At 38.7% G+C, this 282,554-nt stretch overlaps 3 protein-coding genes and 1 pseudogene across 9 annotated transcripts; 2 read left to right on the plus strand and 2 right to left on the minus strand.

Annotated features, from left to right (window-relative positions):
• Positions 1–389: 389 nt before the first annotated feature.
• HSDL2 (hydroxysteroid dehydrogenase like 2) lies at positions 390–69,586 on the plus strand. 2 transcript variants are annotated; one of them, XM_078436578.2, is made up of 11 exons: positions 390–647; positions 12,389–12,552; positions 13,703–13,801; positions 19,237–19,351; positions 25,294–25,397; positions 26,082–26,180; positions 37,830–38,024; positions 42,188–42,259; positions 49,920–50,069; positions 54,276–54,404; positions 69,410–69,586. In XM_078436578.2, exons 1-11 carry the CDS (start codon positions 631–633, stop codon positions 69,520–69,522), a joined length of 1,257 nt encoding a protein of 418 aa, XP_078292704.1. In that variant the 5' UTR covers positions 390–630; the 3' UTR covers positions 69,523–69,586. The 2 variants fall into 2 exon arrangements, with proteins under 2 accessions (XP_078292704.1, XP_078292703.1); XM_078436577.2 differs by having other exon boundaries at positions 445–681.
• A 14,528-nt stretch (positions 69,587–84,114) lies between these two features.
• On the plus strand, positions 84,115–242,874 carry KIAA1958 (KIAA1958 ortholog). 3 transcript variants are annotated; one of them, XM_078436576.2, is made up of 5 exons: positions 149,892–150,367; positions 153,233–154,427; positions 194,616–194,699; positions 221,185–221,357; positions 232,969–242,874. In XM_078436576.2, the coding sequence occupies exons 2-5, from the start codon at positions 153,257–153,259 to the stop codon at positions 233,773–233,775; spliced, it is 2,235 nt and encodes a 744-aa protein (XP_078292702.1). In that variant the 5' UTR covers positions 149,892–150,367; positions 153,233–153,256; the 3' UTR covers positions 233,776–242,874. The 3 variants fall into 3 exon arrangements, with proteins under 3 accessions (XP_060464976.1, XP_078292702.1, XP_060464978.1); XM_060608995.3 differs by lacking the exon at positions 194,616–194,699 and having other exon boundaries at positions 149,894–150,367; XM_060608993.3 differs by lacking the exons at positions 149,892–150,367; positions 221,185–221,357; positions 232,969–242,874 and adding an exon at positions 84,115–84,370 and having other exon boundaries at positions 194,616–204,071.
• Positions 172,361–173,156, minus strand: LOC132663070 (small ribosomal subunit protein eS6 pseudogene; annotated as a pseudogene).
• Positions 242,875–252,709: 9,835 nt separating the features above from the next.
• INIP (INTS3 and NABP interacting protein) lies at positions 252,710–275,897 on the minus strand. 4 transcript variants are annotated; one of them, XM_060608988.3, is made up of 5 exons: positions 275,737–275,897; positions 274,504–274,586; positions 261,162–261,264; positions 258,447–258,537; positions 252,710–257,325 (listed from the first exon to the last, which is right to left on the minus strand). In XM_060608988.3, the coding sequence occupies exons 2-5, from the start codon at positions 274,526–274,528 to the stop codon at positions 257,230–257,232; spliced, it is 315 nt and encodes a 104-aa protein (XP_060464971.2). In that variant the 5' UTR covers positions 274,529–274,586; positions 275,737–275,897; the 3' UTR covers positions 252,710–257,229. The 4 variants fall into 4 exon arrangements, with proteins under 4 accessions (XP_060464971.2, XP_060464970.2, XP_060464973.2 ...); XM_060608987.3 differs by lacking the exons at positions 274,504–274,586; positions 275,737–275,897 and adding an exon at positions 267,331–267,638; XM_060608990.3 differs by lacking the exons at positions 274,504–274,586; positions 275,737–275,897 and adding an exon at positions 267,270–267,356.
• Positions 275,898–282,554: the final 6,657 nt, after the last annotated feature.

A 282,554-nucleotide genomic window follows, 5' to 3' on the forward strand; every position in this document is an offset into this window, starting at 1 on the left:
ATTCCATGGGAGAGTCCAAATGCGACGCTGGCCGGCTTCTGGCAGAAAAGTACCTGCCGAGGAAAACTGGTTCCTACTAGGGGAAATTCGACGGAGCGCATGCAGCTGGACAGGCTCCCAGGTTCGGGTCATAGAGGGAGAGAAGAGGGAGAGCCAAGTACTCGCAGCTCAGTGTCTGCAGAGGAGAAGCCGCACCCTAGCCTTCAAGGTCCCTAGTGCACGACTCAAAACGGCCACCCCACCGGCGCAGGAACGAAGCGCTGCGCCTAGGAGGCCTTCACAGAGCCGGAAAAAGCGTGCGTAGCGGCTGACGCCGACGGGAGACCGATTGTCACCGCAGAGCCCCGCGAGTGAGGTGGGGTGGAGTTGCCTTTCCCGACGCTAGCGCAGAGAGCTAGTTTCCAGGGGCCAGGCCGGGGAAGGAGGAAACTAGCTCCAAGAGCCAGGAGGCCCACGGCGTGCGCAGGCGCACTCAGAGATCTGCGAGTACTTGAAGCGCCGGTTCCCCGCAGGCCTCGGGGTGGGGCCTCGGGGGATTGGCGTAAATGAGGAGGGAAAGCCCGCCCCTCGCACACCGCTCTCTGCCGCTGGTGCCATTGCTGTCGCCACCACTTTTGCCCTAGGAAAGTCATGTTACCCAACACCGGGTAAGGGGATGGGGGCGCCGCGGGAGGAGACCGGGTAAGGGGCGTGGTGCGCGGCTAGGCTGGAGTGGATGGCTTGGGTTCCGAGGGGTGGGAGGGCGCTCCTTGGAGTGCTGGTCTGCGCTGGACGCGGTGTTCATGGAATCTGCGGTGATGCGTGAGAGTAACCCGGAGTTATGTACTTCGGGGTGGCAGCCACGTGCAAATCTCTCTCACATGTAAAGGATCCAGAGTGGGTTACCCCGCCACTCGCGGGGCGGGCCCGACCGTGGGTTTCTCCGTGGCTTGTGAGGTCTTTCAAGTTCTAGGTGAAAGGTCACTAGAACGCTGCACCGCCAGTGAGTCTTCACTTTTCCTGAACGCTCAATTCTGGAATAATGAAATAATAATGGGGTGTTTAAAAAGTGATTTTCAAATGAGTAACAAACTAATCTTAAAGTATGGGTATCTTTTTGGGGGGGACGGTTCACTTAAGTTTTTTAAACATTGTGGTAAAATACACATAACAGTATCTACCATCTTAACGGTTTTTAAAAAATAGTTATTTTTCAGAGAGAGTGAGAGAGAAAACGCAAGTGGGGGAGGGGCAGAGAGAGAGGGAAGCACCGAACATGAAGCAGGCTCCAGGTTCTGAGCTGTTTGCACAAACCCCAAGGTGGGGCTTGGACTCACAAACTGTGAGATCAGGACCCGAGCTGAAGTCGGAGGCTTAATGGACTGAGCCACGCAGCCACAATTTTAAGTGTGCAGTAGTGTTAGGTAGATCCACATTATCTGCAGCCAATCTCCAGAACTTTTTCAACTTGCAACACAAACTCTATACCCATTAAACAACTCCTTCTTTCTCTCCAGACCCTGGCAACCACCATTCTGTTGTCTGTTTTTGTAAAGTGTAGGTGTCTTGAGCTGAGTGACATGTCTATTTTGTAATTTGCTTGAAAGATACAGGCGCATGGCAAAAAGACTTAAACAGCTCTAATGGTTAAGGTAAAAAGTGTGTTTTCTCATCTTTAACATTCAGTCCCCCAGTTACTCTGGTTTGTTTCCAGAGATAGTCTATGCATTTATAAACATTTGCACACCACCTTAAACACACACACACACACACACACACACACACACACACACACCACTTTTAAAAATAGTAGCAAACTCCCTTCTGGGCCTTGCCATTTTTACATAATATGTATTGGGACACACATTTTAGGTGTGTATATGTGGATTTTTTTCTTTTGGTAGTTACATGGTATCCTATTGATGTACCATAATTTATTTATTGATGTACCAGTCCCCTGTCATTGAATACCAGATCATTTCTAGGTTTTTGTTACTGCATATTTGCTGCAATGATTATCCTTGTATCCACTGTTTGCACATATTTGAGTGTGTCTATATATAAATTCCTGGAAGTGAAGTTCCTGAATGAAAAAGTATATGGCTGATATACTTTGATGGCTGATATCCTTAGCACTCCAAAGAGGTAAAAAGGATGAATGAGATTTTCTAATCCAACATGTTGGCAAACAACAAAATGTTTCATCATAAAAACCTAATTGAAAAAAAAAATGGCACTTCGTTACAGTTAAATTTTGCATCACGAGCGAGGATGAGGATCTTTTTACCAATTTGACCCTCATAGGACATTTGGCAATATCTGGGAACATTTTGGTTGTCCTAATTGTGTATGCGTGGGGGTGCACGCTGTTGGATCTTTAGAGTCCTGGAATGCTGGTAAATATCCTGCAATGCACAGGATGGATAGCCCTTTACAACAAAGACTTAACCTTGTCCAAAATGTTAGCAGTGCAGATGAGAAATTCTGATTTAAAGCCACCTGTGTGTCTTTTCTTTTTCTGGCTTCCACAGTTAGGTTTGTTTGTTTGTTTGTTTGTAGTTTTTATTATTTTTTTTAGTAATCTCTACACCCAACACGGGGCTCAAACTCACCACCATGAGATTGAGAATTGCAGGCTCTTCTGACTAAGCCAGCCAGGTGCCCCCACAATTAGGTTTTATTGATCTCTGAGAGTGCTATTTGAAAAGAATTTATCATATGTGGTACAAATATTTTTGGATTTTTTTTCCACTGTGTCTTGATTTTGATTATACTATTTGTTTATCATGAAAAAACATGTTTTTACTAAGTCAGAGTTAATCTTTTAAGGCTTTGTGGTTTTGTGACAACCTATAAGGCCATCTTAAACTAGGATTTTCTTTTGAATCGGTAAGTATTCTTCTAGTATTTTTATTTGTATTACTTTCGTTTTTACTCAGATTTTTCATCCACCTGAGGTGAAATACTATTTTGCTTACTATTTTGACATAGGAAGTGGGTTAGAAAGTCCACTTCATTTTGGTTCGGATGGCTGGCTGCACAGTTAGTACCATTGACTGACTAATCTTTTTTTCTGTTAGAAACTCCACATCTATCATATATTGAATTCTTGTATGTATAAGGATCTGTTTCTGGATTTTCTATTTTATTACATTAGTGTGTCTATTCATGCACTATTGCCAAACTATTTTAATTACTCTAGTTTTATAAAATGTTTAAATATTTGGGAAGGGTGGTTTCTGTCTCATTTGAATTTTTTTCTTTTTTCAGAATTTTCCTGGTTATTCTTGGATGTTTATTTTTCTAAATGAACTTTAGAGTAACTTGTATAGTTTTTTTTTAAGTTATTGTTTTTCTTTTTAAAAATTGTTAATAAAAATTTCATCACATTGACTCTGATCTTGAGATACCAGAGAAGTTTGGTAAACTGTGTTATAGATTAATTCTACATTAGCAAGTTTTAGCCATTCACAAGTTTAGATTCAGTGTGAGGAGAAAAATGTCCTTTATCCTACTGGGAATCAGTCCAGCTAGACCAAAGGCAAAGGGATGGAGCTTTTAAAGCAACAGTTAAGACATTTTCATGTTAATACTTAGACTAAAAAAAATCACTTTAATAGTCTGTGCCCCTGCACTTGGGTGGGTCAGTTGGTTAAGCATCTGATTCTTGATTTCGGGTCAGACCGTGATCTTAGGTTTGTGAGTTCCAGCCCTGAGCCCTGCTTTGGGCTCCCTGCTGAGAGTGCAGAGCCTGCTTAGTATTCTCTTCCTCTCCCTCCCTTTCTCTGCCCCTCCCCCACTAGCATGCACAAGCTCTCTCTCTCTCAAAAAAAAAAAAAAAAAAGTCTATGGTGGGAGCCTGGGTGGCTCAGTCGGTTAAGCATCTGACTTTAGCTCAGGTGGTGATCTCACGGTTTGTGAGTTCAAGCCCCACATTGTGCTCTGTGCTGACAGCTCAGAGCCTGGAGCCTGCTTCGGATTCTGTGTCTCCCTTTCTTTCTGCCCCTCCCCCAGCTCATGCTCTATCTCTCTCTCAAAAATAAACATTTAAAAAATTAAAAAAAAAAAGTCTGTATATACTACCTTTTGTATAAAAAAGGGAAAATTACACACACATACACACAGTGTGTTTTTATACATACATGTGTGTAGTTGCATATTTTGAAAAAAGAACTACAAGGATAAGAAGCCAGAAGTAATTGAAGCTGGTTACCTACAGGTAAGAGATTTGAGTGTACATATTTATAAGGTTGTAACTTTTAAACCATGTCTGTGTTTTACAACATCCTTCACTAAAGATGAGGGAAAATAAGCTAAAATGGAATGCAAACATTAACAAAGGAAGTTAACTATATATCAAATTTATCCCAAATATACAGAGAAAAAGAAATAATTTTTAACATAGTAATTTGTATACCTTGTGAGGGATTTGGTCTAACAAAAGAAAGAAATATAAAGAGAACTTGAACTTAGTAGATTTATTATTGGAGGAGAGAGATATTAGTACAATAATTCAAATACTGTTGTAACTTATAGTATATACCTTCCTCTAGTTGGTCTGCTTCCTTAAGAGAACAGATGAAGATCCTTACTCTCCCCCTTTGCCTCGGGCAAGAGTGTGTTACTGGGGGTTTTTTCATATCCGCTAAGCTGGCTCCTGGCGCTCTTGTCCTTTTTCTTGTAGAAAGCCATACCTGTGTCAGCATCCCATCCTTGTCTCCCAAAACTGTCAAGGTCTGGAATTTCTTTTTTCTTTTTTATAATTTTTTAAAGTTTATTTCTTTTGAGAGAGACAGAGTGTGAGCAGGGGAGGGGCAAAGAGAGAGAAAGAGAGAGAATCCCAAGCAAGCTCCACAGGATCAGTGCAGAGCCCGACGTGGGCCTACATCCCACGAAACTGTGAGATGATGACCTGAGCTAAAATCAAGAGTTGGATACTTAACTGACTGAGCCACCCAGGTGCCCCAAGGTCTGGGATTTCTATTTATCACATTTAATGTATAAATTTTTTAATGTTTTTTAAAAAAAATTTTAATGTTTATTTGTTTTTGAGAGAGAGAAAGAGAGCACGAGTAGGGGAGGGTCAGAGAGGGAGACACAGAATCTGAAGCAGGCTCCAGGCTCCGCACTGTCAGCACAGAACCCGACCCGGGGCTCGAACCCACAAACTGCGAGATTATGACCTGAGCCGAAGTTGGACACTTAACCGACTGAGCCACCCAGGCACCCCTAATGTTTTTTTAAATTTATTATTTTTGAGAAAGAGAGAGTGTGAGCAGGGGAGGAGCAGAGGAAGAAGGGGACAGAGGATCCAAAGCAGGCTCTGTGCTGACAGCAGAGAGCCAATGTGGGGGTTTGAATTCATGAATGGTGAGATGACCTGAGCCAAAGTCAGATGCTCAACTAGCTGAGCCACCCAGGTGCCACTTAATGTAGAAATTTTAACGTGTAAATAACTTAAAATCTCTAAAGTAAATAAAATTTTACCGCTCCCTCAAACTGTAAGGATCTACAAAACTTTAATCACTCTGTTTTAAACTTACATTATTGTAACAATACATTTTAATTCTTTAACCATACAAGTATTATTTATTATTTATGTTATTACTAATTATTATAAATACATTCATTGATTTCTGTTCTTAATTTACCAGTGTTTTTGTGGGGTTTTTTTTGTGTGTGTGTTTTGTTTGTTTTAATCTTTTTGGTTTTAATGTCTTCTTGCATTTCTGACCTTCCATCTGGGAACAGTTCTTCAAATAAATAAGGCATGAGGGGTGCCTGGATGGCTCAGTCAGTTAAGTGTCCCACTTTGGCTCAGGTTATGAACTCTCCTGAGTTTGAGCCCTGCATCGGGCTCTGGGCTGACAGTGCAGAGCCTGCTTGGATCCTCTGTCTCCCTTTATCTCTTCCCCCTTCCTCTGCTTGCGTGTGTGCTCTCCCTCTCCTCAAAAATGAGTAAGCATTTTTAAAAAATTTTTATTAGGGGCACCTGGGTGGCTCGGTCAGTTGGGTGTCCGACTTCGGCTCAGGTCATGATCTCTCGGTCTGTGAGTTCAAGCCCCGCATCGTGCTCTGTGCTGACAGCTCAGAGCCTGGAGCCTGTTTCGGATTCTGTGTCTCTCTCTGTCTCTGACCCTCCCCCGTTCATGCTCTGTCTCTCTCTGTCTCAAAAATAAATAAATATTGAAAAAAAAATTTTTATTAAAAAAAATTTTTTTTAACATTTATTATTGAGAGACAGAGAGACACAGAGCATGAGCAGGGGAGGGGTAGAGAGAGGGAGAGACACAGAATCTGAAGTAGGCTCCAGGCTCTGAGCTGTCAGCATAGAGCCCGACGCAGACCTTGAACTCACAAACTGCAAGATCATGACTTGAGCTGAAGTCGGTCACTTAACCAACTGAGCCACTCAGGCGCCCCCAAAATGAGTAAACATTAAAAAAAGTAATAATAAGGCATGAAAAAGAAATAAACGTCTCTGGATTGGAGAGAAAGAAACAATGCTGTCATTATTTGCAGTTCATATTATATAGAAAACCAAAATAATATATAACTAAGTTATTAGATTTAATAAGAGTTTAACAAATTTTCAGGATACAAGTCAGTGAAAAAAATCACATATTTACATAAAGCAAAAACTGCAAGTAATACAGTACATTAGCAGTAAAACTCAGAAGTCCCAAATCTAAGATATGGGCTGTATACCACAGGACAAATAATCTATATTCTTGAGCAAATAGATGTCATAAATAAAATGGAAGGAGAGCTGTTACAGACTAAAAGAAACTTATAGCAATTAAATGCAGTGTGAGGTCCTTAGAGGATCCTGATTTGATCAAACCAACTATAAAAAGACATTTTTGAGATAGTTACGACTTTGAAAATGGATAAGTAGTAGATGATGTTGAAGAATTACTGTTAATTTTCTTAGTCTTGATAATGGGGGCACCTGGGTGGCTCAGTTAAGTGTCTGACTCTTGATTTCAGCTCAGGTCATGATCTCACAGTCATGAGATCAAGCCCCGCATTGGGCTCCATGCTGGGCATAGAACCTGCTTAAGATTATCTTCCAAGGGGCGCCTGGATGGTTCAGTCAGTTAAACATCTGACTTCAGCTCAGGTCATGATCTCACGGTTTGTGGGTTCGAGCCCCACGTCTGGATCTGTGCTGACAGCTCAGAGCTTGGAGCCTGCTTCGGATTCTGTGTCTCCCTCTCTTTTTCTGCCCCTCCCCCACTCACACTCTGTCTCTCTCAAAAAAATAGAAATTAAAAAATTATTAAAAAAAAAAAGATTCTCTCTTCCTCTCCCCCTTTTTCTGGCATGTGAGTGTGTGCGCACTATCTCTATCTCTCAAAAAAATAAATATACAAATTTTCTTAGTCATAATGATATTACGTAAAAAGAGATACACTATAAAGCATTTATAGGTGAAATTATATGACCTCTGAGATTTGCTTCCTGATAATCACTTTCAAAATTTTGATAATTGATGCATTGTTAAACATGAGATCTTACAGTATTTAAGACTTGCTTGAAAATTTCATAATAAAAATTTTATAGTGGTCTTTAAGTGTTTTTGCCTGGATTGTTGATTAGTTGCAAGGGAAAGAATAGTAATTAATAATGGAGATATCTAGTAACACAATGATTGGATGATCAAAATTAATATTACCAGTAAGTATAGATAAGCATTGTGTGAAGTAGAGAACAATATCATGTTCATTGATTGGAGCACTCAGGGTCATATAGTTCTTTCCAATTGAATTATAGGTTCAATAAAATTTCTTATCAAAATCCCAACTGATTTGCTTACACAGTTAGATAAGCTGATTCTAAAACAATATGTAGGAAAGCAAAGATCCAAAGATAGCCAGGAAACTCTTGAGGAAGAACAAACTGAAAATATTTGCCTTATCAGTTATCAAGACTGATAAAGCTATTGCACTTAAGACAGTGCTGTCCGGGCACCTGGGTGGCTCAGTCCGTTAAGCATCTTACTCTTGGTTGCAGGTCAGCTCAGGTCATGATCTTACAGTTTGTGAGATTAAGCCCTTAGTCTGCCTCCATGCTATAGTGGGAAGCCTACCTGGGATTCTCTCTCTCTGCCCCTCCCCTGCTTATGCTGTCCCTCCCTGCCTCTGTTTTGCTCTCTCAAAATAAATAAACATTTAAAAACAAAACAAAACACTGAGAGGGGGTGCCTGGGTGGCTCAGTCAGTTGAATGTCTTGATTTCGGCTTGATCCATGATCTCACAGTCCTGAGAGCAAGCCCTGCATAGAGCTCTGCACTGGGCATGGAGCCTGCTTGGGATTCTCTCTCTCCCTCTCTCTGTGTGCCTCCCCTGCTTGTGTGCTCTCTCTCAAAAATAAATAAACATTTAAAAACAACAGCAACAACGAAAATAAAGAAAAAATAAAACAACAACACCACAGAGAGGGGTGCATGGATGGCTCAGTTGGTTGAGCATTTGACTCTTGATTTTGGCTCAGATCATGTTCCCAGTGTCCTGGAATCAAGCCCTGTGTCAGGCTCCATGCTTCAGTTAAGTGGAGCCCACTTCAGAGTCTCTCTCTCTCCCTCTGCCCTTCTTCCCCACTCACATGTTCTCTTTCTCTAAAAATAAATAAATAAATAAATAAATAAATAAATAAATAAATAAATAAATAAAATAAGTAAATAAATAAAAACACTGAGGTACCATTTCATGTCTACCAAATTGGCAGAAATTTTGAATGTCTGACATTAAGGCTTGGAAGATATGGGAACTTTTATGGGAACTTTCATACATTGCTGCATATATTGCTGCTAGTAGGAGTATTAACCTCTTTGGAAAGGTGTTTAGCATTATTTGGGAAAGCTGAACTTCAATGTGGATTTCAGTTACCCATTGCTATATAACCAGTGACTCTAAAACATAATGGTTTAAAACAACAGTGATTTTTTTTTTTTTTTAATCCACAGTGCTTGGGTTAACTGGGTTCTTCTGTTCTGCATAGTATAAGTTGAGGTCATTTATATGGTTGTATGTAGCTGAGTCCTTGGCTGGGCCTGAAACATCGTAGATGGCCTCTCACCCTCCAGGATTTGGCCTGTCATCGTTTGGTAATCTGTCCCTCTGCATCATGGCATCTGGCTACCAAGAGAGAGACAGTGAAAGCTGCCAGCTATCTTACAGTGTGGGGTTGGGAATCTCAGAATATCACCTCCGTCATATTCTGTTGCTCAGAAAAAGCCATAAAGCTAATCCAGACTCAAAGGGAGGGAAAAAATACATTCCTCTTCTTTTTTTTTTTTTAAAGTTTATTTATTTTCAGAGAAAGAGAGCACAAGCAAGGCAAGGGCTGAGAGAGAGAGAGAGAGAGAGAGAGAGAGAGAATATCCTAAGCAGGCTCTGCACTGTCCTTGTGGAGCCTGATTTGAGTCTGGAACCCACAAACAGCAAGATTGTGACCTGATTAAGGGCCCACCCTACTCCAATATGACCTCATCTTTTTTTTTTTTTTTTAAGTTTACTTATTTTGAGATAGAACCAGTGGGGAAAGGGCAGAGAGAGAGAGAGGGGGGGGGACAGAGGATCCAAAGTGGGCTCTACTGACAGCAGAGATCCTGATGCAGGGCTCAAACCCACGAACCATGAGATCATGACCTGAGCTGAGATGCTCAACCGACTGAGCCACCTAGATGCCCCCAATATGACCTCATCTTAACTAATTACATCTGCAACAATCCTGTTTCCAAATAAGTTCACATTCTGGGGTACTAGAGGTTAGGACTTTAGCATTCACTTAGGTAGATACAATTCAATCCACAGCAGGGAGGTAATGTTTGGCTTCATTGAGGTTTAAAGTTAGTGTTCGCTATCATCAAATTGATGGTAGAACGTTCGTCTGTAAAAACTTTACAGACGAGCCTTGGCCCTAAAGTTTTTAGCTTTAGGACTATGCACAAACAGGTGGAGGGTTGGATTTGGCTCATGGCTTAGACACATTTATGTTGGTATTAGAAATGATAAAAAACAGGAATAAGTAATCCTATGTAAAGTAGTTGTTACTTTGTGGGGTAGGAAAGAAAGGAGGAGGATAGAATTAGAGGAGTAGACCAGTGGCTTCTGGAGTATTGGTAATATTCTATTTCTCTTTCTTGCAATTCATATTATTTTGTTCTTTATATACATTAGTTTATGTGCTTTTTGTATGTTTGCTGTATTTCACTAAAAATAGTCACCACCTCTGTCTCTTCCCCTCTTCTCCACCCCGCTTCTTTCTTACCAAACTGGTTATTCATGATATTAAAACCCTTCCCATGTTCAAAACATGTTAACATTGTTAACAAACTTGCTAATCTTTGGGTACTGTCCCCTTTTCTCTTTGTCATTGTCACTTCCACTGTATTCTCTTCATCCTTCTCCTTAGGCAAGCTTTTTATATGCATTTAGAAAATAAACAGGGGAGTGGTTTTCCTCCCTATTCCCTGACTTTATTTCCTTTTATTTATTTTATTTTATTAAAATTTTTTTCAGAGAGAAAGAGAGAGAGCATGAGTGGGGGAGAGGGGCAGAGGGCAAGAGAGAGAATTTTAGGCAAGCTGCACGCTCAGCATGGAGCCGAATGTGGGGCTTGATCCCACGACCTGTGGATCATGACTTGAGCTGAAATCAAGAGTCAGACACTCGTGTTGCCTGGGTGGCTCAGTCGGTTAGGCGTCTGACTTCAGCTTGGGTCGCAATCTCACAGTTCATGAGTTGGAGGCCCGCGTTGGGCTCTGTGCTGACAGCTCAGAGCCTGGAGCCTGCTACAAATTCTGTGTCTCCCTCTCTCTCTGCCCCTCCCTCACTTGTTCTCTGTCTCTCAAAAATAATAAACATTAAAAGATTTAAAAAAAAAAGAGAGACACTCAACAGACTGAGCTACCTAGACACGCCCTACCTGATTTTATTTTAGATGTTTCCTTCCTGCCTAACACCTAAGTAAATAGAAAGTTTAAAGTTAAGACAGATGGGGGTGCCTGGGTGGCTCAATCAGTTAAGTGTCCGACTCTTGATTTCGGCTCAGATCATGATCTCACAGTTCATGAGATCGAGCTCTGCACTGACAGCACGGAACCTGCCTGGGATTCTCTCACTCCCTCTCTCTCTCTCTCTCTGCCCCTCCCCCACTCGTGTTCACATGCACCTGCGCTCTCTCTCAAAATAAATAAACTTAACAAAAAAAAGTTATGGTAGATGAATGGGCACAGAGAACTTTCCTCAGTACAGTTGGGTCAGAGAATTTCCATCAGTACTCTGAGCTCTTTGCCAGTCTTTTAGGTTTGTTTGTTTAACAACTTTATTGAGATGTGATTCACATACCACACAATTCATCCTTTTAAAGTATACTATTCAGTGTTTTTTAGTAAATTAACATACTTGTGCAACCAACACCACAATTTTTAAAACCTTTTTATCATCTTCAGAAGAGACCTCACACCCCTCAGCTCTCAACTCCCAACTACTCCTGCCCCCAGCCCTAGGCAACCACTGTCCTCATGTCTCAATAGATTTGCCTGTTCTGGACATTTCATATAAGTGGAATCATACAATGTGTGGTCCTTTGTGACTAGCTTCTTTCACTTGCATAATATTCTCAAGGTTCACCCATTTAGCACGGATCAGTACTTCCTTTTTACTGTTGAATTTATTCCACTGTATGGATATGCTGCAGTTTATCCATTCATCAGTTGGATATTTACATTGTTTCCACTCTGGCTATTAGGAGCAATGATGAGCATCCATTATACAATTATTTGCTTTCAGGTAATTTCTTTTTTTTTTTTTTTTAATGTTTATTTATTTATTTTGAGAGAGCATGAGTAGGAGAGGGGCAGAGAGAGAGAGAGAGAGAATGCTGTCAGTGCAGACCCTGATGCGGGACTTGAAGTCACAAACCCTGAGATCATGACCTGAGCCAAAATTAAGAGTTGGATGCTTAACCCAGACACCCCCAGATAATTTCTTTTAAGTGGGTTTGTATTCATTGTAGAAAATTTGAAAAATCCTGAAAAATATAAAAATATGATAAAATTTGTTCATAATACCACCACTCAAAAATAAGCTTTGTTAACACTTTTTCTGTGGGGAAAAAAATACATGTCTATATAGGTTAATAATTCCTTATTTCTTAAGATTTACTTGTATCTGAGCAGATTTTGATTGCCAAATCATATCAAGACTGGCCAACAGCCGTTATAATATTACAGCAGTGGCAATATCACAGAATTATTAGCTATCAGGGAGGGAAGGAGGAAGGTTCAGAGCAAGTTTCAGAAGGGGAAACATACGTATTGTGAAATATGCAGAAGTTCCTGTTACTAATAAATAATTAAAACATTGAGCTTCCTATAAGGTCATATTTGTTCTGTTGTAGGAAGCTAGCAGGATGTACAGTTTTTATCACAGGTGCCAGCCGTGGCATTGGCAAAGCTATTGCGTTGAAAGCAGCAAAGGATGGAGCAAACATTGTCATTGCTGCGAAGACCACCCAAGCACACCCCAAACTCCCAGGCACAATCTATACTGCTGCTGAAGAAAGTGAGTGAATGTGACAGTGCCATTTCATGAAATGTCCTAACCATGGTTTCAATACATAGAGAATTTACTGGAGAGTTTAATTGTAGCTATTGGAAAGGTACCCTAAAAATCATTTTATCTGGTTAAAGAAGTATCTTGTCAGCTGAGGGCAGTGATTCAGAAACTTTTTTTCCCATCACTTTTGAGCGATGTGAGAGACTCCCATTAAAAATCATGTCTCTTGAGGGCAGTTGTTCTTGGATCTACGCAGAAAATGGGGGAGTGGAAATGGAGAGGTGGATGATGTGAGCACTTCGAGAAAGCTCTCCATGTTATTTATTCTCTGTGCCATTTGAAAGTCATCTTAATACTTTCAGTTCACAGTTATCAAGTGCTTATATTCAAGGCATTGTGCTAGACACAGTACCGGGAGGGTGGGCTTAAAATTCAACTTTGGTTAATATTGCTAGTTTTGTTAGTCATGTTTATAGCATTGTGGTTATGTTAGGGGAACACATATGAGTGAAATGATGCCTGAGATTTGTTTTAAAATACATACCAGCCAAAAACAAAACAGGATCGGGGGTAGAAAAATTAAACAACTCAAACACCTGGCAAAGCATTAATAATCATTAATAAGTGATAGATTCATGGTAGTTTATTATACTATGTGTTGTATATTTTTTGTGAAATTTTTCATAATAAAGGTTTTTAAAATTACCTTCCCTTTTTTTCTTTTTAATAGGATATTTTTTACTTGCCCCCCCCTTTTTTTTTAAGAGAGAACGAGAGAGAGAGAGAGCAGGGGGAGGAGACAGAGAAGGAGAGAAACCCAAGCAGACTCCTCACTGTCAGTTCAGAGGAGCTCTAAATCAGGAACCGTGAGTTCATGACCTGAGCCGAAATCAAGGGGCAGATGTTTAACCGACTGAGCTATACAGGCGCCCCCTTTTTTTTGTTTTTTAATAGAGTTGGCTTTTCTAATCTGAGGCTGGATATGGGTTAGTCAGTCTGTCCGACTGTAGGGTAGAATCACTAGTAGTTCTAAGACATATTTATTTATATTGATTTTCTGAAAATAGGATACTTATTTCTTTTGATTCATATCAGAATGGAAAGTTTAGTATTTGAATGCCTCAATGCTTTGTTTTTGTTTGTTTATTCTTTGTAGTCGAAGCAGCTGGAGGAAAGGCCTTGCCATGTGCTGTTGATGTGAGAGATGAACAGCAAATCAATAATGCTGTGGAGAAAGCAGTGGAGCAATTTGGAGGTAGTGCCTTAATTCTGAAATAATTATTGAATACTGTAACTATAATTTAAATTAAAAAAATTTTTTTTTAATTTTCTAAGTCATTGAAGGATCACCAGGTAGGAGTATTTGGTTATGTAGAAATGCAGCTTAAAACCATCTGATGACTTTTTTTATTGCTAAAAATTATTTTGAATAATATAACAAATCTACCATTCAATATAAAGTTAGGCCCTTGACAATACATATGTCTAATCAATGAGCTTCCCAGATCCCATCTTCTTGCTTCTCCTCAATTAATGTAGCCCATCATTTGATGACTCTTTGGTATTTATTGGATAAAGTGTAGATAACTTACTGACATTCAAGGTATTTCGCATTCTGATCTCAACAGACTTTTTTTGGTTCCTTTTTTTTTTTTTTTTTTTTTTATACCCCTGTGTAAATGCTTTACTCCTGCCCAGATAGTTTACTTCCATATCCTTGCCTTAAGATGTTGTCTCTTTTTCTCTTTCTCTTCCTGAGGCTTCTCTAGTGCCCACCTCTCCATCTCCAATCCTGCCTGAAATGCTCCCTTCTCTATCTTTTGAAATCCCACCTTTCTGTGGTTAAATCTTACCTTCTTCCTGACCTTGCTGACTTATCACAAGTGTATTTTTCTTTCTCTGAATTCCTAAATCATTCCTTTGATCCTTCTCTTGTACTGCTTTAGATCTTAGTGGGTTTTTTCCTCCTCAGTTAGTTTACAAGCTCCTAGAAGGCAGGTGTTGGGGATTGAGCTAAGGCTTTGAAGGTATTATAGCAAGGCACCTGGCCATGTCCAAATTCTGCCCAAACCATTATCACTCTTCCCCATCCCCCATAGTATTCCAGAGACTGTATGTATACGTGAAAGATAATTGACAACAAGGTAATTGAAACAAGATAATATTTTATTGTTAGCATGGCTTGTGCTTATAACCTTCGGTGCAGAGCACTGTGTTATAAAGGATCGGAACACAGCTTTGGCTCAAGTGGGGCCTCTATCTTTAAATCCAAAGTCTTAACCCCTACCTGGCAAAGTAATGTCAATGCCTATGTGAGAAGAAGAAAGAGAATGCAAAATTATTGGTTTTATTTATTTATTTCTTACTGATAGGGACACATGTGGAAGAGAAAGGAGAGGAAGCCACGTTCATGTGCAGGACCTTTTATCTAAAATAACTTCACCTGGTAGTAAAAGTAGCCAATTAGTGCTAATTAAGATTTGGCCTGATTAGCTTAAACATTCCTTTTTAGGGAAGAATTAAGGGAGAAAGTAGATAGTAGAAAGAGAAAGGGGGTAGACAGGAGCTTTTCCTTTCCCTATGTTCTTTTTTTTTTTTTTTATGTATGTATGTATATAGAGTACACACGTGCTTGAGTGGAAGAGAAGCAAAGAGAGGGAGAGAGAATCCCAAGCAGGCTCCATGCTTGTTAGCACAAGGCCCAACATACGTAAGGCTGGATTTCACAAATCACGAGATCATGACCGGAGCTGAGATCAAGAGCCAGACGCTTAACTGGCCACCCAGGTGCCCCTCCTATATTTAGTTCAGTGTTAGTTTTTTCTGTTGTGTCTGTCAACTGAGGGTGACTTTATCCTTCCTGGAGAATGAGATCATCAGAATATCAGAGAGAGCCACCACCACCTTTGTCTAAGCCCTTCCTGTCTTTATTTCTGTCTTTCTCCTGGAAAATGTCAGCAATTCAGCTCTTGTCAGTATGGTCCCAAGAAATGTAGAGACATTAGGTCAAGATAGGACGTTAGTTAAAGGTACTTAAAAGCCATACTGTATAGGCCCAGAATTCACCCCCTGTTTGACTTCCATCTTGAATTCTAGCTGTGCGATCTATCCTGATTCACCAGAAAGACTTACACATTCTATAGTACATGACAGCATAGCACATTAATTTATGCCTGTCAAAAATGGGACGCACCTCCACTGGGCAGTATTGGGCTCCTACAGAGAAATTGAATTCTCACAAATTAATTTCTTCTTGCCACAGAGAATTTAAGGACCCACATTGAAATCTCTTCAATTTTCATACTCTGTTTTGTCCCAGCCAAAGAATTTTCACTCAGAAACATGGATGGTCTGGATTTCTTATTTAGCCATTATAGATTGTCTTCCATTGGTTATGGGATCGTTCCTTCAGCATCTTCAATGTTGGATTAATCCAGTTCTGCCAATCATATGATCTCCTTTTCCAGGACAGAGGAAATGAAAGGAGCAAAAGGAAATCTTGGCTTCTGTGTTTTCAGATGCCAGTTGATCCATACTATTGATCTGGCATTTGTGTCTCTGAACTTAAACTCTGTTGGTAGAAATTTTCACTTAAGCGGATGTGTTTTCCATACCTTTGAGGAAGAAAAAAATCTCTCAGTATATTTTGCTACTTTTTATTGAGAGAGGTGTCTGAAACACTTTTATCTTTTTGATAAATTTATAGATTGGCAGTGGAGTTATCTCTGTTTTGAAGTCTTAAGTTTTCCTTCCTTCCTCCTTAGTATCCACTTTGATGTATTTAAATTTTTTTGCTTTCCTTTTAACTATCAGCTTCTGCTTTCCTGCCATAACAATGCACAATTAAGAGGGAACCCGGTTGGGCCACCTGGTTGGCTCAGTTGGTTAAGCCAACCGATCTGACTTCGGCTCAGGTCATAATCTCGGGTGAGCTCCAGCCCCGTCTCAGGTGAACATGAGCCCCACTTCTCTCTTGCTCTCTACCCCTCATGGGATTCTCTCTCTCCTTCTCTCTCTCTTTCAAAAAAAAAAAAAAGAGGGAGCTCTGTTCAACCACTCAGCTGCTCTCTCATAATTATGGTGGATGCCACATTTATAAGAGATGACCTCTAAGATGCTCCTTTTCCCCCGCTCTGTGTTTTTTGTTTTTTTGTTTTTTTTTTTTTTTTTTTTTTCCACAAAGATCCCACACCTTTAGTTTTTATTTGTTTGGTTTTAGTTGCATACTGTGGTTGCTACTATTGTGGCCTTCTGTTTTGGAATTCTGTAGGCCTGTGAATTCTGCCTGTTGGGAAGACTTTACCTTTTCCTGATATTTCTCTGTGCTGCAGAGTTGTCTTTAACAAAGTTCTGAGCGGCTGATAATGCTTTCAAACCTGTGCCCTCAGGGTTCTCTACCACAGGGTGCTCCCTAACACCTTGCTTTCCCTCACCTTGAGTTGTCCAAGCCTTGAGTAAATTATGCTATTTCATAAACCACAGAAACATTCTTTCCTGCTACTTTTTTTCTTCTGTAGCTGGCGTATATATGCTGTTTGTGTATTATTTTTCACTGTTCCCTAATCCATTTTAATTTGGGCCTTTGGAATTTAGAAATTTTAACCTACATCTTGATTGGAGCCTTTTTTTTTTTTTCTTTAGCATTGGCAAGTCAAATACAGCTTACCACACCAGTATATTTTCGTTTCTCATTTCCTTTCTTTGCCTGTGGGCCCAGATGTTTGTTCTGCTAACATACTTGTCATTTGTTGTCACATAGTGGGAGAGATGAAGTCAATAAAGTCTGGATTTGCTTAAGGAATCTATTGACTGGTTAACCCCTGCTACCTTCATCTCTCTGAAGAGGGTAATTCTATGCAAGTGGTGTATATACTCCTCAGTCCAGTGTTTCACTCAGATGTACACTCATTTTGCTTTGCTCCCACCTGGCTGCTTCTTTAGTGAGTATCATCTTTCTTGCCTCTTAGGCCCTAGCCTTATATAGAATAGCCACTCCATGATTATCTTTGATGTGGTTGAGTAGCTCATAGCTTTGTGGAATGAGAAGCATGTCCTATATTTAAAAATTCTTTTCATAGGGGAATGCCTGGGTGGCTCAGTTGGGTAAGTTTCTGTTGGCTCGGGTCATGATCTCATGGTCCATGAGTTCGAGCCCCGTGTCAGGCTCTGCCCTGACAGCTCAGAGCCTGGAGCCTGCTTCGGATTCTGTGTCTCCCTTTCTCTCTGCCCCTTCCCTGTTCGTGCTCTGTCTCTCGCTCTCAAAAATAAACATTAAAAAAAAAATTAAGGGTGCCTGGGTGCCTCAGTTAAGCGTTCTATTTCAGTTCAGGTCATGATCTCCTGGTTCATGGGTTCGAGGCCCATTTGGACTCTGTGCTGACAGCTCAGAGCCTGGAGCCTACTTCAGATTCTGTGTCTCCCTCTCTCACTGCCCCTCACCTGCTGGTGCTGTCTCTCTCTCTCTTTCTCTCTCTCTCAAAAAAAAAAATAAATAAAACGTTAATAAAAAAAAAGAAAAACTTTTTTTCACAGGTCTTTACTCCTTGTGAAGGCAGCCATCATTATGTTCCTTCTAGAAAGTTGGTAGTCACAGGGCCTGGTACTTGTCTCAGATATCCAGGTGATTTACTTGAGTTTGAGTTTTGTTATAATGAAGGTATAAAATGTAATGTAGTTGAGTCTAAAGTTATTCTAAGGACACATTTTAAGAAAACATTAGCAACACAAACTGTATACAAAAAGATGTAGAAATTGGGGAATGAGGATGTGATCAAAATGTTATAGTGTTAGTATATATGAAGAAAGGGTGCTTATGACAAAAATGTTTTAGTGAGTATAATAGACTTATTTAAGCCATTATCCACATACTGTGAGAGAGGAGCATAGGAAAGTTAAGAGGATAACAAATAATGTTTATTGCAACAGTATAACCCCAGCAGTAGAAGTTATGATATTCTATTTGATGGAATATTAAGTGCCCTTTAAAAAGAACTATGAATCATGTAGAAACAGAGAAGTGTTTAAGATACTTCTGTATTTTACCATTTTCATTTAACATTATTTAACTAAAACTTGTAATTAAACCTGTAAACAAAATATGTTACATATAGAGGAACTGGACAGAATATACATAAATAATTGTTATTCTAAATTAATTTTATTTTGTGTATGAATTACTAAAACAAATTTGATATACTTTGATGATTTACCTAGAATTGAAAATTCACTCTAGGTCTTTTTTCTTTTCCCAGTTCTCAAGACCAGGAAGGACCTCTTTTATTTAAGTGAGGGTCTTAGGAGGGAGGTCAGTGAGCTTGGAAGGAGGACAGGCCTTGGAAAGATGCTAGAGAGAAGGGAGAACTTTAAGGAAGTTAACCTAAGGTTCTTGGAGACAAGGAGGGAAGACCAGGAGGTAAGAGAACAAATAAGAATGGAAGCTACAAATCACTGAGGACTAAGCCTTACAGTTTCACGCGAAGCTCTGGCGATTGGCTATCTCCATTGTGCCGGTGAAAATACTTAGGTGTTTTAACACAGCTATTGAGTCTTGCATTGGCATATTGGTCAGTCATATTATCTAAAAGAAGTATTTGTGAACCAACTTAGGGTTCAACTATACAGTGTAAATGTTATTTCTTTTTGTTACAAAGTTTAAATTGCATTAATAGGAAGCTGATTATTTGAAAACAGGAATTGATATTTTGGTGAATAATGCCAGTGCCATTAGCTTGACCAACACATTGGAAACGCCTATGAAGAGAGTGGATTTGATGATGAATGTCAACACCAGAGGCACCTATCTGACGTAAGTTAGAGTTGTTGGGGAGAACATTGCAATGTTTTCTTAGAGAACTAGTTATAAACAGATTTGAACCAGATCAGCAATACAATTTAAAACCTAGTCACTTGTTACAAAGGCCTAAAAGTGCTCCAAGCTGGTAGATGGTATTTTAAACAGTTTTATTCAGAGCTCCTTTTCTCTGTGAATCTAATAAAGTCTAAAGTATAGCCCAAGCATTTTCAAACATTTGCATGAATAAATATATACATGCATACCAAGTCTTCTGATTATTCAAGCTAGCAATCACCTTTCCTTCCTCTGAAAAACCCGAGGTTTTAGTTATATAAGTAAGAGGAAGCCTGTTAAGAATCACATTTTTTTTCATTTTTATTAAATTTTTAATTTTAATTCCAGTATAGTTAACATAGAGTGTTATATTTATTAGCTTCAGGTGTCTGTGAATCCCATTTTATGTAACAAAGGCTAATGCTATCTTGGGGATTATCAGGGGCAATACAAAATACGGAATGAAAGCAAATGTAGTCGTGATCTGTTCTGGATGGGTCAGACAGCCCACTCTTGTTTGTTCCTTTTTTTTCTGTTTATTTACCCTCAGGTTCTACCATTTTTTTTTTCATGCGGACACAAGGATAGATCAATATAGAACTTGTTGGTCTGCCTTCTAGGTGTCTCATATGTATCTGCCTTACATGTACACACAAAATAGTTTGTTAGGACCTTGGGCTTTGGCGTTAGACTCCTTTGAGTAGGATTCAAGTCCTACTTCCCACCCTTTCTGATGTGCTATCTCATAACTTTGTGCAAGCAACTTCTTGCAGATTCTGTTTCCTCGTTTGTAAGACGGGGATGATAAAATCACAGGATTCGTTGTGAGGGTTAAACGTAAAGTTTGTTAATAGTCTTGAACTTTTCTCTCAGATGTGTTTTGTTGGGTATGCAAAACTAGGCCTTGACCATTTTAAAAAGTTTGTTTTTACTAGCTACTTTTCTAGTTCAGAATTTTATTAGTTGCGTATATGAAAAAGATTAGATTTACACAAAGATCCAGATTTCTGGCTTTTTATTGAAACATTAGACAATGTGGCCACAGCATACTCATGTGGCAACCTTGAGCTGCTGTAGCTGAGTGAGAGTATTAGCTGCCTCAGTAGATGGCATGAGTCTGCTGTCTTTTGGATGCTGAGGACAGGCTTAAAGGTTGCCATTTTTATTGTTGTACTTGCCTTGCTGTTTTTCTTAAAGAGGGAAATAAAATATTTCTCATACCCATGTGTCTGTCTAAAGTGGGAAAATGAGACATATGCCAGGAGGACCATATGTTAAAAAAAATGCATTAGAGTTTACTACTTTGTGGATGTGGCGCATATTTCTGTAAATTCAATATGCAAGATATTATCTCTCTTGAATGGAAAGTGTAGTGAATCAAATCCTAGTAAGAACTATCGCAAAGATATAGAAGAGATTGTGGTGAAAAACTTAATGAACTAGAAAAGGACTAACATTTCAATAGGATTTGTGTTTATTTTCAGCTAAAATAAGCATTGCAGCTCTGTGATGTAGTCATATGTTACATGAAGAAATTATCTGGGCATCAAAATCTTTTACAGATGGTAACTTTGTGAAAGAATTTTGATTAAATATAAACATTCATTTAAAAAGCATTTAGAAAGTATAATCTAACCAGGAATACTGTTGCTCAGCATGTTGAATTAAGGCTTAGAAGGAAACGATTTGTGAAAAGTTAAACCATTTGTGGCAGTTTCAATTGTAGACGATGAAGCCACAGATATAAATACTCCACTCACCAAATTTTATTTATTTAAGGGATCAAGAGAATTTTGAGGTGATTAAGATTTTTTTAGACTAGTATCCATGACATGAGCATGGAAATGACTTGTTAAGTGTTGAGAAACGTCTAACTGAGAACAAACTGAGGGTTGATGGGGGGTGGGAGGGAGGGCAGGGTGGGTGATGGGTATTGAGGAGGGCACCTTTTGGGATGAGCACTGGGTGTTGTATGGAAACCAATTTGACAGTAAATTTCATATATTAAAAAATAAAAAAAAAAAAAAATTAAAAAAAAAAAAAAAAAAGAGAAACGTCTTAGGAAGTTTAATATAGATTTGTCAAAATTTTAGTAACCATAACTATAGATAATGCTATTGTGATGGTCATTGTTAACTTTAAGCCCAAATGGTCAGTGTTAATTTTAGACTTACTAAACTAATGTAGAAATGTTTCACAGAGATGCAGAAGATAATTTTGTTCATTGTGTTATTCATTAGGAATTGCTTTTGCTAAAAAGTTAACAATGGACTATGTTATGAGTTTTAAGAACCACATACACTTCCACGGTTTCAACCACACAGTTAGTTAGATGCTTTACTCATGTGAGCTACAAACATGATTGTCTGCTCTGTGATGAGATTATGTGGCAATGGTGTATTGTTGAAGACATTTTGGCTTTAATTTGAAAGAAATCAACTCTTTTTTTATTTAAACATTTTTTTAATGTTTATTTTTGAGAGAGACACACACACACAGAAAGAGAGAGACAGAGCATGAGTGGGGGAGGGGCAGAAAGCGAGGGAGACACAGAATCAGAAGCAGGCTCCAGGCTCCGAGCTGTCAGCACAGAGGCTGATGCAGGGCTTGAACTCACGAACTGCGAGATCATGTCCTGAGCCAAAGTTGGATGCTTAACCGACTGAGCCACCCAGGCATCCCAGAAATCAACTTTTTACCACCCATGATAAAATCCCAACTCAATTCCTATAGAAAGATTGGATCAAAGACAGTTTTTTCAGTTGATATTATGACTTATGTAAACACAAATGTTTGATTGTCATTGATCATTCCTTGTGAAATTACGTCTTTGGAAAACTCATTTGGCAAGAGCAATCTGGCCCCTTTCCTATACCATGGTCATTTTCTAAACATGAAAATGATGGCCTAAACTACATTCTTGCAATTATAGATTTGAAGGTTCAGTTCAAAAGAAAACAAAAAAACCACTGTTTTCAAACTATAAGATAGTGAACTAACCTTGTTCAGCTACCTTTTTCAATGAATACTACTTGTGTAGTTGAAGAACTACAAATGGAACGTGTAAGCCATATGGCACTAAGGTACTCAAAACTAAATATGAGTACATTGAAATAGCATATCTACATATATCTCAGGAATAGATACCCTAAAATATAAACCCTTTTTTAAAACAAAGATTCTATTCATTGTTGAAAGTTCCTCCATTTAGGAACAGCTGTTTTTTTATTTAATTTTTTAATTTTTATTTTTGTTTTAAGTAGGCTCCATGCCCAGCATGGGGCTTGAACTCACAACCCTGAGTTCAAGGGTCACATGCTCTACTGACTGAGCCAGACAGACGCCCCTGGAACAGCTATTTTTAAAATAAAACTAAATATTTTTCCAGTTAAAGGCATATTGCAATGCTGAATGAAAGACTTGACATTGGCCTTTGGACCAGAGAAGAGGTGTCAGGTTTTTGGCCCTCTGTGGAAGGTGAAAAAGAGAAATTTGATAATGAAATATTTCCATTTTATTTTTTATTTTGTGACACCCATTTATTCATGGAGGGAAGGTATAGATTGTTTTCTCAGGCAAGCCTGAGAATCATTGTGAGGGAGAGAGTGGGGGCAAGGCCCAAAGAACTCACCTGTTTGGAGGTTTCAGCAAGGATCTAAAAGTGTTTCCTGATCCCTGGCACGCAGGACTCTGTGGCCTGTGACTTGTGTTGTAAAGGTTTAGAGAAACAGGGTTGGAAGGCAGAGAGGGGATAGAAGGCAGACCCTTAATTTATATTTTCAATTTATAAGTTTCAATGAAATATTTAACCTCAGGTGTTATATGTGTTGGTATCATGTTAAATGCTTATAGAAATTCAGTAATAAAGTTTAATTGTAGTATTTCTGAACGGTTGATTTTTCCTGTACCCAGCTTACTTTATTCATTTACTCAAATACCCTATAGGCATTTGAGCTCATAACCCTAATTAGGTAAAATAATTCGTGTAAGAGTAGTAAGTGCAGTGCCTAGCACACAGTAAGTTTTCAGTAAGCTTAACTATTTTATTAAGCTGAAATATTAGTACCTAAGCATGGCACTAATAGTTTTTAATATGTAAGATAGGGCTTATTACTGTTAAAACTGCAGCTGATTTAGGGTCAGTAATGCTGAGGGCCGGGTAGGCAAAGTGCAGGTGGAAAGGTTTTGTCTAATAGATCAAAGGAGAAGCTCTTGTGTATAATGTAAATGAAATGAGTTCTTTACTTTTTGAGTGTACAATGTGGTCATGGTCTTATTGCCTAGAATAGATTGGAGTTTTTTTCCTCTTGAGATTTTTGAGGTGCATCTTCACTATTTTAATGAGTATTAGCTGTAATATTGTTTGCCCCTCCCCAGCTCACCCCCACAAAAGTAAAGCACCTTTGGAAAGGGAAAACAATGTGTATTAAAAAACCCTTTGGTGATATGGATTGTATTTGGTTTCTAGGCTTGAAAAGATGTAGGCTTGAAAACAGGTAATGAGAATGTTGTACATGTTCATAAAACTAACGAGAAGAATGAACTAATTCAAAATCCTAGAAATTATTGAATGTGATGCAAAACTAAAAGCTATACAACTATTAATCTACATATAGTATGTTATAGCTTAATAAATTTAAAATATTGGATCTTTTTGAACATTTTTTTAAAAATGTATAAAAACTAAATATTGCTCCCAGAAGTATATTGCATTGCATATTGGTGCAAATTAAATTTGGGAATGTATTGGGAGTTTTGTTATTAAACTACACCTCCAGGGTAGCAGGAATACCACACCTACTAGGATGAAATAAGTTAGCATATGTAATAGTAATAATAGTTGTTTATTTCATGGTTAGTTATGCACTGTTTTTTTTTAAGTTTTTTAATATTTATTTTTGAGAGAGAAAGCGTGAGTGGGGGAAGGGCAGAGAGAGAGGCAGACACAGAATCCGAAGCAACTCCAGGCTCTGAGCTGTCAGCACAGAGCCTGACAGGGGGGGCTCGAACTCACGAACTGTGAGATCATGACCTGAGCTGAAGTCGGATGCTCAACCGATTGAACCACCCACGCGCCCCTGTGTACTGTTTTAAGTACCTCATATTTATCATCTCATTTTAATCCTTTGGTCAGTCTTCGATGGTAGTAGGTGTTACCAGCATTTACAAATGAACTGAGAGTTAGAATATATTTTGCCTAAGATCACACAATGAAGAGGCAGAAAGAGGGTATGAACCCAGGTCTGTCTGACTTGCGTACCATGTTCTCTACTATAGTGCTGCCTTTGCTGGCCGGCAAATACATTAACTTAACGAAAAGTGTGTGTGTGTGTGTGTGTGTGTGTGTGTGTGTGTGTGTGTGTGTGTGTGTGTTGGGGAGGGAGAATTGGAAGGATGTAGTTGAGGGTAGCCTCAGTTGGATTTAAGGCTAATGTACCAAGGATTTGATTATTTTCATCAAGCAGATCATGTTAGGCTAGTAAGCAAAACTTCAAAGATTGAAAATTACTGCTTTTCCTGTCTTTGTTCTAGAAAAGTGAAAACAAACAAAAAGTACACTACATTACTGAGCAAGTTTAGTTGCTTTGTAGAAGTAGTTTAAAATATAATTTTAGGGGCACCTGGGTAGCTCAATTGGTTAAGCATCCAACTTCAGCACAGGTCATGATCTCGTGGTCCGTGGGTTCAAGCCCCACATTGGGCTCTGTGCTAACAGCTCAGAGCCTGGAGCCTGCTTCTGATTCTGTCTCCCTCTCTCTGTGTCCTTCCCCTGCTCATGTTCTTTTTCTCTCTCCCTTTCTGTCTTAAGAATAAATTAAAAAAAATTTTTTTAATATATAATTTTAAAAAGTGGGTAAGTTGTTAGAAAGCTGTTGACTTGTGTTTTCTTTTGCTTTCAGATCTAAAGCATGTATTCCTTATTTGAAAAAGAGTAAAATTGCCCATATCCTCAATCTCAGTCCACCACTGAACCTAAATCCATTGTGGTTCAAACAGCACTGTGGTAGGTGGTTGGTTGAGGGGATGGTTTGTTTGGTTAATTTGCTTTGTATTAAGTCAGTGTATCTATGATGTGATCAAAATTTGTACATAGTATTCAACATTAAAGTTTCTGTGCAATATTGGTAGCACTTTGGAAAGTAGATTCTTCATCTTTTATCTGTAATTTAAAACGTTGAGGTATAGTTTACATTCAATAAAATGCACAGATCTTAACGGCTCAGTTTGATGAGTTTTGACAAATGTGTATACACCTGCATAACCAATAGCCAAATCGGGATAAGGATTTCCATCATTCCAGAAAGCTCCCTCCAGTCTCAGTAGGTGTGTTTTTGTATATAACTTATTCTTCAATGAAGTTGGTTAAAAGCTATGAAGTACTTTCACTTTCACAGCAAATTAATGATTTGAGGTGTGTATGCTAACCTATAAGAATTATGTATAGGTGCTTCCTTTAATATAGTTGCATCAGATACTTAGTCCTTTTTTGTACATAATTTACTAAAATTTGGACAGGCAATTGGAATAGAAACTCCCAGTAAAACTGAAAGAAGTTCAGTTTTAATTGACTAGATTAAACAGATTTGCAACTTTTTGTTCTTGTTTCACTGGCAGTATAGCTGCAGAAATTGGTTATACTCACAAATTAGTCCATTAATTAAATCCTATTCTTTGTGGTTTCTTTCAGCTTACACCATTGCTAAGTATGGTATGTCTATGTGTGTGCTTGGAATGGCAGAAGAATTTAAGGGTGAAATTGCAGTCAATGCATTATGGCCTAAAACAGGTATGTACTTAAAAAAATATATCCATTTATTAGATTTTCATTTATTGTCCTTGACAGTTTTGAGATGCATCTTGGGTGGGTAGGTTGAGGTGGCAAACAAGTTAAACTTTTTATTATACATACAAGGCTCTTTTCAGTCACCTTCTACCTTTGACTTGGACTACATGACTGACTTTAAAGCCAGTTACTATGCTAGAGACATCGAACATTGGGACACTTGAAGAGTTTCATTAAAAAGAGGGGCACCCGGGTGGCTCAGTCAGTTCAGTGTCCCAACTCTTGATTTTGGCTCAGGTCATGATCCCAAGGTCATGGCTCAATCAGTAGAGCATGTGGCTCTTGATCTCAGGGTTCTTTTTTTTTTTTTTTTTTCAGGGTTCTAAGTTCAAGATCCACGTTAGTCATAGTTTACTTAAAAAAAAAAAAACAACTAAATGCAACAGCTACTTAGGAGATTGAATTATAGCATAAAAATGCTTTCTGGATCTACACAGAGATTGTGTTTTGAGTTAAAAAAAAAAACTGTAGTTGAAGGATTGAGTGGTCATTGTTAACACCTGAATAAGTAGCTTGGACGTTGAAGTGTAAGAGATATCTCAAAATGCAGAGCAAAAACACTCTGAAGAAAAAGAAAATAGACTCATGGGACTTCCCATGTAAATATCAGGAGCCCCAGAAGGAGAAAACAAATAGAGGAAAAACAATAATTTAACTAAAAATAGAAAATGGGTGTCTGGCTGGCTCAGTCAGAAGAGCATCTGACTCCTGATCTCAGGGTCATGAGTTCAAGCCCCATGTTGGGTATAGAGATTAAATAAATACATACATACATACATACATACATACATACATACATACAATTTAAAAAAAAAAGAAAAAGAAAACAATTCCCTTTAGCCAAAGACTTAAATGTGTCAGTTGAAAGGTTTACCAAGTGGGAGGCTGAATTTATGGGGGGGTGGGGGGGTGGTATAGACATCTGGGAGAATCTCTGAATTTCAAGGATAAAAAGAAAATCTTGCAAGCTTTCAGGCAAAATATGTTACTTACAAAGGAAAAAGATTGCATCAATACTAGAAGGCAGTGGAATAACATCGTGGATTACTGATAGGAAGGGACCCAGTCAAAATAACATTTATTGACAAGGGGAAGATATAGGAGCATGCAAGGATATCATATTTGAGAAAAATCTAGAAGTGCTGTTAACCAAACAGCAAATCGGTCATAGTCAAGACTTTTCAACATAGAGGGAAATGGAGTGGAGAGGAAATAATGGCAAGCAAAAAACCCTGTAATGCGTATGGTTAAATGTAAATGAGGTGTGGTAGAATGACCAAGAATATGAAATATAGGGTATCAAATAAGAACTCTTGGTATAGAAGACATGCATAAGAGAAAACTTTAAGATTAGTCTCTGGGCAAAAGCACTAAACTGTCTTTTTAAAGCTTAGAAGTCAGGAAAGGACGAAATATGAAAGTAATTGAATTCTGAAGGGCTATATAAGCATTGGAAGATTGGGGAGGGAAAAGTATTCCGACAGTCTCATCTTGTGGCAGCCACAATACTAGATGGTATGCTTTTTAAAAATTATATTTTCTTTTTGGGGCTAGGGTATGGAAATGCTTTAGGCTCTTAAAGTTACAGATAACTACCTACCTTCTCTTTTAATTAATTTTTAATTTTAATTCCAATACAGTTACATAGTTATATTAGTTTCAGGTGTACAATATAGTGATTCAGCAATTCCATACATTACTCAGTGTTCATTACCATAAGTGTACTCTTAATCCCCTTCCCCTGTTTCACCTGTCTCCCCACCTACCTCATTTCTGGTGACCATTAGTTCTCCATAGTTAAGAGTCTGTTTCTTGGTTTGTCTCTTCTCTTTTCTTTCTCCTTTGCTCATTTGTTTTGTTTCTTAAATTCCACATATGAGTGAGATCCTGTGGTATTTGTCTTTTCTCTGACTGACTTATATCACTTTAGTTTTATACTCTCTAGCTCTATCCAGGTGTCTCAGGTACTTTCTCTGCAGTTGGTTTATTCACATCAGGATATAAACAGGTTTCACATAGGGGCACCCAGGTGGCTCAGTCAGTTGAGTGTCCGACTCTTAATGTCAGCTCAGAACATGATCCCATGACTGTGGGACCAAGCCCTGCATCAGGCTCTGCACTGAGCGTGGAGCCTGTTTAAGATTCTTTTTCTCTCCCTCTCCCTCTCTTTCTCTCTCTCCCTTTCCCCTTTTGCCCCTCTCCCCCGCTTGCCCTTTCTCTCTAAAAAAAAAAAAAAAAAAAAGTTAACATATTACATTTGTGTGATATTTTTTCATTTAGAGTAGTTACACTTAATTTTTTTTCCTCATCACTGATTTCTTGAAAAACCAGGTCATTTATAGAATTTCCAAAATCCTGTATTTTCCTGATTCTTCCCACTGTGTCTTTTTTTTTTTTTTTTTTAATTTTTTAAATTTAATTTTGAGAGAGAGAGAGAGAGAGAGAGAATGCATGTGAGCACGTGAGCTGGGGAGGGGCAGAGAGGCGGGGGGGGGGGGGGCGGGGGGAGACAGAGGATCCCAAGCCAACTTTGCCCTGATAGCAGGAGTCCAACGCAGGGCCTGAACCCATGAACCGTGAGAGCATGACCTGAGCTGAAGTCAGACGTTCAACCGACTGAACCACCTAGGTACCCCTCCCATTGTGTCTTTTAACATGTTTCTTTATTCTCTAAGGACCTTTATATTGTTTATTCCTATTCTTCTTCCTTCTGAAATTATTTTGTATATTCATTTATTGCTCAACAAATATCTGTTGGACAGTTACCATGTGGCAGACCTTGTGCCAGGGTACTGTGCCTACTTCTTTGACCTTTCACCTAATAGATGACTAGTTCGGTAAGAGTTGACCATGAAAAGCACATTTAATCCAGCATTTTTGCAAAGTATTGCAGCCCTAGCGGTACTTTTGAACTGAATTGCCACATATAACATGTGAAACATACCCAGAGTTCTAGCTTAAGGACAATTGAGAGATTTCTTTTTATCTTTATTCCCATCTGCTGAGTGAAGGGATTTCCTCAGCCTCAAGAAGTAGTGGAAGGGCCAGTGGCCTGTGGTGTTGAAGCTTAGGAAATGGGGCTGTAGGTAAGAATGTATGGAGCCCGAGGGCGTGTTGCTGATACAATTTCTAGGAAAATTTAGCTGTTGCAAGCACCTCTATAGTTACCACCTTGCTTTTCTTCTGAGGGCTCCAAGAATCAATTTTTTAAAATTCCTTTCTTCTGTTTGACCGAGATTCCTTTCTTCCCTGGCCCACTGTGGGATCGGAACCGTGTTTCGTTGCTTCTTAATTTCCCTGATGTTTCTGAAGCAGATACAGTTCTTTTAAGATTTTTCTGGAGAGTGATATTCTTTGCAGTGAGGCAAAAGGTGAGAGTGAATGAGTGCTTCTATAGCATTTTTCAAACTGCATGTCAGGACTCATTGGTGAATCATGAAATCAATTTCGTGGCTTGTAAAATTGAGTTAGAAGGTAGCAGCCAGAATTTCATTGTTTTGTTTTACTTCTAATGGAATAAAAAAGAAAATATTGCAGGTAGTTAGTCGGTACTATTTCATATTTGAATGAATATGTGTGTGAGTGTGTGTGTATGTATGTATTATGTATTACTAGTCATGTAGGTAAAAAGTGTTACTTATTGTGGATCACACTGAAAAACTTTAAAAGCTCACACTTTGTGGTGCTTTTCTTTTTCACCTTCTTTTCCTTCTCTCATCCTTTCTCAGCCTCCCCCCACTTCAGTCGTTGCTGTTATTGGTAGATAGTGAGGGTCAGGCAGTTAATTAGAAAGGGCTCGCTATGATAACAAAGTCCTAATGTAGTATTTTCCCTTTTTTGTACCTCTATTATGTTACTTGTCATTTTCTATTCATTCATCTTCTGAACATTTATATATGCCAGGTACAATTCTCTGCACTCTTTATTCGTTACACATCTGAAGATGATTTATGAAGTGTCCACTTGTGTACGAGGCATTAAGGGGAATGAAGATGCCTGTGATAACAGGCCATACTCTTGGAGTTTACTGTTTAGGGTACCATTGTCTAAACTTTGTCCTTCCCTTCTCCCCTCCACTCTGCTCACCTTTAGGTCTTTGGAATCATGGGGTAACAAAGTTAGAAAAAGCCTAGTCTGACTCTAAGAATTTTAGATTTTATTTGTACAACAGATAATTTTTGGATACCCGTTATGTCCAAGCTCTGTTTGAGTTGTTTAAGACACATCAGAGAACAAAACAGACAAGAAGCTCTGTCCTTTTGGAGCTTGCAGTTTAATTGGGAGAGATACAATAGACAGTTAACATAAAGAAGAGTCAAGTATATAGCATGCTAGAAGGTGATAATGCTATGTAAAAAAATAGAACAAAGTAAGGGGGATTGGGAGTCTCAGATGTTGGGAGGGTAGATTGCAATTTTAAATAGAGTAGAAGGGTTTATATTTTTCGAGAAGGTGACGTTTGAGCATAGACTTGAAGAGGGTGCTGGAGTTAGCCTCAGGAATGTGTTAGCTACAGGGTACCTGAGAGAAGCATTGAAGGCAGAGGAAATAGCCAGGGGAAAGGTCCTAAGAGGTGAGCATGCCTGGCATGATGAAAGAGCAGAGAGAAGGCCAGTGTGGCCAGAGTGAGGGGAGAGCAGTCGAAAATGAGATCGTGTCCATAAGGAAATGGGGATCAGATGTTGTAGGTCCTTGCCAAGACTTGGGTTTTTACTCTGAGTGAAATGGGCAGCTTTTGCAGGGCTTTGAGTAGAGAGGGACCTGATCATACCTGAATTTTTTAAAGGATCTAAAGAATAGATTCTTGGGTAAAGGGAGAAACAGGGAGAGCAGTTCAGAGACTACTGCAGTATACATGTTGGTAGCTGTGACTGGGGTGATAGCAGTAAAGGTGATGGAGAGTGGTCACATCCTGCTGTATTTTTTAATTTTTATTTTTTAATGTTTATTTATTTTTGAGAGAGAAACAGAGCATGAGTGGGATATGGGCAGAGAGAGGGAGACACAGAATCTGAAGCAGGTTCCAGGCTCTGACGCAGGACTCAAATTCACAAACCGTGAGATCATGACCTGAGCCGAAGTCGGATGCTCAACCGACTGAGCCATCCAGGTGCCCCTATTTTGAAGGTGGAACCAACAGACAGGGAAAGCTGCAGATGGGGCAGGTTAGGGAGCAAGGTTAGGAATTCATCTGGGGGCATTGTGCTCATGCATCCGTATGGAGATGGTCAGTAGATGGTTGGATTTGTAAGTGTGGGTGTCAGGAGAGAGGTCCAGCAATTGGAGATAGCAATTTGTGGGCTATCAAATGTAAATGCTACATAAGAAGAGAAAGGACCATTAGCCATTGCAGCATTCAGAGATTAGGAAGGAGAAGAACCATATAGGAGAGAAAGGTAGGAAGAAAACGAAAGAGTGTGATATCCTGGAAGCCAATTGAAGAAAGTGTTTTAAGGGAAGAAGGGGAGAGATTCATTATGTTAAATGCTGCTAGCAGTTGTTATAAGATGGGGACCGACCACTGGATTTAGTAGTCTGTACATCTCCTTCACATCACTAACAACATTAGTAATTAAACTCTTGATGTTATTTAAAAAATTTTTTAAATATTTATTTATTTATTTTTGAGAGAGAGGGAGAGCACACGCAGCAGAGGTGCAGAGAGAGAGAGAGGGAGACACAGAATCTGAACAGGCTCCAAGCTCTGAGCTGTGAGCACAGAACCCGATGTGGGGTTCGAACTCACAAACTGCAAGATCATGACCTGAGCCAAAGTCAGACAGTTAATCAACTGAGCCATCCAGGCACCCCTGAACTCTTGATTTTATAACTTGGTTGTTTAATGTCTTTCTTGCTAGAATGAAAGTTTCTAAAAGGTAGAGACAGAATCTGCTTTGCTCATTTTACTGTAGTCATGGTAGACATTCAGTAAATATTTGATGAGTTAATGAATGTACAGTATGATTACCTTCTGCCTAGCTCCAAACAGAATACTGCATGACAGAGAATGTGGAGGTCGCCACCAGGATTGGCAAGAGAAATCAGCTCACTGCCAACATCTTTGTTTTAGGTCTGAGATGTTCATTTTAGAAGTTTTACCAGACAACTTAGAACCATTGGTATTATTTTTTTTAGCCTAGACTTGATGGCACAGTAAGTTGAATTTACAGTCATGTACCTTGTGATATGTGGCATGATGGGATTGTGTACAGGATACTTTTGAAAGAGAGCAGGAGGGCCACGTAGCTCACGTTTAAAGGTCAGGAAAAGAGGTGTTCTAATAGAAGTAATCGATCGAAATAGGACCTCAGGGGGATGTTGGAATTAGCAAGAAGGAACATTGGGCAAGGCATTCCTAGCAGAGGGAACAACCAAGGCCATGGTATGGGAAAATACCGTGTGTTTGGTGGAACTGTCAAGGAATTTGATAATGGTGTATATGTGATAGGCTCTGAGCTTTTTATTTCCCACTGGACTTGGGCAGTTGTCTTGATTGTTGGGTAGGTGTGAGGTGGTGGGGGGAGGAGCTTGAGCTAAGCCCCAGGTCTTGATTGCCAAATTTAGGGGCTTGAATTCTAACTTGTATTCAATAGAGAGCCACTTTAGAATTTGAGAAGCAGGAGAGCAGAGGGAAAATAGGAGCAGTAGAGTGATGTGATTGCTGATGAGGTTTAAGAAGTTTAATTTGGCATCTGAATGTAGGATGGCTTGTAAGATTATGGAGAGAGGAGGCTGGAAAGCTAGCTAGGATGTTGCATTATTCATAACTGAGGCAATAAAAATGGATTCGAGAGGGTGTCCAGGCTCCTGGCTGTTTGTGAGGCCTCTATTTCAAAAACATGGTTTCTCTTCCTAGACTGTGTAGAGCGGCTCTCTATGCTTGCTGGAACCAGAAGTAATCTCTCAGCATTATTCCCTTCAAGGAAAAGGAGATTTATGACACTTAATGGAAGAGATACAGTGTAACATACATTGTCTACAATGTATGTGTCCTGGTCCACTCTTTGTCCTCTCTGGCTCACTGTTTCTTCTCTGAACCGGCTACAATCCCCCTTCTGGGTTTAGAACTTTTCACCCCACTGAATTCAACACATCCAGAGAAGGGATCAGAGGATAGCCCTGAGTGGTTGAACAACATGAGGATCTCAAGCCCCAACTAGGTCACCTTCAGAAGTTTGTCTTTTTACAAGACTTAGTTCATAGTTTCTGTTGAAGTGGAGGGTTGGGAAGGCAGGAGGGAGAAGAGCTGCCATTCAAAATGCCTGCTGCCTCTGACCTCTTGGCTGGTCAGAACAAGTGTGGTGGAAGAGGGAGGTCCACTTCGGGAAGGATTGCATGTGGGCTGGGGTGAGGAGTCTGGGCATCCAGCCACCGATCTTGGTACTGGAAGCCGAGTGGAAGATAACAGATGTATCACAGAGCAGCTGCAGGCCTCTGCCACCTGGACCACCCTACATACAGGTGTGGTAACTCCGCTAACCACGGAGGTCAGGGTAATGAAGTGGCAGCTGGCCTCTCTGGTCCTAGAAACCGAAACTAGTTTCCTTGTTTTTTCAGGGGCTTGCTTACCAACTTGTTTAAATAGCAGTTTATATATATTTCATTGATTCTGAGATGCCCGTGTTTTCATATTTTTACATCTTTGATATCAGGCTGCTCTTACTATTAATGTTGTACAATAGGTTGTTGGCAGGTGGTTTGTTTCTTAGCGGAACACTTTATAATCAGTGGTATCTTTGGTTCAGTGAGTACCCAAAGAATATGTGTGTGTGTTTGGTGGCTAGCAGGTGTTTCAGAGGTGAGACAAACTTTCTTTCCAGAGAAGGAGTCAAAGGCAATGCTGATATTTTAAGTCTGATATGTACTCTATATGTTTATGTGAAAGGAAATCTTTGGTTGATACGAAGACTTGTTACTGTGTGTTTTAAATGGAGCATCAGTTGGAAGCTATTAGATTTTTTTAAAATTATTCCTTAATAATACTTAAGTTTTAGGCTCACCTTTAGGATTCTTGTAATCCAAGGCATATCAGCTTTCGTTAAAACTTTTGCTTTTTTTCTTTCCCAGGAATCATCAGTGAATTTCATTTGTTGTATCCTATTGTTAACCTGTTTCTATTGTTGTCAGTCTTATGACCTATTAGGTCAGCCTACGACATTGCAAAACCTTTGCTGAGAATAACTCTGGCTTATTTCCTGATTGTGAGTGTATGTGCCTTTGTATCTTCCTTAGAAAGATTACTGAAGTAAACATAGGTTGCTTGGAGAAATCATTCATTGTTCTTATGTGGTGTGCAGGTCTATACATATGAACACACACAACACATGTATACATCCATGACATACTCTTAATTAAAGCTTTTAAGAATTCTTATACCATTCGGGGCGCCTGGGTGACGCAGTCGGTTAAGCGTCCGACTTCAGCCAGGTCACGATCTCGCGGTCCGTGAGTTCGAGCCCCGCATCGGGCTCTGGGCTGATGGCTCGGAGCCTGGAGCCTGTTTCCGATTCTGTGTCTCCCTCTCTCTCTGACCCTTCCCCGTTCATGCTCTGTCTCTCTCTGTCCCAAAATAAATAAAAAACGTTGAAAAAAAAAATTTTTTTTTTAAAAAATAAAAAAAAAAGAATTCTTATACCATTCATATAGTCTACATTGAGACTAGAGTATATACATATGCATATAGACTTAAGGCGCACCGTATTGAAAAAATTTATTTATTTTTACATTATCTCTACACCCAACATGAGGCTTGAACTCATGACCTAAAGATCAAAAGTCATGTGGTTTCCAGATAGAGCCAGCCAGACACCCCTATATTGAAATATTTTTATTTTTATTTCTTTATTAAAAAAAATTTTTTTTTAATGTTTTTTATTTATTTTTGAGACCGAGAGAGACAGAGCATGAACAGGAGAGGGGCAGAGAGAGAGGGAGACACAGCATCCAAAGCAGGCTCCAGGCTCTGAGCTGTCAGCACAGAGCCCGACGCAGGGCTCGAACTCACGAACCATGAGATCATGACCTGAGCCGAAGTCGGACACTTAACCGACTGAGCCACCCAGGCGCCCTGAAATATTTTTAGAAAAATTGTACAGTTTGGGGCATATGGGTGGCTCAGTTGGTTGAGCATCTGACTCTTTTTTTTTTTTTTTTTAACGTTTATTTATTTTTGAGACAGAGAGAGACAGAGCATGAACGGGGGAGGGTCAGAGAGAGGGAGACACAGAATCGGAAGCAGGTTCCAGGCTCTGAGCTGTCAGCACAGAGCCCGACGCGGGGCTCGAACTCACGGACTGTGAGGTCATGACCTGAGCCGAAGTCGGACGCTCAACCGACTGAGCCACCCAGGCGCCCCTGAGCATCTGACTCTTGATTTTAGCTCAGGTCATGATCCCAGGGTCGTGGGATTGAGCCTCACATTGGGCTCTGCACTGAGCATAGAGCGTGCTTGGGATTCTTTCTCTCTCTCCCTCTCTCTCTCTCCCTCTGTCCCTCTACCCTGCTTGCACACACTCACTCTCTCTCTAAAAAAATAAAATTCTGTGGTTTATGGGAGTGAGAATAGTGTAAACCAAATCTAAGAATGTTGGTTTACAAAGTATGACCCTTTAGTCTCTTGATGGTTAAGATCCTGGCTCTGAAATCAAGCTGTCAGATGTTTGAACTCTAGCTCCTGTAATCTTTTAACTCCTCTGTGCATGAGTGCTCTCATCTGTAAAATGGGAATAACAGTACTGACCTCACAGAATTCATTCACATAATGTATGTAAAGTCTGTAGCAGCATGCCCAGCATAGGCCACATTTAATAAATATTAGCTGTTATATATTTTTTTAAACGTTTATTTATTTTTGAGACAGAGAGAGACAGAGCATGAACAGGGGAGGGACAGAGAGAGAGGGAGACACAGAATCTGAAACAGGCTCCAGGCTCTGAGCTGTCAGCACAGAGCCTGACGCGGGGCTCGAACTCACGGACCACGAGATCATGACCTGAGCTGAAGTCGGGCGCCTAACTGGCTGAGCCACCCAGGCGCCCCTAGCTGTTATTTTTTATTAATGAAGTGTCACACCAAGAGCAAGACCAGAGCTCTTGAGCTATTGGTTAAGTAAAAAATTCTTTCTAGTAAGAAACCATACTTACAAGATAGGAACAGGATGTATTTCCTAACTCTGTGCTTTTGGAGATTCCCCAAGTTGATTGTGTTGTCTTAGTAGTAGAGGTGTATGCTAAAAGGTAATCACCATGAAGGTAGGAACTTTTGTCTATTTTATCAACCCATTTGTCCCCAATCCCTACAATAATGCCTGACTTATTGCTCGATAACTATATGTTGAATGAATGTAAAGGGGTCAGTGGCTATTAAAAGCTCCAAAGTTTTTATCTTGTGGGCTGACTTATGTAAGTTCTTCCAATGTGTATTGATTTAAAATAATGGCTCGGCAATGGTATGGAGAGAACCTTATCTGAATTACTAGAAACCCTGAAACCTAAAGTACATTTAAACAAATTGACTTTCATTGCTTTAAATATAAGCTAAGATAATGTAAGTAAATTGAGATAAGTTACTGTTCACAATTTTGACAATGTATAATTAATAGTGTACTATTAATGGTAGAGTTTCAAGTTACTTCGTAAACACAGAATTTAAAAATTATACGCAGCTAAAATAGTAAAAATTGTATGCAAATTTTTAAAAATTTTTTAAATGTTTATTTATTTTTGAGAGAGAGTACACACGTGGGGGAGGTACAGAGAGAGAGAGGGAGACACAGAATCTGAAGGAGGCTTCAGGCTCTGAGCTGTCAGCCTGACAGCGGGGCTTGAACCCACGAACCATGAGATCATGACCTGAGCCAAAGTCTGACACTTAACCTGTTGAGCCACCCAGGTGCCTCTGTATGCAAATATTAATAGTAATTATTTCTGGCTAGGGGAATTATAGATAATTTTTAAATTCTTCCTTTTGCTTCTCTATTTTCTAGTATTTCCTGTATTAAAGGAAGTATCTGAACTTAAAAGGGACCACCAAAAATCCAACTAGTATTTATTGAGTGCTAATAATGCATTTGTCATTGTTTTAGCCACGAGGAATACCCTGATGAATGACAGAAACAAAATCTCTGTATTTTAATAGAGGGGTGAGATAATAAACTTAGGAAAGGAGCTTCTTATTGTAGAGTCCGGAAACAGGCCCAGAGATGTTAAAGTGACTTGCCAAAAATCCTGACATAGTTGGCCTAAAAATCCCACTCACCTGGCTTACTGCTCAGTGCTTTTTCTGTTATACCCTCCTGGCTTTCTCAACTTTCAGGAATCCTGTGCAAATTCTTGAGCATTCTAAATCAGAAGTCCAACTGAATTTTGCTGAGTCTCAGGAACCCATTCTATTGTATGAGGCAGCATTGTGAAGAGTAAGGAACATGTGTTTTCTACCCGGTTATGTCAGTAGAACATTCGGCAAATCCGTTAAGCTCTCCGGACCTTATTTTCATCATCTGAGAAGTAAAGAGATCAGCTGTCTGGTTTGTTACTTCCAGAGCCCCATTATTTGATCTGGAGTTCTCTGTATGTGTATTTGCTCTCTCCACAGCCATCCACACCGCTGCTATGGACATGCTGGGAGGATCCGGTATTGAAAGCCAGTGTAGAAAAGTTGATATTATTGCAGATGCTGCCTATTCCATTTTTAAAAAGCCAAAAAGTTTTACAGGAAACTTTATTATTGATGAAAACATCTTAAGAGAAGAAGGAGTAAAAAATTTTGATGTCTATGCAATTAAACCAGGTAATGCTTACAGTTTTTTGTTTTTTTTAAAAATTTTTTTTTTTTTTAACATTTATTTATTTTTGAGACAGAGAGAGACAGAGCATGAATGGGGGAGGGTCAGAGAGAGGGAGACACAGAATCCGAAACAGGCTCCAGGCTCCGAGCTGTCAGCACAGAGCCCGACGCGGGGCTCGAACCCACGGAGCGCGAGATCATGACCCGAGGTGAAGTCGGCCACCCAACCAACTGAGCCACCCAGGCGCCCCAGTGCTTACAGTTTTTAAAAGTAGTGATGTCTGTTTCTGCATTTCCTGCAAGGAACACACCTCTGTTTTGTGTGCACGTTTGAGTCATTATAAAATTAATATGTTCTTTTAAAAGCCGTCCTCCTGATAAAGGGTAGGACTTAAAAGAGAGAAAGGAAAAATAGAAGTGAGTTGAGGGCTTTTAAAATGATATGCAGATATGGAAGGCATATCAGCTATTAGCCATTTCCAAATCTTGAAAGAAACCAAAAATGAAAATTGGTTTTTAAAGTTGGCCTTAAGGGGCGCCTGGGTGGCGCAGTCGGTTAAGCGTCAGACTTCAGCCAGGTCACGATCTCGCGGTCCGTGAGTTCGAGCCCCGCGTCAGGCTCTGGGCTGATGGCTCGGAGCCTGGAGCCTGTTTCAGATTCTGTGTCTCCCTCTCTCTCTGCCCCTCCCCCATTCATGCTCTGTCTCTCTCTGTCCCAAAAATAAAATAAAAAACGTTGAAAAAAAAAATTTTTTAAAAATAAATAAATAAATAAATAAAGTTGGCCTTAAAATCAGAGGAAAGACTTTGTTCAAGGACGTGGAAACAGATGATACAGGAGTGAGTTTTTTACAAAACGCTGGGTGGCTCAGTCAGTTAAGTGTCGGACTTGATTTTGGCTCAGGTCATGGTCTCGCAGTTAGTGGGATTGAGCCCTGTGTCAGGCTCTGCGCTGACCATGTGGAGCCTGCTTGGGATTCTGTCTCTCCCTCTCTCTGCCCTTCCCCTGTTCTCTCTCTCAAATACTTAAAAAAAATATATAGACTCCTTCCAAATATTTGTGTCTCTCTCTCTCTCTCTCTCTCTCTCTCTCTCTCTCTCTCTAAATTAAAAAAGAGACAGAGGGAGAGAGAGGAAGACAGAATCCCAAGCAGGCTTTGCACTGCCAGCATGGACAAGGGCCTGAAACCCATAAACTGTAAGATCATGACTTGAGCTGAAGTCAGACACTTAATCATCTGAGCTCCCCAGACTCCCCCAAATGTTTGTCTCTTAAGTGCAGTCTCTTAGAGTAACTCACTGATAGATGGTGAAGATGAGTAAACACAATCTGTCCTTGGTACAAGGGTATGATTTGAGAAGTTCTCAAGGCCCCCTTGTTCAAAGATCATTCTTTCCAAAATTGTAGATGCTGGTGGTGAAAATGAATTCTGACTGTATGTATAAAATATTATATATATGTTTTGATGTTTTATTTACTTTTGAGAGTGACAGTACAAGTTGGGGAGGGACAGAGAGAGGGGAACAGAAGATCTGAAGCAGTCTATGCACTGAGAGCTGCAACCCCAGTGTGGGGCTCAAACTCACAATCTCTGAGATCATAACCTGAGCTGATATTGAATGTTCAACCAACTGAGCCACCCAGGTACCCCTAAAACATGGTATATGTTAAATAATAGACAATATAGGGGTGACTAGGTAGCTCAGTCAGTTAAGCAGCTGACTTCGGCTCAGGGCATGGTCTCATGGTTTGTGAGTTCAAGCCCCGTGTCGGGCTCTGTGCTGCCAGCTCGGAGCCTGGAGCCTGCTTCAGATTCTGTCTCCTCTCTCTGCCCCTCCCCTGCTTGTGCTCTGTCTCTCAAAACTGAATAAACATTAAAAAAATTGAAATAATAGACAACATAGCCATAAGCGAGGGGTCTATTTACTTGTGCTAAAGTGTATTTTAAATAGGGGCACCTGGGTGGCTCAGTCTGTTAAGTGTCTGACTTCGGCTCAGGTCACGATCTCACGACTCGTGAGTTCGAGCCCCACGTCGGGCTCTGTGCTGACAGCTCAGAGCCTGGAGTCTGCTTTGGATTCTGTGTCCCTCTCTTGCCATGCCTCTCCCTCGCTCATGCTCTGTCTCTCTCTCTCTCTCTCTCTCAAGAATAAATAAAACATTAAAAGATAAAAATAAAGTGTATTTTAAATATTATTCAGTAGGTTGAGCTTCCACGTCATCCCTGTCTCTTCGGTTTGAACTGAATTAAGTAACTCTTTACAGTTTAACAAAGCCATTTTTTAAAGTTTATTTATTTAGTTTTAATTTTTAAAAACAATTTTTTTAATGTTTATTTGTTTTAGAGAGAAACAGAGAACACAAGCGTGGGAGAGGTGGGGGTGGGGGGAGACAGAGAATCTGAGGCGGGCTCTGCACTGAAAGCAGAGAGCCCAACGTGGGGCTCAAACTCACAAACTGCAAGATCATGACCTGAGCCAAAGTCTGATGCTTAACCAACTGAGCCACCCAGGCACCCCTATTTATTTATTTTGAGAGAGAGAGTACCTGTGAGCAGCAGAGGGGCAGAGGGAGAGACTCCCCAGTGGGCTCCATGCTGTTAGCACAGAGCCCAATGTGGGGCTAAATCTCACAAGATCATGACCTGAACCAAAATCAAGACACTTAACTGACTGAGCCCCCCAAGTACCCTTACAAGGCAGTTTTATATACGTTATCTATTTAATCTTCACAGCAATCCTGTGAGAGAAGCAGTATTGTTTAGGGATTAAAAGCATGGAGTTTGAGAGAAGAAACCCAGGTTCAGATTCCAGTTCAGCTGCTCACTAGCTGTGTGACTTTAGGCATATCACCCACTTTCTCTGAGCTTCACTTATTTTACCTTATTGGTAAAATTAGGGGAATAATAGCTTCCATGCAGGATTTTTGTAAGAACTAAGTGCAATAATGTGTGTAATGTGTGTGTCACAGTGCCTGACATATGATACAATTGTAGTATTCAGTAGTTAATATTTACAGTAGGAAAACAGGCTTAAAGAGCTTAGTCTTTGCCTAGGAGCAGTCAGCTAATAAGTGGCAGAACCTGAACCAGATTGAGGTGTCCTGGGTCCTGGTACAATTATCACTTTAGGTTTGAAAGGCACAGGGTCATTGTGCACACAAAAAATTTTTTTAATGTTCTCTTTTTTTTAATGTTTATTTAGTTTTGAGAGAGAGAGAGAGAGAGAGAGAGCAGGGGAAGGGGCAGAGAGAGAGAAAGACACAGAATCTAAAGCAGGCTCCAGGCTCTGAGCTGTCAGCACAGAGCCTGACATTGGGCTCAAACTCATGAACTGTGAGATCATGACCTGAGCTGAAATCGGATGCTTAACCGACTGAGCCGCCCAGGCACCCCACTTGATACGATTTTTAATCTTAAATTTAAAATTCTGTGCACAATCGGGGCACCTGGGTGGCTCAGTCAATTAAGCTTCTGACTTCAGCTCAGGTCATGATCTCATGGTTTGTGATTTCAAGCCCCACATCGGGCTGTCTGCTGTCAGCACAGAGCCTGCTTCAGGTCCTCTGTCCTCCTCTCTCTCTGTCCCTACCCAACTCACGCTCCCTCTCTCAAAAATAAATAAACATTAAAAAAAATCCTATCAAGCGTTGAGAGCTTAAGATGAATACGTACTATGATAAGTATTAGGATATAATAAAGACCAATGCCTTCCTGACCTCCAGTTTTCTTAATCTTCTGAGAGGGAGAGACAGAGACAGAGATGGGAAACAAGTTTCTTAATAAGGAACCCCCTTTTCTCAGGGGGCTAGGTAAGAAACGAGTCCTGAGTACTTCGGAGGGATGTAGGACAGAAGGGTTGCATGGATAGATGAGAAGGGGGCAGAGCCTCCTGGGAGGGCAGCTAGGAGCTTAATGTAACAGGTGACTCTGTTTGGATCTTAGTGATGAAATTTGCCATTGGAGAGGAGGATAACTGGGTTATGGGAAAAGTATTTTAGCTTTGTGAAAGTCAAGTAGTTTAACAGTTCTCATGGGAGTCTTTTCCATTGCACAAGAATGATTATTACAATAAAAACAGATATAATGTTCATTAAACAGGTGTTAGGAGTCTTAATATATTTAAGTTGTCTTAGTAACCTGATTATTTTTGGGGTCATTTTTCAGGCCATCCTTTGTTACCAGATTTCTTCTTAGATGAACACCCAGATACAATTATCAAGAAAGTGGAATCACGTGGTAAGATGTAGACCATACTTTATGTAGGAAAATAAAGATACTAACTTACATATTTCTTTCAGAATATAAAATTGGACATTGCTGCCTTCTGGTTTTGATCCATTGTAATTTAAACTAGAGAGTAATATGTGGTCTTGTTAATTCAAGAAGGTTGTCTTTTCCTTCCACCAGTAAGAAGTTCTTAATATATGCTTTTCATTTGACTCAAAAAAAAAATCTTAAAAAGAAAACAGACCCTTTTTTAAGATTTTTATTTCTTTTCCTTCGCACTGTGTTTAGGTATTTCATGTTGATGTGTTATTTTATTTTGAGGAAAAATGTGTCACATCAAAGTATACCTAACAGCATTCTCAGAGTTTGTGCTGTGTGACTGCTTTATTGGAGAAATTCACTTCAAAGGAGATTTTGGTTTTACTTTATTTTGCTTTTATAATTCAGAAACAATAGCCTCCCTTAATTGGTCCAGAGTTTACGTTTTAGTTTTTGTGTTCTGGCATTGTGTCACTAGCTTACTGAAAGATTTCAGAAGAAACACTGTTTAACAAATACCCATGAAAAGAATTTCTCTCATGGTTTATTAACAAGAATGGCTGTGCTTCTCCTGGGCCCTTACTTTATTTTATCTCACAGGCAGTGTGAATCTCCTAAGTGATCACAGATTCTTTAGATGGCTGCTAGAAAATTTAAGAACAAATTTCCTCTATACCTTTATAGCAAATTTATAGAATCTTATACCACAGTGCATTTTAGTGCCACCTTTTTTCTGGCTTAATCTTTTCTACCTTTACCTTATCTTTGTCTAAATTTTTGGAGATAGTCTTAAAAATTACTTAATAAAAATGGCAACTTTTCATTTGTAGCATGGAAAACTTGAAAACACATCTTATCAAAGTCTAAAAAGAGTCTAGGCTTAAGGCCAGGCAAGAGCAAAATCCTGATTTTTGTGCAGCACCCTAACCTTTGATCTGAGCTTCTCTAAATTCCAAGTTTAAATAATAAGAACCACTTATCGATCATGTATATTCATTTTGTTTTTCACCACATATTTATTGGGCACTACTGTGCATCAGACACTAAGCCAGGTGCTTTGTATGCATTGTCACAGTTAACACGAGCCTGCAAGACAAGTATTATTATCTTCATTTTACATCTGAGATCATGGCAGGTGGCGGAGCCAGGATTTAAATTTGTATTTCTCTGATTGCTAAGCCCGTAACTTTAACCAGTAAATTTAAATTGCTTTTCTAACTCCTGAATACTTAAAGTCCTTTAAATTAGCATATTTTCCCCCCAGTAATCCAACTTATTAATTTATAATGAGTTGCCATCTCATGGACTAGGCATACAGTTGCTATGATCAGCCCATTCTCTCCCTTGGGTCCTAATTACATAGGGAACAGAATCACGATCAGAAGGTTGTTTCATGACCATGGAATCAGAACAAGGGAGGTTAGATGAGTAAAATGTAAGATAAATGTTTACTGGCATCAAATTTTGATAGGAATGATTTTGCCTATGGGATCAGAATGTGTCACGTGCATTGACTACAATCCATATATCATCTCCACATGAGGGATGCCCTCAGCCTTGAGGTCACAATACTCAAATTCCTTTGGCTGAAGCTTTTCTTCCCCATATGCTGCTGGAGAGAGCGTTTGCTACTGTAGCTCTCTTTTTTTATTCCCTCTTCTTCCTTGTTCAGTCTACTGCAATTGTACTTAACATTTTCTGTACATACCTTAATATATTCATATAGTCCAGTATATCTGGCTTAGAATCTAACATCTTTCAGGTGATTGGTTAGTCCCTATCCACATCCTCTCTCTCAGAGGTCAGTGTGTATCCCTTATTTCCCAAGGGGGAGCAGCTCACCTTTCTATTAACGTTTGATTGTACCTTTTCTGGTTATTTGTGCTATGTATATTTGTTTTATATAGTGTATTTGTAATTATGAAGTATATTGTAGATTATGTTCATAATTTTAAGTGTTTTTTCTCATATTAAAAGCACTACTGTCATTTCTTCATTGATCTCCCTCCTCCCATTACAACACAGGGAACCCATAGTCTTTTTTGTCTGTTCAGTTTATTTTTGTTTTTTTTTCCTTTAGTTACACTTTTTATTGCTTCTGTTCCAGTTGCTCTGGATTCTCCTCAGAAACACTTATTCTTAGCCTGTTGTCCTTTTCCTTTCCCCTGTAGTTGTCACCATCTTTTATTATTTCTATCTTACTGTTCTTTTCTTCTGCATTCTGGGATACCTGCTCAAGTTTGTACTGTAAATTACCGATAAGACTTTTGATGGGGCACCTGGCTGGCTTGGTTGGTAGAGCATGCGACTCTTCATCTTGGGGTTGGACTTCAAGCCCCACATTGGGCGTGGAGCCTACTTTAAAAAACAAAGACTTTTGGGGCACTTGAGTGGCTTAGTTCATTAAGCATCCAACTCAATATTGGCTCAGGTGATGATCTCACAGTTGTGAGATGGAGCCCCACATTGGGCTCTGTGCTGACAGTGCAAAGCCTGCTTGGGATTCTCGCTCTCGCTCTCTGCCCCTCCCCTGCTTGCACGCACACTTGCGCTCTCGCTTTCTCTCAAAATAAACAAACATTAAAAAAAAAAGACTTTTGACACTTTCATCTCTGTTCCCTTTGGCCTGTAATATTTATTTTAATTTTATTATATGTTTCATTTCTCATGTTCCCTCTTTCCTTGTCCATTTTATTCCATTGTCTTTTCATTCCAGCCAGTTATATATGACTTTGTGCCCTCGTTTCATATAGTTTTCATGTGGAGGAATTCTTGTGGGTTTCATAGTAAATTATTTTTAGAGGTAGATTTTTTTTCTCTTCAGAATAATTTTCCATTACTCTTGTGTTATGTTGTTTCTCATAGGCACCAGGTTATTTTTCCCCACTGCTAATTTATCTTCATATTAGGAAATATCTCTAGAGCTAGTAGAGTCAAATGACAGGGATGTATAGATTGCTTCTGGCTTCATTCCTTGTCCTTCTGGTAGAATTGCGTTCTCAGAGCTATAGTTTCTGAGTATAGTTGTGGTACCTGTTAGGCACATAGCTAGTGCCTGTGTGCAAGGCTGACATGGGAACTTCTTTTACCTCCTACTGTCCCCTTCATGCCCTGCTCCCAAGGTTCTTCCCTCCCCATTTTTATCAGTATTGCTTTGGGGTGTGTACTTCCCAGGGTGCCTCACTACAAGGGCTCCCCCTACTGTCTGCTCCTCTGATATTTGGGAGCTACAAGCTTTGAAATTGGATTTGAAAGATGGAGGCGTTCTTAAAAGGCAGCATTGTAGAACAGAGGTACAGATCCTAGTCTTCTAGTTGAAACAAGCCCAGAGTCTGGTCCAGTGGTTTAAAAATATGAAAACCTGTCTTCTTTGTTTAAGTTAGTAGAGCTATTCTTTCTCTGAGATCTTTCATGAGGCAAAGCACAGGCAGTTCCGTGTTTCTTAGGCTGACTCTGTCTACCTTAGAGTTATTGAACATTTGTTCCTAGATTCTGACAGTGATTGTTTGTGAGTCTAGGTGATGTTTAGTAATTTTTTTACATGTTTATGTAAGTATGGAGTTAGGGTGTGATGGGGGCTGCTAGTCATTATCTTTTTTTTTTTTTTTTTTTAAGGTTTTATTTTTAAAGTAATCTCCACACCCAGCATGGGACTTGAACTCACGACCTTGATATGAAGAGTCGCATGCTCCACCAACTGAGCCAGCTGGTCACCCCTCTTTTTTTTTTTTTATTTAATTTATCTTTTTAATTTACATCCAAATTAGTTAGCACATAGCACAACAATGATCAGGAGTAGATTCCTTAATGCCCCTTACCCATTTAGCCCATCCCCCCTCCCACAACCCCTCCAGTAACCCTCTGTTTGTTCTCCATATTTAAGAGTCTCTTATGTTTTTGTCCCCCTCCCTGTTTTTATATTATTTTTGTTTTGCTTCCCTTAGATTCATCTGTTTTGTATCTTAAAGTCCACATATGAGTGAAGTCATATGATTTTTATCTTTCTCTGGAAGTCATATGATTTTTATCTTTCTCTTTTATCTTTCTTTAGCATAATACCCTCCAGTTCCATACACGTAGTTGCAAATGGCAAGATTTCATTCTTTTTGATTGACGAGTAATACTCCATCGTATATGTATATACCACATCTTCTTTATCCATTCATCCATCGATGGGCATTTGGGCTCTTTCCATACTTTGGCTTTTGTTGATAGTGCCACTATAAACATGGGGGTGCATGTGTCCCTTCAAAACAGTATATCTGTATCCCTTGGATAAATACCTAATAGTACAATTGCTGGGTCATAAGGTAGTTCTATGTTTAATTTTTTGAGGAACCTCTATAGCGTTTTCTAGAGTGACTGCACCAGTTTGCATTCCTACCAGCAATGCAAAAGAGATCCTGTCTGCATCTTTGCCAACATCTATTGTTCCCTGAGTTGTTGATATTAACCATTCTTTTTTATTTTTTTTTAACGTTTATTTATTTTTGAGACAGAGAGAGACAGAGCATGAACGGGGGAGGGTCAGAGAGAGAGAGGGAGACACAGAATCCGAAACAGGCTCCAGGCTCTGAGCTGTCAGCCCAGAGCCCGATGCGGGCTGACACGAACCGTGAGATCATGACCTGAGCCGAAGTCGGACGCTTAACCAACTGAGCCACCCAGGCACCCCTATATTAGCCATTCTGACAGGGGTGAGGTGGTATCTCATTGTGGTTGTGATTTGTATTTCCCTTATGATGAGCAGTGTAGAGCATTTTTTTCATGTCTTGGTTGGCCATCTGGATATCTTCTTTGGAGAAGTGTCTATTCATGTCTTTCGCTCATGTCTTCACTAGATTATTTGTTTTTTGGGTGTTGAGTTTGAGAAGTTCTTTATAGATTTTGGATATTAACCCTTTATCTGATATGTCATTTGCAAATACCTTCTCCCATTCTATCGGTTGCCTTTTAGTTTTGCTGGTTGTTTCCTTTGCTGTGCAGAAGCTTTTTATTTTGATGAGGTCCCAGTAGTTTGCTTTTGTTTCCCTTGCCTCTGGAGACGTGTTGAGTAAGAAGTTGCCTTGGCCAAGGTCAAAGAGGTTTTTGCCTGCTTTCTACTCGAGGATTTTGATGGCTTCCTGTCTTACATTTATGTCTTTCATCCATTTTGAGTTTATTTTTGTGTATGGTGTAAGAAAGTGGCCCAGGTTCATGTCACTGTCCAGTTTTCCCAGCACCACTTGCTAAAGAGACTGTCTTTATTCCATTGGATATTCTTTCCTGCTTTGTCAAAGATTAGTTGGCCATACGTTTGTGGGACCATTTCTGGGTTCTCTATTCTGTACCATTGATCTGAGTATCTGTTTTTGCACCGCCCTCTTTTTTTTTAAGTAACCAAAATGTTCTTTCTCATTAAAGCTTACATATTTGTAGTCTACTGATTGTACCTTTCAAATATATTACTGATTTGTTTTTTGTCTCCTGAAGTTTTATTCTCTTGTGCAAAGTCATCATGCCATGTCTAAATAGTCCAGATGATCAAATTATGCAATTTATCACTTGGCAAATGTCTTTTGGGGCTACACTAAAGTTTTTGCTACAGTCTGCCACCACAGGCTTCTGGGGGACTTGTCATATCTTCTTTCTTTAAAATTTTTTTTTTTTACATTTATTTATTTTTGAGAAACAGTGAGACAAAACGTGAGCGGGGAGGGGCAGAGAGAGAGAAGGAGACACAGAATCTGAAGCAGGCTCCAGGCTCTGAGCTGTCAGCACAGAGCCCGACACGGGGCTCGAACCCATGAACTGTGAGATCATGACCTGAGCTGAAGTCGTATACTTAACCAACTGAGCCACCCAGGCACCCCTATCTTCTTTCTTGACCTAGGTGATGATGACACAGTATATCCACTTATTGATAAGTTTTAAAAAATTATTGAAGTATAGTTGACACAGAATATTACCTTTGTTTCATAGTGATTCCACAGGTCTATACCTTATGCTGTGCATATCACAAGTGTAGCTACCATCTGTCACCATACAACATTACTACAATACCACTGACTGTATTTCCTGTGCCATACCTTTTATCCCCATGACTTACTCATTCCATAACCGAAAGCCTATGCCTCTTACTCCCCTTCACCCCTTTTTACACATCCCCCAACCCCTTTGGTAACTTTTTGAGCTATATACTTACGATCATTATTCATGCATGTTATCCATGAATAAAAAGCAAGGGCAAGGCAGTCGGAGTTGTTTGCCATGGGTGTAGGCAATAAAGAGGTGCACTCTCTAATGAATTTAAAAATAGTAAGAAACTAAAAGTTTATTTAAAAGTGTGTATCTTTGCTCCATTGGATCTTGAGGATTTCATCTTTAATATCTGTTTGGATTTTAACTTGTAAGAAGAGAAGGATTTTCTTGTTTATTTGTTTGGGTGTTTTTGTCTCTGGAATCATTATAGTGGAGGGTAATCTATATCCAGCAAATTCGGGATACTTTTATATTGCTTCTGTTGTACTATGGAATATTTTTGTGCTGCCAATTATATTTCATTTAATAACCTTTGGTGAGTTATATGGCTGGGTGTAATTTGAGTCGGAAAGTAGATGGAGAGTTCATTTTTAGCCTAGAGCACAGATTGGCCTTGGAATTAATTTAATTAATGAATTGTTCTCACCTGTTTCTGGGGGCAACTGCTAAACTGCCCACAAGTGATTCCGGGAGGAAAAATAAAGGAATAGAGGTTGGCTTTGGAGGACAGCTTCAAGCTATGGCAATTGAACTGTCCTGTGCACTGCACATCTACTGGCTCGTTATACGCTGAATGGTTACGGCCAATGGGTTACATGGATACAAGTTTAAAAACACTATAACCTCCATTCCCCTGGCCTTATATTTCTAGGCAGGGGTGGGGGGGCTTTCATGAGGCTTGTAGTCTGATCTCCATCTTCATCCAATGGGGGGGACCAGTCTGATGAAACTGGAAGAGGAACTAATTTTGTGTGGTTTAGACTCTTGTGAAGGTTCTTTCTGTCTGAGCAGGTTGTCCCCAGTTTTCACATGACCTGTACTTTTAGAGGCATTTCTAAGCCCTGATGGGAGGAGGCAAATTCAATCCAGGGGTGAAGGAACTAAGTCAAATTTAGAAGCAAAGTTACTAGGAAGTTCACTTGGCTGTTAATTCAAGCTACAATCTCCAGTTCAGCTCTGCTGTTTACATGGTTGATGTTCTGATCTCCATGGTACTTACTCTAGTGTCTTTTCTCATTTGGTTTTAGAACTCGGAGCGGATGATAAAGGAGTGATTATTACTCCTAAAACTCCCAAAAGTTTGTTTAGGTCCCTTAAAAAAAACCAAAAAAAACAAAAAACACTATTGTTTAGTAATGGTTTGTTTTTTTTCAACGTAATCTGAGAGTCAGCCTTTTACCTGGAGAGTATAAACCAACTGATGTGTAACTGATGTATTTGGATATTATTTCATCAGGTTGACTTAACACTTTGTCACCAAATATATTTAAAGTCATTTTGGTCAAACAGGTCTAATTGGTGGCAAGTCTCTTTTGCTAATTAATTAATTCTGTGTGGGGCCTTACACTGCCTAGGCTTTAAAGACATTTATATCAATAATGTTTTATAGGTGCTGTTCCAGAACTCAAAGAAGAGAAGCCACAGCCACCACCAAAACCACGTTCTGGAGCTGTGGAAGAAACATTTAGAATTGTTAAGGACTCTCTCACTGATGATGTCGTTAAAGCCACTCAAGCAATCTATCAGTTTGAACTCTCAGGTAAAAATCATATCTAGTAATTTGGCACTTTTGTGAAACAAAGTAGGGTATGTCCTTTGGCAGAAAATCAGCCTCCAGTAGTAATCACCTTGATAGTTGGCTGTATCCAGAACCCTTAACCCTAGAATGTAGACATTCAAGAATAGCAGGGTGCCTGGGTGGCTCAGTTGGTTAAGCGTCTGACTTTGGCAAACCGTGAGTTCGAGCTCCACGTCAGTCTCTGTGCTGCCACCTCAGAGCCTGGAGCCTGCTTCAGATTCTGTGTCTCCCTCTCTCTCTGCCCCTCCCCGACTGTACTCTTTCTCTCTCTCTCTCTCAAAAATAAATAAACATAAAATTTCATTACCTATACTGTCAGTGTTAAATACATTTTTGGCATATGTAATTGAGAGAAAATCCTGTTTAGGAGGGCATGTGGATCATGACAGGCAGTATAATACAGTAATTTGTCATTAGCCGTAGCACCTTACCATTTTTATCTTTGGAATTGTTTAGGTCAGTCTACATGTAGTCAGTTTTTTCAAACTTCTCAGTAGTTTTCTTCTCAACATAGTATTAACACATATTAATGATAGTTTTGAGAACTAGCTACTTTAGTCCCATTGAATGCAAACTTTGACATTATCAGTTCTTTTATCCTTTGCCTCCCCTGTTTCATCTCTTCTTCCTTTTTACCCTTTAGAACCCATGGTCCATTGCTTTAATCACTCTCTTGCCTGTATCCTAAATTTCCTGAACTTTTTGTGCTTATGTCACCATCTGTCAAAAGCCTAATCCTGGATGAATCACGTTATGTGACTGCCCCACAGTTGCACCCAGGCTGCCAAGTCCTCCTGGAGAAATGGAAAAAACCCATCACACCACCCGGTGGATCTGTACCAGTAGAAATTCATCACTGGGGCACCTGGGTGGCTCAGTCAGTTAAGCATCTGACTCTTGATTTCAGCTCAGGTCATGATGTTACGGATCGTGAGATCAAGCCCCCCATCAGGCTCTGCACTGTCAGAGCTTGGATTCTCTCTTTCCCTGTCTCTGTGCCCCTCCCCTACACGTGTGGGCTCTCTGTCTCTCCCTCAAAATTAATAAACATATAAAAAAAAAGTTCTTTAAAAAAAAAGTAAAGAAATTCATCATTGCCCTTCTTCAACTGGGGTCTAAGCAGTGCCTGAGAATTCTCTATTTCTGTAGTCAAGCTTACTGCCTCATTTTTCGCAGTAATTATTTTATTTTATTTTATTTTATTATTTTCTAACTTTTTAAAATATAATTTATTGTCAAGTTGGCTAACATACAGCGTATACAGTGTGCTGTTGGTGTTGGGGGTAGATTCCCGTGATTCATCACTTACATACAACACCCAGTGCTCATCTCAACAAGTGCCCTCCTCGGTGCTCATCACCCATTTTCCTCTCTCCCCTGCTCTGCTGCCATCAACCCTCAGTTTGTTCTCTTTATTTAAGAGTTCCTTATGGTTTGCTTCTCTCCCTCTCTGTTTGTAACTTTTTTTCCCTTCCCTTCCCCCATGGTCTTCTCTTAAAGTTTCTCAAGTTCCACATAGGAGTGAAAACATGGTATCTGTCTTTCTTTGGCTGACTTACTTCATTTAGCATAATACTCTCCAGTTCCATCCACGTTGCTGCAAATGGCATCACTTCATTCTTTCTCATTGCCAAGTAATATTCCATTGTATATGTAAACCACATCTTCTTTATCCATTGATAGATCCATCCAGTTGATAGATATTTAGGCTCGTTCCATAATTTTGGCTATTGTTGAAAGCACTACGGTAATTATTTTTAACCTTCTCAGTGTTCCACAAATCTCCCAGCTCTCCCTTCACCACATCCCTGCCAGTGTCAGCAGATAATCCCACCTCCTCTTTCACAGAGATAATAGAAACTTGCAGACAAATTGCTTCAGCTTCCTGCCATCTGATATCAAATCAGCCATTATGAGCATCATTCTTTCTTCCTTCCCAGTAGAACAGAGTTCATCTCTAGATTCATGCATCTCAAGCTTTTATGTTCATATTGATCACCTGGGATCATGTTAACATGCAGAATCTGATTTAGCCTGTCTCCAGCAGAGTCTGAATTCTGCATTTCTTTTCTTCTTTTTTTAAATGTTTATTTATGAGAGAGAGAGAGTGTGCACAAGTGGGGGAAAGGGAGAGAGAGAGGGAGACACAGAATCTGAAGCAGGCTCTGAGCTGTCAGCACAGAGCCTGACACGGGGCTCGAACCCATGGACCGCGAGATCATGACCTGAGCTGAAGTCAGATGCTTAACCACTGAGCCACGTAGGCACCCCCACAGATCACACTTTGAGTAGCAAAGCTGTAGATCCCATGTCCTGTGGCCTCCTTAGGGACATTGTGCTGGTAATTATGCCCTCTCTCTGACCTGCTCATCCTACAGCCTACTCTCTGGTAGTATTTTAACATTCTCAAAGTCCATACCATCTTCAAATCAAAACACAACCCCCAGCCCCACTTCTGCCTCCACCATTCTTCTCCCTTTTAAGAGCCAAACATATTTCCATGTGCACTTCACTCTGCTCTGGTATATTTCTCCATTCCATTGAATTTGCTGTCACCAAAGTCCTCAGTGACTTCTATATCGTCAGTGGGCCTTTGTCATTCTTACCTTGTCACCACTTTACAGCATCTGAAACTGTTGACCACTCTTTCCTTCTGGAAATACTCTCTTCCTTGACTTCGCTGATAGCCCCTCTCCTCGCTTCCTTCCTCTGTCTGTAATCATCGTTGTCAGTTACAGACTTGCCCTAGAAAACCTCAGTCACTCAAATGGCTTCAATGACCATAGGAAATGATTACTCAGGGGAGCCTGGGTGGCTCAGTCGGTTGGGCGTCTGACTTCGGCTCAGGTCATGATCTCACAGCTTGTGAGTTCGAGCCCCACATCGGGCTCGGTGCTGGCAGCTTGGAGCTTGGAGCCTGCTTCAGATTCTGTGTCTCCCCCTCTCTCTCTGCCCCTCCCTCATACTCACTCTCTCTCTCTCTCTCTCAAAAAATAAACATTAAAAAAAAAGAGGAAATGATTATTTATGTATCTATATTTCTAGGCTAGTCAGACTTCATTTGACATTTTCCCTTGGCTGTCACAAAAATGCCTCAACAATCTGAAAATGCCTAAAACAGCACACCATTCCCAACACCTGCCTCAAACACTACCTATTCAATCTGTTTTTCTTCAGTAGTCGTCTCTCAGTAAAAAATACACCAGTTTTACCCAGTATCCTGAGCCAAAAATTAGCAAACCATTTTTATGCACTCTCCATACCTTTCCTCATCATATTCATTTACCCAATCTTGTGTTTCTTATTTGAAATTCTCAAATAAGCCTACTTTCCCATATTCCCTTTGTCACAGTTCTGGTCCAGGCATACATCCTCAAGTTCCCAAACTACCCCAACACCATCCTAACTTGCCTTTTGCATCCTCTTCATCCCTCTCCGGTATATTCTCTGCACTGCTTTTAGGGTGATTTATTGAAAATACCAGCCTTATGTCATTCTCCTTCCGTAGCCTATCCCTTTAGGATGAAGTCAGTGAATCTTTTACATGGCTCACTGCCCCCCTCCCCCCCCCCCCCCCCCGCCCTGCATCTGGACCACTTCATGAGCTCATCTGATGCCACTCTTCATTCTCTTTCTGCCTTCAGTCCCAGTATACGTTTTTCAGTTCCTCATCTAGCTAATTCTTACCTGACTCTTACTCATTTTAAAGTGTTTACTTATTTACTTTGAGAGAGAGAAAGCATAACCAGGTGGAGGGGTGGAGAGAGAGGGAGAGAGAGAATCCCAAGCAGGCTCCACACTCAGCATGGAGCCTGACACAGGGCTCGATCTCATGAACTGTGAGATCATGACCTGAGCTGGATACTTAACTGACTGAGCCACCTAGGCACCCGCTTACCTGACTTTTAAATCTCACCTTCCGCTGGTCTTGCCCGACTCCACATTAACCTTCCACTTCTTCTTGTGTAAGAACCATGTTACTGCGGAGTATTCAGAGCCTAGCCTAGTGCCTGGCATGTGACTACTTAATGGATATTTGCTGAATTTGATAGAGGCCTGAGGGTTTTAACCTGGAAAAGAGCGTTTATTTTAACTGTAGCAGTTATTAAGTTTAAGAAGAACAGGGCTACTTTGGCATTTATTTTTACATCTTTATATTTTGTGTAGGTGAAGATGGTGGAACGTGGTTTCTTGATCTTAAAAGCAAAGGTGGGAACGTTGGATATGGAGAGCCCTCTCATCAGGCAGATGTGGTGATGAGTATGTCTACTGATGATTTTATAAAAATGTTTTCAGGTGAGTTTTCAATTTTATGAATTTACTGAGTGTTTAAGGAGACTTTAGTTCCAACTTGATTCCTTTCCAAATAATCAAGACTTGTTTTTGTAGCTGCAGACCCTTAGCGACTATTGATGTTGAAGAGCACATAGTCTGCAGAAGGTGATTCTTACTGTTTGGTACCTACTCTTACGACTAACCTCTCCTGCCCCTTCTACTTCAGCCAACAAGTGGGAAGTAGAAGTCAGAATTTCCTTTTTTCATGGCTGAGAAGCCCAAAGATAATATTAGGAACAGAGACGTAATTCAAGAGGACTTGTAGATGGGCTTTATTTGTACTAGTTGAACTAAGAAACCCTTTCCGAGAACACCTGGGACACCAAAGGTGCTGCACTCAGCTGCAGCCCATTTGTTGAGAGTAAGGTCATATTTCAATCTTGCCGTGACTGTAATAGGAAACAGTGGCCCTCTCCCATGGCCCCATGAGCCTGCTTTCTGTGGCATCCCTAACCAGGAGAATCTTCTTCGTAGTTTTCCACTCTGCTCGTGTACCTCTTAACTGTGCCAGAAAACTTTAAGGGTATTTTTTCAATTTTCTACTCTTAGAACGCTACTCCAAACAGTAATTATCACATGTATTTTTTAGAAACAACACTTTAAACCGTTACAACATTCTAATCAAAAAGATTCACTTAATGATCTATAAGTGTTATTCATCCTTTGCTCTGTTTTAATCTTCAGAAATTGAAGATCACAGTGCATACTCCGTGCCTTCTAGGTCTTGCTTTCCATCTCCAATCCAGGGTGCTAGTGGCCTACATACTTTATGAGCCGATCTGTGTGTGTTACTAATGGTTGAGGTCCCTTCAACTTTTCCTTTTTTTTTTTTATTTTATTTTATTTTTTTATTTTTGGGACAGAGAGAGACAGAGCATGAACGGGGGAGGGGCAGAGAGAGAGGGAGACACAGAATCGGAAACAGGCTCCAGGCTCCGAGCCATCAGCCCAGAGCCCGAGGCGGGGCTCGAACTCACGGACCGCGAGATCGTGACCTGGCTGAAGTCGGACGCTTAACCGACTGCGCCACCCAGGCGCCCCTCCTTTTTTTTTTTTTTTTTTTTTTTTTTTTTTACAGTAGTAGTAAATATCCATGGTACAAAAATCAGAAAATACACTTAAGAAAAAGCAAAATAAAAATACTTCTTTATCACACTACTAAGAAATGACCATCAGTTGATTTTGATTTAGAGTCATATATATTTCTGTGAGTGAGTATATAAATACTCACACATGGGTCCCCTGGGTAGCTCAGTTCGTTAAGCATCCAACTTCAGCTCAGGTCATGATGTCTCGGTTCGTGGGTTCAAGCCCTGCATCTGGCTCTGTGCTGACAGGTCAGAGCCTGGAGCATGCGTCACATTCTGTGTCTCTCTCTGCCTTCCCCCCGCTTTGCACTTGCTGTCTCTCACTCTCTCAAAAATAAATAAATAAACATTTTTTAAAAATCGTGTTTTTCGGGGTGCCTGGGTGGCTCAGTCGGTTGAGCATCTGACTTTGGCTCAGGTCATGATCTCACAGCTCGTGAGTTAGAGCCCCGTGTTGGGTTCTGTTCTGACAGCTCGGAGCCTGGAGCTCGCTTCGGATTCTATGTCTCCCTCTCTCTCTGCCCCTAACCCACTTGCGTTCTGTCTCTGTCTCTCTCAAAAATAAATAAACATTTAAAGAAAAATTGTGTTTTTCAAAAATAAAAAATACACATATGTGCTTATAAAAACAGGATTATAGCATTACTACTGTTTGGTAATCTTTTTCACTAATATAACATCTTTCAGTGTTAATGAATAGTTATGTCTTTAGTCATTTTCTTTTATTTATTTTTATTTTTTTAAATATTTATTTTTGAGAGAGAGTACGAGTGGGGGAGGGGCAGAGAGAGAGGGAGATACAGAATCTGAATCAGACTCCAGGCTCTGAGATGTCAGCACAGAGCCTGCCATGGAGCTCGAACTGACAAACTGTGAGATCATGACCTGAGCCGAAGTCAGATGCTTAACCGACTGAGCCACCCAGGCACCCCTCTCTTTAGTCATTTTCAATAGTGTTTTTAGTGTTTTAGTATTCCAACAGCTATTTCCTTATAAAACTTAAAGTGCTTTGTACATACTAGATGATCAGTAAATGTTGGAAAATTTGCACCTTATAAATAAGTAATATTTTGAACTTAAAGATCATTTAAAAATTTACTGTCGGGGCCCCTGGGTGGCTCAGTCAGTTGGGCGTCCGACTTCGGCTCAGGTCATGATCTCGCAGTCCGTGAGTTCGAGCCCCACATCGGGCTCTGGGCTGACAGCTCAGAGCCTGGAGCCTGTTTCGGATTCTGTGTCTCCCTCTCTCTCTCTGACCCTCCCCCATTCATGCTCTTGTCTCTCTCTGTTTCAAAAATAAATAAATGTTAAAAAAATTTTTTTTTTAAATTTACTGTTTATTTCTAAATTTAAATAACAATAATTATATGCATTATATGCATTGTATGGTTACTATGAGATGAGCAATACTCTGAAAAATGCTTTGAGATAAAATATTTTCTCCATTTTATAAAAATGGAGACTGAGGCATTGATGAATTAAATAATAAACCCAAAGTCACAAAGTGAGGAAATGTTGAAGCCGAAATTTGAATCCAGGCTAACTCTTTACTCATGCTCTTTTAATCATCATGTTACTCTGCCTTCCAAAGGTGAAAGAGTCAGGCCGCGACTTTAATTTACATTTTATTTATGTATCATAAACCTGTAATAATGGGCTTTCTGTTTATCTTTCTGTGAATGTGTCTTTGGATTGACTAGGAAAGATCAGTCAGATAAATAAGTTAAAAAAAAAAAGTATTCTTACAAGGTTTCTTTTATAGCAACAGTGAGTTTGCTTCTGCTTCTTATGTCCTTTCATTCCTACTCTATCCCATCTGCTTTCCTTTGGGCATAATTTAGACCTTATATCTTTGGTTTTTTAAGTTTTATTTATTTATTTATTTATTTTGGGGCGGGGAACAACAGGGGAGGGGCAGAGAGAGACAGACAGAGGATCCGAAGTGGGCTCTGTGTTGACAGCAGAGAGCTGGAGGAGGGGCTTGAACTTGTGAACTGTGAGATCATGACCTGAGCTGAAGTTGGATGCTTAACCCACTGAGCCACCCAGGTGCCCCAGCCCTTATATCTTAATATGGTTTCTCTTTTAAGAAACCATAGCCATTCCTGACCTAATTTATATAGCAGATACATTATAAATATAAAAACTTTAAGCAACTAGTGATTTTTTTTTATTTTTTTAATATATGAAATTTATTGTCAAATTGGTTTCCATACAACACCCAGTGCTCATCCCAAAAGGTGCCCTCCTCGATACCCATCACCCACCCTCCCCTCCCTCCCACCCCCCATCAACCCTCAGTTTGTTCTCAGTTTTTAACAGTCTCTTATGCTTTGGCTCTCTCCCACTCTAACCTCTTTTTTTTTTTTTTTTTCTTCCCCTCCCCCATGGGTTTCTGTTAAGTTTCTCAGGATCCACGTAAGAGTGAAACCATATGGTATCTGTCTTTCTCTGTATGGCTTATTTCACTTAGCATCACACTCTCCAGTTCCATCCACGTTAAGCAACTAGTGATTTTTAAGCAACTAATCAAAATCTCTTCTTTTGGCCAGTAGAGGCCACTGTATGGTAAAACATTGTAATAGAAAGGAAATAAATTGTACAAGATTACCTGATTAATATATGGGAAGAGAGATTCTATATAGGATATTGTGCTTACTAGCAATTTTTTAAAAGTTATTTTTATAAACAGTATTATTGAAATATAATTTATATATCATTAAATCCACCCAGTATGAGTGTAGTACATAGTTTTTAGTAGATCCATAGAGCTGTACAACCATCACTAACAATCCAGTTTGAGAACATTTTCATCACCCCAGAAAATTCTCTCATGTCTCTTTGTAGTCAGTCCCCATTTTTACTCCCAGCTAGCCAACCACTGATTTGCTTTCTGTCTCTACAGATTTGCTGTTTCTAGATATTAAATGAAATCGAACAGTATATAGAGCCTTTTGTATCTGGCTTATTTCACTTACCATAAGGCTTTTGAGATTCATCCATTCATGTCATAGTATTTATCAATAGTTCAGTTCCTTTTTATTGCTGAATAACATTCTGCTGTATGGCTGTACTACATATTATTTGTCTGCTCACCAGCTGGTGGACATTTGGGTTACTTCAAGTTTTTGCCTTTTGTGAATAATGCTGCTCCAAATATTGTCATACATGTATTTGGGTGGATATCTATTTTCATTTCTCTTAGATAGATTCCTAAGAGTGGAACTGTTAAAGTTTCTGTATATAAAACTTTTTCAAAAACTACCAGACTGTTTGCTAAAGTAGCTGCACCAATTTTACATTCTCATTAGCAATGTGTGAAGGCTCCAGTTTCTCCAAATCCTCACCAATACTTATTAGTGGCTTTTTTTTCTTTTACAGCTTTATTGAGGTATACTTGACAAAGACTATTTAAGGTATAAAACAGGATGATTTTATACACACACACACACACACACAGTTAAGTTACTATAATCAAGCTAATTAAAACATTGATCATCTTACACGGTTAACTTCCTTGTGTGTGTAGTGAGAACACTTAAGATCTACCCTTAGTGGGGTGCCAGGGTGGCTTAGTTGGTTAAGCATCCAACTCTTTTTTTCTTTTTTATTTTAATACGAAATTTCTTGTCAGATTGGTTTCCATACAACACCCAGTGCTCATCCCAACAGGTAAGCATCCAACTCTTGATCTTAGCTCAGGTCTTGATCTCAGGGTCGTGAGTTCAAGCCCTGCATTGGGCTCACACTGGGTGTGAAGCCTACTTAAAAAAAAAAAAAAAAAAGATCTACTCTTAGATCTACTCTTAGCAAGTTTCACATATACAATGCAGTTTTATTAACTGTAGTCATCATGCTATACATTGGATCCCCAGGAATTATTCATCTTGTAACTGAAAGTTTGTACTCTTTGACCAACATCTCCCTATTTCTCTTACTCCCAACCCCTGCCAACCACCATTTTATTCTCTGCTTCTGGGTTCCACATATAAGTGAGATCCGTATTTGTCTTTCTATGTTTAGGTTTATCTGTGTTGTTACACATGGCCCTGTCTTTGATACTATAGCCATTCTAATAAGTGTGTGGTGATACATCTTTGTGACTTTAATTTGTATTTTCTTAATGTTGAGCATCTTTCCATCTGCTTAATGGATATATACATTTGATGAACTTTGCAGGGGCGCCTGGGTGGCTCAGTCGGTTAAGTGTCCGACTTCGGCTCAGGTCATGATCTCACGGTCCGTGAGTTTGAGCCCCACGTTGGGCTCTGTGCTAACAGCTCAGAGCCTGGAGCCTGCTTCAGATTCTGTGTCTCCCTCTCTCTGACCCTCCCCCATTGATGCTCTGTCTCTCTCTGTCTCAAAAATAAACAAACATTAAAAAAAAATTAAAAAAACAAAACTTTTGCTCGTCTTTGAATTGACTTATCATTTTATTGTTAGATTGTTAAAATTTTTTTATAAATCCTAGATGCATGTGATTTGCCAATATTTTCTCTCAGTCTGAGTTTTCTTTTCATTTTCTTAATGGTGTCTTTTGAATTACAAAAGTTTGTTAGTTTTGATAAAGTCTAATCCATCATTTCTATCTTTTACGGTTCATGCTTTTTTTTCAAAGTATTTCATTCTTCTTTATGCTGTTGTGAATGGAATTATTGTCTTTAATTTTATTTTTGAATGATCTGTTCCTACTGTACATAAATATAATTAATTTTGTGTATTAATTTTATATCTTGTGAAAAACCAGTGCAGCCATTTAGCCCTGGGATTTTTTGGGAAAATTTTAAATTATTAATTCAATTTATTGTTATATATAACAATAGCTTTTATTTTTTAATAGCTTTATTGAAGAATAATGCACATACTATACAATTCATCCATTTAAAGTGTACAGTTAAATAGTTTTTAGCATAGTCACAGATATTTGCAACCATCACCACAGTTACTTTCAGAACATTTTCATCACCTCAAAAAGAAACCCCATACCCATTAGCTGTTAACCCCATATCCCCATCTACCTACCTTCACTCCTAAACAACCACTAATCTACTTTTTGTCTCTATAGATTTCTAATCCGAACTTTCATATGAACAGAATAGTATAATGTTGATTTGCTTGTGACTGGCTTCTTTCAGCATGTTTTTCCTTTTAGCATGTGTTCGAGTTTAATTTAAAAACAATTTTTTTTAATGTTTATTTATTTTTGAGAGAGACAGAGTGCAAGTCAGGGAGGGGCAGAGAGAGAGGGAGACACAGAATCCGAAACAGACCCCAGGCTCCAAGCTGTCGGCACAGAGCCCGACGCAGGGCTCGAACTCACGAACCGTGAGATCATGACCTGAGCTGAAGTTGGATGCTTAACTGACTGAGCCACACAGGTGCCCCTCAAATTTCATTCTTGATGTAGCACGTATCAGTACTTTCTCTTTTCTTTAGTGGAGATGAAATTCATTTGACATACAGTTAACCATTTTAAAGTGTACAGTTCAGTGGCATTTAATTTAGTGAATACACAATGCTGTGCAACCAGCATTTCCCTTTAGTTTCTTTTTTTTTTTTTTTTTTTAATTTTTTTTTCATGTTTATTTATTTTTGAGACAGAGAGAGACAGAGCATGAACGGGGGAGGGTCAGAGAGAGAGGGAGACACAGAATCCGGAACAGGCTTCAGGCTCTGAGCAGTCAGTACAGAGCCCGACGCGGGGCTCGAACTCACGGACCGTGATACCATGACCTGAGCCGAAGTCGGACGCTTAACCGACTGAGCCACCCAGGCGCCCCCCCTTTAGTTTCAAAGCTTATTCATCACCCCAGAAGAACACTCCATACCATTTAAGTAACACTTTTCATTCCAGCCTTCTCCATCCCCTAGCAACCACTAATAATGCTTTCTCTCTTGCTCTCTATGGATTTGCCTATTCTGGATAGTTCACATAAATGGGATCATGCAACAGGTAACCTTTGTGTGTAGCTTCTTTCACTTAGCATAATGTTTTCAAGGTTCATCTAAGTTGTAGCTTATATCAATACTTCATTGCTTTTTATGACCAAATAGTATTCCATCATAGAGATATGCCATAATTAGTTTATCCTTTCACTGTTAACAGACGTTTGGGTTGTTTCTACTGTTTGGCTGTTATGAGTAATGCTGCTATAAACATATGCGGCCAAGTGTCTGAGTGGACTTACGTTTTCATTTCTCTTGTATTGCTGGGTCATGTGGTAATTCTATGTTTAACTCTCTGAAGAACTGCCAAACTGTTTTCCACAGCAGCTGTACCATTTACATTCCTACTAGCAGTGTTATGAAGGCTTCTGTTTCTTTGCATTCTTGCCCTTACCAGCACTTGTTGTTTTTGTTTTTGTTTTAATAGCCATCCTGGTGGGTGTGAAGTGATACCACGTTGTGGTTTTGATTTGCAGTTTCCTAATGACTAATGATGTTCAGCATTTTTTCATGTGCTTATTGGTTATATGTTCATCTTCCTTGAAGAAATGTCTCTTCAGGTCCTTTGCACATTTTAATTGGGTGTCTTTTTTTTTTTTTAGTTGGTTTTTATTATTATTTTTTTCCATCCTAGAGACAGAGAGAACACAAGTGGGGGAGAGGGGTAGGGGGAGAGAGAAAGAGAACCTTAAACAGACTCCATGCTCAGCACAGAGCCTGATGTGGGACTCGATCCCATGACCCGGGGATCATGACCTGGGCTGAAATCAAGAGTCAGACATTCAACCCACTGAGCCACCCAGGAACCCCCCCCTATTTTTTTTTTTTTACTGTGTTTTAAGGATTCTTTATATATTCCAGGGGTACCTGGGTGGCTCATTCGGTTTAGCATCTGACTCTTGATTTTGGCTCAGGTCATAATCTCGTGATTTGTGAGTTTGAGCCCGCATCAGGCTCTGCACTGACAGCATGGAGTCTGCTTGGGATTCTCTGTCTCTTTCTCTCTCTCTCTCTCTCTCCCCCCTGTTCAAGTGCTCTTTCTCTCTGTCTCTCTCTCTCTCTCTCTCTCTCTCAAAATAAATAAACATAAAAAAAAAAGCAACAACAAAAAAAGACCTTCTCTATTAAAAATAAGTATTCTCTATACATTCCAGGTATAAAGAAGATATTGTTTATGAAATACATTATTTGCAGATATGTTCTCCCAATTTTGAGGAGTTATCTTTTCACTTTTTTTTTTAATGTTTATTTATTTTTGAGAGAGACAGAGTATGAGCGGAGGATGGGCAGAGAGTGGGAGACAGAGAATTCCAAGCAGGCTCCATGCTGTCAGCACAGAGCCCAACACAGGGCCCAAACATAAAAACTGTGAGATCATGACTTGAGCTGAAACCATGCGTTAGTCACTTAAATGCCTGAGGCCTGAGCCACGCAAGCATCCCTGAGGGTTTTTAGATTTAGCTCTCATCTTTAGGCCTCCAATCCATTTTTTTAAATGTTTTATTCATTTGAGAGAGAGAGACAGAACGTGAGCGGGGTAAGGGCAGAGAAACAGGGAGACACAGAATCCGAAGCAGGCTCCAGTTGTCAGGACTGAGCCTGAGGTGGGGCTTGAACTCACAGACCACGATATTGTGACCTGAGCCAAAGTAGGACGCTTAACCGACTGAGCCACGTAGGCTCCCCAAGGCCTCCAATCCATTTTGAGTTAATATTTATGTATGGTGTGAAACAGGAGCCCAACTTCATTTGCTTACGTGTGGATATCCAGTTTTCCCAGTACCATTTGTTAAATGGACTATTCTTTTCCCATTGAATGGTCTTGGCAACCTTGTTAAAGATTAGTTGACCATAGATGTACTGGTAAAATTAATATAGAATTACCATATGGGGTGCCTGGGTGGCTCAGTTGGTAGAGCATCTGACTTCAGTTCAGGTCATGATCTCACGGTTTGTGGCTTCCAGCCCCACGTTGCACCCTGTGCTGACACCTCAGAACCTGGAGCCTGCTTCGGATTCTGTGTCTTCCTCTCTCTCTGTCCCTCCTCTGCTCACGCTCTCTCTCTCTCTCAAAAATAAATAAACATTAAAACAAAACTAAGAATTACCATATGACCCAGCATTTCCACGCCTATATTCAAAAGAAAATAGACTCTCAAATACGTGTATACTCATGTTCATATCAGCTCTATTCACAGTAGCCAAAAGTTGGAAACTACCCAGATGTCCATTAACAGATGAATGGATAAACAAATATTATTCAGCCATAAAAAGAGATGAAGTACTGATTCATTGTAGAATGTGGATGAACCTTGAAAACTTAAATAAGTGAAAGAAGCCAGACACAAAAGATCACATATTATATGAATCCTTTTATATAATACACTGGAATAGGTAAATCCATGGAGACAGAAAGCTGATTGGTGGTTGCCAGGGCCTAGAAGGAAGGGGAACTGTGAATGCATAATGGATGTAGGTTTCCTTTTGGGGTGATAGAAATGTTTTGGGACTAGATAGAGGTGGTGGTTGTACAACACTGTGACTGTACTTAAATGCTGAATTGTTCACTTTATTTTTTTCTTTTTTTAATTTAAATTTCTGTTAAACATACAGTGCAATATTGGTTTCAGGAATAGAATTCAGTGATTCATCACTTACATAAAACACCCAGTGTTTGTCACAAGTGCCCTGCTTAGTACCCATCACCCATCTAGCCCATCTCCCACCCACCTCCCTTGAATTGTTCACTTTAAAAGGATTAATTTTGGGGTGCATAGATGGCTCAGTTGGTTACGTGGCTGACTTCAGCTCAGATCATTATCTCGCTATCCAGGAGTTTGAGCCCCGCAATGGGCTCTGTGCTGACAGCTTGGAGCCTGGAGCCGGCTTCTGATTCTGTGTCCCTCTCTCTCTTTGCCTCTCCCCCACTCACACTCTGTGTCTCTCTCTCTCTCTCAAAAATAAATAAACATTAAAATTTGTTTAAAAATAATAAAAGGGTTAATTTTATATCCTCTGAATTTCACCTCAGTTTTTAAAAGTATATATTTTTATTTTTTTAATTAAAAAATGTTTAATTAAAAAAAAAATTAACATGGGGCTTGAACTCATGACCCCAAGATTGAAAAGTTGCATGCTCCACCAACTGAGACAGGTGCCCCAAAGTGTATGTGTATTTTTTTTTTTTTTGAGAGAGAGAGAGAGAGAGAGCATGTGAGAGTGGGGGAGAGGCAGAGAGAGAGGGAAAGAGAGGATCTGAAGCAGACTTTTTGCTGACAGCAGCAAGCCTGACATGGGGCTTGCCCAGGAACCTCGAGATCATGACCTGAGCCGAAGTTAGATGCTTAACCGACTAAGCCACCAGGCGCCTCCAAAGTATATATTTTCAAAAAGTTTTCTTTGGCCTTTCCCCCTTTTTCTCCACAGAGGTGATCTCCTTCAGGTATTTTTGGTATTTCTTTCATTATCTAACTCCACATTTTTCAATGCGATCACATTTCTCAATGTTAGATGTATACTTAATGCTGTTTTGTTTAGATTCAGTAAAGACTGGCAGGTGGGATTTAAGTTCTCTTTATAGCACCTTGATTTTGCTTTACCTCCCCCTCTCCCATCCTCCCAATTAATTATATCACCATTTTTGCTTAAGTCAATACTCTGTGTTTGTTGAAATAATTATGATTCTGATGTAGCTTCCTGCTGAGTCAAATAGTATACTATTATTATGTTTCCTCTCAGAACTTTTCTTTTTCCTGGACATAATAATTGCCCTATTTTTCCCCATTAGAATAGGTGTAAAGAAACTGAGCAAAATCTTCCTATGCTCTCTTCCCACAACCTTTTGATACACTTTTCCACTGTGCCAGTTGTGTCGGATTACCTGTCAGTCTACTTTTTTCCTGGAGCCCTTTGTCTTGTTATAATAGACAGATAGGCTCATTAAGCCTGCCACGCAGCTGTGATCCTAGAAATTTTTAACTCTCTCCAGCACTGAACCTCTTTTTTCCCGTGTCTCATGTTTTTTCTTGGCTTACATCCTCTTTTGGTGGCTGGCACACATTCTCCAGTAGCTTCACGAGAAAGGATACAGAAGAGGTAGTATTTTGTGAGTGTCTAAAACTACTTGTATCCCCCCAACACATTGTTTGGCTGGGTAGAGATTTCTGGGTTGAAATTCATTTTTCTTCAGAATTGTGAAGCCATTGCTCCATCTTCTAAGATTACCATTGAGAATTTGGTACTATTGTTGTTCTTAATCTTTTGCGTCTACCCCCTCTTCTTTCTAAAAGCTTTGGAATCAGAATGCTCTCTTTCTCTGTAGTGGTTTGAAATTTCACAATGATGCAGGGTCGTGTGGTCTTTTTTCTTTTTCTTTTTCTTTTTTTTTTTTTTTTTTTTTTCATTTTCCTGGGTATTTGGTGGGCCCCTGGGAATGTGTCTTATCTCTTTGATCTCTCAGTTCTCACTTTCTGGAGAAAACGTTTGATCTTTCATCATCTCTTTCTTCGGTTGCACATCTCTCTTTGTATAACCTTTTTATTTTTTGGGAAATTGATTCACCTTCCTATTTTGAACTATTTTCTTTTTTTATATAGTAAGGAGAAACTTAATTTGGAAAGACTGTTTTTGGGGGTGGTGCATGGAGAGAGACTTTTGCAGTGGGAGGGGGATGGTTGCAATAGAGAGTTGACTTCTGTGACCAGAGATCTGCAAGTGCCTCTTTCCTATTGTACTTTAGTATTATCTGTCAACTTTTTAATTTCCAGGCATTCACCTTTGTTGTCATTGGTTTTTTTTTTTTAATTTCATTAATTTTTTCTTTTCAAATTTTAATTTAAATTCTAGTTAGTTAACATACAGTGCAGTATTGGTTTCGGGAGTAGAATTCAGGAGTGATTCGTCACTCACAACACCCAGTGCTCATCCAACAAGTGCCCTTCTTAATGCCCATCACCAGTCTACCCCATCCTCTCCCCACCTCCCTCCATCAACGTCAGTTTGTTCTCTATCATTAAGAGTCTCTTATGGTTTGTTTCCCTCTCTTTTATTTTCCCCCCTTCTCATATGTTCACCTGTTTTGCTTCTTAAATTCCAGTCATTGTTTCTTCTCTTACCGTCCCCTTCCTACTCACTCAATCCCATTTTGTTCGCCTTCTGCTGCTGCTTCTCTCCCTTCCTTCTCATTTTCCTCCCCTACCCCTTTAAGTTGCTTCCTCTTTTTTTCCCTCTCTCCTGTGCTTTGTTCTTCCCCCTTTCTCTAGCATTCTGTTCTTAATACCTTGTTGTTATGTCTTCTCTTAACAATAAGGACATGAATTATGGAATTTTTTATTTTTCATTTACTTTGTTTGAGTTTTCTTCAGTGCCTCACTGTTTCCTCCAGATGGCTTTTACCTGTGTGTTTTGTTGTCTCCACTTGATGTCCATTCTTTTTTATTTGTTTTTAATGTTTATTTATTTTTGAGAGAGAGATTAGACAGTGTGAGCTGGGGAGGGTCGGAGAGAGGGAGACACAGAATCCAAAGCAGGCTCCAGGCTCTGAGCGTCAGCACAGACCGTGAGATCATGACCTGAGCCGAAGTTGGACACCCAACTGACTGAGCCACCCAGGCGCTCCTTTTTTTTTTTTTTAAATGTTTATTTATTTTTGAGAGAGAGAGACAGAGCATGAGTCGGGGAGGGGCAGAGAGAGAGGGAGACACAGAATCCAAAGCAGGCTCCAGGCTCTGAGCGGTCAGCACAGAGCCTGATGCGGGGCTTGAACTCACAAGCCATGAGATCATGACCTGAGTTGAAGTCGGATGCTCAACCAACTGAGCCACCCAGGCGCCCCTTTAATTTTTTTTTAATGATGTCTATTCATCTTTGTAGGCAAGTCTCCATAAAGCTGGTTGGAAGCTGCGTATGTGTGAGTAGGGCTTGAGGACTAGTAGGTTCCACTGGAGGGTGACAGAACAGGGAGCCAATTTTTTAGCTGAAGGGCACCTAGATGTCAGTGATTGTAGGTTTCCAGAGAGCTGTTCTGTTCATTTATTTATTTATTTTTTAACGTTTTTTGTTTGTTTGTTTGTTTTTGTTTTTGTTTTTGTTTTTGTTTTGAGACAGGGAGAGACAGAGCATGAACAGGGGAGGGTCAGAGAGAGGGAGACACAGAATCTGAAAGAGGCTCCAGGCACTGAGCTGTCAGCACAGAGCCCAACGCGGGGCTCGAACTCACGGACCGTGAGATCATAACCTGAGCAGAAGTTGGCCGCTTAACCGACTGAGCCACCCAGGCGCCCCTGTTCTGTTCTCTTAAAGAACAAAGATCGGGGTGCCTTGGTGGCTCAGTCGGTTAAGCGTCTGACTTCAGGCTCAAGTCATGATCTCACAGTCTGTGAGTTCGAGCCGCACATCGGGCTCTCTGCTGTCAGCACAGAGCCTGCTTCGGATCCTCTGTCCCCCTCCCTTTTCCCTTCCCCTGCTTGGGCTCTCTCTCTCAAAAATAAATAAACATTAAAAAAAAACCCCAGATTTTCCAGTATCCTAAATGTAAATAAAAATTACCCTTTATTTACTTATTTGTAAATGTTGGTATTTTAACATCACATTTCCGTAGAAGGTTGCACAGCTCAGTTTATTCATTAAAGTAAAAGAATTAGACTTGATTCTTTCTATCCCTAAGCAATCTATAATATTGTGTTACAACCCCTACATAGAATAATTTAAAGGTGTTTTGGTATGCTTGTGGCTCTGTCAGTCGAGCATCTGACTCTTGATTTTGGCCAAAATCATGAGTCCCAGGGTTGTGGGATCTAGTGCTACATCAGGCTCTGCCCTGAGCATGGAGCCTGCTTAAGATTCTCTCTCTACCTCTCTCCCCCTCTCCCCCCTCCCCCTCTCCCCCCCCTCTCCCCCTCTCTCCCCCTCTCCCCCTCTCCCTCTTCCCCTGCCCTCCCTTCCTCCCTCTGACCCTCTTCCCAGCTTGTGCGTCCATGCTCTCTCTAAAATAAACATATGTTTCCTAATTTTTAAAAAGAAGAATTTAAAGGTATTTAATATCTCAATATATATAAATACATTAACCCACACAAAGATCCTGTCTGTGTGTGGCCCAGTAGAAGTCTACTAATGTACCAGACATATATTGTGCCTGCTGGAGATGTGATCTATATATAAATTGGCATGCTATAGGTCAGAAAACTATAAATGAGAATCAGAAACACCTGGCTTTGAATTGCAATACCATTATATACACGCTATGTGACATTGGGGAAGTCAAAATCCTCTCAGAGCCTCAGTTTCCTCATTAACTCCACTATGTGCCAGACCCTACATGTACTAACACTGGAATAAGAGTAGCAAATAAAAATTTACTCCCTCTGTGGAGCTTCAGTTTATTTTATGTTGTTATTAACTACAATTCCATTTTAATACTCAGGTTTTACATCCTGGCATTTCTGTGGTTAAAATATTGCTAACACTTTTGTTGTCCCTACCCTATATTTTTAATGATAATTTCTTAAGAATATCATATGTATTTACAACATTTGATTTTTTTTAAATATAAACCTGAAATGCTAAAGTTTAACGAACTAGTAGATTGGAAAATCAACTAAAGTAGGTAGATTTGTTTACTATAATTCATCTGAGGGCGATGTACCTTTAATGTACTGTAACTTGTATATAAATATTGCATCTTCAGCTTTTTGATATAATCTTTTGCTGATTGTTGTTTTTACATTATCTCTCATACTATAATATATTTTTAACGTCTAAGCCTAGGAATCAGGATTCCCAAGGTACTGATAAAAAAAATCATGGAATAGAAATTTGTGTGCTTCCGAGATTTATAGAACTCAAGGAGATTCTTTTTATAATGTGTGTTCTTGAAGTGGTATATCCCTAAGGGCACTAATGGATGCTTTTCCTTCTCTCATTTTCTCATTTTAGGGAAACTAAAACCTACAATGGCATTCATGTCAGGGAAATTGAAGATTAAAGGAAACATGGCCCTAGCAATCAAATTGGAGAAGTTAATGAATCAGATGAATGCCAGGCTGTGAAGGAAAAGGGAAAAAAATTGTTGACTGCCAAGCTTAAAAAGTAAAAGGGCTCAACAGTTAAAAATCTGTCTGTTTTCTTCTCTGTCATGTTATAAGGATATGCATGTTTGTTCTGGAAAAAATAGAATTTCTGTATCTATAAGACTTGAAATTGTAATTAAAAGAGCTAGCTAACATAAGTTTCATTACATGGAATTCTAAGACAGTCTGCCTTTTGTATTTAGTGAGTTTTGCCCTCTGAGCTCTATATTTCATTCACTATTTTCTAGGAAAGTTATTATGAGCAACTAATCAGGTCCCAGCAGTAAAATTAGCTCTTTTCAACACTTTTTCCCTTATAAAAGGAGACTAATCTCTTTTAAACTTTTCAGTTTTGGATTGTATACTAATGGAATCTGAATGATATTTTAGATTTTTATATACTTTTTTGAAGAAGATCATCTACAGTGCATTTTCACAGAAATCACATAAACTACTTAATAATACTATTTGTGAAGACTAATGAAACAAAAAGTTTTTCATTTTAACTAGATTTCTAGGTATGTTACCTATAGTAAAATATTATTAATGTAATTCAAGTAATTATAGTATGTATTTTCTTTTTAAAGTAGGTAATAATGTCCTAAAATAAAATAATTTCTCCCCAGAAGTATGCGTTTGGTCACAGCATTTTACAGTGAACATTAGGGATGCCTTGCTGACTCAGTCTGAGGAGCACGTGACTCTTGATCTTGGGATCATGAGTTCGAACCCCACATTGGGTGTAGAAATTACTTAAAAGTAAATAAAAGCTTTTAAAATGAGAACATTAGAATAGTTGGTTGTTACCGGCTGAACTGCATGCTCCAAACTCATTTGTTGAATTCCTAACCCCAGTACCTCAGAATGTGACTGTACTTGGAGATAAGGCCTTTAAAGAAGTGATTAAGTTAGAATGAGACTTTTAGGGTGGGCTCTAATTCAGTCTGACTGGGTTCCTTATAAGAAGAGGAAATTTGGAGATAAAAGACCAGGGACATACACACAAAGTAATGACCATGTGAGGAACAGCAAAAAGGCAGTCATCTGTAAACCAAGGAGAGAAGCCTCAGAAGAAGCCATTCTACCAAGACTCCTGCTCTCCAGAACTGTAAGATTTCTGTTGGTTTAGCCACCCGGTCTGTGGTATTTTGTTATCGTAGCCCTAGCAAACATAATGATTTGTTTTTCTTTTTTTAAAAAGCTAAGGATAAAAAAAAAAAAAAAACAAACAAACAAACAAGAAACAACCCTTTCCTTTCATTTCATATGTTAAAAATTCTTGCTCAGAGATGCCTGGGTGGCTCAATTGATTAAGCGTCTGACTCTTGGTCTCAGCTCAGGTCATGATCTCATGGTTTGTGAGTTCAAGCCCCACATCTGGCTCTGTGCTGACAGCACAGAGCCTGCTTGGGATTCTCTCTCTCTCTCTCTCTCTCTCTCTCTCTCCCTTTCTTTCTCTCCTCCACTGGGGCCCTTTCTCTCTCTCTCAAAATAAGTAAACTTAAAAAAAAAAAAAAAAACTTGCTTGGTGTAATTCTTTTACTTCTCATTTTACATTCTCTAATATTACTGAGCTTAATTCTGGCATTCCATAGAATCATAATATTGAAAAGTATTTATCTGTATAGTACAAATGAGGAAACCTGATCAGAGATGGGAATAGACTAGCCCAAAGCCAAAATTAACAGTCCCTATCCAATGAAAACCTCCTAGGATATTATCGTTGAATAGAACCTGAAGACTGCCTCCTCATTCAGGAAGCCCAGATGGATTGCCTTTGGGGTGGCAGCCTCACAACTGCCTTTACATCTGCCAGTCATTTCTAGCTACATGAAGATCCCGGTCAGATGTTGCCAGCAGGCTCGTTTTCTGCTGAAGTTTACTAATTTTTTTTAATGTTCATTTTGAGGGAGAGAGAGAGACAATGTGAGTGGGGGAGGGGCAGAGAGCAAGAAGGAGACAGAGTCTGAAGCAGGGTCCAGGCTCTGAGCTGTCTGCACAGAGCCTGATGCAGGGCTGGAACTGAGAGATTATGACCTGAGCTGAAGTCAGAGGCTTAACTGATTGAGCCACTCGGGCGCCCCTTTACTGAAGCTTATTAAAGACTTCTCTTTTCTGTGCCTTCTCCTAAGTGTCTCAAAGCTTTGGGAAAATAAAAAGTAGAAAATCTAGTGAGACAAGAATTCTGGGTTCTGATCACTCAAACATGAACTTGCTTACTGAGGCTTTAGAACATTAGGAAAAAGTATTTTCACAAGGCCCTGGTATTCACATCTCTAATTGAGGAAGTTGGGTTAGGTCATCTGCAGCCCCTTTGTGCTCGTTATTACTAAGAAGTTCTGAGCCATCTGCAGTATTGTGTCAGAAATAAAGGTGGCCACACCTAGATTCCTGAAGCCTTCTTCTGCCACATCCGCCAGATGCCTTGATGAATTCACCTGTTACCTTTTTTTGGTTCTTACCCATCAGCTGCATTGAAGTTGTGGAACCTCCCATAAGTTTTGAATGGCCATATTGTGTGTTGTCCAGCAACCAGTTGAACCCTATTTCTGAAATTAAAAGGTTTGGAGGGAAATCAAGGTCACTGGGCTTGTGAGTGATTGAGTGAAGTTCCTTAGACATTTTGAAGATGGTTTGTTGCTAGTAATCCTATATTTCAACAAATCCTCTTATAAAGAACCTCTTAAGCAGAAGGAAAAATGTCTTTTTTTCCTCTGCCTATCAAGTTCTCAGTTGGAGGCTTATAAATTAGATTAACAAAAGATAGCTTAAGAGAAAAAGAAAGAGAAGTGTATTAACATGTACGTTACACAATTTGACAATAAATTATATTTTTAAAAAAGTGCATTACAAATACGTGTGGGAGTATTCAGACATGAGTAACTCAAAGGGGTGGTTAGAACTTGAGCTTATATAACATCTTAACAAAAGAAAATACATTTTTAGAGAAATAATACCAAAAAAAAAAATGAGTTTCTAGGGTGGCAAATTGTGCAAAAGAAAATACATGGTAGCAAGTTTAGTTTTATAAGAAACTGCCAAGGGGTGCATGGGTGGCATCCGACTTTTGATTTTGACCCAACTAATGATCTCACTGACAGTTGGTGAGTTTGAGCTCTGAGTTGGGTTCTGAGCTAACAGTGCAGAGCCTGCTTGGGATTCTCTGCCTCTCTCTCTCAAAAAAAATAAACAAACTTAAAAAAAAAAAAAAGAAACTGCCAAACTGTTTTCCAAAGTGGCTGTACCATTTTGCATTCCCACTGGCAATGAATTAGTGTTCCTGTTTTCTACATCCTCTTCAGTATTTGGTATGGTCAATGTTGTGGATTTTGGCCATTCTTTTTTTTTTTTTTTTTTTTTTTAACGTTTATTTATTTTTGAGACAGAGAGAGACAGAGCGTGAATAGTGGAGGGGCAGAGAGAGAGGGAGACACAGAATCTGAAACAGGCTCCAGGCTCTGAGCTGTCAGCACAGAGCCTGATGCGGAGCTCGAACTCACGGACCACAAGATCATGACCTGAGCCAAAGTCGGACCAGCCGCCCCGGATTTTGGCCATTCTAACAGGTGTGTAATGGTATCTCATTTTAGTTTGCAATGCTGAACATCTTTTCATATGCTTCCTTGCCTCTCTATCTTCTTTAATAAGGTGTCTATTAAGGTCTTTGGCCCATTTTTAAATTGAGTTGTTTTCTTATTGTTGCAATTTAAGAGTACTTTGTGTATTTTGGAAAACAGACCTTTATCAGCTGTCTTTTGCAAATATTTTCTCCCAGTCTGTAATTTGTTTTCTTATTCTTTGGACATTGCCTTTTGCAGAGCAGAAGTTTTTTATTTTAATGAAGTCCAGCTTAGCAATCATTTCTTTCATGGATTATGCCTTTGGTGCTGTACCTAAAAAGTCATTGCCATTCACAAGGCCATCTCAGTTTTCTCCTCTGTTATTTTGTAGGAGTTTTATAGTTTTGCATTTTACATTTAGATCTGTGATCCATTTTGAGTTAATTTTTGTGAAAGGTATAAAGTCTTTGTTTAGATTTGTTTTATTTTGCATATGGATATCCAGTTCCAGCACCACTTTTTGAAAAGATTGTCTTCTCCTTTGTCAAAGATTAGTGGACTGTATTTATGTGGGCCTATTTCTAGGTTCTCTATTCTTTTCCACTGATCTATTTGTTTATTCTTTCATCAATACCACACTGTTTGGTTACTGTAGCTTTATAGTAAGTCTTGGAGTCAGGTAGTGAGACTCCTCCAACTTTGTTCTCCTTCAATATTGAGTTGGCAATTCTGGGTCTTTTGCTTCTCCGTATAAACTTTGCAATCAGGATCACCTGTCTGGCTTAGTCGGTGGAACATGCCAGTCTTGATCTCGGGGTCATAAGTTCAAGCCCCATATTGGGTATAGAGCTTACTTAAAAGAAAAATTAGAAAAAAAACAAAACAAAAGTAAAAGTATTTCTCAATTAAAAAAAAACACAAAAAACAACACTTGAGAATCAATTTGTACAGATGCTGGGTGGCTCTGTCAGTTAAGCTTCCGGGTCATGATCTCGTGGTTTTTGCGTTCAAGCCCCATGTCAGGCTCTGTGCTGACAGCTCCGAGCCTGGAGCCTGCTTCAGATTCTGTCTCCCTCACTCTCTGCCTCTCCCTCACTCATGCTCTATCTCTTTCAAAAATAAACATTAAAAAAAAATTAAAAAAAAAAAGCAAAAGTATTTCTCAATTAAAAAAACACGTTAGAATCAATTTGTTGATAGCCACAGAATAATTTGCTGGGATTTTGATTGGAATTGCACTGAATCCATATATTAGTTTAGGGCAAACTAACATCTTGACAATCTTGAGTCTTCCTATCCATGAATATGAAACACCTCTTCATTTATTAAGTTGTTCTATGATATCTTTCATTAAAGTTTTATAGGTGTCCTCATATAGATCTTGTTAGATTTTGTTAGAGTTGTACCTAACTATTTTGCAGGATGCTAATATAAGTGGTAATGTGTTTTAAATTTTAAATTTCAGTACTTCCTTAGTGGTATATAGGAAAGTGATTGACTTTTGTATATTAACCTTGTATCCTACAACTTTACTATAATCATTATTATTTCCAGGAGGGATTTTTTAGCCAATTTTTTCAGATTTTCTATATAGACAATTATGTCATCTGTGAACATAGATAGTTTTTATTTCTTTCTTCTTAATCTCAATACCTTTTATTTCCTTTTTTGATGTTATTGCATTAGCTAGAACTTATGCTTATGCTTATTGCATAAGCTAGAACTTATGCTTATCATGTTGAAAAGCATTAATGAGAAGGGACATCCTTTTGCCTTATTCATGATCTTAGAAAGTTTCTAGTTTCTCACCATTTAAGTATGTTAGCTATAGGTTTTTTGTAGATATTCCTTATCAAGTTGAGCAAGTTCCCTCTGTTCCTAGTTTACTAAAAGATTTTATCATGAGTATGTGTTAGATTTTGTCAAATGGTGTTTCTCCATGTATTGATATGATCTTCTTTAGCCTGTTGATGTCGTAGCTTACATTAATTGATTTTCAAATATTGAACCAGCCTTGCATACCTGAGATAAATCCCAGATGGTTGTTTCCATATGAATGTTCATGTCTCCCCTCTTCCCCCGTTTCATGTGGTGAAACCCTAACCCACAAGATAATGGTATCAGGAAGTAGGGCCTTTGGGAGGTGATTAGGTCATGAGGGTAAGGCCCTCATGATTGATATTAGTGCCCTTATAAAATAGAACCAAGAGAGCTAGTTAATCCCTTCCACAATGTGAGGACATGGCAAGAAGTTCCCGTCTATGAACCAGAAATTGAACCCTTACCATATACCAAATCTGTGTGTGCCTAGCCTCCAGAACTATGAAAAATAAATTTTTAGTGTTTAAAAAACTACCCAGTCTCTGGCACAGAGGGTCCCTGACTTAATGATTGTTTAACTTACAGTTTTTCAACTTTATAATGGTGTGAAAGCGGTACACGTTCAGTAGAAACCACACTTCAAATTGGAATTTTATTCTTTTCCTGGGCTAATGATACCTGGCAAATACTCTCATGATGCTGGGCAGTGGCAGTTAGCTGCAGTTCCCAGTCAGCCACACGATCACAAGGGTGAACAACCTATACACTTACAAACCGTTCTGTACCATACAACCTTTCTATTTTTCATTTTCAGTATAGTATTCAATAAACTGCATGAGACATTCAACATATTATACAATGGGCTTTGTGCTAGATGGTTTTGCCCAACTGTAGGCTAATGTAAATGTTCTGAGCATGTTTAACGTAGGCTAGGTTAAGCTAGGATGTTTGGTCGATTATCTGTATTCAATGCATTTTTAACTTAACAATATTTTCAATTTACAGTGGGTTTATTGGTACAACCCCGTGGTAAGTTGAGGAAGATCTGTACTTTGTTATGGCAACCTGAGCAGGCTATGAGAGTCATGGAACATAGTTCATTTTATATATTGTTGGGTTCAATTTACTACTGTTTTGTTGAGGATTTTTGTTTCTATGTTCATGAGATAGTGGCCTTTAGTTTTCTTATAATGTCTTTGTCTGGTTTTGGTATTAGGGTAATGTTGGCTTCATGGAATGAATTAGGAATATTTTCTCTGTTTCTTTCTTCTGAAAGGGACTATAGATAATTGGTATAATGTCTTCATTAAATGTTTTTTAGAATTCACTAGTGAATACTTCTTGACCTGGTGCTTTATGTTTTGGAAGGTTATTAATTACTGTTTTGCTTTCTTTCCCATTCATTCTGTATATCTTTGTTCTTCTATTTTCTAGTTCTTCTTCTGTCTTCCATTTCATTCTGTCTTCCATGTAATGCAAGAATATCACAAGATATTTCCTTTACCCATTCCCATCCTTTGTGTTATTTTTGTTATACATTTTATTTCCTGTATGTTATAAGCTCCACAGTATATCGTTTAATAGTTCTGTTAAACAAGTAAATTATCTTTTTAAAAATTAAAAGATGAGAAATGTCGGGGCACCTGGGTGGTTCAGTCAGTTAGGCATCCGACTTCAACTCAGGTCATGATCTCATGGTTCGTGAGTCAAGCCCCATGTCGGGCTCTATGCTGACAGCTCGGAGCCTGAACCCTGCTTCGGATTCTGTGTCTCCTTCTCTCTCTGCCCCTTTCCCATTCACACTCTGTCTCTCTCTGTCTCAAAAATAAATAAAAATTTTTAAAAAATGAGAAATGCCTTTTAAATTTATCCATATGTTTACTATTTGCACTGTAAATATATATCCCTCACTAACTATCCAAAAATAAACATATCCAAAAGTTTCCTTCTGCCCCTTTGTAGTCATTTGTGCTCATCTTCCACACCATTCCTTGCCACTATTGACCTTCTTTCTATCACTAGATTCATTTGCATTTCCTTGGAATTTATATAAATGGAATTATACAATATATACTCTATCATTCTGGCTTTCAATCTGCATAATTATTTTGAGATGTATTCATGTTGCTCCATATATCAATAGTTCATTCCTTTTTTATTATTGCTGAGTAGTATTGCTGAGTATCCATTATATGGATATACCAAATTCGTTTATCCATTCACTTGTTGACAGACATTCAGGTTGTTTCTAGCTTTTGGCTATTACAAATAAAGCTGCTATGAACATTTATGTACAAGCCCTTGTTTTCTCTTGGGTATGGAATGGCTGGATCATATGGTAAGTGTATATTTAACTTAAGAAATTTCCAGGGCTCATTTGCAACTATGTGGATGGAACTAGAGGGTATTATGCTAAGTGAAATTAGAGAAAGACAAATATCATATGACTGGAATGAGGAATTTAAGATACAAAACAAATGAACATAAGGGAAGGGAAGCAAAATGATATAAAAGCAGGGAGGGGGACAAAATATAAGAGACTCTTAAATATGGAGAACAACAGAGGGTTACGGAGGGGTTGTGGGGGGGGGGGCGGTGGGCTAAATGGGGAAGGGGCATTAAGGAATCTACTCCTGAAATCATTGTTGCACTATATGCTAACTAACTTGGATGTAAATTAAAAATTAATTAATTAATTAATTTAAAAAAATTGCTGGGGCGCCTGGGGTAGCTCAGTAAATGTAAGCATTCTGGCTTAAGCTCAGGTCATGATCTCATGGTTTGTGGGTTCGAGCCCCCACATTGGGCTCTGTGCTGACAACTCAGAGCCTGGAGCCTGCTTCGATTCTATGTCTCCCTCTCTGCCTCTCTCTCTCTCTCTCAAAATTAAACATTAAAAAAATTAAAAAAAAAAAGAAATTGGTAAATTTGTTTCCAAAGTGGTTGTACCATTTTATATTCCATTAGCAATGTATAGAGTTTCACCTCTCCACATTCTAATCAACACTTGATATGTTCAGTCTTTTAAATTTTATCCATTCTAATATGTAGTGGTATCTCATTGTATTTTAATTTTCATATCCGTGATGATGTTAAGCATCTTTCCATGTGTTTATTTGATATTGTATACCTTCCTGGTGAAGTGTCTGCTCAGACCTTTCGTCCATATTTTATTACATTGTTTTCTTATTGAATTATGGTAGTTCTTTATATATTCAAGATACAAGTCATTTTCAGATATTTGCAAATATTTTCTCCCTTTCAACGGCTTATGTTTTTCATTTTCTTACCAGTTATATACATACATTTTTAATATTGATGGAGTTTTAATTTATCCAATTTTTTTAATGAATCATGATCATGCTTTTGGTGTCATAATTAAGTCTTGGCTCAACTGAAAACTCTGGAAGTTTTATAGTTTTAAGTATTGCATTTAAGTCTATGATACAAATCAAGTTAATTTTTGTACATGTTGAAAGGTGTAGACCATTTTTCTAACTAGGGCTATTCAATTATTCCAGCATCATTTATTGAAAAACAGCAGATTTTAAAAACAGCTTAAGAGGAACTTCTGGGTTGATGAACACGTGGAGAGTGACACATCTAGAGAAGGCAATGAAGCCTCACACCCTTTCCCCACACCTTCCATATCTTCCATCTGGCTGTTCCTGAGTTACTAGTAACTAGTAACTAAAACAGGTTAATTAAAAATAAAAAGAATCTAATAGAACTTTGAAATGTATAATATAACCTATTAAAACTTTGCAATAATATAACTTGAGGGTTTCATTATTGTAGGGTTAATGCAAAACATTGTTTAAACACACACAAAAAAGCATGACAGTAAAGTTAGTGAAACTTAAAAGTATACACAGTTGACCATATATTTATCCAAGAAAGGACCAAATCACTTCCCAGCTATTCCCTACCCCTCTAGGAGATAAGAACTTTAATTCTCCCCAGTTTGAGAATAGGAGCTGGGCAGAGGATGGGAGCCAGTATCAAGTGGCATTAGATCTAAATTTGAAATATGGTAGGGTGTTTTATGGCAGTTTACTAATTTTCATGTTTGCTGTGTCCAATCTGCTGTTAAACCTATCTATTGGATTTAGAATTTTAGTTAGTACAGTTTTTGGTTCTGGAAAAATTTTTTTGGTACTATCTTCTTTTTTTTTAATGTTTATTTATTTTTGAGAGACAGAGTGAGCAAGCAAGTGGGGGAGAGTCAAAGGGGGGACTGAGAATCCAAAGCAGGCTCTGTGCTGACAGGAGCAAGCCCGATGGTGGGGCTCAAACCCACGAGTTGTGAGATCATGACCTGAGCCAAAGCCAGATGCTCAACCAACTGAGCCACCCAGGCGCTCCACCTTTTTTTTTTTTTTTAATGTTTACTTATTTTAGAGAGCATGAGCAGGGAAAGGACAGAAAGAGAGGGAGACAGAGGATCCAAAGTGGGCTCTATGCTGACAGCAGCGAGCCTGATGCGGGGCTTGAATTCATGAACCATGAGAGATCATGACCTGAGCCGAAGTCGGACACTCAACCAACTGAGCCATCCAGGCACGCAGTACTTCTTGTAACAGCTTTATTGAGGTATAATTCACATACCATATAATTCACCCATATAAAGTGTATAATCTAGTGGTTTTCATATATTCAGAGTTGTGAAACCATCATCAGCATCAAGTTTAGAAAATTTTTCATCACCTCAGAAAGAAACCCTTTATTTTTTAGCAGTTACCCCATTTTCCCCCCAAAGCCTCTCAGGCCTAGACAAACACTAATCTACTTTTTGTCTCTAGACTTGCCTATCTGGACATTTCATATAAATAGAACCATAGAATATATGGTCTCTTGTGACTGGCTTTCTTCACACGGCATGTTTTCAAGGTTGATCCAAATTGTAGCATGTACAGTACTTCATTCCTTTTATTGGCTGAATAATACTCCGTTGTATGAACGCACCATTTTTTACTTATCCACTCAGCAGTTGATGAACATTTGGGTTGTTTCTGCTTTTTGGTCATTATGAATAATATTGCTATGAACATTCATGTACAAGTTTTGTGTGCATGTTTTCATTTCTCTGGGGTATATACCTAGGAGAAGAATTGCTGAGTCATACAGTAGCTTTGTTTTACCTTTTGAAGAAATGCCAGTCTGTTATCCAAAGCATCTGCACCATTTTAACAATATCACTAGCAGTGTATGAGGGTTTCAGTTTTCCACATCCTTACTGACACTTGTTATTGTCTTTTTCATTATAACCATCTTGGTGTGTAGTGATATCATTGTGGTTCTGATTTGTGTCTCCCTGATGGCTCTATTTCATTCTTTTTTAAAGGTTCTAGCTCTCTAGTGAAATTCTCCATTTTGTTATTGATGTTCTTGAACATATTAACCATAATTGTTCTAAAAGTTGCATATAAAACTACAGTATCTGGATCATGTGTACATCTAATTCTAAAGTCCTTTTTTTTTTTTTTTTAAGAGAGAGAGCACAAGTGGGGTAGAGGGGCAGAGGGAGAGAGAGAGAGAGAGAGAGAGAGAGAGAGAGAGAGAGAATATCCCATGCAGGCTCCATGCTCAGTGTGGAGCCTAATGTGGGGCTCGATCCCCCCATCCTAGGATCATGACCTGAGCTGAAATCAAGAGTTGGATGCTCAACTGATTGAGCCATGAAAGCACCCCTGTTTCTAAAGTCTTTTTTTCTTCTTGGCTTTTGTGCAGTTAGTTTTTTCTTGGTGTACTTGGTGATTGTTGATAGAATGTTAGATATTGTATATGAAATATTAAGATTCTTCCAAGAAGATTTTTTTCTTGCAGGCACATAGAACATGGAAAGATCATCTTGACCCACCTAGTCATTTAAATAGTTCAGGCTGGGGCACCTGGGTGGCTCAGTCGGTTGAGCGCCCGACTTTGGCTCAGGTCATGATCTCACCGTCTGTGAGTTCAAGCCCCGCGTCGGGCTCTGTGCTGACAGCTCAGAGCCTGGAGCCCGTTTCAGATTCTGTGTCTCCCTCTATCTGACCCTCCCCCGTTCATGCTCTGTCTCTCTCTGTCTCAAAAATAAATAAAACATTAAAAAAATTAAAAAAAATAAATAGTTCAGGCTGTTTCAGGCATTGTTAGTGCTATTTCTGATATGATTTTACTCTTAGGGTATAGTTCTTCAAGGGTCTCAACTGTAAGTTTGAGGTTTCACTGGGACCCTTCCTTCCTGTTTAATTCTCTCTAACACTATACGACAGTCAAGTGTTGTTGCCAAGATTTTTTTTTTGTGGGGGGGGGGGTACTCAGCAGTTTCATGGCTTCTTGCCTGTTGCGTGCACAAAGCAAATGTCTGTTGTGTGTACAAAGCAAATGACACATAGAGTGATTGACTCCTTTTGCCATGATTGCCTTTTCTCTGGGATGTTGGCCTCTTAAGTCCTAGCTGCCTTGATAGACTTGACCTCCAAATTTTGTATCCATAGCCCAATCAGACTGTTGAAAATTCTAGGATGCTCCTCACTGGTTTCTATACTCCTAGACACAAATCAACAATGCCCTAAGAAGGAAAAGTGATTGAGAATATAGGATTCACTTCAATGTGTTTCCCTTCTTGCTGAGCTCTGGGACTCTCAAGCCTTGGTTGCCTAGGTTGCTCTACAATAGCTTTAAACAGTTTTTGTTGTTGTTTTAATGTTTTAAATACAGATTTTATAGTCCTTAGTGGGAGAAGTAGTTTGTTCAACAAAGTATCCCACCATAGCTGAAAGCCTGCATCATTGAAGAAATTCATCATGATGGAAATATCCTTTAAATGGGACTGCATTCTTTTTGTTTATTTATTTATTTTGAGAGAGACAGAGCTCAAGTGGGGGAGAAGCAGAGAGAGCGAGGGAGAGAGAGAATCCCAAGCAGGCTCTGTGCTATCAGCACAAATGCGGGGCTTGAACTCACAAACCGTGAGATTATGACCTGAGCCAAAATCAAGAGTCAGATGCTTAACCAACCGAGCCACCCAGGCACCCCAGGGATTGCATTTTTTTTTTTTTAATTTTTTTTTTTCAACGTTTTTTATTTATTTTTGGGACAGAGAGAGACAGAGCATGAACGGGGGAGGGGCAGAGAGAGAGGGAGACACAGAATCGGAAACAGGCTCCAGGCTCCGAGCCATCAGCCCAGAGCCCGACGCGGGGCTCGAACTCACGGACCGCGAGATCGTGACCTGGCTGAAGTCGGACGCTTAACCGACTGCGCCACCCAGGCGCCCCCAGGGATTGCATTTTTAAAAAGTTATTTGTAATAAAACCAAAACAAAAACATGTAATATAAAATTTATCCTGTTAACCACCTTTAAGTTTGCAGTTCAGTAGTGTTAACTATATTCACATTGTTGTGTCACAGATCTCTAGAACTTTTTCATTCTGCTAAACTGGAACTCTATTCTCGTGGAACAACTCCCCATGTTCCTCTCTCCCCAGTGCCTGGCACCAGCCATAATACTGTACTTTGTTTCCATGATTTTGGCAACTCTAGGTATTTCACATAAGTGGAATCATGCCGTATTCCAATAGTCCTTTTGTGACTAGTTTACTTCACTCATCAGAATATTTTCAAGGTTCCTTCCTGTTGTAGCGTTTGACAGGATTTCTTTCTTAAAATTTAAGACTTAAGTCTGAATAAGATTCTATTGTATGTATATGCCACATTTTGTTTATTTATTCATCCAACTGTGGACATTTGGGCAACTTCCACCTCTTGGCCATTGTGAATATGCTGCAGTGACCACGGGTGTGCAAATAACTCTTCAAGTTTCTGCTTTAATTGCTAGACATATACCCAGAGGTGGGATTTCTGGCTCATAATTTTATTCTTTTTGCGGAGCCTCCATACTGTTTTCTATAGTGGTTACACCATTTACATTTCCATCAGTAGTGCACAGGGTTCCAATTTCTCCACAGGATAACATATTTGAAATATGTGGCAAGTAACTGTTGTTTGTTTTTTGGACAGACATTATTTTGTCAAAAATGTTCACATGGATTTTTTTTTTTTTTTTTAATTAGCCTATGCCGGGAGGAGTCCTGATGTTGACAGAGCAAGGTGTTAAGAATCCTTCTTTGTTTAGAAGTTAGTCTCTTACTCTGCCTCATATTCTTCTCTCCCCTCACATACCCCAAGCGTAAAAGGGACTAAGGTGTCCTTTGTCACAGTGGGGTGAGGCAAGGATGTGAGCACCCCATAGCTAATAAGATATGCTTTAAATGTTATTTATTACCACTATTACTTTTTGAGATACTTAATGCTATAAGTAGAAAGGGAGTTAAGAGCATGGTGCCAAACTATCTGGGATGAATCTGAGTTCCTCCAGCTACCATCTGATCCTGGGCAGATGTCTTAATTTCTCTGTGCCTCAGTTTCTTCATCCATAAACTGGTAATGCTAACAACACTCACTGCATAGAGTTCTTCGGATTAAACAAATTAATATTCTCTAAGCACTTAGTGTTAACCCCGGACACATATTAAGTGCTTTAAAAGTGTGTGCTAGATAAAATAAAGGTGGAAGGCGCCAACCCTACCTCTGTTGTACCAAGCTGTCTAGGTGATACTATTGTACGCCTCCCTGGTTCTAGTGTGTTTTAGGTGTTAAGTTGCCCCTCTCTCTCTATGGGATGCACGCGAGTGTGGTAGTTGGCTTGGTAACTTCTACTGGGCTGTGGTGACTGTGGGTTAGATGTGTCAGCAGGAGGTGTTCCTGGACGTGCCTGGCTGTGGAGGTGACTCTACTCGGTGCGTTAAAACAGGTGTTACACACCAGACGAACGGAGCAGGTTCTTGCAAGGTCTGCTCCTTGGGTTTAGGTGGAGCTGTATGGAGCTCCAAGGAGCAGTGGGGACCGCGGCAGGACGGAGAGCTGCCCACTTCAGAACGTAGCGGGGATAGGGAGTTTCACACCTGTCTGGGTGCAGAGACCCGAGCCCGTGCGCGCCGGTGTGTGGTAGGAGGGTCGGTCCACACCTCCTCCGGGCAGCGACGACCGCGAGCTCGGAGCGCCTCGTAGGAGGTGTCGTTACACACTTCCTGTAGGTCTCGCGGACCACGGCGCGTTTCCGGTGCCGGCTGGAGCCCGGGGTCCGAGCCCCCGCCCCGTTCGCCGGCCCCGCCCCGCCCGCGCCCCGCCCCCAGCCCGCCGCGCTCCGAGCCGGGCGCGCGGAGCCCGGGGCGCACGGAGCGGCGCGCGCCGGTCGGCAGAGCCAGGCTGGCGCCCCCGCCCCCCGCTCCGCGCCTCCGTCCGCCCGGCGCCTTCCCCGCTTTTCTTGCCGCCGCTCCCCGGCCCTCTGGCCGCTTTCCCTCCCTCCCCTCGGTCCCGCCCCGTCCAGCCCGGGCTGCCCGGCTCCCGCAGGCCCCCCCCGCCGCCCGCGTTCCTATGGACAGACGCACAGACACCTGCAGGTGGGTGAGAGCCCGCGCGCGGGGCGGGGACGAGCGCGCCGACGCTGCGACCTGGGCCGGGGAGCCCCTTTGTGTGGGGGGCGGCCGCGCTGGGGTCCGGGCTGTCTCCCCTTCGGCCGCCAAGCAGTGACCCGGCTGAACCCTCTTTTGTCTTCTCTGGGGGGGGGGGGGGGGCGGGGTGGGAAGGCCGAGAGTCAGGGCAGCGACCCGGGCGGCCAGCCGTCGCCGGGCTTGGGGGCGCGACGGGTGAGACCCCAGGCGGCCGAGCGGGCTCCGGGAGCGAGCTTCGGCGGCCGAGGCTCTGGTCAGCCTTCGCGGGGCCGGCGCGGCGCCCGGCATCTCCTGTCGCCGCCGCGGGCGCGCTGCGTGGGTCTGGCTCGCCTGCTCCTGCTCTTGGGTCTGTTTGGAGGTGGGAAGGAGGGCGGGAAGGAGAAAGAAAAGATCTGCCCTCTTAGTTTCCAAGTGTTGAGATGGTTGTGGAGAGAGGGAGAGAGGTGGTTCGGGTCTTTGCCCGACTTGTTTCCCTCGCGAGAGGCACGCTGAGGTGCGTGTGGGGCGTGTGTGGAGGAACGTGCATCGCTTCGGTCCCTTATTTATTGTTTCTAACGGAGGAGGGCTTTCTCCGAAGCGCTCTTCCGCCCCCTCCCCCATCCGAGGCTGCGCACAGTGATTTGTGTTTGTTATCAAATACATCGACAAATGTATTCCCTGGGTGCAAGGAGGCTGGGTTGACCAGAGTCAAACCCAGATCAGAGAAGGTTTCTGGTTTTCGGGTGGTTCCTCTTCTGTTTCTTAAGATTAGGTTGGGACTTTCAGGCAAATCAAAGATGAACATGGCTGTGATTTTTTAAGGAATTTTTGGATATCTATCCATATTTTAAAGTTTGATGGTAAAGTTTTGCTATTTCCCAGACTCCTTAGGATTAGCCTGACCGAATCTTCTACCTATTAAGTAAATAGTTAACAAGCGACTCAGATAGTGATAGCTTCCACAGTGGAGGTTAAGTTGGAGTGCAGTAAACATCTAGTTTTCCGTTCAGGCTAAAACCTTTATTTTTGCTGGTTTAAAATATGAGATCTTCCACAGCGTATGGGGAGATCGTGAATGTTAGAACTGATTTTTCTCCCTGTGATTGTTCTTTCCCTCTTTTATTCTATGTTTTTATGTATTCTCTCTTTACAAAACCTAACGATTGGGTTGCACTGGTGGATATAATTTTTTGAAAAGTACCGTGGGTGATATTTCCGGTTTATGTTACTTATCTGAGTTTCTTATGAAGAGTTGATACATATTTGTAGATATCCAAATTGTAAGTGAAGTTGAATAAGTACCCAGAAACTTAATATTGCACGTTCAGATTTTTAATGCAGGTACAGATTTATATCTTTATATTAATCTCAGTTTACTCACTTCTGGAGACTTTTTTTTTTTTGTCTATTGTTTGGAATCCATGTAGACAAATTTAAATCTGACTTATCAAGGAGATTAAAAAAATAGTTTTGGGTACACTCAGTTATATATACAGCTTTATGTAGAAAACAGAGGCTTTCCTTGAAAAACATAGTGGTGCAAAATATTTAAATTTTCATCAAATGAGATATAGAAAGCAATGTGCTTCTACAGACGCAATGTGCTTTCATCAGAAAGCAGAGCACACTTTAAAAAAAAAAGGTTTTCTTTTTACATTTATTTATTTTTGAGAGACAGAGTGAGACAAAGTGAGAGTGGGGGAGGGGCAGAGAGAGAGAGGGAGACACAGAATCCGAATCAGGCTCCAGGCTCTGAGCTGTCGGCACAGAGCCTGACACGGGGCTCGAACCCACAGACCGTGAGATCATGACCTGAGCCGAAGTCGGTCGCTCAACAGACTGAGCCACCCAGGTGCCCCAGCAGTGCACAGTTTTAATGCAGTTTTAATTAGGCAAACTGATTTTTGTCCTTATGAAGAGGAGACCATTTTAGTATGCCAAAAAGAGTGATCTTCTTCTAGGAGAAAAATTTATCCTAGATTCTTGCCCTAGTTACATTAACAGATTAATATTATTGCATGCCTAATTTTATGTATACCTGGAGTGTACATTTTTGTACACTTAAAACCTAGAAGAGGCTACTTCTAACATTTGTCTCATCAGCCCCTTTGAATTGATCAAATTATATTCCTGCTTTGACTTGCTGTCTAGATTAGCTAAACCAAATTAGGCTGCATAGAGCTCAGTTCAAAGCACTAGTAAGCTCTTGAGCAGGGTTCTTCTTTTTCAATAAGGATGGCCCAAAGAGCATGGGTATTGAAATTTGTTCGGGCTTATTGTCCTAATTTGGGTTTTTTTGTTTGTTTTTTTTTTGTTTTTTTTTTTATTATTGTCCTAATTTGTATTAGGAATGGGATGGAATTCGAAAACACTCCCAGAGTTTCAGCTATTAGATTACACACTCTTTATCAGTTCTTAGAAATTTCAAAAAAAGATAAGCTAACAACTTGAATTGCTTGTTTATGTATTTATTTATAGGACTGGCAATTGGAGGGATAAGGTTTAACAAAGAGTCAGTGTGTAAATTAAACATTAAGAGTGTGTGGCCTGTTTTGAGAATTGCTTGGCAACTTGTAGTTATGCCTAACAGTTTTCTGGGATTGGCAGTGTAGTGTCTTTACGTGGGCTGGCTAAAAGATAACACCTAGTTTTTTTTGCTTTGTTTTTATTTTTGGCTCTGATATGTGGATATTTTTTGGTTTTTGTATAATTAGCAGTAACATTTTAGTGTAATCAGAAGCAGTGCAGAGAACCTTACATATTTTCAATTGATTTCTCTTCTGTTATGTCGGTGTTTAGGAAGGCATATAAATTATTTTTCAGTCTTCATGGTTGAAATTTTTTTCAGCTACTAAATGTTACTTCCAGAAATTTTGAATTTTTATGTAAAGTTGGGTTTTAAATATACTTGAGCAATATAAACTGACATTTACCAGTTTCTTTTTTTTTTTTTTAAACAACACTAAGCTGTCCAGTTAAATTTGATAGGCTTGAAAATCTATAGACTTTTCCTGCTTGTTAGTTACCAGCGTGTTACCATTAAAGGAAACCCAAAATGGCCACTTGAGATTACTTGGAACCCTCAAAGGACTAGTATTATCATTAGTAATAACCAAATGGAAGCTGAAAAGTAGCAATTCTATTCTTTATAATAGATCTGTGACTTTCAGATCCTTCTTTTTCATGAAGTTTTTTGTAGCCTGGTATGGAAGCAGGTCTTGACTGTTAGAAGTGTGGACAGTGACCTCTCATTCCAGCCTTTATCGTCCTGCATTGTTTAAGAACGGCACAAACTCGTGCTGCTCTTGGAAAATGCAGAATTCATTCTTGGATTAATATTCTGCTACCAGATGTACGAGGCTGGCTCTGAAGAAGCTTTTTCTTTTAAATACTGTCAAAAATAGAGAAGCTGAAGATTGGAGAGAAGCCATTTATTTTGAACAGTTTATTTTTTGACAGTTTGTGTTTGTAAAGAAACCTGCTCATAATATTTACTTAAGAGAGCTACATAGTTGCCTGAGGAAGCCCCACAGGTTTCTTTTTTCCTTTAAAAAAGTTTCCATAGAGCTTAACTCTTATGTGATACTTCTTGACTTTGCTTTTGATTAGTTGATTTATGGACTTTATTTACCAGCATGATTGGAGAATTCTTTTGCTATACAGAAATTGCACTCTGCCTGTGCTCTGATCTGTTTCCTAGGTAACAAATGTACTGCATAGATTCCATAATGAGGACTGTGGTTGGCTAGTTACAGTGTAAATTCTGTTGTTTGGTAAAGCTTAGTCTCAAATTCAAATAAAGGTCAAGAAACCAAAAGTACTCAAGATGCAGATTTTTGAATTTTATTTTGTATTCAATGTCAACAAAGTTTAATATGCTTTTCTGGAGAAAGGCAAATTATGCAGCAGTATTCAAGTGTATTTTGTAAAGTCTTGAAACAGTTGGAGAGCCTTTTCACTATTCTATATTGGTAATACCAATGGCTTTAGTGACAAGATGTATTTCAAAACTTTGTCACACTTTAATATAGATAGTGAAGTGTTGCTGTCTAGGACATCTGTAATTGGTTCTTTTGTACTGAAAGAAAAGTAACATATATGTTGCTAACTTGTGCAATTTCATGTAAAATACAACTTTAAAAAACTTTAAGAAGGCATTAAAACATTTAAGAAACTTTTAAAAACATTAAAAGTCTTGTTGTAAAATGATGCATTTGACTCTAGCTATTTCCCCTCTGATCTGCCTGAACTTTGGCCCCCTCAGCACCTGGGAGCAAGTCTCTTTTAGGTAGCTACAAATTGGAAAATAGCTTTCCCCTTTACCTTACTGTCCTCTCAAAATCTATGGCCTGTATAGTTTTAGATACAGGGCAAGAAATAATATAGGTTCAATTATTAGTGATTATTACTTGTTTAAAAAAAACTTGCAATGAACCATAATTTCATTAATACTCACTGAAACTATCTTTTCATTTGATGCTTGCAACTGTTTTTGTTTGTTGATCGTCAGGGATTCTGTTAGCAAAAAAATTTTTTAAGTTATTTATTTATTACATTTATTTATTTTTGAGAGACAGAGAGAGTCAGAGTACAAGTGGGGGGGGGGCAGAGAGAGAAGGAGACACAGAATCTGAAGCAGGCTCCAGGCTCTGAGCTGTCTTACAGAGCCTGATGCGGGGTTTGAACCCACAAACCATGAGATCGTGATCTGAGCTGAAGTCGGATGCCCAACTGACTGAGCCACCCAGGCGCCCCAAGTTATTTATTTATTTTGAGAGAGAGTGGGAACGAGTGCAAGTGGGAGAGGGGAAGAGAGAGAGGGAGAGAGAATCCTAAGCAGGTTCTGTGCTGTCAGCATAGAGCCTGACATGGGGCTCCATCCCAAGAACTGTGAGATCATGACCTGAGCTGAAATCAAGAGTTGGTGCTTAACCGACTGAGCCACCCAGGTGCCCCTGAAATTTTTTTAAAGTTAATCTGAGGAGGACTTGGCTGGCTCAGTGGGTAGAAGATGCAGCTTGGGGTCGTGAGTTTGAGCCCCATGTTGGGTGTAGAGGTTACTTTAAAAAAGTTAATTTGAATTCTAAAGAATTATCCAAAGTTGCTGCCATTACTTTCTCTTGCTTGGCAGGATTGTTTATGTATTATTTACTTACTTTTTTAGTTGATTTCAGGAATAAGACGTATCTTATTTGGGTGTTCCTTCTTCTTGGTTTTCCTTAGAACTGACACTACTTGAAACGTTTCTGGGCTTTTCAAGTTGCAAATATTGTGTCCATTATGTTTTCTCTTGAATGTTCACTATTTAAAGGTTTTTTTTGGATTATTATTATTTTTCTTTTCTTTTCTTTTTTTTAACGTTTATTTATTTTTGAGACAGAGAGAGACAGAGCATGAACGGGGGAGGGGCAGAGAGAGAGAGAGAGGGACACAGAATGGGAAGCAGGCTCCAGGCTCTGAGCCATCAGCCCAGAGCCCGTCGCGGGGCTCGAACTCACGGACCGCGAGATCGTGACCTGAGCTGAAGTCGGACGCTTAACCGACTGAGCCACCCAGGCGCCCCTATTTTTCTTTACAATATTTTTAAGTAGGCTCCATGCCCAATGTGGGGCTCAAACTCACAACCCCGAGATCAAGAGTCTTGTGCTCCAGGGGTGCCTGGGTGGCTCAGTTGGTTAAGCATCTGACTTCGGCTGAGGTCATGATCTCAGGGTTCCTGAATTTGAGTCCCACATGGGGCTGTCCGCTGTCAACGCGGAGCTGGCTTTGGATCCTCTGTCCCCTTTTCTCTCTGCCCCTCCCTCTCTCTCCCTCCCTCCCTCTCTCTCTCCCTCTCTCTCTGTCTCTCTCTCTCTCAAAAATAAACAAACATTAAAAAAAACAAGAGCTGTGTGCCCCTATTTAAACATTTTTTAATTGGGGTGCCTGGATGACTCAGTTGATTGAGCATCTGAGTCTTGGTTTCCATTCAGATCATGATCTCACGGGTTTATGGGTTTGTGGGTTCGAGCCCCACATTGGGCTCTGTGCAGACTTTGTGGAGCCTACTTGGGATTCTCTCTCTGCCCTTCTCCCCTCATGCATTTTCTCTCTCTCTCTCTCTCTCTCTCTCAAAATAAATAAATAAACATTAAAAAAAATTTAGATGTTTGTTTATATTTGAGAGAAAGAGAGACAGAGCATGAGCAGGGGAGGGGCAGAGAGAGAGACACACACACACAGAATTCAAAGCAGGCTCCAGGCTCTGAGCTGTCAGCACAGAGCCTCACCTGGGGCTCAGACCCATGAACTGTGAGATCATGATCTGAGCTGAAGTGGGACACTTGACCAACTGGGCCACCCAGGTGCCCCCCCCCCCCCAAAAATAAAAAAAAATAATAATCATTGTGTTATTTAAGGCATAGTCACCACATATCAAAAGCTCTGCTGTTCTGAGACTTCATACTTCTGGGACAGAGTTAACAGTATTTGTGAACTCCTATCTAGCCAGAACTACTTCCTCTTCCTAGCCAGTATTAGTTAATAAGGGCTGCCATAACAAAGTATGACAAACTGGGTGGTTTAGACAACAAAATTTTCTTACGCTTCTGGAGGCTAGAAGTCCCAGATCAAGATGTTGGCAGAGTTGGGTTCTTGTAAGGATTCTCCTTGGCTTTCGATGGCAGTCTTCCTCAGATATTTTCACTATGTGCCTGTCTGTGTCCTATATTCCTCTTTTTATAGGACATCAAGTCATCACCTTAGAACTCACCCAAATGACCTTATTACCTCTTTAAAGGCCCTGTCTCCAAATATTGTCTCATTTTGAAGTCCTGGGTATTAGAACTTAAGTATATGAATTTGGCAGGGGCAGGGGGTGAACAATTCAGCTCATAATACAGCCCATTCCTCCACTCATTGCCTTTCATGCATACCTACTTCACTCCATATGTGTGATATAATCAAGTCCCTAGACTACTTGGTTCCTGCTTCCCAAGATTTCTCAGTTCTGTTTGCCCCATACAGATCACATAGTACTCTGTCACCTTTGCCTATCATTGGTCTTGGTTCTACAGTTAAATATATTCAATGCACAACACAAGTCCTTATGCTAAGGCTTCTGTAATCATCATTTGATAGTTTAAATCTCTTTGAACCCTCATAAATGCCTCATGTGAATAATGTGTCCTGTCTTTCATGTTTAAAACTGTTTGTGGCTTTTATAGTTGAAGGTCAGTTTTGCTGAATATAAGTACTTGGCTCACATTTTCTTTCCTCGGTTTTCTTAAATATGTTACTCTCTGGTAGGGTTTGGCAAACCTTTTCTGTAAAAGGCCAAATGGTAATTATTTTAGGCTTTGTGGAACATAAGTCACTGTCAAAATTACATAACTTTGCCACTGTAGTGCAGAAGCAGCCATATAGAGTATGTAAATGAGCAAGCATGACTGTGTTTAGAGAAACTTTATTTACAGAACCTGACAGTGGGCTGGATTTGGTACCCAAGCCCTAGTTTGCTGAGCCCTATTCTATTGTATTCTGGTAAAAAGTGTTGTTGTCAGAGTCTAATACCTGTGATTTTTTTTAAGTGACTTTATCTTTTTCTTAGATGCCCAAAGGACTTTTAATCTTTAAAAACCGATACTTTTACTAGAATATGTATTTTTAAAGGTTTATTTATTTATTTTGAGGGAGAGACAGAAAGAGCATGAGCAGGGGAGGGGTAGAAAGAGAGGGAGAGAGAGAATCCTAAGCAGGCTTTGTGCTGTGAGCGCAGATCTTCATGATCTGAGCCAAAATCAAGAGTTGAACGCTTAACCAATTGAGCCACCCAGATGCCCCTAGAATATGTATTAAGTGTTGGCTGTTCTCATAAATATTTTCATCAGTGATAGATTTTAGTATTTAACGTTTCATTGCTTTCATTTTCTTTTTGGGGTCTCCTGTTACATGTATGTTGGATCTTCATTGCTTGTCTTTTATATCTACATCTTTCCTCAAATTCTTTTTATCTTATTTTTAAAGTTTGCTTTATTTTTGTATTTTTCCTTTTTATCCTTTATTAAGCAGTATCCCTGGTATCTGTCCTTTAAGTCTAGTGTTCCTCCAGTTTTGTCATCCTTTCTGAATTTTTTTTCTTTCTTATTCTGTCCAGAATTTTGTCATTGCTTTCGTAAATGCTCTGGTTATGTCTACATTCTCTCTCTCTTTTCTTTTTTTTAGGTTTTCTATTTCTGATTTATTCTTTATAGCTCCTGTCAGTTTCTTAGTTTCTTTTAATTCATGTTAAGATATTATGTTACAGTTCTTATCTACTTTATGGCCATATTTTTCTGATGTGCCTTCATTGGTTAATGCATTATTTGGTTCTTTTTGTCTTTTTATCACAGTACTTCACATAGGATTAGATTGCATTCTTTTCTCTTGTTCATGTTTAATTTAGATGGATTCACCTGTACTTTAGAGAAGGTTTCTGTGATGGAGGTGGAAGTAGGCCAAGATAGTTGTTTATTACTATTATTATTATTATTATTATTATTATTAATTTCTAAATATTTTATTTATTTTAGAGAGAGAGTGTGTGTGTACACATGTGCACAAGTGGGACAGGGGCAGAGAGGGAGAAGGAGTCAGAGGATCCAAAGCAGGCTCCACACTGACAGCAGAGAACCTGATGTGGGTCATGAACTGTGAGCTCATGACCTGAGCTGAAATCAAGAGTCTGACATTTAACTGACTGAGCCACCCAGGTGCCCCTGAGTTTTACATTTTATAGTTAAGTCTGATCTGTTTTGTGTTAATTAAAAAATTTTTCTTAATGTTTATTATTTTTGAGAGAGAGACAGAGTGTGAGTGGAGGAGGAGTAGAGAGAGGAAGACACAGAATCCAATGCAGGCTCCAGGCTCTGAGCTGTCAGCACGGAGCCCGATGCAGGGCTCAAACCCCATGAATCATGAGATCATGACCTGAGCTGAAGTTGGACATTTAATCTACTGAGCCACTCAGGCACCCCAGTGTTAATTTTTATTTAAGGTGTGAAGTGGAGGTTGAAGTTCATTTTTTTGCCTGTGAATGTCCAGTTGCTCCTGCACCATTTGTTGAGAAAGCTGTTCTTCCTCCATTGAATTGCTTTTGCATCTTTGTAAAAAAGCAGTTGAGCATACGGATGGGTCTGTTTCTTGGTCTATTCCATCTGTTTTTGTGAATAGATTTGAGGAGAATCCAGAACTAAGCCTTTGCTACTGTTTAACTTGCTTAGAACTCCTTGTTCATTCTTTTTTCCCCCCTTGTTCATTCTTAAGTATGATTTTTTTTTTGTTATTATCGTGGAAAACTTTTTTTTCCTGTTGGTCAAAGGGGACAAATATTAGGTTAAAAAAGGTTAAGATATGCAGTAATTTGATTAATAGTTTTTTGAGTTTATTTGCTTTATAATATAGTGATAAGCTGACATAGATTTGTTTCAGAGAATTCAATTCTTTTGTAAATTACTTGGGTTGTTAACATTTTCCTGACAATTGTGGTTCAATAATAATAGGTATACTTTGGCATCTTGAGAAAACAGAGCTCCACATTAATGAATTTTTGTATAACTAAAGTTTATTTCTTGTACAAAACTTAAGATTTTAATTATTTTTAGGGAAAATGTTTCCCATCTGTGGTTAAATTTAAATAAAGGGTGGCAATTCAGTTACTTATGGAAATCTGCCAAGAATCCCCTTCTGGCATTTGGATGAACACAAGCAGATAAAGAAATTTGTTTCTGTCCCCAGAAAATTCTCTTCAGCTTTCTGGCTCTGAAGTTTTGCAACTTTAGACAGGTTTCTTACAACAAATGCAAGGAAGATTCCATCCACCTAACTGACAAATCGATCAAATTCATGGATTTACCAAAACCTTGTTTAAACGGTCTTTGAATATTTCTGTGAAATTTTAGCTGAAGGTATTCCCATTCTACCTTCAGAGCAGCATTTTAAGGAATGTTCTGGGGGTTTTTTGTTTGTTTTTAGGAATGTTCTGTTTTTGAAAGCAAAGATTATATGGTGGCGTAGTCTTTTTGTAAATATTTTCTTTCTAATGTATTTCATGCAAAAGTGTATATTCAATGAAAAGTATATATTTTTGTAAATAATATTCTACCAATGAATATGTTTTGTTAAATATATTTAGTATTTGTGAATATATTCTTAATATGCAGTACTCATAAATTGTTTTTTGGCCAACTGGCTGGTTTACTTCTGACAGACAAAAGTCTTACCGCAAATTATATTTCCTGTATATTTAGCATTTCTCTGATTATGTGTTTATACACTGATAAGGTATAAAACTCTGCACTTTTGGGGTACCTGGGTGGCTCAGTTGGTTAAGTGTCTGACTCTTGTTCTTGGCTCAGGTCATGATCTCACAGTTTGTGAGTTTGAGCCCTGCGCCAGACTCTGTGCTGACAGCATGGAGCCGGCTTGGGATTCTCTCTCTCCTTTCTCTCTCTGCCAGGTTCTCTCTCAAAGTAAATAAATAAACTTAAAAAATCTACACTTTCCATTAATAAAGTAATTGCCTCAAATCTTTGTTTTTTTTTTAATGTATATTTATTTTTTGAGAGAGAGAGAGAGAGAGTGAGCACACGTGTGAATGCAGGAGGGGCACAGAGAGAGAGAGATACAGAATCTGAAACAGGCTCCAGGCTCCTTGCTGTCAGCACAGAGCCCGATGTTGGATTCAAACCCATGAAGCGTGAGATCATGACCTGAGCCAAAGTCGGATGCTTGACCAACTGAGCCACCCAGGCATCCCTTTTTATTCTTTTTAAAGTAAACTCTACCCTCCCCCCCCCCCCAATATGGGGCTCAAATTCATGACCCTGAGATCAAGAGTTGTATGCTGTACCATCTGAGCCAGCCAGGCACCCATAGGGTTTTTCTTATTAAAACTTATTTTTAGAGTCAAAATTCATCCTGTAGATTTGCCTTAATACCTTTTTAGTTGATGCCTTCCTGTTAATCATCCAAATAGATATTTTATTTGTCTTTCTAAGAGCATACTATTAGTCTGAGAAGTAGGGATATCCTTATACATTATGTAGTAAGAAACAATATTTTTGTTTAAAATGAAAGAATGTAGTTCTATATAAAAATTTTTTTTTTTTTTTTTTTGAGAAAAGTTTACATAGGTGGAAAGGTCCGTCAGTTTGGCTATGTGAAAACTTAAACTTTTAAAAAGTTTGCGGGGCGCCTGGGTGGCTCAGTCGGTTAAGCGTCCGACTTCAGCTCAGGTCACGATCTCGCGGTCCGTGAGTTTGAGCCCTGTGTCGGGCTCTGGGCTGATGGCTCAGAGCCTGGAGCCTGCTTCTGATTCTGTGTCTCCCTCTCTTTCTGCCCCTCCCCCGTTCATGCTCTGTCCCTCTCTGTCTCAAAAATAAATAAACGTTAAAAAAAAATTTTTTTTAAAGTTTGCTTTTGGGGTGTCAGGGTGACTTGGTTGAAGTGTTGCACTCTTTTTTTTTTTTTTTTTTTTACAGCATGATAATGTTTATTTTTATTTTTTTTCAAGGAAGTAATCTCTTTAATTTTTTTTCAATATATGAAATTTATTGTCAAATTGGTTTCCATACGACACCCAGTGCTACTTTTTTTTTTTTTTTTTAATGTTTGTTTAATTTTGAGAGAGACAGAGTGCGAGTGGGGGGGAGGGGCAGGGAGAGAAGGGGAGACAGAATCCGAGCAGGCTCCAGGCTCTGAGCTGTTAGTGCAGAGCCCGATGCGGGGCTCAGACTCACAGACCGTGAGATCATGACCTAAGCCAAAGTCAAAAAGCGTCCCACTCTTGATTTCGGCTCAGGTCATGACCTCATGGTCACTTATGTAAGATTGAGCCTTGCGCAGGCTCAGTGTTGAGTGTGGAGACTGCTTGAGATTGTCTCCCTCTCCTCTCGTCCCTCCCCTGTGTGTGTGTGTGTGTGTGTGTGTGTGTGTGTGTGTGTGCGCGCGCGCGCGCCTGAACTCACTGTGCTCTCCCTCTCAAAACACACACACACATAAACACACAAATAAAAAGTTTGTTTTTAAAAAGATAATGCAATTAAAAAGAAAGGCAATAGTTTGTAGAAAATGTAGCAATATGATAGGGAGTTGAGGTCTTCATGGCACTGTATTATTTTTATGATTTACAAAGGAATTAATAAAACTTCAAGGACAATTAGGTTAAATGAAGAGCAAGAAAAATGTTCAGCCTCACTGATAATTAAGCAAAAATAATATAGCAATCCATTTACTTTTAATTTGCTTTCTTTTTTTTTTTTTATTTTAATTTTTTTTTTTTTCAACGTTTTTTATTTATTTTTGGGACAGAGAGAGACAGAGCATGAACGGGGGAGGGGCAGAGAGAGAGGGAGACACAGAATCGGAAACAGGCTCCAGGCTCCGAGCCATCAGCCCAGAGCCTGATGTGGGGCTCGAACTCACGGACCGCGAGATCGTGACCTGGCTGAAGTCGGACGCTTAACCGACTGCGCCACCCAGGCGCCCCTAATTTGCTTTCTTAATTCCAGTATAATTAACATACAGTTTCAGGTGTACACTAGTTCAGCAATTCTGTATGTTACTCAGTGCTCATCACCAAAAGTGTGCTCTTAATCCCCTTATCTATCTCACCCATCCCCCCACCTACCTCCCCTCTGGTAGCCACCAGTTCTCTATATATGAGAGTCTGCTTTTTTGTTTGTCTCTCTTTTTCTGTGTTCCTTTGTTTTGTTTCTTAATCATTTGCTTTTTAAAAAATCAGCACAAATATAAAATGAGATAATGCCCATTGCTGGTGGGGGGAAAAGAAGGGAGGAAGTTATTCTCATATCTTGCCGATGTGTATATAGAATTATTTATTTGTTCTTTTAAACTTTTTTTTAAAGGAAATTTCCCTTTTTTTAATTTTAATTTTTTTTAAAATTTATTTATCTAGAGAGAGAGCAAGAGAGAGAGAAAGCATGAGTTGGGGATGGAGGGAGGGAGGAAAGGGGAGAGAGAGAGAGAGAGAGAGAGAGAATCCAGAGCAGGTTCTGTACTTCCATTCCAGTACTTCCAGTGTGGAGCCAGATGCAGGACTCAAACCCATGACTAGTAGATCATGACCCAAGCCAAAATCAAGAGTTAGCTGCTTAACCGACTGAGCCACCCAGGTGCCCCTGTTCTTTTAAACTTTGAAGGTGTAGGGGAGGTAAAACTTGGTTCTACCCTGCTCAATTCTGTGGTAGGGCCTGAGTAATAAACATGGTAAGAGAAAAACATACAGATGTTACTTAATATTAAAAATTTTTCAGGGGCCGCCTGGGTGGCCCAGTCGATTAAGCATATGACCAGCTCAGGTCATGATCTCGCAGTTTCTGAGTTCGAGCCCTGCGTTGGGCTCTGTGCTGACACCTCAGAGCCTGGAGCTTGCTTCAAGTTTCGTTTCTCTCTCTCTCTGCCCTTCCCTTGCTCATGCTCTGTCTCTCTGTCTCTCAAAACTAAATAAACAGTAAAAAAAATTTTTTTTAAATGTTTATTTGTTTTTAGAGAAAGAGAGAGAGAGAACTTGGGAGCAGAGGAGGGACCAGAGAGAGAGGGAAAGAGAAAGAATCCCAAGCAGGCTCCACACTGCCAGCACAGAGCCCAACGCAGGGCTTGAACTCACAAACTATGAGATCATGACCTGCATGAAAATCAAGAGTCGGAAGCTCAACCTACTGAGCCACCCAGGGGCCCTGAGATGTTATTTAATATTTTTATGTGCACACAGGGTCTTCATAAGGGAAATTAAGACCTAAAGAAATGGGTTGAACTGAGAGTTTATATAGTTTGTTTGTTTTTTTAGTGTTTGTTTATTTTTGAGAGAGAGAATGTCAGCGCATGCAAGTGCAAGTGTGTGCACATGGGGGAGGGGCAGAGAGAGAGGGAGACAGAGAATCCGAAGCAGTCTTGACACTGTCAGCACAAAGTGGGGCTCGAACTCACAAACTATGAGTTTATGACCTGAGCTGAAGTTGGATGCTCACCTGACTGAGCCACCCAGGCACCTCAGAAAGTTTATATAAGTTTTAAACGAAGAATCAATAAATTTGATGGGAAGTGACTAGGCAAAGGAATTTCAGCTAGAGGCCATAAATTGTGAAACAGTGACTAGAAAATATATGGGAGAGACTAATGGAAGGTAAGGGTTATTTTAGTAGGTTTGGTTGTACAGATCCATTTTGGCATCATCTCCCAGTCTCTAGTGCTAAGAATGTTCTCTTCTGGTATAAAGAGGGCATCTTTCTCATGGGAAATTTTATGACCTGCTTTTGGGTAGAAAGAGGGAGGTCAGAGAGACTTTCCTGAATTTTCTATTTCTCAAGTGTTTTCAGCCCAAAATAATATGCCAAAGTGACATATTTTGGGGTGGCATGTTCTGAACCCCTTCAAAATATAATGTGTACCAATAATGAACATATTGAGTATACAGTTGAATTTTAACAAATTGTATAAATGTGACTAGCACTCATATCACTAAGCAGGATTTTATCAGCACCCTAGAGGAACCCCTTGTACTGCTTTCTGTATCTAACACAGTCTTTTTGAAGGAAAATAAGTATCCTGACTGATTGCTGAGCCAGGGTATATATGCTCAGCTTTAATAGATACTGCCAATTTCCCAAAGTAATTGTATCAATTTATACTGCCATCAGCAGTGTGTTAGTGTCCCAGTGGCTCCACTTCTTCATGATTATCCTTTTGAAAAGCATTTTGACAGAATGTATCAGGAGACATAAATATATCTATAGCCAATTATCTAGTAATTCTACTAATTGAAAAGATGGGAAAAGATACATGCACAAAAACATTCCGTGAAGCAGAGATCAAAGACTATAGGCTAAATCTGGCCAGCTATAGCCCACATCCAGTTTCAACCATTTGTTTTTTGTGGCTACTTTTGTGCTATAATGGAAGAGTTTAGTTGTAGAAACCTCGCAAAACAGAAAATATTTACTATCTGACCCTCTCCAGAAAAAGTTTGCTGACCCCTGCATCAGAGCATTATTTAGAGTAGTGAAAGATTAGCAATAACCAGTATATCCATCAGTTGGGGAATTACAAGATAAATCCTGGTGTAAGCACTTGATGGAGTAGGATATAGTCATTTAAAATGATGACAGAGGGGCACCTGAGTGGCTCAGTTGGTTAAGTGGCCAACTTCAGCTCAGGTCATGATCTCACAGTCTGTGGGTTCAAGCCCCACGCCAGGCTTCATGCTGACAGCACAGAGTCTGGAGCTGCTTCGGATTGTGTGTCTTTCTCTCTGCCCCTCCCCCACTCACATTCTGTGTCTTTCTCTCTCAAAAATGAATAAACGTTAAAAATTGTTTTAAATAGTAAAATGATGATAGAGATTATTAATCCAGCAAATATTTATTGGGCATTTGCTATGTGTTAGCTACTTTTCTAGGTGCTGGCAAATCAGTAAAGACAAAAATTCCTGCCCACATAAAACTTTAATTTTAGTGGAGGAGATAGAAAATAAATGAGATAAATATCTAAAATAATATGTATGACGTAAGTGTTAAGATGGAAAAAAAAGGGAAGGGAGATAAATATTTTAGGGTGAGGGCTTGATATTTTAGATTGCCTTCTTTCTCTGAGAAAATGACTTTTGAGTAAGGGCTTAAAATAAGTGAAAGGGCTTGATATACAGGGAGTTGGAGGAAGAGCATTTGAGGCAGAGGGAAAATCAAGCATAAAGGAGCAAAGTTGGAAATGTGCTTGATGTGTTCTGAGAACGACAGTAAGATGAAGGGCTGCAGTAGAGTGAAGGAAGGGGAGAAGAGTAGCAAGGGATGAGGTTGGACAGGTAATGGGGGTGGGGGTGGCTGTGATGATGCATCATGGTCAACCTCGTATAATTTAGCTATCTTTTATAATAAAATGCATATTTTGAAACTTGAAGGATTTTGCATACTTTAGTAGTCAATTACTTCTAGTTGATTGTAGCCTGCCAGTGGACAGCACTGTCTTAAATCATCTTAGGAATTGCTGGTTTTTTAATGATTAATTTTTCAGTGTTTGAACCGGAAGAAACTGTGGAGACCCCTTTATTTTTTGTTTTATGGGTAAAGGAAATGATCTGAAGAAGTGAAGGAACTCAGGCTTTCAGTTTTTTTCCATATGTCTTTGTATGTTCCATCACTGTTTAATCTGAGGTTATTCTGTATTTTAGTGATTTTTGTCATTAATAACTTATCTAATCTTTAACATAAAAAAATCCTTTTTAAAATAATGAAATTTAAATCTCTCGTCCAGATTTTCTCAGTGCCAAAACCCCTGTAGCCAATGTGGTGTTAATAATGAATTCTTTTGGCTAGCACCCTGGTTGAGACCATATATATAGAAGGACTCAGACTACCTGGGTTTGTTTCTGGCTCTTATTAGTACTTAACCTCCCATTTATAAAATGATTTGGTACTAACTATGTACCTCATAGGGTTGTTGTGAGGATTAAATGAATTCATGTGGGTAGAATGCCAGGCAACTAGGCCAAATTACTACGGAGGCTTAAATATCAGGAAGGGAAAGTATTTGAGCCTTAGATACCAGAGAAATTTGAGTTCGACAAGTACTTGGATTGTGTTATTGAAAGTTTGTATGTGTTCCTCTACTTTGACTTAGTAGGTAACAAATAGCAATTTATTAACATTTTAATTAACATCAGCTTAATTAGCATAGTGAGTTCAAATCATGTGCTGTTGTAGCACTTATATTATAAACCCTTCACAGCTATCAAATTCTGGGGGGAAGAATACTTATTTTAACTTCAGTAGGAGAAATACTGTGACTTAGGTGAGTGGCCTGAGTGAGTGGGTCACATGACTAAACACAGCACAGGATGAATGATAAAAGGCCACTGGCTGGCCTGAAAGCTATTGGCACAGTGTCCAGCCAGCTCTAGGAAAGATTGCTTGTTTACTGGAGCATGCAAGAGCTTTGCTTTGTGCGTATATAGGTCAGGGCAGTAAAGAACTCTGCATACACAGACACAAATTGGTGAAAGGGAATCAAGTAGAGAGTGATGAGGATGTAACCCTGTCCTTTGAAGCATGCCACCAAAATTCTAGTACTTGAGTGCCCCTAATCTCAGAGAGGCTGAGCACCAATGAACTCAAATAATGGATATAGTTAAGAATTAACACTTTTTTTTTTTAGTTTTTCTAGAAAATGACTTTCAAAATGTATTATAAAGCTTGCTAAAATTTGAAGTATGAAAAAAAAAAACCCAGAATTTAACTTACAGAGTACTTTGACAATTTATGGAAAAAAAAAAAGTTAGATATATTTTTCTTAGTGGTATTTAATTCAGTGAAGGATGATTTTATATACATACTGTGTCCATAATATATTTTGTGTTTGTGACTATTTGGGGGTTGCATAAAATTCTATTACTTTTTAGTGGGAAAAATCTGAAATCTTTTTGCACTGTTGATTTTGTTTTCTTCAGTGCTAAGTCTTCAGGAGTTTTACTTGCTCAAGCTGCTGCTTTTTTTCTTTTTAACATAGCTGGATAAATGCAGATATAGTCAGCAGTGTTTCTGCCTTCCTTGCAGAATCATAGGTTATAACTTAGGGTTTCTGTGGGCACATTAATTCTGAATAGAACCTAGGGATTGTGCTTAACTAGAAATGTGGTGGTTTTGGTAGTGAGTTCCTAACAGAACTCAGGTACTTATATGCTCAGTAGGACATGGCTGTTGTAGCTGTTGTGGTATTTAATTGAACCTGAAGGTCCCTTGGAGCTTTCCTAGTCCATTATATTAAACTGAGAAAGTTTTTAAAAATGCAATTCAGTATTTATGATTTAGTTAATAGTTAAGCTAAGGACTTTTAGAAGTATTTAGAGGTGGGAGGAAAGAAGCCATACATTTACAGAGACTTTCATGAAACATAAAATTGTGACACTGAATTAGCCTTTTTTTTCCCAGCCCTCTGCTGTTACCCTAGGCTCTGGTCCAAAGAGGTAGCATAGGACTCACACTCCCCCTAACACCTTTGTTGTTGGGTTCGTTATTCTTTTCAGGGTTGGGTTGGTGTATCGAATGCACAGAATTAATCTGAATACTCAGGAAGGATGTAGGGAATCTCTCTTTAGGTTGTAAGAAATGACTATGATTGAATATTTTAGTTTGAGTCTTTTGACTAGGACTTTCTGTTTTGTGTGATAAATATACTGCATTAGCAGCAGGGGAACTAAATTTCTATTGACTAGGATATCAGTCAAAGTTTATATTCCTGTAAGATCAAGTATGACTCTGAGATACTGTATGTTTTAGCTTGACTTGGTAATTCTTAATCTTTTTGTGGGTCTTTGACCCCTTTGAGAATTGGATAAAAAATTTGGATTCTCTTCTCAGAAAATGTACATCTGCATATATAGCATACAATTTTGTATACATTTTAGGAAAAATTTAGATCTTTCTGACACATTATGCTAACAACCTCTATTTTGTGTATTTATATTTTAGCATGTGACTTTCTTCTGTCTTCATAAGAATGGAAACCTTAAAGGTTTGAGATAAGAATTAGGAGAGTGAACTTATGGACTTCCAGGGAAAATTTACGTTTTTGAAGGAGGGGATACTATGGTATTTTTCCATCAGAAATCCATTTAGACTGTTGTTTCTGATAAATGTACGAGTAGTGCATCTGGTTAAATCATTCTTCTGCACTGTAGGTTATGAAAAAATAGTGTCTCACTACTGGTACATTCACAAAGGCAGTCTAGCAAGGAAAAATTTAAAAGCTTAAATTCTCATTCTCATTTCTGTGAGAATAAAGAGGGTGAATTCATTATGTCAAGCATTACAAATAAGCATGTATTAAAGCGGCTACATATGATGATGGCACATTGTTGGAACACCCCATGAAAGATAATTTGCATGGAAGATGATTATTCAATAGGGCTTTAATTTACAAGAAACATTCCACAATTTAATTGAGCCCTTTTTGCACACACTGCTTCGCTTCAATAGATTGCATTTGCTCCCTGCATATGTACAATGCCATGAGGGTGGTTAAAATCTGATTCAGTCTAGCTGGAAGGTGAAACAACAGCTGAAAGTCATGTCATAAAAATATACATTATTAAACATTTGAGAATTGTTTTTGAAATCAGTTTTCTGTTGGCTGATGTGTACCATAAAGCTGATTGTCTAATTTTCTTTTTTCTAATAAGATTTGTATAAGATTATTTGGCCCTGCTGGCCACTAGTTAAACTATATGGTTCAATTTAAAAATTATTCACTTTTATAGGCTAGTCACCTATATTGTACTTTTGCATACATATGAGCATACATAGCCTGCATTTATAGTTATTACAGAAAGAAAATTATTTTGTGTAAAAAAGACACTAAAATAAACATTTCAACAAATAGCTGACTTATAATTAAAATGCCTAGAAAGATAATACAGTAGTCCTCCCTTATCCCGTGGGGGGATATATTTCAAAACTGCCAGTGGATGCCTGAAATTGCAGATAGTATCAAACTCTGTGTGTGTGTGTGTGTGTGTGTGTATGTGTGTATGTGTATACCAATTATAAAGTTCAGTTTATGAATTAGACACAGTAAGAGATTGACAACAATAATAAAATAGAACAATTAGAACATTATACGTAATAAAAGTTATGTGAATGTGGTTTCTCTCAAAATATCTTACTGTGTTGCATTCACTGTTGTGATGATGTGAGATGATAAAATGTCTAACTGATGAGGTGAAGTGATGTGAATGACACAGTGTTAGGCTGCTGTTGACCTTCTGACACTATATCAGGAGGATCATCTGCTCAAGACCACAGTTGACAGTGGGTAACCGAAGGCAGAACCTCAGATAAGGGGGACTACTATACATGGTGTTAAAAAAAAAAAAAAAAAAAAGAAGTAATGTAGCTATGTCTAATGTCTTCTCTGTTAGCAGAATAGTATATGGATAACTTTATTATAGAGAAGAGGTTTTGTGTGGGCCTGAACTGACTGACTCCTTGTAGATGTTCCATTTTTGAGCATTTTTTTTTTAATTTTTTTTTTAAACGTTTATTTATTTTTGAGACAGAGAGAGACAGAGCATGAACAGGGGAGGGGCAGAGAGAGAGGGAGACACAGAATCGGAAGCAGGCTCCAGGCTCTGAGCCATCAACCCAGAGCCCAAACGCGGGGCTCGAACTCACAGACCGCGAGATCGTGACCTGAGCTGAAGTCGGACACTTAACCGATCGAGCCACCCAGGCGCCCCAATTTTTGAGCATTTAAAATAAGCATTGTTGTGAGAAGCCAGGCCCATTCTTAGTGGGGAAACACTAAAAACATATGGAGGTAGTAAAGGTATGTCCACATGAGGAAAACACTGAAGGCCTTCAGGTTAAGTCAGAATGTCTGTTAAGATAAGGATGTCTGTTATCACCATTGTTTTGCAAATCCTAAGATAGGCAAGAAAAATGGATATAGATATTGGAAAGGAAACCATATAATTATCACCATTTGTAGGAATAGTGATGGGATAGAGGAAAAGAATATTTAAAAAAAAAATTTTTTTAACCTTTATTCATTTTTGAGAGTGAGAGAGACAGAGCATGAGTGGGGGGAGGGGCAGAGAGAGAGGGAGACACAGAATCAGAAACAGGCTCCAGGCTCCGAGCTGTCAGCACAGGGCCTGACGCGGGGCTCAAACTCACGGACTGCGAGATCATGACCTGAGCTGAAGTTGGAGGCTCAACCGACTGAGCCACCCAGGCGCCCCAAGGAAAAGAATATTTTTGAGAATAAGATGAAAGTTTAAATTGGAGGGAAGGGAGATTGAAACATTTTCTGTTGGTCCTCCAAGTTTTTGGTGAATGAAGGCTTTCTGTAGAAAGTGGTGGGGGGTGGGTAGGGGGGCGCTGAGAGGGAAATTGAGCAACTAAGAAGAACGAGAAGAAAGAATTTAGAGTAGCTGTGATGAAAGAAAGAATTTAGAGTAGCTGTGATGAAAAAGTATGTGGTGTACCTCTAAGGGTTCAACTGAGGGTGAATCGTATGAAGACACTGTGGAGTCATTCAACAAAGGTTGGTGCCTGTGAGTCAGGGTGATTTCTGAATTCTCTGAGCATAAGCAGTTGATTACCTGTGTGGGCACCTTGATAACCACCTGAGGTGGTAAAGAAGTAGTTCATCTTCTTCCACACAATTTTGCTTCTGAGATCTGATGTTTGACTCCATGAGACCCTGAAGTTAGAGATCCTACAGGATCAATTATAAGTAAGGTAAGGGAAAAAGGAAGGAGGAAATTATTTGGAGAAGAAGCCTGTGTTATTTATTTATTTTTTAATAAAGCTGTTTTTATTATTTAGTTCTTTGATAGAGCATCCACTTGTGTGAGTGGGGGAGGGGCAGGAGGAGAGGGAAAGGGAGACTCTTAAGCTCCTACATGGAGCCCTACATGGGTCTTGATCTTAAAACTGTGAGATCATGACCTGAGCTGAAATCAAGAGTCGGACCCCTGACTGAACCACCCAGGAGCACCAGCCTATGTTATTTTTTTTTTTTTCTATGTTATTTTTGTAGTGGGAAAATCTGTTAGTAGAGGTCTCTGATTATGTTCAAAAAGGTCTAGATGAAGTTCCTACTTCCTAGGGTTATTGTGGAGATTAACTAAATTAGATGTGATGGTATAAACTGTTTCCTACAGTGCTCTGCATTATAGTAAGCTCTTAGTAGATACCTGGTTTAAAAACAAATGTAAAAATCCTGTGCCCCATGAGCCCATTCTTTCCAGATATTTAAGCAGTCTTGTCTCCCATGCATCCTTTCAATATTCACCATCCTTAAACTTTTTCTTTGCACTGGTCCTAGCCCCTGGTCCTTCATCCTTGTCTTTGCATACTGAGAAACCTGTGCTTGAGCCTGCCTGCTACTTCTTGTTCCTATTTCCTTTCTTTCATAGCCAGATTCTTAAATAAATGGATTATGGTGCTATCTTTTCTCTTATCACTAACTCTCTTTAATCTTAGGGAATTTGGCTGTCTCTGCCCCTTCTACTCAAAGTCTCCACAAAATTAGACCTACCTAATAGACAAACACCTAAGAAAATGATCAGGTGATAATAAGTGCTGTGAAGAAAAATAATTCAAGATAGGGGGGTTTGGGAGTGCCAGACACATATTGGGGTGGGGGTTTATAAGGTGGTCTGGGAAGGTATCTTTATTAAGAGGACACTAAAGCAGGTTTAAGGAAGTGAAGGAGCAAATCATAGAGATATCTGGGGAGAAAAACATTCTAAGCAGTCAATGCACAGTCCCTGTAGTGGGGGCAAGGTTGATGCATTTGAGGAAGAGCAAGGAGGGTTTTGCAGATGGAACAGAGTGACGGACAAGGGGATGATGTCAGAGAAGTAAGTAGATGCACATTGGGAGCATGTGAAAGTTATCTTCTGATTGCTTATGTTTCCTCAGTGAGAGTAAGGATGGAGCAGAAGGAAGTGGAGATTTGAAGAGCTGTTCAATTAGGACAATAGAGAGAGAATAGATTTGAGCAAAGTGTATCCCTGGGCCAGCAGCACCAATATCATCTGGGAATGTGTTAGAAATGCAAATTCTTGGGTCTCATCCCAGACCTACTGAATCAGAAACTCTGGAGGTGAGGACAGTCAATGTATGTTTTAACAAGCCTTCTGGGATATTATGCACAAAAAAGTTTGAGAGCCATCGGACTAAAGAGATAAGTACAAATTAGTACATAGCCATGAGGACCCACTTGAGTTTAGTGATCTTAAGTTTAATGTGAAAATAGTCATTAGGTTATGTTGAAGAAAGAAAGGGATGAGGGAATTGAGTGTGTACAAGGTATTGTTTTAAATGATATACCACAAAATCTAAGTTGCATAAAGAAATAAGGGAGGATGGATCATTGGGACAGCGAAAACATGGTAGGATTGACTTTGAGTCCCAATGAGTCAAAGAATTGGTCAGTGAAAGAAATTCTGATACAGATCTCTGATTAACTCTAAATTACAAGTATTTTCCCTTCAGTCAGGTGTCTCCAAAAACTAGTATTTCCTGACTTTAGAATTGTATGTCAGAGCAAGTGATTTTGAGTCAAAAGTTTTGAGTTCATGGGAATGCAAGCTGGTACAGCCACTCTGGAAAATAGTATGGAGGTTCCTCAAAAAACTAAAAATAGAACTACCCTACGACCCAGCAATTGCACTACTAGGCATTTATCCAAGGGTACAGGTGTGCTGTTTCGAAGGGACACATGCACCCCCATGTTTATAGCAACACTATCAACAATAGCCAAAGTATGGAAAGAGCCCAAATGTCCATTGATGGATGAATGGGTAAAGAAGACATGGTATATTTATACAATGGAGTATCACTTGGCAATCAAAAAGAATGAAATCTTGCCATTTGCAACTATGTGGATGGAACTGGAGGGTATTATGCTAAGTGAAATTAGAGAAAGACAAAAATCATATGACTTCACTCATGTGAGGACTTTAAGAGACAAAACAGATGAACATAAGGGAAGGGAAACAAAAACAATATAAAAACAGGGAGGGGGACAAAACAGAGGAGACTCATAAATATGGAGAACAAACGGGGTTACTGGAGGGGTTGTGGGAGGGGGGATGGGCTAAATGGGTAAGGGGCACTAAGGAATCTACTCCTGAAATCATTGTTTCACTATATGCTAACTAATTTGGATGTAAATTAAAAAAAATAAATAAATAAAACAAGTTTAAAAAAGTTTTGAGTTCAGGTCCTGCCTTTTTTCTTTTTTTAATATGAAATTTATTGTCAAATTGGTTTCCATACAACACCCAGTGCTCATCCCAACAGGTGCCCTCCTCAATGCCCATCACCCACTTTCCCCTCCCGCCCATCTGCCATCAACCCTCAGTTTATTCTCAATTTTAAGAGTCTCTTATGGTTTGGCTCCCTCCCTCTCTAACTTTTTTTTTTCCTTCCCCTCCCCCATGGTCTTCTGTTAAGTTTCTCAGGATCCACATAAGAGTGAAAACATAGTATCTGTCTTTCTCTGTGTGACTTATTTCACTTAGCATAACACTCTCCAGTTCCATCCACGTTGCTACAAAAGGCCCTATTTCATTCTTTCTCACTGCCAAGTATATAGGTCCTGCCTTTGTTAGTTGGCCTTGGGTAAGTTACTTAACTTTTCTAAATCAATTTCAGTATTTGTACAATAGAACTAAAAGTACCTAATAGCTTAGTCTCACAGTTGTTTACAGTATGAAATGAGAGACAAGCATATGAAAATATTTTATAAAATTACTCCTAATAATAAAGTCACATCTCCTAGTAATAAAGTCACATCTCCTAATCATTATCCTCCACTGTTTTCCACACTGCCCTCCTCCTCTTCTATATCCTGAGTTTTGTTTATGTAGTACAAATAATTTCACCTTATGTCTGTTAAAAAGATATGAATCTTGTAGAAAAGTAAGAAAAAGTATTGATGACTCTTATTGCTTGCCTTGTAATAAAATGTTGTCTTAAAAATACCAAGGGTACAGGTGTGCTGTTTCAAAGGGACACATGTACCCCCATGTTTACAGCAGCATTATCAACAATAGCCAAAGTATGGAAAGAGTTCTGCTTCTGGCCAAGGTAGAGTAACTGGGAGCAGATTTATCACCCCACCTGTATTATTAGTCAGAATTCTGCAGAGAAACAGAACCAATTGGATGTGTTTGTTTACATATTTTTTATAAGGAATTGGGTCGCTTAATTATGGAAGCTGAGAACTCCCAAATTCTGCAGTCTGCAAGTTAAAGACCCTATAGAGCCAATGATGTAGTTCCAGTCCAAGTCTGAAGGCCTGAGAACCAGGAAAGCTGATGGTATACTTTCCAGTCTGAAAGCCTGAATTCTCAAGACCCAAGAAGAGCTAGTGTTTTTTTTTTAGAGTCTGAATGCAGGAAAAGACTGATTATTCAGTTCATTTGTCAAGCAGGAAGAGTTTCTTCTTACTCAGCCTTTTTGTTTTATTAAGGTCTTCAGTTGGTTGGATAAGGTCACTCACATTAAGGGGTGCAATCTGCTTTATGTAGTCTACTGATTCAAATGTTAACGTCATCCAGAAATGCCCTCACAGACTCAACATACCAACATAATGTTAATCAAATGTCTGGGCACCCTGTGACTTGTCAAGTTGATACATAAAACTATCACTCCACCTGAAACAATTAAGAAACCAGACAAAATATATTAAACAGTGATTTTTAAAACATTGGATATCAGGCATTGACGAACAAGTGATTTCTGAGAGATGAGAAACAAGTAAGGTGAACCCCATGACTGCTTCAGCTTACTACCTGGAAAGGATTTCTAGGCTGTGGTGCAAGGAGGGGGAACTCAAGTGGAGACTGCCAGTTTCGCTGAGTTGAAAAGGTAGGGATAGAAGTCTGAGGAGGCCAAGGTGACTAGAGTTCACAGAATTCACAGGAAGAGGTAAAACTATCTCTATTCACGGATAACCTAATCATATATATAGAAAAACCCAAGGAATCCAGTAGAGATAATAAATGATTTCAGCAAAGTTGCAAGGTACAAAAATCAACACACACAAGTCACTTGTATTTCTGTACATATTCAGGAAACAATCCAAAAAGGAAATTAAGATGGCAATTCCATTTATAATAGCATCTAAGAGAATAAAATACCTAAGAATAAACTTAACCAAGGCAATGAAATACTTGTACACTGAAAATTTTAAAACAATGCTGAGGGGTGCCTAGGTGGCTCAGTCGGTTAAGCGTCTGACTTTGGCTCAGGGCATGATCTCACAGTTCGTGAGTTCGAGTTCCGCATCAGGCTCTTTGGTGACAGCTTAGAGCCTAGAGCCTGCTCCAGATTCTGTGTCTCCCTCTCTACCCCTTCCCCACTCACACTCTGTCTCTCTCTCTTTCCAAAATAAACAAACATAAAAAAAATTAAAAAACAACGGTGCTGAAAGAAATTAAAGAGGACCTAAGTAAATTGAAATATAGCTTGTGTTCATGGATAGGAAGACTTAATATTGTTAATATGTCAATATTCCCCTGAGCTATTCTTATCAAAATTCCAATAGCCTTTTTTTTACAGAAATTAAACAACTGATACCTAAATTCATTTGGAATTGTGAAAGATCTTGAACAGCTAAAACAATTTTGAAAAAGAACAATTGGTAGGTGCCTCCGTGGCTCAGTTGGTTAAGTGTCTGACTTCAGCTCAGGTCATGATCTCATGGTTTAGGAGTTAGAGCTCTGTGTCGAGCTCTGTGCTGACAGCTCGGAGCCTGGAACCTGATTTGGTTTCTGTGTCTCCCTCGCTCTCTGCCCCTCCCCCACTCACACTCTGCACCTCTCTTTCGAAAATAAATAAACATTAAAAAATTTTTAAATTGGAGGACTCATACTTCCTGATTTCAAAACTTACTACAAAGCTATTATAATCAAAACAGTGTGGTATTAGCATAAGGATGGAAGTATAGACCAGTGGAATACAATTAACAGTCTAGAAATATATCCTTATATATAGGGCTGATTGATTTTCTTTTTATTATTATTTTTTTAAATGTTTATTTTTGAGAGAGGGAGAGAGACAGAGTGTGAGTGGGGGAGGGGCAGAGAGAGCGAGGAAGCCACAGAATCCAAAGCAGGCTCCAGGCTCTGAGCTGTCAGTAGAGCCCGACATGGGGCTTGGGCCCACAAACTGTGAGATCATGACCTGAGCCAAAGTCAGATGCTTAACTGACTGAGCCATCCAGGAGCCCCAGGGCTGATTGATTTTCGACAAGGGTGCCAAGTCCATTCAATGGGAAAAGAAGTTTCTTCAGCAGGTGGTGCTGGGACAATTATATTTCCACACACAAAAGAGTGAAGTTGGATCCCTACTTCATACCATAAGGTAAGGTATGGTAGGAAATTTAACTTAAATAGGAAATAGGAAAATTAACTTAAAATGAATCAGTAACAACACCTTGTAAGACCTAAAATCATAAAAATCTTAGAGTAAAATAAATGACTGCTAACGAAAGCATATGAAATATTATTCTTTGCTGTTTTTAGTGTATGATTTCTCTGTTGATTGCTCTATGAAACATCATGCGGCTTTTACTAAGTATGCTATTATTATAGTAACGTGAGTTTTTTTTTAAGTTTGTTTATTCTGAAAGAGACTGCATGCATGTGAGTGCATGCAGAGAGAGGGAAAGAAGAAATCCCAAACACGTTCTGTGCTGAGCCAAAATTTTGAGCCAAAATTAACAGTCGGATGTCTAACCAACTGAGCCACTCAGGTGCCTCGCTAATGTGAGATTTAACACAAATGAGATACTCCTTTATGATGTCTAAACTTGGATGCATAGCATACTATATACTGTTCAGGATCCATTTGGAAATTTCATGATCTAGTTTTTGTGTGTTGATTACTACCAGGACATCACATGTTCTGGTGTTTAAATATAACTTCCCAGTAGCAAAATCTTTTTCAAACTCAAATACAGATGACTTTCAGGCTTTTAGGGATTGCTTGTTTTAAATTATTCTTATGACTCTGAACAAAAGTTTGCCTTCCTCAGTACCTGGTATATAGGTACTCAGTGATTATTTATTGAGTGAGCAAATATTATGTAAAGTGTGATTATCATGAAAATTAATTCCAAATCCTTCAGTTCTTTGAGGCCTTTCCAGCAGATACATACTATTTTTACAAGTCAATTATCGTAAGAAATGCTGGTGTACCTTTTGGAGTTCAAAGACATTTTCGTACCATCTTGTTTCTGATGAAACAATTGGATCCCATTGGATTATGTTCATGTAATTGTTGGATTATTAAAACATTTAATTTTTATTTTAGTAAGTGCTAATATAAATACATTACCTTGTGTCTTGTTCCTAATTATATTACATTGCAGGAAGTGGACAAGTATAATAGAAGAAAGGTGTTTCAGTTCCTTCAGTGATATGTCATCTTAATTAAGATCAAGGATTTCTTAAGTTGGTGTGTTTGGGAAAATGACAAAGTGAAAATAGTTTTTTTGCAATTTACGAAATCGCACCAATTTACAAAATTGGTTATGTAGAAAGCAGCAAATTAAATTGCTTTTATATTTTTAAAACATGGTAGGAAGTAGAAAAGACAGGTAGATAAAATACTATGTCTATATTACTTCCAAGGAAATTTAATTCAGCAATGGCTGAATTGTCTTCAGCAATGGCTTTGAGTAGAAGTACTATCTTCAGTTGTAGATAAAATAATGCATGCGGTATAGTCTCAGGTAACTAGAGACAGAATGAAATTGATATTTTGCATTAGTTGTGCATTATTTATCATGTCTGATAAAGCAACAGCATATGCCTGATGCTTTTACCACCATCTACATGATGATACTCTATGCTCCGAGTGAGTGGGTATATTAATCCTAGATTAACTTTTTTACAGTAAGTTGTGGACTTCCTTTGTAAATTAACATCCATAAACTTAAAACTACAGTTAGGAGAATGATAGAGGATGTAGAAACACAGATAAGAAAGAAAACTGAAGGAACAGAGAAATGAACAGGTTATTGAAACTGTGAGAAATATATCAATTCTCTTTTTTACTGTAACTGTTCATTATAAGTGATTCTAAGGGAAGAAATCCAGATCATCAAGAAAATACTGAATACAAGTAAATGTTAATGTTTTTTTTCCAATAAGTACAAAGTCAAACTATAAAGATTAAAAATGGACACTGGAAACACGAAGGTCCTGAGGTTTTCTTCTAGGAATCCTTTCTAGACCATCTATGGTTTGGATCAGACAAGCATATGTTGCTGTTTTTTGGGGTTTTTTTTCAACATTCTGCCCCTAGCACCTGTCGTACAGTAGTTGGAGTTGAGATGTGCCCAATAAATAATGTCTACATTTGATCTTTTTCTCCCCCTCATGTTTTGACTTGCTTCAGTTGCCATCTCCTCCTTCATCTTTTTTTTTTTTTTTTGGTTTTATTAATTTCTCCTTTACCTGTAAGCCCTTAATTCTAGTTTCTTTTATCATGTTTCAAGCTTGTTGAGTTTAATATTTAGTTAACTTATTTTTCAATTTTGAGTTTTTTTTCTAGTAAAAGCATATAAGGCAATTCATCTTCCTGGGTCCATTGCTTTGCCTGTTCTCCTTGGATTTTAATGTGTGTTATTCTCAGTGTTTTATATTTCTGAATAGTGTGTCTTATTTAAAATAGTATTTAAAATTTTTTTTTAATGTTTATTTTTGAGAGAGAGAGAGAAAGACTGAGTGCAAGTGGGTGAGGGGCAAAGAGAGAAGGAGACACAGAATCCAAAACAGGCTCCAGGCTCTGAGCTGTCAGCACCGAGCCCGATGCGGGGCTCGAACTCACAGACTGTGAGATCATGACCTGTGCCAAAGTTGGACACTTAACTGACTGAGCCACTCAGGTGCCCCTAAAATAGTATTTTAAAGATTTCTTCTTCTTTTGATTATTATGCTAATTTTCAATTTTATTGCATTTTGGTCATAAATAAGGCTTTTCGCACTTTAGGATTTTGAGATTTCTTTTGACATATTGCATGATAATTTTTGAGAAAGGTTTTATTGGCATTGGAAAAGAATGTATATTCTCTATTTGAAAAAAAATACATCTATTCAGGTCTAATTGTGTTTTTCTCATTTTTTTTATGTCTGCTTGAAATCTTTGTTCATATTTTTCATATCACTGGAATATGTTCTTTATTCTTTTTTTTCCTCCAGTAAAAGTGCATTGGGCTGATTATGGCCTTAACTTCCCTAAATGAATATGCCTTTATTTTTGTCCACCCACTTGAATGATCATTGCTGGGCATAGAATTCTGGTTTTATTTTATTTATTTTTTTAATGTTTATTATTTTTGAGAGAGTGTGTGTGTACGAGCAAGCAGGGGAGGGGCAGAGAGAGAGGGAGACAGAGGATTTGAAGTGGACTCTGTGCTGACAGCAGAGAGCCCAATGTGGGGCTCGAACTCACTCAGATCATGACCTGAGCTGAAGTCGGTGCTTAACTGACTAAGTCACCCAGGAGGCCCAGAATCCTCATTTTGAATAGTTTTTCCCCAAGAAACTATAGACCATCTTTATTGTTCTCTAGTATTTCATGTTGTAGATAAGGTATCTCATATTTTGATTTAGTACTTTATCCCCAGTACTACTTTCCAACCACAGCTACTCAAGTCTTAACCCTGTTCTGTTTAGTATTTCTACCATCTCTAAGTAGCTCTGGTCCTACTTTCATTTTATCTGAGTCACATTTGATATCTATCCAGTCTCTGTTTTCATACACCTATCTCAGCTCCTAAGACCTTTCAAAAGGCCGGGATTCCCTACTCTTTGGTTCCATACCACAGAAATGATAAGCTTGCCACGTGCAGGCCTTCTCATTGCGTACTTTGACCTAGAACCCTGGCCCTTGTTGATCCATTTGGGATCAGCTTCCTTATCTCCCCTTGGCATATCTACTTTTCTGTGGCTTTCTTCCTTGGGTATAGCCATAGAGCTTATCCCCCTTAGCCAGCCCCTAGTCTGAAGCTGGGCAAAATGAATGTACTGCTTCAGAAGGACTTGGCTCAGCCTCTGGTGGGTCCTTGGAATAGCTGCCCAAAGTACCAGTACAGGAACTTACTGTGTAGATCTAACATTAGTCATCTGTCTTTTGATCACATTAGATGGACTGGAAATTTGAATTCATGTGGCTCAGACTGCTTTTAGAGTTGAGTGGATGGTAGGGGTATCCACAAATTAACAGTTTTGGGTGGCCTGACTTAGCAAGATACAGGGCTGTGTGAGGACAGCTGGGTAATATGTTTTCTACCCATAGCATAGTCACCTACCATCAAAACCAGCTATCATCACAGCCATCCATCAGAAACGGATTTCTTTTTTGTACTTATGACTTCTGATTTGAGAAGTGACATAAGAATGAGACTCTAAGGGTGGAGGATAGTCCTGTAAGATGTTGAGACTTTTCCAATACATGCATAATTAGATGTGTTGATTTTAAAGAATCAACCAGTAGATGTGTCATTTTAGAAGCTTGTCTTGGATTACATGAAATTTAAGCCATTTATCAGATCTGGTCTCTGGCCTGGAATTTCCTCACCTTGTTTTGTGCTTTTGAAAGTCCTGGGGAAGATAGTTTGGAATTTCTTTGTGAAATATTTTTTCTAAAGGTAATTAAAAGTGAGCCCTTTCACAGATCTTTCTGGAAGGTGTATATATGAGCACATGCTCTAGTATCTTTTTAGTATAGGTTGTTCTATAACCTCTACACTTGTGTGGAACTGTCCCTAGTATTAACAGGCACTGATGCGGAGGGCTGGAGTGCCAATTGGAGAGGGGCAAGGGCACTGGTTGGCTGTAGAGTGTGCTCTGAGATGCCATAATTAATGAGTAGACGGGGTCAGTAAATCTGCAAATGAGCAGAGGTGAGGTGAGGGGATAGAGCTGAACTGATCTGGATGACGAGTGTAGTACTATAAAAAATAATAGCTACCGTTTATTAAGGACAGACTATGTGAGCTAGGGCGAGTGCTGAATGTACAGCAAAACCTGAGGGGCAGTTGGCTGGACCGGACAGTGGCAGTCATGCAGAGAGAAGTTTCTTAAATAACCCTTTTGCTGGATGTGATGTCAGTCTTTTACATACGCTATCTTGCTACAGCTATACAACTAAGGTATTGTGGCTGTTATTTCCATCTTATAAATGTGAAAATTGAGTCTCAGAGGTTACATAAATTGTTCAAAGTTATACAGCTAGTAATTGCTGGAGCCAAGATTTGAGTCATGTCTGTCTGGTGCCAGACCTTGTGCATAGTGTATCGAACCACTGTGTACAGCAGATAAGGCCCACGAGGTGATACTTATCTGTAAATCTTCTTGAATTCTATTAAAAAAAAAAAAAGCTTAGAAGTTTACTCAACTATGTCTTAACAGACAGATTTAACAGGAACTTTGACCTGACTGGAAATTTGCAAGTAGCTCTTTGGTTTAAGATTTGAGGATTGAATGAGAGGTAGTGTAGTAGGTTCATTCAGCATACATCCAACGGTAAATCTGTGTGTTGCCAGATGGTTGCACTGGAGCCCACGTCACACATATGATGCTGTTTCAAGAGAGTTGGCTTCTTTCAAAGGCCAGTTGTTCCATGTTTACAGACTGCTAACAAATGGGATTAGGAAAGTAGTGTGGGTGGTTTAGCAGAACCATAGAAAACTCAGTGTATATGACCTAAGCATGGTTAATGAAGTTGTTAATATTTCTCTCTATATTAAAAGAAATGCTAAAGCAAAACTCAAGATGGAGATACAGTGATAAAGTTGGCTCTGATTTATTTGTTTTTAAATTTTTTAACATTTATTCATTTTTGAGAGACAGAGACAGAGCGAGAGGGGGCGGGGCAGAGGGAGAGGGAGACACAGAATCCGAAGCAGGCTCCAGGCTTCGAGCTATCAGCATAGAGCCCAACTCGGGGCTTGAACCCATGAACCGTGAGATCATGACCTGAGCCGAAGTCAGACGCTCAACCGACTGAGCCACCCAGGTGCCCCTATTTGTTTTTTTAAATATAATTTATTGTCAAATTGGCTTACATACAACATCCAGTGCTCATCCCAACAAGTGCCCTCCTCAATGCCTATCACCCAGTTTCCCCTCTCCCCCACCCCCATCAACCCTCAGTTTGTCCTCTGTATTTAAGAGTCTCTTAAGGGTTTGCCTCCCTCCCTCTCTGTTTGTAACTATTTTTCCCCCCTCCCTTCCCCCATGGTCTTCTGTTAAGTTTCTCAAGATCCACATATGAGTGAAAACATATGATATCTGTCTTTCTCTAATTTATTTCACTTAGCATAATACCCTCTAGTTCCATCCAACTTGCTGCAAATGGCATGATTTTATTCTTTCTTATTGCCAAGTAGTATTCCATTGTGTATATAAACCACATCTTCTTGGGGCACCTGGGTGGCTCAGTCGGTTAAGCATCCGACTTTGGTTCAGGTCATGATCTCGCGGTTCGTGAGTTGGAGCCCCGCGTCGGGCTCTGTGCTTTTACCTCAGAGCCTGGAGCCTGCTTCGGATTCTGTGTCTCCCTCTCTCTCTGCCCCTCCCCTGCTTATGCTCTGTCTCTCTGTGTCTCTAAAAAATAAATAAATGTTAAAAAAAATTTAAACCACATCTTCTTTATCCATTCATCAGTTGATGGACATTTAGGCTCTTTCCACAATTTGGCTATTGTTGAAAGCACTGCTATAAACTTGGGGTACATATGCCCCTATGCATCAGCACTCCTGTATCCCTCGGGTAAATTCCTAGCAGTGCTATTGCTGGGTCATAGGGTAGCTCTATTTTTAATTTTTAGAGGAACCTCCAGACCGTTTTCCAGAGCGGCGGCACCAGTTTGCATTCCCACCAACAGTGCAAGAGGGTTGCCCTTTCTCCATATCCTCACCAGCATCTATAGTTTCCTGATTTGTTCATTTTAAGTTGGCTCTGATTTAGATGGCTTTGCTTTTATTCTGGGACCTCATGGGTGAATAGGCATTGTTTATGTAGGGAGTTGTGTTCCTAGAAGTCACTATATACATCAAATATGCCTCAAGTGGTGAGTGTGCATAAGATGCAAACCCCATATAGATTTAAGGCCGGAAACTTGAGTAAGATTTCATGATTGAGGAGCACCCCATCTTATTTCTCCTTTTGATTTCAGCTCTTTTTTTCAGTGTTAATCGATCATTTCCCAACCACATTACCACATACCCAAAGCCAACAAGATGCTACTGGTGGCACTGATGTTCATGCTGAGGGATTAACATGGTCTGAAGGACAGAATTGTTCATGGTGGAAATTTGAGGAGGGGTCTATAAAATGTGGATGGATCCAAGACACAACAAACGACATGTGTAAACTCAGAAAACCAAAGCATGGGCAGTAGAACTGGACTCCAGGAATTGCCCCTTTTTTGTATGCTCACAACCACTTACAAATTCTTGGCTTTTGTGTGTCTCATACTTGAAGGGGGTCCAGTTTAGTGACCAGTTGCAATTTGTGCCACACCTTGGAATATAAGGAAAGAATGTAACTGAGAGAATTTTTCCCCCCTTTGTTGTGGTAAAATACGTATAAAGCTTACCATCTTACCATTTTCAAATATACCGTCAGTGGTATTTAGTACATTCACGTTGTTGTGCTATCATCACCACTGTCCATTCCTCAGAGACCTATTTTATGATGTTGTTAGAAAAGTGAGAATCTTTAATTCGTAAAGATGTGAAGGTAGCGAGTGCTGTCCAAAAGAACTTTAGGCAATGATGGAAATGTTTTCTTTCCGCGCTTCCCACTGTGGTAGCATTAGCCACATGTGGCTGTTGAGCACTTGGAATGTGGCTAGTAAGGAACTGAAATTTTAATTATATTTAATTTTAATTATTTTAAGTTTAAATAGCCACTGTAGAATAGAATTAGTAAGTCTTTAATGACTCTCTGGTGCCCTGGCATCTTGGGGTTGTTGCTGGATAGGGTTTTGCTGCCTACAAAGGAGTCAGAGTTTGCTGTCTATGGTAAACTAGAATTGCATTTTCTCACAGGAATAATAATAAAAATTCTAGTTGGCTGTGGTATGCAACAATTAGTTCTGTTTCTGGTTAGCAGAGAGGGTTAAATGAGATTTTGGTGGGTGGCCTGAGAACTTAATTATAATTTGTATAGCACTGCTTTTGTGATAAAATCCTCATTTGTTTTCTAAACTAATTGATTTACCATTTTTGGTGTCCTTGTGGAGACTTGTCACGTGTTTATTTCCCAGAATCCCCTTCACAGCAGATTATAGCACATACTATGTAAGGCTCACTACATGTTGATTCTGTAACTGGTATGCGAGAGATCATTTCATCAATGAAGGTATTTGGGTGTGTGTTCTATATACTGAATAATCAGAGAACATTTTACGGGGCTGGCTATGAGTTGACATTGACATATTTCCTTTTCTACTTTGCTGTCTGATTTCCCATCAGTCATCCTTTGCCCATCCTCTCAGGTCCGTAAACACTAGAAATACATTCTTTCCTGAAATCCACAGCACTTGACCTCCCTATAAGCATACAAATCTTGAGAAAATTAGCATATCCTATGGTTTTCATTTATTCATAATAGCATGTTCCCAGTAATGGTGAAGTAGACTGATTCTGGGGACCACCAGTGAGTGGTCTGTTCATTGCCTGAATTATTTGGCTGTTCCTAATGATGCCATTACTCCTGCCTTATTGGTGTTTATTGTTGCAGTTATTCATATATAAAAGTAATTTTGCCTAGTACCTATTATATGAAGGAGAATTTATTACATATTTCTTTTTTATGTAATTTTCTAGTCCTCACAGAATTGCACAATTTTATTTCCTGTGAATGAGAGAAGCCACATTGTGTCCTTGATTATTGTTGCTGTTTTGTAAACTTACTACATTACATAACCAAAATAGGAACAAATAGACCCTAAACTTAGTGAGTCTAGATGAGCATAGAAGAGAAGGAATAGGACAAAGGGATTCAGGAGCTATCATTACGGACCTTGGGAGTGGGAGAAATTGGGAGGCTTCTTTTAAGTTTTTTATTTTGGTGTGTCCCCATCAGTGAATTCTCCCGGTGCTATCCTAATCATTGGCTGTCAGTGGTCTTGGTGTCCATATTTATCTGAATTGTTCTACAGGGTTTAAAGAAAGGAATCTTGTACATCTCTGAGAGGTGCTAAATAGATTGAAGTTACTGCTGCTTTACATAAGGAAGCCTATATAGTGTTTGTGATGAACTCATTCAGGCACTAATATGTTTATGTACTTGTTTTTTTCATCTCAGCTTTTAAATAGTATTGACTCGGCCTTAAGACACTTTTCTACTTCAGCATCTTTATACTTAGTGTTGTCTTTGCCTAACATTTTTTCCCCACGCCACTTTACATGACTTGCTCCTTCCTGTTTCTCCATCCTCAACTTAAAAATCACTTTTTCAGGGGTATCTACATGGCTCAGTCTGTTGAACATCTGACTTTGGTTCAGGTCATGATCTCGTGGTTCTCAAGTTCAACCCTGACATCAAGCTCTCTGCTCTCAGCACAGAGCCCACTTCAGATCCACTGTACCCCCCCTTCTCTGCCCCTCCCCGGCTTGTTCGTTTTCTCTCTCTCTCTCTCTCTCTCTCTCTCTCTCTCAAAAATAAACATTTAAAAAAATAACCTTTTCAGAAAGGCCTTCTCTGACCATTCTCATTAGATCTCCTATAATTGTCATAGCAGTTTGTTTAAATTCTTTCCAGCATTTATCACATCTGTGATTATTTAGCATGTCTTTTTTTATCTTAAGTTCTCCTCTGATTGACCTTCTGGTTTATATATTCACCTACCTATTGGGTGCTCATTTATTTATTTGCAATCATTTATTGAATGTCTATTGTGTGCTGGATGCTGAGAGGACAGACAGTCCTGGCCTCTGCCCTATCCTTGTGGTTTTACAGATTATAAAGCAAATAATGGTAATCAAATATAATTGATCTTCATTATTCGTGGATTCTCTATTTGTGAAACTACCTGTTCACTAAAATTAATTTGTAACTGCAAAATCAGTACTTGCAGTACTTTTGGAGTCATTCGCAGACATGTACAGAGCAGCAAAAAAATTGAATTGATGCACATGTTCCCAGCTGAGGTTGAACAAGGCAATGCTCTGCTTCTATTTTGGTTCTCATACTATTAACACGTGTCCTTTTCATGCTCAATGTGATGCCACACTTTTTGTATTTTTGTGCTTTTTGATGGTGATTTCAATGTTTAAAATGACCCTCTAGTGTAGTGTTAATGTGCTTTCTAATGTTCCTGAACACAAGAAGGCTGTAATTTGTCTTATGGAGAAAGTACTTATTACATAAGTTTTGTTCAGACATGAGTTATAGGGCTGTTGGCCATGAGCTCACTGTTAATGAATCAACATATACAGTAATGAATAATTACTTGAATAATTAATGAATAGGTATCTTTAAACAGAAACACAAATAAAACAGGATTATATGGTGACCAGTTGGCAAAAATTTTATGACCAATGGCTCAGAGGAACCCTATATTTCCTCTAGGAATTTCAGCATTTAGTATTTGCAGTGACTTTACAGAACGTAGTTACTACAGATAACAAGAATCAGCTGTACTTGCAAAGTATCTTAAATGCAAAGAAAGAACAAATAGGATGTTATGATGGAGAATAACTAGCAATGGTAAGACAGAGACTTCCCTTATTTGGAGCCTCTTGGGAAGTAACATTTAAGTTGACATCTATGGAACAAATAGGAAGAAGAATATTTGAGGCATAAATGGTGCTAGAACAGGAAGGAGCTTGATATTTTTAAGGAATTGAAAGAAAGGCATTGTAGCTGGAGGAAGGTAACGCAGAATGAAGTTGGAGAAGAAAGCAAGAATTTGATTATGATGCCCTTTGGAGAGCACACTAAGGACTTTAGTTTTAGAATATTCAGTGGGAAGACCTATGGAAGGTTTTAAGGGGTGTGTGTGTGAGATGACCTGCTTTATCTTTTACAAAGATAATTCTGCTTGTTGTGGGGGAATGGGTTGAACAGGGCAAAGGCTGAAGTAGAGAAATGAGTTAAGACTATGGTGATCCATATTTAATAATTGCCAAATCTGCCTATATTAGCTCCTAAATTGTTCTCAGTTCTGTTCTCTCACTGTCGCAGGCCACCATCCTTGCCTGTTGTACTCTCACAACTTCACAGCAATCACTCAGCCTACACCCTGCTCCACTGCCTCCAGAGAGATGCGATCTATTGAAGTCACCCCCTCACGCCATCAACTCCCTAGACCTCTAGATAGTTTGACACCTCCTTGCCTTTCAAGCACTGTCCATCACTGTGCTTTGCCTGGCATCCAGTGCCCCATAGAGAGAAATGTTCTCTATTTCTCCTTGTGTCAGTTGTTTTGGGCTGCTTGACTTTCTTTGCCTGGGAATCCTTCACCACTTACCATCTCATGCAAGATGAAGTGCTTCTGGTGTGTACTTTCATGATAATCCAAAGCAATTGTGAATTTCATGTTTTGTTTTTAAATCTCCAACATACTCTTTTGTGAATGGAATCATAGAAATAAAACTGGTGTCTTAAAACCAATATATCCATTTACTCATTTCAAAAACGTTTATTGATTACCTAAATGTGTTCTAATAGTGGAGTACAGAGTAGTGAACAAAACAAAGTCTCTGTCTGCTGCTGTCTTGGAACTTAGATGTGTGTATGATCTATCAGTACCTATATATCCATTTCAAACATTTTGTAGATACTTTTAATTCTAGAATAGTTTTAGATTTACGGAAATCCTGTATTACTAACAACATTAGTATGGTAAATGTGTTATAACTAATTAATCAATATTGATATATTACTATTAACTAAAGTCCATACTTTTTTTAGATTTCCTTTGTTTTTACCTAATGTCCTTTTTCTGTCCAGGATCTCATTCATGATACCACATAACATTTAATCATCATGCCCTCTTAGGCTCCTCTGAGCTGTGACAGTTTTCAGGGTTTACTTGTTTTGGTGACCATGACAGTTTTAAGGAGTATTGATATATTCTGTAGAATGGAAATGTCCCTCAATATGGGTTTGTCTGATATTTTTCTCATGATTAAGTGAGGATTATGGGTTCTTGCGAAGAAGATCACAGAGGTAAAGTGCCATTCTCATCATATCAATGGTACATGTTATCAACATGAATTATTGCTATTGATGCCTTGATCACTTGACTGAGGTAATGTTTGTCAGGTTCTTGCACTGTAAAGTCCTCCCCCTCACTGCCACATATGTTAGTTACTTTTTGGAAGGAAGTTAGTATGTGCAGCCCACTTAAGTGATGGGGAGTTATGCTCCATCTTCTTGGGAAGGAATTCTTCTGTACAATAGATTTGTCTCTTCTCTCCCAGTTATCTAGTCAATCATTTATTTATTTTATAGTTTGGCTTATAATCCAATACTACTTTATTGATTGCCCAAACTGTATTTGGGCATTGAGAACTCATTGAGTTGGCTCCTGTGTCCCTTCGGCATGCTCCCATTGGTTTGTGTTTTGAATGCTTCCTTATTTTCTAGTACTATAAGGATATTCAAATATATATTTTTGAAAATTTAAATAATTTCCCCTCAGCGATTTTCTATAGAATTTGAAAATAATTTTATGTACTTATATGAACTCAAGACTATTAAACAGATAAATCTTCAATCGTTATTGTTTTTGTTTTTTTGTGATGGTCTGTATAGTTACTTTTAATCGGTAAAATATGAGTATGAATTTTCTCAGAATGTATTGTATTTCTCAGAATAAATACTGTATAAATACTTCTTAGAATAATATTGTGACCAGTTTATACTTTTAAATTATCAGGTATAACTTCCATTTTGCTAATCATATTAGAAAAATTTTATATTTCTCTAGCTTTCAGGGATATTTACAGTTGCCAGTAGCTGAGCACATATTATGCAGGAAGTGTTTCAGTGATTATATATGCTGAGTGGTAAGATTGCTTAGTCTAAAAAAAGGACTTCATAATATTTGGCTTTTGGTTGTAATTACCAGTCATGCTCGCCAGAAATTAAGTTTAGCTCTCAGGAGCCCAAAATTCTTTGTATGTTTATCTGTAACTAAATATTTCAGAGACTGTTATGAAACTGTCAGTAATTCCATTATATATTGTATATTCAGCTTATTCTTGCGTTATAGCTGATGGAATAACATATAGCAAGTGATTGTATAGCAACATGGGAAATGCTTAATATAAATAGTAATAGTTTGATTATAACTTTGTTTTAAAGGAAACTAACTGACCATACATACAAACAACCATTTGGAAAATATCAAAATATTAATAGTGAATGTCTTACTAGGTGGTGTGACCCGGCTTTTCTATTATTTTTCAATTTTAGAAAATGGCATGTGTTACTTATTTAATGAGGCAATGAGGGCATTTTTTAAATTTAGGAAAAAGCGTATTTTGCAAGGATTTTTATCAGGTGCTAATTTGTTTGTTCCATTTTAGATACTGAAAGTTAAAAAGACTTTAAAAAAAATACTCTGTAACTCAGGGTGGTTTTCTCCACCGGTGAGCCAGTTCTTTTTTTATAATAACACTTTACAGTTTACAGGTTTTTAAGTACATCTTATTTCATTTAAAAAATCTATATCAGATGGATTTTACTTCAATTATACACAGAAATGGGCCACAGTATAAAGGTTAATGCTCAATGTTGATATATTGAAACCATGACTTGGTTAATGTCGCTCAACTGGACAGATTTGGGAGACCCAGGGCCCTAAATGCTGCCCATTAAGCCTCAGCTTTGCTGTTGCCGCTGCTGCTACTGCTGCCAGACAGACCACATTTTGAGGGACAGCCTCACATTCCTCTCATTGGAGACTAGTGGCCTCAATAGATACCTTGGGGAACCTCTTTGGATTAAAAATACCTAGCATTATTGAGCTGCTTTTAATTTTTTAAACTTCAGATGGTGAGGAGGAGGTGAATTGAGGCTTGGAAGTTGCAGTCTTTCGCAGGCTGCTATCTCTGGGTGGCCTCAGGATGGGTCATAGATAGAAGATTATAGTTTATAAAAGATACGTTCCAGTGTTAAAAATTATGCCAGATTTGCCACAATTAAAGGCAGATGCATTTTAAATCTTTTCTTTTCGTAAAGCCTTTTCTTTTTAGTATTTATAGATATATTCAAAGAGAATGTAATTTTTGTCCTTAAGCCAGAGGAAAATTCCTTTTCTTTTTTTTTCTCCTAATATGACCCTGGTCTCTAATAGCCAGTGCTCGATCTCTTGTTCTTTCTGTTGCTGGGAAATAACACAATATATAAGAGAGTGGGGACTGGAGTGGTCATTTCCTTGGTTGCCTCCTGGGGGTCGGGGGTGGTAGTCTGTTTTAAGTTTCTGATATAACAGTGGTGAGATTACCACAGCATTTGGTAGCTCAGCCCTGGAATTAGGACTGCAGCATCAAAAACTGGGCTTGTGTTCTAGTAGCCTGGTTTCATGATGTTAGTGGGATTAGTTATTCCAGTCTGTCCGTGTGCTACTGTGCATGGCATAAGGTTGCCCTGTGCTTTGATAAGCAAGTGTGCCTTTCACTAGAATGCCCATGAATTTTTCATAATGAGATTCATGTGTACACTAAAATGATAATCAAGAACTGTGCAGAATAATAGCACCTCTTTTCTTAATAATGGCCCTCAAAGTTGCCCTTTAGAAATCATTGCAACAAAATTTGGCTATTCACAAAACTGTTTCAATATTGAAAAATCACTGTCATAAAAAAAACCCTACTGTTAACATTTGGTCATATTTGCTTTACCCATTTTTAAAAATATTTTATTTATTTTTAAAATGTTTATTTATTTATTTTGAGAGAGAGAGAGAATATGAGCAGAGGAGGGGCAGAGAGAGAAGGAGAGAGAATCCCAAGCAGACTCCACACTCAGCCCAGAGCCAGACGCAGGGCTTGATCTCATGACTACAAGATCACAACCATGAGATCACAACCTGGGCTGATATCAAGAGTCAGTCGCTCAGCTGACTGAACCACCAATCTCTACACCCAATGTGGGGCTCGAATTTATGGCTCAGAGATCAAAACTCAGTCCTTACTGATTGAGCCAGCCAGGTGCCCCTGCTTTATGCGTATTTTTGTGTGTATATGTATGTTTATATGTGAAATCATGTATGTATACACATACACACTTTTTTACTGAATCATTTGAAAGTAAGTTGCAGATGTGATGCATCATGGATTTCTAAGTGCAATTTGTCTAAATAGAACCTGTATTGCATTGCTACTACTTCCTTCCATTCTAGTCACCCTTTCCCCACATTAGCATCCCCTATCTGGGTAACCCATATTGATACCATAGTATGTGTCCTTCCATATTTATTCCATGTTCCTATAATTACATACATGCATATATTCATATATACGGTTTTGTCACTGTCTTACAAAAATGAAATCATGTACACACTTTTCTGCATGTTTCTTTCCTTACTCAAATATGGCATAGGGAACTCTTAAAGTCAATTGATGTAGCTGTAATTAATTTCTTATTTTTAATAACAGTTTTAGGATGTATTTCACATACCTTAAATATACATGTTTAAACTGTACAATTCAATGGTTTTTAGTGTATTTACAGAATTGTGCAACCTGATCACCCACAGTCAGTTCAAGAAAATTTTCAAAATCCTAAAAAGAAACCTAGCATCTATTAGCATTTACTCCCAAATCCTCCCCCTCCACCGACCTTCTCCCAGTCCTAAGCAACCAATGATCTACCTTCTGTCTCTAGAGATTTGCCTGTTGTACCCATTTCATGTAAATGTAATGTGTGGGCCTTTATCACTTAACTATTTCAATTAGGATACTGGGGTGTTTTTTTTAATGTTTATTTATTTTTGAGAGAGAGCGAGAGACATAGCGTGAACAGGGGAAGGGGGCAGAGAGAGAGGGAGACAAAATCTGAAGCAGGCTCCAGGCTCTGAGCTGTTAGCACAGAGCCCGACATGGGGCTCAAACCCACGAAGTGTGAGATCATGACCTGACCCAAAGTTGGACTCTTTTTTTTTTTCATGTTTATTTATTTTTGAGAAAGAGAGAGAGACAGTGTGAGCGGGGGGAGGAGCAGAGAGAGAGGGAGACACAGAATTCAAAGCGGGCTCCGGGCTCCAAGCTGTCAGCACAGTCTGACATGGGGTTCAAACTCATGAACCTTGAGATCGTGACTGAGCCACCCAGATGCCTCAGGATACTGTTTTTAAGGCCCATTCGTGTTACAACTTTTGCTGTGTTACATGAATGTTTTACGATAACCAGGTATAAAGAAAAAACAATATTTAAAGGTTGTACTCTAATGTTTTATGATATTAATAATAATTGTGTGAGGATTTTTGGGTGATCACTTTATTAGTCTGTCAACTTTTATCTATGTTTGACAATAATAAGAAATTTAGAAAAAAAGCTCCACTAGAAAGTTTTCTTTCTATGATGACATTTTTGTAATATTTACATATTAATATGTTAAAATCATGCTTAAAGAGAAATTCCTTAAACATCCCAAAATTATGAAATTATTTTTCTAGTTCTTTTGTTTTTTGTTTAAATTTCTAAGCTAATTAGAATTTTGTATTCTCTGTTTATTAATTCCATTAAAAAATTTATTATTCTTGGGGTGGGTGGGTGGCTCAGTCAGCTAAGCGTCTGACTTTGGCTCGGGTCATGATCTCACAGCTTGCGAGTTCGAGCCCCATATCGGGCATTATGCTGACAACTCAGAGCCTGGAGCCTGCTTCGGATTCTGTGTCTCCCTCTCTCTCTCTGCCCCTTTCCCGCTCGCACTCTGTCTCTGTCTGCCTCTCAAAAACAAACATTAAAAAAAATATATGTTGAAAGATAATTCTAAAAGGTGGAATGGAAATTATACCTGAAGGTAGATTGTAATAATTGGCTGATAGGGCTGCCGGAAGTTTTAACATTGATTTAGTCTTGTGTATGTTCCAAATCAATGAGTTTGAGTAAAATAAGAAAAACATAGATGTTACAGAGCCTGTGAGAGCTGAGAAATACTGGGACACCACTGGCACATGTCCAAATGAGTTTCACAGGGTAAATCCTGGGGCCAGTATGTACTTGGTTGGAGATAAAAACCCTTCTAGAAGGCAGGATGCCAGTTCATCAATAAAAACAAATATATTCTTAGCACTGTTTTAAGGAACGTTCGTTTTGTCAAAGGTCAGAATTATCGGATGGGTTTGTTGTGTTGTGAATATACTCTTCTTGAATATATGCAATGAATATGATTGTAGTCTTATGAATATATTCTTAATGAATCTGTTGATATTCATTAAGTTTTAAACTGAACTCAAAATTTTCCAGTATAGGTTAAAAGTACAGGCCATGAATATGAATATATGCTGATGAAAATATGAATATAGTCTTAGTGAATATATTGATATTCATTAAATTTTAAACCATCTTCAAAAATACCCCAATATGGTCAAGAACATAGCTCATGAATGTGAATATAAACTTATGAAATGTTCATGAATATATTGATATTCATTAATTTTAAACTACATTAAAACGTTTTCCCAATAGGGCAAAGAAGAATATATTCATGAATATATTTATAAGGAGGATATATTCGTGAATATAATCATAAAGAATATATTCACATCTATTGAATATATTCATGAAGAATATGTTTATAAGAAAACTAAACCACTCTACAACTCTTTGCTTTTTGCAAATTAAATAGTTCTTAAAATGCTATGAAGCAAATTCTAAAATTTCACTGAAATATTGAAAAAGTGAGAGTATAAATTTGATATATTCAGTGAATTGATCTATTTATGAATTGACTGCTAGTGAATGGTTTTGGCAAATTAATTTAGAGCCCTCTGTCTCAACATGAGATGGACCATTATTTATTACAGCATCTATTCTGGGAAAACCAAGACAAGAAAGAGAGGGTATTGAAAACAGCTGGGCTATCTGTGTACTCAGAGATTGATTGATGACACTAAAGAAATGATGGTACCTCTTACAAGGGAGGCCTTCAAACCCTACATAACTTCTAAGGAGCAAAGTACTCAGGCAGATGAATTTAATGTGCCGGGCAGGGAGTGTAGCCAGACACTGTTATTTTAACTTTCTGTTTATTTCTCTTGGGTTCACATTCATGAAACTGTACAGTTTAGTAATAAAGAATAGGTTTCTAGGGTTGGACTACTTACAAGACTTTGAGTCTTTTTTTTTAATTGAAGTATAATTTACATACAGTAAAATGCACACATCTTAAGTGTATAGAGTGATAAATTCTTACATATGTATACAATTACTTAAATGCCATCAACATAAAATGTGGGACACTTCCCTCACCCTAGAAAGTTTCCTTGTGCCCCTTTCTAGTCGATTTTTACCGTGTACAGATAACCACTATGCTGGCTCTTGTCATTATAGATTGTTTTGCCTGTCCTTAAAATTCATATACATGGGGGAGAAAATTCATATACATGGAATATACAGTAAGTATTCTGATGTGCCTTGCTTCTTTCACTGAGCATATTTCTCAAGTTTATTAGTTATAGTGGTGTGTATCAGTATATATTTTTTATTGCTGTCCATTTTTATAAATATACAACAAATTTTCAACCCAATTTTTATTTGGGGCTGTTTCCAGTTTCGGACTATTAGGAATAAGACTACTAGTTGTATGCTTGTGCTTTTATACTCATTTCTCAACATTTTTTTAAATGAAAGGATTTTCAAATATAGTGTATTAAATACCTAGTATGTATTAAATAGCATATCTACTTTGCTTTGAGACAAATATACTGGTTAAAATGAAAGTTTCAGGGGTGCCTGGGTGGCTCAGTCGGTCTGACTCTTGATTTCAGTTCAGGTTTTGATCTCAGGGTTGAGAATTCAAGCCCCACATTGGGCTCCGTGCTAGCTGTGGAGCCTATTTAAAAAAAATAATAAAATGAAAGTTTTAGCAACAAAATACAAAATAATTATGAATATAACTGAAAGGACTATCATCCTAGTATTTATTAACAGATCTTAGTTTAGGTATGGACTGGAGAAGTTGGAATGGGTTGTTTCAGAATGGGCTTTACAGGCCACTTAGGGGTCAGGATCTTTTTTTCTTAGTGAAGTGTCATATACTTATGTTAGGTGCTTTACCATACCTTCTCATTTAACATTCACAGTAACATTAATAAGTGGGTGCCACTTACATTAGGTTGCAAACACATCTAGGTTGTACCTGTCAGGCACAACTCTTTCTTTTGCTATAGGATAATTTAATATGTTTTCAAACCTGGAGCTAATGATACTCTGCAGTTTACTATTTTCTTTTGTTGAATTGGTAGTATTTAGGGGCTGAGGAGTTTGGCCTCATTACCATCTGCAAATTGAGAGAGTTAAACTCAAAATGGAGGGACACTGGGAAACACATGGCTTGCATTTTGAGTTTCTTACTTCATTTTCATGATTTGGTAGTTCATAAAGGAATGCTGAGACTTCAGACAGTTTGCTACTCTGAGATCTCATAAATCAAGCATTCTTCATGGCCTGTATTCACTCTGAGTCGATTGAAGCTCTGGAAAGCTTGAATACTGTTCACCCAGAGGCTTCCTGCCAGCAACAACCCAAACTTCTCAACCCATTTAATTAAAACCCCCCCACATTATAGGTGCATCTTTTGGAAAAACAATATAATTAAAATTTCTTAACATTCCATGTATATTCAGAAATAACCATCTATTTCACATACATATTTGAGTAAACAGTCAACCATTAAATGTAAATAAATAGATGCTGAGTGGGCTAGATCTTGTGAATACGTTGGTTATATAATGTTTTGCATGTGATATTGTTTGATGTTTGTACAAAGAATTCTGTAAAATGTGTAACTCCTTTGGGGCACATGAGTGGCTCAGTTGGTTAAGTGTCTGATTCTTGGTTTCAGCTCAGGTCATGATGTTGCGGTTCATAGGTTCCAGCCCCACATTGGGCTCTGTGCTGATAGTGCAGAGCCTGCTTGGGTTTCTCTCTCTGGCTCTCCCCTCCCCCCCCCACCCCGCTCTCTCTGTCTCTCAAAATTAATAAGTAAACATTAAAAAAAAAAGAATCTTAAAATGCTTAACTCCTTTAGTAACCACTAAACTGTGAGCTTCTTAAGATTAGTACCCATGTCTGATGTAGATTGGCTAAGCTATGGCATTTAGTACAATTTATTGTATGTAGAAGATACTTAATCTTTATATTTAAAAATTTTTTTAACGTTTTTTGTTTTTGAGAGAGAGCATGAGCAGGGAGGGGCAGGGAGAGGGAGACACAGAATCTGAAGCAGGCTCCAGGCTCTGAGCTGTCAGCACAGAGCCCAATGTGGGCTCACACACCGTGAGATCATGACCTGAACCGAAGTTGGACGTTTAACTAACTGCTCCTGTATTTTAAATGAATAAATATATGAAACATCAATCATAGAAATACCTTCTTATGGATGATTATCATAATATATGTAAGAGATGTCCGCTGAAATGCCAAGTCATTGGAACATAGATTTTCCTACAATAGTTACATTTTCTCTGTGATATTTATGTTGCTGTTTTGTCCATTAACTAGTTCAAGGAGGTAGGTGTGAACCTTTGTCTGTGTCCCTGTTTTCCTAATACAGAGGTCCTCTGTTCATATATGTACCCAATCTTTTTGCACTAAGATCCTCCTTCCCTCAGTTCCATAGTATATTAGATTCATTTCTGAGCCCTTTTCATATCTGTGTCCTTGTTTTTTACTATAAAATGGAGGAAAGTATGTAGCAACTTGAAAAGTTTTTAAAATTTTATATACTGTTGGACTGGAAGTGAATGTCAGATCTGGGAGGGTCCTGAGAGATCACTATTCAACCCCTTTATTTTACTGATGAAAGAACCTTAAGTTCTAATTACTTCCTCACTATAACTCACCTTCCACTGTTTTATAATTGCCTAATTGTAAGCATTTCTAGCCAGACTTTAAACTCAGTGGGAATAGGGCTACATCTCTCTTATTTAATACTGCATCTCTGGCCTGGGCACAGTACTTGGAAGAGAATAGATGTTCAGTTACTGGTGTTGAATAAATAAATAAATGAACCAAGCTTGGTGAAGGGACTTGAAGCTCACAGCTGTTGAATCCTATTTCAGCACACTAAAAGTTGGACATTTGTAATCTACTCCACCATCCTAGAGAGTAAGGACCGGTGGAAATGATTAATTTCCTTAAGTGCATGCCATACTCTACAACTTACACATTTCCACACATTGGCTTTCAACATGCAGAGGACTTCTGTACAGAACAGCAGTTGACCGAAGAAACACCAGAGGATGTGCTGCCTCATTTTTGCCATAATATATAAGCTCATGCTTGATAACATAAACTCAGGAATGGCATTTGTAGAAGGGACTGTAACAAATACCATCTGTTTCAGTCCCCTGATTTCTCATTCCCAGTATAGTTCAGGCTCTCTAGCATGGCCTTTATAACTCTGTGCTATTCCACCCTATTTTTCTTAACTCATATCCTGTTACTTTCTTTAACCCGTTCTGTTCTCAAGCAAATGAAAATGTTTGCTATTTTCTGTACAACCTGAGCTTCCCAATTTCTTTCCTTACTTCAACATTGTTTTCTTCCTTTAATTCCCATATTACTCCATATATCCTGATCCTGTCCATTTGATCCACAAGTATTTATTGAGACCTCATTGTATGCCACACGCTGGGTTAGGAGTTGAGACTATAATGATTAGTAAAATTATAAGCCTTATGCTCAAGGAGTTAACACTGTAGTGGAGGTGGGCATTTACATAGGGTAACAGGATCCCAGGGGAGCAAATGGAGTGGCACCTAAAGCGACTTTTGGGGGAAGTGTTGAAGAAATGACTAAATCAGTGGTTCTCAAACAGAGGTGGGGTAGAGAGAGGGAAGCATTTGACAAGGTCTGGAGACAGTTTTGGTTGTCACAGCTTGAGGGAGAAGAGTGTGCTGCTGGCATCTGGTGAGTAGAGGCCAGGAATACTGCAAAATATTCTATGCACAGGACCATACCCCAAAGAAAGATTTACTCAGCCCCAAATGCTGATGGGTGAGAAACCCCTAAATTAAGTTGAAAAGATTGAATAGGAGGGATTTAGTCAAGCCAAAAAAAAAAAAAAAAGCAGTATTTGTAAAGATCTGGAGTTGAGATACCATAGTTTGGAAAACTAGAATAAGTTTATTAACATGGTTGGAGCTGAGATGTTGAGTGGGAAGAAACTAAGCTTGAGAAGTAAGCTTCACTGGCAAGGTCTAGATCAAGAGGCCTCAAAAGCCATGCTGAGAAGTTGGGACATCTTCTCTGGCTATTTGAAGACTTTGATGGAGAGTGATGTTACTGTAGGCAAAACCTTAAATCCACATTAATGTAAATGTAAAAGAGGTGAACAGTTTACATACTCTGGTGCTTTGTAACTAGTAACAAATCTGAGTTCATCAGTAGACACCCATGGTAGGACACTTGGGCTGAAAAAAACCATTCTAGCAAGTCTGAATTCTTGGTTACCTATCTACTAAGGATCACTAATGAAGCTATGTAAAGCAGTTCCTTGTTAGCTGAGTATAACTGGCCCTGAAAGCGTATGTATGCATGTGTATGTATGTATTTAAATTCAAATTAGTTAATATACAGTGTAGTATTAGTTTCAGGAGTAAAACCCAGTGATTCATCACTTCAATATGTCACCCAGTGCTCATCCCATCAAGTGCTCTCGTTAATGCCCATCACCCATTTAGCCCATTCCCACCCCCCCCACCTCCCGTCCAGCAACCCTCCGTTTGTTCTTTGTATTTAAGAGTTTCTCAAAGCTGATTTAAGCAATATAATGGAACAAGAATTTAGAATAATAGTCATAAAATTAATCGCTGGGCTTGAAAAAAGCATAGAGGACAGCAGAGAATCTATTGCTACAGAGATCAAGAGGCTAAGAAATAATTATGAGGAACTAAAAAGTGTTATAAATGAGGTGCAAAAAAAAATGGAGGTGGCCATAGCACAGATTGAAGAGGCAGAGGAGAGAATAGGTGAATTAGAAGATAAAATTATGGAAAAAGAGGAAGTTGAGAAAAAGAAGAAAAAAATCCAGGAGTAGGAGGGGAGAGTTAGAGAACTAAGTGATGCAATCAAACGGAACAATATCCATATCATAGGAATTCCAGAAGAAGAAGAGAGAAAGGGGCTGAAGGTGTACTTGAATAAATCATAGCTGAGAACTTACCTGATCTGGGGAAGAAAAAAGGCATTGAAATCCAAGAAGCACAGAGAACTCCTTTCAGACGTAACTTGAATCGATCTTCTACATATCATAGTGAAACTAGCAAAATACAAGGATAAAGAGAAAATATGAAAGCAGCTAGGGATAAACAGGCTCTAACTTACAAAGGTAGACACAGAAGAATAGTAGCAGACTTATCTACTGAAACTTGGCAGGCCAGAAAGGAATGGCAGGAAATCTTCAATGTGATGAACAGAAAAAAATATGCAGCCGAGAATCCTTTATCCAGCAAGTCTGTCATTCAGAATAGAAGGAAAGATAAAGGTCTTCCCAAACAAACAAAAACTGAAGGAATTCATCACCACTAAACCAGCCCTACAAGAGATCCTAAGGGGGATTCTGTGAGTGAAATGTTGCAAGGACCACAAAGTACCAGAGACATCACTACAAGCATGAAACCTACAGACATCACAATGACTCTAAACCCATATCTTTCAATAATAACGTTGAATGTAAATGGACTAAATGCTGCAACCAAAAGACATAGGGTATCAGAATGGATAAAAAAACAAGACCCACCTATTTGCTGTCTGCAAGAGACTCATTTTAGACCTGAGGACACCTTCAGAGTGAAAGTGAGGGGATGGAGAACTATCTATCATGCTACTGGAAGTCAAAAGAAAGCTGGAGTAGCCATACTTATATCAGACAAACTAGACTTTAAATTAAAGGCTGTAACAAGAGATGAAGAAGGGCATTATATAATAATTACAGGGTCTATCCATCAGGAAGAGCTAACAATTATAAATGTTTATGTGCCGAATACAGGAGCCCCCAAATATATAAAACAATCACAAACATAAGCAACCTTATTAATAAGAAGGTGGTAATTGCAGGGGACTTTAATACCCCACTTACAGCAATGGATAGATCATCTAGACACAGGATCAATAAAGAAACAAGGGCCCTGAATGATACATTGGATCAGATGGATTTGACAGATATATTTAGAACTCTGCATCCCAAAGCAACAGAATATACTTTCTTCTCGAGTGCACATGGAACATTCTCCAAGAGAGATCACATACTGTGTCACAGAACAGCCCTTAATAAGTATACAAGAATTGAGATCATACCATGCACACTTTCAGACCACAATGCTATGAAACTTGAAATCAACCACAGGAAAAAGTCTGGAAAACCTCCAAAAGCATAGAGGTTAAAGAACACCCTACTAAAGAATGAATGGGTCAGCCAGGCATAAATTAAAAATTAAAAGAATTAAATAATTAAAAAATTAAAATTAATTCCATAAATTAAAAAATATATGGAAACAAATGAAAATGAAAATACAACAATCCAAATGCTTTGGGATGCAGGGAAGGCATCCTGAGAGGAAAATACATTGCCATCCAGGCCTATCTGAAGAAACAAGAAAAATCTCAAATACAAAATCTAACAGCACACCTAAAGGAAATAGAAGCAGAACAGCAAAGACACCCAAACCCAGCGGAAGAAGAGAAATAATAAAGATCAGAGCAGAAATAAACAATATAGAAATCTAAAAAAAACTGTAGAGCAGATCAGTGAAACCAAGAGTTGTTTTTTTGAAAAAATAAACAAAATTGACAAACCTCTAGCCAGGCTTCTCAAAAACAAAAAGCGGGGGGGGGGGGGGGGGGAGATGACCCAAATAGATAAAATCATGAATGAAAATGGAATTATTACAATCAATCCCTCAGAAATACGAGCAATTATCAGGGAATACTATGAAAAACTATATGCCAACAAACTGGACAACCTGGAAGAAATGGACAAATTCCTTAGCACCCACACGCTCCCAAAACTCAAACAGGAAGAAATAGAAAACTTGAACAGACCCATAACCAGTGAAGAAATTGAATCAGTTATCAAAAATCTCCCAACAAATAAGAGTCCAGGACCAGATGGTTTCCCTGGGGAATACTACCAGACATTTAAGGCAGAGATAATCCTTCTCAAGCTATTCCAAAAAATAGAAAGGGAAGGAAAACTTCCAGACTCATTCTATGAAGCCAGCGTTACTTTGATTCCCAAAACAGAGACCCAGCAAAAAAAGAGAACTACAGGCCAATATCCCTGATGAATATGGTTGCAGAAATTCTCAACAAGATACTAGCAAATCGAATTCAACAGCATATAAAAAGAATTATTCACCATGATCAAGTGGGATTCATTCCTGGGCTGCAGGGCAGGTTCAGCATTTGCAGATCAATCAATGTGATACATCACATTAATAAAAGAAAAGATAAGAACCATATGATCCTGTCAATCGATGCAGAAAAGGCATTTGACAAAATACAGCATTCTTTCTTAATAAAAACCTTCGGGAAAGTCGGGATAGAAGGAACATACTTAAACATCATAAAAGCCATTTATGAAAAGCCCATTTATGAAAAGCCCTCAATGGGGAAAAACTGAGAGCTTTCCTCCTGAGATCAGGAACAACAGGGATGTCCACTCTCACTGCTGTTGTTTAACATAGTGTTGGAAGTTCTAGGATCAGCAGTCAGACAACAAAAGGCAATCAAAGGCATCAAAATTGGCAAAGATGAAGTCAAGCTTTCACTTTTTGCAGATGACATGATCTTATACATGGAAAACCTGATAGACTCCACCAAAAGTCTGCTAGAACTGATACATGAATTCAGCAAAGTCGCAGGATACAAAATTAATGTACAGAAATCAGTTGCATTCTTATACACTAATGAAGCAGCAGAAAGACAAATAAAGAAACTGATCCCTTTCACAATTGCACCAAGAATCATAAAATACCTAGGAATAAACCTAACCAAAGATGTAAAAGATCTGTATGCTGAAAACTATAGAAAGCTTATGAAGGAAATTGAAGACACAAAGAAATGGAAAAACATTCCATGCTCTTGGATTGGAAGAATAAATATTGTTAAAATGTCAATACTACCCAAAGCAATCTACAAACACATTCTATGCAATCCCAATAAAAATTGCACCAGCATTCTTCTTGAAGCTAGAACAAGCAATCCTAAAATTTGTATGGAACCACAAAAGACCCCGAATAGCCAAAGTGGTAGTGAAGAAGACCAAAGCGGGAGGCATCACAATCCCAGACTTTAGCCTCTACTACAAAGCTGTAATCATCAAGACAACATGGTATTGGCACAAAAACAGACACATAGACCAATGGAATAGAATAGAGACTCCAGAATTGGACCCACAAAAGTATGACCAACTAATCTTTGACAAAGCAGGAAAGAATATCCAATGGAAAAAAGACAGTCTCTTTAACAAATGGTGCTGAGAGAACTGAATAACCATATTAATTTTTTAATTCCTTTGCACTTTTAGGGAAATAGTCTCATTCCCTCCTTCTTGTATGTTTTCTAAAACAAATGTTCTGGCCCCAAATTAGAGAGTTTAGTCCTATTACCAGTACTCTGAAATTTAAGCCATTTTGATATCTATTAAGGATATCTAAAATATTTTATGAGCAAAACTAGATTATTAACCTTCCTAACCCATGTCACTGACTCATCATCTCATCTGGAACAGTTATACCACTTGCAGTACTCACCATGCTTATTCCTAAAAATGAGAGTCAGAGTGGAGGACTATTAGTATGGTATATACTTGGTAGCTTCAAAATTTTATTCCCAGGAGCAGATATTTCACAATAATAAGAAAGACCTGTCTTCCCTTTTACTGAGAATCAGTAAAGATAAAAAAATTAATTTATATATTCTATAATTATGTCCATATATAAGAATTATATAATTGTTATCCATGTTTATAAACTTACTAATACGTTTAAAATGTTAACTTAAGGTTTATCCACTATGCATAAAGTACATCCCTGTCTGAATGTTTCATTTTTTTTTGCAAGCTTTAGAAGTGTAGCAATAGTATAAACAAGATGCTTTGTAAAACCTAGTTATTTTGGAAATCAGTGGCCAGAGATGAATTTTTAGAATTGAACCTGCCCTGTAGATTCCTGTGCATAGAAATGTGAGGACGTATTGGAGTCAAGGTGACTTGCAGGATTTGGACTTCAGCAGCTGAGGAGGTGGTCATGCCATTTGTTAAGATATTAATTTGGATATTAATTGTCAGGATATGTACCTGATAACCAAATTCATAGGGATGGCTGAAAACATCATCTAGCGAGACAGTCATATGAGCAGACTGCCAGGACCACTGATAAACTCTAGTTTTAAAGGTCAAAAAGATGAGCCCCAGCAAAGGACACTGAAAAATAGCAGAGTATGTTAGAAGCTAAGCAAAGAGACAAATTCAAGTGAGACAGAGAACAGCTGTTTAAACTGCTGAGAAGCCAACAGAAGAACTTGAATATCAGTTGGAAGTTCTTGATGTGGTTATTGGTGATGTTGGTTAGAGCAGTTCCAGTGGAGAATGGAGTGGCATGCTTATTTTCCGCACGGTTTTCTGAAATCTGGGATCACCCTGTCTTAAGTTTATTTGCTGAGGTGGGGCTGTATTTCTAGCAGCATCTAGGATACAGTCTTCATTATAAGACACTGCTACTCAAGTCTTGGAAAATTCTATCAGGAAAATGAAGGTATGTAATTGTAAGGTAGCTAACAATGTTAACATCACTCACTTTGAGATAGAATTTTCAGTTTTTCCATTGACTATACTTCTTTGAGTGGACTATAAAGTATGAACCAACCTGTCAAATCATGTTCATTGATGGGAAAACCACTTTAAAATGTGATTGAGGGGCACCTGAGTGGCTCAGTCACTTAAACGTCCCACTTTGGCTCAGGTTGTGATCTCGCGAGGTCATGAGTTCAAGCCCCGTGTCGGGCTCTTTGGTGATGGCTCAGAGCCTGGAGCCTGCTTCAGATTCTGTCTCCCCTCTCTCTCTACCCCTCACCCACTCACACTCTGTCTCTGTCTCTCTCAAAAATAAAGATTAAAAAAAAATTAAAAAAAAAAAAAGAAAAGAATGTGATTAATACTACTAGGCAACACATATGGAACAGTTTGTATGAATGGAATGCCACTAATTTTAATCCTTTTCTAATAGTATATACTACAAACTTCTGCACAGTATAAACTATAGAAATTTAAAACATGAATAATTGGGAATTATTAAGAATTCTGAGGTATTTATGAGTCTTTTGTTGCATCAATATTTTGAAAGCATTTTTGATATAATATCAGTATCAAATTATTCACTAAGATTAAGGTGTTTGTTTTCCATGACAGTAGAAATTTTGTTAAAAATTATTTTTTTACTGAAATTTTTTCTGGCAAATGCATAATTAGCTTGCATGACATAAACGTGATTTCCACTGGATCAGTCTCTCAAAGAGATGGTGAGCAGCATTTGTTAGGAGAGTGTAGGTGAACTATGGTGGGATGGATAAGGCAAGTAGTACTTTGGAAAGTTTCATCTTTTATCCTGACCTCTGTGTGGAGTGCTAGGATGTTTCATAATAGTTGCTCAGGGTGAGTATATAATGGAATTTCAGAACCTTTCTGAGGCCCTTTGCTTGTACTTTTTCTTCTACTTGGTGAAGTTTCTTCTCTCCTTCTGCCCTTTCCTCCTTCCATCTGTGAATTCTTACTAATTTTTCAGCTCTTAGCTTAAATACTACTTTCTCAGAGGCTTTCTCTGATCCCCCAGAATAGAACAAGTCTCTCTAGTTTTATGCTCTCTTAGCATTCAGTGGATTGTTTTTGCAGAATTTTTGTCAAAATTTCAACACAATGATTTCTTGTGTAATTAGCTGTTTCTCCCATCCCACCTGCCTCCTTCAGTTCCACATAGGCACAGATCATGGCTGTCTTGTTCATGACAGTATTCTAGTGCTTAGTGGCCTTAATGTCATTCAGTATTTGTTGAAAGAAAGGATGCCACTGAAAAGACCATATGATTTCTTTTAAAAGAAATTCTGGGACCAAAGTTTTAAGGTGGCTGCACAATAGGTCCTATGGCTGCTCTAAGGCCTATTTGCATGATTCCTAGGGATGTCTGGGTAGCTAGGCCTTGTTCTGTTATGCTGCTCTAAATTTAGTGGGTACTTTGATGAATCTTTGTTATTCTAAGGTGTCTGAGAAAGTTAAATGAAGACCTTATTCTTAACTGAGTATACCACTGTGTGCTCTCTGGGTCTCATGCCTTCACAAGGGTACCATGCCAAATTGTGTGTTATATTGTAGACCATCGAAATGGGGAAAAGAGTCTGATTTTAGGTGAACAATTATCAGGTGATTATTCTAGGCATTTTACAGTATGAATTAACTTAATCCTTACAGTAACACTATGATGTTGGGATTATTCTTAGCATAATTTTACAGATTAGCAAACTAAGGTACAGAGAGGTAAAGTAACTTGCCCAAGGTCACAGCAAACGGCAGAGTTAGGATTTAAGTTTTGTCTGTCTGGCAGCGGAGTCCCATGTACTGTCCCATCTTACATGGAAGTGGTCCCTCATACACATCCAGGATAGTCTGTATGCAGAACTTCTTCAGTTTTACGCATATTAAGATAGGGCTTGGGGGAAAGCAGTTGAGTTTGTAGAAAGTTTCGTGTGACCCTCATCTTATCAGACTTATCTGTAACTCTACCAGTGAGGCCCTTTTGGAAGACTCAAAAGCTTTTAACTCTATCAGTCATGGAGAATGTTGCTGATACTCTGTTTTCTGCCTGATTGACCTGATTTCCTTCTGTAGCCATCCTCCTATAAATCTTGTTTTGATTTACCAAGTCTCATCTCTCAGGTAACCTGAACATTGACACTTGCCAAATGGTGTCTGCGCAATCACAGTTTAAGTTCATAACCTTTCATTCCCTTTCATCTTAATTTCTTATATAAATGTTCAAAGAAATAAAAACATAGGGGAAAAAATTGTCACTGCTGAGATACAGGAAGGTTAGCCATGAATTGGCTAGGTAATATGACTCTTCCCCCCAGTAACCCCCATCCAGCTTTGAGTAAATCCCTAAATAATCTCAAACTCTTTGAGCTCAGAGTTCATGGAGCTGTTGTTAGTGTTATTTTGTATATTCAGTTTTCTGAATATTTTCTATGATTTCTGAATATTTTCTAAAATTTCTGTATATTTTCTATGATTGTGCAGAAATGTTCATAGCTGTTTTGTATTTGCAGTTTTCTTTCTTTCTTTCTTTCTTTCTTTCTTTCTTTTAATTTTTAAAATTTATATCCAAGTTAGTTAGCATATAGTGCAATAATGATTTCAGGAATGGAATCCAGTGATTCATCCCCTACATATAACACCCATTGCTCATCCCAAAAAGTGTCCTCCTTAATGCTCCTTGCCCAATCAGCCCATCCCCTCACCCAAAACCCCTCCAGCAACCCTAAGTTTTTTCTCTATATTTAAGAGTCCCTTATGTTTTGTCCTCCTCCCTTTTTTTATATTATTTTTGCTTCCCTTCCCTTCTGTTCACTTGTTCTGTATCTTAAATTCCACATATGAATGAAATCATATGATATTTCTCTTCCTCTGACTAATTTTGCTTAGTGTAATACACTCTAGTTCCATCCACGTTGTTGCAGATGGCAAGATTTCATTCTTTTTGATTGCTTGGTGATACTCTATCATATATATATATCACATCTTCTTTATCCATTCATCTGTCGACAGACATTTGGGCTCTTTCCATACTTTGACTATTGTCGATAGCACTGCTATAACCATTGGGGTGCATGTGCCCCTTTGAAACAGCACATCTGCATCCTTTGGATAAATAACCTAGCAGTGTAATTGTTGGATTTTAGGGTGGCTCTATTTTTTGAGGAACCTCAGTACTGTTTTCCAGAGTGGCTGGACCAGTTTGCATTCCCACCAGCAGTGCAGAAGGGTTCCTCTTTTTCCACATCCTCGCTAGCATCTGTCATTGCCTGAGTTAATTTTCGCCATTCTGACTGGTTTGAGGTTGTATCTCATTGTGGTTTTGATTTGTATTTCTCTGATGATGAGTGATGTTGAGCATTTTTTCATGTGCCTGTTAGCCATCTGGATGTCTTCTTTGGAAAAGTGTCTATTCATGTCTTGTGCCCATTTCTTCACTGGATTATTTGTTTTTCAGGTGTTGAGTTTGAGAAGTTCTTTATAGTTTTTGGATACTAGCCCTTTATCTGACATGTCATTTGCAAATATCTTCTCCCATTCCATTGGCTGCCTTTTAGTTTTGCTGATTGTTTCCTTAAATCATTTCTTTTATCAGTCTCTTTATGCTCATCTATATATCCAACTATTTGATACCTCCTTTTGGGTGTTTTAAAAGCACCTCAAAGTAACATAACAAAAATCAAACCTTTTCTCAGTGGCCAAGTCAGAATCTATAACTTCTTTCTTCCTCTCACTACCCTTATCCAATCTTTCATCTTCTACCTCTTACTCGATTTTCAAGTATGTCCCCTTCTTTCCATCCTTCTGCTACTATCCAAGGCAGGTTACCACTATATCTTACCTGAATTGCTGCATTATCTTTCCTGATGGGATTCCTGCCTTGCAGTCTTGATCTCTTCAACTATAATCAGAATTATGATTCTAAAGTCACTTCATTACTTACAGCCATGTAATATTTTTTAAATTATCTCTATAATAAAGTCAAGTCTTGTACATGATCTATAAGACCATCATGATCTAGCCCTTCCCTACTTTTTCAGACATACTCCCCACCCCAGAGTAGAATTAGCCATTATCCCCATATATGGAACTTCTGTTGTACCACATTCAATTACTTGACTTACGTACTAGTCAACTCTCAGTTTCTTGGAGTCAAGAACTCTGGTCTTATTTCTCTTTATTTTTGGAATGCCTTACACAGTGTGTATTAGGTTTCCTAGGGCTGCCCAACAAGTACCACAAGTGAATGGCTTAAAACAACAAAAATGAGGGGTGTCTAGGTGACTCATTCGGTTAAGCATCTGACTCAATATTGGCTCAGGTCGTGATCTTGCCATGGTGAGATCGAGCCCACGTCAGGCTGAGCTCGCACTCTCTCACTTTCTCAAAATAAATAAACTTTAAAACAACAACAACAACAAAAATGTATTGTTTCATAGTTCAGTCTAGAAGTCCTAAATCAAGGTGTTGGCAAAATCATGTTCCTTTTGAAACCTATAGGGTAATCTTTCCTTCCTCTTCCTAGCTTCTAGTAGTTTGCTGTCAACCTTTGGTGTTCCTTGGCTTGCAGCTACATAACTCTAATCTGTGCTGTCACATGGCTTTCTCCCTGTGCCTGTCTTCATGTGGCTGTCTCCTTATAAGGACACCAGTCATAATGGATTAGGAACCCCATTTACATCTGTATGACTTCATGAAAACTTAACCAATTACATCTGCAATTATAGGTTATTATTTTTTTTAATATTTATTTTATTTTGGGGGAGAGAGAGAGATGGGGAGGGGCACAGAGAGAGGGAGAGAGAATCCCAAGCAGGCTCCATGCTGTCAGTGCAGAGCACGATGCGGGGCTTGAACTCATGAACAGTGAAATTATGACCTGAACCAAAATCAGGAGTCATATACTTAACCAACTGGGCAACCTAGGCACCCCTATAAGTTATCTTATGGTCACATTCTGAGGTACTGGGATTTAGGACTAAAACCTATCTTTACAGCGGGTGGGGTGGCACAAATCAGTCTATAACACAGTATTTAGCATGTAATATGTACTTAAGAGATGTTTACTGAATTGAAATATAAATGAAATACATGTTATATATTCATGGTATAGAATTAAAACTTTCTTATATTATGATTTTTTAATTTACTAGGTACGAAGTATCTTTTAGATTTATCTGTTTCCAAAAATTACATCATGGATTGCATGGTACTTATGACATTTGAAAATTAATAACTGTATTAAAGTAAAAGCAAATATCATATAATCTGAATTATTTATTTGGTTTCTTGTTTATTTTTATTTTTATTTTTTAATGTTTATTTTTGAGATAGGGACAGACAATGCGATTGGAGCAGGGGTAGAGAGAGAGGGAGACACAGAATCCAAAGCAGGCTCCAGGCTCTGAGCCGTCAGCACAGAGCTCGATGCGGGGCTCGAACCCACAAACCACAAGATCATGACCGGAGCCGAAGTCGGACACTTAGCCCACTGAGCCACCCAGGCGACCCTGAAATCTTTATTTGTAAGCTCACTTTTTAAAAAATGCTACTTTATTTTTGAGAGAGAGAGCATAAGCAGGGGAGGAGCAGAGAGAGAGAGAGAGAGACAGAGAATCTGAAGCAGGCTTTGCGCTGTCAGTGAAAAGCCTGACGTGGGGCTCGAACCCACAAACTGTGAGATCATGACCAGAGCCAAAGTTGGATGCCCAATGCACTGAGCCACCCAGATGCCCCTGTAAGCTCACTTTTAATGTTTGTGCTAATTTATGTAACTTACGTATACATTTTTTAAAATAATAGATGGGTCTTACATTTTGGAAAGCATATTTCAGGCCTCAGTAGGAATAAATATCCTTTCCCTGTCCTTTCATTGTGGTTTTAAAAGTAGTATCTTCTTTCTGTACATTATTATGCATTAATGTTGAAACTTTTTTCTTCAGACTTTTTTTGGTAAAATTCCAGTTGTTTGAATATTTTCTATATGTAGCATATGTAATAAATTGCATCCTTTAATGAAAATATGGGGAAATTAGGATTGTATAATCTACTTTTTAGATTTTAAGAGTTGTAGTTAATGGAATAATAAAATAGGAAGTATATGTCATTCTCAGCAAGTAAGAAAAACATAGAAACCTTGTTTCTGGCTTTTTAAAGGAGCTATACTTGCCATGTTTTGTTTTTTCTTTTGTTTCTAGCTTTGTTCATCACTGGTCTGTTAGTTGAGACATCATCAGTGCTTTTTAGACCATACCCACATTTCCTTAGATAGCAATGAAAATTACATAGGGGATCTCCTGAAAGAAGGTAGCAATGTTGAGTGTGTTTAATTTTGATGGATACCTTCTTCATCCCTGGATTATTTATATTCCATTAGCAATTGATGGAGTCCAGTTTATCAGATTTTTTATGGCTCTTGCTTTTTGCAACCTAACAAACCTGTGCCTACCCCAAGGTCACAAAGATACTATCCTGGGATTTCTTCTGGAATTTTTTTAGTTGTAGGTTTCAGATTAGGTTTAAGGTCCATTTTGAGTTAACTTTTTAGATTTATTTTTGAGAGAGAGCCAGAGTGTGAATGGGGGAGGGGCAGAGAGAGAGAGGGAGACACAGAATCTGAAGCAGGCTTCAGGCTCTGAGCCGTCAGCACAGAGCCAGACGTGGGGCATGAACCCACAAACCGCAAGATCATGACCTGAGCTGAAGTCTGATGCTTAATCAACTTAGCCACGTGGGGGCTCCCATTTTGAGTTAATTTTTATGTGTGGTTTAACTGAAGGTTTTGTTTTTGTTTTTAATGGCTGTCTAATTGATTTAGCATCGTATTTTGAAAATGTTTTCCTCTCCTATTGAATTGCCTTTGCCTTTGTTGAAAATCAATTAACCAAATATGTGTGGGTCTGTTTCTGAGCACCCATTCTGTTCCATTGATGTATGTGTCTATTCTTTTGTCAGGATCCCATGATCTTGATTACTATAGCTTGAAATTATTCTAAGCTTCAAAACCAGGTATAGTGAGTCCTCCAACTTTATTCTTATTTAAAGATTTTGCTTTGGTTATTCGAGATCCTTTGCATTTCTATATAAATTTTAGAATCCCCTTGTCTGTTTCTTCTAAAAAAGCCAACTGGAATGTTGATTGGAATTGCATTGAATAGATATAGCAGTTGATAATAATACCAACCTAACAATATTGAATCTTTCAATCCACAAATATAGTATTTATCTGTATTTATGTCACATTTAATTTCTCTAATCAGTGTTTTGTTGTTTTTAGTTATAGAAGTCTTGGACATCTTTTGTTAGATTTATTCCTAGGTATTTAATACTTTTGGCACTACCATAAATAGAATTTTTTAAAATTTAATTTTCTAATATTTTGTTGTTAGTATGTAGAAAATAATTGATTTTTAAAACTATTAATCTTCTATCTTACTACTTTGCTAATAAATTCATTTATGAGTTCTAGCAGTTTCATGAATTCTCTGGAATTTTCTGCATAAACAGTATCATCTACATGTAAAACAGTTATATTTCTGTTCTAATTTTTCTACCTTTTATTTCTTTTTATTGCATTATTTCAGCGGCACTGACCTCTAGTATGATGTTGAATAAGTGATGAAAGTGAGCATTCAGAATACTGATCTTGGGAGAAGATGATTCAGCCTTTTACATTAAGTTTAATATCAGCTGTAGATTTTTTACAGCTATCCTTTATGAGTTTGAGGAAATTCCTACTAATATTAGCTTACTAAGAGATGTTTCAAGGTTTTTTTGTTTTGTTTTTGGTGGGTTTTTTTTTTTGTTTTTTGTGTTTTTTTTGGGAGAGAGAGAGTGTGAGTGGGGGAGAGGGGCAGAGGAAGAGAGAGAGAATCTTAAGCAGGCTCTATGCTCAGCGCAGAGCTTAACATGGGGCTTGATCCCAGAACCCTGGGATCATGACCTGAGCTGGAATCAAGACACTCAACTGGCTGAGCCACCCAAGTGTCCCTAAGCATTTTTAATTGTAAATGAATGTTTAATTTTGTCATGTGCTTTGCATCTTTTGAGATGACTCATGTGGATTTTTTTTTTCTGTGGACTGTTAATATGTTGAATTATATTGGTGGAGTTTTGAATGTTCAGCCAACCTTGCATTCTTAGGATAAGTCTTACTTGGTCATGATGTATTATTACCCATTTTATTTATTGTTGGATTCATTTCAGTAATGTTTTGTAAGCTTTTTTTTTGTATAAAATAAGGATGTTTGTCTGTAATTTTCTTTATTGTAGTACCTTTCTCAGGTTTTTGTTATTAGGGTTATGTTGTTTTCCTCAGACAAGTTGGGTAGTGCTCCCTTCTCCTATTTTTTGAAAATATTTGCATCATTTTGGTATTATTTCTTCCTTGAATGTGTGATAGAATTTATCAGTGAAATATTTTTTTTGGAGAGGATTTTTTTTAGCATTCAACTTCTTTTATAGATATATGACTACCAAGATTTTCTGTTTTTTCTTGTGTCAATGTTATCACCTATCAGCAATTGACATTTAGTGGCATTCCAACAACACCACACTAAATCCTTTGAAAGGTTCAGAATCTTATAAAAAAAAAATTTTTTTTAATGTTTATTTTTGAGACAGAGAGAGACGGAGCATGAACAGGGGAGGGTCAGAGAGAGAGGGAGACACAGAATCCAAGGCAGGCTCCAGGCTCTGAGCTGTCAGCCCAGAGCCTGATGCGGGGCTTGAACTCACGGATGGTGAGATCATGACCTGAGGCGAAGTCGGATGCTTAACTGACTGAGCCACCCAGGCGCCCCAGGTTCAGAATCTTATCAAGAGAGAGACTATAATGGCTGTGGGCAGATTGTTGGAACTGAAGTGAGGTGAAAGCCAACTAGACATTCACTGGTATTTGGCTGGTATTCATTGGTACTTTGTCAGGTTTTCTAAGAATGACATAATCTTTTCATACCCCCACTTTTTTTTTCCTGTAAGAAGTTTTTCTCAAACTTTTGAAAGAAAAACATTTTCATGGACTGTCCTTAGCCCAGTGCTGCCTTAAGTCATTTTTGTCATAATGTTATTTAAATATGTATAAACATAAAATTTATGCTTATAGTTCTGAGACAGCTGTAAACCAAAATAATCACACAAATTCAACCAAAGTTAAACTATAAAACCAACATAAACTCAAATTAACATTAATGTGATAGGAAACCAGATTGGAGACAATATCTTTCTACTTTTATATCAGAAGCAGTGTAGTATGTTAATTTTAAGAGCATAGGCTCTGGAGAAAGACTAAGGTTCAAACTTTGGCTCTACCACTACTTTGTTCAAGTGACTTAGTTTACTTATTCATAAAATGAGGGTAATAATTTAGTTAATTTATTAGGAGTATTACTATAGTTAGGATATTGGTATGTCAAGTCTTAGAATAGTGCCTGGAAATTAATAATGTCCAATAAGTATTAGCTGTAATAATAATTAGTTTCATATTACTGAAACCTTAATGATTGGTGTTGGATTTAATAGTAGAACGTCTGACTCTATATTTAATGGGTTTCTGATTTGGCTTTAATAGTATGAATCCTAATATATAGAATGTTTGCTTCCCTAAGTTAACATATAAAGTGTTGATAATAACTTTATAGCTTTGTTTGCAAATTTAGGGTAACCAGATCTCATACTTAACCTAAACTCTGTTAGTCAGGGCTCTTTGAGTTTGTTTTTAATCAAGTGTCACGTGATAACTCCTAAGCCGTGTGCCTAATCCAATCATAGCCCATATGAGATATGGGAAAATACTGTCTGAAGTTATTTTTAATTCTTGAAAATGTAGAAAAAGCATTATTTTTCAGCATAGACCTTATCATCAGACTGTTGAAGGAAATCAGTAGGTTCTTGAAAGGATTTATTTTTAGCACCTTGGAAATACCCTAATTGTCTTATTGATTCTATTTTTATTAAATTTAGAATATATTGCAGCATATTGATAGTTATTCCTTGGCAGCTTGGACTCAATCCATTTAATTACCCTAAATATCAGCTAATTATGCTCTCTTATAACTGTATTGGTTAACATTGGTTGCCTGGCTGAAATGTATTAATAGTGATACTGGAAAAATATTTTCACTTTATCATACTCAAGAAAAGTTTAAGAGCCTCTTCATAAGATTGCTAGTGAATTTCAGAATGTAATAAAAGTGACTTCTGATTACTGTCTATTGATTCTTAAAGGTTATTATTATAGAATTAAGTGGATAAGCTTTTAACCAAATTTGAAATTTTATCTACTTTGTCTTTTATTATAATTTTTTTTCCGGCTTGTGGGACCTTCAGTAAAGGTACTTATTTTACTACTGTAGCTTTTACTTATACAGTAAGTTCTTTGGAGTTCTACATGCTTATACAATTTTATGTTTGGATTCTGTCACATTTTTATCTGTTTGAACTGTTACAACGTCCTTAGTCAAATATTGTGCCATAATGTATGTTATTTTCTATGAACATATATATTTATTTCAACTCCTTTTTATTTTCTCATTACCCTGTGACACTTAAAGTGGTATATTGCTTCACCATCACATATGCCATTTTCATGACGTCAAATCATGATTGCCTTTCATTTGAAAATTAATGCAAAAGAGAAGTTTTGTATTTATATCTGCTAAAAAGGAAACAGCATAAACGGGTTTCCCAACAAATTGGAAGTTGAGTCATGTCACTTTAGGTGATTATGGACAATAATGTGAGTATAGATGCAAAGGCAATACTCGGATGTAATGTGATTATTTAGATGACTCATGATATGCTTAAAATAATCATATTTTTATAGAATCAAAATAAAACATTTTGGAATAGAATTATAGACTTCCCAAGAATGTATTTGTGGAGTCCAGTCTGAGAAACAATTGTACTGGGGCATGGTGCAGAGAAATTGAAGGATTCTGCTTTGAGGTTCCAAAAACCAGGGATGAATGTTATTTTTTGTGTGTCAGGTAGTAGTTGAGTTCAGCTGTATGTAATTAAATACTCCAACAACAGTGGCTTAAGCAAGGTAAGGGGCTCATCTTTCCTTATGTAATAAAGAGTCCTAGATAGTCCAGAGTTGATGTCATGGCTTTATGATGTCAACAGGGACCCAACCTCCTTCTGGCTATTCTCTCCCATCTTTAAGTTCTTATTCCATGCTCCCATTATGGCCTCTATTGCCATATGGAGCTCCAACCATCATGTCCTTGTTCTAGTCGGGAAGAAAGAGAAGGACAAAGGGCAAAAGAAAAAAAGGCAAAAACTGGACAAGTCTGTTTTTCAGAAGGCTTTCCCAAACCCCACTCAGTGGCTTTTTTTTTTTTTAACATATTATTGCCCAGAACTGTGTTATATGACAATTCCTATTTCAAGGGAAGCTGGGAAATATGTTTCAGGTAAGCATATTGCTGCCCCTACAAATTGGGACTTTCTGTAAGGAAAATGAGAGAATGGATACTGGGTAGGCAAATAGTCTCTGTCATACCAATTAAATATAGACATTAAGAAACTTAAAAAACAAAAATAAAAAACCTCAGGCCTTCTTGCTTTATATGTGTATGTGTGTGTGTGTGTGTGTGTGTGTGTGTGTGTGTGTGTGTTTATTTTTGAGAGAGAGAGCACATGAGCAGGGGAGGGGCAGAGAGAGAGGGGGACAGAGGATCCAAAGTGGGCTCTATGCTGATAGCAGCAAGCCCAGTGCGGGACTTGAACTCAAGAACTGTGAGATCATGACCTGAGCCAAAGTCGTATGCTCGGCCAACTGAGCCACCCAGGCGCCCCTTTCTTTTTTTTTAATTTTGTAATTTTAAGTTCAATATAGTTAATGCAGTTTTATATTAGTGTTAGGTGTACAATATAGTGATTCAGCAATTTTGTACATTACTCAGTGCTCATTGTGTTAATTGTAGCAGTCTTTCTCTTTTCTCTGCATTTTTACTTTAAAGTTATATGAAACAAATAAAAATAAGTCCCTAAATTCCTAAAGTATGAAGGGAACATAAAGATCATCTAGTCCTGACATTTTAGCTTAGAGGTAATCTATGATTTGTTTGAGGCCACAAACTCAGGTTCCAGGACTATAATTGAAGTTCCCAACTCCTATGCCAATAACTGTTCTTTCCATTTACTGTGCTGCTTCTTAAAATCTGGTTGCTCATGTATTAGTCTTCTGTACACAAGACAGCCGTGGTTTGGTTATACCACCGGCAAGAAAATCCTCTGTTCCCTTCAGTGATTACAATAAAGTGATAGGAGGAAATTTCTTGTTTCTTATTTGAGGGTCTTTGAAAAAAGATTTTTTTAAATGTTTATTTATTTAGAGAAAGAGCTTGAGAAAGGGAGGGGCAGAGAAAGAGGTAGTGAGAAGCCTGATATGGGACTTGAACTCACAAACTGTGAGATCATGACCTGAGCCAAAATCAAGAATCATATGCTTAACTGACTGAGCCACCCAGGCACCCCTTTATTTGAGGGTCTTATGTGTTCACTTTGTTAGTGTTGATGGCACTGCCAGCATTTATATATTTATTCATTCATTCACTCATCATTAATAGTAGATTATAAATTCTCAAAAGCAGGACCATATCGTATTAATCCCCAAGTAGGCCCTCATTGATGAATGCAAAATTATAGTTCCTGTCCTCAAGTAATTCTCAGTCATGTTTGGGAAACAGACAAGAATGTCAATGATAACAGTACAGAGATAACTCAGGAGATGATAGATGCACAAGTGAAAAGAATTTGAATACATTTTTGAGGCTGAAAGAAGTTCTGGAAAGACTTCAACAGGAGGTGGTCTCAAGTTCAGTTTTGAAAGGATTTTCCAGATGAATAAAGAAGAGGGCTGCATATCAAGACAAAGAACAAATTTTTAGAGGCCTAGTGGAGGGTGAGAAACTTTAGCGAAGAGGAGACCATAAAAAATGTGGGGAAATCCCATACTAGTAGGAAATGAGGTTTGAGAGGTTGGCTGTGGTCCTGACCACATCACAGAGGCCTCATAACATGTGAAAGGTTTCACTTTACCTAACTCTACTGATGAGGTGCCATGGAGATTCAAATGTGCCCTTTTGTATGACCACCTGACATTATAGTTAGACCTTGGTACTTCAGTGCAGAGCCCACCTACACTGAGGCACCACTTGTTACAGCTACAGATGAACAGGACCGACTAACCACACATCAAGATCCTTGTTCCTTCTTCTCCACGCCCCACATCCCAGTTCTCCCCAGGATCTCCCTTTTACTTGACCTTTCTAATCACATGCAGACTCCACGTGCCCCATTTTACTTTTCTTGCCCATCATCTTGTCCTCACTCTTACCCAACCAAGGACTCATAACAAGTGATTCTTTCTGAAGTCTGTCCAATAAAGAATAGTTTATTCCTATTTGGTAGTTGGTTATCCTAGGGTGCCCAGGAGGCTCAGATGGTGGAACACACCAGACCCATCTTTTACCTCTAAATTGTGACATGAAAGGCAGTATTTCAGGAATTTCAGACAGCAAGGAGGCAGAAAGCCTGTTCCGAAGATTTGGTTAGAGTCCCGGCACCTGGCCCACCCATCCTTGCTTCTGATCTACAGACTGCCTGCAACCCAGATCCCAGCAGGTGCACTCTAGTGGCTCTCCTCCCAGTCCATTCTCCTTTCTCTATTAGACTTTTCTTCTGCACTTCAGTGCTTGGTTCTTTCCTTGGACTCTTAGTTGCATCATTGCTTTCTGGTGCCCAACAGAGGATTGACTTCCCTTCTGTAACTCATCCTAGAATGGATCTCAGCCTTTGTTGGTTCTGCCTTCAGTAATGAAGTTTCTGATGGCAGAGTGTAAAGTTGGAAGTGCATTTTCTTGGTTAATACAAATAATGCATACATTTTACTCTTAAGGGGCTGACTAATCCTCTTTTTGTGACTTTGGAAGTAAAATGTACCATGACAAACCTCACCTCTTTTTTATTGCTTGTTTTTTTTTTCTTTCCCACATTTTTTCTTATGCAGATATTACTTTTTATGTAGATATTATAACATTGAAGGAAACGGACAAAAATCTTCTTGTTTCACAGCCATAAGGCATCAACTGTTTTTTACTTTTCCCTGTATTCTCTTCCAGTCCCTGCCCATGTGCAGCAATATTAACTAGATAAAGTTTTGAAGTGCATTTCTTTTTTATGCCACATGATCATAGTTCAAGGATATTGAAATGATGGAGATACGGGAATATCTTGGGTAATAATGGCTTCTTATTTTGATTATTTCCCTTTAGGAAAGACACTGCTGATCCTGTAACATGGAGGATTGCCTTCATACCTCATCTGAGAATCTGTCCAAATTGGTCAGCTGGGCCCACAGCCATGGGACCATTTGCAGCCTCATCCCAAACCTGAAACACTTGCTTTCAGAAGGTTCCCATGGGAACCTCACAGCAATGTGGGGCTGTAGTGCTGGCCATGCTTATCACTGGCCATTGACAGCTACTTGCAGAGCTGGGTCCCAAGAAAGGGTCTGTTTCCAGGATAACAGAAGTTTTAACTCTGATAGTCCCAGTATAATCGGAGTGCCCTCTGAGACACAAACTAGCCCTGTTGAAAGGTACCCTGGGAGACCAGTGAAAGCGAAGCTAGACTGTAATCGGACCAGAGACTCTTGTGACTTCTCTTATTGCAGTGAGCCCTCTGAACTGGATGAAGCTGTTGAAGAATATGAAGATGAAAACACCCTGTTTGACATGGTTTGTGAGTCTTCTGTTACAGATGAGGATAGTGACTTTGAACCCCAAACCCAAAGGCCTCAAACCATTGCTCGAAAAAGGCCTGGAATAGTTCCATCTTCTCTCCATTCCAGCTCCCAAGCTCAAATGGTTGATGAATGCAGCAATGATGTCATCATTAAGAAAATCAAACAAGAGATTCCCGAGGATTATTACATTGTGGCGAATGCAGAGCTGACTGGAGGGGTAGACGGACCAGCCCTGTCATTGACACAGATGGCAAAACCCAAGCCTCAGAGTCATGCTGGTCCCTCTTGTATAGGGTCTGCTAAGCTGATTCCCCATGTAACATCTGCCATCAGCACAGAGCTGGACCCACATGGTGTGTCTGCATCCCCCTCTGTGATGTCCAGACCGATCGTCCAGAAGACTGCCAGGGTATCTCTGGCTTCACCAAACAGAGGACCTCCCAGTGCCCACGGCACAAACCAGCAGGTGGCCATGCAGATGCCTGTGAGCACTTCCCATCCTAATAAACAGATCAGCATCCCTTTGTCTGCCCTGCAACTGCCTGGACAAGATGACCAAATTGCTTCTGAAGAGTTCCTGCCCCATCTGCCCAGCCAGGTCTCCTCTTGTGAGGTAGCTCTTTCTCCCTCAGTTAACACAGAGCCAGAAGTGAGCTCCAGTCAGCAGCAGCCCCCAGTTGCTCCAACCATAACCACTGAGGCCACAGCACAGTGCATACCAGGTATGGCACATGAGGCGACAGAGAGTCCCTCATCCATGTACGTCAGAGAATTCTGCGCCGTCAACACTTATGAAACCATTGGCTCAGTTTGCTAGAATTCCGGCCTTTATTATTCTCAGAAAGATAGAAATAATGAAATATATGACATCCAGGTGTTACTCTAAAGGAAATTCATCTGAATTAAGGCCATCCATCCAGTCAGTGTACCTCAGGGCTGAGAGGACAGCTGTAGGATTGTGCTGTTGATATTGCATGGCTAGATTTAAGGTTTGTATCTGATCTTAAGCTGAACTTTATATAGCAGAGTTATCTTTGAAAAAAAATTTGTCTCCTATCAGTATCAAAGTATTTGATTGCTGTTTGAAGCCAAAAATGATGTTGGGTTAGACAAATAATGACAATAGAACTGGCGCTTTTCCTTTATTATTTGTCTGAACCATCTTGGCATTTCTATTCATTTTAGTTGGTGTGGCAGTTTAGAACAAGGTTTTTAAAAAGCAATAAATAATTCTAGAAGAAATATTTTATCTTTTATCTCATAATTTAAAATAACTTGCATTCCTGGAATACATGGGCCTAACTCAGCGGATGAGAGGGGAGGGAAATAATCATATGAGGTCTCTGTTATTCTGATATTCTGATATTCTTTAATTCTCACGTTCAGTTCTTATTTAATCTGGGGTATTATTATATAAAGGGGGCTTGGGTGTCGCGTGTTTGGACCCATTATTCAAATCTAATAGGCCAGAAGTAGAAACATGGATAAGGATGACAGATATGTAGAACAGAGAGTAGAGAAAGCAGAAATTTGTGGCACATTTTGGTTTCATTTTAAATCCTCTCAAGGAAGTCCTGTATTTTGGGAAAAGTTTCCTAGAATCCTGTGGTACCTGTGCCTTTACCCAATTTATGATTTTCCTGCGATAGCCCTGGTGTTATTAATAAAATACACAATGGAAATATTCATATCCTGACTAAGAATTATGCTTTTCAGTTTATTCATTTTTCCTTCTTTTTAAAGTAACAGCTTTATCAAGATATAATTCACATACCATAAAATATACTCTTTTAAAGTATACAGTCCAGTGGCTTCAGGTATATTTACAGAGTTGTGCAGCCATTACCACTATATAATTCAAAACCCTGTCATCACCCCAGAAAGGAGCCCATACTTATCAGCAGTCTCTCTTTCCCTCCTCCCAACCCATCAACCACTAATCTACTTTATGTCTCTATGGATTTGTCTTTTGTGCTCATTTCATGTAAATGGAATCATATCGTGTGGCCTTTTGTGACTGCCTTCTTGCACTTAGCTACTTTTTTAAATGTTAATTTATGTTGTAGCATGTATCAGGATTTCTTTTTGTTACCAAATAGTACTTCATTATATGGATATACCTTATTTTGTTTTCCTATTCATCAGCTGGTGGGCATTTAGATTGTTTTTATTTTGGGGCTGTCATGAGTAATACTGTTAATAACATTCATATACAAGTTTTTGTGTGGACATATAATTTCATTTCACTTGGGCAACTACCTAGAAGTGTAATTGCTGGGTGTATGATAACTCTATGCTTAATTTTTTGAGGAACTGCCAAACTGTTTTCCAAAGTATCTCCGCCATTTTACAATCACCAACAATGTTAAAAGGTTCCTGTTCCTTAATGTGCTCACCAGTACTTGTTATTTTCCATTAAAAAAAATTCAACCTATTAGATGCATGAAATAGTATCTCATGATGGTTTTGATTTCCATTATCCTAATGACTAATGGTGTTAATTGAACTTTTAAAAGTTTTACTTCAATCATTTAATAACAATATGGTCTTTGGCTAATCCTGGCATAATTTAGACACGTTATTTTGTACTAGGTAGGAAATCTGACTCTTGATACATATAGGATATAAGTAGTAGTACTTTTTCACTTAAATAAATAGTTGTATCTAGTTTATTTGTGTCCCCTCCCCCCCTTTTTAATTTTTTTTTTTTTTTATTTTTTTTAATTTTTGGGACAGAGAGAGACAGAGCATGAACGGGGGAGGGTCAGAGAGAGAGGGAGACACAGAATCGGAAACAAGCTCCAGGCTCCGAGCCATCAACCCAGAGCCTGACGCGGGGCTCGAACTCACGGACCGCGAGATCGTGACCTGGCTGAAGTCGGACGCTTAACCGACTGCGCCACCCAGGCGCCCCCCTCCCCCCCTTTTTAAATATAAATTAGGAGACTTGGCCTGACAGAGTTTTCTGCATTCCCACTTAATTTATATTTGAGGGTAGAATTCAGAAATGTATTTTGCACAGTGGTCCAGTATACCAAAACAGCTTAGTAAGACTGTTGTATTACATATCCTTCCATGAACTTACCCAGCATCCTTCAGCTAATGTACCACAGCTTAGTAATTGTATTATCCCCTCCACTAACTTACCCCAGATTTTCTTGTATCTGCCTAGTGGATAAGGAATGAGACATCAAGGCTCTTTACTAAATAAAATATGAATATCTTATTATATAATTGTTTTTGAAAAGAAATTCAGCCTATTTGAAAAAAATACTTTAATCTATTTATTTTTATATAGATTACATTCTCTTAGGCTTTTTTCTTTTCTTAATGAAATTGTGTTTTTTTATAATAGCTATAAAAGCAGGTATGGCCAAGTACAGCACATAATGAATACAATTGTAAACTGTGATTTAGCTTTACTCTAGCAAGGAGAATTGGTTTGGGTTGGAATTGAACCTTTAAGAAAAACAGTATAAAGAACTGGTAATGGGACTTTCCTAAGGAATCATTTTGATGTTTTTTTGATCCGTTGTTCTTTGGAGGGATATTATATTGCTAAGATATCATTAGCTAAAGAAACACTATTTGTACTGGAAACATCACCGGAACAAATAATCTGATTGACATTTTTCTTTTGTGAACGTTACGTAGACTTAAATTTACCATTGTTCTATAGAGCCCAATTAGGCTCTGTGCTCTAACACTTTTATTTACTTGTTTTGCATATTTATTGCAGTGGGTAGTCTTTATTCTAAACATAGATTTTTTTTTAAATTTAGAATTCAGCACATCCAAATGTATGCGAATGATTATGTACAGATGGACCTTACTCAGTTAATATATAAAGTGTACTTGGGACTAAGCAAAGAAGAAAGCTTTTGAAAAGAACTTGCTGTAAGCAAAATCAGGTACTCTTCTTAAGAAAACAGATGTTGTATAAGCTGGAGTTCTTATCAGATCATTGTAGAAATAATGCATATCTTTGAATAATATTTTTAAAATAAATAATCTGACAAATGACTATTGAGTCAACCAAAAACAAAGAGAAATTGTCTCATTTTACTTAGTTTTACTGATGCTATTTAAATTGTATTCTCCTAGTGTAAAGTCATCCTTATTTATGTTCAAAATTAAACAACCAAAGTGATAAAATGTTAATCAAGGTATGGATAAAATTATTTTCATACCAACCCTGTTATACTGTTCAACCCAAATCTTAGCAAACAGTAATGAGGAAAGAGGACATATATTATTAAAAGAATTATTAACTATCTCCCAGTGGCTTAGATTCCATTACATTTTGAGGTTTTTAAATGTAAATTTGGGGCATTTGTTATAAATTTAAATCTCTATTGCATTGTGAGTTGGGTTTTTATGTGCATATTTCTCAAATACACACACATACACACGACTTTATGATTTTGTACAAGGACCCCTTTTATTAATCAGCTTTTTCCCCAGAAGTTTTATAGTAGCAAGCAATCAACTTTTTCTTATCGGATTTATAATATATGTGTGTTTTTCTCTTGAAAATACACATCTTGGAGCACATGGTGGCTCAGTTGGTTAGGCTTCTGGCTCTTGATTTCAGCTCAGGTCATGATATCACATTTCCTGAGTTTGGGCCCTGCGTTAGGCTCTGTGCTGACAGTTTGGAGCCTGCTTGGGATTCTCTGTCCCTCTCTCTGTCCCTCTCTCTGTCTCTGTCTCTCTCTCTCTCTCTCTCTCTCTCTGCCTCTCTGCTCCTCCCCTGCTCACTCCTTCTCTCAAAAATAAAGAAATAAACATTAAAAGAAAGAAAATACACATCTTTAGTTTTTTCTAATAAATTGTATGTTCTATATATATATCGGAAATATTAACTTAGTCTGGTTTTTTTTTAAGTTTTTATTTATTTATTTTGAGAGAGAGCACACAAGTGGGGGGTGGGGCTCAGAGAGAGAGAAAGAGAGAGAGAATCCCAAGCAGGCTCCACACTATTAGCATAGAGCCTGATGCGGGGCTTGAACTCACGAACTGCGAGATTGTGACCTGAGCCAGAACTAAGAGTTGGAGGCTTAACTGACTGAGTCACCTAGGCACCTCTCTCATAGTCTATTTTGTACATTGGAAATACATTTCTCTCTTTACTGTTAAAGTAATTTTGGTGTAATTAAAGTAAGTTTGTTGATGGCATTTTTTAAGATGGATTTTCTTAATTTTTATGAAGGTTAATCTTTTTAGCCTTTATTTAGCTATCATCTTTTCTGCCTTTGGTTATTTTGCTAAGGATGTCCTTTCCCTCCCTTGAGTCAGATAACTCCCTGTATTTTACTCTGGTTCTTTTTTGGTCCCCCGCAACCCCATCCTGTCTCCTTTGTTTTTTTTACCTTTAACTCTGCAGTTAGAATATATTTTGGATTGGAACCTCACTTTATTATTTTTGCAGTTAGATGTTTCAACATCATTCATTAAATAATTCCTGTTTATATATCACATTTTTGTTTATAATTGGGTCTGTTTGTAGATTTTCAATTCTGTTGTTGTTGATCTCTTTTTCTTCTAATTTTTTATTATTTGAGTATATCTTTTTTTTTTTTTTAAGATTTTTTTTTTTTTAAAGTAATCTCTGCACCCAACACAGGGCTTGGACTTAAAACCCTGAGATCAGTAGTCACTCATTCCACCAACTGAACTAGCTAGGTTCCCCACTATTTGATTATATCTTATACAAAACAAAATGCATTCATAGAAAAAGAAGAGTATAATTTAAAGTATTTAATAGAATAGAATAGTATAATTTAAAGTATTTAATAGAATTTAGTAAGTTTTTTGTTTCTTAGATTTGTTTTTTGGGTGGGGAGAGAGATCATGAGTCGGGGAGAGGGACAGAGGGAGAAAGAGAACCCCAAGCAGACTCCACGCTCAGCGTGGAACCCAGCTCGGGCCCTGATCCCATGACCCTGGGATCATGACCTGAGCCAAAACCAAGAGTCCAACACTTAACTGAGTGAGCCACCTAGTGCCCCAAGTTTAGTAAGCTTTTAAAATTGATTAAGTCATATATTCTAGTTATTTGGTCTGTGTTTACATGCATAAACAGTGATTTTTCTTGTCAAAAACAAAAAACCTGAGTTAAAATAAGTTAAAAGAGAATAAATTGCTTTATAGTCCAAGGACATATCTTGAAACAAGCTTTTATGCAATGGTCAAATGATGTCTAGTTTCTTTCTTGCTATTTCTCACCCTTAGCTTCCTTGGTATTAGCTCTACCTGTAGATATTTGATTCCTGCATTGTCCCTAAGGTGATTGCCAAGTGCTGCTAAGATTGATGTCTTGCCTTTGTCACACCATTCCCCTAACCCCTGAATCAGTCTTTGGAGCATCATGCCCCCAACAGGAAATGGTATTGAGGCCAGTTCTACACAAACCACATAGCTAAGTGTGGAGGTTGGATGGGGGTATTCTTCCAAGGACATTCATTCTAGGTTCTAATCTTGAAAGGGGCAGCAAACCAGTAGGTGAGTAAGTAGGTACTTACTACTATTTGTGTGTATTTTTGTTTTTGTTTTGAGCACTTAAAGTTTTTTAATTTTGTTTATTTATTTATTTATTTTTAATGTTTATTTTTGAGAGAGAGCTGAGCTATCAGCACGGAGCCCAATGTGGGGCTTGAACTCTCACAAACTGCAAGATCGCGACCTGAGGCAAAGTAGGACGCTTAACTGACTGAGCCACCCAGGTGCCCTTGAGCACTTAAGTTTTTTTTGATGTGAGCAGATAGGAGGAGATGTTTATATATGTCATTCAAGGACAGGATATACTAGAACAGTGTTCTAACATAAGGGGTAGAAACATATATGAATATGTATGCTTGTGTGTGTCTGTATATGCATATGTATACATACATATCCATGATATTATATATATTTTCTTATTCCACAAGAAATATATGCCTCTTTTTGCAAGATAGGACAAGACTAAATATGTTTTCTTAGCCACACCCTTTTCTGTGCCTTCCTGCAGGAAAACCTGAGACAAATTCTGAAAGATAAGGGAGGAAGAGTAAAAATTCAGGCTCAGTTTTATGCCATCATTTCCCTCCTTATCACAGAATGCTTATCTGAGGATTGATAAGTCAGTCAGTCCTGGGCATTGAGATAGTAGAGCCTGGCCATTCAGAGTTTGGAATCAGACATGCCTAGCTCGATTCTCACCCCTACCTCCTGCTGGCCTTGTGAAATTAGCTGTCATTTCATTTTCCTGAGACTGTTTTCTCATTTGTAAAGTAATAATAGTGCCTGTCTTATAGGATTGTTTGAGGACCAAATGCAAAAATATAGGTTAAAGAGAATACCTGACATATAATAAACACTCAGCAAATAAGTTTCTATCATTAATATTTTTATTTTCATTATCATCACCATTGTTGCCATTATTAGGCTGTGCTCAATACTCTTTAAGTAATGAGGTAGATTCCGATGTTATGCAATTACATCCATTCATCTTCTAAAAAATGTTCCATGGACCAGTATTACCAGCATCAGCTGGAAGCTTAGAAGAAGTGCAGAATCTCTGGTCCTACCCCAGACCTAAAGAATCAAAATTTGCATTTTAATAAGATCTCCACATAACCTGTATGCACATTGAAGCTTAAGAAGCAGTGATATAGGGAATGCAGGACCCATATTATGGGGCACATTGTTATTCCATCCAGCCACCCAGTAACTGAACACTCTTGCTGTGTGAGAGAACTCCCTCTGTGCATCTGCATTTCCCCATTGGAGAGGCCAAAAACTTGGTTCCAAGTTTGTATTTCAATGAGGGCACAGTCTTGTGACCTTGGGCTTTGTTAGTCAGATGCACTCACACCAGACTCCAATTAGAAGTACCTAGACAGATACTATATGTTTTCACTCTTAGGTGGATCCTGAGAAACTTAACAGAAACCCATGGGGGAGGGGAAGGAAAAAAAAAAAAAAAGAGGTTAGAGTGGGAGAGAGCCAAAGCATAAGAGACTCTTAAAAACTGAGAACAAACTGAGGGTTGATGGGGGGTGGGTGATGGGTATTGAGGAGGGCACCTTTTGGGATGAGCACTGGGTGTTGTATGGAAACCAATTTGACAATAAACTTCATATATTGAAAAAAAAAAAGTACTTAGAAGAATCTATTTTGCAAATGCAAATCTTGCCATTTCTAGAGGTAGCAGAAGCAGCATCCCTGCAGTGGTTTCAGCCTTAGAGGCCCGTTGTTGGAGTTTGGTGGCTTCATGACATCTACCAGAGCAAATCTGTGTTGGGTCAGAGAGTTTTTTGTGGATTCCTGCAAACCTGATTTACTGGTATTCTAGGAAACTCTGTGGCCCTTATTAAATTCTTTTCTGCCGAACCTCACTAGATTGGGCTTTCATTGTTCTAAACAAAGAATCTGGAGGCATATAACCTCTAAACCTAGGAAATGTTGCATGAAAAATAAAATAATTTTCTTTTTGTCACTAGGTTTGTATTTTCAGCTAAAATTAATGGCATCCCTTTGGTAAGTAACCACTGATACCAGGATGGCCTGTATCGTATGATATCTTGTTGTACAAATTGTACAAACAATCAATAGGATGGTGAGGGTAGAGATAGCTTCTCCTCACACTAAATCTTCCCTTCCTTACCAGTGGGAGTTTTTGCTGGAATGTGTCCCTTGTTGGGAAGTGGTTGGAAGCACAGATTAACATATTCCCTGAACCTAGAATGGGGGAAGGAGGTACTTAGTACTTTTGCTTTCAGCTATGGACTTTATTTAAAAGGGCAGTTCTGGGAAATGAGAGAAATCCCAGTTGGAACTTCTTACCATTATGTTAAATATTGGTTGAAAGTTAATTTTGAGTTATTAGTTTTTTCTTAGGTGTACCTTTTTCCACACTAATTCACATGATACTATTTTCTGAAATGATCTATTTCTTAAGTTGATACCTCTGACAAAGGGATTGAATAGCAAAATCACCTGGAGGTAGCCCAAATAAGGAGGATTAAGAAAATCTGGGCATTGACTTTTTTTTTTAATTGCCTCATATATTTCATTTATTCCTTCTTCCATTTCTTTCTCTCCTTGTATAATTTTGCCCTTGAGTTGCCATTGGTAGTAGTGGTAATGTCAAAAGTTTTGTAAGATCTGGTGAAGAGGAGTAAGCTTTATTTCATTAGGTCTTTGAGAAGAAAGTTAATGAACTAGATACGTATCTAATTTATTGTGTTCTCCACACAGTACCCTTCTCTCCAGTCTCAGTGCCTCGCAAGCAGCATGAGTGTGGTCATTATATTAGTAATTTCTTGACCTCAAGTATATAACTTAGGGGAAAATTACGTACCTGGGTACAGGAGTTTCTGGGGCTCACTGCTTGATGCTAGCAACATCATCTAAGAAGCAAGAGCCTTGTTTCATTCCTCTCTTCACCTAATTGGACAGTGGACTGCATGTCCACAGGAAGAGAGGGCAAGTCAAAACATTGATGAAGTTATAGGCCTCTAATGTGTTACTGAATACTGTGAACCTTTTCAGATCTGTACCATCAGCCTCCCTTCCCTTAGCCTGTTAGATGCCACGTTCCACCCCTCTCCTGAGTATCACAGTCTGATTGTTTCTCCACTTGAAGATCACCAGCTCTTAATTTTCCTACTTGAGTGTCATAGGATCACTTCTCCTCTACCTAGGTGTTGGAAAGCCCTTCCTCCCCAGCTGATGAAAGGGCAGTTCTCAGAGTGGAGTGGTGGGGGTTGTCTTAGGTTTTATCACGCATAGTAGAAAGCTTATAATAATGAGTTTTAAGGATCTGGGGATGGTGGTCTTTAGCTCCTGGCTGGTAAGCACTCCCCTCCTTCCTTCCTGCAGTGTAGTTCTTTGAAAAGAGAAAAGACTTGGTTTTAAATTAGTAATTTCTAGTTTTATTTTCTACACTGGCAATAGGGGAGGTATGTGTGGGGATCATTCTGTTAAAAAAAATGACAGTATTTTCATGTCTCTTCAAAGTATTTAGGTTTTTACAAAGACAGTTTTACTAAGGCAGAAAACTCATTATAACTTACAGTATATAACTTACATACATCTTATTATAAAGCTATAATAATTAAAATGGAATGATCTGACATAAAGATAGACAAGTAGAGCAGTAGAACAGGATAGAGAGCCTAGAAACCCACCTACACATAAATAGGAACTGTATGTGAAAGAGATGGTATCTCAGATTAGTGGGAAAAGGGTGGACCAGTCAGTGAATAGTATGTGGAACAAAATAAAATTGGGTCCTCACCTTACATCAGACATGAAAATAAATTTCATTTAAAGATCTAAATGTGGAATTATAAACTTAAAACTATCTAAAGGAAATCCTGCAAAATAGCCTTGATGTTAGGAAGAATTTTTAAAACATGGCACAAAAAAGACACAAACCATAAAGGAAAAGATTGGAAATGCTAACAGCTTTAAGGTAAAAGTCTTAAAGTAAAAGTCTTAGCTGACACAAGGGATATCATAAACAAAGTTAAAAGATAAGCAACCATCTGTGAGATGAGTTTAATGCGCATAACCAAAAATATTCATACAGATAATATATATAAAGAACTGCCACAAATCAGTAGGAAAAAGGTCAAATAATCCAGTAGGGAAATGAAAAAAGGAATTGAAGAAGCACTTCTAATAAGAGGAAACCCATTTAGTTAGTAAACATGAAAAACGCTCAACCTCACTGGTAATCAAAGGGACACAAGACAACAACGAGGTACAGAAAGGCAAAAATTATTAACTATCCGAAGTGTTGTTGAAAGCGTGGAAAAATGGGAACATGGTTGTGGGAATATAAATTAGTACAACCATTTTGGAGAAAGTTTGTAATATTTAATAAAATTAAAGGATATGCATAGCATCCAACCTAGGAATTCAATATCTAGGTATTTGCCCTAGAGAAATATCCATAGATAGAGAGACAAAGAGAAGGAGGGAGGGATGGATGTACAGGAGTGTACATTGCAACTTTGTGATAACAAGTTAAAAAAAATGTTTGACAATGTCAGTGTCTATCAAGAGAGAAATTATATGTATAATTTTTTATTTTTTATTTTTTGACTATTACTTATTTTTGAGAGAGACACAGACAGAATGCGAGTGGGTTGGGACAGAGAGAGAGGGAGGCACAGAATCTGAAGCAGGCTGCAGGTTCCGAGCTGTCAGCACAGAGCCCAATGAGGGGCTCAAACTCACGAGCTGTGAGATAATGACCCAAGCTGAAGTTGGATGCTCAACCGATGAGCCACCCAGGCGCCCCTAAATTATATTTTTCAATGGAATATGTGCATCAGTCAGATCTACATTTACTAATGTAGATAAATCTTGAAGATACAGTTGCAGAATAATAGAGTACCATACCTTTTTTAAAAAACCCAAATACCAAAATATATTGTTCTTATGCACAGCCCCTCACATACAATTAATTATGAAACATGAAAGGAGATACCACAAATGATAATGGTTGCCTTTGAGGAGGAAGGGGGATGGGAAATGAACTATATCTGTAACATTTTCTTTTAAAAACATGTAAAAAATATGACAAAATAATAACGTATTAAATCTGAATGACAGGAACATGAATTGTGTTACATAAGAGGCAACACAAGTGCAGTGCTTAATTATGGATATCCAGACACACAACTGCCTGGATTCATATTCCAGCTCTGCCACTCCTTTTCTGGGTGAGTTTAGCAAGTTAGTTAACTTCTCTGTGGTTTCATTTTTTCATCTGTAAAATGAAGAAAATAACATATTTATTCTATAGGGTTGATACAAGGATTCCATTAATCTATACAAAGCCCTCTGATTCAAGGTCAGCGTACTTTAGCATTATTCTGTATACCTTTCTGTATATTTCAAACGTGGTTACTTTTTTTAAATCATGGTTACTTTTTTAAAAAAATGTTTATTTATTTATTTTGAGAGAGAGAGCATGAGTAGGGAAGGGACAGAAAGTGAGGGAGAGAGAGAATCCCAAGCAGGCTCCATGCCGTTAGCGCGGAGCCCAACACGGAGCTCCGTCTCCTGAACTAAGAGATCACGACCTGAGTCAAAATCAAGAGTTGGACACTTAACCAGTTGACCTCTAAAACATGATTACTTTTTGTTGGTTTATTTTTATTATTATTATTTTTTAATGTTTATTTTTGAGATAGACAGAGCATCAGTCGGGGAGGGGCAGCAAAGCAGGCTCCAGGCTCTGAGCTGTCAGCACAGAGCCTGATGCGGGGCTTGAACCACAAGATCACGACCTGAGCTGAAGTTGGCCACTAAACCAACTGAGCCACCCAGGTGCCCCAAACCCCCAAACATGATTATTTTTTAATACAGAGAAAGACGGATACCATATGTTTTCACTCCTATGTGGATCCTGAGAAACTTAACAGAAACCCATGGGGGAGGGGAAGAAGAAAAAAAAAAGTTAGAGATGGAGGGAGGCAAACCATAAGAGACACTTAAAAACTGAGAATAAACTGAGGGTTGATGGGGGGTGGGAGGGAGGGGTGGGTGGGTGATGGGTATTGAGGAGGGCACCTGTTGGGATGAGCACTGGGTGTTGTATGGAAACCAACTTGACAATAAATTTCATATTAAAAACATTTTTTAAAAATAAATATAGATTATGAAAATAAGTAAAATTGTGGAATATTTATGAGATGAGGGCATTACGACATTGTTATTACTGAATATAGAAGGGTTTTTTGTGTGTGTAAGAAAGCAAATTTTACTTAACGTTATCTTCTGGTGTACTTGTTTATAGACAAAGAATTTGGGGATTATTCTTACAAATTTCAACACTGTGGCTTCCCTCCTATGATTATAATGGGACGCTGTCATGGGGAATTTTTTTTAACTTCCTCTGCTATAATATGTAAAAAACAACCAAAAAATACCCCCAAATGTTCTCTATTATCTAGTAGCACTTTTATTTCCAAAATAATACTGCCTGAGTTCCATGAAGAAAGAGGTTGTTTCCATTATTTTACTGATGAGAAATGAGGCACAAAGAAACTAGGTGATTTGCTTAGTTACAGTGGGAGAAACTTGGTCTCGTGCTTGTTAACTTCTTAGTTAACATTGAGTCACTGCTATGTACCTACCTCTGCTTGTCTTGGTATAGGTATAGCCTAAACTTCCAAATGCTCCTTCTTCTCCTTTTTTCATTTTCAGGTCATGCCTATCACTTACCCAAAGTTTAGACTGCCAGAGTACATCTTAAAGATATGATTTATTTTCTCTGAGAATCATTTCTGAAAGGACCCAGGGTTTAAATAGAAGGATTCAGGAAGACAGGAGACATGTGTTTTAGTCTCTTTTTCTGCTAAGCATCTGGCCAAGTCACTTGCACTTGAATTTATCAAACATTTTTTTAAGATCAACTATATGACGGAAGTGATGAAAATACAAAGATGAATGTCAGATTCCCAAGCCCCACAATAGCATTGTTTAGAGAAGGAGGCCAATAAAGCAACAACTTCAATTCCAAGTGTATAGAAAGAGGTATATGAAATGTAGTGGAACACACATGAGGAGCAGTTTACTCAGCCTTACGGTACACAGGAAAGAGTATTTCAGGTAAACAGAACAAATGAGCAGACATTCAGGCATAAACATTTTGCAGATTACTTAGGGAAGCATGGATTTGAGTGTGGCCGAGAAGTAATTTCCAAGGGGTCAGGAGAGTTGCTGCTGGAGGTTGGAGCCTCCCATGAAGGGCTGTACCTGTGATGTCACGAATGTCCTACATGCAGAGCAGAGGGGCATAATTCATTGTCTTAGAAGATCATACTGATAGCAGTGGTAAAGTAGAGACTGGGACACAAGAGCTGTTTTATAGGGTGTTACGGTGATTCCAATGGGAGATGGCAGTAAAGTGCTCATGAGACAACAATACAGACATTGGAGAGGAGGAGAGAGACAGAGGTTGGTGCTTCAGGAGTTAAAAAGTACAGACCTTGATTACTCTGAGTATTTGGCCTCTTGAGATCTCTGTTGCTACCCTCATATTCTCTCTCTGAAGGCACAGCACTATTTTGGGTAACACCAAAAGGTTTTCAGAACCCAAATATCTATAGTGAAGGCATAATTCTCTGAGAGTAGGGTAAAACAGTGTTTGGAGTTCTGAAGCATGCTGTGACATTCATTTCATTCATTCATTTGACAAATATCCATTGGAAGGCTACAAATTGCCAAGTTCAATTTGGGTACCACTAGTACACCAACATTCAGGACAAAAACACGGTTCCCTTTGTCATACTGCCTACAGTCTAATGGGAGAGAGACATATACTTGCCCTCTCAAAACATCCTCAATTAAGAGAAAAAAGTTGAAAATATTTTCTGAACCAAGATGCTATTCAAGTTTAAATGACTTTGTCAGATTAAATCAGTTGCCTTTAGATAATACATTTATGAAGGCTGTTTCTAGGATGATATGTGGTTAAATGAACGATTAAGCCACTATGGTAAGTGAAAGGTGAGTTTTAGCTGGAAATTAAAAGTGCAGAGGCTACAGACAACCCATTCCACATCATTTATTTGAAATACTTTATACTTAGCGAAACATAACATGAGCCTAGTTATATTAAAATTGTAATACTGCTTATTTTTGCAATCAACTAGTGACCTATCTTTAAGAATTAAAAGTATAATTATTTACTAGTTTTTCAAAAGACAAAATTAAAAATCAACGTAATTGCTTTCTATTGTGCAAGTGCATAATGTTCTGAGAAATACTTTTATCAGCTTTTCTCTAGTGCTTACACATACTTTTAAAATGTCATTTGTCTTAATATTTCACAAGAAAATCTTCCCAATTGGCTTTTTATTTCTCTAAACTAAAGGCACTTTTTATTATATCAATGAAATAAGAGCTCTATTATTTATTTAATGTTCATCCAGATATAACTGAGACTTCCAAATATGCAAAATGTACCCAAATACAGCAGACTAGCAAATAACTATAAACCTCAGCATGTAATTTCCTTTCAGTGAATTTAGATTTGACTAAGGCTGCTAGGAAGTTCAGAATCAAAGAGGCATAGATCTTGTTTTTCTAGTCTTTGTATCCATTCCTTGTAGTCTAAAGAGATGAAATAATGTATGACTTCTCAGCAGAGAGGTCAGTGTCAGAACACTGAAGTCTTTGCTTCAGTGTCCCGAGATTGAAACATCTTCCTTATTTGTTTTCCTCAGGGAAGCAGCAGGCTTCGACCTCTCCTTACAGATTTTGCTGCCTGACCATCTTGGGTCTCAACAGGTATGGGCAGAGTGCAGGTGATCCCCTGCATCGTAGGCCCAGCAATAACTTCTCTTTCAGTCTAGATCTCATTTATGTAACTGATGGCTTGTGTTCCCAAGAGTGTATTAGAACCACAAGAAGTACATATATATAATGTAGTAAAAGCAATAAATTATGCTTACATGGCTACAAGGTGATTTTAAACTTTATTTTAGTTGAGAAGAGTGATCAAATTTATCATCAAGTAAATCTGATTTAATGATTGATATGCCTTAGTTAGCTTATTTGTCTTCAGTTATGATACACATAGCTGAATCTTCAGTATGCCCTAATAGCTGCAGGATTGCTTTTTTAGGCAAAACAATTTTCTTACCTTTTTCAATTTTCTGCATTCTTATCAAGGTAATACATGTACGTGGCAATCAGTAAGATAATATTGTTTAACATTAACAGTCTCTCACCTCAAAGCTCATCACCTCATAAATCCCATTCTTCAAGAGAAACTTCATTTGAGCCAATTCTATTTTCAGTTCTTTCCAAATTCTAAACAAATTGTTTATACTTCTGTCTCTTGATTATCAGCTTGAGAAAATCTCTACAGACTCCTTATTACAAATGATGAGAATTTAACTCATTTCCATTAACCTTTCAGTCTTTTATTTTTAGGCAATTAAAATACACAAATACCCAATAGAAGAATAAAAATAATGAAAAAGGAAATAAATAGGCTTACTCAACCTAAGACTGAAGATACTAGTGTCTCTGTCCTTCCTTCAGCTGTTCTCATCTCCCTTCTGACCATCTTCTTAACCTGACAAAGTTGTCAATATTTTTTCATCGTCTTTGGTGGCCATAACTGAGTCTTTTCCTGCTTTATCCTTAAGTTGACTCTTCAACATTAAAAACCAATAGTACCATTTATGTTATTTTGACAGTGTAAAAACTATTCATAGTTATTAGTGTTCTAAACTTGAATCTCTTTTCATCCTGATGAATTTCACCACCTCTGGGACACTGAAAAGAGGATGTTCCTAAGGGTTCTTGTATGGATAAATGACCTAACCAATGAAAAGGGCTTACTTAAGTATGTCCCCATATTATTATTAGTACTGTATTTGTTGCATCTGAAATGTCATTGGTTGTAAAAATGTACCATTATTTTATATTCCACAATGAAAGAAAAAGCATGCTACGAATTAAACTATAGTTCCCAGGAATTGTGAGACAAATTTCAGAGATATTAAAATGTAGAAGTGCATCTTACAATCAATGAAATACATTATTCTAGTTTTGGGGGGTTTGTGTGTTTTCCTAAAAGTTTTGGTATCATTTCTTGACAGAAGAACGGTGTGCTGTTATCGTATCTGTATGGTCCTCTCAAGATTTCCATTTTCCATTCCGTCATCCTGCTGCGGTTTGGACTAACCGATTTAACAAGCCTGAGATAACCCTCCCACCCTGAGGATTCTATAGGTTTTATCCTCTGTTTCCTAGCTTTCACATGTCCCTTTTTTCCCCTCATTTTACTAGAGTCCATCAAATAATTTCCCAAGAATGGATAGGTGGGAAGTAAACTTTTGAGTTTTTAAATTGCCGAAAATTCCTTTCCTCTAATAAGAATTTAAAAATTTTTTCTTTAGTAATTGTTCCTTTCACAGGGATTATAATTATAGTAATCTCTCAAATCTCTCAGAATTTTGATTAAAAGTTTTTAAAAAATTATCTTCTATCCTTAAATTTTCTCTTCCTTTTTTTTTTTTTTTCCATCCTTCTCTTTATTGCTGCCAGTTTTCTTCTGATGCCTAGTCAAATAGTTCACATTTAAGAACACAGGACAGGAATCTGGTGTTGGTTTCTTCTGTGGTTGTGTAAATAAATTTGCTTACTTTGGGCCTTTCCCGGAGTGAAAAGTATGTGAGATGTATTGATTGGCAGGACTCGGTTATAGAGAGTGGATAGAGAGCTGGTGCTTGGTCCACAGGCCTCCAAAGATGAGTCTCAGGCACCAGCACCCATGCTACAGGCCATGCCTTCCCACATGATTGGGTTCAGTCTCCTTAGCAAAGTTTTGTCTGTTTTTTGTTTTGTTTTGTTTTTGTTTTGGAAAAGGATGAGGGTGGAGCAGTGAGAGGTTAGGGAGCCCAGTTTTCAACTCTACTTCTCACTGTCACATTCCCTTGTCAGTTGTCCCTAAGCCTAGAGCCTCAGAGGGTTTCAACAGAGTGATTGGCCTCCACCTTGGATGCAGCGCTTGTGTGTTCTAGGCCCTCATGACTCCATGTGTGGTCACCTGGGAACTATTAAAAATAGTTTGTCTCGTTGCTTTAAAAATTCTTTGACTTTTATCATTTTGATTATAATAGATCTTGGAATAGTCTTTGGGTTGATCTTACTTGGAGTCCTTTGAGCTTTCTGTATCTGGATGACCATATAGCTCCCAAGATGGAAATTTTCAACTAATATTTCTTTAAATATCTTTTTTTTTAATGGTTACTTATTTTTGAGGTAGGGGAGGGGAGCAGAGAGAGGGAGAGACACCGAATCTGAAGCAGGCTCCAGGCCTTGAACTGTCAGCACAGAGCCCGACACGGGTCTTAAACCCACAGACTGTGAGATCATAACCTGAGCCAAAGTCGGATGTTCAACTGACTGAGCCACCCAACTGCCCCATCAACTAATATTTCTTTAAGTAAGCTTTCTGCCCCGTTCTCTCTCTCTTCCTTCTGGAACTCCCACAATGCAAATGTTCATTCACTTGATGGTATCCCATAATTCACATAGGATTTATTTTTTTTTTTTCATAGTTTTCTTTTTATTCTTCTAATTGACTAATATCAAATAATCTGTCAAGGTCACTGATTCTTCTGCATGATCAAGTGTGTTGGATGCTCTGTATTGAACTTTTCACTTTTGTTATTGCATTCTTCATCTCCTGGATTTCTGATTGGTTCTTTTTCATGGTTTCTATTTCTTTATTAAACTTTTCCTTTTATTCATGCTTTGTTTCCCTGGTTTTGTTTAGTTGTTTGTGTTCTCTTACATTTTGTTGAGTTTTGTTTTTAAAAATTTTTTAATGTTTATTTTTGAGAGAGAGAGAGACAGAGCATGAGTGAGGGAGAAGCAGAGAGAGAGGGAGACACTGAAACCTAAGCAGGCTCCAGGCTCTGAGCTGTCAGCACTGTGAGCCCGAACTCACAGACGGTGAGATCATGACCTGAGCTGAAGTTGGATTCTTAATTGACTGAGCCCCCCAGGCACCCCTTGTTGAGTTTCTTTAAGATGATTATCTTGAATGTTTTGTCCTGCAGATTATAGATTTCCGTTTATGTTTTTGTTTTTGTTTTTATGTCTGATCTTAGTTGTTACTCTTAGAAAAATCTCATTTTTGATTGGACTCAGACATAGAGGTAGAAGTTCTTGGAGAAGACACCCTCCGTCTCTTGGCAATCTGTTCCTGCTGTTTTCTTTGGCCTCCTTCAATCTCTTGGCCAAAAGTTTAACATATTCTGAAGCCTCTTCCTTATTTTTCTTAGTACACTGTTTCTTCAAAGCAGTATGCTGACCTTTGTGTTGGAGGACACATGGAGTAACAAGACACTGAGTCTTGGGTGCTTTGGTTCTAGGTTTCTTACCTTCTTTGTTTAGGGTCTTTCTCACAACATGCTAGTGGACATCATCTTCTTTAGAGAGATCAAAAAGTTTGTGGATTCTGCTAGCTCTTTTGGGCCCCAGGTAACGAGGCACAGTTGTGTCACTGAGTCCAGGAATATCCTTCCTCCCCCTTTTTTACAGTGATCAAGTGGAGAACACTGAGATTGGCATCCACAATGTAACCTCAAACAGATTCACACTTTTTTCCTCCAGTTCTCCTTGGTCTGTAACAGGAATACCCTTGACTCAGTAGCAGGCGGACATGGCCATGGATCAGGACACTGCTTCATGGGGAAACCTTGTTTGTCATTGCCACCACTGATTCAGACCACATAACCCTTCCATTCCTCACCCAGAGCATCAACGCCAACTTCTGTAGCCATATGCTTCTCATAAAAGGTATGAAGTTTGCATTCAGCGTCCACTTCAATGAGTTCCTGGCAGCCAGTAGCTGGGCAAGAGGTGTTCAGCTTCATCCTGAAGCAGCCCACTGCTTCCGAGGCACCACAAAAAAAAGAGCTAGATCTCCATTTTTTTGAGATCAGTTATGGGAGCTTGATTAGTTTCCTTTGGTTCCTTTATTAATTTCTTTGTCATGTTTGCCTGGTTCTTCCTGATCCTGTAGCCTTGCATTGTTGTCTGTACATTTGAAGTAACACCTCTTCCAGTTTTTACAGACTGGTTTTAGCAGGTAAAGGTCTTTTCCTGTTCACTGGGCTGATAGGATTACCTCTGGAATCACAGTCATGCTGGGCTGGACAGTTAGGAGGCTGTTCCTAGGTTACAGTTGGGTTGCAGTTGGTATTCTTGTTACCAGTGGCTCAGGTGGGTGTGGATCTTACCCGGTCCCTGGGTGGACAGGACTGTCTCCAGTACCTTGCTTGGTAGGGTAGTGCTGGGACAAAGGTCCATTTTAGGATCCACAGTTAAGTCTTCAGACAGTGACCCTATTAACTGGGTGTACAGACAGTTGTGGCTCCCACCAGGCCCCTGAAAATGATCCTAAGTGGTCACTGGAAGAGTCCTTGGATTGGTAGGACTGGCCCTGGACCATGGCCTAGAAGAGGCTGTAACTGATTTGCAGCACTGTTTCTGGTTCCACAGCCAAGATTGAGGTCTGCAGACCTGGCTCTGGAGGCACACATGGGTGTGTCTCTTGCCAGGTCCCTAGGTAGGCTGAATCATTCCCTGTGTGGCTAAAGGAGCTAGACCTGATTATAGGTTCCTTTCAGGATCTGTGGGGGTGCCGACAGGGGTATTTCCCACAGATTCCCTTGGCCAGCGGTACTAGTCATGGACTGGCTGAGAAGCTGGAGCTGAGTATTGGGCCCTTTCTGAATCTCTGGGTTCGCAGATGGGATTATGTCCTGCTGGGGTCCTGGACTCTCAGGACTGCTGGCAGACTGTGGCTGTGAGAGGGTTAGAGCCATATACTGGGCCCTTTCAGGATCTTCAGGGCTGCCAACATTAGTATCTCCTACTAGGTACTAGGTCCTTGGACCTGTAGGACTGCTGGCAAACTCCAAGTATAGGACCCTTTTGGAATTTCTGGCCACACAGATGGAAGTGTCTCCTGCCATGTCCCTGTGTCAGCAGGACTGTTTTCAGGCTACAGCTAGAAGCAGCATGGCCCTGGTTACAGGGCCCTTTCAGAATCTACAGCCTGAAAGAATTTGGAGGGCTTACCTCCAGGGGCTCCAGACCACAACCAAGAAGAGAATGGACATGCTTTACAGGCCACTTAGGGTCCACATCCTGAACCGAGGTCTGTATGCCTATTACCCAGTGCATGTGGGCATGACTCCTCCTGGGTCCCTTGGCATATGGTGCTGGTGACAGAACTGAAGCCACATGGGGCTATAGTTCTCAGGGGTATGGAGCTGTTCAAGGATCTGAAGTCTGGACCATGATTGGTGAGTCAGCCACCTGGTTGTGAGCTTGCCTTCTCAAAACAGTTAGGGTAGGGTTTCACAATCTCTCACCCAGTTCCAAAACTCCCAGAAAGCCACTTTTGTCCTTGAGTGGATATCAAATTATTGTCGACAGGGGTGATATGAGTAACGGATGTCTTCAGACATCTTACTGAAACCACTCCCACCCCTAGAAACTTAAAAAAAAAAAAAAATCAGTGTTACTTAATTTTCTACCTGTTAATTTCATTTAGCAGAAAAAAAGAATCCTTATAATCCAAGAATGTGCTATTGCTGTGAATTTGACTTTAGTGTTTGGTACATATTCCTTAAAAATAATGCCTGAAATTATATTTTACATAATATATTTAGTCTCTGGAGTATGTTAAGATTTATGTTACAGATCACTAATGTTTTATACCTTTATACTGTTACAATAACTGCTGCTAAATTATTATTCTGTGTAATGAAAAGCAGCTATCTCATCAGTAAGAAAAAAAACTTTGCCTGTTTTGCCCATACTTATAAATGGGTAATAGAAAGCTAATCCATGTAGAAAAAATAATTTAGTTTTTATTTTATAATGAAGTTTTCAAAACTATGTTTTGTTTTTACCCCCTGACCCAATTAGAGAAATTAGCATTCTCCTATCCATTAAATTATTACTTCTTGGGTGGAATTTAATCAATATTAATAGACTAACTCAGAAAAAAAAAGATAATTTATTAGGGTTTTCTGCATTTCTATTTTTACGTGTTATCTGTTTTCCTATGCATTATGTGCCATACATCTTTTGTTTCAAGTTGGTTAATAATATCTTTGTGTTTTTTACTTTATTATTCATTTTCAGTAAAAGATGCCTTCACATTTTGAGCCTACTAATTAAGATATGCAGTCCTGTAAATTGAATGTAAATGTAAAGAAAGACCTGGTTTCTAATCAAAATTTTTTATAACTGTTTCTATTGTGTATAGTATTTCATTTCTTAAATTCATCTGATGTTACCTAATGTAGCATGCTTGTTTGTTTTGGGGTCACTGAAGCCATAGAATTTTCACAAACTCATGAAAAGTGCTTTTCAGACACTCAGTTCTGACTGAGGTACTGATAAGCTATTAACAAATGGTGATTATTTTTCTTCATAGGCAGGGTCATATGTTGTTAGCTCTTTGATTACTACATGCAGAATAGCAATAAAAATAGCCAATACTTATAGGGTGCTTATTATCTCACTAATTGCTTGTGGTAGCTCTGTTCTCACAGCTCTGTGAAGTCAGGACTATAATTAACTCTATTTTACAGATGAAGAAACTAAGGCAAGGAAAGTTGAACTTGCTGGAGGTCACACAGTAAGAGGCTAGGAGAGCCGGGATTCTGACCTAGTTAGTCTGGTTCACGCTGTTAACCACCAGAGTCACTGGCCATGGTGATGCTTCTCTTGCATGTTTCGGCAGCCCTCCCTCTTAGCACTTAGATGTCCTTTAAGGACATACACCAACTTTCCTTCAGTTTTATTTCTCCAAAAACTTCATTGCCAAAACTTCTACTTTTACTCTTCCTTTTCTAGTCCCAATCTCCCATCTGCTTTTATTGTCTAATTGTCTCCGTAAGAAGGGGATAATAATCAAAGTTTAACAGTTGAGGAGACATATACAGACATGCCTAAAACAATGCCTACCGTGTTGAGGTGCTGAATGTATTTTTTGTTGAGTGTTAAAAAGTAAATAATGCAAATACTAAAATTTCTAGAAAGAAAAAAGGTAACTTTCTGCTTTCTTTTGGGAAAACTCATGCTGCTGTGTGGAGTTTGAATAGAGGCAAGAATAGACACAGGGAATTTGTATATCATCAATGGGTAATAAATCCAATATCAAATTCTTTTTCAAGTCTTAAAACCTCTAATTTCAAATGATCAAAGGGAATATGTCAGAAATAGTAACTTAACCAGGCATTACTGTATTAATAGTAGTTTCCCTCTTGAACATAAGACACAGCAGTATTTCCAGAGAAAATAAAAATACATCACAAAAGGACACTGAAGTATATAGTTAAAGTGGAATGGACTAAACTCTTGGTAATTGAAGAGTAATAGTTGTAATTAAAATTTTAAGTCAGAAGGATATACACCAAAATATATACGGTGGCCACCTTTGGATGATGGATTTATGGGCAGTTTTTCTGTCTTCTCTATACATTTATTTATATTAAACATGTACTACTGGGGCATCTGGGTGGCTGAGTCAGTTAAGCATGCAGCTTCGGCTCAGGTCATGATCTCATGGTTCATGGGTTCGAGCCTTGTGTCAGGCTCCGTGCTGACAGCTCAGAGCCTGGAGCCTGCTTCAGATTCTGTGTCTCCCTCTCTCTCTCTGTCTCAAAAATAAGCATTAAAATTTTTTTAAAGTACTACTTTCATAATAAAACTAATAAAATTATTTTTATTAGGGAAAATATACATAAAATAACCTTTTCCTCATGTGAATACTCTTTAAGTCATCTGTTTTTTAAACTTCGATATTTCTGGATTTAAGCAAAGTATATTTAAGGATATTTGAACTCACCAGGGTTAAATGCAGTCATGGCTGAATTTCTGAACTGTGCAAGGAGTAATTTTTACTTTTGAAAATGATTTAATATCCAATAAAATTTTACTTAAAAATCATGAAAGAACATACATAGGCTGATGAAATAATGCCTGTTAAACAGTATTATGTGTTGTGTACTAATGGAGTCATCACAGACTAACCTGAAAAAGAAAGCCACATGTGTAAAGCTGTGACTTCATGATCGAAACTAGAAAATGGGGGGCACCAGGGTGGCTCAGTTGGTTAGGGCTCTGACTTCAGCTCAGGTCATAATCTCACAGTTTGTGGGTTCAAGCCCCACATTGGAGTCTGCTGACAGGGCGGAGCCTGATTTGGATTCTCTGTCTCTGTCTCTACCCCTCCCCCACTTGCTCTTTCTCTCAAAAGTAAACAAACATTAAAAAAAAAAAAAAAAAAGAAACTAGAAAATGTAAATGTCACATGAGTAATGAATCCCTGTCTCTCCTACAACTGCCTTAAGTCCAGGAAAGTAAGAACTCAAAAATAAGGTTCTTTTGGGAAATTGTATATGATGTTTTGTATATGAAAGTCTGAAGGCAGCAGCTCACTATATATTTTATGTATTACACCAGCTGCAGGTATTTCAGACCCATCAGAAGGTCCTCTTGATTCAGTGTCTCTGGCAGTGTAATAAAAAAAAGTGGAGGAGAAATCTCTGCAGTCTCTAATAAGCAGTATATCAGTGAGTACTGTCAGATTCTGTAGAAAATTCCACAACATGATTTATTACGTTAATTACAGTCATATGGGTTTCATGCTGCTAAGCCTGAAAATGCAGCCACATTCTACAGTTGATTTAAGAATATATTTTGGCCAAGACAAAAGGGGTCCTTATCGTGATTAATACAGTACAATATTTATTCTCTTGTTTTACTCTTTTTTTTGCCTTTGAAATGCTTAATTTCTTTTCTGTGACTTGAAATTAAGTTCGAGATTTGAAAAGTTTCATCTAGTTTTTATTCACTTGTGTCATCTGGTCTCCTTTTTGTCTTTTTGTGTTGTCTTAGTTGTCACTGAACGTTGCATGTCCTCTATATGTGAAGCCTGTTTGAATTAACTCCCTTTTGAGCAAATGTGGCTAGCCTACAGCTGTCCCTAGCTGGCAGTGCTGACCCTAAGACTTCTTAGGTCACACCTGCAATACTACCGCTCTTTTTGAGGTGAAGGAGCAATTGAGGAGAAATCTTAATTTTCTTAATGCAAGGAAGCAGAATTTTTAGAGAATTCTATGGTTTTACCCTTGTTTAGTGCTGTACTGAATTCATAGTCACAGAATGTCTCTTCTTCAGTGAGACAGGAAGCTTGTCACATCACAGGATTCTAAGTGATGTGGAATGGAAGGTGTCCTAAGAGCTGTTTTAGATACAGGTATTAATTCTGATTGCTTACATATGTCTGTGACAGAATATGTTCACTTATACACAAATGCCTAACACTGGTGATGTAACTTGGGAGAATTAAATATTAGCTACAAATTAAAGCATCAATAGAGGAGAAACTAGTGAAATAAGATTTACTAGGTTGGAATACATTTCTTCTTCTTTTCTTTTCTTTTTTTCTTTTTTTTTTTTTTTTTTTTTTTGCTTATTCATTTTTGAGAGACAGAGACAAAGTGCAAGCAGGGCTGGGGCAGAGAGAGAGGGAGACACAGAATCTGAAATAGGCTCCAGGTTCTGAGCTGTCATCACAGAGCCCAACGTGGGGCTTGAACTCAAGAGCTATGAAATCATGACCTGAGCCAAAGTCGGATGCTTAGCCAATTGAGCCACCCAGGCCCGGGTGGAACACATTGCTAAGCAGTGATGTTTTTAAAGAGTTGAACTAGATGATTTATGTACCCAATGCTGAGCTAAGTGGTTTGTTTTTCTCTTAGTCAAGTAATTTTAATACAACTCTTAAGAGATAGGTACAGTTATTACACCCATTTTACAGTTGTCGAAACTGAAACTCAAGTTAAAAGACTTACTAACACGAGTTCACGTAGCTGGTTAGCAGTAGAGCTGGGACTCAAACCCAGCCATTCTTACTGGCAGTGCTGCAGCCATAAATGAGTTGCTACACTGCCCATATCAAGTGCCTTGAAAGGGACCAAATAAGATTAGATTTGAAACATTATTTTTGGCAATTAGGGAAACAGTGTTGAATTTAATAATTTCACAAAAGTTACAAAAGACGAAGTTTGAATCCAGTGGATTTCAGAGGGAAATAATTCTTTAACTCCTTCATTATTTTGTCAAGTAATAATACTAGTTATCTATAATGATTTTTGGTAGTATTTTTCACAGAAGCAGAAATCACTTAAGTATTTATTACTTACTTAAGAAGCCACTGTTTTGTCAGGGAAATAAAAATTTTCAGATCAGAAAATCTGCTGTCCCAGCAGGGAGGCAAGTGCTGCAATTGAAGCCAGGCTTAGGCTGAGGTTCACTTGAAGGAAGATATTCTAGGCCTTTTAGGGGAAGATGGAGAGGAGGCGCTGTTTCTCAAAGCATGGCCTGTTGGACCACACCTATATTAAATCATCTGAGAACTTGTTAAAAATGTAGCCTCCTGCATGCTATGAGCCATTCATTTAATTCCTTGTTGGGAGGATTTGCAAGGTCAGTGCCTGGTCTCCTTTATGTGTACAATATCTTACTCCATCATCCAATGCACACATTTCCTTAGCCTGATTTAATTCGTAAAGAGAGAGACAACAGTGAATATACATGAAAAAAAGGTGGGGTTTTTTTCCCCTTCTTTCTTTCTTTTTTTGCCTGTAGTTGTTTAATAAGTGCTGGTATTTTTGTAATGTATTTTATTTCTAAATTTTTTTAAGGAGAAAATTTTCCAGAAGCTCTAGAGTCACATAACATACAACTGAGAGAAATGAACAGATGACCAATGTTCATTTAAGTGATTTCTGCTTCAGTGAAAAATACTATCAGAATCATACCAAACTGACTCATACTGTTATTCTAAATTATCAAGCTTTTGAATATGTATGTAATAAATGTGTTTTACTCTCACTATTGGAAAAGATTAACTGAGCTTTAAAATAGTTTGTTGGTCAGATAGCTATAATAATATACAAGTCTGGCTTCAACTAGTGATGTTAACAATCCTACAAAATAGCCTGTGTTTGAAGGTTCTAGGAGAAAGCATAAAAATTAAAGGAGAAAGAAGACAGTAACTTTTAATACATTTTATGGTAGTTATAAGGTTATCTCAATTTATTTTCCATCTTTTTTTTTTTTTGAAGATATTATTTTTTAGTAATCTCTACAACCAGTGTGGGGCTCAAACTCACAACCCTGAGATCAAGAGTCATGTGTTCCACTGGCTGAGCCAGCCAGGTGCCCATTTTTTCCACTTTTAAAGTAAATATAGCTCACTATTCCTTTTTTTATTTTTATGTTTTTAATGTTTATTTATTTTTAGAGAGAGAGAGAGAGAGAGCATGAGCAGAGGAAGGCAGAGAGAGAGGGAGACAAAGAATCCGAAGTAGGCTCCAGGCTCTGAGCTGTCAGCACAGAGCCCAATGCGAGGCTCAAACTCACGAACCATGAGATCATGACCTGAGCCAAAGTTGGCTGTTTAACTGACTGAGCCATCCAGGTACCTCACACTATTCTTTTTTTAAATAAATTACAGGAGTTAGGAGCTATTGCTGTTTTCAAAAATGAAATATGAATGTTGGCAAATATGATTTTTGTAACCCTTTGACAAATAAAGTTGGCCTATTTCCTAATTACCAACTAGGGCACTTTTACATTTTAATACCAAGACTATTTTCCTTGAGCATATGAAAGAATTCTAAGAAAATTTAATTTCTTTCAAATTGTGGCTTATATACACAATGGAGTACTACATGGCAATGAGAAGGAACGAAATATGGCCCTTTGTAGCAACGTGGATGGAACTGGAGAGTGTGATGCTAAGTGAAATAAGCCATACAGAGAAAGACAGATACCATATGGTTTCACTCTTATGTGGATCCTGAGAAACTTAACAGAAACCCATGGAGGAGGGGAAGGAAAAAAAAAAAAAAAAAAAAAAAAGGTTAGAGTGGGAGAGAGCCAAAGCATAAGAGACTCTTAAAAACTGAGAACAAACTGAGGGTTGATGGGGGGTGGGAGGGAGGGGAGGGTGGGTGATGGGTATTGAGGAGGGCACCTTTTGGGATGAGCACTGGGTGTTGTATGGAAACCAATTTGACAATAAATTTCATATATTGAAAAAAAAAAAAAGAAAATTTAATTTCTTTCAAAGGAATACATATGTAGAAGTAAGTACCTAAAGCAAACATCATCATGTCAGTATAATCTCTTTTAAAGTGAGGGTCAGGACTGGGGGAGGGAGTTATCTTGATTTTTATGGACATGTTAATTCTCATATGGACTTCTGTTAAAGTATTATTTTTTTTCTTATCCTGATGGTAATATAAAGATATTGTCTTGTAGCAATTTGTGTGATAGGTCTTGTTTGTTTGTTTGTTTTTTAGTGAGCTCTATGCCCAAAGTGGGCTTGACCCTGAGACCCTGAGATCAAGAGTGAGATGCTTTACTGACTGAGCCAGCCAGTCCCTCCTTATGTGATAGGTCCTTTTATCCAAAGGGACTAGCCCTGGGAAAAGTTTCCAGTGTCCTTGTAATGAGCCATTTCGTATAGTTATTGCAGATGATCATACCACTTGCCTTGACCACAACAGACTCTCTGAAGAGGCTTAATGAAGGATAAGGTGACTATGAGATTCTGATTGTGAGCCCCCAAATTTAATTTTGTACCATTGACTTTTGTTCTTAAATGCAGTCAGTAGTGTTGGTCTAAAGTAGATTGTATAATTACACATACTGTTATCTCAGTAACTTTCCTTTTAGCTTTGGTGTTAATTCAGTCAAAAAATGTTTATTGAATGCTACTACTTCTCAAGTGCTTTTCCAGATCCTGTGAGTAAAGTAGCAAAGTCCCAGCTCTTACAGAGCTGGCAGCCCACTAGAGACAGACAGATGCTAAACAAAGTATCAAGTAAATATGTGGTATGTCAGATGGTAACAGGTGTACAGAAGAAAATAAGAGCACAAGGGGAATAAAGAATGTCAGAAGTAGAGAAATGGGTTGTTGATTTATTTTTAAAAGGCAGTTTCTTCAAATGTTTGGCATTTGGAGGTTCTTTGCACTTAGCATATTGTTTCCTCTTCTGGTGTATATAATTACTATATAAAGCACTTCATGTGGCTCTCCCACTGTTTAAGCTTTATATTCCCCACTCTAACCCTTCTCCCACCTTCAGACCAGGATCAGTGTTTTACTATCCTTATGATCAGAAGCCAGACTCCCTCTCATATCATTCCCTTTGCACATGCAGTTTCTTCCTGCAATGCTCTACCCTCCTGTTCTTCTTAACCAAATGGTACCCTTTCCCCCATGGAACAGAGCTACAACATATCTTAAGCTCTATTTGACTTCTTTTGTTTCTGAATTCCTATAGGACCGGGAGGCCATGCCATAAACACAGTGCCTAATCGCACTGTGCCCTGTATGGTCATTTTAATTAATTTTATGTGTGTTAGTCATCTCTTCTAGCTATGATATAATCTACATAACCATCAGGGACTTGCCTTTGACTCTACCACCACAGGACTTCTTGAAATGCTAGGGAGGGGGGTGGGGGAGTACTCACAAATGTGGATTTATATTAATCCCAACTGTAGTCTCATAAATATAAATCTACTCGCCAGATTTCTTTTTACTTTTTTATTTTTCAAACTTAAAAATACATTCTTATTTAATAAGCTTGTAGACTTATCATTCACTGGTTTATAAAAAGAATTTGAACATCATTTCTCTATCAAATGAAAAGATAAAATATTCAAATGAAAATAATAAGTTAAATATCAAGAAATGTTTCTTATTGCTTCAGATGTATCGCTTTAATAAAATCACAAAAAGAATGTGATAGCTAAGCTTCTTTTTTGTTAAATTGAATGCTACAGCAATAGAAGGAAATGGATCTGAATTTAAATAGAACATAAATCTCAAATTAAATGAGAACACAAGATACTGCACTAATTATGTGTTTTTCCATGCCATCTCCTAACAAGGGAGGAAATAATTGGATTAATGGGGCATGAAGACTATGTAAATAAGTACAGAAAGGCTGTGTATATAAAAACTTTACTCAGGTTCTTTGTAGGAGTTCCTGTGCCACTGCTGAGGCTCTCTCTCGGGCCCCGTTCCAGGTCACAGATCTCTTGGAAGACAGTAACCTAAAACTTTTCCATCTCTTAGCTACATTTATAGAAGGCCCATTTCACTGTACTAGGTTTTATAGTACGGCTTCTCCTTTTTAAAAGCTTATAAGTGATAAGTGTTAGATGGCTGTTGTGTTAGATGGCAAGAAGTAAGGGACCACATTCATTTCAAAGAACGAAGGTCACCCATACCTTCTACCTGAAGAGTTTATTCACTCTCCCTACTTAAAACCAAAGCCTACTTAAAAACAAAAACTACTTGCATACTAGTGACAGCAAAGATCCCTAATACAGTAGCCCAGCAGGGTACAGTATGGGTAGAAGGGAACTTATATAAATTAAAGGTATGGAGGAAAGGCAGACATTTTAAAAATGAATTTCTGAAAGCCACCCATGTCCAGAAGTTCTCCCTTTCCTACCATCCTCCAGTCAAAGCTTGAAACATTCAGTCATTAGAAATATATGTGTAAGGGGCTCCTGGGTGTCTCAGCCGTTAAGCATCTGACTTCTGCTCAGGTCATGATCTCATGGTTCATGAGCTCGAGACCCACATCGGATGAGCTCAAGCCCCACTTCTGAGTGAGCACAAGCCCCGCTTCTCTCTCTCTCCCTGCCCCTCGCTCACTTGTGCCCTGTCTCTCTCTCAAAAAGATAAAAGAAAAAAATATATGTGTAGGATACGTAGGTTTAAAATTCTTTTGAGCACCTGGCTGGCTCAGTCAATGGAGCATGTGACTCTTAATCTCGGGGTTGTGAGTTCGAGCCCCATGATGCGTGTGGAGATTACTTAAAAATAAGATCTTTAAAATAAATTTAAAAATTTTGATAGTTCTTATATTTATTCATTTAGTCTTCATACTTTGGGTAGCTCTGGAGTGCTGGAACATATGCTGGGTATTCAGGATTCAGAGAAGATAAATACATGAAAAATAATGTAATTAATGGGGCATAAAGACTATATAAATAAGTATAGAGGGGGCGCCTGGGTGGCTCAGTCGGTTAAGCGTCCGACTTCAGCTCAGGTCACAATCTCGCGGTCCGTGAGTTCGAGCCCCGCGTCGGGCTCTGGGCTGACGTCTCAGAGCCTGGAGCCTGCTTCTGATTCTGTGTCTCCCTCTCCCTCTGCCCCTCCCCCGTTTATGCTCTGTCTCACTCTGTCTCAAAAATAAATAAAAATGTTAAAAAAAAAAAGACTATATAAATAAGTATAGAAAAACCATTGCTTAAAAATTTTACTAAGACTGGGGTGCCTTGCTGACTCAGTCAGTGGAGCGTGCAACACTTGACCTTGGGTTTGTAGGTTCGAACCCCACGTTGGGTGTAGAGATTACTTAAAATCTTTAAAGAAAAAAATTTTTTTTCTGTGCTAAGCATTCCTTTCTCCTCAAGGAAGTCACAACCTAACAGAGAGGTGTGAGTAAGATGGAATAAAATAATAGGGCAGGATAATGGAAGCATAATCCATTTGTCACCTGGTGTCTCTTGGTCCTTTAAGATCTCAGTAAGATTAGCTCAAATCTCTGTCCCACAGTTTTTACAAACTCTTAATACCTTTCTTTCTTTTTGGGGGGTAGAGTGAGGGGGAAAGGTGAGGTGATGGTTGACTTGGATATTCCTCTTGTTTTTTCTAGCTCTGACCTTCCACAGAGGTAGTTTAGGCATCATTTCACTGTCTGGGAGTGTTTTGCACGAGGTCATTCAAATGTGAACTCAGCCCTAGTTATACAAGGTAGAGTTCTTTGCATGAGAAAAGATAAGTCTGCAAACCTATAGGTAGTTTTGTATCATAAGAGGGCAGTGCAAACCTGACCATGTAGTTTTCTGACCAACTAGTTTTCTTAAGACAGAATACAAAGTCATTAATAAGACCTACAAGGCCTGGTGTGATCTGACCCCCATGGGCTTTCAGACCTCTTCTAGTATCACTCTCCCTTTTTATTGCTCCAGGCACACTGAGAGTCTTTCAGTTTCTCAAACTTAATTTCCATTGCGGGAACTTCTCAAGTGCTGTTCCCTCTGCTCTTCCTCCTCCTATAGTTTATGTAACTGGCTTCTCATTTTTAGGTCTCAACTAAAAAGTCTTCTTAGAGAGTCCTTCCTGGAACATCCATCCTTAAGTTGGTCATTTATTCTTTCTCACAATACTCTGTTATTTTTCTTCATAGTATTTGTGTTGGTTTGTCTAAGGTTACCTTATTTGTGTTATTATCTGTTTTTACTCACTCTGTGGTAAATTCCACAAAAGTAGGGACTGTTACCATTATACTCATCCCTGTAGAATGAGCCTACTTAATTCCTAACATGTTTCAGTCACTCATTAAGTGTGCTTGAATGAGTGAGGTGGTTCAGCAGGGATTGATGGATTAGCTGTAGAAGAAAGGGAGAGCAGTGTCAAGGCTGGTGCTCAGATTTCAAGCTTGGGCAAATGGTAAGTGAATGGTGGAGGCACTGATTAGATAGAAGAGCACGTTTGTTGGAACAGAGCCAAAGCTACGTTTTAGGTCTGGGCACATATAATGATTCGTGGCTTTTAGGTACGTTAGGTTCGTGGGAGCTGTAGGGAACATGATTCTGATGCCTACTCATTCACCGTCTGCAAAACTGTATCTCCAATTGTTAAATACCTGATCTGTTTAGAAAACAATAATTTGTACTTCTATGTTTTTGGCTGCTACCTTGTCTTCATTCCGTTTTCTAGGCCTTTGGGGTTTTTAAATTTTTAAATAATGATTTTTAAAGTTTGCTATTTAATCACAACTTCCTATATATAATAAGACCATTTTGCTCATCTCAATGCATGCTTTTTTTTCCATCAGTAACAATGACTCATTCAGCTTGCCTGCTGAATGATATGAACACTTACGAAAATTGGAAGTGATCTTTACAGAATCTTCGTTTGTGTTGAAAACAATTTTGTTTATCATTCATATTAGATAAAAAATAGAACTATTTAGAATCCAAGTTCTATTTTTTACCACATACATTCAAACAAAATTTAATAAAATTTGGCTACTGAGTTTTTGAGGAATGACAAAATCTTCAGGAATGTAACTCTTCTTCACGGAGATTTCATGTGGTGAGAATGCATTCAGTGAATATTTATGGGATCCCTGTTAAGTGCTAGGCACCAGGTTAGGGACTAAAAGTTGCAGCAATCTCATTCATATGTAAAGAACTGGATCTGAATTCCAGCGTCTTTTTAAAATAACTTCAAAATAAGAAACAGAAACAAACATTCTCTTAAATTAAACTACAAGTCTTCTGCTAGAACCACAGTGTACAAAGAAAGACTGCCAGATGCAGTCAGTGATCAGTTGGGGATTTGAACATGACACCATGAGACACGTGACTGTAGATCTCGGAGGTGTGAGAACTGTTTTCCACCTAGGATGATACATGCTGAGCAGTTAAATTAACAGTCACTTTTGAAGAACTGGTATGGGGGTGTTTGGGTTGGTCTTGAGAGCTTCCTTGGGCCCTGTTTGACACCAGAGAATAGCAGAGGAGGCAGGACTGAGTCAAGAAACACAAATACACTTGCCATCTTTGTGGGAGGTGGTCTGCCATTGTGATAAGGCAGTGGAGATATACTTGAATTTATGGCTTGAAAGGGCACACTGTGTACCAGAAAAAAGATGGGTGTACAATGATCAGCACTGAGATATAGCCTAGTAACCTTACTGCCCTTCACAGATAAAGAAATAATCATTTAGATATCCAGACCCCTGCCCAAAAAAGCAATCAAGAGACCTATAAGGGAGAAAGACTATGCTGACCATTGACTTTTCTTTTTATTTTTTAAAAAAAAATTTTTTTTAAACGTTTTTATTTATTTTTGAGACACAGAGAGACAGAGCATGAACGGGGGAGGGTCACAGAGAGAGGGAGGCACGAACGCAGGGCTCGAACTCACGGACTGCGAGATCATGACCTGAGCCGAAGTCGGACGCTTAACCGACCAAGCCACCCAGGCGCCCCAGACCATTGACTTTTCTATGCTAGCATTGAATTCTACACAATACTTGAGCAATGCTACTATTGTCCAGGGTGTGTGGGAGGACGGGGAGTATGAGTGGAGAGTCTTGTACTTAGTCAAACTGTTGTTCATGTTGTTCAGTTATAAAGACAATAAAAGCTTAAAGACATACTAAAAAATTCAAGACCTCAGGAAAATATCGTTTTCATAAATACTTTCTGATTAAGCTGTTAGAGGACAAACTTTAACTAACTGAAGGAGACTGGCAAAACACTGGTGGTAAGCATTGATTCTGTATATTTAATTGCAAAACTGAGAACAAAATGTAGAAATTATTATTAAAAACAATTGTATCAATTATTTTATAAACACTTATAGTAAGTATCATAAGCCACAACAATGTAGAAGTGTATAATTTTTCAAAAGTTGGGAGGGCACAGGAGAGAGAATGTGGGAAATAGTATAAACGAAGATTCAAAAGATATTACTTAAAGCTACCAATTCAGGTAGTAGGGTATTCAGATTGAAGGTATAAAGGTAACACTAGAAGAACTAAACTAAACGGTAGAATAAAAGCTAACAATTATAAGGACCAAGAAAAATAATAAAATTGAAAATGGTTAGTTAGAGGAAGAAATGTAAGTATATGGCACATTAATTTTGATATTGCTTGTAGTGGGGTATCAATATATGTTGTATAAAAATAGAGGATTTGTGATATGCAGAGTTATCAAAATAATGATAACCACTAGAAAAATTAACAAGAGAACATAAACTGGAAGAGGTTTTCTTTACTCCTAAAAGGAGATGACTGGAATAGACGGTCACTTTTCCACCTCTGGCTGTTGTTATCCTGCTTGTGGATGAAGCCAACACAAGGAAGACAGTTCAGCCAAGAAAAAGAGGAGCTGAGCAAGAGCCCTGATACAATAGTCAGAACAGATCCTGGCATATATTATGATCACAAGAACTAAGATTAAATGAAACAAATAGAAGTGAGAAAATTAAGAGAGTAGATCCTAAAAGTTCTCACCATGAGGAGAAATTTCTTTTCTTTTTATTGTATCCATATGAGATGATGGATTTTAACTAAACCTATTGTGATAATCATTTCACAATATATGTAATTCAAAACATTATGCTGTAATGTATAAACTTACACAGTGATATATGTCAATTATTTCTCAATAAAACTGGGAAAAAGTCTATACATTAATGTGTAGTATGCAAAATAAATACAACTAATATTAAAACAAAGATATGAGATAAACTCAGTGTTGACTCTAAAAGTGGATCACAAACCAAAACCCAACGATATCTTATGCAGGTGTTATTGTCATCAAAGAATATATGCATTTCTAAAAATCATTTTGCAAATGGCACACTAAAAAATGACAGAGCTTGGGGCTCCTGGGTGGCTCAGTGGGTTGAGCATCCGACTTCGGCTCTGGTCATGATCTCACAGTTTGTGGGTTCAACCTCCACTTCGGGCTCTGTGTTGACAGCTCAGCTTCGGATTCTGTGTCTCCCGCTCTCTCTGCTCTTCCCCCACTCATGTTCTGCCTATCTCTCCTTCAAAAATAAATAAACATTAAAACAATTTTTTTTAAATGACCACTTTTGGGAGAGACTATTCAAAGCCTATGCAACTTTGTAATCAAGTCACTAACCAACCAAACTAATTCTAATAAAAATACTTCAGTAGTTTAAAAGACATGATAGACTTCTAATAAATAGTGACGTCCTACAACAAATACAGGAATTTGCTGCAAAAAAAAAAAAAAAAAGTTTTAAAGGTCCAGTTATGTGAATAATGAGCCACTGTCACCGCTATTGTTAACAGTAGGATGACTATCTAGAAAAATACCAAGTTGGCGCCTACTTTTTACACCAAAATAAATTCAGGCAGTTAAATATTTAAAACGTAAAAATGAAATTTTAATGAAATAAAATGAAAATGGAAAATGAAATAAAAATGTTTTAGAAGAAAACATAAGAGAACTGTTTTATGGCTTCATAGTGGGGAAAACATCTCTAAGTATACCACAAAATATAAAAAACATTTAACAGAGGTAAGTTCAATACCATAAGTCACAAATACAAAGGCGAACTAAAAAAAAGTATATATTTATCCACATACACATCATTATATGTAACACAAAGAGCTAAATATAATAATGATGTTAAGTAAATAATATAATAAATATTAAGACTAAATATAAAAAAAGACTAAATATAAATGAAAAGTCCTAAATGTATCTGTAGCTCCTATAAGTCAGTATAAAAAAAGAAAATGGGCAGAGGCCAAAAAAATCCACAGAAAGAAAATGAAAAAATATAAGGGGCTAATAAGTATTTGAAAGAAATATTCAATCTTATTTATCATAAAAGAAATGCAAAATAAAACCTTAATAGATTTTACCAATTAAATAAGCAAAGATTAAGAAGTTTGATAATACATTATATCTAGGAAGGTGTGATTAAACCATCATTCTTATACCTTATGGAAGTATAAATTGATACAACATATATACATATAGGGCAATAGCAATATAGCATTTCCACTTTGGAAATTAATTCTGTGTATATACTCACTCATATATGGGGAATGTCATGTATACAAGGATACCCATTGTAGCATTGTTTGTAATAGCAAAAGGATAGAAATAATTCAAATGTCCATCAATAGAGAATTAGGAGATTAGATAAATGTATTATGGTGTATCCATAGAAGAACTTTACAGCTATTAGATTGGGGCAAATATGTATGCAGTGGTATGGAGCTATCTTTAATACACCATAATGGTAAAAAGCAGAGTGTAGAATAGGATGTAGAGTATATTCCACCCCCCTACTTGAAAGACAAAAAATAAGTGTTTGTGCATAGAAAAAAATCTCAAAAATTATTCCCAATAGATTGGTAATACTGGTTGCCATGCAGAGGGAAACAAGGAGATGGGATGGAAGGGTGACTTACTTTCACTCTATACCCATATGTAACTTTTAGGTACTGTACCTACTGTATTGCCTGGTCAAAATTTATTAATTTACTAAAATCAAACGAATCATGGTCCATATTGAAAAAAATTAATCTTAATTTTTATCTAGAACGTACAGGTGGCTGTTTAGTGGATGGCAGATCGAAATGTGAAAAGTAAAACTAAAGTCCTCGGAAGAAATAGATCTTCCATTACTTTGGAATAAGCACGATTTTTTTAAATAAGATGCAAAAAGCATGTACCATAAAAGAAAAAATTGATAACTGGGCTGTATTAGGATTCGAAACTCTTACTCATTAAAAACACCATTAGGAAAGTGAAAAGGCAAGCCACAGATTGGGAAGAAGATATTTGCGTTATGTGTATCTGATAAAGACTCAAAATTTGTTAAAACCTCTTGCAAACAGTAAGAAAAGGGCAGACAAAAGGGCAACAGAAAAATGACTTGAACAGGCTTTCCACAAAGAGAATATTCAGATGACCAATAAACCTATAAAGAGGTGTTCGACTTTATTAGTCACCAGGGAAATGAAAATTAAGACTACAGTGCAGTACCACCCACACCCAGCAGAATGGCTTAAATAAAGAAAGACTACTTAGTTGTTGCCGAAGATACGGAGCAACCTGAACTCTCACATACTCAAGTTTGTGAAAGTAAATTGGTACAACCACTCTGGAAAATTGTTTGTCAGTATCTATTAAAGCTGAACCTATGATTTCCTTTGGCCCAGTAATTCCACTTCTAAGTAAACACCTGACATCATTTCATACAATGTTCATAAAAATTTCATTGGAAATAGCCCCAAACTGAAAACTACCCAAATGCCTGATAGAGTGGAAACAAAAATTGTGATATAGTCACACAATGGAATGTGTGTAATGTACCCACAGCAATGAGGGTAAATTATCTACAACTACAAAACAATATGGATGAAACTCACAATGCTGAACAAAAGAAGCCAGATACAAAAGAGTTCATCCTCTAAGATTCCATTCATATTAGTTACAATAATAGACCAGACAGTTGTATTCTGTTTCATCAGAATAGCTGTTATTTTTTATGAGAGGGAGTAACTGGAAGAAGGGGACATGAGAAAGACCTCTGGGATGCTGGTGGTGTTCTTTTTCATGATCTGGATACTGGATTCAATTTGTGAAAATTAATTGCATGCACTTAATGACTAGTATACTTTATTGTATGTATGTTATACCTAATAAAAAGTTTTTAAAAAGAATTGGATCAGAAGTTTTTCTAAAACTAGAGATAAAAGCAAGATAAATGTAACAGTTTTATATTTTATTATCAATCTTTTCTGGTCTTTTTTGATTGTATAATTAGCTGAAAAACTATTACTTGACTTTAAGGCCATTTACTTCCCCCTATTCGTGCAAAATGAATAAGGGTTTCTCTACTCTTCCCCCTCCTTTTGTGGTGCATTTCAGGCTATTAGGAAAGGAGTTTTTAGTTTCTTTCTTTTTTTTTTTCCTGTAGATGTGTAATGGCTCTCAACTAAAGATTGAGGCCAAGTAGAAAGAGGAGGAAGGCTTACTTTAACTCTTTTACTCACATACCCCTCAAAAGAACTTTGAAAAAACTATCCATTTAAATGGACACCCAAAGGTTTTCAACAGTTTATTTTTATAAAAAAGAGGGAGAAAATGTTGAATATTTTATGAAATGAAGATGAGGATTGACTGTAACTACAAATAATGTTTCATGTGTATGAAATAGTTATTGAGCATCTTATGAACAAAAGCATGCTGAATCTGAAAGAACTGAATAGAGTTTTAAGCTTCTATCTTGAACATCCTGGTAGTCCTGCAGAATAGTCCATTTCCAGTGAAAAGAACCAACCTTACTAACCTATAACCCCTTCAGAAGTCCTAAATTCACCCCAGTTCAGGCCCAAATACCCTCTTTCCGATGGCAAATTTCACCTATATAAGAACATGTATGAGAACAAAGGACAAGACATGCTATGGGTTTAATCATCAATGTATAAGTTTTGTTTGCCTCCTCAAAGTCTTTTGCACCCCAGAATATGTACCATATTAGATTGGGGATGGCAACATTTGCAAACTCAGTCTTCATCTCAGACAAGTAAGTTTTATAAAACATTCTGTATGAAACTTTAGAAACTAGAAATTTTTTCCCTAAAGTTGTCCATTACTGTTTATTTCTTAGAAAGTCTCTGAGGTTTGAAGACCACTGTGATGGATATTTAAACAATTAGCCAGAATGAACAGCTGTGCTGGCCCCTTTGGCTTTACATGTAAACAGCCAGGGAAGCCAGCCAGCATGGTAAAAGGTTACATGCAAAGTGTGCCTTCCATCTTTTTGAGGGAAAGATACACATCTTTATTGGTGATATATAAACAGTTTTTAACTGGAAGAAAATAGCATAATCAAAAGTCAAGTCTAACGAAGTATAAAATACACTTTTGTATATTGAATTTTAGAAATATGATCCTTCAAAAACATGCCTATAAAAATATCTAATTAGGTAGTCTAGTGAATTTTAGTTCATTTTGTTTTATAAAGTTATGAGGATTTTGGCAATTACACATTAGAATGTCATTTTAAAATAACATAATTATTCATAAATGTGTATAGTAATACAAAAAGTGTATTTTCTGAATAAAATTCAGTTTATTAGAATTCTTATTATTGTATGTGGTTATTTACAAAGACTTCCAATGAGCAACCTTACAAACTAAAATTTTCCTAAATAAGATAAACAGGATAAACAAAATATTTTACCTTTATACTGTAAAATCAGAAATTACATTTTTATGTTGTTTTAAACTAAGCTTGATGCTTGCCTCTCAACAATCAATAGGATAGCCAAGTTTTCTATTGTGTGGTTTCATTTTTAGAATTTCTCTTTTTGAGTTACACCCATGTCTGACATAGTGATTTTTGACAAAACATTTTTATTGTTACTATTGAGTCCAAATTTAAATTACATACTACTGAAAGGAAACCATTTAGATGATATCATTGAACTTAATAAAAAAAGTTGAGTAAAAAATAGAGTAGGGTTTCCATCATAACACATAAACACTAGAACTTTGTTTCTCAAGGGAGTTTCTCTCAAACCTCCTCCTGGGCATGGATTCCTGCCAGCTGGGAATCTGCTATTGATCAAGCATCCTGAGCAATCCTGAAGCACACTCAAGTGTGAGAACTGGTACTCTAGAGCAACATCACTTAACCGTGGATGATCCATAATGAGAAGAGGCAATTCTAGTTCTTGGTGGAAGAGTATAAATAATAAATAAAATGATTTGTCCAAGAGATACATCCCTTTCCTTACATCTGGATTGTAATAACCTAATTCAAAATTCGTTGTCCTGTTTGTTACACTTAAGAAGTTTTATTCTCGTTACTTTTTTATTTATTTAAAAAAATTTTTTTTGATGTTTATTTTTGAGAGGAAGAGAACGAACACGAGCAGGGGAGGGGCAGAGAGAGAGAGGGAGACACCGAATCTGAAGCAGGCTCCAGGCTCTGAGTCATTAGCACAGAGCCCCGATGCAGGACTCAAACACATGAGCCGTGAGATCATGACCTGAGCCAAAGTCAGACACTTAACCCACTGAATCACTCAGGCGCCCCTATCCTCATTACTTTACAAAATACCGAATATGTTACCACTTCTTACAAATAGCCCTGCAATTACACACAGAATATTTATAAATTGTGTTAACCTAAATTGCCATAAAGTGTTGAATTAACTACTGCAAATCATCTGTTTGGTAACTTTTAAATATAGATCTCTAGTGATGTGCTAAATAACAAATTTGAATATTTAGTTAATTCAATAAAATGGAACCAGTACAACCTCTGGTTTCACAAATGAAGTGATTCAAAATGAGTGTGTCAGCTTTAATGGGGCCCTTGCACACTGCAGTAGGATGAATAGCACATTTTTTCCCCTTGCATTCTTCCTAAAACAAAGGCTGTTTCTAAACTCACTCCTCCCACAAACTTTCATGCACAAAGCTTATGTGCCAGTGACACAAGAAGCTCATTTTGATTGTAATGGGCCATACCCTTGTCTAGTACATCATTTGTGAAACTGAAGTTGGCTATTATAATGCAGCAGGTATGTAAATAACATTTGTAAGTGATCTCTATAAAATGGATTCCTTCTTTCCCTTTTCATTATAAGAGGAAACTTTATTTCAGAGTAGAAAGTGCATTGTCTGAACTCATCAACACCCTCTCTATCCCTCCCCTCCCCAATTTGTTGCAGACCAGGATGAAAGAGCAGCTGAGCTCAGCAGGGAGCAGAATGAGAAAACCATCCGGAGCACGCAGACTGCGCTCCGCAATTTCCGCGAGTTCCTCATCTCCAAGTATCCTTCTGAAACAAGAGAGATTTATGTCATCCCTTGCAAGGAGTTGGATGCCTACCTGGCCTCTTTCTTTGTGGATGCCAGGCAGAAGGATGGGTCCGAATATGAACCCAACAGCTTGGCCAATTACCAGTGTGGACTTGAACGGTACCTAAAAGAACACAGGTATGGCTACAGTATTACGAGGGATAAGGAATTCAAGCGTTCCCAAGAGGCCCTGAAACAGAAGCAGATTGAACTCCGCTGCAAAGGAAAAGGAAATAAGCCACACAAGTCCATGAAGCTCACCTTTGCTGATGAGCTCATTCTGCGGAAAAGAGGACTGCTGAGCCGCTATAATCCTGAGGGTCTTCTCAACCTTGTGTGGCTCAACAACACAAAAGCTTTTGGGCACTGCACAGGATTCCATGGATCTACCTTGAAGTGGGGTGATATCCGGCTCCGGGTAACAGAAACGGGGCTGGAGTACTTAGAGTGGATGGGTCAAGACACTGGTGACCTGAATGCCAAAACCAAGAGAGGGGGGACGGACTCTCGTGTGTATGCCACCCAGCATGCCCCACAGACCTGCCCCGTACAGGACTATAAGGAGTATGCCCAGCGGCGACCTCCTGCCATGCGCTACGAGGATGCCCCTTTCTACCTGTCCATCAAGCCAGTGGTGAACTTGGCAGCTCTGCATTGGTATAACTGCCAAGCCCTCGGCAAGAACAAGCTGGCCAAGATGGTGAAGACCATGTGTGAGAAGGGCAACATCCCCGGCAGGAAGACCAATTTCAGCGTGTATCAGAGCTGCAGCACCTTGTCTGAGGCTCAGAGCAACCAGCTGGTGCTTATCTGTAACAATCTGAGCCAGCAGGCCGCACAGTCAGTGGCCGGGCACTCCAACAGCGGCAATTTCATCGTCTCTGCCTCTTATGACTCTTCCTCAGACACTGCTTGACCAGGTGTCCTGAGCAAGACCCCAACTTGGTTACTGTGTCCAGAGAAACTGTGGTTATACACTGCTTCTCGTTTCCTTTCCTCGGCCCTCAGTGTTAACTTTATAAAAATATAAATATATAATATATTTTTCTTTTTACAAATAAGCCAATGGAGATAGTTTAGTATTGCTAACATAGTATTTATAGGCTTAACACAAATGTACTTGTGGGTGATTAAATGTAATTACTGTTATAGCCGTTACAAAACCATAGTGGTTCTCAGGCAATACAAAGTAGAGAAGGAATTCCGTTTTTTAAAAAACTGTCAGAAAAGTAACTGAAAGTCGTCCTAGACACGTGTGTCCTCAACGCCTGCTTTTCCTTCCCACCCCACCTCTCATTTTGAGTCTAGTTAATAAATGGCTTTATTTTTTTAAGTTTTAAAATTTTATATTAATCAGGAGGAAACAATACTAGCTCTGCTGCTTACACAGAATTATATTCAGTCAGATCCAGAATATGAGAGTGTTGACATAAGCTCTACAAATTATTTACATATTTTTTTTAGCTGAATTAGAATTTTAGCTCCTGTGCCTCTTTTTTGTAATGTCTGAAAATCTAGATGTTTAGGTAACATCTTTTCTTTTGAGGGCAATAAAGGTGCCATTCTTTTTGAAAGATATATAATTTTTAAATAATATGCAAAGTCCAATATTGTGGCAAAAAAGACTGTTAACAGCTCTTTACTGTTGTGCTTGAACCTGGATAGATTTTTTTTGTTCCCTAAGAAATCAGTTTAAATGAAGTGTGATTTTCAGATTTGCAAAACTACCAAAGCTTTCAAAATGTTCCCAAGCATTAGACTGTATATCAAACATAAAGAGAAGGTAGAGAATGGGAGGGTCTTATTAAAAATCTGGAAGCGCTAGTCAGGACAACAAAAGAGGACTACTCTTCAAAGCCCAAACCCCCTGAATTATTTATTTATAAGCATTAAACTTCAGTCTCTTTTCCCTAGGAGATTACTTAACTCTGTAGTTGAGATCAAAAGAATATTGACACTCATTTGGGGTAACAACATTTTGTTATTGGATTTAGCTGAATTCAAAGCATTCTTGAAAATGTGCAGTTTCTAGTAAATATAAATTTATCTGTGATACCCTGCAATTATAATAATAATAATTTTGGTTAAACAACTCTTTGTGGTGGTTTTCCCAAGGTCTTTATTTTCAAGTCTTAAAGCCTGTGGTGTATTTTTAGTTAAGATCCTTCAATAACAACATAAATTTAGACATTAGGGCGACAATGAAGTTGAGCTTGGTTCCTGTCCTGTATAATCATTAACACATAGAAAATCCGAATCTTAATTGCTTTGTTGGATTCTGTTGGGAAGTATTTGTTCTTTAAGGCAACCTCTTAATTCACATTAGCTAGAAGGGTAGGTGGTATTTTATGTGTTAACTTATTGTACAGCGCGTTCAGGTTTCATTTTTATATGCCTTCCTAAATCATCACAAAAGCTGAGGTTTCCCTTGGCTTGGTAGCTTTTTTCAACACCAAGTCATAAACACATAAAGACTCATTCCTCTATATGGTGACCTTTCCTTTGGTTCACGAGTAGAAAGTCTTCTGTGGACTTTTTGTGGTGGAATCAACTTCATTTCGTGACTTTTCCTCCATAGAGAGGCATCCAGAAATAAGAAAGGGTGGAAGATATCTTGTTTTATTTATTTATTTTTGTATTAATGATGGCAGCCACCATTTTTTAACTAGCGTGTATGCCAGCTCTGTGTCAAGTGACTTACATGCATCATTTATATAATAGTTACTGTGTGAAAATTAGAAAATTTAGGTAAGCATAAAGAGCACAAACACTCAAAATCTGCTGGCCCAAATAACCGCTGTTAATATTTTAGTAAATATTTCTTTAGACATTTCAATACATACATATTTATTTCTGTACACATCTTTCATCCTTTCAATCCTTGAAAAGCTTAGTTATCTTCATTTTATGTTGAGATCAAGACAAATCAGTTATTGTTAAGGAAATGGTACTGTCTTCTGACTTGAGTTTTTTCTGTTTATCTTCCTTAGTTCCAACTCAGAGTCAGTTTCCAGTGATTTGAGCCAGAAATGGGGACACAGTGTTTTCCCATCTCTCAAGGCTATCTGATTAGAAGGAATGCTGAGTGACCTTTCATGATGGCACACTGTGTCCCCTGGTGCCCCCTCTTCTGTTCATTTTGAGCCACAGGACCTCTTTCTCCCAGTTCCCTTTACAAAACTTTCCTTATTCTATACCCTTGTTTGTAAGTGCACAGGACAGCCTACTATAAAAGAACTCTTAAAAAAAATTTTTTTAATGTTTATTTTTGAGAGAGAAAGAGTATGAGCAGGGGAGGGGAGCAGCAGGGGAGTATGAGAGTGAGAGGGAGACACAGAATCTGAAACAGGCTCCAGGCTCTAAGCTGTCAGCACAGAGCCTGACGTGGGGCTTGAACTCAAGAACTGCAAGATCATGACCTGAGCCAAAGTCAGAAGCTTAACCAACTAAGCCACCTAGGTGCCAATAAGGCTGTTCTTAATGGGTTACCTCTTGTTTAAAAAAAAAAAAAAAAAAGGTTTTTGTGAAACACTTAAAATGTGTGCATTTTATTTTTGCATTGACATACTTTTAAAAATTCTTAATATGTTTTTGACAGCAAAGTAAGTTTGTCATGAGGAAGAAGGGCAGTGAGGATATACTGAGAAAGCAGAATTAGGGAATTTTGCATTCCTATTTGTGTTGATTAAGGCACTACAATGAAAATCTCTCCTATTTTATTCTATTGCATTTTCATTCAGAAGAACACAAATTGAGAATGTAAATTACTTTTTTATTTATTTTTATTTTGCTTTGATAACTCAAACCAAATAGGAACATTGTGACATTTAGATTTAGAAAGCTTTTCTGAAGAATGGCTTGGTAGAAGTTTAGCTGAATTACAGTATCTCTTTGCATTAATGAAATTATGAAAAATTATCTGCAACTACCTCTAAATTTTGTGTTTTTATATAAACAATACTGAAGACATGCTATTGCCAGATGCCATTTTCATTATTTGTTACTTTAACTTAAAAGAAGTTATGTTCATACTGTGGCACTGGTACATGCCAAAATATCATTCATGTGCTTTCGTGAAAATTCAGCAGTCCAGTAGGTGTTCACTACAACTGAATGTGCTGCCTTTCCAGTCAATCCTGTGATTCATACAAAAACCATAAAACCATATTTGCAAGGTTTACAAACATTACAAGTCAGTGTAATGTCACGTAAGGAATTCTCCAGTGCTCCTCACATGACTCTGAAAGTTGTGCACTGTCTACAACAAAAGTGTCAAGCCCATCTGTCAGCATTTGAGGGGAGATAGCTGCAAAATTCAGTCTTTCTTCTATATTCATGTGAGTGACTGTTGAAAACCTTGGATGGTAGCAATTGTTTTTAAAACCATAAAATCTGAAAAGGTTAGAGAAATTCAGGATGTTAATCCAACAGAGCTTATTCTTAAAATTCCATTTATTCTCCTAGTTAGTAGGGGTGGTCTGAATATGGTTTGTAATACGCCAGCTACTTAAAATATTTTTCTAGATCTTTTCCCTGTGTTAAATTTTCCCTATGTCAATTCACTTTCTCCTGTGTTAAATCACTTCCCAGAGCAGTAAACAATAGTCTGAAAATTTTCTAGAGTAGATCAAGTCTCTTTGGTTTTTCATTTAGATCATTGTTAGCTGAAACTTTCATCACATTAATTGATCTCAGTCATATGGCTTAGCTTTTAAGATGTCATGACATCAAATAACTTTCACTGAGAGAGAATTTACAGCCATATCAACAGATATTTGAACACCTATTGTCCAGACACTGGGAAGGGTACAAAGATGTGTAAAACAGTCCCTACCCTCAAAGAATTTATAAAAGATACTGTAATAAAAGTTTCATTTCATTTTTGAGAGCTCACCAAAAAAGTCTCTGCCGATACTCTTTTTGCATCATTTCCCGAATTCGTACTCATACAGTTTGTCTATTATTCAGCCACTGAATATGTTGGTTTGCTGTGGAGTACATAACACTGCTTTGAGTATTTTGACGAGAATCTTCCTTAGAGCCTGTTTTAAAACCAATATGAAGGCAGCCACTCCTGCACCATCTATTGGGTTCACATAGGTGCACACATGTACAAGAATGTGCAGTTTACCATCACTATCGTTTACTGAGTACTTAACAGTATGCCAGAGTAGTAAGTGCTTCTGTAAGCTGTTTCACTTAATTCTCACAATAGTCCTGAGGGTAAGTGTGATTATTTCTCCTTCATAAATGAGGAAATCACAGAAGTCAAATGGGTTGCCCATATCATAGCTACTACATAAGAGCATCGGGATCTGAAACCAGATCCAGATCCTATTAAGTTCTGTCCTTTTCGGCTGAGGCAGCTTGTTCACAAGGTGATTTGCTGTGCATCTGTGGACTCTGAAGTGATAAATTATACATGAAATCCCTAGTGTAATAAAATCATCAATATACATTCAATTCCAAATTGAGAGCAGTGCCATCACCTGGCATGTTTGTTGGTACAACATTGTTTAGGTCTCATTATTTTAATTATTTTGATATAGGATATTTGGCAGTTTGTTTCTCCCTTGGCCATGAGTAGAGAGCATAAGTCTGTGTCACTTTTTAAAGGACACTTAACTTTTTCATGGAGGTGAGTGTGTGTACAAGTAATTATATTTTTAAAAGTGATTTCCATTTGTTTTTACCCCCAAATAAACAAAAACTCAATTTTAAGAGAGTTCCTCATAAATCAGACAGGGAAAGGGAAGGTTGGGCTCTTAAGCCCAAAAGCCAGTATTGCCAGCCACCAGTTACTGAGCATTGATTGCCGGTCTGCCAGGGAGTTTGATCTTGCCTGCAAATTTGGTGCCAGCAAATTAACAATATTTAATTTTTTAATGTTTATTTATTTTAGATAGAGACAGAGACAGAGCACAAGAGGGGAAGAGAGGGAGACACAGAATCTGAAGCACACTCCAGGCTCTGAGTTGTCAGCACAGAGCCTGACCTGGGGCTTGAGCCCATGAGCTGTGAGATCATGACCTGAGTTGAAGTTGGATGCTCAACCAACTGAGCCACCCAACCCCCACCCCCGACAATATTTGATAGAAGAATTTGTTGTTAATATTTTGGTTTTTTATCTATTGAGATTGTTTTTGGGGTGCCTGGCTGGTTCAAGTCAGTTAAGCCTGTGACTCTCGATCTCAGGCTTGTGAGTTCAAGCCCCATGTTGGTTGTGGAGCCTACTTAAACAAACAAACAAACAAACAAATAAATAAATAAATAAATAAATAAATAAAGATTGTTTTTAACAAAATTTTTGAAGAAAAATACTATCCTTACGAGTCTCAGAATTAGAGATAGACCAAAACCATTCAGATTTTCTCTAGTTGGCTATCTCCATCGTTCAACATATTAGAGGCAAACACTTCTGATTTTAATCAGGCTTCTTGTGACTGGTTTTCTCTATCTATAGGAAAGGAATATTTTGATCTGTATTTCTCTAACCAAAATAGAGCTATAATACTTAGCATCTATAAATAAAGACTCTACTATGTGATAAAGGAAATAAATTTCCAAGCCTAGCGGAGAAGTCAAGAGGAGTGTATGATAATTTATTGCAATAAGCTAATTTTTAAAAGGTTCATTTATGGAAAAAAATGTTATAAACACTAAGGAATTAACAAGTTCTCTACCAATTAGTTTTAATAGATTTTTTTCTCAAATAGAATTCCTTTATATCAGATCTTGGCATAGTACCATATGATAAGGTACAGATAGAGTTGCTTATTAAGAAACATACCATTGGCAACGGGATCCTCAGTTGTCTTTTGTTTTTCCCTTAATGCATGGAATTCAACATTGCTTCTCTTCCCTGCTCAGATCTGGCTGAGATGAAATGAATGCATTTTCACAAGGCAAAGTGATGAAGACAGGATGATTTTAAGAGATCCTTGCCATAGAATATAACTGGGACATAAATATACTCCATATATCATCTTTGGTTAATGTATTTCTAATGATATAAAACAGAAAAGGGGATGATATTGGCAAACTGCCAACAACTCTGATTTCACTTCTAATCAGAGAAAAGGAAGTTAATAAAAATTTATCATGCTTCATCCTATTTGTAAATTAATCAGACGGAGGGAAACACCTAGGTTGGTATGAAAGATTGCATTATTTTTAAAAGACAACATTTTAATACAATTGAGTTGGTTTGTAAACCATGACTTTGTTGAATTACACTCAGTATTAATGAAGTCAGTATTAATTTGATCAGAATATTAATTAGGTCAGAATATTAATGTGAACCATCATCTTTGCTGAATTATAATCCTAGAGGCTGACCAAGAGAACCTCGAGTCCAGCGCTTTTCAGTGCTATGAAAAATAGGAGTCACCATGTCCTCTTGGGAGTAGAGGACAAAGAGGTCAAGGAGTAGAGATTGCAAAGGGAGTCCTCACGCTGATTCCCCAGGAATTCTCATGTTCCCTACGCCCCTACCTTCCTATTTTGAGACTCACTAGACTGAATGAGCTACTACCTCTATGACACATCCTTCACATGGGGAGTCTGGAAAATAAGATTGGAAACATCTAACCTAATCTACCCCTCTTTTTTATAGAAGAGAGGAACAGTCCTAGAGACATTAGATGAATGCCCAGGTGTACACACCTTGTCAGAACCAGAACTATAACCTAGGCACCCTGACTTCTAATCCATAGATCAGAGTTTAGGGAGGGAAAACAACCCTGCGTTTCCACTGAGAAAGAGTATCCTTTTCTTGTTTTCAAAATTGTAATTGGTTTTTAAGCCCTCAGTCGAGTTTCTATTAGAAGTAGATTCAAGCTGCTAGTTTCCAAATAGGCTATTTTTACATGTGAATTGTCACTTTTCATTGTATAGTGTTATATCTTGATTAGCAACTTCTTTTTGAAATTTGATGGAATAATCTCTAAATGTAATCATTTTTTAACAAGCATCTCTCCCCATTCATACTTAGTTTTCATTTACAGAGGGAAAACAAACTACAGTTTTCAAGTATATGAATTCCAATTATAGATCATGAACTAAAAAGTAACTTTTTGTTTATTGTGACACTCATTTGCATATCCAGCTTCATAGTATCTATATTATTAGTTTTGAATGCAGTCTATAATGTCCTTTTTTATTCTATGGAAAGGTTAAAATATCATCTTGAAGGTTTGAGATGTATCTTCAATCCAAAGGATCAAACTTCTATCAACATAATTAGGATGTTTCTGAAGTGAATTTAGTTAAAGATAGGGAAGAAAGAGAAAATGGGAACTAATGGAAGACCTATAGCAGGAAGATGTAGAAATACAAAGTATTTGTAAATTCTCTGATTATCCTGCTTGTTCTTCTAAAAAAGAATTCAAGCATAAATGAAAAATATTCACAAATTTTTATTTTACAAATTATATTTACCAGATTATAGTTGAAGAAAAAAGGTGAAATTCTAGGATTTTTTTTTAAGTACAGTGGAATTGTCTTTTGAATGCAGTGTTGAATTTTGCTAGACTTCTAATGTTCTCCTTTGTATTACACTGGAATTAGAGAGTATTTTTACCATGGTACATCCATTTCAAAGAGCTTTGAAAATGCTTTGGCATAATTTATTTATTTGTGGTAAGTAGAATTAGGAAGACATCAGCAATATAGAACCTTAACAGTAATTGCGCATACTGTACTTAAGTGATTTTTATGTCTGTTTACTTTCTGTAATTCTTACATTTTATAAATCAAATAACTTAGTATACTTCCACTAGAAATTAATTTATAATGGATTATTTATACTGGATGAAGTAGCAGGTCCATTTTAGTATTAATCCACTCAGATTAACTTTATCTAACTGAATTTTTATATCTACAGTTCATTATATTACAACTTTTTAAATAGCATTTATAACAAAAGAACTTTTGTTTTATAAAGTATTTGTTACAAAAAAAACCCATCTTGCCAAAAACCATTACAATTTCTATGCATTGTGTAATATTCAGTGATGTCACTGTTGAGATTTGCATGTTGTTATAGGTGCCCTTTCCTATCTGTGTTTGTGATGTTTATGTGGAATTGTTAACCATTGCTGCTATCACTTATTGTAGCTAAACTGAAGAACTGTGCTAAGAGGCTGTGCCAGTCAACAGTTGTATGTGTGACTTGTGAAAATGTGTACTTAGTTGTTTAATATTTTGAGCCAGCACTTAGTGGCCTCTATGGAAGGAAATATTGTAGTTGTCAAGTGGTGCCAACTTCAGCATCTTGTTTCACATGTGTAAATTCCACGTCAGATTTTCTTCATACTTTCCCCCAACTCTTTTTTTTTTTTTTTAATTTTTTTTTTCAACGTTTTTTTTTTATTTATTTTTTTGGGACAGAGAGAGACAGAGCATGAACGGGGGAGGGGCAGAGAGAGAGGGAGACACAGAATCAGAAACAGGCTCCAGGCTCTGAGCCATCAGCCCATAGCCTGACGCGGGGCTCGAACTCACGGACCGCGAGATCGTGACCTGGCTGAAGTCGGACGCTTAACCGACTGCGCCACCCAGGCGCCCCTCCCCCAACTCTTTGAAAGGAAATGTTTGCAAAAAGAGAAAGCAAGAATTTTTAGCTTTTTCGGTACTCCTCTCACCTCAAATCTTTTTTTGTTCTTCTGATACTTGAACACCTTACAGAAAAATCCTATGGAATGACAATGTAGCAGCTTAATTTACTTTTATCTGGTTATTTCTATCCAGGTAAATGATGTAATAACAGAACTATGAGGTGCCTACCTCATTTTTGTTGGTTATCCTGGCTTATGTTTGAATTGCTTTTAATAAGAATTTTTAGCTTTTCAAATTTATTTATTAGGGACTGTGGAAGTCTCAGAGTTCCCAAATAATTAACTTTTATATTCAGCATTCACATGGGCTTTATAACCTATTTGGCTGCCTTATGACCATCAGAATTTTTTCATACCCACCTGTCGTTAGTTTTTCCTAGTGTTTACATCTTGTGTCAGTATTTCCAAACAAACCCTGCAATTCGAGAGAAAAGTGGATGAATTCTATGTTTTGTTAAAATTCAACATGGGGGAAATATTATACATTTATACTCAAACTGGAAGGGAAACAGTCATAAAATGTTAAAGAAAAGTAGGCTATGTTCTTAAGAGCATTTTAATACCAACATGTCAAAATTCCTTGCTTAGAGCAGGGTTTCATTCTGTCTGCTCAATGGGTTTATAATTATGAGATTTCTTTAATCTCCTGAGTTATGTAGAGGCTTTTTGTGTGACTGTCAGATACATGGTGACAGCCAATGCTGTATTTGGAAACATTGCTGCTGAAATTGCTGATTTAATTTTAAGAATATTAAAACTAATTCATCAAGGCCCCTGCCACTCCTTTGCTTAAAGGAAAAGAAGGGCAGATTTTAATTGTGAGCCTTTTCTCCAGAATATGCTTTAAACATTTACCCCTCGATGGAGGTGATAAAGCAATAAAAGGAAACTCAATTATGTATGTTCTAAAGAAGTTCTGCCCTTGTCCAGTGGCCTCCAGAACAACACTAAAGTATTTCTTGATTCCTGCATTGGGGGTTTTCAGGTGAGGTGTTTATACATAGAATTTCTTTTATATTTTGGACACCAAAGATTATGGCATGATAGATCATGATGATTAACGGTTTCTATTAGATAGCTGTGGGCACGTTTATTTGAATCCTGCTCTTGGATTTTTTTTTCCCCATTTTGGATCTTCTTTACATTTTGTATGTCTGTCCTAAGGCCCTTATGCCCAGGGCAACTTTTAAGTAATACATATGTATTTATTAGGTTTCTAATTTATATAGTATATTTCCATCATGACTTTAAAACTTTTTTTCACTGCTAAAATTAGACCTAGATTTGCCAGATAGCCCCCTTTTTCGTTGTGATCTGAAAATGTAAATGTAACCCCATAGGCCTGAAACCTGGTAAGAGAATGACTGGAAGCATTTTGGATTCAACAGAATCACTTAAATCACTCATTTATCTGTTCAAATGAAGAACTTTGGTTGCTTATTAGAATGAGTGCTGTATTCAACTTAAATAAGATCTTCCTTATGAAGATTTCTTTCATTCTACCACTTATAGGTTAATTGGGAATAAAAAAGTAGATTTATCAATTTATTCAGTATAATTTAACTCCAGACATTTGTTTAAAACAGAAATATACCACCACAGTTAATACTCAGAAAAATGTTATGAAAAATGGTACTGTTCTTTGAAGATACATTTATTACTCCCCCCACCCATTTGGTAGAGTGTCATTTTTGGTATATTTTCTGGCCACTTGACTTTTAACTGACTTAACGTGAAAAAAAGCACATGTGTGCCTGATGTTCATTCTAATCATATTTTAAAATTCTCTTTTAAACTGCTGCAGTTATAATTTGTGAAAGAGGAGAAAGGTGAATTGAAATGGAGGGAAATTTCTGTTAATATGTTAAAATGTGTGACTTTGATGCTCTTGGTTAATCCTCTGCCAGTTGATATTTGTATTAATATGATAGACCTTTTTTGTTAATAAGAATATACTGTTGGCTTCATCTTTATTTTGCTGCTCACTGCGTTTCACACTACAATGTTTTCATCTTTTTCAGCTCACTGTTTTTGCTTCATATTTGTCTGTGTACTTGTGCTCTAAATAAAATTCTAGTTTTATGTCCCAGCGGCTTATTCCATTGTGTGTATATTGGCCTCTAACGTCGTGTAATTTTCTTTTGCTTTCAGTATTTGTTGATACAGCCTAAAACCTATGGAAGTAAGAAAAAAAATCCAATAAAATCAGCTAATGAGCATCCGTGATGTCTCCGTAATGAGAGCATGCTTTAGTCACAGTATTTTGTCTGTATTTGGATATGACCAGTCTTCCTTCACTTAATAAATGGTTTTCTGCAAAGCTAGCTGGCTGCTCTTTGTAGCTAAAACAAACGTTTTTAAAAACATAGCCTCATTTTGAAAAAAAAAAAAAAATTGTCCTGGTCACTGTGCCTTAGGCCCCAGGATATAGTCAATGAATATCAGGTGTTGTTTCTAACCGCTGAGGAGGGGAAATCTTGGAAGAGAGTCATTTCTACATGTGTGCATTCACATGCAGCCCATAGGGTAGGGAAGACACTTTAGAACAGCTGAATTAATCCTCTGCTTCCTGGAGCCCCAGGTCCAAAAGTCCTATTAATGAAACAGAAGGCTCCACTGCAAACTCCTTGTCTGTGAGCTCTGTCGGCCAGTTGTACGAAAGTTACACCAGCAAAGTAGATGTCAGGTTCCGGACTTCCTCGTTTTTAAGAAAGTCTTTTTGGTCATAATTCTCCATGTGCCATTTTTTGCATTTAGCTTATTTGATGGCATTCTTTGAGCAGAATAGGAATGGTTATTCAAAATGATTATCACTTCAGACATCTTTGTTATGTCACTAAAATTATTTAATAGAGAAAAATGTTAAAATAAAAAACCAGAAAATATAATGTTCCTTATCCCAGTCATTGGTTTTGCCAAAATGCAAATGTATTTCTTTCATGTCTATGAATAATCCACCAGTCTTTACTCATAGAAAGCTGAATATTGCAGGGACACCTGGGTGGCTTAGTCGGTTGAGCGTCCAACTTCGGCTCCGGTCACAATCTCACAGTTTGTGGGTTTGAGCCCTGTGTTGGGCTCCCGGCTGACAGCTCAAAGCCTGGAACCTGCTTCAGATTCTGTGTCTCCTTCTCTCTCTGCCCCTCCCCAACTTACACTCTGTCTCTCTCTCTCTCTGTTTCTCTCTCTCTCTCAAAAATATGGAAACATTAAAATTTTTTTTAATAAAAAAAAGCTGAATATTGCAAATAGAAGCAACAGCTTTATTTTTGTGTGATAGTATTTTAAATTGTATTAAAGTTACTTTATCAGTAGTTGTAACTTAGTTTATGTGTTCTTGGTACTTCAAGAAACAAGAAACTCACCTTTAAATTTGTTTACAAGTTACACATTTAAAATGGGACAAATTAGGGGCGCCTAGGGGCACCAGTCGGTTAAAGGTCCAACTTTGACTCAGGTCATGATCTCACAGTCTGTGGATTTGAGCCCCGTGTCAGGCTCTGTGCTAACAGCTTGGAGCCTGGAGCCTGCTTCAGATTCTGTGTCTCCCATCTTTTTCTGCCCTTCCCCTGCTTGCACTCTTGTCTCTCTCTCTCTCTCAAAAATAAACATTAAAAAAATTGTTTTTAATGAAATGAAATGGGACAAATTTTATTTCCCCAATAGAGGAAGAATATTAGAATTCAAACAGTAATATTTAGCCTACAACTCAGAAAATATTTTCTTTTTTAAAAAAAGTTTTATTTAATTTATTCATGATCATCTTTTCTGAAAAGATATCAAGTAAGTAAAATGGCTCATATGTACAAAATACTTAATGTTGGTGATACATCATCTGAAAAGATTATGTTGAAAGCAAACATTTAGTTTGATGGCAAGCATCCTCAGACCAAACTATTGTTTTTTAAAAGAGCATATTTTCTTTATTACAGTTAATAATGCTTTTAAAATGTGAAGGCAATAAATACTAATTGTGAACAATTTGACAAATACTGATAAGTAGAATAGGAAATAAAAATCACAGGAATTTTACTACCCATAAAAACAACTTTTAACATTTTGGTGTTTTATTTTATAATTCTTATGCTTAGATGCCCTTCAAAAGTTGTAGTAAAAAAACCATTGTAGTCAAACTGTATTTACTGTTTTGTACATTTGGAAAAGATCTTTAGCCTTTGATTTTTTTTTTTTTTTGTCTTGTTTTATTTTATTCTGAGAGAGACAGAGACAGAGCACAAGCAGGGGATGGGCTGAGAGAGAGGGAGACACACAATATGAAGCAGGCTCCGAGCTGTCAGCTTGGACCCACAAACCATGGATGGGATCATGACCTGAGCCAAAGTCAGACGCTCAACTCACTGAGCCGCCCAGGCGCCCTGGATCGTTAGCCTTTGAAAGTGTGATTATCATATAGTTACATAGGTTTCCATTGCATAGTAGTACCAAAATCTAGCTTACAATGCTTTTGTTGGCTTGGATTTGTATCCAGTTTTTCCCTGTTACACATTTGCCTTCAAGAACATCCTTGAGCATACATTTTTGTGCATATCTATGATTAAGTGTCCAGCATAAATTTCTACAAGAGGAATTCCTGGGTCAAATAAAAAACATTTATTTTTCCTGCATATACATTTCCAAAATCCTAGTCATTTTTATGACTGGCAAAAATAATTATTCATATTATAAAGCTTAAAAGTCGCACAGAGCTAAATACTTACCAGGGTGATATGTATCCTTACCCTTCCAAATTTTTTTCTAAACTCTAGTGCAATTTCCCCCTATCTGAGCCAATACTTAGATATAGAACTTTTTATATTTTTGCCAGTCTGAGAAATAAAATACATCCTCTTTTGATTATAAGGTCTTATTATTATTAATGCTTTTGTTGTTTGTATTTCTTCTATGAATAATTGCCTGTCACATTCTGGGCCCATTTTCTAGTGAGTTATCTTTTTCCAATTGATTTAAGGAAGATTTTCATATGTACTTTGTCACTTTATGTGTTATAAGTATTTCTCCAGGTCTGCTTATTGTCTTTTAAAATTTATTCAATGCAGAACTTTTGAATTTTTATGTCATCTGATTTGTTAATCTATTTTTTATAGCTCTGGGCTGTATCATGCTGAGAAAGGCTTTTCTTACTCCCAAAATCATAGAAATTGTCTTCTTTATGGAAAGAGCCTTTTGAAAAAAGATCCATTTGGAAATGCGTTGTGTGTGGTATGAAATAGGAATCTAAATTTGCCTTTGTTTTTGTTTTTCCAACTCAATAGCTTATTATCTCAATGCATTTATTGAAGAGTCCATCCTTTCCCCAGCAATTCGAATTGGAGCCTTTTTTATCGACTCAATTTGCATATTTACACAGACGTCTTTTGGACTTTCTTCTATAGCACTGATCTATTTGTGTTTTTCTTTATCAGAACTTAAACTATAAATTATTGCAGTGTTATAGTACATGTTTATTTCTTTCAGGGCAAAGCCTCCCAGTTATTTTCAAAATTGCCTTCCTTTTCTTATGCATTTACTCTCCTAGAGAAACTTTAGAATCAACCTGACCAGTAATAACAAAAGAGAGGGATTTTAATTGGAATTACACCACATCAAAGATTACTTGAAGAAATTAAACATCTTTATAATGTTGAACCTTCCCATCCAGGTACATGTTATGACTCTTCATTTATTAGGTTTATATATTTTTAATTTTAAGGATTTTTGGAAGTTTTCTTACTGAATTTTATAAACATAAAAGTACACAAATAGTTAATGTACAGTTTGATTAATTTTTTATGAAGCAAGCTTATTGCTGTAACATAGAACATTACTGAACCCCATAAAATTCCCTCATGTGCCCTGCCTTAGTTACCTCCCTAAGATAACCACTATGTTAAGAGTCACTTTATCTGTTTTCAGATTATATAAGGGGACCATTTCAATATACTCTGTTGTGTCTGGACTCTTTTGTTTAACCTCGTGTTTGTTGGCTTCATCCATATTTTTCATGTTAGTTGATTCCAGTACTCATTCCTTGCCATTATTATAAATAATGACATTATTATACAATAAATTATTGTATAAATATTTTACAATTTAAAATGCATTCTATTATGGACTTAGGGATATTTCCAGTTCAGGGCTTTCTCTTATTGTGCTTTTATGAACACTCATATGCCTTTCAGTAAACATGTACATATTTCTGTTGGGTGTATACTCAGGTGTAGGATTGCTGGATCGTAGAATATTTGTGTGTTCTGGGGCACCTGAGTGCTTAATCGGTTAAGCATCCGACTCTTGCTTTCAGCTCAAGTCATGATCTAATGGTTTATGAGATTGAGCCCTGTGACAAGCTCTGTGCTGACAGCATGGAGCCTGCTTGGATCCTCTCTCCCTCTCTCTCTGCTCCTCACCCGCTCATACATGCACACTTTCTCAAAAATAAACATTAAAAAAAAGAATATTTGTGTGTTCAACTTTAGTAGATACTACCAATTAGTTTCCAAAGTGCTTGTGCAAGTAACACTCCTACCAGCTGAGTGGGAGTGTTCTTGTCACTCCACCTCCTCACCAATGCTTGATATTTGCAGATTTTGTTTTTCATTTTAGACATTTTGGTGAATACATTTGAACTTACATTTCCTGAAATATTAATGGTATTTCTTATTTTATGCAGTGTCCATTCAATTTGTCCATTTTTAATGGGACTAGCTGCCTTCTAATTGGTTTGTTATATATACACCCTTCAGATATATCTTCTCCCACCATGTGGCTTGCCTTTGCACCCTCCAAATGGTGCATTTTAATAAATGTCTTTTTAATTTTAATGATTCAATTTGTCAATTGTTTAGTTTTGGGGTAATATTACTGATATTCTATTAAAAATATGTCACGGGGCACCTGGCTGGCTCAGTTGGTTAAATGTCCAACTTCAGGGTTTATGGGTTTTGTCAGGCTCTGTGCTGACAGCTCAGAGCCTGGAGCCTGCTTCAGATTCTGTGTCTCCCTTTCTCTGCCCCTTCCCCACTTGCACTCTGTCTCTTTATCCCTCTCAAAAATAAAAAAAATTAAAAAAAAAACATGGGGCACCTGGGTGGCTCAGTCATTTGTGCATCTGACTTCGGCTCAGGTCATGATATCGCTGTTTGTGAGTTTGAGCCCTGCATTGGGCTCTGTGCTGATAGCTGGGAGCCTGGAGCCTGCTTCCGATTCTGTGTCTCCCTCTCTCTCTGTCCCTCCCCTGCTTGTGCTCTGTCTCTCTCTGTCTCTCAAAATGAATAAATGTAAAAAAAAATTTTTTTAATAAAAAAACATTAAAAACAATTTTTTAAAATATGTAGATACCCCAAAGTCATAACAATGGTCTCCTACGTTTTTTTTCTAGAAGCTTTATTGTTTAACCATTCATATTTAGGTCATAATCCATTTGGAATTGTTGTTTGTGGTGTGAAATAGGCATTCAGTTGACTCATATTATGTAGTGCTCGCTTCGGCAGCACATATACTAAAATTGGAACGATATTATGTAAGGATTTTTGTGTGTTTATGGGCTGTGTTGGCTTGTAATTTTCTTTTATTGTATTGTTCTTGTCATATTTTTAATAGAAAAGTTATGCTGCCCTATAAAAGAAAATGAGTATTATTCTCTCATTTTCTGTCACTAGCAGAGTTTTTAGATTTAGCATTATGTATTCCTTAAACGTTAAAAGAATTTGCTAGTGAAATCCGTCTGAACCTGAAGGGTTTTTTGTGTTATTTTAATTTTTAAAAATGTTTTATTTATTTTTGAGAGTGAGAGAGACACATAACTAGCAGGGGAGGGGCAGAGACAGAGGGAGACAGAATCTGAAGCAGGCTCCAGGCTCTGAGCTGTCAGCACAGAGCCCAACACAGGACTTGAACCTGTGAACAGCGACATCATGACCTGAAGTCAGATGCCTAACTGACTGAGCCACCCAGGCACCCCTTTTTTGTGATATTTTAAATTATAGAGTCAATTTCTTTAATGGGTGTAGTACTATTTAAATTTTACATTTCTTGTTCAGTTTTAGTAAGTTGTGGCTTTTCTAGATATTTGTGCATTTTGTCCAAATTTTCAAATTTATTGGCATCAAATTGTTCATAATATCTTTTTACTGTCTTTTTAATATCTGTAGGATCTGTAGTGATAACACCTGTTTCATTCTTGCTATAGCAATTTGTGCCTTCTCTCATTTTTCATACCAGTTTATTAATTTTGTTAGTCTTTTCCAATCTTTTTGGCATTACTTTTTTTAATTGTAAATTTCCTATTTCATTGATTTCTAATATATGTATTATTACCTTCTTTCTACTTCTTTGAGTATATATGTTATTCTTTTTATAATTTCCAAGTACAGTTGATATTCAACCTTTCTTCCTTCCTAATCTCTGCATTCAATGCTATCATTTTCTCTATAGGTACTGCAAAAAGTGCATCTCACAACTTTGACATGTATATTATTGTTATCATTCAGTTTGAAATATTTTCTAATTCCCATTGAGTTTTTTTCCATTCATCAGGGGTTTATTTAAAAGCATAATATTGCTTAATTGTCAAAAGTTATCTTCTTGTAATTGATTTATATTTTAATTTTGCTGATATTCTGCATGATTTAATCCTTTGGAATGTTGAAATTGGCTTTAGGTCCTAGCATTTCTATTTTGGTAAAAGTGCCATGTATCTTTGAAAAGAATGTGTTTTCTGAAGTTGTTAGATATGTTGCTCTTTGTGTATCAATTAAGTACAGTTTGATACTTGCATTGTTTAAGTCTTCTATATCTTTACTCTTTTCTGTGTGTGCTTGTTTTGTTGAGTATGGAAAAGGATATATTAAAATGTTAGTTGTAGATTTGCCTATATCTTTTTAAAATTCTTACAACTTTAGCTTTTTATATTTTGCAGCTATGTGATTAGATCTATAGAAATTTAGGATTGTTATATCTTTCTGTTGAATTTTATAACATTTCTCTTTAGGGGCGCCTGGGTGGCTCAGTCAGTTAAGTGTCTGATTCTTGATTTAGGCTCAGGTCATGATCTCACAGTTTGTGAGTATGAGTCCTGTGTCAGGCTTGTGCTGACAGTGTGGAGCTGGCTTGGATTCTCTCTCTCCTTCTCTCTCTGCCTCTCCCCTGCAGGTGTGCATTCTTCCACTCTCAAATAAATAAACCTAAAAAAAGGTCTCTTTATTTTTTAGTAATACTTCTTGCCTTAAAGTCTGTTTTGTCTGATAGATAGCTATACCAGCCTTCTTTTCTTTATTGTTTATATGGTATATCTTTTTTTCATCCTTTTGCTTTCAACCTTTCTACCCCATTTATTCCGATGTGTAAGGGACACGTAGCTGAGTTTTGTTTATCCAGACTGACATCACTTATCTTTTAATTGAAATATTGATCCTGTAATAATTGATACTTTTAGGTGTAAATATATCCTAGGAGTACCTGGGTCGCTAGGTTGGTTAAGCATCCAACTCTTGATATGAGCTCAAGTCATGATCTCACAGTTTGTGAGTTTGAGCCCTGTATCAGGTTCTGCACTGACAGTGCAGAGCCTGCTTGGGATTCTCTCTCCCCCTCTCTGCCTCTCCTGTGCACGCGCTCTCTCAATCTCTCTCTTTGTCTCTCAAAATAAATAAATAAATAGATAGATAAAAATAAAAAATATATCCTACATTTTTTTGCTTTGTCTTATCTATTCTTTGTGCCTTGTTTTGATTAAGCAAGTTTTTTTTTGTTATTCCCATCTTCCTCCCCTATCAACTTACACATTCTTTCAATATTCTTGTAGTGGTTACCATGGAGATTAAAATATGCATCCTTGCACTGTTAAGGTCTACTTTAAATTAGTGTTTTCATCATTTTCTGGATAATACAAAGACCTTTCAACACTAGCTCCAGTTACTGTCTTCTGTGCTGTTGTAATGAATATTAATTCTACATGCATTTAAAGCCCAAGACACCATTAGTATTGTTTTAAACAGCTGCATTCATTTAGATTCACCTACATATTCAATCTTTCCAGTATTCTTTATTTTTTGCTATATCAATGTGCTTACATCCTGATCACTTCCTTTGCCTGAAAAACTCCCTTTATTATCACTTAATACTTGACTCCCGATAATGAAGACATTCATTATTTTGTATGACTTCCTCTGTATTTCACCTTTATTTTTGAAGGATGCTTTGCTTAGTATGAATTCTACACTTGTAGCAGTTTTCTTTCAGCATGTTAAAGATGATCATCTGTCTCCTGGCTTCCATCATACCAGTTGAAAAACCAATCAATCTGTTGTTGCTCCATTGAAGGTAATTTGTACTTTTCCTCCAGTTTCTTTTAAGATTTTCTCCTTGTCTTTTATCTGCTCAACTTATAACACCCTGCACTGGGCCATCCTCCCAACCACAGATCCCTTTCTCACTGCACTCAAATCCTGACATCCAATGCTGGTAAGCCCTCCTGCATGGAAAGCTCTCATCACACTTCTTGGGCTGTGATAACTGGCACCAGGCCACTCCCATGCAGGGAAGCCCTACTCACTCCAGCAAGACTCTAACTTTTCACATAGGGCTTTTTCCCATATCTCCCGCTGCTGTGTGGGTGTCCTTAGTCTGCTCAGACAGTCACACCACATACCTGGATACCCCTGCATGAGATGTTTTTTCCCTCTGAGTTCAGGATCTGTTGTCTCCCCACTGACTGAAACATATTTCTTGCCCCAGCTTCCTACACCCTTCACTGGGTAGTTCTATGCAGGTGTCCTCTTTACCCTTTCAGGCTTCATGCCTCACTGTAGGCCACCACAGTCCCTTCAACATACACATACTCCAGTACAGGTGTCTACTTTGCTCTGCCACACCAACAGTTTTGAAACTGAGTAGTTCGGGAAGAAAAGGGAAACAGATGAAGGAAAGAGGACGAAGAGAAAGAAGGAAGAGGATTTTGTAAGTTCCATTTTGCTAATAGATTTTAATGCTCTAGTAAAATTCTCTACCTTTTCCTTATTTTCTTGAACATATTAAACTTACTTGAAAGTCCGTGTCTGACAACTCCAGTAATCTGGATAATCATGTCTGATTTTTCTCTTGTTTTTCATTCATTTGGCCTTATTTTATACTATGTCTGTTAACTTGTTATGAATGATGGCCATTTTGTATGAAAGCTTGCTGAAGATGTTATCCTTCCTCCAGAGAGGATTTAAATTTCTGCTAGCTAGCAAATAAGGTAGGCAGATCACCTTAACCCAGGTGAGACTGTTCTACAGGTCTTCCTTGACTTACAGTGAGGTTATATCTTGATAAACCCATCATAAGTTAAAAATGTTTTCGGTAGAAAATGCATTTAATACGCCTAACCTAGTGAACATCTCTGCCTAGCCTAACCCTCCATGTGCTCAGAACACTGACATTAGCCTACAGTTGGGCAAAATCATCTAACACAAAGCCTGTTTTATAGTAAAGTGTTGAATATCTCATGTAATTTACTGAATACTGTACTGAAAGTGAAAGACAGAATGTTCGTATGGGTACAGAATGATTATGAGAGTATCGGTTGTTTACCCTTATCATGTGGCTGACTGGGAGCTGCAGCTGGCCACCCTTGCCCTGCATTGTGAGAGCGCATCTTACCACATATTGCTTAGCCCAGGAAAAGATCAAAATTCAAATTCTGAAGTACAGTTTCTACTGAATGGCTATTACTTTTGCATCATTATAAAGTCCAACCATAGCAAGTCAGGGACCATCTGTATTTCGTTTCTCTTATTCTTACAGTTAAGCCCTTCCTGGGTCTCAAATGAAAGTCTGTATTGTTACCAAGTTTTTTATGCCTTGGAAGGCCCTGGGTTACTATTCTTGACTCTCAGTGCCATGAGGTTTCCTCTTAGTGATTTCTCCTTTCTACTTGGTTTTTTTGCATCTTACCCCTGTGTGTTTAGCTTAGGAATCAGCAATTCCTAGAAGGAAAATTGCATGCAGAATGTTGGCTTACTTTTCCATGGTTCCCTTCCTCCAGGTTCTCCAACTCTCAAGTACTGGCTGCTTGTTAGCCCTGTACTTGAATATTTGTGTACTTGTTTCCCTAGGATTGCTGTAGACTGCAGGCTGCTTGTTTGTTTGGGTTCTATGACCTGCACTGCAACCCTTCAGATGACTGAAGAGGAAAACATGGCAATCAATGCAGGACTCCCCTCTGTGCATTACCCTTCTCACCAGGATGTTTGCTCCTTGAGTTCCAGTTACTGTGGTTGTTTTCCAGGGCATTGTATCTAGCTTTATTCTCAGCAGGAAAGATAGTGTAATACCAGCTGCTTCATGATAGCCCTAAGTGGAAGTCCTCCTGCCATCATTTTTGAGTTTTCTTTTCTTCTGTTAACTTGTTCTTCATGCTTTGTCTTTCACGATTGAAAATGTCTTTATTTTGCCCTAGCACTTGAATGGTACCTTAGGTAGGTAATAGAATTATTCATTTCTTAGCCTTTTCCTCTTACAACTCTGAGAAGACAGAGTCATTATATTGTAGCATGGGGTGTCACAGATGAGAAATCTGATTCATGTTACTGTTAATGGCTCCCCGCTACCCCTCTTACTAGAAAGATCACAGAATTTTTTTTGTTCATAGACCTTGGAAATTTCACTAAGATATGTTTATATATGTGTCTTCTTCAGTATGTCTGTTTGACAGTTCATGAGCTTTAACATCCTAAAGATTAAAATCTCTTTGATTAATGGAACTTTTCATATATTATTTCTTTGACTATTTATTGTATTCTATCTTCTCAATTTTTTCTTTTGAACTCTTATCAGATGGATTCTGAATCTTCTGTATCAGTCTCCCACCCCTCTTAACCCACCCTCATAATTTAAAAACTGTTATGATTTTGCTTGCCCTTCAGGGGAAATTCCTTCCATATCACTAATTTGTCTTTTAGCAGTGTTCATTCAAATACACAGTTCTTTTTTTTTTTTAATTTTTTTTTTAACATTTTATTTATTTTTGAGACAGAGAGAGAGAGAGCATGAACAGGGGAGGGTCAGAGAAAGAGGGAGACACAGAATCTGAAACAGGCTCCAGGCTCTGAGCTGTCAGCACAGAGGCCGACGCGGGGCTCGAACCCACGGACTGTGAAATCATGACCCGAGCCGAAGTCGGACGCTCAACCGACTGAGCCACCCAGGCGCCCCAAATACACAGTTCTTCTATCAAATATTTTTAAAACATTATTTTGTCAATCATTTTCAATTTCTACGGTCTTTCTTGTTCTCCTATTTTTTCTTTTCCAATGAAAGCCGTCATTGTCTTAAGGATGCATTATGCTCTCAGGTTTATGTAATGATACATTTGTGATCTTTTAAACTTTTTCTTTGGTTTTCTGAATTAACACTGCGGGAGAGTGGGAATGTGGATCCCGTTGATCTGCTTGTGAAACTTGGTAACTTTCATGCTACTGGTTTTCCCCAGTTGCCAAGTAATGCTTGTGTGCTCACATTTTAAAATGAAAGTCTAGATGTATCATTGCTGCCAGCTCACAGGGATTTCCTTAGACATTGTTAAGTGTTCCTGTTTGATATATCTGGACAGAGCTCACTTTTGCAGCTAATAGTTGAACACAGGGTTTTGCAAGTGGACTTCACCCAGCTATAATGAATGGACAAAGAAGTCCCATGAATAAGCGTCCCTTCAGGGTGTATAAGCTGAAAGCAAGCTGGGAAGCCAGGAACTTGCAAATGTAGACACAGGGAAGGTGCTACCTAAGACAGGGAATGCATGCATTCAGGGATTTTTTGCTTTTTTGCAGTTGCTTTTTGTTTTTCCTTCCCTGTGTCCAGTGGGGCAGCCTCAGGTTTCCCGAGGCAAGGCCCCTTCTCTCTCTGACTCTGAGGATAGTCTTTCACAGTGATTTCCCTCACATTACACACTGTGCTTGCCAACACCTATGCTGTACACGATGTATGTGGTAGCCACGCGTAGAGAGCCAGGGCAGTTGTTCAGATCTGGCCGTCCTTAGAGTGAGTACCTGACCCCATGGCCCACTCCCCCTCCAATGGCCAGCTCTCCCTAGCTTTGAGCTCAGAGTTTGCCTATTCTCCAATGGAAGGAGAATTCAAATCCTTCTTTAGTGGTCCCCTCTTTGTTCCGTATTCAGTTATAAGTTCTTACTTTTGTTTGTTTCTCCATCATACGGTCTCCTAAAAATGCCCTCGACGCCATAGCTCTGCCACTTCTACTCAGAATTTTCAAAGAGCAGCTTATTAAGTAAGTTTAATTTAATCCTTAAATACACTTATGAAAGAAACATATATGTCATTTAATCATTTTCACACAATTTATTTCCCTTTATGTAAGCATACAAGCATTCTTTACTGTTTCTGTATGTACTAGGATTTTGTTTTCCATTTTCAGTATAGGGTCTCTATCCTATGATAAAAATGAAATTATTTAAAGCCATGTAATTTTTTCATGTAATAATTAAACCTCCTATCTTGCAGTGTGACTTTTTTCTGCTCCTGTACTGTACTGAAATGATGGGGACTGGGCTGTGTTGCAAATACATCCTGTGTTCTGGTTACTAACAATAAATAAATAAATAAATAAATAGGGGCACCAGGGTGGCTCAGTCAGTTAAGCATCTGACTTTGGCTCAGGTCATGATCTTGCGGTTCATGGGTTCGAGCCCTGCATTAGGCTCTCGGCTGTCAGCTCAGAGCCTGGAGCCTGCTTCTGATTCTGTGTCTTCCTCTCCCTCTCTGCCCCTCCCCTGCTCACGCTCTGTATCTCTCTGTCTCTCAAAAATAAATAAACACTAAAAAAATAATAATAAACATAGTGAAACTGTAGTGGTTGTGTAAATAAATCGGACTTAGTTCTCCTCACTGAAGGCTAATACGAGTATATGTTGGGGGCCAGGATATACTTTTCATAAGTGGCTAATATCTAAATTGTATTCTGTACTGGGAACTTTATCTGTGTAGTACATGCTGCCTTTGCTGTGGCAGCCAGAGCACAGAGTCAGTGGGATCCAGGTCCATACCCTAGCTCTGGCACTTGCTAACTCCATGACTTGGGACAGCCCAGGGTCTGGCACAGAGAGGGCACCTTGGTAAATATTGGATGAGTGATGTATGAAGTTACTAAATGTATGAGGTGACTTAGTTTCCTTATCTGTAAAATAAGTATAACAACACAATTGCTTAGTGATTACAGATCATTTATATAACTCTTGGCATATAGTAAGCATTCAATTAATACTAGATGTAATAGTAATAAATTCTGTGCTAGAATCCTTTCATTAATATCAAGCAAGGCCCAAAAACAATATGAATGATCTCAGTTTATGAGGGTGGTGAGAAGAATATGCTTACATGATTCAGTCACTTTGGATAACATTTCTAGCACTGTTTCTTCCTCTCTTGCTAAAAGCGTCTATTAAAGTAGATTATGTGTTCACCAGTTCAACAGCAAACTCAAAGGGTGAAGAACACAGTCTTAAGGAGCAATACAAACCAACTGGAGATCTTCTGGACACAATTACATCACAGTTCTAAGGAATAATAAAGCAAATGTGAGACACATACTGGAGAGAATAAGGAGTTGTGTTCATGTGAAGAAGGTTATGTAGAAGTGAGCTTGGAATTAGAAATGGGAGAAAAGACACTATTTGGCACGAGGACCATGGGGAGATTTCTCGGCTTCGGGTAGGGAAGGTTGGTGTGGTGTCCTGGGCTCAAGTGGATGCTGGGGATAGCGGGAGCTGGTGGTTGGGAGTTCCTCAGTGGGAACAGTGAAAGGTGAGGTGAGTTAGGCAAAATGGAACCAATCTGCAGATCACCTTGGTAATTGCACTAACTTTCCATTTTGCTGTTTCTCAGCCTCTTAGCACCTTGTTTGAACATAGAAACATTCCAAAGAGGATCAGAACCATTAGCTAAACTACAGGTTGGCATTGCTTTCATTTTAAGGTGGTCTACCTTGATTTTTTTTTTTTTCTATTCAAAGACAACAGTTTAAACAATTTAAGCTTGGTTTTAGTAGATCACAGAGTATAAAGAAAGGTCTAATGGTTATGGACTTGATTATCTCTTTGGTAGCCAACAATTAAAGTGGACACCTTGAGGAAGACCAGTTTCATCTGACATAGTTTGACAATTGCAATTTAAAGTCTGTTCCTTCTCCTCTGAGATGCTGTGAGGCCCTCTGGCAGTTATCTCTTCTTTCCCCTAAAGTTATTCTCACTTTACCTTCTTTTCTGATTCTAAGGTAGCTGATGGATTGTGGAGTCAGGGTTTAAATATCTCTTTGTTCATTTGTGAAAAGAATTAAAGAACTATGCCAACACCATTTAATTCAAGGTTGTCCAGGATGGCACATAAGACACTATATTACAGAGAAATAACGACTCTACCTGCACTGAGGGTCAAGAGAAAGGATGTGTAACTTGCCTTCCCTTACTTCCTTCTATTTTTTTGTTGTTGTTCATATGAATGCCTTTTTTTCTTTCCAGTGAAAATTTTAGCTAGAACATTCTTTGTTTTTCTGCATTCATTTTTTTCTTTCTGTTACTGGAATGCCTGCATTGGTGTATCAGTTGATATATATGGCAAAAATACTAGGGCCAAAGGCAAGTTTACTGCCTTAATTCTATGCTAGAAATATTGTTCCCTACTTTATTTATTCTAATATGTCTACTTCATAGAAATTTCATTTTTAAAGTGTTACCTCTTAGATTTGTTATTGAACATGATCCCAAGATATAATTCTCTAAAGAAAGGAATGGCAAATTATTTTAATGCCTTTTGTTGTTTTTGTTTCTAGCCTATTCTACTAAGCTCAACAAATTTCCTGTATTTAATATTAATGATGACTTGAATGATCTGTGTACCAGTGCCGTGAGCCCAAATACTACCAAAGCCACGCGGTATGCCCTGAATGTGTGGCGATATTGGTGCATGACCAACGGGCTCAAAGATCACACAGACATCACCAAGGTAAGAAACTCTTGAGTGTACTTCTTCTTTCAGCCAGCTTCACAGCTTCCGAGTGCCAGGCATTGTGTTAAGCATTGTGGGGAACACCAAACACTTGCTTTTTGCTTAAGGAAGCTTGGGAAGAACATGAAATCGAAAGGAAAAAATGCACAGTACAAAGCAGAATTTAGTAAGTGTTCTGTGAATTTACAGGTCAGAAATGCCAAAAAAAAAAACAATTCAGGCGGATAAATTAATTTCAGTCTGATGAGACTAGTGAAGGAATTGATAGTTAAAGCTGTGTTTTGAAGGAGAGTTGGAATTTCACTAGAATTAGATGAAGAAGAGTCTTCTAGGCTGAGTAACATGAGAAAGAAAGAAAAAGATTTGGAGGATAGACTTCACGTATGGGGATAGTGGACTCTAAAACAAGATTTTGATAAACCTTTAAATGCCAAACTAAAATCTTATGAATATTGGGATGCCCTTGAAGTTTTGTTTTGTTTTTGTTTTTGTTTTAAGGAGTGAGTTTATCTGAAGGATTATTGCAGTGGCAACTGGGAAGAGACTGTCACAAGAGGGAAATGCTGTGACTGTAAGATATAAAGGGTTAGGCTAAAGGGAAATCACTGAAGTTTCCTTAACAGGGAATAACATAATGAAAGAGATATTTGGGAAAAATTAATTGGAAGTGATAAGCAAAAATTTATTTAGTATCCTTGGTCCTCAATTTCCCTAGTTGTAAAATGAGCTCTTAAAATTTACTCTTCCAACTTGAAACGTTTGAGATTTGTGAATGTGAAGGAAACATTTTTGGACATATAGAGACAGAACAGAAAGGCGTGTTTTGATTTGGATATACTGAGTCTAAATCAGACAGCTATCCAGATGGACATGTCCAATAAACAGTTGGGAATGTGGGAATTAAAACATGGGAGAAAAGGGGGCACCTGGCTGGCTCAGTCAGTAGAGTATATAACTCTTGATCTCGGGGTCATGAGTTCAATCTCCACATTGGGCCTAGAGCTTACTTAAAATATTAAATTAAAAAAAATACACACACACATACACACACACATGCACGCACACAAACAAACATGGGAGAGATGTTAAAGCTGGAAGTATAGATTTAAAGGTCTTGCACACAGAGGTCATAACTGAAGCCCAAGGCCGGTGACATCTCCAAGTTCAGATACTGTGTTTAGGGCACCAACAATAGATGAAATAAGAAATCCAGGTTTCTACTTCTTTATTTTTTAATGCTTATTTATTTATTTTGAGAGAGAGAAAGAGAGCAAGATTGTGTGTGCACAGGGGAGGGGCAGAGAGAATCCCAAGTGGGCTCTATGTTGTCAGTGCAGAGCCCAGCGTGAGGCTCCATCTCACAAACCATGAGATCATGACCTGAGCTGAGATGAATAGTCGGTCGATTAACTGCCTGAGCCACCCAGGCACCCCTCCAGGTTTCTACTCCTGACAGCATGGTGCTATAGATACTGTGAGGGGCCTTTCTGCTCTACTTGCAAAAAGGAGAGGAAACATCCACAGTGTGCATGTGCACGTGCACACACTCGGACACACACACACACACACACACACACACACACACACACACAAGACAGCTGGAACTGGAGCAGTGAGCAGTGAGCAGTAGCACATATGAAAGGCAGGGTTCTCCTGAGGGTTTAGATGTATAACATCATTAAGGAAGGGAAGAGACAGATAAATCACTGAAGAATCCTGGATTTAGGAGAGGACACTGAAAGGAGCCTTAAGAGGTTCTAGGCCCTACATTTGTCTCCTCACCGAGTCATATGCTAATAATCTTTGAAGTGAAACACCCAAAAGGTAGGGGTTTAGTTTTTTTGCAGATTAAAGTCAGCTAAATATGTGTTCATTAATAAAGGTTAGGGGGAGGAAGGGTGCCTAGGTGGCTCAGTCAGTTAAGCAACCAACTTCTTCTTAGGGCATGATCTCACGGTTCATGGGTTCGAGCTCCACAGTGGGCTCTATACTGACAGCAGAGAGCCTGCTTTAGATTTTCTGTCTCCCTCTCTTTTTGCCACTCCCTGTCTCACACTCCCTCTGTCAAAAATAAACAGTTAAAAAAAAAAAACAAAAACACCAGCCACTCAAGGAAATAGATCACTATGAATGAGGTTGCATAGACACAGCAAGCAATAGATTTAGACACCAAGGACTTTAGGCAGTAGATTATAGACTAATATATATGAAATATTTACAGAAATGATAAGAATTATAAAAATGAGCAAGCAACAACATACTAATCAAAATAATCCAGCAGATTTGAAAATAACAAAAAATTTCCACTTGTGGCCATAAGAGAAAAAGGGCCCAAAATTACCCTTCTGCTATAACAACCAGAAAACTGAGCACAATATGTGCAACAAAGTGTTTTCAACAGAACAGATAGCAACAAATCCTTTAGAGAAAGGTAACAAATGAGAGTACTGAGAAAGGTTTTGTATCAGATGTAGAGAATAGTTCGCTCTAGACCAAGCTCTGTTCTAATCCCACCCAACAAATCTTAAAAGCTAGACCCAGGTGCATGAAAAGGTGCTAGCATCACTAATCATCAGGGAAATGCAAATCAAAACCACAATGAGATACCACCTCATACCTGTCAGAATGGCTAATATCAAAAAGACAGGAAATAACAGGTGTTAGTGAGAATGTGGAAAGGGAACCCTTGTGCTTTATTGTTGGAATGTAAATTAGTGTAGCCACTATGGGAAACAGAATAGAGGTTCCTCAAGACATTAAAAATGGAATTACCGTATGGTCCATCAATTCCACTTCCGGGTATCTGAAGGAAACAAAAACAAAAAGATTTAGGCACCCTCATGTTCATTGCACCATTATTTACAATAGCCGAGACATGGAAGCAACCTAAGTGTCCATCAATGGATGAATGGATAAAAAAAAAATGTGGTGCATATATACACAATGGGATATTACTCAGCTATAAAAAAGAAGGAAATCCTGTCATTTGCAACAACATGAATGGACCCAGAGAGCATTATGCTAGGTGAAGTAAGTCAGACAGAGAAAGACAAATGCCTTAAGATCTCACTTATATGTGGAATCTAAAAGCAAAACAAAATAACAACAACAACAATAACAACAAAACACCCAAACTCATAGACAAATAGAAAAGAATGTGTTTGCTGGAGGTGGTGGGGAGGGGCATTGGGAAGGAGAGTAAAATGGGGAAGGTGGTCAAAAGGTTTAAACTTCCAGTTATAAAATAAATAAGTCGTGGGAATATGATGTACAGTTTGGTGACAATAGTTGATAACACTGTATTGTATATTTGAAAGTTGCTAAGAGAGTAGATCTTAAAAGTTCCCATTACAATACAAAAAATTTAACTATGTGTGATGATGGATGTTAGCTAGACTATGGTAATCATTTTTCAGTATATACAAACATTGAATCATTGTGTTGTACATCTGAAACTAATATAATGTGTCATTTATATCACAATTTTTTAAGTAAAAAAAAAAAAAGGGCAAGACATAGAAGGATTGAATGATTTTTCAAGTAACTTAACTGTGTCCCAGAACAAAGCTTAAGAATATTTATAGGAACATAAATATATACAGAACCAAAGAAATAAAATTCACAATGTCTGTCAAAAATTATTGGACATGCAAAGAAGCAAGAACATACCCTTTAAAAGAATGAATCAATCAAAACCAACCCAGATCTAACAGATTTTAGAATTAGACAAGACATTAAACAGTTATCATAAAGAAGATAAGCAAAAAAAAAAAAAAAAAAAAAAAAAAAAGATAAACAAATGGCCAATGAGCACATGAAAAAACACTTAACTTCATTAGACATCAAGGAAATGCAAATCAAAACCACATGAGATTCCATTTCACATCCAATAGAAAGACTATAATAATAACATTTGGTAAAAAGATAATAACAAGTGTTGGTGCAGATGTAGAGAAATTGGAAGCCTCTTACACTTCTGGTGGGAATATAAAATGGTATAGCTCCTTTGGAAACAATCTGGCATTTCCCCACAAGTTTTTGAACATAGAGTTACTCTTTCACCCAGCAATTCCACTCCTATGCATATACCCAGAAAATTAAAAACATATATATCTGTGAAAAATCTGAGTTCAAGCATACTTTTTGTAGCCTTATTCACAATAGCCAAAACGTAGGAGTAACCCAAATGGCATGAGCAGATGAATAGATAAAATGTGGCATATCCATACGATGGAATATTATTTGGCAATAAAGAGAAGTGAAGTACTGACAGATGCTTATAGCGTGAATGAACCTAGAAAATGTTATACTAACTGAAAAAAGTCAGAAACAAAAGGACAAGTATGTATTATTCCATTTATGTAAGATATCTAGAAGAAGCAAGGTCATAAAGATGGAAGGTATGATAGAGGTTACCCGGGGCTGGGGGAGGAGGAAGTGTGGAGTTATTGTCGAATGAGTACAGTTTGGAATGATGAAGAAGTTCTGGAAATGAATAGTGGTAGTGGTTGTGCAATGTTACAAATGTACTTAATGCCACTGCATTGTATAATTATATATGGTTAAGATGGTAAATGTTGTATGTATTTTACCATAATAAAAAATCAGTAAAATATAACCACTTCACCTTTATTCATAATTTTAAAATTCACTGTTCTCACATACCCCATCACAATTTCTTCATCCCTACTAAACTTTTCTAGGCTAGAGGGTCTTGTCTCTTAAACTTTGTGAAGTCACTATGAAGACAGTTGTCTCTTACTGGGAACCTTTACATTCCCATGCAGGAATCCCTGAAAAGAACCTAATTTCTCCACACTCTCAAAGGATTAGATAAGTTTTGCAACCCAGGTGAAGAAAATGTCCCATCTGTCTGGTAGAGTGTGCCTTACCGCCCCTGCGCTGGTATTTCTTAGTGTCCCCTGTGTTAGCTAGAGGAATAATGGGTGAGAAAGAAGATGTATTTCAGTCCTCTGTAATCTATTCACATGGGCCACTCAAAATAAACATTTTTAATAACTTAAGAAAGAGGCCAGTATCTTAAAGGATTAGCCAATATTTAATAAAAAGAAGGAATTGTGGCATCCAAAATCCATATTCTTTAGTCTCACCTTCTTGGTCTCAATGTGTGTGTATATATATGTATATATATGCTTATTTTAAGCAAATTTGCTTGTTTTAAGAGAGGGAGAGTGCACGCACATGCATGGGAGAGGGGGCAGAGAGACAGGCAGAAAGAATCCCAAGCAGCACAGAGCCCGACACGGTGATCAAACCCACAAATCGCAAGATCATGACCTGAGTTGGAATCAAGAGTCAGACACTCAGTCGATTGAGCCACCAAGGTACCCCAAGATATTTTTAATCTAGATGTGTCTTTAAAGATAGTTACAGTTGACAGCAGACAAGGTAGGTAACAGCTCTTGATCATGATTTGGTAGCTGGTGAGCCTCAAATTTAGTTGTTTGTTCAAGGGAGAAAGCAAGGAGTCAAATCAGACTTCAAAATATCATCTAAATAAGTGGGGTGTACCATCCAGTCTCACTCTGTTGCCTACTGTGTGAGTTTCACATAGTATTTTTCATACAAGTTATTTTCACAGGTGTGATCTGATCCTCCCTGACCCATCTCCCTCAAGGTTGCTATTTCAGTGACCTAGACTCACTCATTGGAAAATAGAGCATCTTGAAGTTCCACACTTATCTTTCTGAATAAATTAAAATTTGGTAACTGCAAGAATGAAGTAAATTTTTGTTGTCAGCAATGGTTACTTCAGGATTCATTTTATTTTCCTAGAAGAGTACTTGTAGTTCATAAACATTTCTCCACTTTTTTCATCCTCCTAGGTAAGATTATCCACAGAGGGATTTGAGACATTCCCCAAAAGTAACTCTTCATTGGCTTGTCTTATAACTCTTTCAAGTGTCAAAGATTACTGTGTAGTTTTGGAACTTGCCATGCAAGTCAGCCTTTTCTTACTCTGTTCTTTCTGGAGTCATCAACTCCATGACCATGCTCTTTCTTACTTCTCTTTGGTCATTTTGACATCAAAGAAACCAAGTTTATAATCCATGGTGAATTTTGACATGGTGATTCTATACAGAGTCATTAATGAAGAAAAATAGTTTCATGTGATGTCTTTATAACAAATTTAAAGACCTTGGTAACCTGGACAAATAACCACCAACCAAAATTCAGTCTGAGAAAACTAAGGAGGCAGCCAACGTGGGCCAGAATGAATGGTTTCTTACGTACATACAATATAAGTTGTATGACTCGACATTTCTCCAGGAATTGCTTTTGCTGTGGTTTTACTTTGTAATCTGTGGTATTCTATGTAAATCAAGAAAAACATTCTGCATCTTAAGTCAGTTTGGCTGTCCTGGCTGTGAGGTAAATTCATTGACTTAACTGTGTTTATCAGTTCATTGTGGATCACTGATGTATTGCAGGCGTTCTGCTGTGTGTTGAAGACCTGGTCATGTATAAGATGTCATTCTTGCCTTCAGGGAGCTCTCAGTCCATTTTGAGAAGCAGACATAAAAATAGATAAGAAGCTCTGCAATAGGGAGAAGGCCATAATAAAAAATTAAATTAAGTGTTGTGGGATCCTAGGTGAGAGAGTAACTTTGCTTAGGGAAGCTGGAAAAGCCTTTATGTAGACAGCAGAATTTGAGCTAGATCTGAAATAAGAGAGATTTTCCAAATAGAGAAGGTTAGAAGAAAAAGGCATTCTGGACATAGGAAGTAGAGTGCAAAGACTTAGAGGCGTAAGAGTACCTGATGGTTCCTGTGAATGGCACAGAGTTCAGTGAGGCTGGAAAATCATATACAGAGAAAACAGCAGATTAGGCTAGAGAAATAGTATGTGTACCAGTTAATGATAGCTGCATAACAAACCACTCAAAAGCTTAGTGGCTTAAAGCAACATACATTTTATTTGCTCATGATTCTGTGGGTTGTTCTTAGCTGGGTAGTTCTTCTACTGGTCACTTGGAGTATCTAACATGTGGGTGCAGGGTATTAGATGGGAGACAGCTTGTCTCTGCTTCACATGTTACATGGTCTAACTGGGCTTCCTCACTTGGTAACATTATGTACTAAGCTGATGAAAGCACAACCTGTTGGAACCTATAAGACCAAAGCAGATGAAAGCAGCATCTCTTGAGGCCTAAGTTTGGAATTCACACACAGTTAACTTTTGCCATGTTCTTTAGTCAAGAGAAGTCATGGCCAGCCCAGATTCCAAGGATGGGAAGAATAGGTTCCACCTCTTGATGGGAGGAGCAGCATTGCAGAGAGGGGTGGGAACAGGGAGGGGAGCAGTTGTGGCTGTCTTTGCAACCAGTGTACCAGAGGGTGAAAGCAAATTATGTAAAGACTTGCTTACAAGGTGAACAGTTTGAAATTTAGTCTAAGGGCAACAGGAAGCTATCAGAGGTTGGTTGGTTTCTTGTCGTGTCTTGTGTTGTTTTTAAGTACTACAGGCAAAAGACTTTTTTCTCAACATCCCTTATTAAGGAGCCATTCCTCTAGTCCCAATTGTTACTGAAGAAGCCATCATGTTAGTACAACAGCCTACCTTTTGGTTGGATGTTTGGATCAGGAGTGGGCCAACCAGAATCCTTTCTTTAGATTTTTTTCTGTTGAAAATAAGAGTTGGAACATTGCCAGTACCTGAAGCTGTAAGATGCAAACCTTAGGGAGTGCTGGGGGGTTATGTTGTACGCTATATAAAGAAAGCCACTCTACACAGAGAAGCGGAGATGGGAGAAGAGTCCCGATGGTCTTGGAGACCACTAATGCTGACATCCCTGCCAAGGCTTGTTCAAATTTGGCTTATCTCTTGCGACCAAAGGAATCCCAACTAATACAAAGAGAGGTTAACACCTGCAAGTAGGGAGTTGCAAGTGACAACATAAAAATCTGAAACCAGTTAAGTTTGGGAGTCATAGTTGTTTTAACTGGTATTTTACTGGTATGTAAGAAAGCTGTTGCATTTTTATATTTTGCATATAACTATCCCACTGATGGCTTTTCAGCTGAATCTCTTGGAAATTTCCTAGACCAACAATCAGATTATCAGAAAACAATTATATTTTTATCGTCTTCCTTTAGTATACACATATACATACACACACACGTGTGTGTGTGTGTGTGTGTGTGTGTGTGTGTGTGTGTGTGTGTCATTTTTTTTCTTGTCTTGCCTGGTTGGCTAGGACCTCCAGAACAGTGTGTTATATAACAGTAATTATATTCAGCAAGCTCATCCTATTCCTGACATTATAAAAAAAAATTTCTAACATTTCCATCGTAGGTATAATATTTATAGTTCTGGTCTGTAAAATACTCTTCATCATAGTAAGAGGATTGGATTTTTTTTCTTCCAATCTAAATTTAATTTGAATTCTTAAAAATTTCAAATGGAGGGGCACCTGGGTGGCTCAGTCGGTTGGGCGTCCGACTTCGGCTCAGGTCATGTTCTCATGGTTCGTGGTTCGAGCCCTGTGTGGGGCTCTGTGCTGACAGCTCAGAGCCTGGAGCCTGCTTCGGATTCTGTGTCTCCCTCTCTCTGGCCCTCCCCCGCTCACGCTCTGTCTCTCTCTCTCAAAAATAAATAAACAAAAAAAAAAAAAAAAGAAAATTTCAAATGGATATCATACTTTCAAGTCATTTTTCAGTACTCAGCAAGTCCATGTTACTTTCTCTATGAGTAAGTCAATGATATTAACATGTTTATTAAGACCGAATCATGTTTACACTCTGCAACAATCCCTACTTGTCTCCATGTAGTATTGCTTTCCTGCAGTTCTGAATCTGATTTGATAATAGAGGCAGCCCTTGTTTTCCATGGTACCATGTTAATTGCTGCTCGTGCATATCAGAGCCGTGTGTTGGAGCCTTGTTCTCGCTTTGCACGGTTCTAACATGCACACTTTAAACATGCCTTACTTTAACCTGGCACTGTGCAAAACAAACATTGTCTGTTTACCTTTATATTCATACACTTTTTATTATATATCTGCTAGATTTGGAGTAGAAAAAAATGAAGAAACTTTCTTTTTCCTATGCTCCAAAACTGTTTAAATGCAAAAGCTGAATAGACTCCATAAAGCCAACTCCTTAGGAGTGATATACATCCCTGACCATCATTCACCATATTTTGGGGGCTCTTCAGATCTTTTACCTCCTATTGAACTAACTTTGGTAATTTGCATTTTGCTAGAAAATTATTCAGGTTACCTAGATTTTCAAGTTAATATGTACAAAGTATATAATGTTCTTTCATATTATTGATTCATTTTCTATAGTTTACTGTCTTTCTCATTCCTAATGTTATTTAAATGTATATTTCCTTTCTTCTTCTTTCTCTTTCTTGCTGTCACAACCACTAGAAGTTTGTCAGAGTAGGTCTCTCCAAAGATTACATATTTTCAATTTTTAAAATATGTTTATTTTTGAGAGGGAGAGAGAGAGTGAGTATGCAAGTGGGGGAGGGGCAGAGAAGGAGGGGAACAGAGGATCCAAAGTCTGCTTGATGCTGACAGCAGATAGCCCTTTGTGGGCTTGAACCCATGAACCATGAGATCATGACCTGAGCTCAGTGGCTTGACCGACTGAGCCACCCAGTTACCTCATATTTTCATTTTTTAAGCTTTTTAAAAAATTTATTTAAGTAGCCTCTACACCCAACATGGAGGTCAAACTCACAACCTGGAGATCAAGAGTTGAATGCTCTTCCAACTGAGCCAGCTAAGCACCCCTACATATTTTCACTTTTTAATCTATCCCAATTTATATCTTTTCTAGTTCATTAATTTATGTTTTATTTTTTATTGATTCACGCTATTGTTTTTTTAAGTTTATTTTTGAGAGAGAGAGAGAGCAAGCAGGGAAGGGGCAGAGAGAGAGGGAAAGAGAGGGAATCCCAAGCAGGTTCCACACCATCCGCTCAGAGCCCAACATGGGGTTCAGTTCCCTGAACCATGAGATCATGACTGGAGCCAAAATCAAGAGTCAGAGGCGTAACTGACTGAGCCACCCAGGCACCCCTCTATTTTTTTTTAAAGTAGGCTTCATGTCCAGTGTGAGCACAGTGCAGGGCTTGAACTCATAACCCTGAGATTAAGACTGGATCTGAGATCAAGAGTCGGATACTTAACCGACTAAGCCACCCAGGTACCCCATGATTCGCTCTATTATTTTTTCATTTGGTTTACTTTCTCTAGCTTTTTCAGCTAAATAATCAGTTTGCTTATTTTCAGGACAATTTTCTAACAAAGTCATTCAAGAGTATGATGTTATGAGAGTGTATTTAGCAAATCTCATGCATTTTGATTTGGAATGTTTTCAGTTTGGTTCATTTTTAATCTCTAACTCACTTTTTATTTTCTCTTTGACCCAAGGGCTATTAGAAGAATGAGTGTTACCTGTACAGTTTCTACTTTTAAAAAGTTTTCTGTTGAGACTTTCTTTTGTCCTAGAATGTGTAGTCGGCCTGAAATGACTATGAGCAAAGTCTGGTTTTCTCTGTCTAGCTCCTTCTTGAAAATAAAGCTGTCTTACTGGCCAGGCTTCCTTCTTCTCCTACCACATCCAACTGAGAAGCTCTCTCTAATTGTCAGTGCAGTCATTAAGCTTTTCATGTTTTTTGAAGAAGTATTGATATTGCAACCCTATGGGTCATTAAGCCAGTGATATTTCTGGACCTATTCAGATATGTTCAAGTGAAGAATCAAGGTCATTAACTTGCTCTGCAACCCAGACATGCCCATCGCCTTTCCCTAATGGCCCAGTGTTTAGTGCCAGCAGGACCCAATCGTATGTGCAGATTTTGAGGAAATTAATGCTGGATGATTCAGTCTGTAAATTTAGTTCACAAATTCTTCAGAAAGAATGGTTGAATTTTCCCAAAGGAGAGAGAAGGAAATGATTTGCTAGAAAAGAGAAGAAGGGGCTTCTGGAGAAAAAGGGGCTTCCAGATAGGAACAGAATAGTGAAAGTTACAAAGGCCAATAACAGTAACTAGTATACATATGAATATTTATATAGATATACGTGTATATGCGTTCTTCACTGTTTACAAACCACTTCACATCCCCTACTTTTTTTTTTTTAATTTTTTAATGTTTACTTATTTTTGACAGAGAGAGAAAGAGAAAGAGCGAGCATGAGTGGGGGAGGGGCAGAGAGAGAGGGAGACACAGAATCCGAAGCAGGCTCCAGGCTCTGAGCTGTCAGCACAGAGCCCGACATGGGGCTCGAACTCATGGACCGCGAGATCATGACCTGAGCCGAAGTCAGACGCTCAACCGACTGAGCCACCCAGGCACCCCCATCCCCTACTTTATTTAAGCATTACAGTAATTCTTTGAGTAGATCTTGAGTATTATGTCCCATTTTGCTGCTTGAAACACTTAGCTTACGAGTGTGGAACCAAGATCTTCTGCTTGAAGTTCTTTCACTGTCTCATGCTGAGGAGTCAACCCTCTAGAGACCACAAAATGTCTTGTCCACAATACAGCCCCTGGTGAGGATCAGGAGAAGGAAGGGGTCTGACTCTTTGGGTGTCCTCAAATATGTAACCTCAGTGTTTGTCTCATTTGAGATCCCCGCGGCGAAGTTGAACGAGCTGCTCGAGAATTTTTACGTCACCGTTAAGAAGAGTGACGGCTCCGACTTCCTGGCCACCTCGCTGCACGCCATCCGCCGGGGCCTGGACCGCATCCTGAAGAATGCAGGTGTGGGCTTTTCCATCACCAGCAGCACCTTCAGCTCTTCCACCAAGAAACTCAAGGAGAAGCTGTGGGTGCTGAGCAAGGCAGGGATGTCAGGTGCTCGTTCTCGCAATATTGTCTACTTTTCTCTTTCTGATGAGGAGGAGATGTGGCAGGCAGGGTGTCTAGGGGATGACAGCCCCATTACTCTCTTGTCCACTGTGGTCAAGTACAACAGCCAGTACCTGAACATGAGGACACTGCAGGAGCATGCAGATCTGATGTATGGTGACATTGAGCTGCTCAAAGACCCACAGAACCAGCCCTATTTTGCCCGGACAGACAGTGTCAAGCGGGAGAGCCGGAGTGGTTCCACTAGAGTGTGTCATGGGAAAATCTACCATGAGCATTCCCGGGGACACAAACAGTGCCCTTACTGCCTCCTCTACAAGTATATGTACATCCACCGGCCGCCCACCCAAATGGAGGCCAAGTCCCCTTTCTACCTTACAGCCAGGAAGGAGGCCACAGACATGGGCAGCGTATGGTATGAGGAACAGAGGATGGGACTGCGCTCTCTTCGGGGAATTGTCCCAAACTTAGCCAAGAAGGTCAAGCTGGAAAACTGTGAGAACTTCACCTTTGTCTCATTTACTCAGGTCTCTAGGAGACTTGGCTCCCACAGTTGCTGTCAATGAGTCTTCCCTGGGTCCAGGCCACTGCCCTGCTTACCCTGATGGGAGGGAGCTCCCTCAGGCAGCCAGGGCCAGAGCTCCAAGGTGGCAGGGGACGATTGTGACATCAAGGTCAGGCTGGTCTCTGTCAGTGTGACCTGCTGTTTCTTTGACTTCGGGTTTGTTCTTTTTTTTAACTGAAAGTAGATGGGTCTGAGTAATTAGGGTATTTTATCCAAATGTGTGTCACCTTTGTTAAATAATAGAATCTAACACAATGTATAATTGTTCCATACACAAAAGTGGAGGAAGTTCATCTTATCTAGTGCCTTTTTAGCACAGATTTTTCTCAAAAAAAAAAAAAAAAAAAAAAGAGGAAGAAAAAGGAGACTGTTTAAGTAGTCATTAAAAAAACTCCCAGTAGCCTAGTAGCTTTAGAATGTTATGAAGACTATATATACTTTGTTGAATTACACTCACAGTAAGGAACTGGAAGGAGAGAGGCAGACATGTTAACTGTTTCCAGGAGAAAAATTGCACTCGACACTCCTCTCTGTGTCTTGTTGATGGATGACTTGGTTCTGCAGAGCAAGCAGCTTTGGTTGCTAGAAGCTGGTGGGGCTGCACTCAGTAGTGCTGATAAGAGAGGCGGGGGGCTGCCCCCCACTGCTGTCAGCACAGGAGCAACTTGATTCCTGCATCAACGGAGGCAGTTTTAATTTTATGGAAAAAGATTAATGCACCAGAAGATGTTTATGAGAGCAAGGTTTCCGGTGAACTAGATGGTTTGTATCGTGAGGGAATTTCCAGTAGTGGAAAAAAAAAAAAGTGGCTTGGGAAAGCGATCTGTGATCAAAATAAGAAAACCTCCTGAAGCAGAAGTGCCTACGTTTTATTTCTCAGTACCACGTGAAAGCTGTTTTCATTCGAACGTTTTTTTGGAACTGTCTTTAATCTGTTCTTTGTGTCACACAGTTGTTTCTGTCAGCATCTAGCACTGGATCTGTAAAACAACTAATGGTAATTTTTCAGCTTAACCAGGAAAATCCAACAAGGCAAGCTGCAAAGAAAACCCCAAAATGTGTTCATTAAAGAGCTTTGAAATATGTTTCTCAAAGTATGACTCTTTCAGCCACAGTAGATGTCATCATTTGAGGTTGGCACCACTGCTTGGGACATGATGACGTAGGCAGCCTACCAGGTAAGCAGGCTCAGCATTTTGGACGTAGTTGTGAGAATCAGAGCACGATGACAGGCTATTAATGCAGCTTGAAATCATTTCACTCAGGTAAACTTCAACCTGAACACATGCTGTTGAAACATCAGCAGAATTTTCTAATAACTACTCTGAATGATAACTGAGAAAGGAGCCCAAAGAGTGGTAATTAATAATAATTTCCAGAAATCTGTATTTTGTATTTGAGGAAAGACTGCTACAGCTTTATACCAGTATGCTCCTGCGTGTGCTTTCTAATCCAAAATTAAAATTCCAATATAAATTCATTTTATAAGAGTCCTAAAATCAGTCCTGTTTCTTTTTCAAAACATTATTTTAGTATTTATTTTAATTAATCGTTCTTAAATATCATTCACCAGTCATTGAAATATGTAATACTTCCCTTACCAGAAAAGACTCAGCCAATGCTGCCTTAAGGTTTAATGTTTTTCCCTTTTTAGTTAAACTGCACATTTATAATTTTACTAGTTGATCTTTCCTGAATATGGGTTAATTTTGGTATGTCTCCATGTGTATATAAATAACAGGCAATACTGAATAATCAGTGTTATGACTTGATATTGCGTACTGTTCTGTTGTGATTTCCTATAGTGATTTTAGGATTTTGCTTAAAAAGAGACACAAAACATTAGGTACAGTTTTCTTTAGTTTGCTAAACACCCAAAGGCTATTTTGTTCGTGGAAGGCAGATGGTCATATTTTCTGTCAGTTCTGCACTTAAACAGAAATATAACCCATGTGAACTATTGGGCAGACACAGCCTACAGCCTAATTGAATAAAACCTCCATCTTTATTTTAAATAGAATTGAGAAGAAGTCGCCATTAGGGATCTCCGGGATCTTTTCAGATTATAACATTTCTGTAAGTAGCAATAACTGACCCAGAGGTTGTCATCTTTCTGTTGAGAGTGGCTTTTCATCAGCTGAATAACCACCTCTGCCTCACATTTGTTGCTTATCACTATCTGATGTGTTATAAATCCCCAGCGTTCTGAAGTGAATGGTTATAACAAAAAATCAGGAGGTGGAATCTTCAGTGCTATCTGATGGAATGAAAGAATTGTATCTCAGCATCATAAATGCCGTGCATTACATGCCTCCCTTGAGGAGCGCAAAAGTGAGAAAGAAAACACATATCAAGTGCTCCTCTGTGCCACACATTGTACTAGGTGCTTTGTTATGTATTTGTGTTAGACGTGTGCGTATGCAACACATACTTTAAATTTATATGTGGTAACACTTGGTAGACCTGCTAAAATGGCAAAGCACCTGTTCCTTTATACAGCCATGTCCATCCTCGGAGGATCTGAAGTGGGGCCAGAGTAGCTAGTTCTAGTTGGCATTCAGCCTTTCCAGCCAGCTCTAAATCATGCCCGCTGGGAATGCCATGATTTTCTCCTCTTCCCTAAGCCAGGAGAAAGGAGAATCCCAAGAAGAAGAAGCGGGGAGATTAAGGGCATTTTCTCCACTTCCCTTTATTTACTTATTTTACTCAAAAGTGGGAATGAATATCAGGAATTCACAAGCTCATCTAAGCACAAGTTGCCTCTGGCTTTGCATCAGGAACTGTAGGGCTACAGATATTAGGAGAGTACCTGTGGACTGAGTGCTTTGGGTGAACTCTTGCCCCCAGCACCTGCTGCATCTGCTCTTAAGTGAGCCCTGCTTGCTAGGTACCTCCTCTCCAGAATCTAGCAGGCCTCCCCTTGGAAGTTTATTCCAGCAGAGATGATAGGGAATCAGCTTGAAGGGTATGATCCCGCTAAACATAAAGGCTTTATTTAATACGGTACTAGGTGCATAGGAAGCATGCAGTACGTTAGCTATTTTAGCTACAATTTTTGGTAAGAATAATAATAATATTCAACTAATCTGCATTACATCAATTATTTCTTCCATTGTGGAGATTCTCTCTCCTTTAAACTGTTAAACTTGAAGAGGAAACCAAACCTGATAATCTGGTCACATTTATGCCCATAAATTCTACCTCCAACACAGCCCAGCCCTGATACCTCAGCTGTAAGCAAAAACTAGTGAAGAATGGAGATGCCTTAAGAGGCTTTATGAGAAAGCTTTTGCATTGTCTAGTGTGTTTGCAAAGGGGAGTAATATGGAAGAACCTAACCAAAGTTGTGAACGAAATGGTCTCCTTGGTTGTGTGGCGTTTCCCAGCTCTCCTTGGATTATATGCTGTATTAATCTGCCCTAACTGATAAATGGTGTTTGAAGAAATGTGAAATTTTATTCCTTTGATTTTTATTTAAATTCGACCTTATTAAAAGCATCAAGCACTATACCACTCTCTCAGCGTGTTCATAGACCGTCATTGGGAAAATCTGGACAAAATAACCTTCATTTAGAAGCTGAAGCCCTTTTCTGTAGTAGGAAGAGGACTTGATTGGGAGTTCCTTCACCACTCACTTGGCAATTCTGGTCTCACTTCCATCAACTATAATAAAGCGGGATTGTTGCAATGGATCATCTCCAACGTGAACAGTATCACAATTCCTCAAGCCCATATAGTTAGGAAGTGGCAAAACTTGGAAGCAAGATTCCTAATTCCTCAAGGTCATGCAGTGAATCTCCTAAATTTTAAGAAGTTTCTTGCTGTACCAGAACACTTTCTTCTAGAATAACAGTTTTCTTCAATTTTCAGTTTTCACAACTTCTAAAATTTTTTTTTGCTATTTCTAGGCAACAGAATATTTGATTGCTTTTCTCAGTCTAGGCTAATGCTGGCCACACTTTAATTACTTAAATAAAGGAAACAGGATGTTTAAATATTGTGCTTATCAGCATGCATCACTTTGTTGCTTTTACTGACATCTGGATTGCTAAACCTTGTTGAGCTAGTAACCTATTACCTTTAGGCACCAATAAATGCAGACAACAAAGACCTCAAAGTTACCTCATCTTCTCTACATGAGCTCCAGTTTCATCTAAGTAAAGGCCCATGCACATTTAGAAACTGTTAACAATTCACAGATATTCAAATTCACATATGTCTTTAAATGTTTTTGCTTTGGGATTGGATGTTTAATGCTCTGTATTAAGAGAAAAACATTCAATTGTATTTAGTCAGTGTTCTGAAAAATCTTTGTTGTTTTCTTTCCCCCATATAGATTAATCACCTTAGCAAAACCATGAGTGGAGGGAGAGATTGGTGGTGACCTATGGCTGAGCTCCTTTTGTGAGAGAGGAGGACGCCATGTGGGCATGTGGGTGATTAACTTATCTCTGGGAATTCCTATGTATTCCATATCCCTGACTCCTGACATCACTGGATTTCCCAAAATTCCTTTATGGGAGGCTGCCCCTCCTTCTGGCAAAGTTTGTTATGATTTTGAGTGTTTCCAGTTCTTTATGATCCAAGGAAACCAGAGTTGCTTCTCATGTTTAGTTGTTGATCAGAATCAGACTTCTATGCTCAATTAAAGTGCTTTATTATTTATCTAGTGCAGCTCATATGGAAGTTAATAATTTCAGGAAATATTTACTAAAACCAAAACAAAAAGATCATTGGGTTATATTGGATGCATATTGCTTACATTACTATTAAAAGCATTTAAATAGACCCCCATTGAGATGAGATTGGGCTCCTAAATATTTTATAGTCAATATAACTGATATGATTAATTTGCATTTAACTGTAGTTATTGTTACAGTTCAAATAAGTTTCTAGAAGGTTCACATTTGACTAACATTATGGTAAGTGCTTCCTGACAGCTGCCTCATATTCTCATCTAACCTCACAACAGCTCTGCAAGGTAGGTTTAATTATTCCCATGTTACTTATTGAGAAACCAAGGCTCAGAGAAGTTAAGTAAATTTCCCAAAGTGTCACAGAGCTAATAAGGAGAAATTAAGTTTGGACCCAGGGTCTTCTGGCTTCAAATATAGTGCTCAGTCCATTAGAGAAAACTGTCTTCCTCAGGGCCACAGAGGTCCATTTATCACAGAACCTTTAAAAAATTAAACACAATTTGTTTGTTTGGGAATACTTCATTTCTCAAGACATACTGTGGCACACCTTGTATGCACTCTCTTACTAATCTGTTGGTCATTAGTATGATTCAGTAGTTCCTAGGAGGCCTGATGGTTTTCTGTGAACTTTCTGCATAGTGATAAGTTTCTGTCTTTATTCAATAAATAACTCGTATTACCTGTTCTCTAATCCAAAGGGCAGATGATCATGCCAGTTTATTCTAATAAGAGTCAAGTAGTTTACTTACTGCACCTGTTTTGACACTGTTATCACTGAATAAAATGTAAAGAACTACCTAACCTATGTCACAATTATATGCTCGTGTTTTTTACTTTTGCTTTTTAATTTTGGTGTCAAAGGATTTTTATAATCCTTAGGGTAAAGCACCCTCATAGCAAAATATACTTACCTTAGTCTTTTGTTTTGTATTCTTCTTTCCTTTATTAGGGCATTTTTATTTTCTGTTTTGAGACTTAAAAAACAATAGGCTATAAGTACCTCTGAGATCATGTAGTCAAATCCCCTCATTTTACCTACAAGGAAATTGAAGCCCAGAGATATTTAAGGGGCCATCGAAGATCAGCAAGACAGTAAGTAGATTCAGTACTAGAAAATTAATCCAGAACTCTTTCTTCCATACCATAGCTGGGAAGATTTGGGTTTTTAAAAATTAATTATTGAACTGCATCTGGAAGAATGACATCTAGCTGTCAGAAGCCCCCACTGAGCTCCTAACTTCCCAAAGAAATACTCATAGAGACCCCAAAGAAGGCCGAATCTCAGTTCTAGAATCTAGAAGGAATTGGTACAATTTATGAGGCATATGGTGGTGGATTGAGGGAAAATCTTCCAGGCTGTAGCTCACTTTTTTCTCTGACTTCATGTCATGAAATGGACATACTGTGAATTTAAAACTTTGAAAGATATCTAATAACTCATTTTCTTCACCAACCATGTCCTGCCTCCTTGCTCAGGATCAGGTCTCCCGAGCCAGAAAAATAACTGACTGATCCTTCCTCTTAACCAGGAAGCAGACCATGAAGGTTCTCCATCCCACCACCCTTCTCCCTGCCCCACCTCCTCCTCATTCAGTCCACAACTCCAAACCCTAGGCCCAAAATGTGAGCAGAAAGCAGAGGGATCTCTTAGAGGCCTGGTATATTCTGTGAAAAATGTCCTTTAGGTGAGGACAGATACAACTAATTGCGGAACATGCAAATACTGTAATTTTTCACGTACAATATCAGTTCAGAGAACCAGGAAACCAGGCAATAGGATGGAAAAGAATGCCACTTCAATAGAAAAGCATTAAACTTGAAATTGGACTTGGAAGTATGCACATCTCGTTACCCACCACCACATGTATCCACAGAAGAGTGTTGACAGAATACTCAGTGTGGACAGATAGCACAACCAAAGGCAAGTCCTGGATCTGGGAAGAGACGACCATATTTAAGGATGAGTATAGAGAAAAAAAAGCAAGACGGGGTATATAAAAAAAAAATGACTGAACCAGGTGAAATAAACAGCTTCCAAGAGCATTTGAAAATGAAAGTGGTCTCCTGCAAGAAACAAAAGTGTAGGGCTCTTCTTGTTGTAACTGAAAGAACAGAAGAATTGCTTCTGTGAAGCAAGTTATGTCAGAATGGGACTGGTTCAGAGAAAAAGGAGGTAGAATAAAATGAAAAAGAAGAATGCTTAGAAGGATTTCAAGGAAGCTAAAACACATCAGATTACAATCCGCGCTGGAAGCAGAAAAGAACACAACTGAGCTTAGAAACACAAATCAATAATGTGAAGGACAGACTCGAGATTTTCTTCCTAATGTTCTTTCAAAAGAAAGAAGAGATGAAAACAATGGGGAGAGATTAATGGATTTGGAAGACAGAACGTTAGCTAACATTCCTGAGTTTTGCTTTCCTGATGGAAAAACTAGAAAGGACTCACTGCATTCCTGGTCAAAAAACAAAATAAAACCAAAGAGACCTGTACCTAAGCATGTCCTGGCAAAAAATGTCAAACTACCAAGGCCAGAGAATGAAGAATCCTGCAGGCATATCCAGCCAGAAAGTCACCAGTTGCCTCTCAGAAAACAAAAGGGCTTTCTGGCTTCAACCTTCTATTCTATAGCACCAAATGCCAGGAAATTATAGGGAATTTTGAGGGGAAACGTTGTGGAATTTTGGAATTAGATACACGTTAAGATACAGAAAGGATTTTTAGTTATGACAAGCATTCAGGAAATAAACCATCTATGTACTATTCTAGCCTACAAAGTTTGGTTTAAAAAGCAATTTTTGCTTAATATAATTTCAAGGGACTCTGGGGTATTAAATATCAGATCATTTACCCACCAGAAGAAGGAAATATATGCTTTTAAATAGGTAACATGGTTAGAAGCCACATATCTGAAAGTGCCCTAGGTCCTCGCATGAATGGGCTTCCCTAATGTAAGAAAATGTACCTGAAAATAATTGCCGTTTGACAGCATTGTGTTTTTTCATTTTTATTACTGAAGTAATGCAGTGTTCATTATAGTATAAATAGAAAATTCAGATACATTCCTTACAAATAAAATTTAAATGGCCCTCAATTTCCTCTGCTACCACCTAAAACACTATTCTGAGAGAGTCCTTTGCTTCTAAGTGAGAAAAGGCAAAGGGGTCCCCACTTCTGTTTTGGGGTCTGAAAGCCTGAACTAGACCTTTGTTGAGGCCATCCCATGTGCTTGTCCCTGCTCCTCTAATTCAGAACTAACAGGTGCCAAGTTAGAAAATTACAGAATCTATATCTGTGTTTTAAAATGAGACCAGGGAAAACAAATCTTGTTTTCGAATACAAGAGTGGTCCAGTTGGAACAGCAGGAAGCTGGCCTGGGGGAGTGAGAGTGATTTCTTTAGCTGTGCTCGAAGTTTTAAATTCAGGTATTAAGGGAATAGAAGCATTAAAAAAACAAAAAGCTAATTAATTACTTCTGGAGTCTAATGTCAACGTTAGAACTGAAGCTGGGTTGTGTGGTTTGGTTTTTCATTCGCTTGCACTGGAAGGACTTGAAAAGACCCAGGAATGTTGAGTATCATTGGCCTTAATGCTCAGTTCCTTCCTGACAGTATAAAGGTTTATCTGTGCCCCAAGTTTCCTTGCAATTTAAACTCTAAATTAAATTTTCAACACGACAAGCATGTTTGCTTTAAATTTAGCAATAGAATAGTTAATAGGTTGTTTTGCGTTTGCTTAGTTTTCCATTCTGAAGCACAGCAAACCTCTTCCAGATGGAGAGAGTCTCTTTTGGATAGGTTCCAAGTGTAACCTTTTCCAAGGTCCCCTGTTGCTCGGCTGTGACTGACAAAAGTCTGTTCACTGTAACTGCTTAAATGAGAAACGCAGTGCTTTTATTTAACATTTTAAATATTTTCTATGTGGCTGTATGTTCCAAATGATAACAACAAAGCTGTGTCCTAATGTTTTCGCTATTCTGGATGTGTTTTTCTTTTCTTAGTGTAGAGGAGGATATGCATCATTTCTTAACACTGGAAACATCATCCTGAATCACATAAGAAATGGTCAGTAACTTGAATGATTTTAATGTACCACTTTTCAACTTTTTATTACCCCCCCTCATGCCTGCACATGTACACACACACACACACACACACACACACACATGTGCACATGGGGGAAAGCACATGTGGCATCTGTCTTCTGTCATAGAACGTCAGAGGTGAGACAGACTTTCCTGTTCATCTAGTCCAGCCCTCTAGCTGATAGTCTATTAGTCTGTTAACAGTTTGCAAGGTTCTGGGTTTTGTTTTGTTTTGTTTTAAGTTGTTGTTGTTTGGTTTATGTATGTGCAGCTTGACTGTTTACCCCAGATTTTTGAAAATAAAAAAATTAATCTATATTTTATGTCTGTTTTATTAAAATAACTTAGTTATTTAAACTTAGCAGTATGTATGGCTTCTGAATGCTTTTTATTTTCATATCACGTTCCTAGAAGTAATGTTCTTCGTGGTTTGCAAAAGTAAGGACATTTTGAGCGGTTCTTTGCCCATATGCTATGCTCCTGAGCTAATGCCCTGAGTGAAATTGTTCTGACTGACCTTCTCTCTGGTTCTCCAACTTGCATTTCTTCACTGGGCAGCTGGGAGCCCATTTGGAAAGGCCTTGTAGATGACAATATATCCACCATTGTGTATATGCCTCGGATTACTGCTTTTCTGCTTTCTAAATTATTATCTTTGGTTTTGGGAGAGTATATTTAATCCTGAATACCTTTAAAATAGACATTTGTAGCTCTAAATCATTCCTGAGAAATGAGCGTCTGAGAAATCTTTCCATATGGGTGTCATGGTGATAAGGGTGAAAAGATAAGCTGTTTCACTGAAAATTATTGACCCTTAAGCACAATGACTCTCTTGTCATTATCCTACTTAGAGCAATGATTTTTTTTAAAGTTTTTATTTTGTTTATATTGAGAGAGAGAGAGCAGGGAAGGGGCAGAGAGAGAGGGAGAGAGAGAATCCCAACCAGGATCCACACTGTCAGCATATAGAGCCAACGTGGGGCTCAGTCTCCCAAACCGTGAGATCATGACCTGAGCCTAGATCAAGAGTCAGATGCTTAACTGACTGAGCCACCCAGGCACCCCTAGAGCAATGATTTTAAAAATCTTACATTTTACATTTTATAAAATGTAATGGAAACTGGGGTGCCTGGGTGGCTCAGTTGGTTGGGCAACTGACTTCCGCTCAGGTCATGATCTCACAGTTTCTGAGTTTTAGCCCCGTGTTGGCTCTGTGCTGACAGCTCAGAGCCTGAAACCTACTTCAGATTCTGTGTCTCCCCCTCTCTCTCCCCCTCTCTCTACCCTTCCCCTGCTCACACTCTCTCTCTCTCAATAATAAATAAACATTAAAAAAAATTTTTAAATAAAAAATAAAAATGTAATGGAAGCTATAGACCATTTTCTCAGGAAAATGCATATATGCATGTAGCATTTTACACACATAAACCGAGGTTTAAATACTCCTGCATTCAATTTTTTTTTTTTAAGAGCTGTCTTTTTGAGATATAGTCTAAAAGATTTAAGGATTTGTTTCAACATAATCCAGAGGGGAAGAGTCGGTAGAAATGTAGACGATACACAAATTGGCTTAGAGTAGATCATGGTTAAAGCAAATCAAGGGGTGTGTGAGAGTTTGTTATACCAACGTTCTTTTGTATATGCTTGAAATTTTCTATAAGGAAGAGTTTAAAACAGCAACAAGCTCCTGTAGTGGAGATTCTACTACCCTCCTCACAGATCTCATGGAATCGCAGAAACTTCCAGCTGAGAGGAAGCCCCCGAGGAGAGAGGAGAGGAAGGATGCCAACACAGCCAGGTAAGACACCCCCCTGCCAGACAAACCTGAGGTTGATTTTCAGGTGAGAATGCTAGGCTGGAGCAGGAAGGACAAGAACCAGTGACATTTGAATCGTTAACTGTTAACATGACCTCATTTGCACCTACCAGATGGGAACACATTTTGTTCTCTCCCTTTAATGCAGAGAGTAGATCTGTGGAACCCTTGGGGGCTGATTCTGGCAGCCTTCAGAGAGCTGTAGTTGTGAGGTACAGATAGAGATGTGTTCCACTCCAGCCGAAGGGGCGTGAAGGTTTGCACGCCGAGCTGGGCGGTCCAAGGGCTGGGATAGCACATGACTTTCTGGCCTCGAGAACAAACCCTCCTCAGGGGTCACCATGGAAGCCAGGTTCTACGGAGACCTTGAAAGGACCAGAGAAGGTTCAGGTGAGCACCGGCAAGGAGTGCAATGTGTAGGTCAATGCAGCAGTGGCCTGGTACGCCCTTCCTCTCACTCAGGTGTCAAGACGTGATTTTCCCATTCCTGGAGGAGTCTCGTGACCCCACACATTTGACTCATTCAGTCTGTTCCATCTCCTTTTTCTTGGCTTCTCCCAGATTAGGACCTGGAGTCCCAGAAGGTGTGGGTTCTGTCTTCCTTCTCCAATATACTTCCTTTTCCTTTTCTTCCTTTCTGTTTCCCTGGTTTTCTCCCTCTGCTTAGGAGCACTTTCACTATCGTTTTTGCTGGTAAGACACCAGGGACAGACATGAAAGATATTAAACAAGATATATTTCAGCAATAAACAAGATTCTTGTATTTCTCATGGGATCCCAAAGAAATAATGATGAGAAATAAAAACTCCTGCTGGAGTATTTACAATGTACTCAGCTGCTGAAATGTTCAAAATGCAATCAAGGAAGTAATTTAGCACATTTCTAATACACTTAACTATGGTCATAATGTTTAAGAGTTTGGCCAAATTTTAAAAATCCAGTGAATCTTTGAAGACACTACTAAGGAGTCTAACCCCCACAATCACAAATGCATTTTTTTTTTCACAAATGCATTTTTGACAGGTAATAGTTAATACTGTATTTGTGGTTTGTTGTTGTTGTCTGTCCGTAGGATCATGGCCCAGAATTGAAAGGATGCAGTTTGACCTCCCCGTAGGCAGGGAACCAGTGTGATCCAGATGTTTCCTTTTGTGCTGTATTCTCAGGACATGTATGGCCTGTGTTAGGTCCACTGCCATGTATTTCTTTTGCTCGCTCATGATTTCTCAGTGTAGCTCCCCAGCCAGGATACTGTTTCTCAAATGTCAGTCATTCCTCTACCTCTTTCACAATTTTTGTGATAGCTGAGTCCACTCGGTCTTTTATTTATTTGATACTTGCTTTAAATGGATTCATTTTTTGCTTGAATTTCTTTTAAAGCAAATAATAGTAAGAACTTTCTTTTAAGCAGGGTTTCTCAAGTCAGACCACTCAGGTTCAAATTGCAGCCCTGCTTCTTACTAGTTCTGTGACCTTAGGCAAGGTGTGTGACCACTCTGGGCTTTAATTTCTTCATTTCTAAAAGGGGGACAACAATATGTATCTTATAAGGATGTGGTGAGGATTGAGTAATAATATTAATACATATGATGAAACACTTAGAGCAATGCTTGATACAAAGTAACTGTCAAAACATAAGTAACTGTCAGCTATGCTTATTATTTATAACATAAATGCTGTATTCCTTGAAATACACACATAACTATCGCAATTTAAAATGCTTGTCAGTATAAACTCCAAGAATCATCTCTATCATCACCAGTGACACAATAATCACATTTTAGGAAATAGCTTGACCCCCCACCTCCTCCCGCCCCATCCTTTCTGAGATTATCTTCTTATTGATTTCCGTGAGAATTTACGGTGTCATGATCTCCTGGTTTTTCTGGTGTATCTTTAGAGTCTTTCTTTCTCAGCTCCTCATCCCTTGACCCTCTCATTTATTCTGATTCAATCTTATATACATTCTCAGGGCAATTTCACTCACTCCTGTAGGCTTAGCATTAAGGCGACCTACATTATCTAAACCTTTGTCAACTGGGGTCCTTCCTCTGAACCACAGAAGGCAGAAGATAACTTGAGTGCCTATCTTCTCAGTTGGAGGCCTGAGGTACATAAAGTACTTTGCTCTATACATACAACAACTAAAATCATTCCTAAGAAACACGTTATAGATGCAGGGGAGAGATGAGAATTCATTCCAGACAATGGAGGCCTTAGGGCATTAGGGCTTATTACTTCCCTAGTGGAACTCTGGTTGAGAAGGGCACCTCAACCCCATGTTCCCACCCTATATTTCTTCCTAAGGAAATGGCACCTGTATCCACCTTGTTGTCCAAGCCAGGAGCCTGACAGTTATTCTAGGACCTCACTCCTCCCTCTCCCCATTCCTCTGTCATCCTCCATAATCATTGTCTACTAGTGGATAATTCTATCTACCTTAATATCCTTCGAATCTCTTCCTTTCCCATTCTCCTCGCTGCCATCAGCTTGGTCAGTGCATACCATTTTTTCCTGTGATTATTTAAAAGCAACCTGAGCGGTTTCCTTGCTCCACCCAGTCTACCTTCCACTGGTTCCTGGGAAAATCTCACTAAATACAAATCGTATTCTATCTTTCCCCCTTTAACGGCGCTCCAAGGCCTTTCTGATAAGCTCCAACTCCTCCACATGGATTTCTGGCCGGCGCTGTGACACCATTCCACCCCCTCCTTCTGCCATTTTGCCTGCTGACTGCTCACCTTCTGCCTGAGTGCCCTCTCTCTTCTACCCGCTCCTCTGCTATCACTCTCTATTTTGTAAAATTCTTACGTATTCTTCAGTTCTCATCTGGCTGCGCATGTGAGCTCCTCTGAGAAGCAGTGAGTCCCCTTGGCTTCTGCTGCCTCACGAGTTGGCAATGTTGAACGGAACCTACAAGCCGATCAGTGTCACTCTGCCCCATCTCCTGCTCCCAAGGAGCCAACTATACTCCAAGGGAGCAGCTTTGCATCTGTGGGCATTTGACTCACAAAGTGGCTACACTGGAAGATGGGTTTTTGAATGAAGGTTTGTGCCTCTGGGGATGGAGGGCAGTGCCTCAGTTTGTGGCTGCGCAGAGTGTATACTTTTACTGTTGGGTGTTTTCCTAAGATAACATGAATTAATAGCTCAGTTATGAAAAATGACGGGCTGGCACACACTCCTGTTTTCTTAGCAGAACTATGGCTGCCAGCTTTGCTATATTTGCTACAATATTGCAAGGCTCCGAGTCTCCTGGGAGACTCCCAGTAGTAATCACATCTGTGGAACTGAGGTTTCCCAAAGGCTGCACTGGAGAGGCATTCAAAGAGGTATAGCAGCTAAATTACTTTGGATCAAAGGTTTTTAACTAGCACTTATGGCTGGGCTTCAGGGAGTCTAGGCATCCCCTAAAATTATAGGTGTAGCTTTTTGTACATTTCACTTGCAGAGGGTCCACTGCTGAATACCGAGATGCCAGTGTTCCCTTTGGGTGATCAGACTTCTTTTCTTTATTCATTAAAATATTTCATTGCTTGCCATGATGTATCAGGCACTATCCTAAGCACTAGGAACAGTGGACAAAAAAAACACATGTAAAAACATGTGCCCTCACAACACTTACATTCTAGTGGGAAAGGCAGACAATAAACAAGAAAGTAAATTACATTCTATGTTAGAAGGTGCTAAGAGCCACAGAGAAAAATTAAGCAAGGTTGTACTGGGAAGGGAGATGACATTTTAAATAGAGTGGTCAAAGAAGGCTTCATTGAAAAGATGACATTTAAGTAAAGACTGGAGGCTGTTGAGGGACCAAGCTCCATGGGTATAAGGAAGAAGAGCATACCAGGTAGAGGGCACAGCAAGTGCAAAGGCCCCAATGTCCCAGAGGTATCCAGAGGACTCTCTTCAAAGTTGCTCTCACTTGACATTAGAGAGCAGGGGCCAAGCATCAACATCACTTTCCAGAAGAGTGGAAGGGCTAAGCATCTCAGGTCAAACCATTTTTTGTTGGATGGCCCAGGCTGGTTTGCCTAACGAAAGACACACAGAACGAGGATATTGCTCTGGATCAGGAACTGACATTCATTATCATCCAGACCCGCTGGTTCTCTACCCCGCTGGGGCAGAACTACATATAATTTGACTGAAATTCCAATTGTCATTTTGATCACTGGCCATTTTCAGTAGATAGCCTCTCAGTAGAAGTACTTAATAACTCCAAGGGGGAAAGAGAGTACATTAAGATTCAAGGAGGAAGAAAACTTCACTTTGTTTTCAGCCAAATTCTTTTTGTTCCGACAACGAAACTCACTTGACAATATTTTGTGTATTTGTAATCCATTGTAAAGATTTTGACTTTTACTGTCAGTGAAATGGAAACTCATCAGAGAAGAAAAAGGACACAATCCTACTTACATTTTTAAAAATTTATTGTGGTAAAATATACGTAACAAAATTAACTATTTTAACCATTTTTAAGTGTTAAAGTTTGGTGACATTAAGTGCAGGCACACTGTTTGCAACTATTACAACTGTCCACTTCCAGAACTCTTTCATTCTCTGTTCTGCAACCCTGTACCTACCAAACAATAACTCATCATTTCCCCCTCCCTCCCAGCCACTGGTAACCACTGTTTGGTTTTCTGTGTCTATGCATTTGACTACTCTAGGTACCTCATCTAAGTGCAATCATACAATGTTTGTCCTTTTGTGTCTGGCTTATTTCACCTAGCATACTGGCTTCAAGGTTCATCTATGTTGTAACATGTGCCAGAATTTCACTCTTTTTTTTCCCCCCCAATATATGAAGTTTATTGTCAAATTGGTTTCCATACAACACCCAGTGCTCATCCCAAAAGGTGCCCTCCTCAATACCCATCACCCCCCCCTCCCTCCCACCCACCCCCCATCAACCCTCAGTTTGTTCTCAGTTTTTAAGAGCCCTTATGCTTTGGCTCTCTCCCACTCTAACCTCTTTTTTTTTTTTTTCCTTCCCCTCCCCCATGGGTTTCTGTTAAGTTTCTCAGGATCCACATAAGAGTGAACACATATGGTATCTGTCTTTCTCTGTATGGCTTATTTCACTTAGCATCACACTCTCCAGTTCCATCCAATTTGCTACAAAGGGCCATATTTCATTCTTTCTCATTGCCACGTAGTATTCCATTGTGTATATAAACCACAATTTCTTTATCCATTCATCAGTTGATGGACATTTAGGCTTTTTCCACAATTTGGCTATTCTTGAGAGTGCTGCTATAAACATTGGGGTACAAGTGCCCCTATGCATCAGTACTCCTGTATCCCTTGGGTAAATTCCTAGCAGTGCTATTGCTGGGTCATAGGGTAGGTCTTTTTTTAATTTTTTGAGGAACCTCCACACTGTTTTCCAGAGCAGCTCTACCCGTTTGCATTTCCACCAATAGTACAAGAGGGTTCCCATTTCTCCACATCCTCTCCAGCATCTACAGTCTCCTGATTTGTTCATTTTAACCACTCTGACTGGTGTGAGGTGATCTGAGTGTGGTTTTGATTTGTATTTCCCTGATGAGGAGCAACGTTGAGCATCTTTTCATGTGCCTGTTGGCCATCCGGATGTCTTCTTTAGAGAAGTGTCTATTCACGTTTTCTGCCCATTTCTTCACTGGGTTATTTGTTTTTTGGGTGTGGAGTTTGGTGAGCTCTTTATAGATTTTGGATACTAGCCCTTTGTCTGATATGTCATTTGCAAATATCTTTTCCCATTCTGTTGGTTGCCTTTGAGTTTTGTTGGTTGTTTCCTTTTGCTGTGCAGAAGCTTTTTATCTTCATAAGGTCCCAGTAGTTCATTTTTGCTTTTAATTCCCTTGCCTTTGGGGATGTGTCAAGTAAGAAATTGCTACAGCTGAGATCAGAGAGGTCTTTTCCTGCTTTGTCCTCTAGGGTTTTGATGGTTTCCTGTCTCACATTCAGGTCCTTAATCCATTTTGAAATTTCACTCTTTTTAAAGGCTAAATAATATTCCATTGTATGGAAATACCACATTTTGTTTATCCATTTACCCATTGATGGACATTTGGGTAGTTTCCACCTTTTGGCTATTGTGAATAATGCTGCTGTTTACAAATATGTTTGTGTCCCTGCTTCCAGTTCTTTTGGGTATATGCCCAGAGGAGGAACTGCTGGATCAAATGGTAATTCTGTATTTTATTTTTTGAAGAACCACCATACTGTTATCCACAACAGCTACACCATCGTACATTCCCGCCATGAGTGTCCATGCGTGCCAATTTCTCCGCATCCTGACCAACAAACACTTGCTTTTGTTTTTAATGGTAGCCATCCTAATGGGTGTGGTGTGGTCTCATTGTGGGTTTTGATTTGCATTTTCCTAATGATTAGTGATGCCACTTTCCGTGTGCCACATTTACATTTTACAACTATCCCTTTGGCTGCTGTATTGAACGTTCTGAGCTACGTGGTGAGAGGGAGGGCAGGGAGGGAACGCATAGACAACTGACTCTGGTGACGATGAAGACTAGCAAGCAGCAGAGGCAGCACTGTGTGGGCCTGAGGACAGATGTGGGTTTGAGTTCTGCTTCCCCACTCCCTCGCTTTGTGGCTAAGAGGTTAGCCAGCAAGTCACTGCACCTCGGCCTAGTGTATGTAGGTGGCAAGTGACAGAAGACCTACTTTAAATTGGCTTAAACGAAAATAAGGATTACCTCCCACAACTGGAAATTCTAGAGGAAGGGTAGCATTTTTAGGGATTGTTTGACTTAGCAACCCGATGATGTTGTCAAGGACCCAGTTTCATTATATTTCTCTGCTGCCCCTTTTATGATAGTGGCTTCATTCTAAGACTGGTTCCATCTCACAGTCACTATATTAATTATATATATTAATTATATATGTATTATATACATAATATATAATATATATAATATAATTAAATACACACACACACATATATTTCCTTTTACACATATAGAACGACTGCCTTTTGGTAGCATTCTCAAAGGTGAGAGAACATGTCTTTCCCATAAGCCCAGCAAATCTCTTCTGGAGTCTCATTTGGGTAACATGTCCAATGCTGAACCAATTCCTGTGGTGTGTGAAATGCAGTGTGCTATACACTGGATGTGGCAAAAAGGAATTGCCCGGATTGGCTTGAGTGTGTGGGGAAGGCCCACTCCTGCTGCTTGGGGCAGTCAGCTTTCCCTGAGGCATACTGGCTGTTGTGGAGAAGGGGCATACCCAATAAAAACTTGGGTATTGTTGGCAAGGGGGAAAGGAAGGATTAATGCTGCGATTACTAAGAATACGCACTTCATTACCTCGCTGAGCTGCTGTGAAGATTAAGTGAATATGGTGTGAGGTTGCCTTGCTTTTTCTTTCTTTTTTTAAACTTTATTTATTTTGAGGTGGGTGGCAGAGAGGGAGAGAATGCCAAGCAGGCTCCATGCTGTAGGCACAGAGCCCGACATAGCGCTTGATCTCAGGAACCATGAGATCATGACCTAAGCTGAAATCAAGAGTCAGACACTTAACGAACTGAGCCATCCAGGTGCCCTCACTTTTTCTTTCTTAAGAGGTTCTTAGAGGGGCACCTGGGTGGCTCAGCTGGTTAAGTGTCCAACTTCGGCTCAGGTCATGATCTCATGGTTCATGGGTTCGAGCCCCGCATCGGGCTCTGTGCCGACAGCATGGAGCCTGGAACCTGCTTCGAATTCTGTCTCTCTCTCTCTCTCTCTCTCTGCCCTTCCCACTCTGTCTCTGCACTCTGTCTCTCAAAAATAAATAAACGTTAAAAAAACACTAACAAAAGGACATTCTTAGAAGTGGAGATCTAGGAATTGGTGAGAGAAGAATGGTAGATAATGGAACGTGAGCAAAGAGAAATTTGGGGGAAGGGTCCAAGAACTAAATGGAAGAGAGAGCTGGCGTTAAGATGTGGTTGTCAACAGAAGACACCAGTCTGAAATCTCAGTAGAAATTAAGAGTAATATTCTGGTGTTTATCACAAGGGCCCCTTTGCCATGAGCTGGCTGAGAAGGACCTAACCGGTTCATCTCCACACCTGCCTATGCTCAAAAATGTTCCACAGACTAGAGGTATTTGCCTCACCCTGGAATTCAAGACTCTCCAGAGGATGTGTCTGTCCAGCCTGGCTTTGGCCTTTTTTTTTTTTTTTTTTTTTTTTTTTTTTGAGTTCAGGTTTTTGGGGCACCTGGCTGGCTCAGTTGGAGGAGCATGTGACTCTTGATCTCAGGATTGTGAGTACAAGGCCCACCTTGGGTATAGAGATAACTTAAATGAATAAATAATTTAAACATATTTAGACTCCTCTAATCCTTCTCTGCTCCATTTCCTTCTCCTCAGCTGGGGCAGCAGTGGTGGAGGGAGCAGGACCTCCTGCTGGTGCAGCACCCGCTACTGGGGCAGGTCCACCAGCCCCTACACTGCAGATGAGGCTGCCGATGTAGAGGTCAGCCAGGGCCTTTGCAAGCAAGCCCGGCCAGAAAGCTTCAGCATTTACACCTGCTGCTTTAATGAGGGCATTGATCTCATCCTCAGTGACTATCACCTCACCGTTGTGCAGGATGAAGGCCCAGTAGATGATGCAGGTGCGCTGAGACGGAGGCCCCAGTGCTGGCGAGTGCTGCCGTCACAGTGCTAGTCGCTGGATGAAGCGAGGGCCTCACCCCAACACGGCCTTAGCTTCCTCAAGGGATGGAGCACCTTAGTGCCTTTGGCCTCATTTCTCATTACTGCAGGATACAAATTTATCCACATCTATCCATACAAGTCCAGCCAAATTGGACTTTTGGTGTTTCATAATGGCCCCTACGCCTGTTCTGCCTCTGTGCAGGCTTTTCCTTTGCTTTCACTGTTGCTCTATCTTCCTTGGCTGAGATGCTCTTCTTTCAAAAGTCAAGTTCAAATGCTTATTCTTTTTTTTTGTTGTTTGGTTGTTTTAAAGATATGTTTATTTAAGTAATCTCTACACCCAACGTGGGACTTTAACTCACAATTTCAAGATCCAGAGTCACATGTTCCACCGATGAAGCCAAACAGAAGCCCGCCCCTCAGATGCTTATCCTGACATAGGCTTCACTGGCCCTAGGCTTATCCTCTCCTCACTAATAAGGTGCAACCAGAAAGTTATCTATTAGCGTGTTTGTCTCACCCACTCTAGACTGTCAGGTTCTTGAGGGTAGTGAAGTTCTCCACTTCCTCCTATGTTCATTCTTTATTGCTCATTAAAAAAAAAACAAACAAAAAACAACCTGTGTTCCCTGTGCGTAGAGGTAAAGAAGAACAGCATTCAGTAAACACTGGCTGAGCTGATGCAGAAACAGGACTCGTGCTGGCTGCCGGATGCTGGTGGTGGCGCTGACCGGCACCGATGACCTGATGCGCCCTAGGTTGACCTTTTATTCTCAGTGTAAACATGTTTGCAAAGACCCTTGCCTCCGTGGGCCTTAAACTCCTAGAAAGGCTGAGTTTCTACTGCCAAAGCGAAACAAAGAACTGAGACCACTTAATGAGACGTTTTATAGATTGTTCAGAGGAAACAAAATCTGTTTGAAATCAGTGAGTCATTTTAGTTTTTATTACAGAATCATACAAAGCACTATTATCTGTATTTTTGAGCAGTGGCTTTCAAGACTTTTTCTTGGGGTGACTCACTGAAAAAAAAAACAAAACAAATACCTTCTCCATCACGACCCAGGTCATATATATCCATTCATTCCCTCAATAAGCAGGTACTGGCCACCTACTATATGCCAAAAACTAAACAGAATACAGTAGTGAACAAAGAGGAGGGGAGGGAAGGAAACAAATCCTCACCTCAGAGATCTTACATACTAGTACAACAAACAAAACAAGCAAAACACACACACACATGGAAATAGAAGACTCGTGAAACAAAATCTATTACCACATGCCATGCACTCTCATGCTATTTTTTCAAAAAAAAGAAAAAATGCTGGTCACACCCCATTAAAGCCATTAAGTTGGCTTCTCAATTTAGTAACAGGTTGAGGCCTGCACTTGGAAAAATACTGGTCTAGACAATTTATGAAGTAGGCAGAGTGGGTGCTGTTCCTATTTTACAGGTGAGACAGAGTGACATGCCAAGAGAGGCTGAATGAGTTACCCCCATTCACCCATACTGGGGGGGGGGGGGGGCGGGAAGCAATGTTGAAGCCTCACCTAGGGCTTCTGACTGGCCCCCTGCCCTTCCCATTATCCTCCGCAGCCTTCCCAATGGTCTTACTTCCTACTTCTGATATGAAATCCTGACTTTTGCCTGGAGCAGCTCTTCCTGCCCTTCCAGGTAAAATCGGACCAATACTTCCAGGCCTGTTTAGAATGCTTTGTGTTCTGAATGCCTCTTCTATGGTACACTGCCCTCTGGCTTCCTTATCATTTCTGCTATGCCACAACAGGCTCCTCTCCACTGTGACTTCCTTCAGAGCAGGCCTCCTGTTCCCCCCACCATACTACAATGTTTTACAGGGTGTGTATTAACAAATACATACGGAATAGAACTGAATTTGTAAGTGACTCCCAGGAGAGGGGTGCAAGGAAGTGCTTACTAGCCCGGACTGCAGGATTTAGCAACATCTATTTAAAAGGCTAAGACTGGGGCGCCTGGGTGGCTTAGTTGGTTAAGCATCTGACTTTGGATCAGGTCATGATCTCACGGTTTGTGGGCGGAAGCTCCCGGTTCGTGGGTTCAAGCCCCTCATCGGGCTCACTGCTGTCAGCACTGAGCCTGCTTTAAACCCTCTGTACCCTCCTCTCTCTGCCCCTCCCCCACTCACGATCTCTCTCTCAAAAATAAAAAACAAATAAATAAAAGGCTAAGAGACTAGAAAAGATACCACTGTAAAAAAGATCTCTTTATCTAGGTTATATAAGTCACACATTAGGTAGAGGCTTCAACAGTATAAAAAGTATACAATCCAAATGTTTTACCTTCTTAGCATCAATAGATAAATTTAGAACCATGCCAGTCAGTTGTGGGTTGCACAGAACAGAAACTGTCAAAACAATTCAAGAAAATGAGGGCCACTGTAGAAGTCCCAAAGAAGAACTGGATGGGCCTGAGGCAGGACAGGGGCCAGGGGTCCCTGGGAGCTCCTCAGCAGCAGGGAGTAAGGGCACCTTTGCTGTAATAATGACCATTACAATGGAACAACTGCCACCTCACCCAAATGCAGAAAATCAGTTCAAATTCTCAAGAATCTAAATGGCACAGCCAAGTCTAGAATTGTCCATCCTTGCTTTAATTAGTTTGGGTTAACAGAGCTAAGCGGTTGTTGCAAATATCTAGGGAAGGAGGGAAAGAAACCCTTTGAAAAGGGAGATGAACTTCGATTAAATATTGACCTTAACTGGAATTTTAAGTTTCAGTTCCTACCACCAGAGATGATGGGGACTCAAGGCTAATATCAGGTCAATTATAAGTAGCTATAAAATACTATATCTGTGATATAGTATAAAATATAATTTCAGTCCTATTAAAGGTAAGAAAAAAACGTAGATTTTAGCTAAATGACCTCTAAGTTTCATGAACATAGAAATCTATGACTTTATATATACATACACACACATATATATACATATATATATATATATATATATACACATATACACATACATGTGTGTGTGTGTGTGTGTGTGTGTGTGTGTGTGGTGAAAATTGAATTCCCCTACCAATAGTTTTCAGACTTTGTTCTGAATTAGAGATTCTAATTCTGTAGGACTGGAGTAAGGTAGGAGGCACTGCCTATTTAAACAGGCACCCCAGATTCTGTTGAAGATGTGTCATATTGAGAAACTTGCTTAACCTAACTCCTTAAATTAAAAAGGGGCTTGACTTGCATACATTTTTAATTAGAACAAAAATGGACGATAAAACTCAGGGACACCACACATGTGGTAACACTAAATAATAAGAGCATGCACAAATTTTAAAACCACATTTCTTATCACTGTTTTTTTGGTTTTTTTTTTAAATTTTTTTTTAACATTTATTTTTGAGACAGAGAGACAGAGCATGAACGGGGGAGGGTCAGAGAGAGAGGGAGACACAGAATCTGAAACAGGTTCCAGGCTCTGAGCTGTCAGCAGAGCCCGACGCGGGGCTTGAACTCACACGAGATCATGACCTGAGCCAAAATCGGAGGCTCAACCAGACTGAGCCACCCAGGCACCCCTCTTATCACTGTTTTTAATAGCATTTAGTCACATAATTTATAGTGGCATAGGTTTATAAAAGATGTTTAAGATTTGTTGGTAACTTAATTGTATCTTAGATTTTCTTTGAAAATGAAAACAGGAGAGACAGTTATGAGTTAAAGATTTCAGGACGACATGTTGACTATAAACACAAAAGATACACTGATAGCAATTCTATAAACAGCAAATATAAATGTAACTTATTTAAGTCCATTGGTTCACATTTTTAAAAGCACCCTCATTTTTTTCAAGTTAAGTACTATATATAAACGGTTCATGAAAGTCTATTGTGGACAATGATATATTCAGGCCACCTAGTTGGGGGCGGGGGGTGAATGTATGGGACCATCCAATCCAGAGTCTGATTTGGAGCTAAAACCGAACTGTTCTGTGTGACAAAACAGTGACAAGTAGCATCATCAGTTCCTCAGCGAGTACACTTCCCAAAGCTCGCATCCTCCTGGTGACCCTCCTCTTCTGCTTTGACTTACACATACCTTTCTTTCAAAAAAGCAAAAAGTATAAAAGTTCACCAAAATTCTGTAAGTCACAGTTTGTATAGCACTAAATGATAGTAGCTTTGGCATCTGATATAGTTGCCTTTGCTACAAATATTTTCTTCACTCTGGGTCAAGGCGAGGTAAGACAGGAAGAATAAGATTCCCAAATGCGGAGTCTTGAGTTATGAAGTATCCAGATGAATGTGCATGTGCGTGCTGGAGGGAAGAGTTTAAAAAAAAAAAAAAAAAAAAAAAGCAATTAAGCTATTAAAAGTCACAGTTTTTCAACCAAGGCATTAAAATTACTTATCCCTGAGACAAAATTTATTTTAAAAATTAGTTCTGCTGCTGCTAATTTTGTTTAAATACACGGGAGATGGACAGTAATAAAAAATTCGTATTAACAAGCTGCACCAGGCACTCATTTATCAGACCCACTCTCTCCTCTGTGATTCTCTAAAGTCAATAATGAGTCAAAGACATGAATTACTTTGTTCCTTGGAGCAGGGAAAACTAGCAACAAAGATCCCAGAGATCTCCTCTTAATCAACAAAGCAGGAACTTGAGAAAGAAGGGCAGCAGTTGGGAAGGGAGCCGATTACTGGTGATTAAGACACCAACATTTTGTTGAGAATGTTGTAATGTAAGTAACAGAAAACCACCAGTGACCTCCCTCTATCGCTAGAGAAAAGAAGACTGTTTTTAGGTTGCCTGAAGTGAGATGATCTTTTATGTCTCTTCCAATTCTGAAATTCCAAGGTTTAAAAGCATAAGTAATGATGGCTGGTTCAAGGTCTCCGAGAATGTTAAACTATCCAAGATCACTGTAATACTAAAACTGTTTATTATTACTATGAAGAGCAAAATTTTAAAAACTGATGGATTATCACATTCCTATGGTCAGTGTGAATCTTTAAGCATATACTGACCATTAAAAAAAGAATCCAAACAACAAAGAACAAGTAAGACTATTAAGGGATGTAACGGCATGACAAATTCGAAAAAAGTATGTACATACCATTAAACTAGGCAGTTTAGCTTTTAACATCATTCTGTCCATCCAAATATCCTAAACTCTTTTGTACACAAGCAATCCCTTGCCAGGTACGGCACAGAATTAATCATGGCGGTGTCAAAACCATAAAAGATACTTTCATTTCTGCTGTATTGGTCCTTCAAATCCTTTGAGCATGACTGAACATCAAAAAACCATTGCAATGATGTGCGCAACGCTTTTATTGATATCATTCCACTGAAATACAAAATAGGAATTGCGCTGGATTCCAAGATCCAGGAAATCTCCAATGAGACAAGAATGTCAGTTACACTTGGCTCACCTGCAAAGCTGCCTTCTGTTGGGCTGCAATATGCTGCTGCTCAGCATGATCCCGGAAGTCCTTATTAAGAGAGGGTCTCGAGAGTGCAATGCTAAAATGGGAATCTTAGTTATTTGGCTGTTGAAAGTAGAGACTTCCTTACTTCTGAATCACATTTTTCATTTATATATTCTTTATAGGGATAAAAAAGGCCTTCCAGAGTAAGTCTTTTTTTCCTTCTCCCACTGTCGACGTTAATTTATATGAAGAAAGCCTATGTTATTTACTGGGGCTTCGAATTACTTTTTTTTTTTTGATGATTTTTTGGGGATGATTTATGGTCCCTTACTTTCAAACAGATCTGAGGTTACTCCAGTCTATCATAAAGTTACATTTATGATGAAAACAGAAGAACTGAATGTTTCAAGCAGAAGGTACAGCAAGTGTAAAAAAGCCCAGGGCAAAAGACCTTGATGTGTCTGAAGGAATTAAGAGTTCAATAGGATTGAAGGTCAGGATTGAAAAGGGGTGAAATGGGTTAGCAAAAAATGATGCTGGGGAGGAAGGCAGGTGCCAGGATATGAAAAGCCTTGTGAAATACATTAAGAAATGTAGACCTTATCCTAACAGTAAAGGGAGACCCCCAAGAGTATTAGAAGCAGAGAAGTGACATGATCACCAGTACCATACGATGGCTCTGAAGGACCACCACTATGGCAGACAGTGCTGGTCACCTCAACAACTGCTGGTCTTCTTATTTCCTTGCCAATGGAACACAAACTTAGTTCTATTATCGGTGTTTCCATGCTTCAGGGCCAGCCAGGCTCATCTCTCAGGGGGTGAACTCTGGTGGGTGTTAAGACAGTGCCATTCCCCTTGCTGGTTTCTGGCTTAGGCAAGAGAAAGATACACAATTCTGGGCAACTAGACTTGATGGGTAGTCTGCCAGAAGGCTTCTGAGAACATTTTCCATGCTCTTGCAAAAGGAACACAGGGGAGGAACCTTCTGGCTTTTGCCTCTATAGGTGGCTCAGTGTAGAGGTGAGGCTGAGGCTACGGCAGTCGTATTTTGACCATTAGGGAGCTGCTGACCCACAGAGAAAGGCACAGAGGGAAGCCAGAGCACTGCTGACACTGTTGGGCCACCGCATGACGCCACTCTGGACACCCCTGCTCTTCATACTCTTGGTTAACGTACATCCTAATGTACGTGCCCATTTTCTTGGTTTTCTGTTACTTTTAGATTAAAGCATCCTAACTGACACAACTGATAAATGTATTCAGGAAGACTTAAGATGACAGGAAACTTAGTGAGGAAGCAGCTGTAGTAATTGAGGCAAGAAATGAGAGTGGCCAGGACCAGTAGCAATGAAGAAGAATAGATTTGAAACACATTTCAACGTATAAACATAAAAGAATGGTAAATGCTTTGAGACAGAAATGAAAGGATAATAATAATAAATGAAGGTCACACTTATGTAGATCTGTACCATCCATTGAGACAAGAAACCCAAGAATATTAAGTAGTTAGTTAGAGGCACCAAGGTAAGAGGAGTTAAGCTCGGGACATACTAAGTTTGAAATGCCTCAACGACATCAGAGTGGAGGTATCCAGGAGGCGGTTTGGGACTTGGGAGAGAAAACTAGATAAAAGTTATCAGCACATAAATAACAGGCTGTGAAAGCGGATGCAGCTGTCCAATGGAAAAGATGTGAGAAGACTGGGAAACTGGATCTAGAACTGAACTCTGAGGAGCACTGACATTCACGAGACAGGCAGTGGAGAAATGTCTGCAAGAGAAATCAAGACAGTGTGACACTGAGTGAATGGAAGCCAAGGAAAAAGAGTATTTGCAGAAGGAGGGAGTGATCAGTGGTGTCAAATAATGTTAACACGTCTCATAAGAAAAGGACTCTGACCTACTGGACTTATCTACAATGAGGGTGCAAGTGACTTAGGGGAGCACCTATTCTTGGGAAGCAGGGAGAGGGGGCCTCAAGACCAAGTGGAGTGCACTAAGGAGTAAAAGGGAGTCAGTTAAGATGAGGATAAACAGCACTTTTAAGAGGTCTGGCTGAAAGAGAGAGGAAGGGGGGCGCCTGGGTGGCTCAGTCGGTTAAGCGTCCGACTTCGGCTCAGGTCACGATCTCGCGGTCCGTGAGTTCGAGCCCCGCGTCGGGCTCTGGGCGGATGGCTCAGAGCCTGGAGCCTGCTTCCGATTCTGTGTCTCCCGCTCTCTCTGCCCCTCCCCCGTTCATGCTCTGTCTCTCTCTGTCTCAAAAATAAATAAACGTTAAAAAAAAAAAAAAAAATTAAAAAAAAAAAAAAAAAGAGAGAGAGGAAGGCTAGGGTGGTGGTTAAATGGGGTAATCTGAAGGAAGAGATGTAAGAAGGCAGAAACTGAACACAAAGATCATCAAGATACCTAAATTTTAGCAGCTTTACAGAACGCTTAAAGAGTGGGATGCTGACAATAATTTCAGTAACAAAAACCACACAAATCCTTTTCTTTTTTAAAAAGCAGGCTGTAGGGAACATTAAATATTCTAGTTAGAATTCAAATATTTAAAATCCAACAAAATCTACTTGTCTAGTTTTTTCAAATCTAACTAGGAAACAAAACATAACATGTAAATTCCAATATTAGAGAAATAAACCACTGCCAATCAACTTGAGGTATTTTGTCCAAAATATTTTTTATATCACTGAATATAAAACCTATTATTCGTCAATACCTAGCTCCAGGATGATTTGCTGAAGATTGGTTCTGCATGAGTAATTTTCTTTTCTCTTTGTCCAGTTCTGCCAAGATCGCAACTCTGTTCTTGTTTTGAAAACCTAAGAAAGACAGTGGGTGGAGGGGAGAGAGAAATAAAAAAACATTTTAGAGATATTTTTATAAACCCAGGCCATCTAGAAACCCAGAAAGCAAATTCTATTCTCTAACGAGATAACAAACTCACTAGTAAGTCGTTTCCCTAGATGGTTACTGTCTTCCCACTGCCTACTTCCCAGTGGCTTTACCAGCACGGCCCACGGATACATGTAAAGTCCAATACTGACTGAGGGACTCGAAAGACTTAGTTTTAAAGAACTGTAATCACCAAGGTTTTCAGGAGGAAAACAGCAACAGACATGCTCAGACCTAAACAATATTTCTTTTTCTCAGCTGCTTTCATTCAGAAATGACGCACAATCTTTCAAGGAACAAGTCAAAAAACGGTGACTGCCCACACAGCAATTCTGGGAAAGAAATGGAGCCTAATTGGGGGGGGGGGGGGGGGCAGAAAGATGTGTCTGTTAGCAAGTACTTAACATTAGGCTTTTGATTTTTAAATTACAAAAGATCTAGAGCAGAGGGGGCAAAGTGCTGGCCCAGGAGCAGCATCCAACTAGGTTTTTAAAATCTGAAGTAAATGCCAACATGTAAACATTGAGATAATGTAAACAAAATTCTCAGACTTCTTGCTTCTCTAGAAACATGTTGAGAACTGGCAACAAGGGATCTGGATACCCCATGGTAAAAATTAACTAGAACGAACAGTCCTCACCTTTAATGGGCACTCTCTAACTTATTGCAGTCCTTATTCAACTTGTTTATACGCCCTGTGGGCATTTGAGTTTCTGATCCCTAATTCAGAAGAAAACAAATGGAAAGATAAAAGACAGGCAAACGAACCTCAAAGTGAGGTCTCTGTAAACTGAAGAACGCCTTCCAAGGGAAAGGAGCACTCTCCCATTTGTATACACGAAGTTACATATATGTAAAGCAAGTTACACCACTGGGTATATTTCCACCTATAGGACGAGACTTTTCTCCACTTCTCAGAAGAGGCTAATGCATTCTTAGAAGATAATTCTGTGGTTCCATCTTTGTAGGAATTTAGAGATACTATAAATAGAAAAGTCCTGAAAACTGGGGCACCTGGCTGGCTCAGTCGGTGGGGCCTGCAACTCGATCTCAGGTTTGTGAGTTTGAGCCCCACATTAGGTGTAGAGATCACTTAAAAAAATAAAAATAAAAATAAAATAAAGTTCTGAAAAGCAAATTTAAAAATCTGATGGTGTCTAAATTATGTGATGAGCGAAATAAATAACCACACTGGAAAGTACTGATCTGCTGTTTACAGAAATATCAATTTCCCTCAAGATTAATTTGTTCACAAAAAAATGTTTTAGGGTCACTATCAGTAAAGTAATTGTATGTACATAGAAACTGTATGTACAAAACATTAAAAAGACTACATGAAGATAATTTGATAAATAACGTTTGGATAAATACAAGCACAACCGAGTTTTTCAATGCTCTTTGTATATAAATGCACATAAATTATTTTTATTTAAAATTTTAAATGTTTATTTATTTTTGAGACAGAGAGACAGAGCATGAGCGATGGAAGGACAGAGAGAGAGAGGGAAACACAGAATCAGAAGCAGGCTCCCGGCTTTGAACTGTCAGTACAGAGCCTGACGCGGGGCTCGAACCCATCAACCATGAGATAATGACCTGAGCCAAAGTCAGATGGTTAACTGACTGAGCCGCCTAGGCGCCCCAACGTAAACTATTTTTAAATGTGTTTCCTCCAGGAAAAGGAACCAGAGTTCTAGGTGCATGTCTTAGGGCAAGAAAAAAAATCAAGAAGGGCCTGGAACATCTAGTGGTCAGGAAGCAAGAAGTTTTTTAAACAATGTCCAGGGTAGTGCTGAAGACAAGGAAGCCAACTTAAGGTTAGCCAGGCTGTCACAACTGGAATGTTAAAAAGAGAATAATAATTATAGCTAAATAGAACAAATTCAATCTATGATAAGCCATGACTTCATAGAAAGATACAAAAGGGAAAGTTAAAATACATAAAAATATAGTTGTAAAGAAGGGTGAAAATAATAGTTATTATAATTAATAATTAGTTATAATAATTATAGTTAATAATTAGGTCAGTGTTAACATTTAGGGGTTTGTTTCTCCTATTAAATGTGCCTGTTTATAAAGTATAGCTGAATACTTTTTTGTTAAGGTACAGGGAGGCAGGGGCAGGCACAGGGAACAGGGGCTAAGTCAAACAGTTCCAGAAAAAGCAGGTTAGGTACTAAGAACAGGAGAGGTGGATTCAGTGCAGGTCCTCACCCATATACACCATTTAAAAGGGGACCCAGTGGCAATGAGCACCCATGTCACACAATGACCAAGTAGAAACTCTGAGTTCTAACTGGATGAATTAGTGAAATATCCTAAAGAAAACTAACTGTATAGACCTAATAATCCCGGACCTCTTGGGAGATGAAACGCATGAAATCCTGGCAGTAAAGCTACCAGAAAAGGGCAATTCATAATGAAAACAGAACACAGAAGTATTTCATTCAGGGACTAACTCCAGGTTGTAAGAAACCAAAAATCTGTGAGATCGGCATGAGCTTGCAAAAATCCCATTAACTAACTTAACAGGTAAAGTTTAATTATAGAAGGGACCCAGTGCACACCACCACAGCTTTTAAGCTTTTAATCTTTAAAAGCATTACCAAATCTTGTGTTTTGGCTGAGATTCAAACTTATCAACAACACTAAATCTTGACTTGTCTGAAATTTTGTTTTGTTTTTGGTAGTGGTAAGATTACTGTAACCCTAGGAAAGTATAGAAAAATTACTAGGATCCTGGGAAAGTACAGAGGTAAGAATCTGAGAAAATTATTATAGCCCCAGGAAGATATAAAAAACAAGTACAGAATGAGTAAATTAATTAATCATGGGTTAATATTTTAAAATCGATTTAAGTGTACTAAGTTTTGCAATAATTAGGGATGTGTTACACAGTCATATTAATTATAATTCTAATTTAAACTATTAAAGAGAATTTAACTAAATAAGCTTATAATCAATTCTACAGGTTTAAAAAATGTTATTTTAGAACTTAGTTTATTAGATGAGTAGGTTTAATACACTGTCAATTAAATTATGAGCAGTGATGAGTATTTTCTCCATGCAAAAGATCCCCTCAGACTTCAAAGAATTCATTAGAATATTTAAACAAGGGGTCACTGGCTTGGGCTAGCTCCTAGCCTTTCCTCCCTGTAAAGAGGGGATAATGCTTATCTCTGTATCTCACTTGTGCCCCCATGCTCCCACCCAGAAGCTTAAGTTTTATCCTTATAATTCCTCTCTTCCTACCCACATCTAACCAATCACTTAATCCAACTAATTTTATGTCCTAAACGTCTCTAAAGGAACTTCCTCAATCAACTCCTTTTCCAGCCTAACCAAACAAAATGATCTCTTGCATAATATTCTAGATCTTAATGTATAACTACAGGCAGCTGAGAGCCACAAAGGCTAAACTTTATAGGAAAAGGGTATGGTCAGATCTTTTAGCCTTTTATATTCTAATCTTGTCTAATGCCCCTGAAACCTATGCTTCCTTCTTGATTTTTAAAAAATAATATATAGTATTATTTTACATGTCTGTTTTGCACAAAACATTTACATTATAAAAGTATATAAAAGTCAATAGATAGCACTTAGGGAGTAATAATAACTTATTGCAAATTTGAAACTTAAGGCACAAACTAGGTAGTTTATCTGGTTGTATTGAATGATGTTCATGCTCTCTCTCAAAAAATGAATAAATGTTCAAAAAAGGGGGGGGGGGCGCCTAGGTGGTTCAGTTTGTGAAGCATCTGACTTCCGCTCGGGTCATGATCTCGCAGTTTGTGAGTTTGAGCCCCGCATCAGGCTCTGTGCTAACAGCTCAGAGCCTGGAGCCTGCTTCGGATTCTGTGTCTCCCTCTCTCTCTGCTCCTTCCCTGCTCATGCTCTCTCTCTCCCTCTCTCTCAAAAAATGAATAAACGTTTAAATAAATAAATAAAGTATAATGTTATGTAGTGAGAGTCTCCCACCTTTAGGGTTTATACAAACAAACTCTAGGACACCAATATGACATTTAACTGTTTTATTATACTCACTACAAGAGTTTTTTTAAAAAAACACACACCTATCTCGTGCCATAATTTAACATTGCTACATTCTTTTACACATTTCATAAAGTTACATCCAACTTTTATATTCTTAGAAGCGTAAGGGTGTTAAAGATACATCTCACGTGCAGTACTTAATATTCCTTTATAATTAACCTGTTCCCTAACAATTATCTTAGAATAAAGCAGCAGTCTCTAAAATACTTCTACTTTTAGAACTTTAACCCTACCTCCATCCACAACCATATATATATTCTCATCTCCACATTCACTCATAGAAACATTTAACTCCTACACATTTTTTGGTCACTAAAAACATTCTTGAGGAACTAGCCTCACGTCAATTACATTTAAAACCTAACAGCTTGGGCACCTGGGTGGCTCAGTCGGTTGAGCATCTGACTTCAGCTCAGGTCATGATCTCATAGTTTGTGAGTTCAAGCCCCACACGTCAGGCTTGCTGCTGTCGGCCTGTCAATCCAGAACTTGCTTTGGATCCTCTGTCCCCTCTCTCTGCCCCTGCCCTGCTTGAGCTCTCCCGAAAACAAATAAATATTTTAAAAATAAAAAATAAAACCTAACAGCTGATATTCACTTTACATGAATAGCTCTATCACATGTAAACAAGCACTAACTGGAATTCTTTCTACTGAAAAAAAAAAAAAAAAAAAAAAAAAAAACAACTCTAAAGCTAAAGAATGAAAATTATTTTCTTTGTTCAGTAGGGTTATGAATCATCCACTTTCCAATTACAGTTGATAAACTGCTTTCATAACACTTTTTAAAAGATATTTTAAAATATTATTCAAATCCTTTGAGGTGGTTATCCTACAAGCTAGATATTCTTCACAACTATACTTTTTTTTTTTTTTATCTTGAGGGAAAGAGAGAGAGAGAGAAAATGTGAGCAGGGGGAGGGGCAGAGAGAGAGGAAGAGAAAGAATCGTAAGCAGGCTCTGTGCTGACAGCACGGAGCCCGACGTGAGGCTCAATCTCATGAACCATGAGATCATGACCTGAGCCGAAATCAAGAGTCAGATGCTTGACTGAGCCACCCAGGTGCCCCTTCACAGCTATACTTTAAATCAACGTATCATACTTAAGGTACCTGTTTTGTATTAAAGGAAAGTCACTGTGGCACTATTAGTTTAACATGTTTTAAGTTATTTATTGAATCAACATATATTTATTGTGTATGCTTTATACACAGGCACTAGATAAATTTCTAAGGATACAATGATAAGCCAGAACTTGGCATGATTCTAGCTCTCATGGCTGTCAGAGTCCAGTGAGGATAGAAATGATCAAATAATTACAGAAATGAGTGTATACTTAGAATCTAAGATGAGTAGTCTGAAATAAAGAAAGAAAATTCTATAAACATTTATAATAATCATTACCATGGGAATTAATGTCGAGTAAACTTGACCTAGACTGGGAGCAAGTGCACCAGTGAAGGCTTCCAGAGAAAGTAATGCCTGAACTGAAATCTAAAGGATAAATAAATAAGTTCATTAGGGGTGGGGGGAAAATGATACTTCTCCCTATGAAAAGAGCACTGTAGTTGCAATGTTGAGATTAGGCTACACAAGAGAAAACAGGAGACTATTACAGTAGAACAAGCGAGAAATGACAGGCCAGAGAAGTGGGAAGATAGGAACAGATCCAAGAGCTATTTAGGAAGGTGAATCAACAGGACACTGATAGAGTAAATATAAAGTAAGGAATGAGGAAGGCGTCATGGATGGTTCCTAGATTTCTGATATGGTGAATTCTTTCTGTTTTTCTATTGCTGCTGTAGCAAATTACTACAAACTCAGTGGCTTAAAACAACATGAAGCTATTATCTTACAGTTCTATAGTTCAGTGGTCTTACTGGGCTACAATCAGCGCTGCATTCCTTTCTGGAGTCTCTGGCGGAGAATCTGTTTCCTTGCCTTTTCCAGCATCTAGAAGCTTCCTGAGTTCCTTGGATCCTGGTACCCTTTCTCTGCCTTCAAATCCAGCAACGTTGCATCTCTCCGACCCTTCTTCTATTGTCATTTCTCTGACCACAGCCAGGAAAAAATTTGCTCCTTTTAAGGACTTGTGATTAAAATGGGTGCACCTGGATAATCCAGGATTATCTTCCCATCTCAAGGCCCTTATTAACCTTAATCACATGGCAAAGTTCTTTTTGCCACATAAGGTAACACAGTCACAGGTTCTGGGGATTATGATGTGGGCATCTTTGGTGGGGGAGGGACCATTCTGCCTAATGATATATGTCATGTACTCCGTGGTTACAGCTCAAACCTCATCCAGGGGAGACTGCTTGATGTCTAAGTCTTAGCAGAATAAAAGCATATCACATTAAGTCAACATGAGTTGATTATTACCAATAATTAGCTTCTAGGTATCTAGTGAATGGCAAACACTTCTTATATCCGGTGAGATCTAAAACTCTTAGCCACCTTTTGGACTTTACTGAAAATACCTATCAAAGGAATAAACACTACTGTCTGCTCAGATGATCTCCCTGTGTTCAAGTTCTCTCTCAGACCTCATGGACTTACTCCCTGTAAGCGACTGCCACTTTTTCTACCTATTTGAGGTTTCCCATCTTCAGGACTGGCTAAATAAGATGATGAGTGATCTGCTTGAACTGACCTTTCCTCATCATTCATTTTTTTTTTTTTTCCCCTCTTAAACTCACAGGGCCTTTTTTCATTCAGTACAAGGATTTTCTGCCTCATAATAGATGCAGAAGAGATACAAAGATTAAGAAGTCTCTGCCCCTATTCTAGAACTCCCAATTTTTTCTTAGATGCTATAATTAGAATGTTCTAATCCCTCAGCTAAAGTGCAGTATGGGAAAACATGGGACGTGGGCACAGAATCGATTTGATTTCTCATCTAAGAACTACCAGTTACTATTTAATATTGGGAAAATCATCTCACTTTGCAGGACAAATGGGGACAATGGTAACAACTTCAAAGGGTGGTTTTATGAAATATAGGGAATATAGCATACAGCCTGCCATGTGGTAACTGCTTAATAAATACTAGCTATTACTATCTAGCATTCTCTATTAGTTAACATCACTAGATTCTCATCAGCCCCATTCTGCCAATCCACTTTCAGTGAATAGTTTTTATTACAAAGAATAAAGCTGATTAGCATGCAGCTTTCTAGGTTACACTCACAGGACAGGGCTTCCAGGCCAGGCTGAATGGATCTCAAGCTCTCTCCTAACTATACATACTCTATGAAGCTACTTTACAGCAAATTCTGCCTCAACTCAGTTTCATTCCTATTTGAACCTGGGGCCTACAGATCAATCCTAGCACATCAGAAAAATACTGTACTCTTTGCTTTGCAGTTAAAAATGACACAAAAATGGGGCGCCTGGATGGCTCAGTTGGTTGAGCGTCCACTTTGGCTCGGGTCATGATCTCACAGCTCATGGGTTCGAGCCCCAGTCAGGCTCTGCTGACAGCTCAGAGCCTGGAGCCTGCTTTGGATTCTGTGTCTCCCTCTCTCTCTGCCCCTAACCCACTCGCATCCTGTCTTTGTCTCAAAAATAAATAAACATTTAAAAAAAAAATTTTTTTAATAAAAAAATAAATGACACAAAAAGAAATCTAGCTTAAAAAAAAACCTACTGTAGGGGCGCCTGGGTGGCTCGGTTCAGCGTCCGACTTTGGCTCAGGTCATGATGTCACTATTCCTGAGTTGGAGCCCTGCACTGGGCTCTCTGTGGTCAGCACAGAACCCACTTCAGATCCTCTGTCTTTCTCTCTCTGCCCTTTCCCTGCTCTGTCTCTCAAAAATAATAAACATTAAAAAAACAATTAAAAAATAATAATAATCTTTAAAAATAAACAACCTACTGCAGGTTCAGTTGGTTCAGTTGGTTGAGCATCCAACTCTTGATTTCGGCTCAGGTCATGATCCCAGGGTCGTGAGATTAAGCCCTGTGTTGGGTTCTATGCTGACAGCACAGGGCCCACTTAGGATTCTCTCTCACTCTCTCTCTCTGTATCCCTCGGGATTCTCTCTCCCTCTCTCTGTGTCCCTCTCCTGCTCTCATGCATGTGCCCACAATCTCTCAAAATAAATGAATCTTAAAAAAAAAAAAAACTAAAAAATAAAAAAAAACCCCAATTGCAAATTGCATTTTTGCATCCACACTCTCCATTTTAAAATATACAAATGCAAGAATTTAAAAATGATTTTTATCCTTCAGTGAGATAAACTCTTAATTAGGATGTAGTATACCTTAGTACAAGGCTTAAGGGTACGTTTGCTTTTCTTCTGGGCTATAGATGGTTTGGGGTAAGATAATATCTGGGCGTGAGGTCAAGCAAGACACCTCCCAAGAGTTTTGCCACCCCACTCCCACACAGCACCCTGAAATCACAGCTAAGAGCATCTAGTATGGTCCCAAATCAGTAGTTCCCACCACCTGATCTGCGGGGCTTATAATTATTACTATAAACATTTTGAGATAACTATAAAAGAGTCAAGGAAAAGAATTCACATTTCTTCCTATTTCACTAGGTTTCTCTGTGTCTGAAATCAGGTTGGTCCAATTGGTTGGACCAATCCACACGTACATAGGACCTTGATATTTACCAATAATGAAAGATTCTTTACATAGTACCTTGGCCAAATAGCAGTTTGACAATCTGCCTCTACATGTTAAAATTCTCAAAAATGTTACTCATCCATCAAGTAGTTATTAAGAACGAACCAAATGTTCCATACTACGACAGATGCTAAGAATAGGAGACTTCAGTGATGGTTTGCCAAGAGCTTATGAAATTAGCAGTCTTGACTGCTACCACAGTATGACAGACTGCTAGATCTGCTAGAGGGCTCAGTGAACACAATGGGATTCTGTCTTCTATACTAGAGACAAATTAACAAATTGCAGTATACAGATCAGGATTTCTTTTTCAGTCATGGTTCTCTCAGTTATCATTATAAGATAATTATGGCACTTGGCATTCAATCTCTGTATTGAGTAGTTCCTATACACGTAAACAGTACAGAAATAATTTATTATAGAGAGTAAAATGCAATACATCCAAATAGGTAAGAATTTTAAAATTCACTTGGAGTCTAGGTGCATGATATGGACTCCCTCTGCTGGTGCCTAATAGCAGCCCAGGACACCAACAAAATCATGGACAACAAAAGCCAAAAGGCTAATCTAAATTCGCTTCTATTTAGATTAGGGGATGTTTCACAGAAGATGATTATGGATAAATCAAGAACAACCCTAAAAATTATTGTGTTTTATTGCAAATGTGGAAAAAAAATAACCAGTAAACTGTAAATCTCGATTATTTGTGATATTAGAACAGATAATTTAAAATTTATTTTCATCTGGACTGGACTGTGTGATTTTTTTTTTAGCAGCATATTTCCTTTCAAAAATAGACATATCTTTGATTTTATTTTGGTTCAAATTAAATTACTTTTAATCTGATAACTTGATGAAAAGAAGAGATCAAAGACCAGAAGGGAACGTTGACCCTGTGATTAATCCACAGAGCACACAAATCACACATGGTTATTTGAGAGAACAGAACAGTTCTTAGCTAGTTACAACTGTCACCATAGCTAGCTTTTCACAACATTACACTTCTATAAAACTCAGGCAACCTTTAGTTTGCCCTAAATGCAACTAATATACTAAAAAAGTTTACATATAATAAGACAGCAGACTTCCAACTTCCAGTACTGGCAGAGTAGTTTGGTTAGACCAACCCTGCCACTGTAGAAGTTTAAATTCTGGACAAAGGATTAAAAAATCATTATGTGAAGGCACTAGAAACTAACCCAAATCAGGCAGAAACTCCAATTAGGGAGATTTGGGAGATTCATGACTTTTTGTTCAATTCACAGTCTGGATTGCCTCACCTTACTGGCTTTTGAGGTATCAGAGGACAGAGTTCAGGGCTGGCAGAGTGGCCAGAAAATAAGGGGAGAAACCCAAGAGGGAAAGGCATAGGGAGTAAAGCCTATAAAATCCACCCAAAGTGTTTGCTTCTTGCTAAAACTACACATGTATGGGGGAAACCCCGGGAGATTTAGCAATAAAGTAGCAGCTGGAAGCTTACAAGACTGAGCAGAGATTTCAGCTACTGCCCAACACAAGGAGACAAGAGTTTGGAGTCTGAGTTGAGTTGAAGGCTTGCATCTGCTAGAAGTCACATTTCAGAGGAATACAAAAAGAATCCAGAGTCTCTACAATGTATTAGTCATAATATCCAGTATCCAATAACAAATCACTAAGTATAGCAAGAAAGAGGAAAACATGACCCACACTCAAAAAAAAAAAAAAAAAAAAAAAAATACAGTCAACAGAAACCAACTCCAAGATGATCCAGATGATGCAATTAGTGGTGACAAAGGGCTTATATCCAGACTCTTAAAAAAAACAAAACACTTCATAATAAAAATAACCCAGGGGCGCCTGGGTGGCTCAGTCGGTTAAGCATCCGACTTCAGCTCAGGTCACGATCTCACGGTCCATGAGTTCGAGCCCCGCGTCGGGCTCTGGGCTGATGGCTCAGAGCCTGGAGCCTGCTTCCGATTCTGTGTCTCCCTCTCTCTCTGCCCCTCCCCCATTCATGCTCTGTCTCTCTCTGTCTCAAAAATAAATAAACGTTAAAAAAAAAAAATTTTAAAAAAAAATAAAAAAAAAAAGAAAAAAAAAAGAAAAAAAAAAAAGAAAAGTAAAAATAACCCAATTTTTAAAAAATGAACTAAACACTCAAATCACATAAAAGGATTTACAATGGCCAGGAAGTACAAAAAAGAGCTCAACATTTGTCATCAGCAAAGTGCAAGTTAATACTATAATGAGATGCCCCTTCCTGTCCTCTAAAATGACTAAAATTAAAGAGACCTATAACGGTGTATGTAGAGCACCCAGATTTCTCACACATTGCCAGAGGGAATGTGAAATGGTACAAGCAGTTTGGGAAAAGGTTTGGCAGTTTTTTATAAAATTAACAATATACTCAGTTGCTCCACTTGTATCTATTAATCCAAATATCTACAAAAAGACATATAAACGAGTATTTTCAAAGCAACTGTATTCACAGTGGCCAAAACTGAGACAACCCCAAAACCCCTGAACAGGAGAATGAATAAAAAAATGGTGATAAATACAGAGTAGAAAACTACTCCAGAATAAACGTAATGAACTATTGATACATGGCATGACAGTGAAAGCTGGACACAAACAAGTATACACACTATGATTCCATTTATATGAAGTTTAAGACAAAACTAAGGTTAAAAAAATCAGAACAGAGAGGATAAAAACATATGGGTCAAAAAAAGTTCAGAGTTGATAGGGAAAGGAAATAGAGGTTTGCTTTCAAGTTGTAGAACAGGAAACAACTTACAAAGTGGGATTTAATACTTTCTAGAGATTAAATTTTACTTTGTAAAACTTTTTTTTTTAGAGAGAGAGTGAGTGTGAGCAGGGGAAAAGAGCAGTGACAGAGAGAGAGAGAGAGAGAGAGAGAGAGAGAGAATCTCAAGTAGGCTCTAGGCTCAGCACAGAGCCTGATGTGGGGCTCGATCCCACGACCCTGGAATCATTACCTGAGCTGAAATCAAGAGCTGGACGCTCAAACAACCAAGCCACCCATGCACCCCTAAGACTTATTTTTATTTTATTATTTTTTTTTAAGTTTATTTATTTTGAGAGAGAGAGCACACACGCACGTGAGCAGGGAGGGTAGAGGGAGAATCCCAACCAGGCTCCACTCTCAGCTTGGAGCCTGACTCACGGCTCTAGCCCATGACTGTGAGATCAGGATGTGAGTTGAAATCAAGAGTCCAATGTTCAACTGACTGAGCTACCCAAAATTTATTTTTAAATAAAAACTCCTTCTCTAGGATGTGTCTGACTTGATTTGCTTTAGAGAGCTTCTAAACAGAGATGTATATGAAAGTTTCTAGAACAAATGAAGATAAAGGCATGGATATTGCCTGGTGATAATATAACGTCTTAAAAGTGGTTCTGGGGACGCATGACTGGCTCAGTTGGTTAAGCGTCAGACTCTTGATTTCGGCTCAGGTCATGATCTCACAGTTCATGGGATGGAGTCCCATGTCAGGCTCTGTGCTGACATTGCAGAGCCTGCTTGGGATTCTGTCTCTCCCTCTCTGCCCCTCCCCCGCTTGTGTGGGTTCTCTCTCTCTCAAATAAATAAACACTTAAATGAATGAATGAATGAATGAATGAATGTGGTTCTGACATGTGGATGCCTGGGTGGCTCAGTCGTTAAACATCTGACTTTGGCTCAGGTCATGATCTCATGGTTCATGAGTTCAAGTCCCTGTCTCTCCCTTCCTCCCTCCCTCTCTGCCCCTTGCTCACTTGCGCCCTCTCTTTCAAAAAAAAAAAAAAAAAAAGTGGTTCTGAGGGGTGCCTGGGGTGGCTTAGTCGGTTGAGTGTCCAACTCCTGATGTTGGCTTAGGTGCTCAGGTCATGATCTTGAGGTTCGTGGGTTCAAGCCCCCCATTGGGCTCTGTACTGACAGTACAGAGCCTGCTTGGGATTCTCTCCCTCCTCCTCTCTCTCTGCCCTTTCCCTGCTCTCTCTCTTATAATAAATAAATAAACTTAAAGTGGTTCTGACTGCAAGTAAAAGAGAACACAGGTTTACACTGTGAATAATCTTAACACAGGCTAAAATACAGGATTAATAGGGGCGCCTGGGTGGCTCAGTTGGTTAAGCATCCAGCTCTTGATTTTGGCTTGGGTCATGATCTCACAGTTTGTGAGATGGAGCGGGCTCTGTGCTGGCAGTGTGGAGTCTGCTTGGGACTCTCTTCCTCTCTCTCTGCCCCTCCCCTGCTCTTTCACTCTCAAAAATAAATAAACATTTGAAAAAAACAAACAAACATAGAATTAATAGCTATTAAGAATGTTATATATCTGATACAATCTTGGACTTACTTCAAATACAGGGTTTTTACTTTGCTATTCATTTTTTATTCTGACTACAGTTAACTGCTGTATACTAACTTTTCTATTAAAACATGTTCACTATTATGGGGAAAAGTTCCCATTAATAACAAGTTCCAGCATGCGTTACCTTGTCCTGATGGGTTTGCTGCCATATCTTCCTATTTTGCTTCAACTATGTTCAGTGGCAACTGGTCAACAATTTCCAATCTCCTGTAAAAAAAAAAAACAACGAATACGTGTACAAACATATAAAATGCACCATACTTTAATAACAAACTAAAAGTTGTCAGGAACAGCTAGCTTTCCTACAATGAAACATTTGCAGTGTCTTCGTCTCATCAGAAACATACATCTGAAAAAGCACACAGACTTAAATCACAAATTTAAACTCTGCAAAGTCCTCAAGTATTTAATTAGAACGTTAAGTGTTTATTCTTGAAGATGTTGATACCGACATTTAGCATTACTCTCTTTAATATACACCATTACGTTGTATTTACCAAATACTACCACATATATCAACCGATTGACAGCATCAATATGAGTGCTAGAAAGAAAAAAAATCATTCCGCTATGGTGCTTTTGGATTCACTTAAAATATATCCAGCAACTACTGTGTATACTAAAAGCTAAAAAGGAAAACAAGCCTAGAATTTACCAAGTATATAGTCTGCACCATACACTAAGATGCTTGAAATTATTTTACTTATCAGCATTTTATAGATAGGGAGATCCGTGCCCAAGGTCACAAAGCTAGTAAGAATACTTTGGGCTGTTAGTTTCCAAACTTCGTGGTTTTTGTATTAGGCCTTGGGGAGATCGCAAATGAGCAGGACCCTACGCCAGCCTTCAAGGAACATACAATCCGATGGGAAAATATACTCTCATTCAAGCAACCATACGAAAAAGTTTAACGAACGCGCTCTTTAAAAGGCGTAACTAGTGCTCCGGAAGCAGAGAGGAGCTGATTCTTTCGACGCGATGAAGGATGCCTTTACGGGAACCCCGTAAAAGTACAAGGGCTAGCAAACGGATTGCGGTTTTGAACAAAATATCGTTAGGCGCTTCCTCGGCAGAAGCACAGGGCGAGGCAAGCAGGTTGGGTCGGGAAGAAAGAGGGCCATCTAGTGAAGGGGAACGTTGACAGGGGATGTGACAAGGCGGCACCCGCGACTCAAAGGGCCCTTGCGGGAGGGCGTGGAGGGCAGGCTGGGCGGGGGCTGCGGCCGACACCACCCAGAGGAGGGGGAGTGAAGAAGGTGGAGAACCCGCTACCCTGTGGCAACAAAGACAGCGGCAGCAGATCCGCGCTGGCGCCACACACTTCCATCCCCCGGCGCCATCAGGTGGTCCTACTTACCCGGGCCACGAAAGCGTCCAGGACCCTCCACGCGTCCAGATCGCTCTCTCAAAGGGGGCGCGACCACTTAAACACCTGCAAACAGAGCCCAACATGCGGCCCTACAACCTTCCCGCCCCCGCTACGCTTCCGCCTCCTGCCTGACGTACACTGGAGGGAGCGGAAGTCCCGCCTCCCGCCTCCAGACAGCAGCGGCTGCCAACTGTGATTCGTGCTTTAACTGCTCAGCGCAGGCGCCACTTCCCTTTTGAAGAGTGACAGCCGAAAAAGCTCATGGGAGATGCAGGCGGTGCTGTTGGGGGCGGGGCTCAGGGAGACGCTTGTCGCCGGCCCTGCCGGGCAGGGGCGGGGCCGAGACCGGCTGAGACCTTAGCACCGCGAGTGGCCCTTTCGTCAAAGCCACCGTTCAGAGAAAAGTCACTATCCTGGCCAGGCCTGTGACGATAGGAATCCACTCCGGCCAGGATAAGAGGAGGGCCAGTCTTCACAGGCAGGGCTGGCTTTTATTATTCAACAACCATCTGGGGTTTTGCGTCTGCACTTTTCCACAAATCCCAGGGATTTTTTTTTTTTTATAGTTTACATAATTATACATAAGAAAAGCACCAAACATGCAAAAGTGTTTGCTACTGTGCTATAATCTGTTTAAGAAATGGCTGTGCCACATCTCAGAACACAAAGCCCCTCCTAGTGGGATCACCTGATGCCTGATCTACAGATCTACCTATTTACATTAAAAGGTAACCATGTATTGGTGTGTTTCACCTGTTCTGTGGTGGGTAACCCCTGTTATGAATATTTCTAGAATTTGAACATCGATTCTTAATGTTTGCTCAATGGTAAATGTTTATAAGGCACAACTTTGTTACGTATGGATCTCTGAAATAATAACACTACCAAGCATGTATTGAGTGCCTTCTGCATGCTAGGTTCTTCTTGTGCATCGGGCTCTGATCCTGCCATTTCCTGATTTATATATGATTTATATTTATGTATTTGTATATGAAACTCAGAAATGTTGAATTACTTTATGTCAAGTAACAACCTGAGTTTCCAAGGAGTCAATGTTTGCCAGATGCTAAGGCCCACATTCTTAAGCCTCACACATTGTCTCTGCTCTGGAGGAAGGAATTCCTCAGAGTCCAGCTCTTGCTGACATCTTCAATATAGATATAAAGTGTAATACATGAGCATTCTGGTAGTCAGCCAGGACTGCTTTTCATTTAAGAGGCATTTTTTGAGGGGTGCCTGGCTGGCTCGGTTGCAAGAGCATATGACTTCTGATCTCAGGGTTGTGAGTTGGGAGTTCTACGTGGGGTGTGGAGATTACTAAAAAAATAATAATAAATGTTAAAAAAAAAAAAAAAAAAAGGCCTTGGGGTGCCTGGGTGGCTCCATCCGTTAAGCTTCCGACTTTGGCTCAGGCCATGTCACAGTTTTTGAGTTCGAGCCCTGCGTCGGGCTCTGTGCTGACAGCTCAGAGCCTGGAGCCTGCTTTGGATTCTGTGCCTTCCTCCTTCTCTTTCTTTCTCCCCCTCCCCCACTTGTGCTCTGTCTCTGTCTCTCAAAAATAAATAAATAAATAAATAAATAAATGTGAAAAAAAAATTTTTTTTAAAAGATCTTTTTGAGTCCTGGACTGACTAAAAAGATGACTGGGATGTATATGGCTTACAAAACCTTAGGAAATTTTTTTGGTTTTAGGTGGCCTGACTAGATAATACAGAAACTAGGACATAAAAAAGCTCCAGTCTAAGTCCTTTTTTGGTTTGTTTTCTTCAAGTTTTTATTTAAATTCTAGTTAGTTAACATATAGTGTAATATTGGTTTCAGGAGTAGGATTTAGTGATTCATCACTTACTTATAACACCCAGTGCTCATCCCAACAAGTGCCCTCCTTAATACCCATCACCCATCTAGCCCATCTTCCACCCACCTCCCTCCATCAACCTTCAGTCTGTTCTCTTTAGTTAAGAGTCTTTTTGTGGTTTACGTCTCTCTCCTCCCTCCCCACCATGTTCATCTGTTTTGTTTCTTAATTTCACATATGAATGAAATCATATGGTATCTGACTTTCTCTGACTTAATTAGCTTAGCATAATATACTCTATCTCCCTCCATGTGGTTGCAAATGGCAAGTTTTCATTTTTTTCTTTATGGCTGAGTAATATTCCACTATAAATATACCACACCTTCTTTATCCACTTATGAGTCAATGGACATTTGGGCTCTTTTCATAATTTGGTTATTGGTTTTTTTTTTTAATTTTTTTAATGTTTATTTATTTTTGAGACAGAGGGAGACAGAACATAAGTTGGGGAGGGGCAGAGAGAGAGAGGGAGACACAGAATCTGAAACAGGCTCCGGGCTCTGAGCTGTCAGCACAGAGCCCGATGCGGGGCTCGAACCCACGAACCATGAGATCATGACCTGAGCCGAAGTCGGACGCTTAACCGACTGAGCCACCCAGGCGCCCCAATAATTTGGTTATTGTTGATAACGCTGCTATAAACATCGGGGTGCATGCGTCCCTTTGAATCAGTATTTTTTTTATCCTTTGGGTAAATACTACCTAGTAGTGCAATTGCTGGATCATTGGGTCACTCTATTTTTAATTTTTTGAGGAACCTCCATATTGTTTTCCAGAGTAGCTGTACTAGTTTGCATTCCCACCGGCGGTGCATGAGCGTTCCCCTTTCTCCACATCCTTGCCAACACCTGTTGTTTCTTGTGTTGTTAATTTTAGCCATTCTGACAGGTGTGAGGTGATATCTCATGGTTTTGATTTGCATTTGTATTTGATGGTGAGTGATGTGGAACATCTTTTCATGTGTCTGTTAGCAGTCTAAGTCCTAATGGATGTTCTGAAACAAGCCCATTTATAGAGAAAAGAAAAAAAAAAAAAAAAAAAAAAAGAGTCCTACCTCCAGAAGAATATTTTGTAACTTCCCGGCAAGGTCAGCCTCCAGGCTTTGGGAGAACATTATCAGGAGAAAAATGAATTTAATTTGCTGCTATTTTTTTTGCCCTTTACTTGGTAGATGTTAGCCTTTGAACTGCCCCTCAGTCTTCTCCTTGGAAGTTGTTGGAACTGCCACCTCACAAGAATTTTGGCATATTGGTTATTAGTGGGTGAGTTTACTTGGGTTCAAATCCTAGCTCTGACACTTAATGATTATGAGCCCTTGTTTTACCTTTCAATGCTTCAGTTCTGTCATCTATAAAAAGGAAATAAAAATATATATGAATGACCAACCACTTCACACCCATTGGATGGCTACTATAAACAGAAGGGGTGCCTGGGTGGCTCAGTCAGTTAAGCATCCAACTTCGACTCAGGTCATGATCTCACAGTTCGTGAGTTCGAGCTCTGCATTGGGCTCTGTGCTGACAGCTCAGAGCCTGGAGCCTACTTTGGATTCTGTGTCTCCCTCTCTGTCCATCTCTCTCTCTCTCTCTCTCTCTCTCTCTCTCTCAGAAATAAAAATAAAAACATTAAAAAAAAAAAAAAACATGGAAGAAAAAAACCCAGAAAATAAAATAGTAAGTGTTGGCAGAGAAATTGGGACTCTTGTGCACTGTTTGATGGGAATACAAAATGGTACAACCATTGTGGAAGACAAGATGATGGTTACTCAAAACATTAAAAATAGAATTACCGTATGATTTAGTTATTCTACTGCTGGGCATATACACAAAATGATTGAAAGCAGGGTCTCTGTATACCCATATTCACAGCAGCACTGTTCGTAATAGCCAAGAGGTAGAAGCAACCCAATTGTCCATCCACAAATGAAAGGATAAACAAAATGTGGCCCATACATACAACGTAATATTATTCAGCCTTAAAATAGAAGGGAATTGTGACACATGGAACAGCATGCATGAACCTTGAGGACATTATGCTAAGTGAAATAAACAGAAAAGGACAAATTCTATATGATTCCACTTGTACGAGGTACTTGGTCAAAATCATAGAAACAGAAAGAAAATGATGGTTGTCAAGGGCTGGAGAGAATGGAGAGCCATTGTTTAATGGATTATAGAGTTTCAGTTTTACAAGATGAAAAGAGTTCTGGAAATGGCTGGTGGCGATTGTGGCAACTCTGACAGACCTGCCTTTTACCGCATACGGTACTCGGTCATAGGTCAGCTAATAAACACACAGATTCTACACATCTACTTGGGGAAAGTCCACAACAAAAGGAATGCATGTGACAGTCCCGTGGCTCTGTTAACTGATAAGGAAATGCCAGGTAACAGCCCATAAAGCCATTATGATTGTCATGGGCTTTTAATGTCAGAGTAGAGAGGTGAGAATAATCCCCAACATCCAGGTGGAGCCACCTTAACTCTCCTTTGCTATTTTGTGATTAAATATTTATGGAAAATGCATTAGGCTAGACAGCCTTGGAAATAAAGTGTGTAGAAGTTTGAGACAGTTGCCGTATTAGTTCTATTGCTTGTAACCAATTACCTCCAAACTTGGGCAATTTATAACAACAAGTGTTCATTCTCTTATCACAGTTTTTGAAGGACTGGAATGCAGTCAGCCTGGCTGGGTGGTTCTGGCTTAGGATCTTTTGTAAGGTTGCAGCCAAGATCCTAGCTAGGGTTGTAATCATTTGAAAGCTTAGTAGGATGGAAGGATCGGCCTGCAAGTTCGTTGCCATGGCTGAAGGCAGGAGGCTTCAGTTCCTCAACCTGCAGGGTTGTTCGTGACATGACAACTCACAGCCAGAGCAAGTGATACAAGAGTAAGAGAGAGTGACCAAGACAGAAGCCAACAGTGTCTTTTATAACATGATCTTAGGAGTGACTTCCCAACTCTCCTGCTATATACTATTGCTCACAGACCAGCCTTGATACAGTGTAGAAGGGACTGCAAGGCTCTGAATCCTGGGAGATAGAAACATTTGGGACTGTCTTAGTCCCTTCAGGCTGCTATAATAGAATACCATAGACTGGGTGGCTTATAAATAACAGAATTTTATTTCTCACAGTTCTGGAGGCTGGGAAGTTCAAGATCAAGGCACCAGCACCATCTGGCTCTGGTGAGGGCCTGTTTCCTCATTCACAGACACCTGTCTTTTTGTAGTAACCTCACATGGTAATAGTGTTGCCCCTTGAAGTGGTGGAGACTACTGGGCCCTGAGGCCTCCACCCAGCCCATCCCTGGGATGTCGCTGGAGGCTCTGGGCCTCCTGCAAGGAAGTGTTTAAAGATGGACCAGATATAGTGTTTGAGCAGTACAAGTGAGTTTATTAGAGAGGGTAGGCACTGGAGAGCTCAAAGGATAGCTGGGGGGGGAGGTGGCGGGGTTGGGTCTCTATCTTTTATTGACAGTTGTTAACTGAGGGATGGAATATTTGTTATTTGGGGTGGGACTTTCTCAGGGTTTCCTGCCTTTTCTCCCTTACTTGGTCAGGGTCTCTGGCCTTCTTTATCTTGGGCCTATCTAGTTTGATCTGGCTCTTCATGTGGCTTTGTTTTTGGAATGCTGCCAGGACAGGTCTCTAACTTTCCTGAGAATGGTTCATGACTCCCCCTTGCTGGCCTCTTGTCATCCTGTCAAAGCCTAACTAACTGCCTACTTTAACAGTAGGGGTAAAGGGTCTCTCTGAGGTTTTATTTATTTATTTATTTATTTATTTATTTATTTTTCAAAGTTTATTTATTTGGAGAGAGAGAGGGAGAGAGAGAGAGAGAGAGAGAGAGAGAGAGAGCGAGCATCCCAAGCAGGCTGCATGCTCAGCCGAATGGATGGGGGAGGTCTGTCTTGATGCCATGACAGACTTAACAGACTGAGCCACCCAGCCACCCCTCTGAAATCTTTTTTTTTTTTAATTTTTTAAATGTTTATTTATTTTTTGAGAGACAAGAGAGATAGAGCGTGAGCAGGGGAGGGGCAGAGAGAGAGGGAGACATAGAAACTGAAGCAAGCTCCAGGCTCTGAGCTGTCAGCACAGAGCCTGATGCAGGGCTCAAAACTCTGGAGCCTTCAGATCATGACCTGAGCCGAAGTTGGACACTTAACCAACTGAGCCACCCAGGCACCCCTGAAATTTCTTTTAAATGGGCACTAATCCCATATGTGAGGGTTTTGCCCTTGTGACCCATGCACCTCCCAAAAGCCTTACCTCCAAATACGAGCATACTGGGCATTTGGATCTCCACATACAGATTTTGGGGGGACACAACATCTGCCCCCTGCTGGGGGTCCAAAGCAGGGATCATTTTAGGAGCTGGCTACTACAACTACATTATTTTAAACAAACAAACAAACAAACAAACAAACAAAGTATTCTTATTTCAGATCCTGTAACATAAAATGGGGTGAAGTTAGTTCAGGAAACTCTTAACTACAAAAAGGGGTAAAATTGCCCACTGGGTTGAGAGCAGCCTTTAGAACCAGACTATCCTGATTAAGATTCTGGCTCTGCCACTTACTGAGTTAACACTGTTCAATTACTATTCAATTTCCTCATCTGTGGAAAGGAGTAATAATAGCACCTTCTACTATAGGAATGTGAAGGAAGCTACCCTTGAAGGAGAGTGGATTTCAGTTAAATCAAAAGGCAGACAGATGATTTGGTTAAGGGGAATTTGCAGACCATGAAATGAAACCTCTACAAACTTTAGAGGTAATTGGTCTCTTTTATGGAATCTTTACTGTATGCTAGGACTCCACATGTGTTGTCACAAGACTAAGCTTTGAGAAGGATACAATGATCATCTTTAAGCTTTAAAGATGTGGAGACATTGAGACTTTAAAAAATGAAGTAACTTGTCCAAGATGCTCGCTCCATTCTTTGTTT

Source organism: Panthera onca, chromosome D4 (assembly GCF_046562875.1).
Source record: "Panthera onca isolate mPanOnc1 chromosome D4, mPanOnc1 haplotype 2, whole genome shotgun sequence".
Classification (NCBI taxonomy): domain Eukaryota; kingdom Metazoa; phylum Chordata; class Mammalia; order Carnivora; family Felidae; genus Panthera; species Panthera onca.

Coding starts and splice junctions, on each gene's coding strand:
- HSDL2 (XM_078436577.2), top strand. CDS start 656: ATGGGGGCGCCGCGGGAGGAGACCGG. Junction 12,553..13,702: donor CTATACTGCTGCTGAAGAAA/GTGAGTGAATGT, acceptor TATTCTTTGTAG/TCGAAGCAGCTGGAGGAAAG. Junction 26,181..37,829: donor TGCATTATGGCCTAAAACAG/GTATGTACTTAA, acceptor CTCTCTCCACAG/CCATCCACACCGCTGCTATG.
- KIAA1958 (XM_078436576.2), top strand. CDS start 153,257: ATGGAGGATTGCCTTCATACCTCATCTGAGAATCTGTCCAAATTGGTC. Junction 154,428..194,615: donor CACAGCACAGTGCATACCAG/GTATGGCACATG, acceptor AATTTGTTGCAG/ACCAGGATGAAAGAGCAGCT. Junction 194,700..221,184: donor GACTGCGCTCCGCAATTTCC/GCGAGTTCCTCA, acceptor TTTTGTTTCTAG/CCTATTCTACTAAGCTCAAC.
- INIP (XM_060608987.3), bottom strand. CDS start 267,436: ATGACAATAGAAGAAGGGTCGGAGAGATGCAACGTTGCTGGATTTGAA. Junction 261,265..267,330: donor GCTTCTAGATGCTGGAAAAG/GCAAGGAAACAG, acceptor TGTCTTTCTTAG/GTTTTCAAAACAAGAACAGA. Junction 258,538..261,161: donor GCAAATCATCCTGGAGCTAG/GTATTGACGAAT, acceptor TTCCCATTTTAG/CATTGCACTCTCGAGACCCT.